General features: G+C 40.9%; 1 long non-coding RNA gene, 1 other non-coding gene and 2 pseudogenes across 4 annotated transcripts; 2 read left to right on the forward strand and 2 right to left on the reverse strand.

Moving 5' to 3' along the window:
• The first annotated feature begins 36,052 nt into the window (after positions 1-36,052).
• On the forward strand, positions 36,053-242,211 carry LOC138760099 (uncharacterized). Of its 3 annotated transcripts, XR_011355401.1 has the most exons (6): positions 36,053-37,057; positions 42,478-43,030; positions 96,568-96,644; positions 136,176-136,365; positions 231,290-231,364; positions 242,156-242,211. It is a non-coding gene; the product is annotated as an uncharacterized lncRNA (long non-coding RNA). The 3 variants fall into 3 exon arrangements; XR_011355402.1 differs by lacking the exons at positions 231,290-231,364; positions 242,156-242,211 and adding an exon at positions 142,561-142,632; XR_011355403.1 differs by lacking the exons at positions 96,568-96,644; positions 136,176-136,365; positions 231,290-231,364; positions 242,156-242,211 and adding exons at positions 49,878-49,934; positions 55,422-55,598; positions 61,329-61,543.
• LOC138762556 (U6 spliceosomal RNA) lies at positions 69,708-69,810 on the forward strand. The gene has a single exon (XR_011356961.1). It is a non-coding gene; the product is annotated as a U6 spliceosomal RNA (small nuclear RNA).
• On the reverse strand, positions 170,518-170,656 carry LOC138762513 (U2 spliceosomal RNA; annotated as a pseudogene).
• Positions 170,756-170,863, reverse strand: LOC138762511 (U2 spliceosomal RNA; annotated as a pseudogene).
• Positions 242,212-276,395: the final 34,184 nt, after the last annotated feature.

Genomic DNA, 276,395 nt, shown 5'->3' on the forward strand with positions numbered 1-276,395 from the left:
GTCGATATATGGAGAAAGAAACATCCTAAGGATAGAGATTATTCTTTTTATTCTAAAAGATTGATATACTAGAATTGATTTATTTTTACTTTCAGTTCAAAATCGATCAAGTTTTGAACATTGATTAAAAAGCAAGAATGTCTAATTATTGATGGAATTTACTGAAAAACAGCAATCAGAATATAGATGAAGATTAAATTCTTTGTTATTAAAATGGGAAGATTTTTGTGCTTTTATAAGACAGTATATTAAATTATTTTGTGACACTAATTTCCTTTCAATGGGGGATAAATTTATTATTTGGGATGCATTAAAAGCATATGTGAGAGGACAGATTGTTTTACTTCCAAAATAAAAAAAAATGTGAGATGTAGATAAATTAGAAAAAGAAAGTATTGGAAAAAGATATTCAAACATCAACAGCAAAGGATAAATGTGGGCATTTAATTAATAAAAAGTTACAATATACAATGCTGTCTTGTAGAACAGAGTAAATGATACTTGGATCTAAATAGAAATATTATGAATTGGGTAAGATCTTATGGCCAATACAATTAATCTAAGATATAGATCACCTCATTATAATTTTTACATCAGCTATATTGCACCTCAGAAATTGAATAGATGGAAATTGGAGATATTGGATCAATATTTTAGATGTGGTGAGGATATTGGAACTTTATTCTACATGGTCTTGTTCAAAAGTTGAACCTTTTTGGACCTCTATTGGTAATTTTTTTGCAACAGGTTACAGGTGTTTATCTGTTGAATGCAGAGTTATTTTTGATGGGGAATTTTGAAAATATAGCTCCTAAATTATGATTATCAGATTTTCAGTTGAAATTTGTGAAATTAGCTCTGGTAAGAGCAAAGAAATGTATTGCTATTACTTAGAAATTAGATGTTTCTTTAATATTAGGAAGATGGCAGAGATTCAAAGTTGTATTCCATTAGAAAAATATACATAATTTGAGGCAAATATTCTATATTTTTTTAACAGATTTTGGGCCCTTATTTTTGAATGTTAGGTTTGAATTTATGAATAATTCCTTTGAATCCTCCAGATCAGAGAAGTGTTCCCTTAACAAATAAATGTTTTCTCGTGAAATGTTTTTGGGATCTTTGAGAATTTCCTAAGGCAATCCAACTCCATATATAATCATATTCATTATGTATTTTAGTATGTTATTTTTTAGTAGTTTGCTTTAGTTTTAATCATTTGTTTTTTTAGTAATTTGCTTTTTAGTAATTTGCTTGTTTTTAGTGGGGGTAGTAGAGTGGGAGGTTTAATTAGGGTTTTTCTTTTTTCATATAAATCAACATTTATTTAACCAATAACTTTGTAACAATGTGATGCATGTTTTTTTGTTTTATGTTGAATATTCAATTTTTTTTAAAAGCTGAATGATGCTTTTTTTATATTGTACAAAACTTCACAAAGAATCATTTGAAAACTGAGCTAGCCTGCCACTTAATCCTGCAGTTTCAGAAGAGAAAATAAATTTACGTACATAATTTATTTTAAGAGAATCCGAATAATCCAACAGACATCAAAAATGTGCTGAAGTAAATAGTAAAGTTCACTGGGTATTATCAAGATGAAAATGAAACTTCACACCATTCAAACTATCCCACTAGTTTGAAGAGACAAGGACAGAATATGAAGTCACAACTTGATTATTAAGCATTTCTTTTACTCAATGCTGGTGAAGAGCTACTGGATGTTAACAAAATAGTATTACCTGCACTCTTTGACTACAGAGGAATAAATTGACATTTGGCTTCATCGGCAAAATGTGGTTTGTGAGGCATTGAGTGTCAGAGACAATTGAGAGTCAATGGACATGTCTGAGACTATATGCCACAAAATGTAAATTTTCTGATCGAGTAAAAACTGAAAATTCAAACTATTGAAGAATATCCACCAGAGCAAGTTGCATGTAAAGTCCTCAAAATGTCAATCTGTTTGCACTACTTGAGTTAGCATTGTCACATCCAGAGTGGAGTTTAGTTGATCAGGAAGGACCAAATGAAATGGCCATGTTGAGAATTAGATGATCAAATAAATAGTAGAACAGAATTTATATTTGGTACATTTGTAATCGTAAAGGTAGGGTGATAAAGAACTATCAAGATATCCCCATATATGGAGAAGCAACACTGTATGTATTTAATGTTTGGCAAGGGAGCTAATCCAATGGTACTTACACAAACTGACAATTAGTTATATTGCCCATTGAGCTGAAACAGTGGGTGGTTTGGATCCAAATTTTGTGGCCCCTCACTTTAATGTATTAAAATGGTAAACTCTTGTTACATTTCTTTTTAATTTTAGCTTAGATCTACAACGTGATTACAGGTCCTTCTAGCCCACAAGTCCGCACCACCCAAATACACCAATTAACCTACAAATCCTTTTTGTGGATGGAAGGAAAGTGGAGAACTAGGGGAAAACCTGTGGTCAACTGAAAAAGGTAAAAACTCCTCACTTACAGTGCCAGATTTGAACCCAGGTCGCTGGTACCATAATCATGTTGCCTGAGAGATGGTGTGCACAGGCATGTTCTCATACAATAGTCAGGTGTCACACAAATTTAATGAAACCATGAACTAAGGAATTTCCTTCATTACCAGAGAGAGAACATGGGATTTCATTTTATAATTTTGTTTAGCTCCCATCCTTGCCCTCATTTAAATTTCTTCATCTTTGTAAACAAAAACATCAAACTGAGCTTTAACGAAACGAGTAAATCAATGACATAACCTCTCACCATGATCTGTAATTGTCAATCCACATTGCCATTCTGTAGCTTTCATTATAAATGTTGTTGGTCACATAATGAGTAAGGTTTGAATTAGTCTCCAGTGTGGCAGGTTCCACAGGCCCTGTCACATAATGTATATATTCACCAGTCACTTTGTGACTTCGCAAAACAATTCGATCGATGTGATAAAAATTCACAGCTATAACCTCAGAAATTGTGTTTCCTGAGTAGTTTTGAAATGAAATATAGAAACAAGGTTAAAATGATTAGAATTTTTGGTGTTTATTGAATTGTGATGCTTCAGTAATTTCTCCAACCTCTGTGATATTTTACTTTTTATTAACCAATTTCAAGTCCTAGTATAACAACTGTTCAGGTTACATGGCAATAGGGAAACGTTGAAGGCATTTAAAATTATCTGAATTTTTTTACGGGTGTTCTAATATTCTTTTACTGTCTTCTTTATGACTTGGTAGATATATTTTAAGTGCATCACAATCATTCAGGAAATTTTAAAAATAAAGAATTAATTATTTTTAATTCATTTAACTATCAATGTTCTTTGGGGAAACTGTTCTTTATATTTCAAAACATCCACAAATGCCAGAGATACTGGCTTTGTGGTTAAGAACACAATGCTGGAGAAAATTAACAGGTCAAACAGTGTACATTATATAGAAAAGATAAACCAATGTTTTGGGCTTGAGCCCCTTCATTAACATAGATATGAATTTCTGTATCTTTATCTTTGCCAATATAAAATACACTGTTTGAGTTTCTCCAGCATTGTGTTTTTACTTCAGTCACTGTATCTGCAGATTTTAGTGTTTTACTCCTGGCTTTGTGATATTGCTCAAAATACCTACATTAGCAACTTGTGTTACCTTTACAAGAACAAGCAGAAAATTCTTAACATTTTAGTTTCAGATATATTTTGAATATTCATGAGTCTGAATTTGGATTTTAAGATTTCCTCATGAACCCTGACTTAGTTGAAAGAAATTTAATACTTTCCTTCCTATTTTTTCAAACTAATCAGTATTTGATTTTTTTTCCCCCCCAGAGAAAATAAATATTTCCAATAAATGTTTTAATTCTCTTTCCATATCTTGTTGTTTTATAATTTGGTTTATTTTTAGGAACCTACATTCATGCACAGTTGCACTTTTCTATTAAATACATGCTGAGTTTGTATGGTTTTTGATATCAGGAATCATTGCCTGAGTTTTTCTGTACAGGTTGAATTTATTTTGCCTTTTGAGAGCTGTTTAATTCCTCTATTCAATGCAATAGAAGAAAGAAAAACTTATCAAATCAGCTAATGGCTCTATCTTAGTATAAAAGTGGTGATTAATGGTCAGCAGACTTGTAACTAAACCTTATTGCTGAATTTAATCACCCTTTAAAGGACCTGAATGTTAAAAGATTATTGCTCCAATAACAAATACTGCTCCCTCAAATCAACCTGGTGAAGCCAAAAATGTCTTTTCAGAAAGATAGGTTACATTTCGCAAGAAATTCTTGCTTTTAGATTATAATTGTCCATCAGTGTTCTGGTAAATTGCCTTGTCGGCTTACACCTCTCAGGAACTTCTGTCCTTGTGTAACTTGAAATCATTTCTCTTGTCACCATCACTTTCTTTCTATTACATTTTCTGCCCCAGCTTGTATTATATGTTGGCCACCACAAATTTCAGCCTGTGAGTTTGGGTTAAAGAAAACTGCTACAGGAACATGGGCCAAGTAGCATCAGTGGGCAGAAAGGAATTGTAAATGTTTCTGGTCTAAGAGTGGAGGGGAGGAGTGAAACCCATCTTGATATTAAAAAAAATGGGGAGAGGTAAAACAGGTGAGAGGTGGACTGAGAAGGGATTAAGGGTGATGAGCAGATGGAACTAAATATTGAAGACATGGAGATGAGAGACTGTGGCAAGTAAGTGATACATGGAAATAAAGTGGGGGGGGGGAGATGCCAGGTGGGGTCAGGGTGGGGGTGAAGTGGAGACACCTGGTGAGTTTGGATTCTTCCCTGTCTGTTCTTAAAATGTTCTTTTGTTCTGGTACCTTGAAGACAGGGAATACCTGCTGTTCCTTGTGATCTATGTGTTCTGCAGTGCCTGATGAAGCTAATGCGAGATCTTTAGATGAGTGATTCCCCTTGCTTCTCTGTATACAACAGATGATTAATTGAATTACTTCTGATTAATGAATGAAATGGTCAGGGAAGAAGTTGGGATCTCAGTTCAGTTTTACAATGTAAAAATGCTAATCTTCTGCTGACTGACCAATTCATCCTTAACTGCATTTTATGTTTGTGATCCATTTATTGACACCTTCTGGAGACTGACCTGGTCACTCTTTGCTGATCCTCACTGCAGCTGAGGAGCCTTACTTTTAAGATCTTGTCTTTATCAGCTATTAGTCAATGATCCTCATTGATCTGACAACATGCTTTGGACCCAACCATTTACGACTGTGATATTAAGAGTACATCTTGCTCACAATCCATCCCTTCTTCCCCCACCCCAAACTTCATGCATGGTCTCTGTATTTGTATTTTGGAACAATTTCAATGGATCTCCAATTGAATACATTTCAGATAGTAAATGTAATTTCAATATTTAGAATGGGATGACACATAGTGGGAAGGCAATTTCAATGAAAATACAAGTATTTATTTGGGGTTACAATTCAAGACTTTTCACCGTTTGTGTCCCTTTGTTGAAATGAGGTAATTGTATTATTGAACATGAAACTTCGTATGTAAACAAACATCCTTGGACACAGTGGGGCTTTAAGTATAGTAGCTCTGGTTGGATGAGTGAAATGTTTTCCATATGGTTTTTAACTGAAAACCTTTTGATTATTTGGTATTTGAAAGGCATATATTTTTGAAGATCCTACTTATTTTTTTTACAATCTTGTGAATTGTTAAAAACTGAATAGGGTCAGGAAAAGGGAAGGACTGGCTGTGTCTGTTACAGGAAAAGGAACTAGGGACTTTACGACTTCAGTATTGGGAATGGAGGTGCATAGAGATAAGACATCTATAGTAAAAATGAAGCAGTTTAGTCTGGGAACTGGAAGTTAGTGAAGTGATGGAGGGCATGTGAAGTGTCACAGATGTAGGATCTAGGGAGTCTAAATGAAGTCTTGGTAATATGATACAAGTTTGTGAGTTTACCAGGACAATTGGGCTTGTGGATCTTGAGTAGTAGATAGAATCAGACAGTGCAGGGTTGGGAAGCATTGACATTAGAGACTGGAAGGTAGATGACTGGAAGTGATGGGGTCAGTGATGGTGCATGAAATTGGTGGCTTGATGTTCTTGGTGGGGTCCTGTTCAAAGTGTGTACCAAGGGGAGGTTCAAGAATCTGATAGTTGTTAAGGGGGGGAAAAAAATCTTGAACCGAGAGGTGCTGGGTTTGCAGACTTCAGAACCTCCTGTCCAAAGATAGCAGTTAGAAGAGGTTGTGAACAGCATGAGGGAGTCTTCATTATGTTGGTTGCCTTCTTGGGGCAGAGTCTCACATGGATGTCTTCAATGTATTCCTAACAATGTATTCCTAAGCATTTGAAATTCCAAACCAGGCTGTGATGTAACCTGTACAGTATACTTTCAAAAGTGCACCGTGATAGAGTATCCATGGACATGCTGAATATTGCCAGACTTCTTGGAAAGTTGAAGGGTTGGTTCCTTCAGTTGCCTCCAAGTGCTCCCTATAGAAAATGTCTTCTGAAATATGGATTCCCACCTCCTTCAATAATCAGCTCCTTGTACTTGATGACATTAAGAAAAAAAATTGTTATTCTGGGACCACCAAACCAGGTTCTTGACCTGTATCTTAACCCATTTCCATTTATTCAGCTATCAACAGTGGTTATCAGAGAATTTGGAGATTGAGTTGAAGCTGAAGTTGACTATGCAATCATGGGTGTGCAAAGAATAAGAGTAGGGGACAAAGCACTGATGTGAGCCGAAATTGAGGGGATGAAACCCACAAAAGTCTAACCCTTATTCCCATGTGGGGCAGAGATAGAGAAGATGATATTTTTTATTTGCTCATTATCCTTTCCTGAACAGAAATGTAGTTTTAACTGTTGCATAATAGACTTGCACTTCCTTTGTTGGTGTTGTCTCATGTTGGCACAGAGCTTAGCACAATGCAATTACAGCCTGGGTTCCAATCCTCTGCTGTCTGTAAGGAGTTTGTCATATCTCCCAATGACCAAGTAGATTTTCTCCAGGTGGTCTTATTTCTTCCCTTGTTCCAAAGATATAAGGGATTCATGGGTTAATTGGTCAGAAGGGCCTTTTTGGGTGGCATGGACTCATGGGCATGTTGATACTGTTACCATGCTGCATCTCTAAATTAAAAAAAATCAAGGGTGCTACAGTTAGTGTAGTGGTTAGCACCACACGATTACAATGCTCGTAACCCAGGTTAGAATCTGGCATTGACTGTAAGGAGTTTGTTTTCCCTGTATCTCCATGAGTTTCTTCTGGATGATCTGGTTTCATCCCACCCTCAAATGTATGGGATTGGCAGGCTCATTGGGCACAGGGGTCTATTTAGACAGCAGGGACTTGTGGGCTAGAAGAGTCTGTTGGATCTCTAAATTATAAAAAAAACACATTAAAATAATTCTGCCTTGAATTAAGCTAAATTAAGAGATGGTGCAATTTCCAGATCTACATTGAAGAGAAAACTAGAGTATGGATATATTGTAATTGTTGGAGAAAGGAATGGAAAACATGCTATTAGTGGGAGATGGGTGGCATGATTACAGCAATTAAGAGTACAACAATTATGCCATCAGGTGCCCATTGTTGCAGTTAAATTCTTTGGATGCCAGGTTGTTATTGTACTTTTACTAACGCGGATCGTGGAGAGGTGGTACTTACTGGGAATCAACAGTCCTCTCTGTAACTGGATTCTGGACTTAATGGAAAGACTACAGTCTGTCCTGATCAGGAGCAGAACATTGAGCACCATCACTGGCGCACCTCAGGACTGTGTGCTCAGCCTGCTCGTATTCCACTGTTTAAAAAGGACTCGAGGTGTAGGCCAAGCAATTAGCAGCCAGTAAGTTTGACATCGGTAGTGGGAAAACTAATGGAAAGTATTCTTGGGGATCACATGTATAAGTATCTGGAGAGGCAGGGATTGATCAGGGACACCCAACATGGGTTTGTGAGGGGAAAGTAGTGTTTGACAAATCTTGTTGAATTTTTTTTGAAGTGACTAGAAAAGTTGATGGAAGTAGAGCAGTTGAAGTGGTCTATTTGGATTTCAGTAAGGCTTTCGATAAGGCTCCACATAAAAGATTAATGAGGAAGGTTCAGTCACTAGTGATTAACATAGAGATAGTCAGGTGGGTTCAATGGTGGCTAGAAGATGTCAGGATGGAGGCCAGTGACAAGTGATGTGCTTCAGGGATCGGTCCTTTGTTGTTCGTCATTTACATTAATGATTTGGATGACGGGGTGGTAAATTGGGTGAGTAAATATGCAGATGATACAAAAATAGGGGGAGTTGTGGATAGTGAGGAGGGTTTTTGTGAACAGCAGAAGGATTTGGACTGCTTGGAAGAATGGGCTAAAAGGTGGCAGATGAAGCTTAATGTAGATAAGTGTGAGGAGCTTCATTTTGGGAAGTATATCCAAAATAGGACACATGCAGTGAAGGGGAGGGCATTGAGGAATGTAGAGGAACAGAGGGATCTTGGAATAATGGTTCATCATTCCTTGAAGGTGGGTTCTCATGTAGATAAGGTGGTGAAGAAGGCTTTTGGTATGCTGGGCTTTATAAATTATAGCATAGAATATAGAGGCTGGGAGGTGATGTTGAGACTGTTTAAGGCATTTGTGATGCCAAGTTTGGAATATTGTGTGCAGTCTGGTCTCCAAATTATAGGAAGGATATAAATAAGGTAGAGAGGGTGCAGAGAAGGTTTACTAAAATGTTGTCTGGATTGCAGTATCTAGAATATGGAGAAAGATTGAGTAGTCTGGGACTTTATTCATTGGAGCATACAAGGTTGAGAAGGGATTTGATAGAGGTATTTAAAATTATGAAGGGAATAGATAGAGTAGATGTGAACAGGCTCTTTCCCCTGAGGGTAAGGGAGATTGGAACAAGGGGTCATAAGTTGAGGGTTAAGGGGCAAAACTTTAGAAGTAATATAAGAGGATGCTTCTTCGCTCAGAGTGGTGGCTGAGGGGAATGACCGAAGAGGTAGCTGCGGCAGGGTCAATTCTGGCATTTAAGAAAAGGTTAGATGAGTACATGGGTTGGAGGGTTATGGCAGGGAACAGGTAGGTGGAACTAGTTGGAGTTCTACGTAAATCGGTGCGGACTAGAAGGCCGATGTGGCCTTTTTCTGTACTGGAAATGTTATATGGTTATATTCACACCACTGACCCACGACTGCATCACCAGATCCAGCTCCAACAGTGTTATCAAGTTTGCAGATGACACAACAGTAGGTGTTCTCATCAGCAACAATGATTAGTTGCAGTACAGAGGTGAGGTGGAAAATTTCATGAAAAAATGAGTTACAACCTGAGTCTCAACATGAACAGACAAAAGATGATTGTAGACTTTTGGAGGATCAGGGAGGACCATCACTACACATTGATAACTCGGTAGTGGAGAGTAGAGAGCACCAAATTCCTCAGAGTCCACTTATAAAGTGACCTGTCCTGGACATGCAACATATCTTCACTTGTCAGGAAGGTGCAGCAGTGACTGCATTTCTGTAAAAGACTGAGTTGGGTAACACTACCGGCCAACTTCCTGTCATCAACAACTTTAAGTAGATGTGGGTTATGTGAAGCTGTAGCCAAGGGTCCCTTGAAATCAATACTAAGCCATTCCATCAGATTTGTTGCTTTGATAAGAGTCCCTCCTGGTGGGTGATAGAACTGAGGCTTTAGTTCAGCACAGACCCTGCATGACATACAAGTCTTTTTGACACCTTCAGTAGAAAAGGGGAGATTCTTTGCTCTAACAAAATGGATGACAAAGTCCATTGTGTGTGTGGAGGTAGTAAAGACTGAACTAAATGCACCAGGGACCCCATTTTTTTCCCCCCAAGACTGAACTTTGATTAACTAAATGCCAGTTCCAGCCTCCGTTCTTGAATCTTTGCGTTCTTTATCTTTGTATGCCTTTTACTGTCAAACGTAAAGGCCACTGACCTCTGATCCGTCACCAAGCTAAAGTGGTGCTGTGCCAGGTAATTCTCCATTTGTGCACTGCCTCAATGATGGCAGTCATTTCTTCCTCTACAATGTGTTAGTGCAATTCATGTCCTTGTAGCATCTTTGACATGAATGCAACAGGCCGTCCTCCTTGGTTAAGGACAGCAGAAATAGCCACATCAGATGTGTCATCTTCTATTTCAAAGGATGTTTTCATCCACTGAGTGCAGGGTGGCTTCCTCCTTAGCAAGTTAAAGGTGGTCAGGGCCTTTTCCCTATTGGAAACTTCTCTGTATTTACCATCGGTTGAATCTTGTTAAAAAAATTCTGGTGGAGGATGCTCTTGTACTGGGCGAACACTCTTGGGATCTGGCTTAATGATACCATTCCCCAATTAGTATCCAAGGACACTAATGGAATTCTCAGACTGCACTCTCTTTGAATTATTGTGTTAGGTGCCTCTGACTGATGGATGTTTAGGATTTCTTTACATTTTGATCATGTCCCTCTTGTGTAAGTCCAGTAATAGTGATATTATCAAGGTAAGGGAAGGCCCCTTGCAATTTTTCTTCTCTAACTTGTCTATAGCTTGGTGGAAGACGGCCACCATTTGTGACTTCAAATGGAATCCTATAAAATTGGTATACATATCCACTGGCTTCAAAAGCAGTATACTTATCTGACACTTGGTGGTAGGCACTTTTCAGATCAAAGGTAGAAAACACTGTTTTGACAAGTTTGTTCACTATTTCATCAATTCTTGGCAAGGGTTAAGCATCCAATTCTGTGTATTGATTGTCTGTGAATAATCCACTCGCATTCATTTCTTGTGTCGGTGGGTAGGATCCTTCACCACTTCCACTTGGGCTTGCCATGGTGATATGCACGTCTCCAATATGCCTTCTGAAAGTAATTGGCGAATTTCCTCTGCAATGAAGTCCTGATCATTTTTGCTAAAGCATCTTGATTTGGCAGCAATTGGTTTACAGGTTGATGATAAGTTTGGAAAAAGGGATGGCTCTTCTATTTTTGCTGCTGTCCGTGCATTCACAGTCGGCTCAGACAAGGGTCCTCTGTATTCAAATTTCACACTCAGATGCTGGCGCTGGAAATCCTGGCCAAGTATTAAGTCGGAACATGGGTCCTTCAATACACCATGTCGTGTGGCAGTGTATGACTGGCTACAACAACATATCCTTGGGAACTGTTTTCTGAGCCATAATAATGTCTTTATTGGATGGGTGAATCTTTAGTTTTCGTTCCTGCATGACTTTCTCGCTAATGAAACTCCATGCTATTTGAATCCAACAGAGCACTTCACTGTTTACCATTCACAGTCACAAAGTTTGCAGCTTGAGTGAGTCCTTGTGGCATATTAGTAAGTGTAGCCAGTACCTCTGAATTGACCATTTGCCACTGAGTTTGGTGAGAGCTTGGATTTGCACACCCAGGCATAATGTCCCTTCATTTATTACAAGTATCCTCGCATGCTAGACAATTGACCTGTGAATGGGTAAAGAATCCTTCTTGCATATCTGAGGTACATGTGATGGTTCAGGATTCACTAGTGCAAGTGTATAGGCCGTCAGGGGGCTCATTCATCATTATTGCATTGAGCTACATCTAACAGAGTAACTTGGTTATAAGCAGTTTAAGTCCAGTGTTGTTTTCTGAGAGACACTGGTGTATTGCAGCTGAGGCAATGCCAGTGAAGAACATGTCATGCATGACCTCATTTCTACACTGCTCCGCTCTTTGATCTCAAAAATTAGTTTCTCTGTAACTTTTCCAACTCTGAAGAAATCATCTATAGATTCTTCTGGCTTCTTCCGCCTGATAGCCAGTAAATGTCTGGCAAAACTCCTGATTGGGAGTCTTCACATATAAACTGTCCAACTTGGAGATAACTGAGTCAAAATTGTAGTTATAGTTAGAATGAAAAGGTGTGTTCTAAATTCCAAAGAGGAGCGGCTACAGCCAGGATAAACTAAATATGAAATGCAAGTTCATTAACAATCAATAATAACTTTGTAATATTAAATTGTGTTAGATGTAAACTTTTGAGAAGTACAGTAAAATCCTCATTATTGCAGAATTCAAGAAATTAACAGCCTCGCAACTGACAAAAAAAAATTGCGGAAAATAAATAGGTAAAATATACAAAAGTTTAAAATTGGCACACCTAGTGGTTAGTTTGACAATCACGCAAGACTTGATCTCAAGTAACCAGAAAATTCACTTTATCTGCCAGCTACCAATCCCTAAAGGTGCTGGATACAGGGGAAGAGGTGGGGGGGTTTACAGAGTTTTTAAATTCCTTGATCAAAATGATGGTGGTGGTATAGAGTATCATAACAATTCATTGACCTAAATTTATCACAAAACTAACAGAGTTTGTGGTGTACTTAATCTACACAATAGAACATCTTGTCTGAAAGAAGAGTGACTGTATGATTGACTCATTGTGATTACTTTTTAGACTGGCAAAAACCGAAATATACCACTAGTGTAGGCAGCCACTGGCATCAGCTGCTCTGCACCCGCTGCAATAGCTTTGCAGCCACTATACTCACAACAACACACTGCATGCGTGAGCTCCATGAGGGCACGTTACTTGAATTAAGTACTAGCAGGGAGCAGACACCAAGCTATGGGCTCTCTCTCCCTTTGATTATATATAGTAAAGTTCTTTGGTTCACCTCATCTGCCAACTCGTCTAGTTATTCAGCATGCAATCAGCCTCACTAAATTACTACATTTAAGCTGTAATACTTGCATTCACTTGAGAAAGTTAGCTGCCATTTCAGGGCTAGGATCCCATTAATGGAGTCAATTATGCATCCAGTCGCCTTCAATCATGAAACCGATTATCGTTATCAGTTAATGATAACATTCCTACACATGCCAAACAAAGCAAGTAACTGGGATAAGAATTAAACAATAAAAATGATAAAAACAAATGATTCCTTCATACAGGAGAAAATTGGATTGGGGAATACAGAGATAGAACTAGAAAGAATGAGAGTACAGAATGAGAATGCTTTATTGGATGTGAATGGAGCTGATGGAGAATGCACTGATGATTATCTGACTGGCAAAACAGGAAATATCTCCGTACAGCATGGAGGTACATGGTCAAATTTGATTTTCTGCTCATTGCTGCAAAATATCTGTCACCTTGCTTAATTTTGGTTCCTGGCTTTCATGAGGGAAAAAAACAAACTGAATCCCAGCTAAGAGGCTGGCCTTTTACAATGCTTTTGTCTCGTATTTCTTGGGCAATAAAATAAATGACAATTTCCTCTCTGGAATTTGGTGATATTTTAATGAACTTTATTTAATTAAGCTTCGCTTTCAGCATTTTTGATGCCCATTGAAACAGATAAATTTCATTGATTGAAGAGACAGGGCCGTTATTCACCTCTAACTCTAATGTCTCTCGGATCATTTTTATCAATTGTCCTTTGTTTCTTAGAACATGCATATATTAGTAGACTATTATAAGCATTGAGAAGAAAGGAATGTGCAAGCAAATGATGGGAAGATGGGTGGTGGTGTAGATGGTGAAAATGGGGAGGCTGTAGAAGGACTTGGATTAGAAGTGGCAAATTAAATAGATTCTTCCTGACTTACGACCTGCTCGACTTGTGTTCATCTGCATATATGACCAAATTTTTTAAAAAATTTAAGAAAAAATAACATTTATAAGCTTAATGTTGTATTTGATAAACTAACAGTGATGCAGGGCATGCAAGACCCAAAATGTGCGTACTTGCCTTGCTATTCGACGTCCCAGGGTTTATAGGCTGGGTGCAGCCATCTTGATTCCTGTGCACTTGCGTTAGTCTTCAGTTGGTGCTTGCGCGGTGGCTTCACATATTTGAACTGGTGCATGCATGAGAGTTAAGGGCACAAATTCAATATCAGGGTGCTTAACGCTCCTGCAAGCGCCAACCAAACTCCAATACGCGAACCCACCAAGCACGCGCCAACCAAACTCCAATACGCGAACCCACCACGCGCGCCAACCAAACTCCAATACGCGAACCCACCATGCGCACCAACCAAACTCCAATATGTAAACCCACCATGCGTGCACCAACCAAACTCCAATACGCAAACCCACCACGTGCGTGGCAACCAAACTCCAATACGCGAACCCACCACGCGCGTGGCAACCAAACTCCAATACGCGAACCCACCACGCGCGCGCCAACCAAACTCCAATACGCGAACCCACCACGCGTGCACCAACCAAACTCCAATACGCGAACCCACCACGCGTGCGCCAACCAAATCAGTTCAATCTTAAAGTAGGTATTTGACAATAATAGGCACTCAAAGCCATGGAAAGAAGTGAGTATATAAAAAGGATATTTTAAACATAAAAATCACTAAATATGTCATCTACTTCCATAGTATGATCTTGTTTCCAGCTACACCTACTAATCTGTTTGCAAAGTAAAATGAGCATCCAAGCATGCATGAATTGAGGTGACACACACATTCAGGAAAAAGGACAAGGATGTGTGGAAAAGGCTTACTGAGACTGCTTCACTCTTGATGTTTGTTATTGCAAGCCCTTCAGCTATTTTACTCTATCTCAGTGTGGCTGAGGTCTCAATCTGCTGGTCATTTTATGGTGCAATCACATTTTCAGCCAGTTATGGCAGAGGGCTGATTGCTTGACAGTTTGCCTCCTGTCTCTTGACACAATGTTTTAGCTGCTATGCAGCTGAGGGATTCTGTAATACTGCTTCATCAAGTTAGAATTTCAATTTAAAATTTACATTGCTGCTGTTTCTTGTATACGTGCTACTGGTCAGTTGTGAATTTATTTGACCTTTTATGATTTGAAGCCATTAGATTTTTACATGGGATATTTAATCATTGCAGAGGGGACGATTAGATTTACTACCCAAACTGTTCACCATTGTATGCCCACCTCTGATAGACCTAATTTATCAGTGCACATACCCAGGGTTCACTGATTCTAGGAATGTCTTGTCAGGCTTTTAAGTGACTAAACAGTGTGGAAATTCTCTCAGCTTAAGTAATTCAATATTAACCATTAAGATCTTCCAAATTAGATTGGTTTGAGAATGTTTAGATCTTGTCAAAATACAATTCCTGTATAGCTCCTGATTGGTTTCACTTGTATTAACTGTATCTTACTTTCCACAGCATTTAAAATAAATGAATGATTGTCTTGCCAGTCTATTTTTATATCAGTTCCTCGAATCTGAGGTTGGAGTCCCTTGAACAGGAGGGTAGTTTCCTTCATTGAAGAGAGGTGCTGCATTTGTAGTAAAAACACGGAAATGCTGGAGGAACTCAGCAGGTCTTGCAGAGTCCATAGGAGGTAAAGAGATATTTTGGGCCTGATCCCTTCTTCAAGATGTAGCTTGAGGAGCTGAGACCCAAAGTGTCAGTTATATGTCTTTAACTCTTGTGCACCCTGCAAGATTTGCTGAGTTCCTCCAGCAATTTGTTTTCCCTCAGTTCCCTCATTGAAGAGCACGATGAATAAATGAGCTTTTGCAACAATACAAGAGCAATCATGGTGACTGGGTCAGTCCAGAAGCTGTTCAGTTTTGTCCGAGTACCTATTCTGTGATCATGTGGCAATGCTGAATACATAACTACACCTTTGGTGTTCACAGAGTATCAGAAATAGATAAAAATAAATTGCACACAATTTTAGAACTGAATCGGCAAGATTTGGAGTGCTTGATTTAATTTGAGAGTGCACATACATTTTTTTTCCTCAAATGAACATTTGACTTCCATAATGCATTTAACCCAGCCTTATTGATTTCCAGATTTTTATTGAACAAAACAATTATAGAAATTGGAGAAAAGATGTACAAACAAACAGTTAAGCAGGAAACTTGAAAAAGCTTCCCCTTGGTGATGTGTTGCTTTCATTGCAGCAGAAATCAGATAATTAATGATTATTTGTCCTATTGATCAAGTACATAGCCTGGAAAAATCCCTGGAAATTGTAAACCTTTAAAAGCAATTAATTGAAATTTTAGCAGCACATCATGCTAAAATTACCCTTTAACAACCTTTCTGGCAGGAGAGCTTTAATTTTTAGAGGCCATTTCTATCAGACGATTACTTCTATAATCAGAAAATTAAAATACCCAAGATATTTTATACTTGTAAAGCATGAGTATGAATTTTAAGAATGCACCTTAATCTCGTATGTTCCGATCTTCAGAATGCTCTTATAATTAATTTATAGCTAATCATGAAAGCTTTTACCCCACAGTTTGATGCTGTTTGTAATGGATGCTTCATTACATCATAATCCCATCGGTTTGGTGGTAAATCGAAGTTAACCAGTCAGATCATGTTCAACCAAGTTTGCAGTCTGCACTCGCTACCTTTGCTTTCTCCATGGCCACCATTCCCTCTTGCTGCTCTGGGCCCCCAGTCAAGCGCTAGGGGTGGCTGCAAAGATCAGGCTATGGACAGTGATAACTATGTCTCAGATGGCCAATCGTGAGTTGGCCATCTGAAAGTTCTGATAGGGTTTTGTCAGCTTGCTGCTACCAAATGTTTTGTTAACTTGCTGGTTGGAAATGTTTTGAAAAACCTCTGGTAAACTAGAGACCATCCCACTTCACCACCACCACCCTTTTGCGCCTGGCTAAACGTGTTCTTACTCTTAATATCTTTTCCTTTGGCTCATCCTACCTTCTCCAAGTCAAAGATGTAGCCATGAGTACCCACATGGGTCTCAACTTTCCTGCCTTTTTGTTGGCTATGTGGAGAAATCTACTCTACAAACCTGCACAGGCAAGGCCACTCAACTCTTCCTCTGCTACATCAATGACTAGGTCATCAACTTTATCGACTTTGCTCCTAACTTACAGCCCAACCTCAAATTCACTTTGTCCATCTCAAACAACATTTTCCACTTTCTTGATCTTTCTCCTCCATCTTGGGAGTCAAACTCTCTACAGACATATTCTACAAATCTCCCTCAGTTACCTCAACCACACCTCTTCACACCCTGTATCCTGTAAGGTAGACTGGGTAAATCAGATTGTGAATGGACCTCAAGAAAAGGAGTTTGTGAAGTGCCTCTGAGATGGATTCTTAGAGCAACTTGTACTAGAGCCTACGAGGGAGAAGGCTATTCTGGATTTAGTGTTGTGTAATGAACTGAATTTGATATGGGAGCTCAAGGTAAAGGAGCCATTTGGAGATAGTGACAATAACGAGTTTTAATCTAAAACTTGAAAGGGAGAAAGGAAAATCGGAAATGTCAATATTACAGTTGAATGAAGGGGACTATGGAGCCATGAGGGAAGAGCTGGCCAAAGTTGATTGGAACGATACCCTAGGAGGGATGACAGTGGAACAACAATGGCAGATATTTCTGGGAATAATACAGAGATTGCAGGATCAGTTCATTCCAAAGAGGAAGAAAGATTCTAAGGGAGTAATGGGAAACTGTGGCTGATGAGGGAACCCAAGGACAGTGTAAAAATAAGAGAAGAATTATAACAAAGATGAGTGGGAAGCCAGAGGATTGGGAAATGTTTAAAGAGCAACAGAAGATAACTAAAAAGGCAATAAGGGGAGAAAAGTAAGGTTGGAGGGTAAGCTAGCTGAGAATATAAAAGTTAGTAAAAGCTTTAGTTATGTGAAGAGGAAAAAATTAGTTAAGATAAAAGTTGGGCCCTTAAAGCCAGAAACAGGTAAAATTATTATTCTTTGGCTTGGCTTCGCAGACGAAGATTAATGGAGGGGTAATGTCCACATCAGCTGCAGGCTCGTTTGTGGCTGACAAGTCCGATGTGGGACAGGCAGACACGGTTGCAGCAGTTGCAAGGGAAAATTGGTTGGTTGGGGTTGGGTGTTGGGTTTTTCCTCCTTTGTCTTTTGTCTTATTATAGGGAACAAGGAAATGGCAGATGAGTTGAACAGGTACTTTGGATCTGTTTTCACTAGGGAAGACACAAACCATCTCCCAGATGTAATAATGAGAAGAGGACCTAGGGTAATGAAGGAGCTGAAGGAAATTCACATTAGGTAGAAAATGATTTTCGGTAGTCTGATGTGACTGAAGGCTGATAAATCCCCAGGGCCTGATGGTCTGTATCCCAGGGTATGCAAGGAGGTGGCTCTAGAAATTGTGGAAGTATTGGTAATCATTTTCCAATGTTCTGTAGATTCGGGATCAGTTTCTGCACGCGTCATAGCCTAAGCCAAGTCACACTACGAAACCCCCGACGGCGCCATCTTCCTGCGGCTGCCCCGCCAGTGCGGTGTTACAAACGGGGCTGTTTCACCAGAAGCGATGTGCATCACCACACACCCCCCCCCCCACCCCAGAACAGGCTTCCACGTCTTGCTGCTTGGGCAGCTGACCCCGTCGTTTGGGTTGGGCCATCATGACTGGTTGGCTAAGGTCCAAGTGAGCTGCTTTGAGCCTATCTGTCATAAACTGCTCCTCCCTGCCCCCAGTGTCCAAAGTAAATGTCTTGCCTGAGCGTTTTAGGACTTTATAGGGGCCCTCGTAAGGGCACTGCAGGGGGGCAAGGTGTGGGCCTCGCCAGATGAATACAAAGTCTATCGTAGCCAGCTTTTTGGGGATGCATGTCGGGCAGTTGCCATGATGGGAAGGTGGAGGGGGCGCCAGTGAGGTGAACTTGTCCCGCAAGTCTGCCAGGAGGGCTTGGTCCCCGGTGCCAGAGTCCGTGCTTGGGCCGAAGAACTCACCGGGTAGTGACAGCGGTGTGCCATAGACCAGCTCTGTGGACAATACCTGCAAGTCTTCCTGAGGGGCCATTCTGATGCCGACAGAACCCAGGGCAATTTGTCTGCCTATTTGTCCGACCTAGAGATCGGGTGCGAGTCTCTAATGCTGTGGGGGGGGGTGGAGAAGGACACTGAGCTTAGCCCTGTGTCCACCAGGAATTGTCCATCACATAAAGGAGGCTGTTTGTGTGGCCAGCTGTCACAGCCATTATCAGCGGCTGGTTGTTTCCCTGGAACCCACAGGATTGGCGGCACCTATGGGCTTGCGCTCCCCAGCGCTGGTGGTAGAAACACCAGGTCAACTGGCCCTCCTCTGGCTTGGTTTTGGGAGCGGCTTTCAGTCGGCTGGCTCCTGGTCGTGCCACCTGGTTGAGGGCTGCCTCATTTTCCCTCTTTGTGCACCAGAGGGCATTCACACGGGCTGCTCTCAGTCTTCATCTGTGAGGAGTAGTTGGATGTCCTCCAGCATCTGTTCCAGGAATATCTGGCGGAAGAGAAAACAAGGCTTGTGGCCTTCCGCCAGGGCCAGCATTTTGTCTATCAGCGCCGATGGACTACAAACCCCAAGCCCATCTAGGTGAAGGAGCCTGGAAGCCCGTTGCTGGGGAGTTGGCCCAACACAAACGGGGCCAGTTCGCCATGAGCATGTGTGCCGCCACAATACAATATTTTGCTCTGTAATTTACTTTAAGAAATACAACTTAACCTAAATATTGCTATTAACATAGATCCATAAGAGGTCCTTCTGCAGTTGTACAGGACAATGGTGAGACCACGCCTGGAGTATTGTGTGCAGTTTTGGCCTCCAAGTTGAGGAAGGCATTCTTGTTATTGTGGGAGTGCAATGAAGGTTCACAAGGTTAATTCCTGGAATGGTGAGTGTCATATGTTGAAAGATTGGAGTGAATGGGCTTGTATACATTGGAATTTAGAAGTATGAGAGGGGATATTAAGAGATTGGACATGCTAGAGGCAGGAGACTCTCCTGATGTTGGAGAGTCCAAAATCGAAGATTACAGTTTAAGATTAAGGCGAGGCCATTTAGAACAATTAAGGAAAATCTTTTCCACCCCGAGTGTTGTGAATCTGTAGAATGCTCTGCCTCAGAAGGCAGTGGAGGACAATCCTCTGGATGCTTTCAAGAAAGAGTTAGATAGAGCTCTTAAAGATGGTGGAGTCAAGGGATATGGGGAGAATGCAGGAACAGGGTATTGATTGTGTATGATCAACGATGAACACACTCAAAAAGGATTGCTGGCTCAAAGGGCCGAATAGCCTACACCTGCACCTATTGTCTATTGATTCTATTCCTTTCTCTCATTTCCTCCATCTCTGTTGCATCTGCTCCCAGGATGATAGCTTCCATTGCAGAACATCTGAGATTTCCTCCTTCAAAAATCATGGCCTCCTCTTTACTGCCATCAACTCAGCCCTGACCTGCATCTCCTCAATATCCCGCACATCTGCACTGGCCTCCTCTATCCCTAAATGTCAAAGACAGGATTACCCTTGTCCTCACCTATCACCCCACCAGCCTCCATGTCAGACATATTATTCTTCAGTTTCTGCCACTGACAACATAATTCCACCACCAGATGCATCTTCCCTTTCCACTTTCCAGGACTTCCTCTCCCACTTATTCCTTCCTATGAGGCTCCCCCTCAGTACCGATCACTGTGATGTTAAAAAATACTCCACTTGTATCCACACTTCCTTCCTCACCACATTTGGGGCCCCACACAGTGAAGCCACACTCATGGATGTACAGAGGTCATCTACTGGATCCAGTGCTCCCATTGTGGCCCTTTCTACATCAAAGAGACTGGTCATAGATTGGAAGAACACTTCGTTGAGCATCTTCGCTCTGTCAGCTGCAAATGCAGGGACCTCCACTGGCCAGTCATTTAAAATCTACACACCATTCTCACATCAACCTGTCTATTCATGGTCTCATGCACTGCCAAACTGAGGGCACCCACATATTGGAGGAAAAACACCAAATTTTCCGTCCAGACATACTCCAACCTGATGGCATCAACGTCAACTTCCTCAGTTTTTATTAAACCGTTCTGTCAGTCTCTCTCTTCCCTATCCATCTCCTTTGCTCCACCTTCTTAGCTCCTTCCCTCTCCATTCATAGATGTTGTTTCCCCTCCCCCATCACTTCTGTGTTTTACTCCTACTCTCTCACATATAGAGTATCTATCTATGACCTCTTACCTGTTGGCCCATACTCTTCTTCCTCTCCCTTCCTCCTCCTCACTTTTTATTCAGTTTCCTGCCTTAACAAAGGGCTCAGGCCCAGCACATTGTTTACCCTTTACTTCCTATAGATGCTACATGACCTAATGAGTTTCTCCAGCACTTTTCTAATGCACATTAAAAGCCATTCGATTTGAAGAAATTTAACAAAATGCTAGTCAAAATCCTCTCGTTAATATCTTAAAATCCTAAATAAATTTATTAAATGTAAAAGTAAATGAAGAAACTGAACGAAAACATGGCTAGCTAAAGTTGAAAGATTGGATAAGGCATCTATCTAGCCCTTCAGCTCACTCACCCTGGAGTTTGATATCTGCCCAGCAATGCTTGGCCACAGACCTTAGAGATGAGCTGACCCATGAGGTGGAATTAGCTGGCTGTTCTCTTTTGGAACCATTAACCCAGCAGCAGAAGAGGAAATCCACACTGCACACTTTGTTAGATCCCACTGGGTTGTCACTGGCAAGTGTTGCATATTTACGAATTTTCCAAATGCTGCAATCAATTAATTATGTTTTATATGCTTAAAGAGGAACATGGCACCAATCTGTAAGGAGTAATGGTCCCAAGGGTACACTAGTTATTGATAGAGCTGTCCCAACAGCATAATCTGGTTAAGATTGAGTGAGGGAATGTTATATTGCAAGTTTGTGAGAAAGATCCCAGGGAATGTTTCCAGCGTGACGATTTTAATCATTCAGGGAGGATGATGGAGCTTTTGTTTAACAAAGATACCATGTACAGCTAAACAGACATTGATATAAATTTCAAGCCTACTTTAAATTCCTGATGGCCTGATCACATGAAAATATATTTTAAATTATCATGTTTGTCTTTGCATTCTTTTGTGCCTGGGCTCTGAAATGATTCTGGAACTATAACTGTCTAACATGAAGGAAGAGCATCAGATTTTAAGTCAAATGGCGGCCTCTTATATTCTTGGTTCTTAAATATTGTCCATTCCACCAAATTCCAATCATCTAGAAAGGTGATGGTTACTTTCCTGATATTTTTATGGGTTGATGATCTTGTTGTCATATGTCATAGAACTGTTATTACTTTTGCTTGTTTGTAGTTATTTGCAATTATTGCTGGACAGAATTTTAATATACAGATTATTTTACCATGGTTAATAACATTTGAAATTGATTTAAATGTGACAGCTAAGTGTAATGCAAAAATGGACATTAAAAAGGAAGATACTTCACCATCTATGAAGTAAAATTTTGTGTTTTACAGCAAGGTGTGCTGTTCCAAAATTTTCACAAAAAACATATTTTCCAAGCATTCAGTTTGAAAAGTGGTAGCATTAATATCTAAGAAATGGCTCATTTAAAATAGAGAAGAGAAAGAGAGGGTGAACCATCCTTTGTTTTCCAAAGAAGATGCAAACAGCAACAATATAACATGATCTTTCTTCTTTGGCTTGGCTTTGTGGACGAAGATTTATGGAGGGGTAAATGTCCATGTCAGCTGCAGGCTCGTTTGTGGCTGACAAGTCCGATGTGGGACAGGCAGACACGGTTGCAGCGGTTGTAGGGGAAAATTGGTTGGTTGGGGTTGGGTGTTGGGTTTTTCCTCCTTTGTCTTTTGTCAGTGAGGTGGGCTCTGCGGTCTTCTTCAGAGGAGGTTGCTGCCCGCTGTAAGGTAAAACATCATGAGATGGGAATGTGTAGGGAGTTACCCTGTACAGGGCAGTAACAAGAAGGGAAGGTGTCCTTGTACTCCTGTTAGGTAAAACATCATGAGATGGGAATGTACAGGGCTGTAACAAGATGTGAATGCATCCTTGTACTTACAAGATAAGAGAGACATTGATGGATTGAGAGGCAGGAAGCTAGCAGGGAAAGGATAGCAACAGTTTTAGTCATTGGACAAGTAATGATATGATGATGTTCTAAGCACATATCCAAGGGTATAAAATATCACCATTTTGCTGATAACGGCAGAATGCATTCTCCGACTAACATGGTTGGTCGCAAGTGTTACAATCCGGTAATAAAGAACAAAGAACCCTGATTTCGACTCAGCCTGGTGTTTTTCTCACTCATTCATGAACAAAGCAGACCTAACACCGCCGAACTGTGAGGCGCCAAGATGCACGGTTTGAGGCGATATCAGCCCACTGGCGGTGGTCAATGTGGCAGGCACCAAGAGATTTCTTTAGGCAGTCCTTGTACCTCTTCTTTGGTGCACCTCTGTCACAGTGGCCAGTGGACAGCTCGCCATATAACACGATCTTGGGAAGGCGATGGTCCTCCATTCTGGAGACGTGACCTACCCAGCGCAGTTGGATCTTCAGCAGCGTGGATTCAATGCTGTCGGCCTCTGCCATCTCGAGTACTTCGATGTTAGGGATGAAGTCGCTCCAATGGATGTTGAGGATGGAGCGGAGACAACGCTGGTGGAAGCGTTCTAGTGTTCTAGGAGCCGTAGGTAATGTTTGGCCTGGAAGTCAGCCTGAAGAAAACTGAGGTCCTTCATCAGCCAGCTCCCCACCATGACTACCAGCCCCCCCACATCTCCATCGGGCACACAAAACTCAAAACGGTCAACCAGTTTACCTATCTCGGCTGCACCATTTCATCAGATGCAAGGATTGACAGAGATAGACAACAGACTCGCCAAAGCAAATAGCGCCTTTGGAAGACTACACAAAAGAGTCTGGAAAAACAACCAACTGAAAAACCTCACAAAGATTAGCATATACAGAGCCGTTGTCATACCCACACTCCTGTTCGGCTCCGAATCATGGGTTCTCTACCGGCATATAACATGATACAATTTACCAAAATGCATTGCTCTTTAAAGAAGCTTCAATGAAGAACACATCCATTTAAATTGTTTTTTTTATTATTATTTGGAATTTCCAATGGGATTCTGGTTTGATTCAAACCACTGATATGCCTTAAGAAGGGAAAGTTTCTGACCCAGTCATTTGCCACTGATGACCACATTTATGCAGCCTTTAATTATATCTGACAGTAAATATATGACCTCACCAAATCATTTATCTCCCCAAAGCTTGTGGAATGATCTGATGGGAGTCAGAATGATTCATGCCTGAACAGTGCAGCTGCTCCAACATAGCTCAATGAATAAAGTGCTATGAATGTAAGAGAGCAGGTTTCCATTAGCAATTTAAACAGGCGAATGAGATCAAACTGGGGCCAAGTTATGCCACTGTTAACAATTAGTCTTTTGGAAGTGCTCATACATTTATTAAATACTTAACACAAGAGTTGCAGGGGGAAGAATAAAAATATTACCTTAACTCTAATATAACCAGTGCTAAAAATTAAAGTCAGCATTACGAAAACCCATGGTAAAATATTAAACTCATATTGTTAGCTAATAATTTGGAACTAAAATGTTTCTCACATCAAATCCATGCAAGTTTTTGAGTATTTTTAATAGATGAAAGTAGATTGTTTAGATTGATTAAGTTTATGGAGATGATGTAAAGATGCTTAATTTGAAAGAAGAATTACCTCCTTTGTCTCCATTGCATCTGCTCTCAGGATGAGGACTTCTATGCCAGATCATTAGGGATGCCCTCCTTCAAACAATGTAGCTTTCCCTCAACCACCATCAACTCTGCCCTCACCTGCATATCCTCCATTCCCAACAAATTATTCTCTGCCATTTCTACCACCAACTACATGATCGCATCACCAGACGTGTATTGCCTTCTGCCTTCTCCACCTTCTGCAGGGATCACTCCCTCCATGACTCTCTCATGCACTCCTCCTTCCCCACCAATCAACCCCTTAGCACCTTACCCCTGTGACTGCAGGAGTTTCTCATGTTGTTTTAAAGTATTACATGTATAAATATCACACGAATGCAAAGTATACAATTCATTATCATGTTTGAAATTGCAATCAGTATGACCTTTCTATAGGTATGTAGGTGATACTCATGATGAATCTTGAGATTCATGTGGAGAATGGGAGAGAAGAATATGTAATGTTCCGAGCCTTTACCTATTTCCAGCTGTGGCCCATTGGAGAGTAAGAAGTACCAGAAAAGTGTTTAATGCAATCTCAACGCAATCTTCTAGTGTCAATAGTTATTTGTTAATTAACATGACATCAAAGTTTTCTGGTCATTCTTTGGCTTGGCTTCGCGGACGAAGATTTATGGAGGGGGTAAAAAGTCCATGTCAGCTGCAGGCTCGTTTGTGGCTGACAAGTCCGATGCGGGACAGGCAGACACGGTTGCAGCGGTTGCAGGGGAAAATTGGTTGGTTGGGGTTGGGTGTTGGGTTTTTCCTCCTTTGCCTTTTGTCAGTGAGGTGGGCTCTGTGGTCTTCTTCAAAGGAGGTTGCTGCCCGCCAAACTGTGAGGCGCCAAGATGCACGGTTGGAGGCGTTATCAGCCCACTGGCGGTGGTCAATGTGGCAGGCACCAAGAGATTTCTTTAGGCAGTCCTTGTACCTTTTCTTTGGTGCACCTCTGTCACGGTGGCCAGTGGAGAGCTCGCCATATAACACGATCTTGGGAAGGCGATGGTCCTCCATTCTGGAGACGTGACCCATCCAGCGCAGCTGGATCTTCAGCAGCGTGGACTCGATGCTGTCGACCTCTGCCATCTCGAGTACTTCGACGTTAGGGATGAAAGCGCTCCAATGGATGTTGAGGATGGAGCGGAGACAACGCTGGTGGAAACGTTCTAGGAGCCGTAGGTGGTGCCGGTAGAGGACCCATGATTCGGAGCCGAACAGGATTATTGACATACTAAAGCACAGATTCCACCCTTCATCAGAATCAGGAAGATGATTCAGGAGTGTGAAAACACACACTTCTTACCTCTACTTTCAGAAGATCTCCTGTTGGGAAGAATATTCAAGAGCATGAAAGAGTATTTGTATGTTCTCCCCATTGCTTGTTTGGGTTTTTTGAGTGCTCCAGTTTCCTCCCACCCTCTCTCCAGAAAATGTAGATTAATTGGGCGTAATATTTTGTCAATGAATAAAGCTGAGGGGAAGGAGAGGAGGGAGGAAAGGGCAAGGTTAGAAGCACAAGCTAACATGCAAGATGTTATCTGGCATCAGGTAGGAGGGCTTTTGCTTATATTTGATGCCAGGCCCAAAATATTGGTTACCTATTACTTCCAATGGATGCTGCATAATCTGCTGTGTTTCTCCAGCACCTTTGTGGATTGCATGTAACCATGGCATCTGCAGGCTTTCTTGTTTAACTGTCTGACGTAGGAGTTGTTGTGGTCCTGTTGATCTAATGCAGAGTGAGGGGCCTGTGAGATGGCACCTGCTGTTAACCGACTATGGCACTTAGGCAATTGGAAAAGGATCTTTCTGATGGATTCAATCTATTCCATCACCAACCTTTTTCATTATGGTAGACTAAAGTGCCAGCAGCTAGTGGTCATTTTATGCTGGTCAACTTGCCTTCTTGGGCACTAGTATAATGGATGTACTTTTGAAGCAAGAGGAGACCTCAGACTATGGTGATGAGGCTGAAGATGTCTGCAAAAACTCCTATCTATTGGTCCATACAGGTTTTGAGGACATAGCCAGGTACGTGTTTTTTGAAGGTTCACCCTCCTGAAAATTCTTCTCGTGCCTGCCTCAGTAACAGATCGCTGAGGCCTGTGGGGGGTTCTTGAGGGGGCATCATTATTTTCCCTTTTGAAACAAGCAAGGAAACAGTTGAGCTCATCCAAAAAGATGCTTTGCAATTACTAATGCTACTTAGTTTGACCTCACAGATGTGATATGGTGACCCTGCCATAGTTGCTGAGTCTCGAAGATCCCAGCTTACTCTGGAATTGTCTTTTTACATTGATCGTGACCTTCTGGATGTTGTAGCTGGTATGTATGAATATGTCCCTGTCTCGTCTCATCTGAACAACACATCTGGTCTGGCAACTTGTTCCATATGTGCACCAACTTCTGTGAAAAGCATTTTGACTCGGGTTCCTTTTAAATCTTTTCCCCACTCATATTGAATCAATGCCTTCTAGTTTTAGATGACCTACACTGGGGAAAAAAGATCGATTATTTACCTTATCTATTCGCCTTATCACAATGTATACCATCAACCTTCTACATTCCAAGGGGAAAAAAGTTCCAGCCTATTCAGCTTCTCCGTATTGATCTTATTGTAAAGTCCTCCTCTGTAATGACCTTGTATCCTTGTACAATCTTGACCACAGGGACAAATGCAAATTACTAATGATGGAATACTGAACAGCATCCATGGAGAGAAATAGACAGTTAAGGACCATTTTTCAAGACTGATCTGAGGCATGTTTTACATCAAGTCTCTGTCTTCTGGCTTGGCTATGGTCAGTCTGATGTGGGCTTCACTCTCATTTTGTCTTCAGTTCAGAGGAATCTCATGGTCATGCTTGTTAGCATTTTGTTTTTGCACCTCTAGTTCTAGGAACTTGCCTCTTGATGAGACTAGAGTTCTAAAGCACCTTCATTGGTTATCCACTATTTCTAGCCTGCCTTTGAATAGCCAGATTATTTTGCCTGTTTGCCACTTTTATGACATTATCTTTTCCCATATTCAAGTTGTACTTTTGGATTGCATGAATAATCTGATCTCCAATGAGTGAGTCCTTCAAATTTGTGAAACTTGAATTAGCAGCTAACAACCTTAGCTCAATACAAAAGGATGATCGTATTCTCTCTTTTTCTGGCTGCATGTAAAAGCAGTGAAATATAGTGTGCTCCTAATGCAATAAAAAAAAACATTCTCAAGGGGACCATTTGAGGGCTTATGATGCAGTATAATTGTCTCCCCTTGTAATTATTGAGATAAAGAAATGCCTATACTTTTATCTGTTCTGATCTATCTTTCAAAGGTAGCTCAGTTTTCTTTCCCGTCACCATTTTTAGAGAGGCTACTTGTTTATGAGCCTTTTCTTCCAATGTACTATCTGATTGAATCACGTAGCTCACTCATTCACTCTGTATGTTCACATGCTATCTTCATTGGGAGGAATCACACCCAATGTTCAGTATTCTGATATGTGAATAGCATCTAAATTTCATTAACCCACATTTATGATGCCATCTCTCTCTCTCTCTCATCTCGATTGACATAATGGAAAATTGTCAGTAATTCAAATTTAAAAAAGGAAACATGATTAAATATTAGGAAAAAAAATTACTGCAGCATTTCTTAAATGGATTTATAAAGTTGGTCAGATTTAGCATTCCCACGCTGAATATTGTTGTAAGAGAAAGCAGTTTTTAAATTAATGCAATCCAAAAAGTGATGCAACCTTAAAACAGCAATGATTATTAAAATTGAATGTGGTACATATATTAGAGAGGCAATCGATGATTGGGCATACAATGCCAGATGTAAGTTTCAAAATTGCAAAAGCTGTTTCAGATACATGATGAAATTAATCCAGTGAAGTTATTTATATTAAGTGCAGATTGTTCAGTGTTTCTTTTCCAAGCCTGTCCTGTTAGTTTGTGTATGTTAAAGCATTGAAAGATAATATAATTTTGATTGTTAATAGAGTTCTCTTGAGACAAATAAAGCAAAATTTCTGTAGTCAACACTTATAAGGAAAATCTCACCATTATCAGTAAGGTCACCTGAAGCTCCAATAAGAGTGAATTGAAGTTGTTGCGAGATGAAATTATGCATTCCTAAAATGTAGTGATAAGTGTGTATTTCTATCAAGCTGAGACAAAAGACCATTAGTGGTTATGCTTTAATGGATAGCTGAGGATTCTAAAGGGGACTTCCTTATTTCATGAAATAGTTAAAGTTCTATTGGGCATTTTTTTTTGCCCCTGAGCCAGTTTAAGGGGTTTAAAACCCATGTCACCACAGAAATTGATGTCATTTATCAGTAGCCTAGTTAAATGGTGCTGCAGTGATCCATCTCTGGCCTTTGGCTAAGCAGTGGTTCTCAAACTTTTTTTGATCTAGGGCCCACCTGGCTTCCAGGCTAACATGCCATGGTACACTTATGGCAATGACCGAGCAATATTTTCCAAGTCAAAGGCAGCTCTGCGAGAAACACATCTTTATATAATTTAAAGTAATTTATTTAATAATGCTAAAGACTCACATGGAAAAGCACTTTAGTCCACCAGTGGGCCATGGTCCACTGTTTGAGAACCCCTTGATGAGGAGTTGAACTGTTTGCCCTATCAGATCGCAAAGTATCAGTTTGAAGAGTTGAATGTGGTTCTTCTGGTCCTGACAATTAATTATCTCTCAATTGCCATCATTAAAACAGATCATTAGGTCATTATCATATGACTAGTTATTGAATATTACTGTGCACAAATTGATTGCAGCATTTATTGCCAAGCTATCTTTGACATGTTCTAAGTAGCATTCAGGAGGATGGGCCTTGCACCTGCCCTTCATCCCCCTGCCCTCCAACAATTAAGGTTTAAACACTGAGATTATACTCTGTAGTGAGTGTAGATGGTTGCTTTATTAAAAAAATATTATACTTGCCACAGCAGAAGTGCAATGAAAGTTCACAACAGAAATTCTAGTTGTAAGCATGCTGATGAAGAGAGGTTATGTCAATTATATTTGTATTCAGTTTCCACAGGAGGAACCACTGGAATAGAGCAGAGGTAAGTGGAAGAACTGAAAAATGGCAATTAAAGTGAGTCAGTGAACTTGACTGAAGCAGAAAATGAAGGTGGGATCTAGTGCTGTGGCCAATTTGAGAGATGCTGCTGGTTGTCTAAATGGTGGCCTTGATGAGGAGGGAAAGTAACATTGTTTACTTTTCTCAGCAAGGCTCACCACCATTCAGGACCCCAAATAGTCCTTCTACTTGTGAATCTGCAGGAGTCATCTACTGCATCTGGTGCTCTCCTCTTCATTGGAGAGACCGAGCGCAGACTGGGAGATTGCTTTGTTGATACCTCAGCTCTATTCGCCACAATAGCTTGGTTGCCCATGGCTGCCCATTTCAATATTCTGCCCCATTCCCTTGCTGACATGTTTGTCCATGGTCTCGTGCACTGCTAAACTGAAAATTGGAGGAACCACAGCTCCTTTTCTGTCTGGGTACACTCCACCTGGATGGCATTAATATTGACTTCTTTGTCTCTCTTCCCTCTCCCTCTGTCTCCTTTCACAAAGCCCAAATCAATTCTCACCTCTCCTCATCCTATTCAATTAACATCTTTTGGTCTGGAATCCACCACCCCCCCCCCCCCCCCACCCCCCCACCCACCACCCCCAGCCACTCTTTTTTCTTATTCCTTCTTGTTCTTTGCTTATTTCTTGAGGAAGGGCTCAGGCCAGAAGCGACGGTAATATGGCTTTATCTCCTATGAATGCTGCAAGACCAGCTGAGTTCCTTTAGCTTTTCTGTGTTTCTAAAGCAACATTGAAGGTCAACTTCCTAAGCTGGTCATAGCTTTTCCTCTTAAATTTTTTAGCCACAGCAGGTGATCTCAGAACTGTGCCATGCTCCTCCTGGGCAAGCTGGGAAATCAGATCCTGATCACTGTGTGCAAGAAGTGCCTCCAGCTGCAACTCCTGGCAGATGAACTGCATGTGGATTCACTCTGGAATATCCGTGAGTGTTGAAGATAACATTTAGTGATTTGGTCACACTAGTTTAAGAGCCCAAGGAAAGTTATGGAATGGGTAACCAACATGGAGAGTAGTGGCAGGAAGGTAGTGCAGGAGTTACCTGTGGTCATCTTTCTCCAAGACAGATTGACCATTTTGGATACTGTTGGGAGAGCTGACTCATCAGGGGAAGGAGGCAGTAGTTAATGGCACTGTGAGTGGCTCTGCTGCACTTGAAGGTAGAAAAAAGTGCAGAGCTACAGTGATGGGGGGGGGGGGGGGTGGTGTGAGAAACAGAAGTACCTTCACAGAAATTGCTCGAGACAAAAATTTGAGAACAAAGAAAATTTATTATACAACAATGCAAAGTTGGGTGCTTTCCCCTTACCCTGGGAATACACACATACCCTGGGGCTCACCCAACTTTTATACAGTTTATTTCAGTATAGAAGTACCCTCCCCCTTACATTCTTCTGCCTCCTGGATGAGTTTGGCATTAGGCAATCCTGTCTGCCTACGTGCTGTTTCTGTGAACTTGGAGGACCAGGGGGTATCCTGTCGGTGTCCCATCATGTCATTGTCCTTATTCACACCTTCCCAACCCTCCGGGCTTACTTAACTCTTATATGCAGAACTTGCTAATTCTGTCTAAGGCTTACTAATTAGATATGCGGAACTTGCTGACTCTGTCTAAAGTTAGAAGACCCTTATCTTATTCAGACTAACTTGACTTCCTACATTCTATTATCTTCTTTGGCTTGGCTTCGCGGACGAAGATTTATGGAGGGGGTAAAAAAGTCCACGTCAGCTGCAGGCTCGTTTGTGGCTGACCAGTCCGATGCGGGACAGGCAGACACGATTGCAGCGGTTGCAAGGGAAAATTGGTTGGTTGGGGTTGGGTGTTGGGTTTTTCCTCCTTTGCCTTTTGTCAGTGAGGTGGGCTCTGCGGTCTTCTTCAAAGGAGGCTGCTGCCCGCCAAACTGTGAGGCGCCAAGATGCACGGTTTGAGGCGTTATCAGCCCACTGGCGGTGGTCAATGTGGCAGGCACCAAGAGATTTCTTTAGGCAGTCCTTGTACCTTTTCTTTGGTGCACCTCTGTCACGGTGGCCAGTGGAGAGCTCGCCATATAATACGATCTTGGGAAGGCGATGGTCCTCCATTCTGGAGACGTGACCCATCCAGCGCAGCTGGATCTTCAGCAGCGTGGACTCGATGCTGTCGACCTCTGCCATCTCGAGTACCTCGACGTTAGGGGTGTGAGCGCTCCAATGGATGTTGAGGATGGAGCGGAGACAACGCTGGTGGAAGCGTTCTAGGAGCCGTAGGTGGTGCCGGTAGAGGACCCATGATTCGGAGCCGAACAGGAGTGTGGGTATGACAACGGCTCTGTATACGCTTATCTTTGTGAGGTTTTTCAGTTGGTTGTTTTTCCAGACTCTTTTGTGTAGTCTTCCAAAGGCACTATTTGCCTTGGCGAGTCTGTTGTCTATCTCATTGTCGATCCTTGCATCTGATGAAATGGTGCAGCACCATTCTATTATCTACCCTTATCCTATTCATACTGGCTTGATTCATTACACATATATCCATACTAGCTTTCTTCATCTCTCATATTTTCATATTAGTTTTACTCATCTCTCACAGTGGTGTCCAGTATTTTTTTTCAGTCAGAGAAATAGTGACCACAAACAGGACTCCTACATCCCATTGGATGCAGACTGGGAGATCACTTTGAGCACCTCCACTCTGTCCACTATGATAGCGTGGAACTCCCAGTGGCCATCTATTTCAATTCTCCATCCTACTCCCTTGCTGACATGTCTGCCCATGGTCTCATATACCGCCAGACTGAGACCACCATAAGTTGGAGGAACAACACCTCTTCTGATTGGGCATCCTCTAACCGGATGGCATTAATATCGATTTCTCTGGCTTTCATTAAAATTCCCCTTCACCCCAATGCCTTGCTTCCCTGTCTCTCCTTTCCTGTCTCATTTCACGCAGACATTAATAAATTCTATCTAGTCCCTTATCAGATCCAATTTGTTGGTCTGGATTCCTCCCCCATTGTTTGAATTTGGAGACTTTCTGATATATCCTGATTCTGCCTTTTCTGATTTTTTTCTCTCTTGAAGAAAGCTCAGGCCCGACACGTCGGCTCTCTATTTTTGTCGAAAAGATCTGAGATGCTGAATAAACCAGCTGAGTTCCTCCAGCATTTTGGTGTCTTTACTCCCACATGGTATGCTGCCTCCCAGTTCAAGGGTCAGGGTTGTCTCGGAGCAGTTACAGGGCAATCTGAATGGGAAAGTTGTTGTGGTGCATGTAGATATGAACCAGATCTTGACTGCTGTCTAGATCTAGTTTGCAAAGAATTGGATCAAATGATATAAATTCTGCAAAAGTTTATTAGTATCTCTGTATAAATATGGATTCTTGTAGAGGTAGATTTTCGAGTTCTGGTCGCAGTGAAGACTGCTGCAGACTCTTCAGGTTATGTTCCTAAACTCTTGGAGTGAATCTACGAGTCTCCATCTTTGAGTTGATTTCCATGACAAATTTGACATAGTCAGTAAAAAAAAAAGTACAAGAACAAGCTGGGAGATGAATTAAAAAGTAGGACCCCAACGGTCACAATCTCAGTATTTCTATCTGCGTCACATGCTTGTCCGAGTGGGAATAGTGGAATGATTAGAATGAATTGGTGGCTTGAGCAGTGGTGCAGATGGGTGGGTTTCAGATTTCTGGGGCACGAGAAGCAGTTCTGGGGGAAGATGGGGCCAGTATAAACTGGATGGTCTAATTCCTGAGCAGGACTGGGATCAACATCCTGGGGGATTGTTTGTTAGTGCTGTGGGGTGGGGGGGGGGGGGGGGGGGGGAGGAAAGACGATGGGAAACAGTGTAGAGATCAAAACAAAAATTAGAAAAGGAAAAAAAAGTAAAAGTGGACAACAAAGATTATTAGATTCTGCAGGGACAAAGAGGGCAAAGGCTCTTTATCTGAATGCACTTTTATTGTGCTATGAACATAGCACAAATCAGTACCAAGAGGTACTATTTAGTGGCCAGTACACAAATGTGGTTGTAGTGAAAATTATTAGGAAATAAATATCCAAAGGTATCAGGTAATAGGGAAGGATAGGGAGGAGGGGTAGCTCTCTTAATTAAGGATGAGATCAGGGGGATCGAGATAATGCAAGATTTAAGCAGCAGGAATGTTGACTCCATCGGGATAGAGATCACAAATATTATGGGAAAAACAAATCACTGATGGGATTTGCCGATAGGCCACCATTTAATATTACCCTGGCAAAGGCAATAAGCCAACAATTACCAATATCTGATGCTTGTAGAATGGATCCTTCATAGCTTTCTTGAATATGTTACTGAATCTACAAAGGAACATGTTGTCTCAGATCTGTTCCTACACAATGAGACAGGCACAGTTGATGATCTTGTGAGAGATTGTCTTGGAAAGATTGATCATAGTTTGATTAAATTTCTCAAACAAATGGAAGGTGCAAGAGTTCTAACTGAAACTAAAGTCCCTTTGCCTAAACAAGGAAGGAGGAGTTGACCAGCAAAGACTGGGAATACAGACTGTATGGCAGGACATTTAAGGAACATTGGAAGACTTTCAAAGAGATCTTTCACAGTGATGAACAAAAGTATTCTGAGTTAAAAGCAAGGACAGGAAGGGTGGGGAGAGTCAACCTTGGATAACAAAGGGAATAAAGGAAAGCATCAAATATATACATAAGGTTGTCAGAAGTAATGGAAAACTGGCAGATTGGGAAAAACTGAAAAGCAAAAAAGAAGCACTAAACAATCAATGAAGAAAGAAAAGATAAATTATTAAAGTATAATTGCTCAAAAATATAATAAAAGATTTTACAATTGTAACAAGTAGTTAAGTGAACAGAGTAGGTTCGACAGTTTCAAAGGCTATCAAGGCTGGACTTGTGAACAAACAGTTGTCCTTATTTCTGCACAGGCAAATTCACAAAAAGGGCTTTCACACTACCCCACCCTGACCACCCGCAGACTGGAGGAACAACGCCTCATTTTTCATCTGGGCACTCATCAACCCCAGGGCATGAACATTTAGTTCATTGCATTGCTAATCAGCTTGCTTTTTCCCACCTTAACTAATGATTTCAATTCCTACTTCCTTTCTCTCTCCACCTAGCCTAGACTCCTCCTCTGCCCCCCCCCCTCACCAACTATCATCTCCCACCCTCACCACCTCCCCTTCCCCCTTTTGTTCGGACATCTCTCATGATGAAGGGCTCAAGCCTGAAATGTTGGTGATGGATCTTCATCTTTGCTACATAAAGGCACTGTTTGACCTGCTGAGTTTCTCCAGTATTTTTTTTCCAGTTTCTATAGGCCAGTTAGCTCGATGTCTGTAAAACCATAGATCACTACAGCACAGAAATAGGCCTTCCTAGACTATTATTCTGCTAGTCCCACTGTCCTGCACCGTCCCTAAACCTGTATCTCCATCCTATCCATGTACCTGTCTAAATTCTCCTTAAAATGTTAACATTGAGCCCACATATACTACTTCTCTGGTAGATCTTTCCACACTCCCTCTGTTCTCTGTGTAAATAAGTTTCCTTTCTTTTCCCCATGATTTCCCCTAAACTTTTCCCTTTTCACCCTTAACCCATGATCTCTGGTTTTAATCTCACTTACACGCAGTGGAAAAAGCTAAACCATATTTAATCTGTATATATCCCTCTATCAAAATAAAAACCTCCATCGAATCTTCCCTCATTCTTCTATGCTCTGGGAAATAAAGTCCTAACCTGTTTAACCTTTCCCTGTTACTCAGTTCCTGTAATCCTAGTAAATATTCTCTGCACTTTTTTTATTCCTGTTGATACCTTTCCTGTACTTAGGTGACCAAACCTGCACACAATACTCCAAATTTGGCCTCACCAATATCTAATATTACTTTACCATAACATCCCAACTCCTATACTCAATACTTTGATTTATGAAGGCCAATATGCCAATAATATATCCATATTCCCAGATCCCTCTGTTCTACAGCACTCCTCAGTCCTCTACTGTATATGTCCTTCCAAAATGCATTAAATCCCATCTGACATTTTTCAGTCCATTTTTCCATCTGGACCAAATCCCTCTGCAAGCTTTGAAAGCCTTCCTTGTAGTCCACAACACTTTGAATCTTAATGTCATCTGCAAACTTGCTGATCCAATTTACCATATCATTCCAAATCATTGTCATAGATGAAAAACTTGTAGTCACAGGCCTCCAGTCTGTAGGCCTTTTTATAGACTAAAATAAATGCATCTGTAAAGGTGGAGATTCTCCGCCCTCACGTCCTCATGGTATACATCCATTATACCTCACTTCATAAATGTGCAGCCATTGCAAGCAACTGGCTAGGAGTGACATCACAATGACGTTGTCATCTGTGACCCAGAACCTAATAAAGCTGTTTAGTGAATCTGCACTAAGCAGTTTGTGTCAGGCAGAGCCCTGGATAATTCCTGTAGATATTTGTCTAATGAGCCTCCCTCTCCCTCAAGTCATTGCTCCCATGGCCACCTGTACTAGTTCTCCCCCCTCCCACACACCCTGTGCACAGGGGAATTCATCTCCTCTTGGGGATGCACGGCTGGATGCCAGTTTTGGGCTGACTTCATGTTGCGGTCCTGGTCTCTAATAATCTTGCTCCCCTATTCTCTCCCTCCTCCACCAATCACCCCAAGAGAGAACTCTGTAGTCAGGGGTCAGAGGAGGAAATGGAAGGCAAGCCCGAGGAGGAGCACACAGTTTCACAAGCTGGAGAGGTGGCACTAAGAGCATGCGCTGGACACGGTAGAGCTGGCAAGCATCCCCAGGAACTGTATGCACTCCGCTTTCCTGGTCTGGCTTATGGTGGTTGAACTATGAACCTGCTTTCACCACCACCCCAACCCCCCAAACCAACCTAAGTAGTGTGGTCAGGATTCATTACACCCATCAGCAACATTTCACCTTTTGGCTAGAGAGCTGTAGGAGGGAGGTGAGGTGCGATAAATGGCCTTGCCTTACACTCGTGGATGAATCCGTCTTCTCTTCCCCCCCTCCTCCCCCCCCATCAGCCTAAATCTTGTTGGGGTGCCTCCCTCCCTCCCCCATTAGTCATCCTGTCCTTGAGAGAGCTCTGCAGTTGGGGGTTGGTGAGAGGGTGCACTAGTTTGCTAGTTCTCTTCCATGGTCCTGATCTCTAAGAATGATCAATGGCTGATTTTGCTACCCATAATCCCACAAGCAGCGAGAACAGCTCTGCATTTCCCAGAGTGGTTCCAGCTGCGTGGGGGATTTTGGGTAATGAAGACGGCCATTGCTCGCTGTGTATTTGTCGTTGTGTTGTCGGACAGTGCCTTGGCAGCAGCTGCCCCGCCTACAGAGAATGCACTGAGGCACCACTCCACATAAATGTGGCCCTGGAGCAGCCTTTTGGGGATGTTCTATAAAAAGGTAAGTTCAGATTTGTCTCCGCGGATGGAGCTGGCCTCGAATCGGAGGCCCTCCACAAAAAAACTTTGAGAAGCAATCATCCACTACCACTCTCTGGCTTCTCCATACAGCCAATGTTGAATTTCATTCTCTACCTCATCTTGATACCAGAAGTGTGAACCTTCCTGACTAACCATCCACCTGTGACCTTGTCAAAGTCCTTACTAAAATCCATGTAGATAACATCCACAGCCTTTTCTTAATCAACTTTCTTGGTAACAACCTTGAAAAACTCTCTAAGATTAGTTAAACACAACCTACTATGCAGAAAGTCTTATTGACTCTTCCTAATTAGTCCTTTGCTATCCAAATAATTGTATATTTGATCTCATCAAACTCCTTCCAATAATTTACCTACTACTGATGTCAGATTCACCGACCTATAATTTCCTGGGTTACATTTGGATCCTTTTTTAAACAATGGAACATCAGTTACCAGCACCACACATGGCTAGGGATATTTTAAATATTTCTCCTGGAGCCCTTGCAATTTCTACACCAGCCTCCCAAGGGAATAACTTGTCAGGCTCTGAGGATTTGTCCACCCTTATTTGCTTTACGACATCAAACACCTCCTCTATAATCTGTAGAGGGTCAATTACCTCACTGCTTGTTTCCCTTACTTCTAGAGACTACCAGTTTTTTGAGTAAATACTGATGCAAAAGAAATCCATTTAAGATCTCCCCCGTCTCCTCTTGTTCCATACAAATCCAGCTACTCTGATCTTCAAAGAGACCAATTTTGTTCCTTGTTATCCTTTTGCTCTTAATATACCTGTAGAAACCCTTAGGATCTTCCTTCACATTGTCGGCCAAAACAGCTTGATGTCTTCTTTTAGCCCTTCCGGTTTTCTTTCTTGAGTTTTTATTCTTGCATTTTTTATACTCAAGTACCTCATTTGTTCCATGCTGCTTATACTTGCTATACGCCTCTCTTCTGAACCAGATCCCCAATATTCCTCAAAAACCAAGGTTCCTTTTGCCTGTTAACTTTGCCTTTGACAGGAACGTACAAACACTGCATTCTCAAAATTACACTTTTGAATGTCTTTCACATACCTAGCATATTCTTGCCAGAAAACTACTTATCCCAATCCACACTATCTAGATCCATTCTCATTCCCTCAAAATTGGACTTTTTCCAATTTATAATCTCAACCCGAGGACCAGAACTCGTCACAATTAACTTGAAACTAATGGCTTTATGATCAGTAGACCCAAAATATTCCCCTACACAAACGTTTGGCCCTGGTCTTGTCTCTTTCCCTTGTAAAGATCTGGTAATTGCATACTCTCTAGTATGTACTTCTGTATATTGATTTTAAAAAACTTTTTCTGAATGCATTTGACAAACTCCAAGCCATCCATCCCTTGACAGTATGGGAGTCCCAGTCAATATATGGAAAGTTTAAATCTCCTATGATCACAACTTTGTTTCCTGCAGCTGACTGCTAACACTATAGGTTTGCTCTCCAATTCTTGTGTGGTCTATAATGCAACATTGAGTGTGGTCAAACCTTTCCTGCTCCACCCATATAGCCTCAGTAGACAAGCTCTCTAGTCAGTCCTGTCTGAGCACAACTGTGATATTTTCTCTTACAAGCAATGCCACTCCTCCCTGTTTCTTCCAGCTCTACTGCATCTGAAAGAATGGAAGTCTGTTGTCAGAAAAGTGGTGAGGCTATAATTAAGGAAGAAGTAATGAGACATCTGGGTAGAAATTGTTCCATCAAGCAGATGCAGCATTAATTCTGGAAGGACAGGTCTTCTTAGATACATGTAATGGAATTGTTTACAGATATAAAAAATGGAGTGGATAGTGGAACAAATGGATGTTGAATCCTCAGATTTCCAGAATGCTGTTGATAAAATTATGTATAAAGGACAACCATAAGATAAGGATGTATGGAGTTGGCGATAATGTATTAGCATGAATAGAAGATTGGTTAACCTATAGAAAGCAGAGATTTGGGATAAATGGATATTTCACTGTTGCCAATCAGGGGTGAATGGAGTGCTGCAGGGGTTGATGCTGGGCCTGCAAATGTTCATGAGAAACATTAATGATTTGGAGAAAGAGTCCATGAAAAGCATATTTGTTTACTGATGACACTAAATTGTTGAGGACTCAAAGTCAAAGATGTGACATAGAGTACAATGTCTGTTAATGTGAAGTCATCCACTTTGGAAGGAAGATTGTAGATCAAGTTATTATTTAAAATGTGATCCTCTCTGCCACTTTTATAGTCCTGTAGATTAACTTTCCATCTGATGATCTACAGCAACCGTACCGGACTGTGATGCAGCTGGTCAGGTCGCTCTCGATAGAGCTCCTATAAAAAGTTGACAAGATGATGGCCGGTAGTCTTGTCCTCCTCAACCTTCTATGGAAGTGCAGTCGCTGTTGTGCATTCCTGACAGTGAGGAGATGTTTTGTGTCCAGGGCGGGTCACTTCTTAAGTGGAACCCGAGGAATTTGAGGTCTCCATTCTTTCCACAACTGAGCTATTAATGTATAGTTGAGGATGGCAGTGCCTAGTCTTCCTGAAGTTCACAATCCTCTCCCTTTCCTTGTCCACATTGAAACATGGGTTGTTATTCTTGCACCACTTCTCTGTAATGCAACTCATTGTTGCAGGTTAGGCAACTACTGTCATGTTATCTGCAAACTTGATGACTGTTGGAGCTGGATCTGACAATGTAGTCATGTGTCAGTAGTATGAAGAGGAGCAGACTGAGCATACAGCCCTGAGGTGCGCCAGTGCTTCGAGTGCCAGAGCTCGATGTTTTTCTGACAACTCAGACAGACTGTGGTCTTTCTGTTAGGAAGTCCAGAATCCAGATACAGAGGGAGGTGATGAGTTCCAATGAGGACAGCTTCTCCACCAGTCAATGAAAAGCAGCCTGGCATAAGAGGCATTGTTCAACGTGGCTCACCAGGTCATTCTTACCCGACTCGAGCAGTCGCTGCCTCATGTACCTTGAGTGGATTCCCATGACTAGAATGTTCTTCACAAATGCAGCCCATAGCCACTTCATACCTGCACTTCCTTGCAAGTGTCCATAGATCCAGCAGGTAGTCATCGATGGTCTCTCCTGGCTGAAATTACTGATTACTGCAGCCTACCTCCCACCTTTGGAAAATGAGGATGAAGCAAAGAAGGAGCTTTTTGGTGCCATCTGTGAAGCCCAGGCATCCCATCCTGATGGTTGCATAATTGTAGCTAGGGACTTCAACCACAGCAATCTGAAAACTGTTCTACCACAGCTTCTAAAGCATGTTAATTTCACCACCAGAGACGAGAACACCTTGGATCAGTGCACACCATCATCCCTGGTGCATACAGGGGGTGGGGGTGTGTGAGAGACATGGAGGGTTAGTAGGTTAATGAATCACATGACATGCTCATGACAGTCAGTTCTGATTCTGATGAATTGGTCACATGGTATCCATGGGTGGCATGGGCCAGAAGGGCCTATTATGGTGCTGTACCTCTAAATTGAAATTAATGACTCTGCATGTCACTATATGCATATACTTAACATGCAGCCTGAAACCTATGAGAAGTAAATTCCTGTACTGTTCCTTACTGACAGGGTGCCTTATGTTTTTATTGTCAGTAATGGGTTAGTTATTAACTGGTTAAATATTTTGAAATTTGTTCCCTGTTATTTATTCTCTTCAATCCAAGATGAATATTATTTCCAATAAAAATGTGTTGGCCTGCTCTCAGTGATGTGGGCTGCATAACGTTACCCTTTTCTTATTTCTAATGTTTCTATTTAGTCACAATTAATGATGTTATTTGTTCTTACACGCTGCCAACTGAGTTATATTAAAAGAATACAAATAATGGAATAACTCTCAGCATTATTGAGCCTACATGTTATGACTTTGTTTGAATTCTCAAATACATTGTGTATGACTCCTGCAAAAACCAACAGAAACAAATTCTAGAGATTGAAGTAAAGGATCAAATTCGAGGAGCTTTATAACTATTCGTAAATTGTTCATAAGACTCTCGTAAACTTCTACAGGTATATCGTGGAGAGCATTCTGGCTAGTCTGGTATGCAGGTTAACTCAGCCTGCGACATCACATACACCAGGCTTCGCTCCATCGAGGGCACCTACATGAGGCAGTGTCTTAAAAAAGCAGCCTCTATCCTCAAATTCACCCACCTCCCAGGCCATACCCTCTTCACTCTGCTACCATCAGGAGAAAGGAACAAGAGCCTAAAGACGAGAGGACAGCATCTTCCCCACTGCCATCAGATTCCTGAATAATCAATGAACCAAAGACGCTGCCTTACTTCTCGTGCACTATTATTTATTTTTTTATATAGTAACATTGTAAGATGGCTATAATATGAATGTTTGCTCTCTGACGCTGCTGCAAAACACCAACATTTTGTGATTTGTTCATGACCATAAATTTTGATTCTAATTCTGAACTATTCTGCACTGATGAAAAGGTTTTGGGACACCCTGTTACTTTTATCATTCTCCTAAGTGCTTTAGATAAATGCATCCATTGTTACTTTAAAATATCACATTGCTGAACCTGATGCCCAAAGGCAGTATTTAAATTGCATTACCTCAAACTGCATGATAGCAGTAAATTACTGAACAACAAATTATAAAGATATGCAAACATAGAAAAGGAAATCAGCAAGATTATTGCAGGGTATTTCTATCTTTATCCTGCAAGTATGAATGTTGTCTGATCCAAACAGAGCTGTCAAGAGTAGCCTGAAGGACTGGGTAAATGATCTAGAAATGAAACTATAAATGTTTGTTTATGCACCAGATCATACATTTAGTATAGTGCTACATCCACTGGAATATATACTTTCACACTATTCAGAGCAATCCTGACAAAGAGATTGAAATTTTTAAAAGTACAGTAGTGGAGAGAAATTGGGCTTCTTAAACCTCCCATATGATACTTGCTAATGTTTTGTCATGAGCCTACAATTTCCTTTTTAGTTTCAAGTACATTTTCATTTCCCCTTTGAAAGCTAATATTAATCAACCTCCACTGTCTTTTGCAACTTGCTATAAAAACTAATGGGTGAGGTTTAGCCAGCAAATACCATGAGTTCTAAAGGAAATTGTTGACATTTATCTGTTGAAATAGTTAAAAATAAAATCCATGACCCCAACTTACAGGACAGTGAATAATGTTGCATCTGCTAAAAGGCTTCATCTTTGGTTTCCACATTTCCAGTAGCAGAGTCGATCGTTCTGAGCTACTGAGGTTGGATCTAGTGCAGTATTAGAGACCCAATGATTTAATTGGGGTTTATGGGGTTGTGCCTATATGTCAAGTTACTTTATGCAATTTTTTTAAAGGTTGAATTTAATGTTTTTAATTTCAGTAGAATCCCCATTATCCGGAATTCAATCAACTGGAAACTCAAACAACTGGCAAAAAAAACTTGAGGAAATAAATTAATTTTCACATAAATAAGATTGAACTGATTTACCCCACCGGGGAGCACTGAGACTTTGTTGGACGTTGCAGAATGAGCAATGGCCCTCAACATGCATGCATCTTTTTCCCTGTCGCCACTTGTGTGGAGGTGAGCTGGGTTGCCAATTCGAGGAAAGTGCATCGAGGGCCCGACTGGGACATTTTCGTGGAGGTGAGCCAGGTTAACAGTGTGAGGAAGGAGCACCAATGATCTGACGAGGACACTTGCATGAAGGTACGTCAGCATGAGGAAGGTGCTCATGGAAAGCAGCACACAGCCCGTTTGAGAAGATGGTAGCAAACATTCAGTCAGCAGAGCGCCACAGTTGTGTCCCACCCACAGCTGCTGTTTGAATAAAGTTGTATTGGAATGAAATGATGGCACCCAGGATGAAGAGCCAACCGATGCCGGTCACCGAGAAGGTGACTCTCCCACAAGGTCTCCCTATCCCAGCCAGGTAAGAGTCTATCTTTATTAGTATTAGATATATTAGTAAGGGTTTATATGAAAACTTGGGGAGGGGTTTAATTATGATGGTGGCATGGTTAGTGTAGCAATTAGCGCAACACTGGCATACAGGAGGGAGATTGAATACTTGGCTGAATGGTGCACCAATATCAACTTTGCACTCAATGTCACCAAAACCAAGGAGGAGATTGTTGTCCTCAGGAAGGGAAAACCAGAGATAAATGATCCAGAGATCGCTGGAGAATCAGATGGAGTGGGTGAGCAAATTTACATTCTTAGGAGTCACTATTTCGGAGGATCTTTCCTGGACCCAATACACCAATGGCATCATAAAGAAACCATGTCAATGCTGCTACTTCCTCAGGAGTTTGTAGAGGTTTGGTATGATATCAGAAACCCTGGGAAATTTCTGCATATGTGTTATGGAAAATGTGCTGATCAGTGCATCACAGTCTGGTATGGGGACACCAATGCCCCCAAGACCTGTAAAAGATAGTGGAGACAACCCAGAACATCACAGGAAAAATCCTCCCCTCCATTGAGAATGTCTATGTGGAATGCTGTCATTAGAGAGCAGCAGCAATCTTCAAGGATCAATGCCACAAGCCCATGATCTCTCTTGCTGCTACTATCAGGAAAGAGGCATAGGTGCCACAAGACTCGTACCATCAGGTTCAGGAACAGCTTTTACTCCTCCACCATCAGAATCCTCAACAACAAACTCAATCAGGGACTCATACTTTTGCACTTTTTGATTTTTTAAAAATTCTCCCTGTATTGAACAGTCAGTTTGTTTAAACATTGCAGAACTATATCTGTTTACAGTCCTTTGTTTATAAATGTACAGTTTTTTTTGCTCTATCAATAAGTGGTAATTCAGCCTCACCCACAGGTAAAGAATCCTCGGGTTATATGTGGTGTCATGTACGTACATCTGACAAAAAATCTGAAATCTGAGCACTGTTACAGCACCTGCAACTGGGGTTCGAATTTAAATTTTTTAAGTTGTGGGAATTACCAGAACTTTGCATAATTAAAAACTATAATATTGTTTTTTTTCTCAAAATACTTTTCATTTTGCATTGACTTTTGTTTGGAAAATGGTGTATTTTTGATGCATGTATTAGTTAAGCATTGGAAGAGTATCCGTCAACTGGAAAATTTGCATATCCGACATCCATGATCCTTGTAGGTGCCAGATAATGGGGATTTTACTGTATTACTATGATTAGCGTATACAGAGCCGTTGTCATACCCACACTCCTGTTCGGCTCCGAATCATGGCATCCCCCAAGGCTCCTAGAACGCTTCCATCAGCATTGTCTCCGCTCCATCCTCAACATTCAATGGAGCGACTTCATCCCTAACATCGAAGTACTCAAGATGGCAGAGGCCGACAGCATCGAATCCATGCTGCTGAAGATCCAACTGCGCTGGGTAGGTCATGTCTCCAGAATGGAGGACCATCGCCTTCCCAAGATCGTGTTATATGGCGAGCTCTCCACTGGCCACCGTGACAGAGGTGCACCAAAGAAGTACAAGGACTGCCTAAAGAAATCTCTTGATGTCTGCCACATTGACCACCGCCAGTGGGCTGATATCGCCTCCAACCGTGCATCTTGGCGCCTCACAGTTCGCCGGGCAGCAACCTCCTTTGAAGAAGACCGCAGAGCCCACCTCACTGACAAAAGACAAAGGAGGAAAAACTCAACACCCAACCCCAACCAACCAATTTTCCCCTGCAACCGCAGCAACCGTGTCTGCCTGTCCCGCATCGGACTTGTCAGCACAAACGAGCCTGCAGCTGACGTGGACATTACCCCTGCCTAAATCTTCATCCGCGAAGCCAAGCCAAAGAAGAAGAAAAATGTTTATTGTGTTATGTTCCATATGATTTTTGTCATGTTCTTTCTTGAAGGTATAAATCTTAATTCAAAATCATCATTTATTAAATATATCATCATTCCGAAGTCTCCAAATACCATATAAAGTCTTTCATGATTTTAACTGACAACATTGCAGGCAGGCTTTGCTGTGTGTCAATGTTTTTTGAGGAGATTTTGGGGGTAGGTCTTTTTTGAGTGTTGACAGACATAACAGAATAATATGAAGGATGTGGAATTTCAATAATGTTGAAGCTGAGGCTGTTCCTCTTGTGAGATGGTCAATAAATGTTCAAAATGAAAGAGTTTTAAAAAAAGAACACCCCATCATTTGGTAAGTGACTGTCAGGCCAGTGAAATTGGCCCTTTTGAAGTGTGACTAGGTGTGATATGCCTGCAGGTAATGATCCTGAGTCGTGGGCTCAAACCAGCAACTTGTGGTCTGTCGCACTGACAAGCTACTACAAGAAGATTCATCCCATCATTTTCTCTTGCTACCACTGATTCTCTTGCCAATAAATTTAATTTCCTTTGGTTACAGACTTATTGATGATATAGTTTTTTTTAACTCTATCATTTTGGACATGTCATTTGACTATCTCGCAAGAGGAACAGTCTCAGCCTCAGTCTCTTCTTCCGGTCTGTTTAGCATTAAAACAGTTAACAACCCTTGAATCGAGAGGTTTAAATATTGATAACAGCACTATTGCTTGACTATAATATCAGACTATTGTCAATGGAGTTTAGACCGATAAGGGAGGAACTGATCGAGACATTAAATTATGAAAGACATAAGTAAAGTAGAAGCAGGGATGTTTGTTTGTCTTTTAGGTGAGAATGGAACTAGGGGACAGAGCCTAAACATTCAGGAGTGGAGTTAAGACAGAGACAAGGGAGGAACTGGTTCTCCTCAACAGGAGTGAATCTGCCCAATGAAGTAACAGAGGCTGCCTCATTAAATGTAGTGAATTCACAGATGGATAGAATTGATCTTTAAAGAGTAGCTGAGGGGAAGTTTTTTTCACACAAAGAGTTGTAGGTCTGTGGAAGGAGCTAACAAAGGAAGTGCTAGAGGTGTGACAATTGCCACATTAAAAAGGCACTTGGACAGTTACATGGATAGAAATTGTTTAGAGATTTGGGCCACACAGGCTAGTGAGACTAGCTCAGGCATACAAGTTGGTTGGTGTGGATGATTGCACCAGTGTTCTTGTTTCTGTGATGCATGGACATTTTATTTTCTACTACTTTTCAATTAGTCATCAGTGGGTTTAAAAAAAATAAGATAGAATTTCATCACTGGCATTGTCCCAGATATTGAAAATAATTAGACAATCAATGATTCTGGAAAGTCTTTTGCTATGGTATTCCAAGACTAATTTATTTTACAAGATTTCTAATTTGCTCTTGTTAGTCATTTAGAATTGCAATTGGTTTCAATTTTGGAATATCTTGTGGTGTTAAAATGTTACTAATTCCAGTGACACACATCATAAATATTTTGAGTTACATTGAAACACATTAGAACCATAGGGAACCACAGCACAGCGACAGGCCCTTTGGCCCTTTAAGTTTGTGCCAAACTACAGATTATTCTGCCAAGTCCGCTGACATCATATTTATCAATATTGTGCTCTATTGCCAAATCCTTACTCACTCACTTAACCTATCTATATCGCTCTGCAGACCTTCTGTGTCCTCCACAAAATTTGCTTTTCCATACAAATGACTGTCATCAGGAAATTTAGAGGCAGTACACTCAGTCCCATCCTCCAAATTATTTATGTAACTATCCATTATCTGTGAATCCAGCACTGATCACTGCAATGCTCCACGAACCACTGACTGACAACCAGACATGCACGTATTTATCCCACCCGGCTTCCATTAGTTAACCAATCCCCTATCTATGCTAATACTGTATATTTCAGCATATATTTCAAGTCTTAAAACCCTCAAAAATCCCTTTATTAAAAAAAAAATGGAAGTCGACATACGCTAGATATATTTTTGAGACCTTAAATTTAACTCAAAAAAATTGCTAGATGTAGATTCGGCATAAAAAGCACCTCCCCACTGCTCCCCGACTCCTCCCCATTGTCGGGAGTTGTCATAAAACACCCAGACATTTTACAATTGTAGACTGAGGTCGCCACTCCTGCCCGGGAGCCTGAGGTCATTCCTGCTTGGTAGGCCATTGCCACTCCAGCCTGGGAGCTGAAACATAGCTGTGGTTCCTGCACCAAGCACACATAGACAGTGAGATGACTTCTTCGATGTGGACAGCTCCATACCCGATGTTGAGAATGGAGTTGCTGTCACCGACTCCAGTTGCAGCCAATACTGAAGACTTGGACACAGCATTGTTTGGCATCTTCCTGGCCAGAAAAGCAAAAGTTTTTTTGTACTTTTTAAAAAAAAACTTGCTTAATTTACAGCTTTGTTATTTAGCGATTGGGACATTCCACAAAGTTTGTATTGTTGCTGCGAGGCCTGAACACCAGGGCACCCGACCTATCTGCCGGTCAACTTGTACGCCGAAATGTATGGTACATTATGCACAACTCCAAACATCCTTATCAGATTTTTGTGCAGCACCTTATCAAACACCTGGAAATCTAAGTATATCACATCCACCTACTCCCCTCTATCCTCTGCCATTGCTCCGTCCCCCTGAAGATTTCTATTACAGGTTTGTGAGTAGCATAAATGAAATACAAGGAAAAAAATCTACACTTCAGCACTGAGGTAACTGATGACGCGTTGAAATTTCTCAATTTGGAGTTTCTAACTAAACAAGCTGGCATGTGGTTTTTCTTTTCAATGCATTGTGGTTATTATGTGTGCATGGAAGCCAGGCTACCACTAAGCATTTTGTTGACAAAACTGATGGATCACACTACATCCAGGTGTGTGGCCCTTGACTTCTCATTGTTTGTAAAAGGGGCCTACTACCATGAAGCTATGAAATGGATGTGGCTGGGTTGTTTTGGGAAGGATTGTGAGGTGCTTGGTGATGCAATGGCTTACGTTTTCTTTTCCTTCGGTTGGTGGTTGGCTTAAAAGAGCAGAGGGTTCCCCATTTTTTTGAAATAAAAAAATGTATGGCATAGTTTTGAAAATTCTATTTATTGATTATATTGCAGGTATATTGATTTTACTGATTTGAATCTGCTGACTCTCTTTGAACGATGGTCAGATTGGTAATCAAACAGGAGAGAAATTAATTTTCTTATTTTTAATTGTGATTTCTTGAGTGTGTGAAACACACCTGCTCTAAAATCTCCATTCTTTTTTCAAGTTCTTTGAAATCTTTTTTAAATGTCATTATGACACATTAAAAATATGAATGATTCACTGATTACTGCCCTTTAATCAAGATGTCAATAAATGACAACAAAATGAGTTTAGCATTTTCCTTGGACTTCAGTAGTTTATGCTAACTTCTGATCTGTTCACTTTTAATTTGAGTTCGTTGAATAGCATATCTCACGTAAAGTCACTTTTATTTATCATTCATACTATGCTCGCATGGTAAAGATGAATGTTTCTCCAGGACCACCGAGCATATTTACATAAATATAAGTTAGAATAGAAGTTAAGCACATTGAAATATTAAGGTGTATATAGTAAAGTCCATGGTACACTATCCACACATGCTCTGGGAATCAGGAGCCTGATGACTTGGGGTTTAAAAAAAACTGTTGCCCAATCTGGAAGTAAGGACCCAAATGCTGCAGTACCTCCTACCAGATGGCAGAAGGGAGAACCGTTTACCTGAGGGATGTGCATCATGTGTGGTAGATGTCCTTTATGGTAGGAAGAGAGCCCTCCAATGATCTTTTCCGTTGACTTCACTATCCTCTGTGCAGTCTTGAGGTCCAAACAGGTACAGCTTCCAAACCAGGTGGCAATGCAGTTCCAGAGGATGCTCTCAATATATCCTCTGGAGAGTGTATCTGACTGAAAATTGGCACTGATAAATGACATGACTTTCAAACGGGTTGATCACATAAATGAAATGATGTCAGAAAGATAAGGCACATAATTTAAGACTGAGAGCATGAGAAAATATATATTTTCACAAAATTTGGCAGAGCTGTTCATTTCCACAATAAGATTTCTGATTTTTGCAATTTTCAGATTTATTGTTAGAGAACATACATGACATCTCACACAACCCTGAGATTCTTTATCCTGTGGGTGCGGCAGAATTACCCCTAATTGGTAGTGCAAAAAAAATAAACTACGCAGCTTAAACATGTAAACAATGAACTGTAAACACATAACAAATGTTAACAAACTGTGCAAGACAGAGAACAAAAGAAAATCAATAAAGTGCACAAGTAAGAGTCCTTAAATGAGTCTCTGATTGAGTTTGTTGTTGAGGAGTCTGACGGTGGAGGGGTAGCAGCTGTTCCTGAACCTGGTGGTGCGAGTCTTGTGGTACCTGTACCTCTTTCCTGATCAGAGCGGATGAGTGAAGCAGTTAAACTCTTACTTTCCCCTTAAACAGGACCCCACTTAAAATGAATCAAGTCACATCTCATAGACCATCTATTTTTTGAAAATATTATTTAAAAAAATTCTATGTAATCATAGCCAAATGTAAAATACAATAATCAAATATTAATATCGAGCCCATTATACATGATGGTATAAAACCCTACCCCACAACCCCTGCCCCTAAACAAAATCCAAGAAGAGAAAAAAGAAAGAAATAAGAAAAAGCATAGAAAAAGAGAAATAAGGGAAAAGTAAGAAAAACAAGAATGGAAACCTGGTTGCCAGAGGATACCCCTCACCACACAGCTCTGATCATTTGTATCTTTTAATACTTCCAAGGAGGTTTATGAGGTTTCCGAAGTTTATGGAAAACACCTATAAATAAATTGCTACAATTTATAAATATGGATACAAAATTTTCAAAAATACATCATACTTATTTTTCAGATTATAAGTATTCTTCTTAGAGGAATGCATTTCTGCATTCCATCGCTCCATACTGAGGTAGGTATCTGATTTCCATGTTAATGCTATACATTTTCTTGCTACTGCCATTGCAATCTTTACAAATTATTTTTGATATAGAGATGATTGCAATTTTGGCCTCATACCTTCAATATTATGTAATAAAAATAACATTGGGTTTGTGGAAATTTAATTCCTGTAACCTGTTCTAAAAAAAGTTGCCAAATTTATCCAAAAAGGTCTCACTTTAGGTCAGGACCAAGTAGAACCTCAAATCCTGGCAACATCTAAAACACTTGTCTGATAGGTCTGATTTCAATCTATTTAACTTCTGTGGCATAAAATATAATAGGTGTTTTAAAAAAAATTATATTGAACTAATCTGTATGTAACATTTATACTGTTTGTCATACTACCTCAACAAAACTGACCAATTTTATTCATCAATGTTAATTTTTAAATTGATCTCCCGTCACTCTCTGGATCCCTGTTTGGGAGTCCCCCTCTGGAATGAAGTGTCACAGAGCTGAAATAAATTTATTTATATGTACATTGTGAATCAACATTTCCACATCACCACATTTCAGTAATAACATTGTTGGACCCAGTTTATCTCTTAAATAAGAGCTTTCAAGAGTTAAATAAATACATAAGAAACTTTCTTTGGAAGGGTAAGATGTCCAGAGTTTCTTTAGATAAACTGACATGAAAGTTTGAGTTACCAAATTTTAAAAACTATTGTAAGGCATCTCAAATTAGGTTTCTTCAGTTTTTTGACAAGGGAGGAAAGCAAGCATGGATTAAAATAGAAATTGATAAAATGGGATAGAGAATATTAGAAGCATTTATAAATGGAAATTGAAATTAATATCTGGGGAGAGGGAAACATCTTTGTTGAAACATTTAATTAATATCTGGAATAAGGTAAATAATGAAATTGGAGCAAATGGGGTTATTCTGCCTAAAATGCCTTTGATACAAATCGACTTATTCCAGTCTCAATGGATGATCAATTTTTAAACATTTGGTCTCAGAAAGGAATTAGATATGAGCAGATTGTTACAAAGGTAGAAAATTAATGTGACTTGAACAATTAAAAAAATGAATTTGGAATACAAAATAACAGACTTTTTGTTATCAATTAAGAGCTTATTTAAGAGATAAACTGGGTTCACAGATCATCTCTGACCTCATCACTTCCATTAGAGAGTGGTGGGAGTGTGGAACAAGCTCTGCCAGTTGAAGTGATGAATGTGGACTCAATTTTAACATTTAAGAAGAATTTGGATGGGAGAGGTATGGAGGGCTATGGACGGGTGCAGGTCAGTGGAGCTAGGCAAAATAATGGTTCAGCACAGGGCCAAAGAGGCCTGTTTTGTTCTATGGTTCTATCTCCCTCCCATGGCCTATAACCTCATTGTTTCCCAACCCTGCACTGCCTAGTTCCATCTTCCAAGATCCGCAAACCCACTTAACCCGGATGACCCATTGTTTCTGCATGCTCCTGCGCACACCAAACTGGTGGTATCTTACCTCAAGCCCATTTGTCACCCCCAAGTTCAGTCCCTCTCTATCTACATCCATGGTATTTCACATGCCTTCCATCACTTCATCAACTTCCAGTTCCCTGAACTCGACCACTTCATTTCACCATCCAATCTCTATACACCATCATCCTCTTTACCGAAGTTTCAAAGGTCTTTGTTTCTCTCAACAACAAACCCATCCAGTCCCTTTCCACCAGCCCCCTCCTAGGCCTACAAAAATTGTTCTCAACCTCAATAACTTCTTCATCTCATTCCTCTTTTTCCAATGTCTAATGGGTCGTCATGGGTACCCAAAGAGGTCTATCAATGCCTGCCTTTTTATTGGCCATGTAGAGCATTCCATTCTACAAGCCTACACAAGCAAAGTTCCTCAACTCTTCCTCTGCTACATTGATGATTACATTGGTACTACCTCCTGCACCCATGATGAGCTCTTTAACTTTATCCACTTTGCTGCTAACTTTCACCCTGACCTCAAATTCACTTAGTCCATCTCTAGCAACATACTTCCCTTTCTCAATCTCTGTCTTCATCTCTACATTTTCTACAAACCCATAAAGTTCCTCAGTTATTTTCATTACACCTCATCACACCCTATACCCTGTAAGGATTCCATACATTTCTCTCAGTTCCAGAATCTGCTCCCAGAATTAGGTCTTCGATTCTAGAACATTCAAAATGCCGTCCTCCTCCAAAAAAGTGTGATTTCCCTTCTACCACCAGCGACTGAGCCCATACCCACATCCCAAGGGGATTTCCCCTTGAACTTGCCTACCACCCCACCAGCCATCAGATCTAACATAACATCTTCTGCAATTTCTGACACCATCCCCTCCCCTCCCCACCTTTCAGAGGGACTGCTCCCTACATGGCTCCCTTGTCCATTTGTATCTTCCCACTGATTGCCTCATCAGACTACTGAGAAAGCTGTACTTGCAACACAACCCCTCACCACCATTCAAGGCTCCAACCCATCCTTTTAAGTGAAGAATTTGTGAATTTGCACGGGCTATCTACTTCATCTGATGCTCACATTGTGGCCTCCTCTATATTGGAGAGATGACACCAAGTGGGAGATTGCTTTGTTGATAACCTTGGCTCCATCCTTCGCAATAATAGGGATCACCCAGTGACAATCCATTTTAATTCCTTGGCTTGTCCCCATGACAACATGCCTTATGCACTGCCAGATTGAGAGTAGTAGCAAATGGATGAACAACACCTAATATTCGATCAGGGCCCATTTCAAACAGATGACATTGATAAACAAGGTTGCTCATTCCACATTGACATTTCAGATCTGGACCTGTTGGCTGATGACCCTCTCCCTCCCCTTTCTTCCCTCCTCCCTCCCTCACCATTTTATTCAATCACCTGGCTGCTTTTAGCACACACCTTCAGCTTGGCATTTAACACGATCATTCCCCAAAGGCTGATGGAGAAGCTGTCCTTGCTGTGACTCTAGGTCCCTCTCTATAACTGGATCCTGGACTTCCTAATGGAAAGATCACAGACTGTCAGGTCAGTAGCAGAATGTTGAGCACCATCACATTGAGCACTGGTACACCTCAGAGCTGTTTGATCACCCCGCTCCTGTTCACGTTCCTGACCCATGACTGCATCGCCAGATCCAGCTCCATCAGTATCATCAGGTTTGCAGGTGACACATCAGTCGTCAGCCTCATCACTAACAACAATGAGTCGCACTACAGAGAGGTGGAAAATTTAGTGATATGGCGCGAGAGTAACAACCTGAGTCTCGATGTGGACAAGATGAACATGGACTTCAGGAGGACCAGGAACAACCATCTTCCACTACATATCAACAACTCTGTAGTGGAGAGAGTGGAGTTCACTTAACTTGTGATCTATGTGGACATTGAACATCTCCTCACTTGTCAGCAAGATGCAACAATAACTATAGTTCCTGAGAAGACTGAAATGGGCAAGGCTATCTGCCACCATTATGTCAGTGTTGTTTTAGAGCTCTATTGCGAGTGACCTGGCTGGCTGCATCACAGTGTGGTGTGGTTGCTGCAGAGAAATAGATTGGAGGTCAATTCACAGGACCATGACAGTGGCAGAGAGGATCAGTGGAATCTCCTTCTCCTCCATTAATGTAATCTACCAGGATTGTTGTCTGAAGAGGGTGTGCAAAATCATTGATGACCCTTTCCACCCTGCATACGGCATCTTTCAACTGTTCCTGCTGGAGAAGAGATGCAGGAGGATCAGAGCCACCTGGCTGAGGAACAGCTTCTTCTCGCAAGCAGTGAGAATGCTGAACGACCAAAGGAACTGTTCACGCTAACCATCTGTGACTCGCGTATTCATGAAGCAATATCTATCTATTTATTTATTTGTATAGCTAAAATATTTGTCCTGCCTATATATTTGTATGTTTGTTATGTCTGATTTTACGTCTGCATGTTTTACACCGTGTTTCGGAGAATGCTGTTGTACAATCAGATGACAATAAACTTGACTTGAACCTGGACGAAAGGCTCAGGTTCTAAATGTTGGTTATATATCTTTGCATCCTATGGATGCGGTGTGTCCAGGACTTTCATGTATTAATGAGTGAGGCACATCTTTGTCAATGTTTAAATATGTGTTAAACAGGTACCTGTATGTACTGGAACTCTGAAACATAAACAGAGAATGCTGTAACACTAAGTAGGTCAGGCACCAACTGTAGAAACAAAAATTTTAAGGTGAAGACCAATCAGTCCCGATGAAGGGTCTTCAACTCGAAATACTAACTCTATTTCTCTTTCTACTAATGCTGCCTGACAAGCTGATTGCTTCTTCCCCCTGTCATCTTTTCCCCCAGCTCTGACTTTCTCTTTCTCTCTTCCTTTTCCCTCTATCTCCTTTTATAGGGCTGAAATCATCTCACCTTTCCTCTGATCATATCCATTGTTGGTCTGATTCCTCCCCCTGCCATTCTTCAGTCTTTACTCCGATGCCTTCCTGTGCAATAGCTTGCACATTAAAAAGAGTCTGGCCCAAAAATGTCGGTAATAGATTTTTACCTCCTATGGATGTTATAAGACCAGCTGAGTTCTTCCAGCATCTGTGTGTTTTTACTCCAGTATTTTCTGATTATGTTTCAGATTTCCATCCACACAGATTTTTGTTTCTTAGCTACAGGTTAAATAGGTGGTTGGAGGAAAGAGTAATATATTAATATAAATGGTATTAGAAGGGAGGACTACAGCTTGCAAAGGGGTCAAACATCTTTGGCTTATTGAGGTGTTCTCTAATTTTTATACCCAAATGGTGAGGTCTGTCACCTCCTTCCAGAATAATAATTTTGTATTTCTTTTTAACCTAAAGGACTCAAGAGATGATAAATTAAATTAGATGGATAGCAGAAAAAGTGTACAGCAAACTCTATAAATGCAACACACTTACAAAGATCTGATTAATTGCTTGATTGATTTTGGTTAAGGATTAGGTATTGACCACTTAGTAAACAAAGATCATTCCTGTGCTCTCCTTTGAAATCATGCCACAGTGTCTCATGCTGAAACAGAGAACAAACATCAGCCAGATGAGGCCTTTGTCTTAGAAGTTTAAGAACATTATTTTAACATTCAAAACAAAATTAGGCTGCACAATAGAGTTTAGCGCAACACTATTACACTGCAGTGATCTGGGTTCGAATCTGCATGGAATGGGTTTCATGGGCCAGATGGATTCTCCATCTTGTGGTATCGTTTAAAAAACAAAATGACATCTCAAACAATGTAGCATATCTGTATAGACTAAAGATTCTGGAAGCTAGAACAAAAATAGAAAGCTGGACTAACTTAGTGGGCTGAGCAGTGAGCGTGGAGGCAAACGATTTGAATCAATATTTCACGTCAAGCTTATGATTTTGGGCTGAGAGGAATCAGAATATTGAAAGAATGTCAAAAGTGGGATGTCATTGGAATATGAACTAATTTCGAATTTGGGTTTGATCTCTCTATAGCAGTGGAGAAGGGTGAGGACAGACATGTCAGCATAGGAGTGGGAAGGGGAATATGAATGACATACCCATTGTGAACAGAGAACAGGTGCTACACCATCAGGCTGCCCAGTCTATGCCCAGGTAGAGGAGGCCACAGCGTGAGCAGCAAATGAAGTGGAGCAGGTTGGAAGCATGAAGGTGAATCTTTGCCTCATCTGGAAGAGAGGTTAAGGTCTCTGGATAGTAATGAGGAGAGAGGTGAAGAGACCAGTGTTACACCTCTTTCAGGTGTAGGGGAAAGTGCTGTGATTTGTTTTACACAATGACATGAATATTGACATGTCCAATTCAGGTTAACTCAAATCCCCAATAAACTCCTACACGAACTTGCCAATCCACCAAGTTTTCTTTGCTTTTTGTTCATCCTCCCCTATCTCTTCCCCTAATCTGGTACCATACACCCATCATCCCTTCGCCATCTGGTTCCACCTATCACTGACCCACTCCCGAAACTCACCCCACAATCTGGTTCCACCTTCCCACATCATCTCCTGACTCCTCCCACCTATTACCTACTTACTTATGGGCCATTTCCACCTTCACTGTCTCCCACATGGGCAGCATAGTTAGCTTGGTGGCTAGCGCAATGCTAGTATAGCTCCAGAGATCGGGACCAGGGTTCAAAACCTACACTTTTTTTTAAGGAGTTTGTATCTTCTCCCTATATCTGGGTGGGTTTCAACTGGGTACTTCAGTTTCCTCCAACTGTTCAAAATATACTGGGGGTTGTAGGTCAAATGGGTGCAAATGGGCAGCATGGGCCAAAATGGCCTGTTGCCATACTGTATGTCTGTATTTTTAAAAATTATTTATGATTCTAATTATTTCATTTGCACATCATCCTCTCCCATTCTGGTTCCACCTATCACTCTAGAGCCTCTATTTCAGCCCCCTATGTTCTGCTTTATAGTGACAATCTTTTCTGTTCACTCTCCATCCTCGTGCAGGTTCTTGACCTGAAATGTCAACTCCCAGATGCTACTTGATTACTGATTTCTTCCAGTGTCTATTTCTGTCTTCCTAGCACTTTACTGATGTGTCAGTGAGTAAAGAGTGAGACTTGAACTCAAGTTGTGTCAGAAAATGAGCCATAGCTCATTCATGTAAGTGAGCAGAGATATTGATTTCTTCTCACTCACAGGCTGCACAAATTGCACTGCTACAGGAGCATTTACATAATGTTCCCAGATATGATAAAATATTTCTGTAACCATTCCTGCCAGCATTGCAAAGATCAGTTTGTTAATTGTGCCCACAGTAGGCTTTTTTGCTAACTTCATTTGCATCTCATTTATAATAATAAATAGAAATTCAATTGACTAAAACACATTGGTGATTTGGCTCCTGGTTCCTTACTTGCATCACAAACATTGCTAATAGTTCCAAACTAGTTCAAAGATCAAAACAATAAACAGCAGAAGCTTTATTGTGGACTTATAGCTCCACATTTCAAATGAGCAAAAGTAGGAAAGTTCAATTTCAAAAAGTAATTTAAAATTATTTTTAGGCCGAATTTATTTTATTTCTGCCCCCCCCCCTCCCCCACCATCATTTTGGATAAAGTCACTTTATGTAAGAATTGTGGTAATGGAATCATTGTGTAGATAATTGACTATTGCCAATGTCATAAGAAAAGATATGTGCCCTTAAATCAAGTGTTTTAACCAAAGCTTTATCGTACCGATCCATGATTGTACGTAAAAGTGGCTGCACAATATATTTGAATATTGGCATCAAGAAATGTGGTTTGTGGTGCAAATAATTGTTTTTTTCTGTAGTTTTTAATAAACTAATGTTGTTTGCATTAAATTATGCCTGTCATTTCATCTCTACTTAATAAAGCAAACTACATTAACTATGGAAATACGAGAGCATTTTGCTAATGTTTTCTTTATTCATCAACTTAACTGATTTGGACAGAACCTATAAAGACCAACAGTTACTGTTCTTGTTGTCTGTTCTCTGGTGAAATTTGCCCTGTAATATGTTGGCCAGGGAATTGGAAGATTTGAACTTGGCAACGATGAAGGATTGGTGGTATACCCAAGTAAGGATGGTGTGTGACTTTGAAGGAAACCTGTAGGCTTTGGCATTCCCCTACATTTGTTTTGTCGTTGGTGTTAGAGGTCTTGCATTGGGGAGGTGCTATCAGTGCATTTCAAAGTTGCAACACACTCCTGCCTCTGAGCATCAGTGGTGAAAAGAAAGCATGTTGAGAATGGGAAGTTGGAGGGTGAGCCATTTAACTCAGGGTACCCAGCCTCATACTTTTCTGTTTGATTTAGCTGTGTTTGTGGTCAAAAGTGAACACCTAGGATGTTGAAGTTGGGGACTCAGCAATGGTAATTCTTTTGAATGTCAGGGTTGGGTGATTACACTCTTCCTGTTCTTGATGTAAATGGTCCTTGTCTGGCACGTACTGTATGTTACTTCTACCTCTCAGCCTATATCTGAATGCTGTCTCAATCTTGCTAAAAACCTGTGCTTGGAATTGAAGTTTATTCCATCTTCAGTGAAAATAATTTCTTACTTAATGACAGAACATGGGTCATTGACAAAGCAGTTAAACGAGAAAATCTGCAGATGCTGCGGTTTAATACAATACACAGAAGTGCTGGAGAAACTCAGCAGCTCACGTAGCATCTATAGGAAGCTGTATTTTGTGCCTGAGCCCTTCATCAATGAGTGAGCAAAGAACAGACAAGCGCCTGAATAAAAAGGTGGGGTGAGGGAGTGGGGAAAAGAGGAAAGTGGGGAGGAAAGGGAAAGGGCAAAGGGAGGAGCACAGGTTAACAAGTAAAAGGTCAGAGGTGGATACAGGTGGGGGTAGAAGAGATGGGGAGGATAGCTAATGGAATGGAGTGGGAAGCAGCCAAAGGAGACAGAGGGATAGGAAAAAAGAGAGACTCAGGATAGGTTTAATGGAAATTGGATGTCAATGTCAATACCATCTGTTTGGAGAGCCCCCAGGTAGAATATAAGCTCTTGTTGCTCTAATTTACAGTTTGGCAGTGCATGAAGCTGTGGACAGACATGTTGATGAGGGAATGGGATGTGGAATTGAAATGATTGATCACTGGGAGGTCCTTGCTTATGGAGTGAATAGAGCAAACCTGCTCAATAAAATGATCTCCCAGTCTGCATCCAGACTCACCAATGTTCACAAGGGAAGCACTAGGTGCAGTAAATGACCCCAGAAGATTCACAAGTAAGGTGTTTCATCACTTGGAAGTAGAGTTGAAGGCTCTGAATGGTGGTGAGGGAGGGCTGGGCACTAGTGTAGCATATCTTGTGGTCACAGGGGGAGGTACTGAGACTGTAATTAGTGGGAAAGGATAAGTAGAAGAGGGAACAGTCCAGTAGAAAGCAGAGGGGGGAGGAGAGATGTGTTTGTAGGTGGTGGATATTATGGAGGATAAAATGTTGGATGCAGAGGCTGGTGAGGTGATATGTAAATAAAAAGGGAATCCTGTCCTTGTTACGTCTGGGGCAGAGGGGACCAAGGCAGATTTGTGGGAAATAGATGAGATGTGGGTAAGTACTGCATTGATAGCAGTAGAGGGGAAGCCACTTTTTTTTTTGAAGAAGCAGCACATCCCGGATGCTCTGGAATGATAGACCTCATCCTGGGAGCATCCTGAGATTTATCCAAAACAGGAGGTAATCTATCTTTTCAACTTGGTTAAGGTGCAAACATAAAATAAATTTTTTATCATACATCTAAACTCTGATCAAATTTTGAAATATTCCCAGATCTTCCTCAATTTGTGCAAGGTGGATTTTGAAAATCAAATATCATTTGGTTCTGGTGTAAGGTTCTTGAAGATTAGATTCTGGATTATATCAGTAATATCGTTCCTCTCTGCAAGGAGGATATAAATTGTGCATTAGGCTGACTGCCAAAGGTTCTGCACAATTGGGGATAAAGGAGAATTGATGGGTCACTTGCTAGTGGCAGCTTGTCAATGCATTTTAATGAAGTGCCTCGCAGCTGAGCTTCCCAAATAACATCTGTGTTTGAAAAACTGATGGCACAGATCTGCCATTGAATGCATAAAGTATACTTTCTATCTTCAGCAAGTTAAATATCAAAGCAATGAGGATCCTTTTTATTTAAATGGGAGGATCTTTTGCTTTTACAATAGAAAGTGATTTTCTCAGAGCCATATAATGCTGATAATTGGCTTCTATACAACAGAAGGGATCTTTGTCAGTACCTGAGGAGAGGTTGTTATATGTGGGACTGATGCACTGTATGTTCAGTATTCACCAGTTCCTTGCAGACAGACAGTATATTTTCCCTATGCTAATTTTAAAGAATTATCAATTTGTTGATAAAGAACATGCTGCTATGCAGATTTTGTTTTACTTTTAATAACAAAGCAGGCTAACCTAGACAGCACAGTGAATGAGCACAAACATTGTGACATGGGATTAATTTGTCCTAGCTTCTGCTAGCAACATGACAACCTCATGTCACCTGCTGTTACATGATTGGAATGAACAGTCAAGACTAACTGTGCTATGGAATTACTTCGGTTCGACAGGCAGGCACTTACGACCTGTGTTGCTTCAGGTAGTGAAAGTCATGGTGGAAAAAGACCTATTATTCCATGACATGGAGAGAGCAGACTGTAAGGTGTTTCAACGTGGGTTGAGTGGTTTGTGGAGGAAATAAATGGATGAGAGAAATCACTTAAATTCAGAGGGGAATCAAGATGCTCTCCATACAAAAGGCGGTTGAGGAAATGACTATGGCAAGCTAGGGCTGACGTGCTGAAGATTTGGCTGCAGTGACACAAGGAGGCCAATGCTCTCAAAAATGTGACCATTATGAGGGCTTGGATTAAGGATATAGAAGGAAACATCACAATAGCGGAAGTGTCCAAAACTAGAGGGCATGGTCAGTTTAAGGCATGCAGGAAAAGGTTCAGAGGGGAACGAGGGAAATTTTTTTTTCCACCCAGAGAGTGGTGGAATATGAAAGACAGCACTCAGGTGGTGGAGGTGGATATTCTTACAGTATTTATTTAGATGAGTACTTGAATGGCCAAGGCACAGGAGGCTACGGATCGAGTACTGGTAAATGATGTTGATGTAGATTTGTGCAGTAACTGTGGCTACCTTGGACTTGGTGAGCTGAAGGCCTGTTACCATGGCTCTATGACATTATGAATAGATATCTTCTGGTATAGCTTATCAACTGCACACACTGCTCCATTGGCCCATAGACCATTACGCACCTCACAATCTTAATTATTCAGGACTCTAACACTCTACTCTAACTCATACAATTTGCATTGTTAAATTCTGTAGATTTGCATTTGTCAGTCACTGTCTGCCATTCACCTGTGGAAGGCATAGCACACAGATTGCAGGACACACATAATTCTCTTTCACCAGATAGCTGAACACACCAGTTAACCAGCAAGGACCAGACATTACTCTGTTCACTTATCCACCTCTCCCTATCAAGATGAACCTGATCAAACCTGGTGCGAAAAAACCCAATCTATTGGAGGAACTCAGCAGGTCAAGCAGTATCAATGTGACAAAATGAATGCTCGATGTTTCAGGTCAAGTCTCGATGAAGGATTCCGACCTGAAATGTCGTCCACTTCTATGTTCTGGCAGCGAAATGTTCTTTTGCTCTCGATACCAGTATCTGCAATCTCTCTTGCTATTGCTAAAACCTGGAGTGACAGTGCAGAGATAGTGGAAATTGATGGTAACCATTTGCCTAATTTTCCTTCACATTATCTCTCAACCGAGAGTTGCTTTGAACCAGCCATTAATTTAAGAATATGCAACTTGCTTTCCTGCCTTCTGATTACTTTTTGCCCTCCCATTTTTCCTTTCCCTTTTCAGATATGGAAGGAATGGACCATGTCCCGTCAGTGTCAGAGGAGCAAGGGTCTATGAAAGCAATGCAGTTCCACTAGATTTAACATTGTGAAACAGTCTTGAGCAACACAGGGGCTGAGCCATTGGGATGATTGGCCTCCTGGCAAGAGTTGGAGGACAAAGTAAACACAACTTTGAGGCATATTTTCAAATAAACCAAATCACATCGACCTGTGAAAGGCCTGTTCTATTGTTTACAAAGTCTCTGAAAATTAGAGGTAATTAAAAACAAATAAAATTGATTTGAATATTTAAAAAAATTGACATTGAGTTGAAAATGCTTGAAGCTACTGTTTATCAATTAAAGACAGGATGGAATTGCAAAATAAGGAACTGTGGTTGTATCAGTAATAATGGTTCTTGAACACTTCAATGCAGGTTGATTCAAGAATCTCAAGTTCAAGACCCATCACAGAATTTGGGCAGATAATATCAGTATAATAATGAAAAGGTCAGTCAGTAGTTCCTCTGTTTGCGCGAAAGCACTGTGATTCTGGGAGAACATTCTCGGCGACACTAGGTATTATTCTGTTTAGGAGAATCCTAGCGACATGGTCTTTGCCCTCAGACAGCTCCAAGAAAAGTGCAGAGAACAAAACAAAGGACTCTACATCACCTTTGTTGACCTCACCAAAGCCTTCGACACCGTGAACAGGAAAGGGCTTTGGCAAATACTAGAGCACTTCGGATGCCCCCCAAAGTTCCTCAACATGGTTATCCAACTGCACGAAAACCAACAAGGTCAGGTCAGATACAGCAATGAGCTCTCTGAACCCTTCTCCATTAACAATGGCGTGAAGCAAGGCTGCGTTCTCGCACCAACCCTCTTTTCAATCTTCTTCAGCATGATGCTGAAAGAAGCCATGAAAGACCTCAACAATGAAGATGCTGTTTACATCTGGTAGCGCACGGATGACAGTCTCTTCAATCTGAGGCGCCTGCAAGCTCACACCAAGACACAAGAGCAACTTATTCGTGAACTACTCTTTGCAGACGATGCCGCTTTAGTTGCCCATTCAGAGCCAGCTCTTCAGCGCTTGACGTCCTGTTTTGCGGAAACTGCCAAAATGTTTGACCTGGAAGTCAGCCTGAAGAAAACTGAGGTCCTCTACCAGCCAGCTCCCCACCATGACTACCAGCCCCCCCACATCTCCATTGGGCACACAAAACTCAAAACGGTCAACCAGTTTACCTATCTCGGCTGCACCATTTCATCGGATGCAAGGATCGACAACGAGATAGACAACAGACTCGCCAAGGCAAATAACACCTTTGGAAGACTACACAAGAGTCTGGAAAAACAACCAACTGAAAAACCTCACAAAAATTAGCGTATACAGAGCTGTTGTCATACCCACACTCCTGTTCGGCTCCAAATCATGGATCCACCTACGGCTCCTAGAACGCTTCCACCAGCGTTGTCTTCGCTCCATCCTCAACATTCATTGGAGCGACTTCATCCTTAACATCGAAGTACTTGAGATGGCAGAGGCCGACAGCATCGAATCCACGCTGCTGAAGATCCAACTGCGCTGGGTGGGTCACGTCTCCAGAATGGAGGACCATCGCCTTCCCAAGATCGTGTTATATGGTGAGCTCTCCACTGGCCACCGTGACAGAGGTGCACCAAAGAAAAGGTACAAGGACTGCCTAAAGAAATCTCTTGGTGCCTGCCACATTGACCACTGCCAGTGGGCTGTTATCGCTTCAAAGCGTGCATCTTGGCACCTCACAGTTTGGCAGGCAGCAACCTCCTTTGAAGAAGACCGCAGAGCCCACCTCACTGACAAAAGACAACGGAGGAAAAACCCAACACCCAACCCCAACCAACCAATTTTCCCTTGCAACCACTGCAATCGTGTCTGCCTGTCCCGCATCAGACTGGTCAGCCACAAACGAGCCTGCAGCTGACGTGGACATTACCCCTCCATAAATCTTCATTTGCGAAGCCAAGCCAAAGAGAAGAGAATAATGAAAAGGTGCTATATTTTCTTTGAGGCTGTCTTTTACATGAGCCATTGATTGAGCTCCTCCTACTTGTTTAGATAAGTGTAAATTATTCTATTGAAAGTTCAGAATAGGCTTTTTTAAGCCCTTTTCAATATTTTCCAATGTTGAATCGAGTAGCTCACAAATGGAACGTTCAATGCCCAAAGTAATTTTAATGGCTCCTCCAAATTGCATCCAATAAACTATGATCATAAAAATTAATTGTAGCACAATATTTTCGTGGCAATAAAGAATGAATGGGATTGAACATGTTAATGCGGTCAAGAGGGTGGAGTTGCGAGTAATGTGGAAGAGCCACCTTGAATGTTGCTTTGGTTCTGAAATGCCAGCCAGTGATTGAGCAGAAAAGACGACGACGGAGGATCAAGGCCAGGGAGTGGGGGGAACAAAATTCCTGAATTAGAAGTGGGGGCATGCACACAGGAGTTTAGCATTTCAGGGAAGGGGTAGTATTAGATTACACTCTCACTTGCTAGACTTTGGGCTTTACTTCTCCCATTACATTTTAATTTAAACAGTGCATCTTGCCTTTCCTGGGGCATCCATAAGAAGATCAGAAATAGATGGCAGAAAAGATATTTAACTCCATCATAGCTATTCCACTTTTCAATAAAATCTAGAATGACTTGGGTTGCATTTCTGATCATATTCAAAGTTAACAGGGAACTTCAAACCATCTCTTTAGATTTGTGTCATGAGATCGTTTACATACATGTGAATAGCCAAATACACATTCAATTTAACCTCATTGAAAGAGAGTGTCAATGACAGTGCAAGACCCTCTCATTATATGACTACTTCCATTCCAGATCTTTAACTCAGCCTTTTAACTCTCAAGTGCTCCAGAAGTATGAGTCAGCAGAGCATGTTCAAAGGAGGAAAACCCCAACACCCAACCCCAACCCACCAATTTTCCCCTGCAGCCGCTGCAACAGTGTCTGCCTGTCCCGCATCGGACTTGTCAGCCACAAACGAGCCTGCAGCTGACGTGGACTTTTACCCCCTCCATAAATCTTCGTCCGCGAAGCCAAGCCAAGAAATAACTTTGCTCCTAACTGAGCTGGCCATATTGTAATGAGTGCTTGGTTGGGTATTCCTTTGTACTGACCAAATGTGTAGCTTTCATTTTTGTTGTTCCTTTTCATGCTGTGACTGGGTCTTACACAACACATGAGTACCTGTCACAGGGATGAAGAGCAAGACAGTGAAAGGAGAATAGAAAAGCATTGGCAAAAATATGTACTGCATCAAACATCCTGTAAATAATGTTATGTTCAATGCTCCAAAGGGGGAAGAAAATGCATGTTGACATTTCTTCTGTTTATCGAACTCACAGCTTGAACTATCAATTTCAGAAAAATCTCGAAGAGATCATGAAAAGGTTACCAAGCATTATAGGATGGAGCACTGTGAAATATGTATCTGAGGAGACCAAGGATTGAGGGATACAGATGCAAGAGTGGAGGATGCAATCACAGGTCCTCAAGTTCCTAATTCCTGTCCATGTGATGACTGTGATGGTTCAATGAGGGGAAAGATGGGGGAGGGTTGGGAAAATACAGTGAGATCTGGAGTCAAATGGGCTGTTGCATCTCATGAGCAGTCACATAAGAGACATATGCAGAACCTAGAACACTACACCACAGAATATCTGTGCTGATCTATTATTCTGGTTAGTCCCACTGATCTGCACCCAGACAATAGCCCTCCATATTCACTTTAATCTATGTACTTGTCTAAATTTTTCTCAAATGTTAAAATTGAGCCAGCATTCACCTCTTCAGCTGGCAAATCATTCCATTCTCTCATCACTCCCTGTATGAAGAAATTTCACCTATTGTTGCTCCCAAACTCTTTCTCTCCCCCACCCCCACCCCCCCAGCCTTAATCCATGTTCTCTGGTTTGTATCTCACCCAACCACAGTGAAGAAAAAAAGACTACTTGTGTTTGTTCTATCTATACTCATCATAATTTTAAATACCACCATCAAATCTCCCCTCATTTTTCTACACTCCAGAGAATAAACTTTCCCTGTACTGTACTCAGTTCCTCATGTTTTGGAAACATCCTAGTAAATCATCTCTGTCCTCTTTCAATTGGTCCTGATATTAGGTCTTCACATGAGTTAAATGGTAACTCAAGTGGGTTTATTGATGTGAACTCCACTGAAAGCAAAGATTGGGTTAGTCATTTCCAAGGAGTACATGACCTTCTTCTGTTCTTTATCTTTCTAATGTTACATTTGAGCTGACTGGGTATTCTACTCTTTGATAGCATACCTTGCCACATGACATAGGGCAGACTCCAACCACAACATGGGAATCTTCCATTTGATATCGTTTCCTTCCCATTTCATACTGCTCACAGAATTAAACCTTAAAAGGATGCAGGAAATCTTCATCGCAAGCCAACAACATTGAACGGAGAGCTCACTTTTCTAAAATACATCAGACATAATCATATGCCTCTGCGGCAACCCTTAATCTTTGAAAATTTGCATAGATTAGCATACCAAGAGAAAACTGGACAGTGCCTTTTATAATATCAACATGTCCCAAACATTTTACAACCAACCATTGGTGGAGTTTTCAAATATTGTCATTCTTTTTTGCCCATATGTAGCTGCCAATTTGCATACAAGCAGGTTGCACAAACAACATGCCAGGTGATCACTGTTACAGATAAATTTTAACAGATAAATGTTATCCAACAAATAAATTTAACTTAGTCATTGAATTGTACAGCTCAGAAATGTGCTCTTCAGATAATGATGTACATTCTCAAGATTCAGGATTTAATTTATTGTCATAGTCATCAAACAGTGTCACATTACATGAATTTTTTTTGTTGCTTTCTGTAAGGCAGTCAGATTTGCCACCGGCAGCTTTACAGTCAGAGAGAGAGAAGCAAAAGAGAGTCTCTCTCCCCCCAGAGTCACCAAGAGTCCTTAGATTCTGCAGTCACACAGAGTCTAGTCCAAATTATTGGCAACTGGAGCTCCAGATCCGAACCTCCAACATGTTCAGGGACCCTCCAGAGTCCTCAACACCTCCTTTCATCCCAGTTCCGATACCTGGAACCCCTCCAGCCAGTTTGAGCCAGTCTCCAGCAGTCCGCAGCCTGGTGTGAGTCTCCAGATAGCAATCTTCAACAGCCCACAGCTTCCTCAAGTCACCAGCAGCCCGTTGCATGCATTCGTCCCTCAGCAGCAGAACCCCCTCACTGGTCCAACCCCGTGGTCACCATCCCCACGGGTCATCTCCTTCGCTTCTCCCTCTCAGACAGTGCGTGATTTTCTTGCTCTCTGGTTCCCTGCCCCCAAAGTCTGCAGCCCCTGGTGGAGGCTGCCACTTAATAGGGACCATCATCTTGGGTGCAGACCCACGGTTTAAAGGATTTCAATAAACCACCATTGGTCCCCTCAACGGGCCACTCAAAGCCCACCCTAGCTGATGGCAGTTGACCGGGCAGTTGGACCCTGTGGGAGCACTGCATCTTTGCTCCCTGCAGATCCACACCAGCAGCAGTGCTGCCATTACAGTGGTTCCGACAGCACCACCATCTTCATTCTGACTGTATTGCTCACCAAATTGGTGTAGATGAGCAAAACAGAGGGCCTGCATTTTCCCTCTGTACCTTTCCTTTTCAAATCCCTATCTAAATGTTTCTTAAATATAGTGATTGTATCTTAATCTACCACCTCTACTGGCTGCAAGTTCATGTGAAGTTTATTGCATCTGATTGTACAAGTACAACCTGACAAAATAGTGTTCTCCATTCCTTGGTGCAAAACACACAGACACACAACCAGACAAAACTCACATAACAGACAAACAATACCTATGCAAGTATTCAAATATATAAATCAATATTGTTTTGGAAATACGAGAGTTTTGGATAGTTAGTGTGAGCAGTTCCTTTGGTTGTTCAGCATTCTCACTGCTCGTGGGAAGAAGTTATTCCTCAGCCTGATGGTACTGGCTCTGATACTCCTGTATTTCTTTCCTGACAGGAGCAGCTGAAAGATGGGTGGAAGGAGTCCTCAATAATTTTGTGCACCCTCTTCAGAATCTCCTTTAAAATTCCCCCTCACACCTTAGATCTTCCTCTTGCTTTTGCTAGCTCTGCTGTTGGGAAAAAAAATCTGATTATTCACCCTATCTGTGCTTCTTATATTTTTATTAGCTCTATCACCCCTGAATCTCCACTCCAGGAAAATTAAAGTTAAACTATTCCATCTCTCCCTGGAACTAAAATCTCCAATCCATGCACTTCTGGTAAAGGTTAACTTGTAGGTTGAGTCAATGGTAAGGAAGGCAAGTGCAATTACAGCATTCATTTCAAGAGATCTAGAATTTAAAAAAAAGCAAGGATGCAGTGTTGAGTGTTTGTAAAGTGTGGTTCAGACCACATTTTGGAGCATTATGAGCAATTTTGGGCCCCATATCTAAGGAAGAATGTGCTGGTATTGGAGAGCAGGTTGACAAGAATGACCCCGGGTGTGAGTGGGTTAACACATGAGGAGCGTTTGATGGCTCTGAACCTGTACTTACTGGAGTTTAGAAGGATGAGAGGGGATCTCATCGAAGCATTCTGAATGTTGAAATGTCTCGACAGTGGATGTGGAGAAGATATTTCCAATGATATGAAAATCTGAAACAAGAGGCCACAGCTCAGAATCAAATCACTTCCCATTAGAACAGGAATGTGGAGAAATTTCTTCAGCTCGAAGATGATGAATCTGTGGAATGCATTGCCACACATGGCTGAGGAAGTCGGTTCACTGGGTCTGTTTAAAGTAGAGATTGATAGGTTCTTGAGTAGTAAGGGTGTCAAATGTTCCAGAGAGAAGGCAGGAGAATGGGGTTGAGAGGACAAATATATTATCAATGATATGAATGTGAAGCAGACTCGATGGGCTGAGTGGCCTAATTCTGCTCATGTATCTTATGGAATTTCCTTTTAATTCTCTTCAGTGTAACATCCTTTCTTATGGTGGTGACCAAAACTGAATGCAACTCTCCAAATACAAAACCAAACCAATATTTTGGATTATTGCAATATAGTGTCACAACTCCCATATCCTATTCCCAGACCAAGCAAGCCATATCTTCTTTTCACCACCCATTGAGGCTATACTGCCACTTTCGAGGAACTGCATTGCTATTTCAACAAGTTTTTAACTGATAGGACAAAATGAAGACAGGAGAAAATATTAGATGCTGGAATCTGGACCAAAAGACAGGTTGCTGGAGGAACTCAAGGGATTGAGCAACATCAGTGGAGAAAAGGACCCATTCCAAAATATTAACGGTTCTTTTCTCCCCTGCTGCTGCTTGGCCCACTGAGTTCCTCCAGCAACCTGTTCTTGTTTAAATTGAAAATAATGTTTTATTTTTATCCACCCTATATAATGTAATAATTTGCGCAAAGCTATTTTTTTCATATAGTTGATCATTGTTTATCTTATTTCTTCACCAGCTAGAGACACACTTGCCTATTAAACTCCTGGGAGCTCATTTTCAGATGTACCTTCAACATTAAAAATGGTGTCTTAAAATCTTAGATGAATTCCTCATATTTGAAGAGATCAAATTTTAAATCTTTCATCAAACAAACATCAGAGCCAAAAAGATAATGAAGAACTATTAGCTAAATTTGGAAGGCTGCCAGTCAGAAGCATCTATGAACAAACCACGTGGTCAATTGTGCTTGACTTGAAAAGCAGAATTGTCCCTCTTGCCAGTTGCTTAACCAAATACTAATTAATACCATATTGACTTGAATTGGAAAGTTGATTTGTAGGACTGAGGTTGATGTTTAACTATTCGTCGAGAGGAGATGGATGAAGAAGTTTGAAGACAATCTTAATTAAAAATATATTTAAACATCCAGTTTAAACAATTCCAGTCCTCAAAAAGAGGATTTAGGTGACAAACACTAGAAATCAGATGATGAAAGGTTCCAGACTTGAAACGTTAACTTTTTTCTTGTCTGCCTGACCTGCAGTGTTTACAGCAATTTTTATATTTAATTCCCACAACCATTTTTAAATTATAGCAGATTATGTAGCAAATGCTCTTAAACCTTTAGGTAGATACTCTATCTCCTCCTCTTATGTGTTAAACACTCTGAGACCCAGGAGTGTGACAAGGAGCTCAACATAGACATCTGTTTAGGATGAAATCATGTAGCTCCTCAAAGTGCTTCTATAATGGACCCATTTCCTGGCAAGTGGGCTGAGGGTGAGAGTAAAATCCAGACAGCTTGGATTTCTGATTCAGGTTTTTAAACTTTCCACCTCAACCAAAGCCGTCATATTGAAAGTTAATGTGCTACCTCTGGCAGCACGTATACTAAAATTGGAACAATACAGAGATTAGCGTGACCCCTGCGCAAGGATGACATGAAATTCGTGAAGCATTCCATAAAATAAATAAATAGACAAGTAGAAGGAGAGTTTATAAATAAATAGACAGATAGAAGGATATGGAAAAAATAAATAAACTTGTCATCCACCTCCCCATTCTTTCTCCATTTAAAGCAGGAGTGGCTAAACTGTGGCCCAAGAGCCACATGTGGATCTTTGACATACAATGCTCACCTCACGGAAACATGTTGGCTGAGAGAGGAATCATTGAGCCAGTGCTCACAATTTTACCTTTAGTGAGCATAGCTTACTATTGAAAATATTTGGTTGATACCATGTAAAAGTTGACTACCCCCCCATTTTTGGCGACTGCCGCCTGCCTATACGAGCTCCTGATGCCCTAATCACCAACACTCGCCAAGGCCCTGGCTGCCCACCCTCTAGATCTCCTGACCGTCGTCTCTCAAGCAGTCCCTGGCTGCCTTCCCTCCAGAGTTCCTGGAGCCCCGACCACCGTCTCTCACCCAGGTCACGGCCGACCACCCATCCAAGCTCCCAACGCCTCCACCAGGGACTCTCTCCTTGGCCCCGGCTGCCTACCTGAAGCACCGAACACAGACTTACCACCTGGTCCCGGACACCTACTCACCCACCCATCCACGCTCCCAATGCCCATCCATCCAAGCTCCCGATACCCCGAATGATGCAGTGCTTAATGTGGTCAAAAGTAGTATAGGTGTAATAATTGACCCCCTAAATTTTACACTAAAAATTGTTCTACAAGGTTCGATTATTACACACATATATATATATATATATATATATATATACGGTATGTGTACCTTTTAATTATTGAAACATATAAATTCGAGGCTTAAAAACGACATGCATTAATAAATATTATTACATATATTTCTTAATAGTTATATAAAACTTTTATTAAAAAATGTACATGTAAGAGTAAAAGCATTTATTTTCATGTCTTGTGGCTCTCAAACATCTGAATTTTATAGTATGTGGCTCTTTTATTAAGAAAGTTTGGTCACTTCTGATTTAAAGGGACATAGTTCCTACTCTGTCGAAACCTCAACAGATAGCAGGAACAATCAAAAATGAGACCTTGTAACCTGAGCAATATAGTTTAAATGTCACGCTGTTAATTTTGTGACAGTACAGTAATCTTGGTTTGAAGAAAAATACTCCCATAAGAAAACCTTCATAATGAGGTAAAATCTCTTCAGGTTCCCCAAAGGCTTGGCAAGTGTATCAAATAAAGGTCACTGACCTGAAAAATTGGTTTTCTTACTTTCTTCACAGTTGCTGTCTGACCTGCTTGGTGTTTCTAGCATTTTTTGTTCTTAAATCCATCCACTGTGTTGCTATCTTAAGCAGGCAAGGGACATCTGGACTTAATTCTCAAGTGTTAACTATTCTCAAAATAGATAGATGAATGCCATCATTAACATAGCAAATATATGTCCCTAATAAACACTATTATTACACTATGTGGTCCATTATAATTATTCATGAGCATAGATGTTGGTAATTTAAATGTATCTGGAAACATGTATTTATGTAAATTTTAAAAATTCTGCAACATAATGATTATTTTTTCTGTTTCGAAAGAACAGCAATTAGTTGATTCTTTTTCAAATACAGCTTCATTCCCATTAGACCCTGTTCAGGGTAGGTGGTGTTTAGCCATGAGGTAATAAGCCTCAGTGGAGTTCACCATATGTTTTCTGGGATACAAACCAGATTGCAGAATAAATAAACCAAACCATCTTAATAAAGTGGTATTAGATGAAATTAACATGTTTAATTTGTGCTAATTTCCCCACAACTAATCTGCACCTATATTGGAACTTATTATTTCTCCTGTGCTATTGCCAATCACAAATCAGAATTATGCAAAATATATCTGAGGAATTTTTAAAAATAATTTCTGTGAGCAACCTGTATTTTCAAAGCGTATCAGTGTAAACACATTTTGATATCAGATTGTCATAAAGTCAGAGTTCTAGACCATGGAAACAGGCCATGTGGCCCAACTTCTCCATGCTAGCCAAGCTAGTCCTGTTTGCTGCAGTCAGTCATATCCTTCAAAATCTTTCCTATCCATGTCCCTATATTTATTTTAAACATTACCCTTTTTGCCCCTTTTCCCACTTCCACTAGCAATTCTTTATTTCTGAGTGACTATGGTCCTCTTGAGGTCCCTTTCACATCTTTCCCCTTCAACTTCAACCTCTCCATTTTTTTGCATTTATTGTTTCTGTATAGTTCAATTAAATATAGTAATGTCATCGTTTTTTTATTGTTTTGCAAAGTACCTGTTCAGTTTAAGTGTAAGTATGCATTGTACAATGTCTGTGACAATAAACTAATTATAATTATCTGTGCCATTTAGTTTTAGATTCCCTTGAGATTTAGTCTGAGACAATAATTCCTAGTAAAACACCCTGAAGCTTTTGAGGGGATGAAACCAGAAATCAGTCATTAAATCAAGTTAAGAAATTATCCAGTCTGGCCTGTAAGTGACCTTGGACAGATCAATGTCGTTGACTTGAAAGTGTGTTGACAATGAAAAAGTTGTTCAGTAATTGGTGTGTTGGAGCAGAGAAGAAGAGAAATGGATGGCCATCTGGTATTGGCCTAGCCAGTGGTACGTCCTCCTCCTACACGTTGTGAGAAATGTCAAGCAGCCTCCAAACAAAGCCTTCCTAAAAGAATTATGTTACTTTGGTGCCTGTACCCATACTTCGCATGAGGAAAGGTGGTTGTTGTAAGCCAATCATCCCAGCCTCAGAATATCACTGCAGAACCCAGAACAGTGCACAGAGGAAATGGCCATTCAGCCCACCATGTCAGTGCTAACTGTGATGCCAAATTAAACTAATCCCAATTGCTTGCACACAATCTGTATCCACCCATTTCCCACGTTTGTGTGCCAGCCTAAATGTTTCTGAAATATCACTAGCATATCTACTTCCACCACCCCCAGCACATTTACACTCTTTGTGTAAAAAAAAAACCTTGCTTCCCTTTAAACATATTGTAGTGCGAATGAAAGCAGTCATGATTGGAGGGAGAACAAGTGCTTTTAGTAGCTTATAACTATGGGTAGGGTTTCACAGTAGTCTTAGGAAGGGTTCTGGGTTTAGGCGGGAAACCAAGGTTATATGTGAGCAGATGGGGGCGGAGCCAGCCATCAGCACAACACACCACCAGTGAATCCCAGTTCACTGCACATAGTCCTTTAAACATTTCCCCTCTCACCTTAACATAAAGCAATGACATCAAGTATTTAAGATTTCAATCCTTGGAAAACAACTCTGATTATCTGCACTTTCTATGCCTCTCGTAATTTTACAAACTACTATGAGGTCTCTTCTCAGTCTCCAATACTTTAGAGAAAGCATGGACAAGCAAATGTACTTTGTCTTGCTTAGATTTGGTTGAACATGGCCCATTTCTTTTTGGACCAGCTGAAACTATAAGCCACACAAGAGGAGCTGCAGACATAAAAGGTTTTTATTCATCAAAAACACAAATATGCAGGAGTCCTGGTGGAAGACTCTTTTCTGGATAAATCTTGAAAGAAACCTTTTAAACTCAGAGTATATTGAGGATTTATAGTCTTTAAACATAAAAATAACAGCAGTTGATTAAATACAATTTAAACCTCAACATTCTGAATGTGGGCAAAGGAGTCAGTAGAATTACATATTTACGAAGGGAACACATCTCAATGGACAATAAATTCTTTGCATATTCAAACACATATGTTGGGAATCCAGAAATTCAAAGGGGACTTTTTAACACTTTTCTAGAGATTGCTCGCTCTGTATTCATGCAACTATCCTGGATTGAAGACTGGCCCTCATTTTCATTAAATGGCTGCTTCCCCCATCACAGAATTACTAAAGGATGTCCCTTACTTGATAACCCCTAACATGCCTGAGAATCAGTCTGTTCAGAGATTCTAGATGTCACTTCAGGTGCTTGTTTGAAACTTGCTGGAGCAGAAGGCATAATGAAATGATTCCTGGGAGGACATGGAGAGGCTGCAGAAGAATATAGTTAAGTTAGGTGAGTGGGTAAAGGTCTGCAGATGGAGTTCTTCTTTGGCTTGGCTTCGCGGACGAAGATTTATGGAAGGGGTATGTCCACGTCTGCTGCAGGCTCGTTGGTGACTGACAAGTCCAATGCGGGACAGGCAGGCACGGTTGTAGCAGTTGCAAGGGAAAATTGGTTGGTTGGGGTTGGGTGTTGGGTTTTTCCTCCATTGTCTTTTGTCAGTGAGGCGGGCTCTGCGGTCTTCTTCAAAGGAGGTTGCTGCCCACCGAACTGTGAGGCGCCATGATGCACGGTTGGAGGCGATATCAGCCCACTGGCGGTTGTCAATGTGGCAGGCACCAAGAGATTTCTTTAGGCAGTCCTTGTACCTCTTCTTTGGTGCACCTCTGTCTCGGTGGCCAGTGGAGAGCTCGCCATATAACATGATCTTGGGAAGGCGATGGTCCTCCATTCTGGAGATGTGACCCACCCAGCGCAGTTGGATCTTCAGCAGCATGGATTCGATGCTTGCGGACTCTGCCAGCTCGAGTACTTCGATGTTGGTGATGAAGTCATCAATGCATGTTGAGGATGGAGCGGAGACAGCGCTGATGGAAGCATTCTAGGAGCTGTAGGTGATGCCGGTAGAGGACCCATGATTCGGAGCCGAACAGGAGCGTGGGTATGACAACGGCTCTGTACACGCTGATCTTTGTGTGTTTCTTCAGGTGGTTGTTTTTCCAGTCTCTTTTGTGTTGTCTTCCAAAGGCGCTATTTGCCTTGGCGAGTCTGTTGTCTATCTCTTTGTCGATCCTTGCATCAGATTAAATGGTGCAGCCGAGGTAGGTAAACTGGTTGACCGTTTTGAGTTCAGTGTGCCCGATGGAGGTGTGGGAGGGCTGGTGGTCATGGCGGGGAGCTGGCTGATGGAGGACCTCAGTTTTCTTCAGGCTGACTTCCAGGCCAAACATTTTGGCAGTTTCCGCAAAACAGGACGTCATGCGCTGGAGAGCTGGCTCTGAATGGGCATCTAAAGCGGCATCATCTGCAAAGAGTAGTTCACGGACAAGTTGCTCTTGTGTCTTGGTGTGAGCTTGCAGGCGCCTCAGATTGAAGAGACTGCCATCCGCGCGGTACCGGATGTAAACACCGTCTTCATTGTTGAGGTCTTTATTGGCTTGTTTCAGCATCATGCTGAAGAAGATAGTAAAGAGGGTTGGTGCGAGGACGCAGCCTTGCTTCACGCTGTTGTCAATGGAGAAGGGTTCGGAGAGCTCATTGCAGTATCTGACCCGACCTTGTTGGTTTTTGTGCAGTTGGATAACCATGTTGAGGAACTTGGGGGGGCATCCGAGGCGCTCTAGTATTTGCCAAAGCCCTTTCCTGCTCACAGTGTCAAAGGTCAACAAAGGTGTTGTACAATGTTAGTAAATGCGAGGTCATCCACTTTGGTAAGAAAAATAGCAGATTATTATTTCAATGGTGAAAAACTGCAGCATGCTGTTGTACATAAGGACTTGGGAGTGCTTGTGCATGAATCGCAAAAAGTTGGGTTGCAGCTACAACAGGTTATTAAGAAAGCAAATGGAATGTTGGCCATCGCTTTGAATTCAAGAGTTGGGAGGTAATGCTGCAATTCTACAAGATACTGGTGAGGCCACAGCTGGAGTTCTGTGTGCAGTTCTGGTCTCCATACTTGAGGAAGGATATACTGGCTTTGGAGGCAGTCCAGAGGAGATTCACCAGGTTGATCCCCGAGATGAGGGGGTTGATCTAAGAGGAGAGACCAAATCATCTGGGATTATGTTCACTTGAATTCAGAAGAATGAGAGGAGATCTTATAGAAACATATCAAATTATGAAAGGGATAGATAAGACAGAAGCAGGAAAATTGTTTTCACTCGTAGGTGAGACCAGAACTAGGGGACACAGCCTCAAGATTCAGAGGAATAGATTTAAGACAGAGATGAGGAAAAACTGTTTTTCCCAGAGAGTAGTGAATCTGTGGAATTCTTCACCCAGGGAAGCAGTTGAGGCTACTTCATTAAACATATTTAAGGTTCAGTTAGATACATTTTTACATAAAAAAGGAATTAAGGGATATAGGGAAAAGGCAGGTAGGTGGAGTTGAGTTAATGATCAGATCAGCCATGATCTTATTGGATGACAGAGCAGGCTCAGTAGGCCAGATGGCCGACTCCTGCTCCATGTTTTATGTTCAGATTTCATTATCAGTCTCTGGATACCACCTGTATGGTGAATGGCAGGGATCTGACGACTGTTGAAATGCAGATACATCTGGAAGGACAGGTGCATCATACCTTGAAAGTGGCACCACAAGTAGATGGGGTGGTAAAAAAAAATCTTTTGGTACGTTGGCCTTCATCAGTCGGTGTATTGAGTACAGAAGTAGGGAGATCATATTGCAGTTGTACAAGATGTTGGTGATGCCAACTTTGGAGTATTGTGTTCAGATTAGGTAACTGAGCTATAGGAAAGATGTCAGAAAGCTGGAGAGGTTGCAAAGAACAATTGTGAGGATGTTGCCAGGACTTGGGGGCTTGAGCTGTAGGGCTATATAAAGTAAGCTAGGACTTTATTCCTTGGAGTGCAGAAGGATGAGGGGTGATCTCATAGAGGGGAACAAAATCATGATAGGAATAGATTGGGTGAAGAGTAACAGTCTTCTGACCAGAAGTTAGAATCCAGAGGACATAGATTTAAGTTGAGGGGGAGAAATTTAACAGGTACCTGAGGAGTATATTTTTACACACAAGATGGGAGTGTATGGAATAGGCTGCTGGAGAAGGTGATTGACATAGGTACCATAGCAATGTTTAACAAAATAATTGACAGGTGCTTATATCATATGTGTTTAGAGGCATATGGGCCAAATGCAGACAGATAGGTCTAGAGTAGATGGGATGCTGGCCAGCATTGGTAGGTTGGACCGAAGAGCCTGTTTCATTGCTGGATGATGACTCTCTAACTCCATGTTTCTATGACTGTGATCCCTGACTCTCTCTAGATCTTTCAATATTTGAGGCTTATCCCTGTCAGAATGGTGATTGACTTCGTAGACAGCCAAAAGAAGGGTGGCGAGTGCCAGAATGAGCCGACACTCAGCTTGGTGGTTTTCACCAGCATTCCATATTGACTCACAAAGGTAACAATGTGGGGAACCCCAAGGGTATCTGACAGTTGACACGGGTTTTGTGGAGAAAACTTGGGCAGCAGAAACACGAAAGTCTGCAGACACTGTATTTGCAGGAAAAATGAGGAACTGCCAAAGGAACTCAACTGGTCCCGTAGGAGGTAAAAGAAATATTCATGTTTCAGGCCTGAGCATTTCTTCAAGGTCAAATCAAGCCTATTGTCATCTGATTGTATAAGTACCACCCGACAAAACAGTGTATCTCCAGACCTCAGTGCAAAACATACAGACTCACAACCAGATATATACACATACAAACAAATAATACATGTGCAGGACAAGTATTTTATCTATATGAATGAATAAATAAATAAATAAATAGATTTTATTTGGTAAATATGAGATTCTCGGATGGATCCTTTAGTTATTCATCATTCTCACTACCCATGAGAAGAAGCTGTTCCTCAGCCTGGCGGTGCTGGCTCTGATACTCCTGTATCTCTTCCCTGATAGGAGCAACTGAAGTATGCTGTGTACAGGGTGAAAGGGGTTCTAAATGATTTTGTGTGCCCTCTTCAGATAACGATCCTGTAGATCATGTCGATGGAGTGGAAGGAGACTTCAGTGATCCTCTCTGCCACTCTTATGGTCCTGTGAATTGACCTCCAATCAATTTCTCTCCAGCAACCATGCCACACTGTGATGCAACCAGCCAGATCGCTCTCAATAGACATAATGGTGGCTGGTTGCCTCCCACCTCCGTCTTCTCAGGAAGTGCAGTTGCTGTTGCACCTTGCTGACAAATGAGATGTTTTTTGTCCACTCTTTATCTACTACAGTGTATTTGATGTGTAATGGAGGGTGGTTATTCTTGATCCTCCTGAAGTCTACGATCATTTCCTTCACCTTGTCCATGTTGAGACTCAGGTTGTTACTCTCGCACCATTTCACGAGATTTTCCACCTCTGAGTATAAATAAAACTCAAGCAGGTGCCTGAATTAAAAGACTGGAGAGAAGGGAAGATTTGGCAGGGGGAGGAGTACAGACCTACAGATAAAAGGAGGATATGGATAGGAGGACAGGAGAGGGGAAAGGTGAGAATAGATTGAGGAGGGGGTGAGGTTGGCTCTGTGAAAGCAGAACTGGGGGAGAAGGCACAGAAGGAAAAGGGAAGAAAGAGAGAGACAGAGTGAGAGGAAAGGAGACATAGTGAAAGATGGGGGGAGTTGTGTTGGGAAGAGTATCAGGTTTGGTGGGCTCACAGAGAGATGAGTTTGGATATGTGCTACAGTCGCACATAACTTTAATTAACACATGGGAGACAAACAGGAAAATGTTAAATAGTACTTGATTACTATTTCAATTGAGCAATGATATAGACATTCACCTCATTGCACAATAGTGAACCTGTACTCAACATGGTCACGCACTTAAGTACCCACACTACAAACAGGGACTCTTACAAACACCTCATTCCCTGTACAAATGGGGGCTGTGGGTCTCTGTAAGTATTGATCTATTACAATACATGGCTCAGCTTCAGTGTAGCGCATACCTTACCTGTGACACTTCCAGCAATATCTACAGTAGCGACCTGTCATGGAGTGATGTCCAGGGCTTGGACCACAAGGCAGAGAGAAAGAATGTGCTGTACTTTGGTGTTATATACAGTGCTAATCTGTGCTTCCAGTCAATAATGACACTAGGTGATTTAAATTAGCCAACGGCAAGGTGTGCACCAATGGATGGCTGGAGTCCAACCTTGATTGACAAGTGATGTGACCTCCAAATAAGTTTCAGACAGGGAGGACACGTGACCACCCACAATACACACATTTCAGACAGACAGGGAGGCCACGTTTTCTCCACACACAAAACAGTGTATCTCCAGACCTCAGTGCAAAACAGGGGTGAGCTAACGCAAATTGGAGAAGTCAATGTTAATGCCATCTGTTGTAGGATGTCCATACAGAAAATTAGGTGTACTCTTCAATTTATCTGGCAGTGGAGATCCCCAACTTCCACCCCAACCTCAAATTCACTTGGTCTATCTCAAGTGACACTCTCTCCTTTCTTGATCTTTCCATCTCCATCTCGGGAGACAAACTCGCAGACATCCTCTACAACCTACAACTCCTACAGCTCTTTCAACTACACCTGTTCACTCCCTGCCCTCTGTAAGAATTCTATTCCTTTCTCACAATTCCTCCATCTCTGCACATCAGCTCCCAGAATGAGGTCTATGCCAGATCATCCAAGATGTCCTCCTTCAAAAAGCATGGCTTTTCCTCACTTGCTTACCTGCACATCTGCCCTGGCTCCATCCACCTCCATGCACATCTGCCCTGGCCCCATCCACCTCCATGCACAACAAGGATAGGATTCCCCTTGTCCTCATCAATCACCCCACCAGCCTCTGCATTCACCATATTACCCTCTGCCATTTATGCCATCTACTACGTGATCCAACCACCAGACACATCATCCTTTCTCCTCCCCTCTCTGCCTTCCACAGGAACCATTCCCTGCCTGACTCGCTCATCAATTCCTCCCTTCCCACCAATTATCCCTTTGAATATACCTGTGACTGTAGGAGGTGCTGCACTTGCATCCAAGCCTCTTTCCTCATCACCATTCAGCACTCCAAACAGTGCTTTGAAGTGAAGCAAAAGTTCACTTGTCAATCTGCAGGGGTCATCTACTACATCCAGTGTTCCAATTGTAGTCTCCTTTACGGAAACTAAAGACAGACTGAGAGATTGCTTCATTGAGGACCTTTGTTCTGTCTGTTACAATAGTGTGAATCTTCCATTAGCCACCCATATCAATTCCCCTGCTCCATTTCCTTGCTGACATGTCTGTCCATGGTCTCATGCCCCGCCAGACTGAGACAACCTGTAGATTGGAGAAACAACACCTTATATTCCATCTAGATACCCTCCAATTGGATGGCATTAATATCAACATTTCTAGTTAAAAACCACCATCTCCCCAACTTCTTCCCCTGTCTGATTTTTCTCGAGTTCTATCTCTTCCTCTTTTCCCTTTCCCCTGTCGCCTTTCTTCCAGCTCTGCTTTCACAGAGCCAACACCTCCTCCCCACACCTTCCCCAAACAGTTCTCACCTTTCCTCTCTCTCGGTTTATCCATATCCAATTAACACTTGTCAGTTGGTCTGTACTCCTACCCCTGCCTTTTCTTCCCTTCTCTCCAGCCTTTTATTTCGGGCACCTGTCTGCTTTTTGTTCACACCTTGAAGAAAGACTCAGGCCCAAATCATCAGTTGTATATCTTTTACCTCCTATGGATGCTGCAACACCTGTTGAGTTCCTGCAACATTTCTGTGTTTTTACTTTTGCACCAAAATGAATTCTGACAACACAGCAAGGTACATTATCAGAAATGGGATTGAACAGATGTGCTAAAGATTGGCTCTCGGTGCCTTGAGCCATCTGAGCTCAGGGACATCATCAAAGACTTTCAGCCTACTTTCAACCCTCTTCCTTTAGTGATTACCAGATGCTTTCAGGAAACTTGAGACATTTCCTGCATAAGGCATGGGATAGAGATGTTTTAAATGTTTGCCTTAATTAGACAATAGCCGATGGTTGTCCATTGAATTCTATCTTGCAAGGTTATTGAACTATTTTGGAAAATCATGTCCTTCATATGGCATAATTTTATATGTCACCATAACTGTCACTTAAAAAATTCCATGGTATGTCCATTTCCTAATTCTCCAAAGGCAATCAGTTGATGTAAACAGATGGAATTTTTTATTCTGAAGTTCCTGTCTTGAACAAGACTTTCTTGACCCTCTGGTTGTTGACCACTTTGAAGAGCAGGTTTAATTAACTGTCAACTTTCCAGAGTGTGGCTAATGTGTGTGTGTATATATATATATATATATGACTCCAAGCCCTAAAGTTACAAATTAATCAACTGTAGCTGATATCATTCCTGTCATACATTTCAAGATCTTGCCTATCATAAGACAAGCTGGGCAAAGATTGTGAGAACAGGGAGTTCATGCTTGAAGTGTACAAAATGACTGATTGGACCACAGTTTGTCAGGGTCAGTAGCAGAACAGCAAGCATGGTCATGCTGAACACTGGGGCACATCAGGGCTATGTGCTCAGCTCGCTCCTGTTCACGTGACTGACCCACAACTGCATTGCTAGATCCAGCTCCAACAGTGTCAACAAGTTTGCAGATGGCACAATAATAATTGGCCTCCTCAGAAACAATGATGAGTCATAATACAGAGAAGAGGTGGAAAATCTCATGAAATGTTGAGAGAATAACAACCTGAATCTCAATGTGGACAAAATGAAGGAGATGATCGTGGACTTCAGGAGGACCAGGAATGACCACCCTCCACTACACATCAACAACTTTGTGTTGGAGAGAGTAGAAACGACCAGTTCCTTGGGTTCGCTTCACTTGTCAGTAAGGTGCAACAATGACTGCACGTCCTGAGATGATTAAAGTGGGCAAGGCTACCAGCCACTTTATGTCAGCCTTCTACAGGAGCTTATCAAGAGCATCTTGTCCAGCTGCATTGCAAAATAGTATGGTTGCTGCAGAAAAATGGATTAGAGGTCAATCCACAGGTCGATAAGAATAGCAGAGAGAATCACTGGGGTCTACCTTCCCCCATCCATGTGATCTTCCAGGATATTTGAAGAGGGCCCGAGATATAGGAGTATCAGTGCCAGCACCTCCAGGCTGATGAAGAGCTTCTTCTCAAGGGCAGTGAGAATGCTGAATGACCAAATGAACTGCTTACATTAACCATTTGTGACTCTCATATTCATGAAACAATATTTATTTGTATAAATGAAATACTTGTACTGCATATGTTTTGTTTATATGTGTGTTATGTCTGGTTGTGTGTCTGCATGCTTTGCACTGAGGCCTGGAGAACACTGTTGTACTTGAGCAATCAGATGACAATAAACTTGATTTGACTTGAGCTGGAATGCTATGTACAGGTCTAGTCACCAGGACACACTGGGTGATGCAGAAATACATAAGAATATATGGTGATAGGGATTGAGTTTCAGTTAAGATAGAACATCATTGTCCTTATTCAACCTAATCCCATCAGAGAAGATTCACAGGTATGATTCCTGGAATGAGGGGATTGCCATATGAGGAATGTTTGATGACACTTGGACTGTACTCCTTGGAGTTCAGAATGAGGGGTTCCTCATAGAAGCATTTCAAATCGACAGAGTAGATGGGACAAAGTTATTTCCCATGATGGGGGAGTCTAGGACACAAGAGTACAACTTCAGGATTCAGAAAATAAATAAATAACAAATAGGCTCAAGAGTAGGTCATCTGACCCATCGAGCCTGCTTCACAAGTTAAAATCACTGATTTGGCCATGGATTCAGCACCAACTATCTGCCTTTTCCCCATGGCCCTTAATTTCCATACTTTCCAGAAATCTATCTAACTGCGTCTTAAATACAGGACTTTTAATGAGACGGACTCCACTACTCCTTTGGGAAGAGTATTCCACAGATAGACCATAAGCTTAGGAGCAGAGAAATAGGCATTTCATTCAGATGTAGGCTATTTTAAAAAAGAGATATGGTGGAATAGTTTTAGCCAGAGAGTGGTAAATCTCTGGAATTTGCTACCACGGCCGGCTGAGGCGCCCAGCTCGGTGGGTGTATTTAAGGCAGAGATTGATAGCTATCTAAATAGTCAGGGTATCAAAGGTTATTGGGGAGTGCAAACAGGCTTTTTTCACTGAGGTTTGGTGAGATAAGAACTAGAGGACATGGGTTAAGGGCGAAAGGTGAAATGTTTAAGGGGAATATTAAGGGGAAATTCTTCAATCAGAGGGTGGCAGTGTGGAATGAACTGCCAGCAGAAGAGGCAGATGTGGGTTTCATTTCAACAATTAAGAGAAGATTGGATAGGTACATAGATAGGAGAGTTATGGAGGGCCATGCTCCAGGTGCATGTTGAAGGGACTAAGTGAAAAAATATTGTCGCAGAGTAGATGGGTCGAAAAGCCTGTTTCATTGTTGTGAAGGTTCTATGGTTCTATCTGATGCACTATTTAATGTGACCTAAAGTATAGGTTACTTCGTTGAAATTAACTTCAAAGTTCAGATTTATTGTCAGAGTACATAGAATATATCACATACTTTCCAGAAATCTGTCTAACTGCGTCTTAAATACAGGACTTTTAATGAGACGGACTCCACTACTCCTTTGGGAAGAGTGCTTACTTAGTGCAAAAATCTTAGTGCAAAAATACTCAAGGAATGTTACATATTATGCAAAAGAGAGATATGTAAACAAAGAAAGAAATGTAAACAAACTGACTGTGCAATGGGGGAAAAAATCACAGAAAATAATATGCAAAGTAAGAGTCTTTAAACGTATCTCTTATTGAGTTTGTTGTTTCGATGGTGGAGTGGAAGCAACTGTTCCTGAACCTGCTGGTATGAGTCTTGCGACACCTATACCTCTTTCCTGATGTTGAATGCTGTCATTCATATCTAGAGGAATAGGATCTAAAAGCAGGGATGTGATGTTGATATCCAGACACCTGCCAATGGTTTTCCATATGTTGATAAAAGGCTCAAGCCCCAACTGTTGGTTATGTATACTTATCTTTGCTATATAAAGTACACTGTTTGATTTGCTGAGTTTCTCCAGCATTGTATTTTCATTCAGATCCCCCAATGATCACTTGATCATACACCTCTGGTTTTCCCATCCTGAAGCCCACATTCAGATCCTTTGTTTTGGTGACATTGAGTGCAAGATTATTGTTAGTACACCATCCAACCAAGTTTTCAATCTCCTTCCTGTATGCTGATTCATCATCCCTTTTTATACAATCCACTACCGTGGTATTGTCAGCAAATTTGTAGATGGTGTTGTCATACTGAGCCAAACAGTCATAGAATAAGGAGTGTACAACAGGTGGCTGAATATGTAGCCCTGTTGTGCTCTAGTACTGAAGGAGATTGTGGAGGAGATGTTCTTTCCAATCCTCACTGTTTGGAATCTGGAGGTGAGGAAATCCAGGATCCAATAACACAATGGGATATTGAGCCCCAGGTCTCGGTGTTTGATGATCAGTTTTGAGGGGATAATGGTGTTGAATGCCAAACTATAGACAATAAAGAACTTCGTGATGTAAGCATCTTTGCTATCCATCCAGGTGTTCCAGAGTTTTGTGTAGAACCGTGAGATGGCTTACACTGAAGATCTGTTGCTATGGTTGGCGAATTGGAACAAATCCATGTCATTGCTCAGACAGAAGCTGATAGGCTTCAACTCCAGACTCTCAAAGCACTTCATCACTGTGGATCTGAGTACCACTGGTGGGTTGTCATTTAGGCAGATTACCACACTCCTCTTGGGCACCAGTATGACTGAGGCCTATTTGAAAAAAGTGGGTACCATACCCTACCGGAGTGAGATGTTGAAGATATCCATGAAAACATTGGCACATTGGTCAGCACAGGTTTTCGGTACTTGGCCAAGTACCCAATCCAGACTGGATGCTTTTCTTGATTTCATTCTTTTGAAGGCAGCCTAGACATAATCTTCAGTGACAGTGGACTGGGGTGCATCTTGCATTGAAGTGAACAGAACATGCTCACTCATGAACCCTCAAAATTACCTGAATAAATTCATATCCAAAGGGCAATTGTTAAATTAATTTAGCCTCTTTTTTTATTGTTGTTGTTGTGTTTTCAATGTCATGTTGATTTTGACTGAAAATATTTGGAATTTTAAGTATCTAAGTTTTCATGACAAGAGTTGTGCTGTGGGTGGGAAGTGAAACTAAAATGGTGCTGAACTTTGAATGTGTGCCAGCTTTCTGTGTGGCCGTGATTTTCTTCCAGTTATCATGTACCTGGAGACCTATGTGCGAGCAACATAAATGCAAAAGTCTTAGTACAGTTACTGTATATAATTCTAAGTCAAGCAGGAAGTTAAAGGTATAATTGTCTGATAGCAAGAGCACTTAATACAGTGGATCTGGTGATCTGAGTTGGAACTCAAAACAGAACCCTTCAGTACAATACTGGCCCTTCAGCCCATTATGTTTTGCTGATCTATGTAAATGTACTCCACAATAATCTAATGCTTTCTTCCCTCACACCCATAACTCTCAATTTTTCTTACCTCTAAGAGACTTTTGAATGTCCCTATTGTACATGCCTTTACTCCAGGTAAGGCATTGCAGGCACCCACTACCCTTAAAAAAAGTTTATCTCTGTAATATATCCTAAACTTTCCTCCACTCACCTTAAACCAACATCTTCTTGTATTTGCTGTTGTTGCCCTGGGGAAAGAGGTGCTGGCTGTCCATCTCACAATATATATACCTCTATTAAGTCACCTCTCCTCCTTCATCACTCAAAGAGAAAAGCCCAACTCTGTAAACCTTGCTTCGTAAGATATGTTCTCCAATGCAGGCAACATCATGGTAATGCCTGAACTAGGAGTGGCAGGACACCATGGAGTTAGCACCACAACGCTGGTGCATTTGCGTTGAAGAAGTGTCAGATAAATCAGGTTTCTATCCCTCCAGATGAAAATGCCTTAGCTTGACAGTAGAGCCTCATTTTCGAGAGTGGGTTGTTCAGTTGACTCTAGTGACAGACTTCCCGACAACGTCTCTGATCATGACTGGTTTTCCACTTTGCTTCACACACATTTCAATCCTATGGAGTTCTGCAAAACATCATCTGCATTATATATGAAGGGAAAAGTAGAGATGATGAAGCATTGCCTATCTTTGTGAAGCTAGTCTCAGGAAGCCACATTCCTCAGTGAAGTCAAGCTTTTGTTTCTGCCTGGCATGCCCCCTCAGCTGTCTGCCCTTCTATAATCTGCAATTAACCCTTTGGACTCTGGCCATTTTTAACCTTTCATAATATATACTCCCAACTTGGTCCACGAATAAACCTTTACAGTACAAACACCAGTATGAACTGTTTCATCTTGTATTCATATGTGTGAGTTCTTAGACAACACATGGATGAAGGAAAAGGTTCTTTACTTTAAAGTTGTTGTAAACAGCACCATAAGGCTGCAAACCTCCATTACAGATCTTACATGATCTGCGTCAACTCCTGCTGGCAATTAATTATAATCAAACAGGAGCCATAATTCTTACGGCATTGCTAGTGGCCATGCAAACATGATCACTATCATTACATGAACCAGCTGGTGGGTGGGTATAAAACCAGTCACGGAAAACTGGGATACAGAGTTAGTAGAGATAACATTTCCCATCAAAATTTATATCAATGATTTCCTCTCTTTCCATCTTTTTCCACACCCCAGAGATTATGTCTTTGTCTTCCCATAACACTTCAGAAATCTCTAAATCTCTATGAGGGGCACCTCCTCTCAGCATCCAGCCTATCAATTCCTCTTAGAATATTAAGTGTTTCAGAAAGTTGAGCTTTCCTTCTTCTCATGCCCAATCTACTCAATCTCCCTGCTTATGTCAAGCCCTTCATTCAAGGAATCAACCAAATGTACTTTCCCTGCACTGACTCCAAAGCACATTTATCCTTCCTGAAATAAGGAAACCAAAGTTATATGCAGCCCTCCAGGTGTACTCTCACATGTAACACTGAGGTGAAACCTCCATGCTGTTATACTCTCTGCCTCCAGCAATAAAGGCCGACATTCATAATCACCTGCAGTGCCTGTGTGGATATCTCATTTCGTGCAGCAGGACATCCAGATACTTTGAATAGTGAAGAGAGTATTAAATTAAGAATAGTGGGATCATAAATTACAATTAAAATTACCCTAGGTCTTAGCCAAACAAAGAACCATTTTACAGACTCACTCCATTTAAGTACTGGATTGCTTGAGGTGTTCCAGCTTGATCTCCTGTCTGTGCAAGTGGATGGAAAGGACTCCATCACTATTATTTGAAGTAGTGAAAGCAGAAATACTCAGAAGGAGAAACAGCAACAATGTCATGCTTTATCATGATTTATTCTTTTACTTTATTTCTTATTTATTACATCTGCAATATTTTAGATTTTTTTTAAAAATTGGATGTTCCATTAGTGCATTGGCCAGCACTTACCATCTAATTAACATTGCCAAAACCTATTCACCATGGGGCTTGGCTTCGCAAATGAAGATTTAGGAAGGGGTCTGTCCACGATTGCTGCAGGCTCGCTGTCAGCTATTGAGGCCAATGTGGGACAGATGTGCCCGGCCACAGTGGCTGCAAGAGAAATACAGTTCTGGGTTCAGTTCTGCCATGTCACTGTTCTTCCTCCATCCCCTTTTGTCCTCGAGGCCAGCCCTACGTGCATTCTTGAAGGAGGAGACAAGCTGGTGAATGGCATGTCACCAGGTCATGCAATTGGAGGCTAGAGCAGACCACTGGTGATGGTCAATGTGACGGGCACCAAGGGATTTCTTCAGAAAGTCCTTATACCTCTTTTTTAGGAGCCCCTCTGTCGTGGTGGCCAGTGAGGAGTTTGCCATACAGCACAATCTTGGGCAGGCGATAATCCTCCTTACTGGAGATGTGCCTTGCCCAGCATAGCTGCATCTTCAGCAGCATGGTACTGAAGTTGGTTACCTCCTCCTGTTCAAGCACTTCAATGTTGGTGACAAAGACTCTCCAGTGGATGTTGGGATGGTGCGGAGGCAGTGCTGGTGGAAGTGGTCAAGGAGTTGGAGGTGGTGATGGTTGGTGACCCATGACTTGGAGTGGTACAGGAGGGTGTTCAGAACAACAGCTCTGTATACACTGAGCTTTGTGTCTTTCTTCAGATTCTTGTTGTTAATAAATCAATTAACCAAGCATTCATCATATTGTTGAATCTAATTGTGCTCAGATTGTATTCTATATTTGCTTACTGAATAACACCAAGCACACTTCAAGTTAATTTGTTAGATGCAAAGCATATAGAGAAACACTAAGAATGGAGGAACCTACTACACATTCATGGATTCACTATTTGAACCAATTCTTGGTAAGAAATGTGAGGAAAATATAATTGGATCAGTTAAGAATTAAATTTGGGCTATCATTCTTCTGCTTCCTACAATTGAGATCTTTTTTAAGAGACAAATTAGGGCAAACAATGACTCTGCCAGACTGTAGAACCATGGAGATTCTAATTCAACAGGGGAATGTATTTATAGATGGGTACAACGATTAATGAAAATTAGTTGGGAAGATGTGTTGAAATACCATGACAGGTATTGTCAATACTAGATACATGCTAGTGCAATATGATTTCCTGCATCAGTATACTGCATACTGCAAAAATGACATACATCAAAATCAGAAATTTTGGATTGGTGTTTCAAATGTGGTGTAGAGGTTGGGTCCTTATCCACTCTACCTTGCTATGCACGATGATGAGGTCCTTCTGGGTAGACCTGGAGTTTCCGCCAACCCAGAATTGTTCCTTCTGGGAGATATTAGTGGAGCACAGTTAGATTTTCCAAACACCAAATTCAATTTGGGAAGATCGCTTTGTGAGTAACCAGGAAGTGTATAGTGGTTGTGTGGAAGTCCAACTCTCAACTGAGTATTACACTATGGAGTACGGAAATGCAGAGTTGCATCCCCTTGGAGAAGATTACTTATAACTTGAGGAAGAGTATGAAACGTTCATTGAAGTTTGGCAGCCGTACCTGGGGCACATCTGTGCACAGATATGGACTATACCCCCCCTTAAGAAATGAGTTAAGATACCAACTGTCCTAACAGATAAGTAGAGATTGAATTAAGGTTGTGGTACAGATGACATCTATTTGAATTTTTTTTCCTTTGCCTTTTTATGGTTTATTTAATATTCAGGGAAGTGGGAAAAATACTAGACTCTGAATATTATATTTTGTGATAAGAAAATGTTTTATATTGTTTATATATTTGCTTGAGTCTTTTAAGATAAGATATTTAAAAAAAGAAATGCGATGAAAATTTGCATGTGTTTTAAATGCCTTTCATCAACAGGAAATGTTGCCAAGATAATTTCATGAATAACAAACAGGTTAGCCCCTTCAATTCAGTGTTGATGTGTGCTGAACAAAAATAGTGCCTTTACAATAACAGAAGCAGAACCCTTTTCTTTTGTTAATAGTAGAAAGCATCCAGTGACTTTTGGGAACTGTTTGCAATTGCTTTAATTAAAACTCTATTAGCCTTGTCTTGGGCTACTTTAATAGTTTATCACTTATTTTAAAGCAGACATGCATACGAAACCTTACACTAGCAATTTAACTATTGATTTTTTTTCTCTCCATTCCTGAATAATTAAAAAGTAGCTTTAACAAAATTTGGATATATCTATCCAATGTAAATGATAAATGGTTTGAAGGGACATCCCTTGAGGAAATGGAGTCTGGTCTTTCTATGGCAAATTAGATTCATTTAAATACAACAAATTGTGCAGGGAAGTAATTTTATTACCAGATGCTATAATTTGTCTCTTGCCTTTTTATCCGGATTAGCATTATCTGTGAAATGGGCATATAATCTTATGAAAGGAGATAAGATCCTAATTATCCCAACTGATGTTAAAGCAATGACCTGTTCAGAAGTTGTTTAATTAATATACACACTGGGATTGGGAGTTTACATAGTGTTTTGAGAAATATAACTTTCAGGTCTTAAACTGACACTGCATTTTCAGTGACTGCAAATTTGCCTCAAGAAAATTAGTTGAATGTATTTAGAGCCTTTTATGCAACTAAACATCAAAACGTCACTGGAGAATTGTCGAACAAAATTGAACAGATTTCCAAATTCTTAGTTAGTAATTTTAAAAAGCAATGTTGGGGGTTGAAAAATGTTAAACAGATTAGGAGATTCCATGATGGAGTTTATATACACAAGGATAAAACTATTCAGTCAGAGGTATTGTTAGACCAGGGACCAATTGTCTTGTTCTAAAGCCAAGATACATTTCACACATTAAAAACGGATGTGTATCAGTCAGGGTTGCCACCAAGGGTTGTAGGCATTGCACCCCCCCCAAGAGAAGTGCTGTACCTCCCATATGTTCACAGCCATTGCTCGCCAGACCCACCCGCACCCCCTCCGGTGTCACGAGTAAGCACAGGCATCGATAGTGTCTAGCTTGACGCACGCTAGCGACTCTCCACCTGCCTCAGGCCATGTCACTAACGTGTTTTTAGTAGCTAATGGCACTTGACACCATAAAGGCAGTGCTTTCTGCACCTACATCAGAGGGGTGGATGATGATAACAGCACCCTGTCCTCTCCCCCCCCTCAGCTGAATGATTTTATGAGCTTTGCACTGTGCCGCCCTCTAACATTTGATCTGGTATCAGTGCAAGTTTAATGATAATGAGTTTAATGTCATATACATTGTACAATATACATATGCCTGAAAATCATACTTACTGCTACCAAACAGGTACTTGGTAAAATTTTTAAAAATGACATTAATATACATTAAATTACCACATGGAAAGAAGCAATAAAGATAGATAATAATTATTCACAATTACAGCAGTACAAGAAAACAAAGTTGTGTTTCACTAGCGTAGTAGACAGGTCTTAGGTGGTGTCAGAATATTTATGGCTTGCTGCAAGTGGGAAAAAAAGCTGAATTTGAACCTAGAGGTTCAGGATTTAAGGCTTCTTATCAAAGTAGCAGTGAGAAGTATGTGTGACCAGCGTGAAGAGGGTCCTTTATGCTGTTAGCTGCCTTGTTGAGGCAACACCTCACATAGATATCTTCAGTGGATGGGAGGTCAGAGCCTGTGATGGATCTCTCTATGTTTGCTACTTTCTGCAATCTTCTGTGTCCTTCGGCACAAATTATGAAACCAATCTGCGATGTACCCAGTCATTATACTTTCCATAGTACACCTGTAGAAGTTTGATAGAGAATTTGATGACATGCCAAATCTCCTCAGACTACTTAGAAAATTGATTCATTGGTGTGCCTTCTTCCTGGTTGCCTCAATATGCTAGCTCCAGGAGAAGTCCTTCGATTGCTCAATATGCTAGCTCCAGGAGAAGTCCTCCGATATGTAGACTACCAGGAACTTGAAGGAACTAACCCTGACTGCATCAATGAAGGCAGGTCTGTGGTCCTTGGCCTCCCCTTCCTAAAAGCAACAATAAGCTCCTTGGTCTTGTTGACATTGAGAACAAGATTGTTATTCTGGCACCGTCCAAGTAAACTACATTAGACAATCCCTTGGTCTAAACAAAGGGTAAATTCTGTCTAATTTAATGGTATTATCTATGACAACCATAATCAAATCCATATTAACAAGTTATTCTAAAATAAAAGAAAAAAACTTAAAACCAAATCTAATCTATCCTTTCCCTCTAATCAAGGTTAATTTGTAAAAAAGGATGTAAAGATATGGATTAAATAGTGATTTTCAGAATCTAGACAGAATCACTGGAACATGAAAACTTCTTAAATCTTCCAATCATAATAATATTCTATGAATGGTCCCCACATCTCTTCAAATTGAAACTTTTTATCATTAATATTGTATCTAATTTTCTGCAAGCATAAATAGGACATAGATTAGGTATCAAAAGTTATAAAGATCTTTTTGTTCAAGATAACTTTGCCTCTTTTGAACAATTAGCAACTAAATTCAATCTTTTTATTAGACATTTTTTAAAATATTTACAAGTTAGGCATTTTGTTCAGTCTAAACTTTCTGATTTTCCTTGAATCTCAAATTCTAATATTCTTGATTTATTCTTTAATTTACAATTCATTCACGTTGGATTAATATAATCTATAATGATTTAATGGATTTAAGATCAGCCTCAATGGTTGGCATTAAAAATGATTGGGAATATGACGTGAATATAACATTTCCCATGTCCCAGTCGTATCCCAGGCCTGCTCCCCCGACCTGGAACATCTGGTGATCAAGTGTCACCCATTCTTCCTGCTGAGGGAATTCACCGCCATCATCCTGGTTGCAGTGTACAGTCCAACCGAAGCTAATGTCAGGCTGGCTGTCACTGGAGGGTCTGAGCACTGTGATAAACAACCATGAGAAGGCACATCCGGATGCCTTCTCGATCATTGTGGGAGATTTCAATCAGGCCAACCTTATGAAGTCTCTGACAAATTACCACCAACATGTCAGATGCAAGACAAGGGGAGCCACAAACTAGACCACTGCTACACCACTGTGAAAAATGCATATCGAGCTATACCACGACTGCACTTTGGAAAGTTTGATCACCTGGCTGCACTTCTACTTCCAGCATACAAGCAAAGACTGAAGACCACAGCACCAGTGATGAAGACAGCAAAGGTGAGGTTGAGCAAGTTAGAGGAGCATCTGCAGGACTGCTGTGAATCAGTGAACTGGAAAATATTCATGAACTCATCTATAGACTTGAATGAATATGCAATAGGTGTCACTGACTTCATCAAGACCTGCGTGGATGAGTGGGTTTCCATGTTCCCAAACACTGGATGAATCAGAGAATCCACAACCAGCTGAGGTGAGAACAAGGGTGTTTAAGGCTGGGGATCAAGAACTTTACAAGAAGTCCAGGTACAACCTGCAGAAGGCCATCTCTGAAGCAGAGTGGCAATTCCGTAGGAAACTAGAGATAGAGACAGATACACGCCAGCTATGGCAGGGAGTGCAGGCCATTACAGTCTACAAAGCAAAGGCGAACACTACAGATGGCTGCAATGCTTCAATACCCAATGATCTGATCACCTTCTACACCTGCTTTGAGAGAAGAAATAAACAATACTTACTAGATTCCATGAGAAGGCTGAGGACCCTGTGATATTTACCTCTGAGGGTGATGTTAGAACATCATTCAAAAGAGTGAACACTCGCAAGCCGTCAGGCCCTGACAGCGTACCTGAAAATCTGCACCAACCAATTAGCTGGAGTGTTCACAGACATTTTCAACCTCTCATTGTGGCAATTAGAGGTTTCCACCAGCTTCAAAAATGCATCAATCATCCTGGTACCCAAGAAGAGTATTGTGAGCTGCCTCAACGACTATCGCTCAGTCGCACTAACTTCTACTATGATGAAATGTTTTGAGAGGCTGATCATGGCCAGAGTTAACACGTACCTAAGTAAAGATCTGGACCCACTGCAATTCACCTATCGTCACAATTGCTCCACCACAGATATCACTGGGTCTCCACTCAGCTCTGGATTACCTCGAAAACAACAATTCATACATACGATTGCTCCCTTCATCGACTACAGCTCAGCCTTCAATACCTTTTGTGCTGGAGGTTTATATTTTTAATTTATAATTAATTTATAATTAATTTATAATTAATTTTTAATTTTTAATTTATAATTTTTACTCACCTTGAGTACAGCAGCTCTAATACCATGCTGTGATGCAAGTATGCTTTTGATGGTGCAATTGTACAAAATTTTTTGGAATATTTTATTTAAGATCAACACATATATACAAACAACAAAGACCATATATCGCATTCACTTTTTTCACTTTGGCTTGGCTTCGCGGACGAAGATTTATGGAGGGGGTAAAAAGTCCACGTCAGCTGCAGGCTTGTTTGTGGCTGACCAGTCCGATCCGGGACAGGCAGACACGATTGCAGCGGTTGCAAGGGAAAATTGGTTGGTTGGGGTTGGGTGTTGGGTTTTTCCTCCTTTGCCTTTTGTCAGTGAGGTGGGCTCTGCGGTCTTCTTCAAAGGAGGCTGCTGCCCGCCAAACTGTGAGGTGCCAAGATGCACGGTTTGAGGCGTTATCAGCCCACTGGCGGTGGTCAATGTGGCAGGCACCAAGAGATTTCTTTAGGCAGTCCTTGTACCTTTTCTTTGGTGCACCTCTGTCACGGTGGCCAGTGGAGAGCTCGCCATATAATACGATCTTGGGAAGGCGATGGTCCTCCATTCTGGAGACGTGACCCATCCAGCGCAGCTGGATCTTCAGCAGCGTGGACTCGATGCTGTCGACCTCTGCCATCTCGAGTACCTCGACGTTAGGGGTGTGAGCGCTCCAATGGATGTTGAGGATGGAGCGGAGACAACGCTGGTGGAAGCGTTCTAGGAGCCGTAGGTGGTGCCGGTAGAGGACCCATGATTCGGAGCCGAACAGGAGTGTGGGTATGACAACGGCTCTGTATACGCTTATCTTTGTGAGGTTTTTCAGTTGGTTGTTTTTCCAGACTCTTTTGTGTAGTCTTCCAAAGGCGCTATTTGCCTTGGCGAGTCTGTTGTCTATCTCATTGTCGATCCTTGCATCTGATGAAATGGTGCAGCCGAGAAAGGTAAACTGGTTGACCGTTTTGAGTTTTGTGTGCCCGATGGAGATGTGGGGGGGCTGGTAGTCATGGTGGGGAGCTGGCTGATGCATAATTATAAATTAAAGACATGTTGATTTATATAAAGAAAAGGAGAAAAAAAAACTACAAAACACCCAATCTAAACCCTGACTAACCCTCCCTCCAATCCCCAAACCCTGCTACCCCACTAAAAATAATCTAAATTTCTAAAATACATAATGGATATGATTTTTTATTGAATTGGATTGCTTTAGAAAACACTCAAAGATCCCAAAAACATTTCACAAGAAAACTATTTATTTTTAAGGGAAGACTTCTCCAGTCCGGAGGATTCAAAGAAATTATTTATAATTTCAAACCCAATGTTCAAGCATACGGGCTCCAAATCGGTTAAAAATACAGAATATTTACCTCTAAAGTTATATGTATTTTTTTCTAATGGGATACAACTTTGAATCTCTGTTTGCCATCTTCCTAATATTAATGAAACATTGGATTTCCAAGTAACATCAGATGTCCTTGCTCTGACCAATCTAATTTAACAAATTTCAACTGAAAATCTGATAAATGTAGTTGAGGAGTCATATTTTCAAAATTTCTCATCAATAATAACTCAGGGTTCAACGGAAAAACAACACCTGTAACCTGTTGTAAAAACTTACTAATAGAAATCCAAAAATGTTTAACTTTAGAACAAGACCATGTAGAATGAATAAAAGTTCCAGTATCTTCTCCAAATCTAAAACATTGATCCGATGTATTCAATTTCCATCTGTTCAATGTATAACTGGTGTAAAAAATTATAATAAAGTAATCTATTTGTATTACACATAACCTATTTACATAAATTTTACCAAATTTGTTCATCTATTTATATATTTAAATTTTGTTCCCACCTTTCCCTTGACTTAAATAAACTAAATTCAGGTGCTTTTTCTTCTAACCTCATATATGCTATTGAAATAAACTTTTTAACAATTCCCTCAACAATCAACTGTTCTAAATCTGTAGGATCTTTTAATACCATATCCGGTCCTAATTTTTCACTTAAACAAGCTCTCAATTGAAAATAACAAAAAAGTATATTATGTGAGATATCATACTTAATTTTTAACTGATCAAATGACATCAATCTACCATTTTCATAAAAATCCCCTATTTTAGAAGTTCCTTTAGTATGCCAAATATATAAAAAAGGATTATCTTTTGAAAATAATTATAGGTTAATTAATTGTGTTTTTAATGTCAAAAGACTTCCATCATTTTCTAACTCAACCCTGTTCCAAATATTAATCAAATGTTTCAATAATGGAGCTTTTCTGTCAGCAAACCACTAACCTTGGTTCCCATTTAGAAATAAATTCCTCAGGTATAGCTTCTCCAATTTCCATCCATGATGGTTCAATGTTCCCAAATAAAGAAACAAGAAACCTTAATTATGCTGCTTTATAATAATTAAAATTAGGAAGTTGTAGTCCACCTTATTCATATTTCCATGTTAATTTTTCTAACTATATTCTTGCCATCTTACCTTTCCAAAGAATTTTTCCTAACTTGTTTGTTTAAATCATGGAAAAAAAAGAGGTATCAAGATTGGTAAAGTCTGAAACAAATATTGAATTCTTGGAAAAATAATCTATTTAATACAATTAACCCTTAGAATTAAAGTTATAGGTAAATTTATCAATTTTTTTCAAATCTTCATTTATTTTGTTAAATCATGGAATATAATTTTATTTATATAATTTTTTAAGTTATTATCTGTACGTATTCCTAAGTATTTAATCTGAGTATCAGTCCACTTAAATTAAATATCTTTTTGACATTGGGAATAATCACCCTGCAGTAATTCCATTACCTCACTATTATCTCAATTTATTTTATAACCTGAAACTTTTCCATAATCTATCAATTGTTTATAAAGTCTAGGTAATGATAATTCTGGTTGAGTTAAATATACCAACACATCATCTGCGAATAGACTAATAATGAAATTGTGTTTATTGCTCTATACATTGTATGGTGTACAAATCACCTAAATTCTGACATGCTGCAGCTAAAAAGATACTTCATTAAATAAAAATTTAAAAACAACTAAATAAAAATTCATACTAAATACATGGTTGAATTAAAAATACAATGAATACACCAAATAATAGACAGATAATCTAAATGGAAAAAGAGTGACAGGAATAGTGCAAGTCGGAGCAGTCCATGATTAGTGTAACAAAGTGAGATTCAAAAATTTGAAGCTGTTGGAAAGAAACTGTTCTTGAATCAAAAGGTGCTGGTCTTCAATCTAATGTACCTTCTACCCAACAGCTCCAACACAGGATGGTGACTGTCCAGGACAATGACTGCCCCGGATGGGACTGCAGGGATGGTGACCGACCACTCAGGTTAGGGACTGACCATTTGGGATAGGGAGATGTAAATTTACCCTTTCATATTGCTAAATTAATTGATTTACTATAAGTTTTATTTGTGAAATACATATGCTTGTTTATAGTGTTAGATTAGTTGTTTTAAATTTGCAGTACACCTAATACCAAGAAAGAGGTGTGTGTTTGTTTTGTATGTGGGGGGGGAGGGGGGGTTAGTGCTAGGGATGTGGCCTGGGAGCCACGGGGTGGCGGCTAAAAAAAAGTTTGAGAATTACTGTTCTAGAACCTTCTGTTTTCCTGGGAAGTTGAATTCCCATATCATTCTTAAGCAAACCTCAGCAAGGTCAGTGTTGGTGAGGAGAGGGGAACATTGAAGGAGTAAAGTGAGGTATTGTCTTACTGAAAATATTGTGGTCTAATATAATTATTCAAGGAGTTCAAATGAAACATCAGACTATTGATTCAATTACTCAAGAAAGTGAGTAACAGATCAGGACAGTCCTTTTATACTGTTTTGAAAGATCTTAGCTGGGTCATAGTGTCTCTACTAAGCATAGCTTCAATATTCAGATTTTCCCAAAGATTGTTTCAATTTAGTTGTCATCTCTAGTAGAATGGGATTTTAGTGAGGAATGTGTTCAATTCTACCATAATCGCTCAATGTCCAAACATTCAACGAGTGAAATGGTGAATGAATCTTAGAATCTAGGAAGGGATCATTGCCATTAGGAGAGGGGGAGCTATGACATTTGCATGAAATTTAAACAATATCAATATATTCTTGAATGAAAACAATTGAAGTAGCAATACTGCAATTTTTAGATCATTGAACAATTCAAGATGAATAAAGTTTCTATATCTGTACTCATGAGATAAGGAAAATTAAGAATAGTAGAGAGAAGGAATCACATTTAAAATAATCTTTAGTTGAGACAGTCAATCAAAGGAAGAATAAAAAGGGATATACTTGGAAATTTAGGAAGCCACAGAATAAATGACAAAAGCTTTTGACGTAATTAAACTGTTACGCAAATAATAAATACGCAAGTTTAAGTATCACTGTTGATCTCTTTTATGGGCCCTTGTGATGTTTCTAAATTGTGAACAGGTTAAGTGTGAACAGATTCACTCAACCAGTTGATGCATGAAACCCTATTTATCTTTGTTTTGGGAAATGACTGAAAGTTTATGAAGCCGATCCTTCAAGTTGAAGGCTATTTTCTCCCTTCTAAATTTATATGACTGACTCTTGTTAGAGCAATTGTGGATAGTGGAATGTCATTGCCCTTGATCTGCCTATTTGGGGTGGCAAACACAATTGTTAAGAGTGAATTTTTGTTATCTATGTTTGGCAAGAAAATTTGTCAGGGAAAATCCCATTTTACAAATGCAACACAAGGATCAAAACTGACATTTCTAAAACTGAAGATAACTTCACTAGTTATCTCTCATCTTGCTCAAATAGTTGAGCAACCCACAGGCTACACATTAACCAATCAAAGGGAAATACGAGAACAAAGAGAATGTTGAAATATTGAGATGAAGATGTCTGCATGTTTCTCATCTACCTCTGGGGAAATGGAATTTATTGGAAGGAGGTTTGAATGGACATTTGCGCAAGTATTATATAGGCAAGTGACCTGTTTACAAGTTGTTTGCAGAAAGTGTACACCTAGCAGTGGGAATTAGTTAAACATAACACTTCATAAATCCTCTGTGCATCAGCTTGCAAGATTATTAATGCTCGGTGAAGCATCATGAAGAATAATTGTGTCAGCGATTTTTTTTCCAAGTAGCTCTTCATGTTTTTCAGATGAAGACAACATTATGACTGAATAATTGCAACATGTATCCACTTTTTCATACTCATCTAAAAAATGTCGGTACTAATTTTAACAGGCTGAAATTGTTGCTAACAGTGCCAGCAGTCCCGCAATGTGCTACCCGGCTCACTGCAGTATTAGCTCTAGCTCTGAACATCAGCCAGCTGTCCCTTCCTTTGGAGTCCATAACTCAAAGCATTTGCTTGTTCCAGAGTCCAGGCCTATTTTGATATGATGTACAAGATTGGATTTTCTTACATATGTACATTTTATCATTTTTCACAATTGGGCGCTGCTGAAATGGTCAGTGTTGATTGCCCATTTCTAATTGGTCTTGTGAAGATATTAGTGGCTACCTGCTGGAACTCCTGCAGTGAAGGTATTCCCACAGTGCATTTGCATCAGGAGTTCCAGGTTTGAAACCCAGTAACAATGAAGGACTGGTGATGTATTTGCAAGGTAACTGTGAAATTTAGATGGGTACCTGCACATGATTATCTACTATCCTTAGCTTTCTTGAAGATAAGAGTGAGAGGTTTGGGAGGCACTTCTGAAGCACCAGAGAGAATAACTGCTGTGCATTATGTTAATGAAATGCGTACGGCCACTGTGTAGCTATGATGAAGGGAATTCATTGATGGATAAGATATCATGCCATTGGACTGCTTTGCCCTGGAGAGAATTAATCATTTTGAGTACATTCATTCATCCAACCAAGTGGAAAATATTCTATCACCCTCTTGACGAGTGCTTTGCAGATTATAGAAAGTCTGTAGGTAAGTTACTCACTGCAGAAGACTCAACCTTGAACCTGCCACAGTATTCATGTGACTGGTCTGTCTACTTTTCTGATCATTGGGTATCCTGAATTGTTATTCATTGGAGACTTGGTGATGTGATGCCATTGAATATAATGGAGAAATGATTTCACTCTCCCTCGTTGGATTCATCAATAATTTACACCTTTGTGATACAAGGGTTGCTTGTCACTCATTAGCTCAGACCTGAATGCTGGAAAGGTTGTGATTTGTGCAGATATTTTGCCAAAGAGTGGTATTGGAATTGAAGATTATGCCACGATCAACTAATATCTCACTTGTGATATTGGAGAAGTGATTTTACTTTGGCTGCAGCTAGTATAATGTGCAATGTTCTGCTCACCACACTACAGGAAGAACATGTGTGAACAGGAAAGGGTGAAGACACAATGTGCCTGGGAACCATTATGAGGAATAACTCGATAGACTGGGTTAGTTGACCTTGGAAGGTTGAGGGAAGCCATGATGGAAACATACAATGTTGTGTGGGAAATAGGCAGTATGAAAGTGAGAAACCTTTCCTTTTTGCACAGGTACCAATAACCACACAGTGGAGATTTAAGGTAAGAGGCAAGAGAATTAGAGTGGACTTGAGAAGAACTACACTCAAAGTAAGGTTGAAATGTGAAGTGCATTGCTTGAAGGGTGAAGGAGAGAAGAATTAAATTTTAAATGTAAATTTAATTTTTTTAAAATTTAAATTTAGACGTACATCATAATAACAGGCCATTTCAGCACGCACATCTGTGCCACCAATTAACCTACACTCCCAGTATGTTTCAAATGGTGGGAGGAAACTGGAGCCCCTGGGGAAAACCCTTGCAGACACAGGGAGAATGTACAAACTCTACAGGATTTTAACCCTATTCCTGATCGTTGGCACTGTAAAGGCATTGCGCTAACTGCTACACTAACCGTGCCATCCTGTCACAACATTTTTGGGATGACCACTTGGAAAACGATAGCAAGGAGGACTACAGAGTGAAAACTAGATAATGGGATAAGTACAGATAGTTTCTTGATGTCTTTGCCATGGTGAGATTAAGGATCTCTATCCATGCTGTGTGAGTGAATCTCAAGCACTCCAAAGGCTACTCTGTTTAATCTATCTATCACAGTGTTAGCCCCTTCCTGCTGATGTCTCAGGGCATATGCATGGATAATGAAAGGTATGCAAACCAAGACATTATATCTCTAAGGTGTGATTCTTTATGACTATGAAAAGTTGTACTAAGCTAATCATTGCACAAAAGTGCTGGGGAACCTCAGCAGGTCACGTAGCATTCATAGGAAGTAAAAGGCCCTTCGCCAGCTATCAGGCAAATGCCTGAATTTAAACAAAACCTTTGAAGAATGGTTAGTGGAGCAACACTTTTACAGCGCCAGCAGCACGGTTTCAAATCAGCTCTGTCTGTTACATGCATTTTCCCCATGTAACTGTGGGTTTCCTCAGGTGCTCCAGTTTCCTCCCACGTTTGAAGGTCATACAGGGTTTGGCAGGCTAATTGGTCACATGGGTGTATTGGGGCAGAAGGTCTCATGGGCCAGAAGGGCCTGTCACCGTGCTGCATGTCAGAATTAAAATAAAAATATAAATTAAAGTAATTGCTTTAATAGTCCATGGGACAGTTCTGCTATTTTAGATACCAGGGCCCAGAGATTGTAATGAAGATTTTGAAAATGACAATCAAGATTTCTAATGTGGATATCCTGCTCAAAGAAAATAAAAACTCCAAATTCCAAAACTCCTCGACTGACTCAGTGGATCAATGTCCTATCAGTTCAGAGTGAACTGCAAAAAGACAAGAAAATCTTACCTCAAACCTGTGCATCTTTTTGCTGGTTATTTTGGCCATTGTAATCCTACTGATGCCCTGCATTTCAAGGTTAGAAGGAAGGATTTAATCTGGATTTTCAGTCCTTTGAACAAAATCATTGATATGTGCAATTGACATTTGATATCATTTTCCAGCAAATCTCTGACAATCCTTCACATGCAACTTTGTTGTCAAAGTGATTTGCGCAGTGAAGAAATATGCTGAGAATTGTCTCACTGTCACCTAGGCTTGATCGGTCTCTTGTCACGGGATGGTTTAATGTTCATTGTCATAAAGGAATACCCTGGCAAAAACTACAAAACTGTTCATTTAAATAGTTTTACAGTCAATACATTTTGACACACTCAGGCAAAATGAAAAATTACTTTGTGAGCATTCAAAAACTGTCGTGAAGCAAGCTGTATCTTTAGAATTTAAGAACGTAAGAGGAGCAGGAGTAGCCCATCTGGCTCATCGAGTCTACTCTACCATTCAATAAGACAGTGGGTGATCTGGCCGTAGACTCAGATCCACTTCTCCATAATTCCCTCTAATCCTTAATTTTAAAATTACACTGCAAATATTGTCATGCAAACAGTAAGGATGTTCACATAATCTACATTTCAAATGAGTTATTAACATATTATCCATAATCAGAATGATTTCATATTTTATTGCATGTAAATGAACGACAAAGTCAGATTTAAATTTTGAATTTTAGATGGAGCAACAGAGAAGGGCAAAAGCATTCTGGTTCATAATTTTGATTTATTCTTTCCTGTTAATGTCTATCAACCAACTAGAAATGTTGCATCACTAAATTTTTCCTCATAACAAAATTACATTAGATGTTTACATTCTTTATTCTTTTTACACAGAGCGCGGTTGGTGTATGGAACAGGCTGCCAGAGAATTGGTTGAGGCAGCTACTGCTGCAATGTTTAAAAACCATTTGGATGTATACATGGATAGGATAGGTTTGGAGGTATTTTGGCCAAATTATGTTCTCCCTATGTCTTGTGTGGGTTTGGTCCAGGGCTTCCAGTTTCCTCCCACCCTTCAAAATGTACCAGGGGTGCAGGTTAATTGAGTGTAAATGGGGTAGTATGGACTCATGGGCTGAAATGGCCTGTTGCCATGCTTCATGTCTAAATTTTTGAAAAATAAAAATACAGGTAGGTGGGAATAATGTGGGTAGGACATTCAGGTCAGTGTGGCAAATTGGGCCAAAGGACCTGTTTCCCCACTTAATGACTCTATGACTCTATGTCTATGCCTCTCTGAATCTATGACTCTCCGTCTCTATAACTCAGCAACTCTATGACTCTACGACCCTACAACCCTACAGCCCCACGGCCCTACAAATCTATGATTCTACGGCCCTATGACTTCAGGTACCAGAATTCACTGAAGGTTCTAAAAATCTCCCACCCGAACTTCAAGAGTTTTCCGAAGTAAATGACTCAAATCCAGCTACACTGGAACTCCACAGTTTCTTCCAGCTCCTGTCAATCTTGTCATGGTCTTAGGAGGATTTTTTGTTTGAGAAAATTGTTTTACATAGAAATCTATAACACAGTACAGGCCTTTCAGCCCACAGTGATGTGTTGACATAATAACCTAATTTAACAGTTGCCTAGAATTTTCCTTCACCATAACCCTCCATTTTTTTCCATAGAGCTTTTTAATAAGCTCTTAAAAGATGCCACTGTACTTGCTTCCACCTCCATTGCTGGCAGCACTTATCATGCATCCACCATTCTCCATATGATAAATTCACCTCATTATCCCCCTATACGTACTTCAAACCACCTTAGAACTTTGCCACCTCATGTTTGCCATTTCAGTCCTTGGAAAAGCCTTTGGACTTCCACATGATCAATGGCTCTCATCATCTTATACACCTCTATCATGTCACCTCTCATCCTCTCGCTTGAAGGAGAAAAGACCAAGTTCACTCAACCTATCTTCATAAGGCATGCTCTCCAGACCACGCAGCATCCTTGTACCCTCTCTATAACAACCACATCCTGCCTGTAATGAAGTGACCAGAACTGAACACAATATTCCAATATCTGAAGCATTACCTCATGGCTCATGAAGTCGATCCCATGGTTAATGAAGGCCAACACATCAGATACTAAGACTATCAACCTGAACAGCAACTTTGAGTGTCCTATGAATGTGGATCCCAAGATCTCTCAGTTCCTTTGCTCAGAATCTTCCCATTAACATTGTATACTGCCTTCAAATATGACAAATCATCTCACACTTTTATGGGTTAAACTCCATCTGCCACTTCGCACCCCAGCTTTGTATTGTATTAATATTGACCTTCAATTCATACAAGAAGTTGATGTGAAACAATGAGGCAAAGTTACCTTTCACTTAAAACACGGATTTTCGATATTACAAGCTCACATTTCTTTTAGTGTGTAATTTTAAAGAATAGTCCAAGCTGCAACCATTCACAGCTTGTGACGAGATGGAGTGGCTATAAAGAAAGTGATGCTCTGGAAGAAGAACTAAGATGTTTATTCAGGAAATATAGAGAGTAAGAGAGATTCATGTGGTTATGAGCATTGTGAGTGGGACACTGAAAGAAACAAGATTCAGTATTGATCAGCCAGCCATCTGGTAAACATAAAGGTGGAGTGACTCTGTGTGAAATGGACAATTCTGCTGATTCTCCTTGTCAGGGGAATTATTGAACCACCGTGACCCATATGCAGAATTCCTGCATTAGATTGTGACCATTGTGATGGTCATTTCTACTGACCCATGCCCGTGTTTGGAAACATCTTGAAAGTCACATATTTTGTTTCCCCTCTGCAAGGAAAAGGGGAGTTGTGACAACCATTCATATGAAAGAACATTCCTCTGGAAGCAACTTGACAAGGATGCATGAGTTTTTGGCAGGCTGATTACTCAGTCTCTCACCTCCTTTGTAATTACTTCTGAGCATCAGTTTAAAACTCTGAGTTTCCACACAGAATTTATATGAACTTTGGAATGACTTTCCAGAATTGTGCCTAAACTGTAATGGTTTAGGTATTCCCCCCACCCCCCACCCCCGCCCCCAGCACACACACACACACACACACACACAAATGTTATATTATTAGTAATTATTAATAAATATTTTTTTTTAAAAATAACACTGTCATAGTGAATTTCTTTTGCTGCTGATCTGTGACATAACATGGATGATGAAGAATACTAACCATATTGCACCAGAGCGGAACATCACTGCTAATTTTATACCCCTTTTACACAGAGGATTCAAGCCGGATATTATCTGCCTTTTGAACGCTTTGCCTACCTATGTGAATGCGTCAAAGGTGGATTGGGGGGATGGAATTTGAAATTTCCCGGCATTTAGGTAGGTAGTGTCAGAGACAAAATGGGGTTTTACTACATGTCCTGCTTCTTTTGCTTCGAGAAGCTGGCTTGCTGTGTAAAAGGACTCACCAACCCAGCTTTTCTTCTGTTCTGTGTGAACAAGCAAGCCAGCTTCCGGAGATGGGTTGTGTATACAACAGTAACTCAGCTTTTCAGGGTAAAAAGGGTATTAGACTTGGGGTCTTGTTAAAGTGATAGTCAATTTGAACTGACACATTTCACATGAAATATGTGCTAACTGCCAGTAACATAGATATCATGGATCACATAGTCAGTTCCTAACTATTTTGTATTTACAGCATTTTCTGATCATTGACACCTAAAGTTGTTATTTTTATTCGAGAAAACATGCTCCCAGATAGATGATTTTTAACATTTGTCATACTCTGCTACCACTTTCTTCGTTTCAATAAAATACTTATAAATATATGAAATACCTGGGGGTGAAATTTAAGCAATAGGTTGTGTAAAGGTTAAAACGTGTTTTTGATTGGTAATTAATTTTGTGCTTATCTCTTTTTTTTTTTTTTTTTTAATTTTTTTTATTTTTCACACCATAAATCACATTAGCCATGATATACACAATTTCTTTTTCACACATATACAGTGACTTTTTCTCCCTCCCCCTTTCCTCCCAAACCACCCCCCCACCCCCCCTCTCATCCATTTTAGGTATACAATCTAGGTTGCATTAATCCAGTCAGACAATGTTGTCATTCAACAAAATTACACCAGAAATTCTACTGAGTCCATTCTTTTCTTTCCTTCTCCTTCCATCAACTTAGGTAATGTTTGTCCCCGGTAGGTTTTCGCTATTGTATTTAATGTAAGGCTCCTATACTTGTTCGAATATTTCAATATTATTTCTTAACCAATATGTTATTTTTTCTAATGGAATACATTTATTCATTTAAATTTGGTAGTTTATTCCTTTTAATTTGGTTATGTATTCCATTAATATTTAAAGACATATAGTTCAGCGTAGCCCTTTTATATTTTGTTTATCTTCTCTTTCCGTTTTTCCATCATTACCTTTCCTCCTTTTCCATTTCTGTTTTCTTATTTTCAACTCTTTATAAGACAACATTCCTACAACATCCAACATTTTCCTTATTCTCCTATTTCTATCTTATTTATTCCCAATCTCCCATTCACCTCCTGAGTTGTCCTTTATCCCTTGTCGGACAACCACATCTCCCCTCTCCATTTGGATTTGCGAATCCACTCGCAAGCGTCAACTGATTTTGCAGTGACCGCTATTTCCCCCCACCCCGCCTCCCCCAGAAAAGATTTCACTTTTCATATGTCACAAAGGTCACTCTTTTAATTCCCTCCTTATTCTCTCTATTCCATTACCTTCCCTTATTAATTCTTGTCTATACTATCTATATTTTCCTCTAAGTACAGATACATTCACGTATGCTCCTTGTCTCTATTCACTCTTATACCTCTTTACCCGCATACATATCAATCGTGATCATTTTTACTCTCATTACCCGTCTTCATCCCTCAGTCTATTTTTGTCTTTACCCACATACATATCAATTGTGATCATCTTAACTCTCATTACCCGTCTTCCTCCCTCAGTCTATTTTTGTAATTGTTCTGCAAATTTTCGTGCTTCTTCTGGATCCGAGAATAGTCTGTTTTGTTGTCCTGGAATAAATATTTTCAATACCGCTGGATGCTTTAGTATAAATTTATACCCTTTCTTCCATAAAATCGCCTTTGCTGTATTGAACTCTTTTCTCTTCTTTAGGAGTTCAAAACTTATATCTGGATAAATGAAGATTTTTTGCCCTTTATACTCCAGTGGTTTGTTGCCCTCTCTTACTTTTTCCATTGTCTTCTCCAGTACCTTTTCTCTTGTAGTATATCTTAGGAATTTTACTACAATAGATCTTGGTTTTTGTTGTGGTTGTGGTTTAGAGGCCAATACTCTATGTGCCCTTTCTATTTCCAATTCTTGCTGTAGTTCTGGACATCCAAGGGTCTTAGGGATCCACTCTTTTATAAACTCCCTCATATTCTTGCCTTCTTCATCTTCCTTAAGGCCCACTATCTTTATGTTATTTCTTCTGTTATGGTTTTCCATTGTATCTATTTTTTGAGCTAGTAGTTCTTGTGTCTCTTTAGTTTTTTTATTAGATTTCTCCAATTTCTTTTTTAAGTCTTCTACCTCCATTTCTGCTGCTACTGCCCGCTCTTCCATCTTGTCCATTTTCTTTCCCATTTCTGTTAAGGTCATCTCCATTTTATTTATTTTCTCTTCTGTGTTGTTTATTCTTTTTCTTAAATCCTTAAATTCCTGTGTTTGCCATTCTTTAAATGATTCCATGTATCCTCTAATAAGAGCAAGTATATCCTTTACCTTGCCTCTCTTTTCTTCTTCTATTTCACCATACTCTTCCTCTTCTTCTTCCTCTGGGTTGGCCATCTGTTGTTTCTTTGTTGCCCTTTCTTCCTCTTCTTTCTTGTTTCTGTTGTCTTCTGTGGTCTCTTCTTGCTGCAGGTGTTCTGCAGCTGTCGTTGCCGGCTGTGGAGATCGACTCCCCAGCTGGTCCCCCCTCCCGTCGGTGTGTTTTTTTTCATTCGCATCGCGCATGCGCGAAACTTCGCGCATGCGCGGTTGCGCACTTTTACTCGGCTCTGCGAGCCATTTTTGTAGTCCATTATTTACCGACCTGAGGGAGCGGGTTTCTCTCTCCGCAGCGGGCCTCTTCGGACAGGTAAGGCCTTCACCTTTTTCCTCCTTTGTCTTCTCTTCCTCTCTTCTTACCGTTGCTTTCGACTTTTCTTTTTTTGTCGCCATCTTCTTTCCACCTTTATACTCACTTTTCTGTAACTTTTATTTCTGTGCCTTTGTGTTTTCTCTTGTTTTTCCCGACTTTTCTGGAGAGGGCTGGAGTTCACCGTCCGGCCACTACTCCATCGCGTGACTCCTCCTTTTGTGCTTATCTCTTGAAGGAAGTATTGTTTGTAGTGTTACCATAGTGACTATGATGTCACATGTCCAAACATATCCAAACGGATCAAGAAGGTCCTTACAGAGATCTTTAACATTTCAATGCAGCAGTCTATTGTTCCTGTTGATTTCAAGACAGCCACTGTCTGGTAGCAAAAAGGGTGACACTAACAGGCCTCAACGGCTACTTCTTAGTGGAACTAATCTCCACCATTATGAGATGCTTGGAGTGTCTGGTGATAGAGTGCATCAAAGCACACCTCCCAGAGACACTGAGCCGATTTCAATTTACCAACTGATGGAACAATTCCACTGATGATACTCTAGCCTTGCCCCTCCATGCTATGTTGACCCACCTGGAGAATGATGCCACATATGCCAGACTGCTGTTCATTGATTTCAACTCGGCATTTAATTCGATCATTCTCCAGAGGCTGGTGGAGCAGCTGTCCTCGATGGAGCTGAACACTCCTCTCTGGACTTCCTAATGGAAAAACCACAGTCTGTCTGGATTGGCTACTGAGCATTGAGCATTGTCATACTGAGCACTGGTTCACCTCAGGGTTGTGTGGTCAGATCACTCCTGTTCACACTACTGACCTACAAATGCAACAACAGATCTAGCTCCAACAGAGTAATCAAGTTTGCAGATGACACAACAGTCGTTGGCCTCATCAGCAACAATGAGTCACACTGCAGAAAAGAGGTGGAAAATCTCATAATATGATGTGAGAGTAACAACCTGAGTATCAACATGGACGAAGAAGTGATTGTGGACTTCAGGAGGTCCAGGGAAGACAACCCTCTACTAAACATTAATAGCTCGGTAGTGAAGACAGTGGAGAGCACCAATTTCCTTGGAGTCCGCTTAACAAATGGCCTATCCTGGACACAACATCTCCTCACTTTTCAGGAAGATGCAACAACAACTGGACATCCTGTTTGGCAGCAGCAAGAAACAATAACCTCATCACCATTATCATTAATTAAAAGAGTGGAGTCTCCTGAAGAAAATAATCTTCAAGTTCAAGTTTATTTATCATCCATTTATACAAGTACAATCTGATGAAACAGTGTTCTCTGGTCCTCGGTGCAAACCATGCAAACACACATACAGACATAACACATGCCAATAGAAATGATAGGTATGCAGTGCATACTGTATATACGTACATAAAAATAAATAAATATTGTAGAATAAATAGCGTCTTGGATGGTTTGTATGAGCAGTTCATTCATTCATTCAGAATTCTTATTGGCCATAGGAAGGAGCTGTTTGTTCTGGCTCTGATACCCCTATATCTCTCTTGCTCAACGGGAGTAGCTGAACGATACTGTGTGTGGGGTGGTAGAGGTCTTCAATGATTTTCCGAGCCCTCTTCAAACAACAATTCTATTAGATCACGTCAATGGGGTGGGGGGGGGGGGGGGGGGAGGGATAACCCAGTGATTCTCTTTGCTGCTCTTGTGGTTCGAGCTCCAATCCAATAGCAGCTGTATCACACTTTGATGCAGCCAGTGAGGATGCTCTTCTACGGACGTTCTATCAAGAGCATCCTGACTGGCTACAAGTGGTTGGAAGAATCTCTTGTCTCAGTGTGATCAAGGAGAGCAGCCTCCCAGGCAGGAGTAGGAACAGGACCTTGGTGGGAGGTGTCAGTGATCGTCAGTGGCAGTTGGGAGGTGGAGTGTGTGCAGGTGAAGACTGGGTCTTTGTCGGGGTTCACATTGAGAATCAGGATACAAAGTCAGAACGAGCCCACAGGGACACAGGAGCCCGCTGACTCACCAGTGAGTGTTACACTGGGCCAGAAAGTCTCCTAGGGGATCAGCAGCAGAGGTGGGGACATGTTGGAGATTGGCGGCAGAGGTTGGGAGGTCTTGGTGATTAGCTGGAACATTGTGGATGTGTCAGGGATTGGCGGCATCCTTCATTTTTTTGGTGAGAATTAAACATTATTTTAATGCTTAAAAAACAACCCCTTGTTGTTTGTTGCTGTTTAATCAGTGAGACACATGATTTGATGTTGCTATTAGGCTGCTTTTTAAAAAATGACCAATTATCCAAAATATTTAGTCATCTGAAATAGGATAATCAGTGTTGTACTGTATTCTGTCCCTGCAAATAAATTTGTACACAAATCACAAAACAGTTTTCTCCCCTGCTATGGAAAGCTGATACCCTCACCTTTCATACTAAAACACGTACACCATTTGATCCAATCCTCAAATGTTGCCTCACCCTTCATTACAGTTATTCATTCTGCACACTGCAAAAACCTTCCATACTGATCAAGAAGGTGGAAATGAAGGTGGATATTCAAAATGTGCTTTATTAATGGTGCCTCCTTTACAGCAGAAATAAATTTAGTATTCCATTTGTATATAAAGTCTTCTGCCACTCTCTCAACTTTATGCAGTTAAGTTTTTACTCATGAAGGCTTGTCTCTTCCATCAAATTTGAAATTTGGGAGTTGTAAATCTCCATTATGATATTTCCAAATTATTTTTCAGTAGAGATTCTAGCTAACTTACCTTTCCAAAAAAATTTCCTAATCGATTGATTCAAGTTTTGAAAGAAATTCTGCATTAATGGTACTCGGCTAACATCAATGCCTTTTTTCTTGGAGTCATTACAATTGGTAACAGCAATGGGCTTTGCCATCTAACAGCCTTCAATTAGAAGCACCACCTGCATCATTTCCATTTTCCTCAGCTAACATGTTTTTGAATATTTTATTTTAGTTTCATGATCAAACATCAATAATTAACCATCACAAATATATAAAATAAATGAAAAGGAATCATTGATACAGATTGTTCAAATTTCAAGAAAAAGAAAAGACCCATCCCTCCTCCCCCCTTGAAAAAACCCCTTGAAAAGAAAAGGAAAAACAGAAAAATAAATAATAAAGAAATAGAATGAAGAAAAAGATAGAGTAAAGAAAGAAAGAAAAAAAGAACTGCTTGGGATCCAGAATCCAGTTCAGAAAGTCCAGTTCTTTTTTTCTACCTAGATCTCAAATATGGAAGAAGAAAGGATTAAAAAATTTAAAAAATAGTACGAGTGCCTGAAGTATTCAACCCTGTAGTTGTAAATGTGGCTGCTATACCTGCAAAAACATAATGTACTTTTTCCTTAAATTGTAATTAATTTTCTCCAGGGAAACACAACTGTGCATTTCTGCATTCCATCAGGTTATGTCCAGCAGGGAATCAGTCTTCTCGGTATACATTTCCCAGCCACTGATAATGCAATCTTAAGAAATTCTAATTGGTACCTGGACAGCCTAATTTTAAGTCTTATGTCAATAATACCTCCTAGAAGAAATAATTCCGGACTTAATGGCAATTGCTTCCCAATAATCTGGTTTAATAAAATTTTTACATTTTCCCAAAAAGGTTTCAGTTTAGAGCATGAGCAGGTAGAATGTAAAAAGGTACCTGCTTCTTCCCTACATCTAAAACATATATCAGATATATTAGAATTTAATTTATGAAATTTCTGCGGGGTAAGATATAGCTGATGCAAAAAATTATATTGCGCCAGTCTATATCTTACATTAATTGTATTAGTCATGCAATCATGATATCAATTGGACCAGGTCTTGCCATTAATACTGATATTCAAGTCTGATTCCCATCTTTGTTTTGATTTATATAACTCCTGCTTAGGAGTGCCAATTGAAGTAGAAAGTACATTACTGATGTAAATTTCGTTGTGATCCCCTTTCAAATTAGAATCTTCATTTCACTACACTCTGGTAAAATCATGGTTGATCCTAATACATCTCTTAAAAAAATGCTCTTAATTGAAAGTAGCAGAAGATTGTATAATTATGGATATTATATTTACTTTTTAACAGTTCGAATGACATTAGTTGCCCTTGAACATAGCAATCTTCTACATATTTGATCCCTTTACGGGACCAGGCATGCAGAATTAAATTGTCTATAGTTAAAGAAATTACTTTATTTTGAATCAAAGGCGTTTTTGGAGTTACCTTTTTCCTTGAACCAATTAAATTATTCAATTTGTGCCAGATATTCAAAATGTGCTTTATTAATGGTGCCTCCTTTACAGCAGAAATAAATTTAGTATTCCATTTGTATATAAAGTCTTCTGCTACTCTCTCAACTTTATGGAGTTAAGTTTTTACTCATGAAGGCTTGTCTCTTCCATCAAATTTGAAATTTGGGAGTTGTAAATCTCCATTATGGTATTTCCAAATTATTTTTCAGTAGAGATTCTAGCTAACTTACCTTTCCAAAGAAATTTCCTAATCGATTGATTCAAGTTTTGAAAGAAATTCTGCATTAATGGTACTTGGCTAACATCAATGCCCTTTTTCTTGGAGTCATTACAATTGGTAACAGCAATGGGCTTTGCCATCTAATTAACCTTCAATTAACTTAATTGTTTCATGCCCAACATAAAAATGCCAATGCTTGGCAGGTTAGACCATGAGAGTTGTGACTTTTAGGAAGCAGCAGACCAACACAGGACATCAGAGCAGGAGAACACCACCCACCAGTACGGAGAAGAGGTCATGGGAACCAGGTATCAGGACCAGGAATTGTGAGGATGCGAATGACAAGCCAAGATCCCGAAGGCTTTCAGGTATTAACAGCTTTCCAACCGCATTGGGAGTTTGGATCCAGGGCAGAGAAAGTTGACTTGGATGCCTGGAGCTCGGGAGTTACAGGAGTGCAGGAGACAGTGGCCTCGGAGGAGATGGCAGAATCCATGGACACTTGAAGGACCTCTCTTTTGTTTCTCCTTCTCTTCTCAGTGGAGGTGTCAGACGAGTGGTACTTCTTTGTGTGCCTTACAGGACAAACAGAAGTAAACGCATTTTGTCTATCTATATAGATGACAACAAAGGAACCTTGAACCTTGAATTTTCTTCTCAGAAAAGGCCAAATTTCAAAACTTAATTGTAGCATGTCAAGCTGCTTTTAATGCCCAATGTAGGAAGGATACTTCTTGCTTGCTCTCATTAACATGGTGTACCTTGAATCCCTGTTCACCGAGGTGGGAAGATTATTCTGTGGAAATTTTGTTAGTACAGTGTGTTTCCAATTCAGAATGTTTGGGACTGGACCTATTTTGGTTAAATGAATTTTTCAGATATTTGGGTATTTTCTTTAAGCAGAACACTTGTATCCACAGTTAAACAACAGTAAATAAAGTTTTTCAAGTATAAAATAATGATAAAAATTGTAATTCTTACCAAAAAACAACCTGATCTCTGCTTACAAAATGCAGCAACAAACACTAGGATTTCTGCACGCCAGCTTTTTCCAGTGTTTCCTCCAGTTTATCTGCCTTGTTAACAGTTGTTTTTGTCTTAGCGGTCTGCTTTTCATTCTATACACTGACATAATCTCTTGTTCCGTTATGAATTCATGCTGCTCTAGTCCATCAATAAGTCCATCACATATTTTCACCAGGTCATCTATAGACACTTTTTTCTGCAGTGTCAACTACAGAACAAGTTCAGCAATTTCACCATCCATCAGTGAATGAACAACTGGAGCATTATTATCAATGTTTAAAACTTCTTCAATATCCTTTTCTTCCAGCTTACTAATGAACTGTGGGGTTTTACTAAGGGTTTTTTTGCATATGCAAGGAGATCAGACAACACTTTTTTTCTTCCCTGACACATGGAATCCCTCAAATGCACCATTGTCCTCTCCATCATCAAGGAACATAGTTGTAGGCCAGAGATTGTGCCAGGCATGTACAATTGTGTCTTTAGTCACGTTTCTCCAAATGTTGGCAGCAGCATAAATGGCATCCTTTATGGTCAATTTGTTTTGGAAACCCATCACACCCTATCCTCTGTTCACTGCTGACAGTAGGTTGTTCAATAAAGTATTTCTTCAGTGATCTAAGGATACCTTGGTAACATGGCTGAATTAAGGAAGTCACATTTGAAGGAAGATCCATGACATGAATATTATCTTTGTTGAGATTTTCAGCTGGAGGATTGCAGGACATTTGTCATGGAATAAAAAAATAATGCAGTTGTCATCCAGTCCAGGATCCCTGCAGTGAGCATGACCCACTGGAACAAAATGCTTATTAAACCAATTGGAAAAGACATCCCTGGTGACCCATGCCTTTCAGTTGGCACAATAATGGACTGGTAAGAAACTCACTCCTTTAAAACAATGAGGTTGCATGCTTTTGCCTATCATAGCCATCTTACATATATGTGTGCCTGCTGCATTAACACATCCCAGCACAGTTATTCTGTCCTTGGCATCCTTAATTCCTGTAGGGGCTGTCACATTAGCTATTGCCAGTGTTCTTCTGGGGCAAAACCACCAAAATAGTGATCTTTCATCAGCATTATAGACTTGCTCTGGTTTCAGGTTTCCATTATTGATGATCTTGGCAAACTGGATACTAGCCAAACCGCGATCAGTAGATGCTTTTCGCCTCTCATCTTTAACATTTTAATGTCGTGTCTTTTCTTAAATCTGCTCAACCAAGCTGCTGAATATTCACAGTTATCTTCAATTTTTAGTTCCTCATGAAAGAGCTTTGCTTGTCTCACCATCAGCAAACTATGAAGTGACATGTGTTCACTGCAACACTGTCTGATCCAGTTAATCATTTTTACCTTTATGCAGTGTTTTTCTATCTTTCACTCCCGCTTTTCTTCAGTTTTAGAATAGAACTTCAATATTTTTTCCTTCTGATTCCTCAGGTCATAGATTGTGGTCGTTCCAACACTATACTCCCCTGTTAGATGTTTCACACTTACACCACTGTCCAGTTTCGACAGCAGCTTCACTTTCTGTCCTAAACGCTTCCTCCTTTTCTTCTCACTGGCATCAACAGTATTTTCTGCAGACCTTTTTTCCATTGCAGCTACTGTATATCTTCCAACAGTAAGGTGCACGAGAGCTCCATTGATTGAAAGTATCACTAACAATGCAACAGACCCACACAAGAGCTGCATCTTCCAACAATACATGAGAGCACCATTGCTTCCAATGGTGTCAGAGATCCACTTGAGCAATTAAGTGAAACCTTGCCCTTGCAGCTGTATCTTGGAACAGAACATGAGAGTCTGTGGGTTCAAAATGGTGCAACGGCATGTCAGACCCACTTGAGTATGGTGGGTAAAAGAAAACCCCACTTTAAAAAAAATTGTGACATCATGTCACACCTGAAACAACTTTTGGATATTCTGAATTCCATTTGTTCAGTTTTCGGTTAAATCAGAAGGAAATTGTATAAGTAACTTTGATTGCAAAGTATTATCGGGGAAATTTCGGCCAACAGTGTTTCCTCTTGCATGTTAAAGGTATTTAGAAAATGCCCATGGAATACAGCATTCCACATCTTACCGAGAAATCCTCACTACAGATGAGGAACAGATGTGGTAATGAAACCTGCTGGTAATCAGACCCTGTCAGAAAGTAGTGGTTCAGCTCAGCACAGCCAAAAAGCAAAAAGAGCAATTGTGAAATATTGTATTATCAGAACAGAAGCCACAAGTCAAACCCTTCAATGCTTAGAAACTCCTCAGCATATTCATCTACATCAGATAATCTTGTCAGCAACTGAATGAAATAAATCTCACTTACAGTGAATGCAACCCGATTACAGTGGTACTAAGTTTTTCGAACATATTGAAATGAGGAAATACAGGACAGGTGGTGATTCATGGGAATGTCAAAATAACAAGAATTGGTAGAACACAATTGTTATATGAGTGTGATAGTACAGACCTATCGCCATTGTATATAGTTACAGTATCTAGAGTGTAATGACTGTGCTTACAGCGATTGGCTGAGAGCTTAGCCACGCCTACTGTCTGGGCCTTAAAGGGTTGTGTCCCTAGCCAGGTCGAATCATTCCGGACTGGTCGGCCACCTGTGAAGAGCTCCTGTCTTTTGCTAATAAAAGCCTTGGTTTGGATCAACAAGTCTTTGGTTATTTCGACGAGCTCTACAATGAGTTAGGCAGAAAGTGCAGTAGAGGCTAAAGTCAAGTTTGGCTGATCTTAGGAGCAAATTCAAGGGGCAGCATGCTTTATCCCTGCTCCATTTTTTTAAATGTTATCGTCAAATTGCATTTTCCCATTTTATATGCTGTTGTAGAAAGCCTCAGTATTCACCAGATTAAAGGACCTTGGTAACTGTAGGATGGTTTAAAGTGGATTGAAAAGCTTGAGCTTGTTGATGGTAGGAAAGATGATGTGTTGGAGCTTTTGAAAAGCACGAAGTTAGTCACCAGAACCAGGTGAGATTTACTCAAAGCTACTGTGGGACTACACAATGGTTTTTACATCAGGAGGGATAGGAGAATTACCGGAGGATTTGGGGGACTCAAATCTTGTTCCCCTGTGCAAGAAAGGGAGAAGAGATAACCCAGAGAATTATAGCGTTGGGCAAGCTGTTAGGGAAGATTCTGAGACAGGATTTACAGGCTTTCAGAGTTGCATTATCTGATTAGAGATAGTCAGCATGGCTTCGTCAGGGGATTTAATTCTTTGATGATGTAACAAAGAACAATGATGAAAGTAGAGTGATGGATGTCATCTATATGGATTTCAGAAAAGAATTTGATAAGGTTCCCCATGCAAAGCTCATTCAGAAAATAAGGAGGCCTGGATGAGGGGACATACTGTTAAGGTGCTTGGGAGTAACTAGAGGATGTAAGAAGTTTGTTTTTCACACTGAGAGTACAACACCTTTCTGATTATACAAAATGCTTGGGGCCAGACCTATCTTGGTTAAGCGAATTTTTTGAATATTTGGGAATTTTCTCTAAAGCAGCCCAGTAGCACCAAGAGCAATGTATTGGCTGTTGCTGATCCCTGACACCTCCCCATGCAGTCGCCAATGCCCGACACCTCCCCACCGCCGGCTCCTGCTCCTGCTGGGAGCCCAAGGTCCCAGCTCACCTGTAAGTATAAGAGATTGCACAGGAATTTCAGCAAGCCCGCTGAAAGGGTGTTTGACTGAGGGAGCAGCTCAGGTGAGTGGAGAAAGAGTGCAGCTCGAGCGGGCGAATGGGGAAAGAGTGCGGCTCGGAAGGGTGAGCAGGTAGAGAGTGGCAGTGCAGATCAGGCTGAAAAGGCACTGAGCTGATTCCTGGAATGAAGTGATTAGCATAAAAGGAATGTTTGATGGCTCTTGGATGATACTTCTTAGAGTTCAGAAGATTGAGGAAGGTCCTCACAGAATCATTTTCAAATGTTAAAATGCCTGGACAGAATAGAGATGGCAAAGTTGTTTCCCTTGATAGGAGAATCTCAGACTAGAGGGAAAAACAAGGATTGAAGAGATGTGAAGGAATTTCTTTAGTCAGAGTTGTGAACCTCTTAAACTTGCTACCAATGGTGGCTGTGGAGACTGTCTTGGGGTGCATTTAAGACAGACATTGATAGGCATCTGAATAATCAGGGTATCAAAGGTAATGGGAAGAAGGAAGAGGAGTGGGGCTGAGTGGGAAAATGGATGGAATGGCAAAGCTGACTCGATGGGCCAAATGGCCTGCTTCTGCTCCTATATCTTATGGTCTTATGGATGGGTCTGGTCTCACATAGGCTATACTGAGTAGGGCAGATTTCCTTCTCTGACTTCCACTGAACCAGATAGGTTTTCATGGTTATCTAGTACAGTAATTGCATGGCTACCATTACTGAGATAGATTCTCCCACAACATTCAAATATCATAGTGGTGGTTATGCCAGACATGAGGAAAGATGTTAAAACTAGCCCCACACTCAAGCAGGCCCCAAGTCAAACAGGATGTAGGAGTTTGTCCACTTCACTATCAAAATAATCATTCAAAGCTGGAACAATAATCTTAAAGTTAAATGAAATATTTTTGAGTAGTCAACACTTGCTTCCACTTTATCTTTTTCATACCTGAAGATTGGAGTGAAGTTGGAGGCAGTCCTATCGATTGTACTGATGACATCACTTGTGGTCGAATTTAAAATCCTTGCTGACCTGGTGGGATTAAAGCTCCTGTTTGTATATCAATGGTTCACATCTCTGGCTGTTTGGCTAGTATCCAGTTCATAATGTCTTTCAAGAAGAAAATCTGCCGTCTTGACCAGGCCTTCATTTGACTGCAGTTCATTCTGAAGAGCTCACGAAAAAGTGGCAAAATGAAAATTAGGAGGCAAATTAGGATTAGGGAGCAAACATTGTAATATGTATATGACATGAATACATCTTTAAAAAGTCTTGCCAATTGGATTTAAACTGAAATTGTGGACAGTTTGACCAAATATAAAGCATCATGCTTTGAGAAAAATAAAAGTGGGACTCTGCAAACAAATGAGGCAAAATTGCTAAGACTGTTATTGTTCATTATCTAAACTGCTTTTGATGAAAATGAAACTGAGAAAAGCACCACCTGCTCACGGTCAACCAGGGCAATTTCTTGGAATAACTGTTGTTGTAAATGGAACTATGGAACTGTACACACTTGGTGTTGTATAATTAGTGGCTGGTTAAAGGATAATCTGGAAAATAATACTTTGTCATTGTTCAAATTTTACCAGATAATTTTTGAATATTTTATTTTAATTTTGTGATTAAACAAGTATCAAGAATTAATCATTACAAATATGTGAAGTGAAAGAAAAAGAATAACTGATACAGGTTGATTCCAAGTAAACCCCATCCCTCCTCCCTCCCCCTCAAATAAAACCCCATGTCAGAAGGAAAATAGTAAATAGAAGAGGAAGAAAGAGAAAGTGAATGAAGAAAAATAATTTTTTTTAAAAAGGAGCTGTCAGGGTCTGGAATCCACTCCAGAAAGCCTCATTCTTTTTCTTGCCTAGACCTCGAATATGGGAAAGAACAAGGACGTAAAAAAACTCAAAAACAGAATAAGTATCCTAGATATTCAATCCTGTGTTGTGCAAATATGGCTGCCATACCTGCAAAAAAAAATATACACTTCTTTCTTAAATTGTAAGTAATTTTCTCCAGGGGAACACAACTATGCATTTCTGCCTTTTATCAGGTACATTTCCTGGCCACTGCTAATTCAACTTTAAGAAATTGCCATCAAGTCCAGAATTGTTTCTCCTAGGAAATATAGTGGACATAAGACCAAAAATGAGGCTGCTAAGTATCAATAATTTTACATTTTTAATACAAATTTTACTTAGCCAGCAGCCGATGCTGGGACACTAACTTTGAATTGGGCCGCACAATTTTGTCAGTTTAGGTGGATGGTCAGTTATGCTACTAAAGTTCATTGACCACCACTAATCATCGATCAGACCAGTCATCTTTAATTCATATGCATAATAACTTTTACGTATAGTAGATACAACTGAGAAGAAAGTTTCCTGAAACTTTGTGTGAGAATCAGATTAAAACTATGCTGCAGTTGTGTGTGATGAATTGCATTTGAGAATTGTGGAAAAGAATGCGTTGAAGCTGACAGTGTTCTTATTTTAATTATTAATTCAATTCACTATATGAGAACTTTGGCATCAGAATTACACATTCGCCAACCCGAATGCTAACCATAAACTACTTCAGGATCATCAAAAGAACTGCCTTGACTATTGTAAAATCACTTCTGTTTACTTGCAATAATGAATATTCATTTATCCATCCTTTTCTGTCTTCCTGCTTCCTGAATCATGACATGCATGCATCTGTTCTGAGACTCGGCTGTCTTCTTCTTCTTTGGCTTGGCTTCGCGGACGAAGATTTATGGAGGGGGTAAATGTCCACGTCAGCTGCAGGCTCGTTTGTGGCTGACAAGTCCAATGCGGGACAGGCAGACACGGTTGCAGTGGTTGCAAGGGAAAATTGGTTGGTTGGGGTTGCGTGTTGGGTTTTCCTCCTTTGCCTTTTGTCAGTGAGGTGGGCTCTGCGGTCTTCTTCAAAGGAGGTTGCTGCCCGCCGAACTGTGAGGCGCCAAGATGCACGGTTTGAGGCTGTAACACGGCATGAAATCTTGGACCCTAACTACCGCGTTCTAACGAGGTTTCACTGTAGCTTGAATATGCATGAGACTGACTGATCACAGAAGATAAGCAGGCACAGGCCTGCTCAGTACTAGGAGGGGAGACTGCCTAGGAACACCAGATGCTGTAGATTTCTGTGAGAGGCGCTGGACAAAGTGGTGATTCTCTGCCTTATACAAGAGTCAAAAGTCTAAGAATTTAATGTATATTACATTCTAAATGTAGTGTTATGTGGCAATAATGGAACTTTTACCTTTTGTAATTGGTAATATATTATATAACCTGTTTGGCTGCAGTAAATAAGTAGTTTGATGCATCTCTATATGGGGCATATGTAATGACACCGAGCTCTCATCTTCTCACCAACCACTAAATCTAACTGATAGACTTGTCTACCAGTATATTTTAGGGATGAGGGAGGAAACTGGAGACCTTGATGAAATCCAACATTCATGCAGAAAATATGCAAACTCCCCATAGCGGTCTTTTTTTTAAAGAAAATCATCCTTCTTTATATGATACTTATTTAATTATCTCTTATTTAATAATCCCTTTACACAGCGCTTGGGGTCTATAAAAGGATTCTAAGCATTAGGCTGATCTTTTAATTTGTTTCCAATATGTGGAGTATATCTTGCATCAACAGATGCTGACAGCCATATCTGGAGCAAGAATTTTATTGTAATGCTTGATATACTTGTAGGAATTGTGCTAAATGTTCCAGCAGCCAACCTTATGTCAGGCAGTGTTACACAAACAAAGGAAATGTTTCATGAGTGAGAGTCTGAGATACAACCATGATCAACAGCTTCTGCCTCCCTGAAAGTATTTCATATATTTTCTTATGACAGAGTAAAGAGGCTATTCGACCGATGGATACCACGCTGGCTCAGGGCAATCACATCATCCCATTCCCTAACTTCCTTGTCACCTACCCATCTTACATTTCCATGAACTTCCTCTACCCAGTACTCCCCCAAATTTTAAATGACCTTCCAACATCAATTAATATACAGTGACTGATTAACCTACAAACAAACCTTTAATTTAGATGTGGGAGAAAACTGGAGCATGCCCTCATAGTGAACTGGGAATTCACTACTGGTGCGAAGCTTTAAGGACTGTTTCCTCCTCTGACTCCAACCCATGCATATCCCGATATAAACCCTGGATCCCGCCAAAACCCCAGTTCAGTCCACAGACCATGTGTGCCATTCTGATTGAATAAAAGCGTGTTGTACTCTCTATGGTTTTGAGTGCTCTCAGTCGCACTACAGCCCGATAAACCCAGGGGAAGAAGTCTACTCAGTAAATACATGAGGTCAGGATGGCACAATTAGCATATTGCTATTACAGTGCCAGTGACCCAGGTTTGAGTCCACCGCTGTCTGTAGGGAGTTTGTACATTCTCCCTGTGTCTTAGTGGGTTTCCTCTGGGAGCTCACCCAAAATGCATGGGGTTAGTAGGATAATTGGTCACACCAGTGTGTTTGGGTGACATCAGTTTCTGAGTCAGAAAGGCCTGTTACTGTGCTGTATCTCTGAATTAAAGCTCGGTGACCAGGACTTTTCATTCCACTGTGCAATCAGAGGAAAGATAAAGGCTTGCTTAAAAATTTGTGGCATATTGCTCACTACTTTTATAACTCATTGATCTTCAAGTTCACAAACAATGTATTTTGGCAAAGGAAATAACATCATTATCCAGTTGACTATGCTGTTTGGAATGTACAGAGTCTCGAAGCAAGAGGTGAATAGTCTCTATTAAATGAAATAAAAGTAGTCCACAGGTGGTTGAACTTTCGTGTTTCTTGCTCATTTGACAACATTCCTGGAATGATGCAAAGAAAGAAAATTATGGTGAAGTAAATGCTAAAACAACACTTTACTAGATGTGCTTATCTTTAAGATTTAATGAGGTTAATATCTCTGGATATCACCACTAGATAAAGGTAGTAATACACACAATCATAAGAAAATGGAACCAAGAGTAGAATATCAGGTCCTTCAAGCCTGCTCCACCATTCCACATGATCTTGGCCAATCTATGCTGGCCTCAAGTTTTCTGCTTCTCCATATGTCTTGATCGATCAAATATTTATCCACCTCGAGTTTAAATACTTCTGAATATCTAACTTCCATCATGTACCAGGCAGGGAATTCCATAAATTAATTAACACTCTGCAGGAAGAAAATTCTACTCACCTCATTTTGTTCCTTGTTCAAGACTCCTCTACGATTGAACATCTACCTTGCCATTTTGTATATCTTGCTTTTCAGCCTCTTTCAATATGTTTATTTCTCCTGGAATCCCTTTAATAAGCGAGATAAAATCTTACTGACGATTACAGACCAGCTGTGTGAATATATGCTATGGACCTGTCTCTGAGGTTGTCCATCTCAGACTACTCACCCTTATAACATGATCAATGCCTTTATTTAAATTGAATACAGTGGTTTTGACCTAAGAATTTCAACCTCAAACTGCATTTGGAATTATATCATGTTCTCTTAGCTTCCAGGGGATTTTTAACCACAAAATTCCTTCTAAATTCTTCCTCTTTACAAGAGACCAATCTAAAATAGCCCATTCCTGGGAAGGTTCCACATGTGTGTCTCTATAAGGTAATCCCTGATGTATTCCATATATTCTAGTCTGGTTCATCCAATTAATACATAGGTCAAAATCTCCCATCATAGCTGCAATGGGAAACAATGGGCACTTTTACATAGAAACTTTGGAATTATTCCCAAAAAAATTAACATACTTACCTCCGGTGTGTCCTGATGTGGTAGTTTACACAGGGGTATTTTTAGGGCACTTTTACACAAAATTCCTGTGTTGCGGAGTTTGTGGAAGGGGGAATGTTGTATTCATTAAGCCTGTTTCTTACGGAGTGGCTGCGTCAATTTACATTGCAGCCATTCTGTAAAAATGTATAGGTGTTCTTTGGCTTGGCTTCGCGGACGAAGATTTATGGAGGGGGTAAATGTCCACATCAGCTGCAGGCTCATTTGTGGTTGACAAGTCCGATGCGGGACAGGCAGACACGGTTGCAGCGGTTGCAGGGGAAAATTGGTTGGTTGGGGTTGGGTGTTGGGTTTTTCCTCCTTTGTCTTTTGTCAGTGAGGTGGGCTCTGCGGTCTTCTTCAAAGGAGGTTGCTGCCCGCCGAACTGTGAGGCGCCAAGATGTACGGTTTGAGGCGATATCAGCCCATTGGCGGTGGTCAATGTGGCAGGCACCAAGAGATTTCTTTAGGCAGTCCTTGTACCTCTTCTTTGGTGCACCTCTGTCATGGTGGCCAGTGGAGAGCTCGCCATATAACACGATCTTGGGAAGGCGATGGTCCTCCATTCTGGAGACGTGACCCACCCAGCGCAGCTGGATCTTCAGCAGCGTGGACTCGATGCTGTCGGCCTCTGCCATCTCGAGTACTTCGATGTTAGGGATGAAGGCGCTCCAATGAATGTTGAGGATGGAGCAGAGACAACGCTGGTGGAAGCATTCTAGGAGCCGTAGGTGATGCCGGTAGAGGACCCATAATTCGGAGCCGAACAGGAGTGTGGGTATGACAACGGCTTTGTATATGCTAATCTTTGTGAGGTTTTTCAGTTGGTTGTTTTTTCAGACTCGTTTGTGTATTGTCATGATAATGAATATGCATAATATGTATTAACCTGACCGAAAGTCAGATGGTATGCACTGGAGGTGGAAGGTGCAGGATGATGAAATAAGGGAAGCAGGAAAAATAAAGACACTGAGATGTTCAACTGGTAAAACATGTGATGATGGCATTATTAATTTCACATTTCGGGCCACAAATGTGACATTGGCGACGAGGATAAACATTTTGGATTTTAAATGTGATAAACATTTTGGATTTTGAATCGGTGGCTTTGAGCTGGAAGGTTTTCTTCATGGCAGTCACAGGAGCTGAATTTCTAACACTTCGAGGTGTTCCTCATTTTGACCCGAGGGGTGATGCAAGCACTGTGAGTGTGAAGTGGAAGGCATGGCTGGAAGAATTTGGCCGACAGTCGTGGCCTATTTCTCGATAGCAGTATGGCGGAACAGAAAGCGCAGCGGAGGGCGTTACTTCTTTTCACTGCAGGACCCGCAGTTCAGGAAACTTTTAAGACGCTTTCGAATACTGGAAGGAAGGAGGAATACCAGAAAGCCGTAGATGCATTGAATGCACACTATGTGGTGACACCGAATGCTACATTTCAACGCCATTTGTTTCGCAAGACAAACAAGAAGGTGGAGAAATGGTTGCCCAGTACATGACGAGATTGCGACAATTGGCTGTGGGATGCAATTACGTGGTAGCTGATGTGGACAACCAGTTATTGGATCAAGTCGTGCAGCACTGCAGATCAGACAAACTCAGAAGGCGATTGCTGGAAAAAGGGGGTGAGTTGAAACTTACCAATGCTTTAGCAAATTCAGCTGCATTAGAGGCTGTTGAGGGGCAATTTCATATCATGAAACTGAAAGACAACTCAAGCCAGCCCAGTAAAGACAAAGTTGGTCAACAAGTAATAGGCTCTCGCATAGCCATAGCCAGCCAAGAAATATGCCGACACATGACTTGAAGCGTTACAGATGTGGAAACAGAGGTCATTTTGGAAAAGACCCATGCTGCCCAGCAAAAGGCAAAGTTTGTAGAAAGTGTGGAGGTAAAGACCACTTTGCAAAGAAGTGCAAAAGCAAGTCAAATGCAAACCAGAATGGGAAGAGTACAGCTTCTAAGGGCAAAGCTTGGGGGAAAGGAAAGTATCCTGGAAAGCAAGGCACTATTCGCCATATAGAAGGTGTCCCAGAAAGTGACGATGTTGATGACAACCAGGATGGGCAGAAATACTATCAGTTTACATTGAATGATGACCATCATGAGAAAGTCCAAGTGATAATTGGTGGTGTGACAGTTCCGGTCATTGTAAACTCAGGCGGTGACAGTAATGTAATTGACCGACACTTATGGGAGAAATTGAAAAGAAAAAAGATAATTTGTACATCAAAGAAGTGTTCAAAGAAACTGTATCCATACACAGCAACCAAGCCATTGCAGACCATTGGATGTTTCACTGCGACTGTTGAAGCTGGTGACAAGTACACTGAAGGAGAGTTTGTTGTCATAGACGAGAGGGGAGAACCATTGCTGAGTAGACACACGGCGCAAGACCTGGCAATACTTCATATTGGAGCTCGTGTCAATTCAGTTCAGTCATACGAGGATATGAAGCAAGAATTCCCCGCAGTTTTCCAGGGAGCAGGAAAGCTGAAAGGTCGAAAACTAAAGCTAACAGTGGACAAAACGGTCAAACCCAAGGCGCAACCAGTGCGCAGAACTCCATTTGGACTTTGTGGGAAAGTCGAGGCCAAAATCAAAGAGTTGATCGAGCAAGACATTATTGAACCTGTAGAACATTCAACACAATGGGTCAGCCCAGTAGTGATTGTGCCCAAACCAAATGGTGACATAAGACTGTGTGTTGATATGAGGATGGCCAATGAAGCTATAATTCGAGAACGACACCCCATACCAACAGTGGAGGAAGTACTTCAGGAGTTAACTACCAGTCAGGTGTTCTCAAAAATTGATTTAAAATGGGGCTATCATCAATTAGAGCTAGACCCAGAATCCAGGGACATGACAACATTTGTGACTCACTGTGGATTGTACCGGTACAAGAGACTATCGTTTAGCATCAATGCAGCTCCTGAGGTGTACCAGTACAAAATCCATCGAGTGATTCAAGGCATTCCTGGAGTCACCAACATTTCTGATGACATCATAGTCCATGTGGCTACACAGGAAGAGTATGACAGATGGTTGAGGATTGTGCTATCCAGACTACAGGGGGCAGGCCTTACCATGAATGGAGACAAGTGCCAGTTCGGTGTGTCAGAGATGGATTTCATGGGACACAGGCTTACACGGGAAGGACTGAACCCAGCTGATGCCAAGGTGAAAGCAGTTGCCGATGCACGTGAACCCCAGAATGGAACGGAGGTGAGGAGTTTCTTGGGATTAGTTAATTATTGCGCAAAGTTCATCCCTAATTTTGCTACACTGGCAGAACCATTGAGGAAACTAACCAGGAAAGGTGTACCATTCCATTTTTGCTCTGAGCAGAAGGAAGCATTCACAGCTCTGAAACAAAGTCTGATGAATGCCGATACTCTTGGGTATTATGATCCAGCTGCACCAACCAAAGTCATAGCGGATGCTAGTCCTGTAGGTTTAGGAGCCATGTTGGTCCAGATGTCCAGATGCATGATGTGGGACCAAGAATCATTGCCTATGCCAGCAGATCTTTGACAGATGTGGAAAGGAGATATTCTCAGACAAAGAAAGAAGCACTCGGACTTGTATGAGCCTGCGAGAGATTCCATGCATATTTGTATGGCATTTGAATTTGAACTCATCACGGACCATAAACCATTGAAGGTGATCTATGCCACCAGGTCCAAACCGTGTGCCAGGATAGAACAATGGGTGCTCAGTCTCCAACCGTACAAGTACAGAGTAGTCCACATTGCTGGGAAAGCAAACATTGCTGATCCGCTGTCCAGATTGTTGAAAGATGGATGCCCACAATCCAAGTCAGAATTGGGGACAGAAGCAGAGAGTTTTGTACGCCTCGTAGTGATCCAGTCGACACTGGAAGCTGTGACAACGAGGGAAGTCAAGAGAGAGTCCGAACATGACCCAGAACTCATGGAAGTTAGAGAATGTATCCAAAGTGGACAATGGGACGAGTGCACTCACAAGGCATATGTTTCCATTAGAGACAAACTTTGTTGCATCGGGCAGTGTGTGTTGAGGGGTTGTAGATTGGTGATACCACAGAGGTTGAGACCGAAGATCGTATCATTAGCTCATGAAGGACACCTAGATATTGTTGGTACCAAGCAAAACCTCAGGAGTAAAGTATGGTGGCCAGGTTGTGATAAAGATGCAGAGAAATTCGTCAAAACCTGCCATGGGTGTCAACTCACAAGTAGGAGTAATCCTCCAGAGCCGATCTGGAGTACGCAACTCCCGACAGGACCGTGAATCGATGTAGCTGTTGATTTTTATCGGACCTTTACTAACTGGTGAGTCAATCATGGTAGTGGTAGATTACTACAGCAAATACTATGAGTACTCTGTGATGAGGTCAACGACCACTGAAAAAACAATACAAGCATTGGCAGAGATCTTCGTGAGATATGGATTTCCTTTTACTCTATACTCTGACAATGGTCCACAGTTCATTTCAGAGACATTTGCTGAATACATGAGGACCACAGGTATCCACCATCATAAAATAACTCCTAAATGACCACAAGCCAATGGGGAAGTAGAGAGACAAAATCAGTCCATCGAAAAACGATTACGGATTGCTCATGCAGAAGGACAGAACTGGAGAGATGCATTGTTATCCTATGTAGCTGTCTATCGGGCAACGCCTCATGCAACCACAGGAAAAAGTCCAGCAGAAGTACTTTTAGGGAGGAAAATCCGCACAAAAATGCCCGAAATAAAGGAAATCAGGGACAACCAGGAGATGAGGGACCACGATGTTGAAAAGAAGGGAGCAGCAAAGCTGTGTGCAGACTCAAGGCGTAGGGCCAAGTACTCAGACATCATGCCTGGAGATAATGTTCTTGTGAGGCAAGAGAGTGGTGGTAAGCTAGACACACCTTATTACCATCAACCTTATACTATTGTATCCAGAAGTGGCAGTATGGTGACAGTCAAGTCTCCAGCTGGAGTCCTGTACAAAAGAAACGTGTCTGGTGTCAAAAAGTACCAATCCAGAGCGATACCGAGTGAAGTGGTTTGAAGTCCAATATGAGATGCTCAACTTGAGGTTCCAGGTGATGTTCCAGAAGTAGTTACCAGCATTTCCAATGAAGTGTCCAGAGTACCAGAAACACCAGAGGCCGCAGCGAGCAGTGTTTCCGGTGCTGAGGGTGAACAACCAAGTTGCGACAGTAGCATTGCAGGAAGGCCGAGACGGGACACGAAACCACCTAAGCGATATGAAGATTTTGTGCCATATTTCTAATCGGGTCCGCATTATCTCGAAAGTGAAAGTTTGTGATAGTTGGAATGAGTTTCAATGAAGCGCAGTAATGTTACTCACCAAGGAAGAGAAATGATAATGGGAACATTTGGACAGTGATTTGATCAATACATCATAAAGTACATGTATGAGTGCTGTATGAATTGCATTTTGTTTAGTCGACTATTTGGTATTAAATGAAAAAAAACCCAAAATTATTGGAATTTAAACATGTGAGGTGCATAAATTTAAATGTTTACATTTTGCATATGAGGTGAGTATTGTATTAGTATAATTACAGAAGAACAGTTGAGCTATTATATTACATTTGGTTATAATATGTTTATGTTACATTTTGTGAAGAGGGAATTTGAAGTTGTTTTTGTTTTGAATTTAAAGTTATTTTGTTGGTTCAGAATGCAGAAAAATGCTATTAATAGTGTTAAAGTGTTTACATTTAAACATAAAGATATAAAGTTTATTTCTGGTGAAAGGAGGGATGTTATGATAATGAATATGCATGATATATTCATTAACCTGACCAGAAGTCAGATGGTATGCACTGGAGGTGGAAGGTGCAGGATGATGAAATAAGGGAAGCAGGAAAAATAAAGACACTGAGATGTTCAACTGGTAAAGCATGTGGTGATGGTGTTATTAATTTCACATTTCGGGCCATAAATGTGACAGTGTATGAGTTGAAAAATTATGGGATGGAATTTATATTAATATTTCTGTTCTGCCATTTTTACACGGACACAAGAGCAGAAATTTTCCTGAAATTTTCTGCTCTTCAGTGGCTGTGTAAAAGTGCCTATTGATTTCAATTTTAAGTCACTCATGAAAACTGCTATATTACATAAAACAGGATCATTATGAAAAAAAATCAGATGTTGCAATAAATTATTCCTTTGTTCAACTCAAAATCATTGAAGAAGGTATCCTTTAATCAGCTTGATAGACCAGAATTTTGTGGCCCTCACAGGGCTTATCTGATATGAGCCAGAGCCTCAGTTTCTGTTGCACAGCGGGTCTCTCCACCTTCCAGAAAGTAATTTTTTAAATTAAAATGTGGAGATACAGCACAGTAACAGACCCTTCTGGCTCACAAACCTGTGCAGACTAAATACACCAATTAACCGACAAACTCCGTACGATTTTGGAAGTTGGGAGCAAACCAGGGCACCTGGAGGAAATCACGTGGCTGGAAAATGTACAAACCCCCTGCAGACAATGCCAGATCTAAATCCTGGCGCTGTAATAGCATTGCACTAACCTCTAAACTAACCTTGCCACCCCTACGGGACTAAAAAAAATGAGAAAGATATTTCAGCCAAGGTTCCTATTCCAATTAGTATTTAGAAACCATTGCTGGGAACATTATAACATTGAGTACTATTCTGGATTGTGATTCTGTTTAAACTTTTTTGAAATGGTGAAGCTATTGGAACTGCTGTAATGGCAGCACTACCACTGGGATGGACCCATGGAGAATGGGGATCAGAGACACAGAGCTCCTACAGGGGCCAACTGTCCAGTTCAACTGCTGTCAGCTCCATACAGCCTTTGAACGTCCTGTTAATGAAGCTGACAGTAGTTTTATTTAAAATCCCGCGACAGCATAGTCTGGACCCAAGATGGCGGTGCCTATGATTGGCAGCAGCCATGAGGGGTTGCAGACTGTAGGGAAGTGGAGGACTGGTGCAAGGCACCAGAAAACACCCCCTCCCATCTGAGAAGGAGAAACAGAGATGACCCAAGGGATGGTGAACATGACGGCGGACCATTGAGTGGTTCTGCAGCTGAAGGATCAACACAGGCAGTGGTCTGCTGGTAACTCAAGGCAAGGAACACACGGAGGTCGCAGGCTGCTGGATATTGTGGTCAAAGGACTCGTACAAGGATGCAGACTGCTGGAGATTGGCTCGAAACCGATTGAAGGGGTACCAGGTATCGGAACAGGGATGTGAGACAGTGCAAGGACATTGAAGGATTCCTTATGGTTATTGGAGGTTTGAATCTGGAGCTCCGGTTGCCGATGGTTTGGATAGGACGCTGCGGGGGCTGCGGGAGCACTGGAGACAAATACACGGACACTCGGTGACTCTGGGGGGAATCTCTCTTTTGCTTCTCTTATAGCAGATGAAAGCAATTTTGTGTAATATGACAATGTTTTCATTACATGACAATGTTGAATCTTGAATAACCAATCTGTGTAATTAAAATCCACAATCACTTGAAAAAAAATGGAGAAGGTCTGAGAACTACCCAGTGCCATATCTTTTGTAAAACACTGGATAGAAGGTAAAAGGAAGATGAGATTGAGGATTTACCTCAGAGCGTATTGTTAATTTTAGGGTCCACACACGACTTCATTGATGATGCAGAGGTGGAGAGGGTTGGTACTTTCAATTTCTTGTGTGTCAAATTGGTCACCTCTTTCTTTATCATTGATTGGTCACATCAACTCTATTAAAATGAATCTATTACCTAAATTTTTCAGGCTTTGCCTGTTTTTATTCCTGTCTTTATTTTTATTCCCTTGGTTCAATATTATCTTATATATGGAAGAATAAACATCCTCGCCTAAATAAAGTCCATTTACAAAAACTTAACAAGAATTGAGGTTTAGCCTTGCCAAACATTGGATTTTATTATTGCGCAGTCAACATACAAAACCTTACATTCTAGTTACACTATGTTAACCATGAAGACGGTCCAGTATGGGTCTCTTTGGAATCTAATTCTGTTTCAATATTTTCTCTCATCTCTCCTCTTGGATCCTCATTTCTTATATCTAAAAATAAATTAACTAATAATCCAGTTGCTAAGCATACTTAGAGGATCCGAATAAAATTTAGAAAACATTTTGGTTTTATTAGATTTTTTCTTTCTAGTCCTATTTTTTCTAATTATTTATTTAAACCTTCCATGATTGATGGAACTTTTAAAGAATGGTATAGATTGGCCATTAAATGTTTTAAAGATTTATTTGTTGAGGGGAGGCTCACTTCCTTTGAACAACTTTCAGTTAAATATGTTCTACCAAGTAATGATTTTTTTCATTATCTACAGATTAGAGATTTTTTATGATCTCATTTACATACATTTCCTAAGAAGACTGATAAGAATTTAATTGATGTAATATTTAATTTACAACCTCTCTATAATGGTTCAAAATCTAACATTTATGATATGTTGTTGGGAATAAGAGAGGCTCCCTCAGATAAAATTAAAGAAGCCTGGGAACAGGACCTATAGCTTTTAATTTCTGAAGAAATTTGGAATGTAATTTTCAAATTGGTTAATACCTAATCATTATGTGCCCGCCTCTCTCTCCTACAATTTAAAGTAATCCATAGGGCTCACATGTCCAAAGTCAAACTATGTCCTGGTTGTGATAAATGCAACAATGGAGATGTTTCATTAATTCCTATTCTGGACATGTCAGAGTCTGCTTTATTTGATATTGTTGGAGAGAATGACCTAATTTTAACAGCATCTGATCTACATTTATTAGCTTTTATTTTTCTTATGGCTAGACAAGCAGTGTTGTTCAGATGGAGGGATGTTACCCCACCTAATTATGCTCAACAGCTACATGACATCTCATCATGTTTAAACTTAGAGAAGATTAGATATTCAATTTCTGATTTGAATTCAAATTTTCAAACACTGTGGGGATCCTTTTTGAATTACTTCCATAATCTTTGATTTGTTATGAAGGTAGAAGTGTTCACGAATAAGGTAATTTATCACTCTGATAAGTAGTCGGTCTTCCTTTTTTGGTAGTGTGTTTAGATTTTCATTTTTTAATAATAAAATAATAAAATATTAATACAATGTTTGATTTGTTTGATTGGAAATGTAGGGTACCATGGATGAAATTATATGATTTAAGTGTAATGCATCTTTTTGATGTTTAACATACATCCGTATGTATTCTATATTTTTTTGATGTGAAATATCAATGTTTATAAAAATATTGAAAAATAAATTCCTGCAGGTCCATATATCTCTTCCGGAACCAGCACATCAAGTCAACCATGAAGAAGGCACATCAATACCTCTAGTTTCCAAAAACTCTGAAGTTTGACCTGTCATTGAATATTCTGATCAAACCTCTACAGGTGTACTTTCAAAATTAATTTACTGCAAAGGCTGCAGAGAGTCACAAACATAGCAATGTCCATCACAGGATCTGACCTCCCATCCATTGAAGATATCTATGTGAGGCACTGCCTCGAAAAGGCACCCAATAAAGTACCAGGTATCAGGTGAAGACTAGCACCTCTAAGGTTCACAAAGTTTTTTTTAAACAATGGCAATCAAACTCTTGAATCTCCCCTTACTACCCTGATTATAAATTACTCCAGCACCCCAAAACGACTTGTCTGCACTATAATAGTGCACTATTGCACTATTTGGTTTACTGAACTTTTTATTTTCTTTCACTAAATCTAACTGGGAATAGGTATTATCTATTTCTTTCCACACCTATTAAAATTTGTATTTCTATGCTAATCCAGAAATGGCAGTTCTGAGAAAAGTATCACTGCTTTTGTTTTTATTATATACAAAATTTCCCAGCTTTATGACCTGTTGTTAGAAAAAGCTTCATATGATTGTGTACTGAGCAGCCCTGCTTCTTCGAGACAGGCTGAATCACCAATTAAACTAATTATCCCAGGCCATCATCCAAAGCCATTTCCTAAAACTGAAGCTCACAGAAGACAAATCCCTTGTACAAATCCAAGGTTTCAATTATGCTACAGCAATGTGCCACACACTTCCCCCCCACCCTCAGACTAAACTGACTTCTGGTTGACAACTCAAAAGCCCACTAAAATGTACATAGTTCGGAACATCTTACAAAAGTGTTAATGGCCCAGAGATCCTTCCGAAATTGGCTTAACAGCTACAGTAGACATACAGAATCCAGAATACCTTTTTACAGGAGCCCCTTTTAAATTGCAGCACCTGGATAGCCCTCCTCTGAACTAGGTGGTGCTGTTACTGGGGCAAAGCTGCTGGAAGCACCTTTTAAATTGCAGGGGAATTGACCCATTAAATCAACAACCCAGCAATTTAAGGGGGATCCTGCCTCTGCAATGATGCGTCACACACTCACCGGAAGTACTGCTGGATGTTTGGATGCTGGCTGCCCGGTGACGCACACATGCAAGTGCTGCTGTCACCAGAATAAATGGGTTGCCCATAATTCTGTTCAAAACGCCTAGGTAAGTTTAACTGGGTTTCCTGACTACCTCTGAGATAGGTCAGGGACCTGGTTCTATCTGATGGGGGTTGACTGGTTTGGACCCTTTCTAACTACCGTGTAACTGGGGCGTTAACTGGGCAAATTGCCATGCCACTTTGAAAAGGCCTACATAAGCACTAACTGGCTTTGCCGGTTGAGTCAACGAGCAACCCGTTCGGAAATGGCTTCCCGCGCAGCTGCAGGTGATTGAACCATACAACCTGTCAGTTGCTATTTAAGTTATCGATGTCCGAAGGGCACACACAGCAACATTGAAGGCGCCAGTTAAGTTTCAATGTAATATTGTCCCAGCCTAGAAGTTTTTCCATTGTTAACTCTGATGGTTTAAGATTATTGTGAGTCTAAGCATTTACATGAAATTCTTTCTTTCTTTCTTTGGCTTGGCTTCGCGGATGAAGATTTATGGAGGGGGTAAATGTCCACGTCAGCTGCAGGCTCGTTTGTGGCTGACAAGTCCGATGCGGGACAGGCAGACACGGTTGCAGCGGTTGCAGGGGAAAATTGGTTGGTTGGGGTTGGGTGTTGGGTTTTTCCTCCTTTGCCTTTTGTCAGTGAGGTGGGCTCTGCGGTCTTCTTCAAAAGAGGTTGCTGTCTGCCAAACTGTGAGGCGCCAAGATGCACGGTTTGAGGCGATATCAGCCCACTGGCGGTAGTCAATGTGGCAGGCACCAAGAGATTTCTTTAGGCAGTCCTTGTACCTCTTCTTTGGTGCACCTCTGTCACGGTGGCCAGTGGAGAGCTCGCCATATAACACGATCTTGGGAAGGCGATGGTCCTCCATTCTGGAGACGTGACCCACCCAGCGCAGCTGGATCTTCAGCAGCGTGGACTCGATGCTGTCGACCTCTGCCATCTCGAGTACTTCGACGTTAGGGATGAAAGCGCTCCAATGAATGTTGAGGATGGAGCGGAGACAACGCTGGTGGAAGTGTTCTAGGAGCCGTAGGTGATGCCGGTAGAGGACCCATGATTCGGAGCCGAACAGGAGTGTGGGTATGACAACGGCTCTGTATACGCTTATCTTTGTGAGATTTTTCAGTTGGTTGTTTTTCCAGACTCTTTTGTGTAGTCTTCCAAAGGCGCTATTTGCCTTGGCGAGTCTGTTGTCTATCTCGTTGTCGATCCTTGCATCTGATGAAATGATGCAGCCGAGATAGGTAAACAGGTTGACCGTTTTGAGTTTTGTGTGCCCGATGGAGATGTGGTGGGGCTGGTAGTCATGGTGGGGAGCTGGCTGATGGAGGACCTCAGTTTTCTTCAGGCTGACTTCCAGGCCAAACATTTTGGCAGTTTCCGCAAAACAGGACATCAAGCGCTGAAGAGCTGGCTCTGAATGGGCAACTAAAGCGGCATCGTCTACATGAAATAATTAAAGACTAAAACTCATGCATATAAAAAGCAGATATTACTGTGTATTAGAAGCAATCTTTCCAGACCTGCCAATTTCCTATGCAAGAAATTATATCTTTTAATTATGACTTGTACATGTAAGTAACTGATTGACGTCAGCCATTTTCTTGTCTTTAGAAAGATGATAAGCAAAACGTAAACATATGCTTGTAACAATAAGTTCAAAGAGATGTCTATCAGATAGGCCACAGCTCAAAATCCACACAAAATTAGGGTAATCAATTTCTCGGGCCTGAGCCCTTCGTCTTGACACAAAGGTTCATTTGAACCTTTGAATGGGAATCTGGTATTACCTAAGATGACCTTAATACCACTTATTCCCACTAGTGTAATTGTAATAAAGGTTTTTGTATTGCTCTATGGTTCTTTCCACCCCATAGTGGGGTGGAACTATCACATACTAAGGTAAATAATGTGTACTATTGGATATTTTTAGCGAAGTTTCTGTTTGGCTGCAGCAAGTGAGAATTTTGGAGCCTATATACAATGTACTTGGGTATCTGTCATTAAACTCATTATTAACTAACCTTCTCAGCACAAAACCTGCCATAATCATTGACCTTCCTGGAGAGAGCATTAGTCGGCCCAAATTTGATTTCAGGCTTCATTAGCATGCCCTCCTGCAGTGCCTGTCCTGCTTCCCGGGGGCAACTTAGGCCTTTGATAGAGATTTCAAGCCCTAAAATATGCAATACAACCATTCATTGGGTGGGATAATAGAGCTTGAGTTGATGATAGACCTGGAGGGTTATACACTGGGGTAACATATCTTCTCTACATTCCACAAGGGGGGAATGCAGGCCTTTGTGTGGCAGCTACTATTTTGTCCTCTGTCAGCCCTGTTTAGTGCAGTTATTTTATGTGAGGGAAATTAAACAGCCTTTTGGCAAGTGCTTACTTCATATCACATTGGGAAATTCAGAAGAATAATGTACTCAATTTTGGATTGGAGTTTATTAACATAATCTTGAGGTGTCGGACATTGAACCCCAATAAGAGATGCCAATGGCTAGAAATAATGGAATGTGGACAGACTGGTGAATAATTAGTTTTATCAGCCAATTTTAGGTATGTTTTATGACAAGATTAGCCTATTTGGTGTAACCTGTTTCTCTCCTGAGATGTGATATAAGTGTAATATCCCAACATTCATAAGCTGCACAAGTTCAGAATGCTTCACATGGGGAGGAGGCAGTCCTGGTACAGTATTAGCATATGTTCACTGAGCTTGCCAGGATTTTGAGCTGTGGAAAATCATTGGAAACAGCAATTCTCCTGACACGATGCATAAAATGTTGTTTAAATCTCTCAAAGTAGCATCATAAAACAACTGTTTCCACATCACAAGGATTTATTCTCAAGACAGAATTAATTTCCTTTCCGAAACATACTGACATGGGTACAATGAATCCAGCTTTGAGAAAATTGTAAGCATCTTGTGAAAGATTATGGCAATGAGCCATGATGGAAACACTAAGCAATTGCCTTATGCTTCATTTTCTCATTACCATTAATCTAATGCATCATATGCTTAGCAGTTTATATTGTTCAGCGATAGAGTATACAGGCAGTTTTAACCCTTAGAGAGTGAGTGGGATGACATTTATGGGAGTGCTATTTTCAGAAGTCTGCCTTTCAGATTGAGCTCACAAGCTGTGGCTAATTTTGGTATTATTTTTTCCCCCCGTAACAATGTATTGGCAGTCTCATTCATACATCACAGTTTGCACATTGGGATCTTACATTATTATCTTACATCATATATATCTAAAAATGAACAATAACCTTACTTTATAGTTGGGGAAGGTTAATGTTTATCTTTATTGAGTTAAACTCTCTTTTTTAACCATGTTCTGCATGTTAATTGTCATGCTTGCTCATAACATGTATTTTTTCGAATCGTAATATCCCTAAATGCTGCTCATTGTACATTTCAGGTTGCCTGGGTTCCAAATGGTTCCATTCTTATAGGTGCTCATAAGTCTATTTTGTCCCTCAGTTGGAAGACACACAAAGTTACAGTCACATATCGCCACAGTGCTGTCATCAATAGCCTCTAAAACACACAAGATTGATAAGAAAGAAAACAATGGAGCTGGTGCTGGATGAACTCAAGATCGTTCGGGAGGCAGAGGCAGTGATCGAGAGAAGCTTCAGGGAGGCAGTCACCTCTAAACGTCAGGAGACAGGTAACTGGGTGACTGATAGGGGAGGGAAGAGGAAGAGACAGACAGTGCAGAGCACCCCTGTTGACATTTCCCTCAACAACAACAAGTATACTGTTTTGGATACTGTTGGGGGTGACAATCTACCATGGACCAGTTGTGGCGGTCATGTCTTTGGCATAGGGGCTGGCCCCTTGGCTCAGAAGGGAAGAGGGGAGAAGAGGAGAGCTATGGTAATTGGGTTTCTCATTGGTTAGGAGAGCAGATAGGTTTGGTTAATGAGATCATGGCTCCCACATGGTATGTGGCCTCCCAGGTGCCAGGGACAGGGATGTCTCTGATTGAGTTCATTGCATTCTGGAGTGGAGGGTGGGCAGCCAGATATTGTGGTCCATGTGGGGACCAAGGACATAGACAGGAGTAGGGATGAGGTCCAGAGGAGGCAATATAGGGAGTTAGGAAAGAAATTAAAAAGCAGGACCTCAAGGGTGGTAATCTCAGGATTGCTGCCTGTGCCATGCACCAGAAAGGGTAGAAACAGAAAGTGGTAGCAGATGAATGTGTGGCTGAAGAGTTTGTGCAGGGGGCAGGGGTTCAGATTTCTTGATCATTGAGTTCTCTTCTGGGCAAGGTCTGACCCGTACAAAAAGGATGGGCTGCACTTGAACTGGAAAGGGACAATATTTTGGCAGGTATGTTTGCTAGAGCTGTTGGGGAGAGTTTAAACTAGTTTGGCGGGGGTTGGGGGGGGTGAGAATCAGAATGTGAGTGCAGAGATTAGGGTAGAAGGACAAAACCATGTGTTCTGAGTTGGTGAGGAAGGACAAACATAAAGGCAGCCAGTGAGAGGGTTTGAAATGTGTCTATTTCAATGTTAGGTGTATTAGGAATAAAGGGGGTGAGCTTAGAGCATGGATTAGCTCTTGGAACTACGTTACAGAAAAGGCTGGAGAAAGGGCAGGATTGGCTGATGCAGGTACCGGGGTTTAGGAGCTTTAAAAGGGATAGGATGGAAGGTAGAAAAGGGGGAGAGTAGCATTACTAGCGAGGAATAGTATCACAGCTATAGAAAGGGACGATACTACAGAGGAAGTGTCTACTGAGTCGACGTGGGTGGAAGTCAGAAATAGGGAGCTATCACTCAGCTGGGAGTAGTCTTTTGACCCACAAATAGTCCTTGGGATACCGAGGAGCAGATAAGCAGGCAGATTTTGGAATGGTGTGGGAAATACAGGGGTGTAGTTATGGGTGATTTCAACTTTCCTAATATTGACTGGCACCTCATGACTGCAAGAGGGATAGATGAGGCTGAGTTTGTCAGGTGTGTTCAGGAGGATTCCTGACACAGTTTGTGGACCGGTTGACGAGAGGAGATGGCATACTGGATCTAGTTTTCGATAATGAACCTGGTCAGGTGGAGGACCTCTCGGTGGGGGAGTATTTTGGTGAGAGTGACCAGAACCCCCTTAGTGGAGTAGTGATCACTTCAACATAGCTATTAAATAGGATAAAAGGAGACAAAATAGGAAAGTTCTTAATGGGCAGGAATGAGGCCAGAACTGGCAAGAGTAAATTGGAAATGGATGTTCCAGGGTGAAAGCACAGAAGTAATGTTGAGTAAGTTGAGGGAACACTGCTGTGTTCAGGATCAGTTTATTCTACTGTGATAAGGAAAAGATGGTAGGAAAAGGAAACTGTGGCTGATGAAACAGATGAGGCAACTAGTCTAGAGGAAGAAGGAAGCAGATGTTAGAAATAGGAAGCAGGAAACAGGAAGGGCTCATGAGAACATGGTAACCAGGAAGGAGTTTAAAAGAGGACTTAGGAGAGCACAAAGTGGACATAAGAAGGTCTTGGCATGTAGGATTAAGGAGAACCCCAATATTTTCTATGCATATGTGAAGAACAAAAGGAGGATGAGAATAAAGGCGAGTCACTAAAGGATAAAGGAGGCAACATGTGCCTGGAGGTGGAGGAGGTTGGGTATATTTTGTTTATATCTCTTGTGAATATCTTGATCAGGGTGAGATTGAAACAGAACACACCTGTGTGCTGGACATTACAAGGCCACAAGTGCCAGAACCTATCTGTGGAAAAGGAGGCTCAGGCCATTGTAGAAGCCTTGAGGCACTAGAGACATGACCTGGCTGGTAGGAAATTTATGCTCCTCACTGACCAACGCTAGGTGGAGGATTGAGTTCTCCACCTACAATTATGACATTGCCTATCGGCCAGGAGCCCTTAATGAACCTTATCCGGAGGAAGCTGTGCCTCTGCACACACCAGGCAACTGCGGTCTCTGCATAATGAGCTCTGCCATCCAGGGGTCACCCGCATGGCTCATTTTGTCAAGGCGCGCAATCTGCCCTACTCCATGGAAGACATTAGGGAAATGACCAGGTCTTGCCAGGTCTGCGCGGAGTGCGAGCCGCAATTCTACTGCACCGCAAAGGTGCACCTGATCAAGTCATTCAGGCCCTTCGAACAGCTCAGTGTGGATTTTAAGGGTCCTCTCCCCTCCACGAACGGTAACACCTTCTTCCTCTCTATCATTGATGAGTACTCCCACTTCCTATTCGCCATTCCACGTCCAGACACATCCACTTCGTCAGTCATAAAGGCCCTAGATTCCATTTTTGCCCTGTTCGGGTATCCCAGCTATATTCATAGCGACCGGGTCTCATCCTTTATGAGTGACGAGCTACGTCAGTACCTGCTGGTGAGGGGCATTGCATCCAGCAGGACTATTAGCTACAACCTCCATGGAACGGGCATATTGAAAAGGAAAATGCCATGGTCTGGAAGGCTGTCAAACTGATCCTGAAGTTAAATGGCCTTCCAGATTCATGCTGGCAGGAAGTCCTCCCTAGGGTGCTTCATTCTATCCCAGCCCGCCTCTCCTCTCTCACAAGGGAACCAGGATAGCCAAGGAGTCCAAGGCCCCTAAGGTGCTCCACAGAATCTCCAGATCCCTGGACGGCTTAAACCTGTAAATTTGTAAATAACTGCTGGTGAATCGTTACCACCAATGGCTGTTCAAGCACCTGGCCAAGTGGTTGCTCCAGCTGTGGCATGAGAAGACCTCCAACTTGAGCATCTCTTATCAGGAGGCAAGCACCCTGGGGAGCCTCTCTGACCAACAAAGCATCAAAATTGATCTTCGGGCACCACAGAGATCCGGGAAGGCATTACCCTGTGAGATTGGGTAGAGACTGTGGTGACAGTCCGGTGCCCCACCCTCCTGGAGTGAGATCAACACGGGGTACAATCAATAAGGATTCTTGGGTTATGAGAGAATGGGCACTGGTCAACTGCATCTACCAGAGAACCTGTGACCATAACTGTTTAGAAAATACCCAGGTGACCGGTGCCCTACCTGGTCACCACCGCACACCCCGATTTAAACTCAGTGGTCCTGCTCCTCATGGGACCAGCTAATGGGAAGACCATTCAGGATGCCATCACCCTTCAGGAAGTTATAGAATCCCTGCAACAGGGGGCACCCACACAAGTTTGTAGGGCAGAGGTAAGGGCTGGAAACACATTACCTCCCTGCTTTTCGTGCAGGCAGCAGTACTTGCACAGGGGTGGACCGTACCACTATAGATGAGATCCCGACCTCTGCCATTTATGCCCTGTGGAAATAGCTGTGCAAGGGGAAATCTGGTCAGGGGAAAACCTATTACCACCCTGGGATAGAACACAGGGCTGCCCATACCAACACTGATACTGCCTCTGCTCCTGTCCCATTCGAAACAGTCCCTTCGACCATCAAGGTTGAGCTCAGAGACCTGCTGAGACAGGAATTATCCCATCTGTGCAGCAGGAACCCCTCTCCCTCCCATAGGATGAAGTCTAGGGCCCTTGAAAGTCAGTGACCAAACAAATTCCTTCAAATTCCATTTTCTATCCTTCCTTCTGACACTGGGGAGCAACTCCCACAACACCCTGCCTCATCAGTAACACAGTGACCCTGTTTGGGTCAGGGGTGCATAGCTGGTAAAACATTGTGATTGAATTGGACTATGTACCTTGTCCAACATTCAGAAGGCACTGGTGTATATATTCACCCACTTGATTATTATCTTTTTTAAAAACGTCTTTATTTTTAGATACACCATAAACATAGAGTTATTGATTGTCTCATAATTGGCGAGTAATATTACCTCTGAGGGGCAGATTGTATTAGGAAGGGTGGTGGCTGTCACGTGTCAGCACTGCTCCCTATCTTGTTGGAGGACACACCAGCTGCCAATCAAAGTTTTGTCCCACCCCCACCTATTAGTACATATCTTGCCATTGGATCCATATAAATTACCTGGACTGGGCTCTTCAGTCTGCATGTCTTTGGCCTTGGGCCATTGGCTGTTGTAATTGGATTAACCCTCCTGGCACTGAGCCATTGGCTCCTGCTAATGACCCATTAAAAAGGTGTTCTAAGCCCACGAATGTAGAAGGAAACTGAAGAAACTGTTGGTAAGATGTGTACTGTTAAAAGGGTTGGGAGCATTTAATTAGTGTCCCTTATAACATAGAGCCATGCCTGCACTGAGTCAAGGGATGGTGGAGCATGTATTTTTTTTTCCTTGATTATTGCACCCAGTTCATTGTATGTTTATGTATACTTTGTTCCCATGCTATTTTTCTAATGTTCATTATTAATTGTATGCATTTTAGTGCTGCTATTACTTTCCCACAGCTGCATGTGTGTGTGGGGGTTACTATTTCCCAAACTTTCCTTCTGTAAACAAAATCCTTCACTGCTAAAACTGTGTCCAGAGTCCTTGCTTTTGAGACCTACCAAACCTGTTTCCTCTCTCACAACAACTGATGTATTGTGAGAGTACAAGCCAGAAGACTGAGTACTAGGTTAATGGTCAGTTACTTAATAGTGTGGATGAACAGAAGGACCATAGGATTCCAATCCATCCATCCCTCAAGGTTGCTGCACAGGTTGATAGTTAATAAGGCCTATAGGATTCTGGGCTTCATTATTGGGTGATTGAGTTCAGTAGAGAGGTCATTTAACAACTTTACAGATCTCTGGTAAGGCCACACAATGTATTGTGTTCAGTTCTGGTCACCTCATTATATGGAAGCTATGAAGAGGGTGCAGAGTAGATTTACCAGGATTTTGCCTGGAATGGAAAACAAGCCTTTCTCTTTGGAGGTAGAAGGATGAGAAAATTCTTGATAGAGGGCTACAAGACTATGAAAGGCATAAATAATCATAGATAAGTATAAGGTGGACAGCCAGCACCTGTTTCCCAGGGCAGGAATAGCAAACACCAGAGGATGTGCCTTCAAAGTGAAGGGAGGGAAGTTTATGGGAGACATTGGGGTTGTTTTTTTTAATGCAAGTGTTGTGGGTGCCTGGAATGCCTTGCCAGGGATGGTGGTGGAGGCTGAAATACTAGGGGCATTTAAGAGACTCTTAGACAGGCACATGGATGGAAGAAAAATAGAGGGTTCCAGGTAGGGTGGGTTTAGTACTTTTTTTAAAGGAATATATGGGTTGGCACAACATTTCATGCTGAAGAGGCCGTGTTGTAGTCTATGTAACATTCTGAAAGTGGAGAGAGCTAGGAAATGCAGGAACTAAATTTAAACATGCAGTACACCAACAAGCCATTTTGGCCCACGAACCCATGCTGCCCAATTGGCCTACAACTCCTAATAAGTTTTGAAAGGTGGGAGGAAATTGAAGTCCCTGAGGAAAACCCACACAGACAAGGCGAGAACATACCAATTCCTTACAGATAGCGGTAGATTTGAACCCCAATCACTGGTGCTGTAATCACTTTGTGCCAACTACTACACTAACAGTGCCACCTAGAATGTATTTTCAAATAATGGACTTCTGAAATTAATAATATTTTGCAAACTCAATCATGTGTATTGTGTCCAGAAGGGCAGCACAGTTAGTATAACAGAGCAACACTATTACAATGCTAGCATCCCAGGTTTGAATCAGATGCTGTCTGTAGAAGTTTGTACATTCTTCCTGCTTCCTCTCGCATTCCAAAGTATGGGTTTAGAAGATTATTTGATCACATAATTGAATTTGGACAGCATGGGATTATGGGCCGGAAGGGCCTGTGGCTGTGCTACAGTGAGGTTCAGCTTGAGATGACTGTTAGAAAGTAGGTTATAATGGATGGCATATCACAGCCAGTGTATAATTGGTCTGAAGCTGAGAAAAACATTTTGTCTTTCCAGCTCTTCTGAGTTTACTCAATCTGTCAAAATGCTAAATGGCATTGTGAGTTGTGGATTTGATTGGCTACGAGAAATGAAAATGCTGCTGTAAGTACCAGAATGCAAAGCAAATTCTCCTGTGGAATGCTTTGATTCAGTGACTTGGAGTACCAGTTAGAGCAAATAAATTTCTTTCTTTCTATTGTTGAATATAACTGATAAAATGTTAAGTTTATTGTCATCTGATTGTATAAATACAACCTGGCAAAACCGTGTTCTCCAGTCCTCCATGCAAAACATGCAGACACACAATCAGATGTAACATGTATATAAACAAACAATACACATGCAGGACAAGTATTCAGATATATAGAAATAAATACTGCTTTTGGAATGAGTCTCAGATAGTATGAGCAGTTCCTTTGGTCATTCAGCATTCTCACAGTCCCATAGGAAGAAATTGTTCCTCAGGCTTTTGTCTCATCCCTGATGAGAGCAGTGTAAAAGTGCTGTGTGCAGGGTGAAGGGGTCCTCAACGATTTTAAGCACCCACTCCATACAACCATCCTGGTAGATTACCTCAATGGGAGCGAAGGAGATTCCTGTGATCCTCTCTGCCACTCTTGTGTTCCTGTGGATTGACCTCCGATCCTTTTCTCTGCAGCAACTGTACCACACTGATGCAGCTGTCCTGGCTGGTTAGTTTACTTAGCGTGTGGATGTTCCAAGGTAATGGTGTTAGGACTATTATTTGGAGTTTGCAAATAAAGTTCCAGAGTAAAAGTTGTGGTGGTGATGACAGAGAATGTTATAGAGGGAATCAGAGGTGATGCAGTTTAGAGCTATTTTCTAATAATCAACTGACATAAGAGACTCCAGATGCTCGATTCTGGATGAAAAATAAAACCATGCGGAGTCTGGATTTGAAACTCCAACAATTCATTTCCCTCCTTTGTCTTCAGGATCTCTTGGTGATGAGCATGACTGGGCTAAATTGAAGTCTTGCTTGGGTAGAGGTGGCATAACTTGTATTTGGTGATGATGCATATTGTTCAGAATCAAACACCTGGCATAACTGAAAAAGTTCAGTGACTGGGCTCAACCAGGAGGCAGCAACAGGAAGATTACTTGCCTCGTGCTGCAGTGAGGTTCAGCTCGAGATGACTTTTAGAAAGTAGGTTATAATGAATGGCATATCACAGCCAGTGTAAAATTGGAGTCTTCCCATGTCTACACATTTTTAAAAAGGCAGGCAATTGAATTGCATCGCTTTGCCTTGACTCACGGCAAAAAGCATTTCATCAGTCCAGCACTCAACAGCCACAACCTTCATGCAATTTGGATTAATCGTATCATTTTTGGCCCTTGAGCTGTAATGGGCTCCTCTTCCAACCAATGTGAAGACTGAATCTTCTAACATTTCAAAAATATTTATCAAGGCAAACATTAAGTTTTGACATAAAAAATATTTATAAAATCCAATTTTTAATATGACACCCTTGGGCTGCAAGGTATAAATTTAAGAGATTGTAAAATGATTTGTAGAGTCACTAACTTTTACTAGGCTTCCACCCTCTTTATAACTATTAAAAATTAGTTTTATCATAATCTTCCATGAAAATGCATGACAAAATAATTCTGCAGTTATTAAGTGATGACTATTTGTCTGACAGTTTAAAAATTGAAATGTCATCTTTATTTTTAATCTCCATTACTGTAAACTCACAGTGAGTCAATCCAGAGATCTCTCTCTGTACATTCTCCTATTGGAGCTGGTGTAAACATTTCCACTTTGATGGAGGAAAAAAAACAAGGATTAACATGGGATTAGTGAACACAAAATATATTCTGGAAGTGTGCAGTAATTTAATCATGGGTTCCAGGTGACATTACTCTTGACAAATAATATGCCCAAGTTAATATAACTTTCTGTTCAGCACACAAGAACGTAAGACACAGTAGACCATGGCAGTTTTGATCTTGGACACATTCTCCACTGATCCAACAAAATGTCTTTCTCCACCCCTAAATCATTCAATGGCTTAATAGCCCACCTCTGAGTTAGTAAATTCACATGCGAGACCCACAGAGTAGAAATTCTTCCTCGTCATTATCTAACTGTATTTCCTCAAAGTGAAAATTTCATCTCAACATCACTCATTTAGTTCCTAACTCCACTGTCAACCCCCTCAGGATTTTAAAATAAATTAACTCTCATTCTTTTAAATTTTAATGTCGAGGCCTACTCAAATCTTTGTATCTATTCATCCCGGGAATTGCCTGACTTTAGAGCAGGAAAGATATTTTCCAGGAGAAACGTTAACTGAGATAACCTATACTGTGTGCCATACTACAGTTGCCATCTTACTAAAGCCTTGTACAATCATAGCAAAACTTTCCAATTTTGAAATGTCAACATACCCTTTGCCCTTCTAAGTATTTATAGCATCTGAGCAAGGACACAGGGATCCTTCAGTAGAGCAGCACTCTATAACACCTATCCACTTAAACAAAATTCTACTTTGCTGTTCTCTATGTTACCCCATAGAACATGGCAGCACAGGCCATTTGGCCCTTCAGTCTGTGCTGAATCATCATTCCTCTAGTCCCACTGATCTGCATTCATTCCTTAACTCTCCAGACCTCTTTTCTCCATGTATTTTCCCATGTTATTCTTAAAACTTAAGTGAGTCTGTATTTACCATGTCAGATGGTAGCTCATTCCACACTCCCACCACTCTGAGTGGAAAAAGTTCCCGGTAATGTTTCCCCTTCACCCTAAAGCCACTTCCTCTTGCATTTATCTCTCCTTATCTAAGTGGAAAGAGTCTAGTTATATTTACTGTCTATACCTCTCATAATTTTGTAAACCTCCATCAAATCTCCCCTCATTCTTCTATGCTCCAAGGAATAAAGTCCTAACCTGTTCAATCTTTCCATGTAACTCAACTCCTGAAGACCCAGCAACACCCCAGTAAACCTTCTCTGCAGTCTTTCAATCATACTGATATCCTTCCTGAAGTTTGGCAACCAGAAATGCACACAATACTCCAAATTGGGCCTCACCAATGTCTTGTGCAATCTCACCATAATATCCCAACTCCTGTACTTAATACTTTGATTTATGAAGGCCAAGGTACCAAAAGCTTTCTTCACAACCCTGACTCCTGTGATGCCACTTTCAGGGAATTGTAGATCTGTATTCCCAGGTCCCTTTGTTTGTCTGCACTCCTCAGTGCTCTACCATTTACTGTGTATGTCCAACCTTGGTTTGTTTTTCCAAAATGCAATACTTCATTTGTGTGCATTAAATTCCATCTGCCACTTTCTGGTTCATTTTTCTAATTGGCCCAGATCCTTCTGCAAGCTTTGAAAGCCTTCCTTGCTCTCCACAATGCCTCCAATCTTGGTGTTAGCAGCAAACTTGCTGATCCAATTTCCTAAACTAACCTCCCTTCTGGGACCTTGTCAAAGGCTTTACTAAAATTCACATAGACAACATCCACAGCCTTTCCTAAGTTCTTGGTAACCTTCTCAAACAAAGATTCATTAAAAACAACCTATTATGCACAATGCCATGCTGACTATCCTCAATCAGCCCTTGTATACCTAATCTCTCAGAACACCCTCCATTAATTTACCTACTACTGATGTCAGGCTCACCAGCCTGTAATTTTCTGGTTTACTTTTGGAGCCTTTTTTTTAAACAATGGAGGAACATGAGCTACCCTCCAATCCATTGGCACCTCACCTGTGACTCAGGACATATTAAATATTTCTGCAAGGGCCCCTGCAATTTCTACAGGCCCAGGGGATTTATCTACCTTTATTAATTGTAAGGCAGCAAGCATCTCCTCTTTAATCTCTATCTGTTCCATGCCACTACTGCTTGTTTCCCTTCCTTCCTTATGCACTCTGCCAGTTTCCTGAGTAAATGCCTGGTGCAAAAAATTTTTTAAGATCTCCCTCATCTCATGAGGTTCCACACATAGTCAACCACTCTGATCTTCTTGGGGACCAATTTTGTCCCTGACTATCCTTTTACACTTAACATGTAGATTTTGTGTTTAGCTTCACATTATCTGCCGAAACAACCTTGTCTTTTTGCCTTCCTGATTTCCTTAAGTATGTCCTTCCATTTTCTATACTCTTCTATTACCTCATTTTTACCTTATTGCCTATACCTGCTATACACCTCTCTCTCTCCTACTTAATCAGACCCCTATGCCTGTTAACCTTTCCTTTAATCCTGATAGGATCATGCAAGCTCTGCACTTTCAAAATTTGCTTTTGAAGGCCTTCCAATTACTGAACTCAACCTTGCCAGAAAATAACGTTCTAATCCACTCTTCCAAGATCCTTTCTCATTTCCACAAAAATGTCCTTTCTCCAATTTAGAAACTCAACTTGAGAACCAGACCTATCTGTATCCATAATTAACTTGAAACTAATGACATTATGAAGATGTTCACCTACATGTATTTCTGTTACCTAATCTATCTGTTTCCCTAATAGGAGATCAAGTATTACATCCTCTCTCATTGGTACCTCTATTTTGATTTAGAAAACTTTTCTGAACACACGTGACAAACTGCAAGCCATTCAGCCCTTTTACAGTATGGGAGTCCCAGTAAATATGCGGAAAGTTAAAACTCCCATTATTGCAACTTTCTATTTCTTACATCAGTCTACTATCTCTTCAGATTTACTCCTCCAATTCTCTGACTATTGGGTGGTTTATAATACAACCCTATCAGTGTGGTCACATTTTCCCTGTTTCTCAGCTCCACCCATATGTACTCTGTAGATGAGACCTCTGGGTTGTCCTGTCTTAGCACAGCTGTGATATTTTCCCTGACTAGCATTGCCACACCTCCCCCTTTCATCCCTCCTCTCAAACACCTTTGAAACAAAGGAACCCCAGAACACTGAGCTGCCAGTCCTGTCCCTCCTGTAACCAATTCTAATAGTAATAATGTCAATCCCCACCCTAAGATCATCTGCAGTTCTGGCAATTCTCCTTGCATTGAAATAAATACTCCTGAAAACATTTCTATCATGTACAAAACATTGATTTCTGTCTGTACATGCAGTCCTCGCATGACCTTTATCCTCCACCTCACTATCTGCTCTAACACCCAGGCTTTTTTCCCTTGTAAATCTTGTCTAAACCCGCCAGAGCAGCACTAGCAAACCTGCCCATGAGGATTTGTCCCCCTCCATTTCAGATGCAAACTGTCCTGTTGGAACAGGTCCAATCTTCTCTGGAAGAGAGCCCAATGATCTAGAAACCTAAAGCTGTCTCACCTATACCATGCCCTTAGCCATGTGTTAAGCTTCATTATCCTGCTATTGCTAACATGACCAGCATATGGCATGGGTAGAAATCCTGAGCTTACTATACCATCCTGGTGGTCCTTTCCTTCAACCAAGCACATAACTCCCTGAACTCTCCTTTCAGGACCTCCTCACCCTTCCTACCTGTGTCATTGGTCCGTCAATGATCATGACATCCAGCTGCTCACCCTCCCTCCTGAAAATGCTATGAACTTGATCTGAGATATCTCTAACCCTGGCACCAGGGAGGCAACATACCATCCGGGATACTCCATCTCCTCCACTGAACCTTTTATGTAGCTGTTCCCCCCCCACCCCCCCCCCCCAGCCCCACCAACTATGGAATCCCCTACCATTACAACTCCTCCTCCCTTCCCTTCTTAGCTACAGGACCACACTCCATGCCAGACACCTGATTGCCATGGCTTGTGCCTGGTAGGTTGTTGGCCCTCAACAGTATCCAAAATGGTCTACATGTTATTCAGGGGAACATGGGTGCCCTGAACTGCCTGCCATGTTCCCTTTCCCTTTTCTCATTGTTACCTATTTATCTTCATCCTGCCTCACAGGTGTGATGAAATCCCTATAACTCCTATCAATCACCCTTCTGCCTCCTGAATGCTCGGGAGTTCATCCAACTCCAGTTCCAATTCCTTAACTGTTTTTCAGGACCTGCAGCTGGATGTACTTCTCACAGATGAAGTTGTCAGGGATACTGCTGACTTCCCTAGCAACCCATATCCCACAACAGGAGCATTCCCCTGCTTGGCTGCTGTATCCATACACTCTAGCTCAACCTAACAAATTTTTGCCCTTCGTCACCTGTCTATATTGCTTTGCAAACTGTCCTACTCACACTTGCCTTTTTAGGTTTTTATTCACCACAGAAAAACCAAGTTTGACAAAACTTAAATCCCTTGAGATAATACTATTGAAATTGCATTTTTTTTTAAGCTCACTATGGTCTGAGAGCTCCTGCACACCCAAACCAGCCAGTCTTCGTAATTCTTAATTGTGTCAACTTAGAATCAGTCTAGGTCTCAAAATATCTGTTTTCTGCTCATTGTATTCAGGTGGTTCCCCAAAACTCTGTAGATGTAGTTAGGACATTTTATCTACTTCACATCTGCCCACAGGAGCAGGTCAAATGGACATGGGCATTTGCATGTATTGGTTTTGCCCACTTTGAACGTTTGTCCAAAGTGTAAGCATTCTTGGACTGTTCTGGTATTGCATATTTCAGATGTCCCCTGGTTACCTTCTCCCTGTGGTGTCTAGCAATAATGTGGGAAGAATCCAAGCCCTCCTGCAGGCACTGTTTTTCACTAACCTGCCCTGGTTCCTTTGAACTAAGAGCAATCATCCATCACTTAGATTTTAAGTAACAACATACTGCTGTCACCGCTTGTATTGCAGTATATCCCTATTACGATTGATTGCTGAGATCAGAGCTGCATATTTGAGTGCTGCAAGAGCTTTTAATAGAGAATCACATTGAAACTGAGATAAAGAACTATATGGGGCAACATAAGAACATATGAATTAGGAGCCATTCATTTCCTTAGTAAGTCATGGCTGATCAAATATAAACTCAACTTGCATATTCTACCTGCAGTAACTCCTCATCACTTATTAGATATGTCTTCCTCTACCTCAACAATATTCCAAAATGGTTTCCACCATTTTTTGGGGAAGAGACCTCCAAAAACTGATATCTTCTGGAGGAAAACATTTTTATTCATCTGTCTTGTCTGTGTTTTAAAAAAAAAAAATTGAACTTTTTTTAAATCAAGGTTTTCATGTGCAAGGTCCTCTGCCACAGGAAGCATCCTCTCTGCACCCCTTCTTCCCCCCCCTCCCCATTGGAAAACTATATACCTCACTTCAACCTGTCTCCTTATTATGCAACTTATGATTATAAATTTTGGGATTGAATGTAACTTTCCAAAGAGCTTTGGCATGATCCACAATATTTTCTTGATGACAGTAAGGTCTCATTAAAAACATTTCTGGATGAGGAGCCTGAATACAGAAAGTTATTGAAAGTTAGAAAATAGATGGATAAAAGAGTCAGAAGGTTTGGCTTTTTTATGAAGTTGACATTCTTTCATCAAGATGTGGATGAAGATAGCAAGACATTTTGTTCAGTTCTGATAAGACTATGGTCTTCCCTTTCACTGATCTTTGTTGACATTTCCCAACATGGAATAGTAAATGTATGAATTTGGCCAAAGAACGATAAAAGTCCAAATTCTGACATTTTGTATTGTATGAATGGTTGGAGGTTGGGGCTCAGGGATAAGGTAGGGAGGAAAAATATAGATTAGTGTTCCTACAACATTGCTGTAGTCTTGCTTTTTCACATTCAGGACATATTGAGGCTTGAAAATCCACAAAATTCATACCAGAATTGGTGCACTCTGTGTCCCTTTGAGTGCTTCAGAGTAAAAAATTAGATGAATGAAATTTCAGAAGCAGAGCATAACATTGTCAATATTAAGCAGCAGGTTTAGAAATGCCTGCAGACAAATAAGATTGTCCACCTCAGAGGCTGGTCAAGAGGTTGTCCTCACTGGGACTCTACACCCCTCTTTATATCTAGATTCTGGACTTCCTAATGGAAAGACCAGAGTCTGAGTGGGTTGACAGCAGAACATCGAGCACTTTCATGCTGAGAACTGACGCACCTCAGGGCAATGTGCTCATCTCACTCCTGCTCAGTCTATTGATCCACATCTTCAATGCCAGATTCAACTCCCACAAAGTCATCAAGCTTGCAGGTGACATGACAGTAGATGGCCTCATCAGCAATAATGATGTTGAATACAGAGAAGAGGGGGAGAATCTCATGAAAATCTGTGATTATAATAACCTGAGTTTCAACATGGACATGAGAAATTAAATGTGGATGTCAGGAGGCCCAGGGCTGACCACTCTCCACTACACATTGATCACTTAGTCATGGAAAGAGTGGAGAACACCCAAACTTCCTGGAGTCCACTTAAGAAATGATCTATCGTGGACACACAACATCTCCTCACTTGTCAGGGGGCATAACCGCAACTGCACTATCTTAGGCTGAGGTGGGCATGGCTACCAGCCACCTGCATGTCAACTTTCTACAGGAGCTCTATCAAGACTCATCATTGAGTGGTATGGTTGTTGTAGAGCATCAGAGTGGAGGTCAATCCACAGAACCACAAAATGATAGAGAGAATCCCCACTATTGATGGGATTATCCGGGACTGTTGTTTAAATAGGTCCAACAAAATCAGGGAGGATCTATGCAATCCTGCATGCAGCATCTTCCAGCTATCCCGTTGGGGAAAAATATATAAATGTTTAGAGCCAGAATCACTAGGCTGAGAAACAGCTTCTTCCCACAGAGTGAGACTGGTGAATGACTGCTAAAACAACTCTGTGACTCTACTATTTAGTAAGAATATTTATTTTAATAAATATACATGTGTACTGTGTATATTTATTGTTTGTACACGTGTTTTTCACTTCTGCACTGTGGACTAGGGAATGCAATTTTATCAAGTTGTATTGGTTCAATCGCATGACAAATCAGCTTGAACTTGAATAGCATTGTTTCACCTCAATAATAACGGCCACAAGAAAGAATAATTGGAGGGAAAGAATGAGGTATGGAGTCAATTTTTCTCTGGCAAAATAAAATTTGATTATACTTTAAATTATGAAGAATTTTGAAAGGGCAAGTGCGGAAAATAGTGAGTATTGGCATTATACTGATGTTAACTTTCCATGGGTCTTCATGAAAATATAAACAAAAAATGGGTGCCTGACCAAAAACAAAGTTACTTGATGCAACAGAAATGTAACCAATTTTGTTTTGAAGGAAATTCAAATTTAGAAGAGTGAAATGTAGAAGTATAAATATTTTTGAAAGATTAGGGATTTGAGCACAATGAAAAAAAGAGGAGCTGAGGCCAAATCAGCTGGCCATATTGAAATATGGGATAGCCTTGAGAGGGTATTCTTCTGTGGGGATTTAAGGAAGAAATGGCATTCCTCTGTGTTTAATTGACTGAAGGTCTAAGTTCCAAACGTAGGATATTAAAAAAAAGATTCTGTGGGGATTTAAGGGAGAAATGGCATTCCTCTGTGTTTAATTGACTGAAGGTCTAAGTTCCAAACGTAGGATATTTAAAAAAAAAAGATGCTAAAATAAGTGAAATGGACGTTGAGGAGTTGGTTGTTGTGATTGAGAGGACCAAGCCCATCATGGTTTTTAAATAAGCTCAAAAATTTGATGATTCATGGAGGAGGATTGCATAAACAGGAACATTGAGCTGTACTAGATATGCAGCCAACAGCCTGAGTTGAAGCATGAACCATGGGGCAGTTGAGTGTTAAAATGATGAAGGAATTGGATGAGATTTTAAGAAGCAGCAGAAATAAAGACAGTCAACGTTACTGAGGCAGAGACGTGATGGGGTGGGAGTTTAAGGTGAAGAAGACATGGGTATGGAACCTGAACCGTAGCTGAATCTGCTGGCAAAGCTGAAGGGACAATCTACCTCAATTTGAAACATGGTTGAGGGGCAACAGATGGGTGCTGAGGATGGTGATTTCAGCCTTGACAACAGGTTTCTGTTTGGGATTGGAGAGTTGATGAAAAGCAATCTCTCATAGAAATTGTGCCTTGAAGAAGGAATGTTTTCAATTATTATTACTGGACAAAATAGCAATAAGCTCGTTGCAGATTTTGCACCTGGGGAGAGTTACTTTTCCACTGACTTGCAATAAATGCAAATTTTTTTTATTTTCATTGTAATCCATGCAATAAAAATTAAAATGATTCCCATGCAAGAGAAAAGTAAAATGCTTTGAAAAAGAGAATAGCTCATGCTATGAATAATGTTGTTGGAGCAGAGGGCACCAGAATTCTTTAAATGAGAATACATAATCATTGCTCGCAGAGCACACAGAAGACAATGCAGAGCAGTGATAATCTATTGAGAAATAATCAACTTGGCTCCATCCCCAATGTAAAATTCTGTGATCCCATATAGCACATTTCCCTCTCAGCTGTGGATAACTCTGAACATGTTGATTTGAAAATCCTCTGAAACCTTTGTTTTATTGCTATTTAAAGCAAAAAAAATCACTATTCTTGGGTTGTTTGTTATGTTGTGGTTTTGCACTCACATTGAGCACATCTTCACAACAATGTATTATGATTATCACCATTAAGAGCTTAGCAAGAATTTTAGCCTGATTCTTTTCAGTCCTCTGCCACAGTCTGGGGAAATAACTTGTCTGAGATCAAATTGCCTTGATACTTTTTAATGGGGCAGCCTTAGACCTTCCATTTGTACTATCAGCTACCACAATGGTGATATTATTATGTTTACTGCCATATACATTGCATGATGCACATATACACTGAAATTCTTGCTACCTAAAACCATGAGATAGGACCTAGAATCACTGAATAAAGGTGGATACATAGCCAGGGTCTGACAAAGTATCCCCTCAGACCTTGAGAGAGGCTAGTGCAGAAATTGCAGGGGCTCTGGCAGTTGCATTTAAAACATTCTTCGCCACAGTTGAAGTACTGGAGGATTAGTGACCAGTTCATATTCTGATAGTTAAAAAAGGCTCCAAAAATAATCCAAGAAATGATAGACCAGTAAGTTATTGAAAGGCATTATAAGAGCTCGGAAGTACAAGTATTTGGATAGTCAGGGACTGATTAGAGAGAGTCAACATGGCTTTGTGAGAGTTAGGTCATGCTTGACAAACCTTATAGAGTTTTGCAAGGAGGTTACCAGGAAACTTGATGAAGGAAAGGTTGTGTATGTTGTTATGTGAACTTTTAAGTTGTTTGACAAGTTCAGTTTCTCACTATTCATGGTGAGATAGCAAACTGGATTCAATATTGGCTTTGTGGGAGAAGCCAGAGTGCTAGTGGATAATTGTCTCTGACTGAAGGCTTGTGTCTAGTGTTGTGCCTCAAGGATCGGTGCTGGGACCATTATTGTTTGTAATCTATTTCAATGATCTAGATGATGTGGAAAATTGGATCAGTAAGTTTGCAGATGAAACAAAGATTGGAGGTGTAATTGACAGTGAAGAAAGCTGCTTAAAGTCTGCAGAGGAATCTGGACCAGCTGGAAAAATAGGCTACAAAATGGCAGAATTTAATGCTGACAAGTGTGAGGGGTTGCATTTTGGAAGGCCAAACTGAGATGGGTCAGGCGTGGTAAATGGCATGGCACTGAAGATGCAAAAGGACAGCAGGATCTAGGAATCTGGATGCATATTTCTCTGAAAGTCCCATCACTGGCAGATAATCATTAGGTGAGCTTTTGGCACATTGTCCTTCATAAATCAAAGTATTGAGAGTAGGAGTAGAAAGTTGTATAAGAATTGGTGAGGCCAAATTTGGAGTAATGTGTGCAGTTTTAGTCATCAAACTAGACGAAAGATGGCAATGAAGTTGAAAGAGTGTAGAGAAGATTTACTTGGATGTTGCCTGGACTTCAGGACCTGAGTTACAGGGAAAGGTGAACAGGTTAGAACTTCATTCCCTGGAACAAAGAAGAATAAGGGAAGACTTGATAGAGGGTCACAAAATTTTGATGCAAATAGGCTTTTTCCACTGAGGTACAAACTAGAGGAGAGGTTGAGCATGAAAGGGGAGAAATTTAGGGGGGACATTATTGTGAAATTCTTCACACAGAGTGGTGGGGTCATGGAACGAGCAGCCATAAAAGCATAAGAGTGGAGGGGCTTCTTTTCTGTACTGTAATGTTCTATGGTTTTATGGCTGTGGAGGCCGTTGGAGATATTTAAGACCGAGGGAGAAGTATTCTTGATCAGGAGAGTATTCAAGGATCTCAGGAATCGGGAAGGAGAATAGAATTGAAAATGATTGTAAATCAGTCATGATAGAATGGCAGAGAAGACTCAATGGGCAGAATGGCCATATTCTGTTCCTATTTCTTCTGGTCTTATCAGCCTTGTGATTATCAACCTCCAAAGATTCATCACCCTCTGGTTGAAGAAATGTCTCTTTGTTCTAAAGAGGCATCCTTTTATTCCAAAACTGTGCCCTCTAATACTGGACTCTCCCATTTCTTTAAAAGACACCCATCTTCTCCATTCTGCAGTTAAACAGGCATGTTGCAAACACAAATTAAAAACAACTATGAAAAGAGGCATAACTGAATTAAAAAAAAAAAAGAGGTAATAAATACATATTGACAGTTCTCCTCGTACAAAAACGAGGGCACGGATAATTTGGCCAACTAAAAATAAGTATTAAATATTTTGGCTACATTGATTAGTAATTTTTGATAAATAGTGGAATGTAGGCAGTACAGCTTTAATCAGCTTTACGAATGAATGGTCCATACATTTGACAGTCACCAAGTTTCTATAGGTGCATTTTCTGCAATGGTCGTTGTGGAAGGAAAGTAATAAAATTAAATCTAGATCCACAGGGCCATTCTCTGCCAAGAACAATCGATCTGATAGAGTGAAGCTCTTGCAGATGAAGCATGTGAGAGGTACTCATGAGAAGGATTACCTGAAGACTCGTTAGTTTCATTAATGGAGACCTGACTATTTGCTCGTGACTGCTGTTCTCTACCTCTGAAATTTATCCCTTGACATCATGATAAATCATACAGCACATTTATCATCTCCGATTGGGAATGAAAAGGCAAATGTAGTTAAATTAACATGATACCACTTTCCATTTTCCTGGGATGAGATGGTGCAATGTGAACCATTTCATCTCCTGGAATGGTATTAAGGGAATTTACTTATTTAGTAGTGATGATCAATGTTGCTTTTATACATTTTTGTTTGAATATGTACCAGTAAAATTACAATCCTGTTATTGCCAAATCACAGTTAAGTATTCAACAGAGTACAACACATTTAGTTTGTTGAACATTTGGCACACAGGCCTTCACAGTTATGCAAGGCAGGCTTTAGAAAATTTAAAGGGATCCGACTAACTCCTGGGGGTTGAGCTAGTATCCATCTACAGGGGAAAAATCTCTTTTAAATGATTTACTTTTGCTTTGCTCCCATTCCCTGATACCATCACCTTGTCTTTTTTGGGATCCTCAATCATGTTTAACTCCATTCTAATCTGATTTTTTTTTTCCTCCCTCCTAACCTGGATCTGATTACAAATTTGATTCCATTATTCACCTAAAGCACAGCCCCTCCACTTCCAATTAATCAGAATCAAAATTTATTGTCATGAACAAGTCATGAAATTCTGTGTTTTGCAGCAGAATCATGGTGCAAACATTCATATTATGGATCATACAACAATAATATATACCCCCAAAAAATGCACAAAAAGTAAGGCAGTGTCTTTGGTTCATTGATCACTCAATAATCTGATGGCAGCAGGGAAGAAGCAGTCCTTGTGCCGCTGAAAGCTCATTTTTAGGCTCCTGTACCTCTTCCCAGTGGGAAGAGGGCATGGCCTGGGTGGTGGGGATCTTTGAGGATAGAGGCTGCTTTTTTTTTAAAGACTCCGCCTCGCGTAGATGTCTTCAATGAAGTCTGATGCCTGTGATGTTGCAGGCAGAGTTAACAGCCCTCTGGAATTTTTTTTCTTCTCCTGTGATTTGGCACCTCCATACCTGATAGTGATTGGGTAATGTTCCCTTAACTTCCTTTTGAAGGCCACAATCATCTCTTTGGTTTTGCTAACATTGAGCATAACACACTATTTTGTCCATATTTAACACTGTACTGCACATCTCCATCGGGCACACAAAACTCAAAACGGTCAACCAGTTTACCTATCTCGGCTGCACCATTTCATCAGATGCAAGGATCGACAATGAGATAGACAACAGACTCGCCAAGGCAAATAGCGCCTTTGGAAGACTACACAAAAGAGTCTGGAAAAACAACCAACTGAAAAACCTCACAAAGATAAGCGTATACAGAGCCGTTGTCATACCCACACTCCTGTTCGGCTCCGAATCATGGGTCCTCTACCGGCACCACCTACGGCTCCTAGAACGCTTCCACCAGTGTTGTCTCCGCTCCATCCTCAACATCCATTGGAGCGCTTACACCCCTAACGTCGAAGTACTCGAGATGGCAGAGGTCGACAGCATCGAGTCCACGCTGCTGAAGATCCAGCTGCGCTGGATGGGTCACGTCTCCAGAATGGAGGACCATCGCCTTCCCAAGATCATGTTATATGGCGAGCTCTCCACTGGCCACCGTGACAGAGGTGCACCAAAGAAAAGGTACAAGGACTGCCTAAAGAAATCTCTTGGTGCCTGCCACATTGACCACCGCCAGTGGGCTGATAACGCCTCAAACCGTGCATCTTGGCGCCTCACAGTTTGGCGGGCAGCAACCTCCTTTGAAGAAGACCGCAGAGCCCACCTCACTGACAAAAGGCAAAGGAGGAAAAACCCAACACCCAACCCCAACCAACAAATTTTCCCTTGCAACCGCTGCAATCGTGTCTGCCTGTCCCGCATCGGACTTGTCAGCCACAAACGAGCCTGCAGCTGACATGGACTTTTTACCCCCTCCATAAATCTTCGTCCGCGAAGCCAAGCCAAAGACTGCAAATGCACTGTTCTACCTCCTAAATGATCTACTGCCCAAAATCTACCACTTTCATCTATTTCAATTGCTCATCTGGCTCATGTATTGTAAACAATCTCTAATTAATGTTGCCAAGGAAAGGACATGAAACACTGCAAAAGAACACAAGTTCAAAGAATATAAATCATTCTTTAAAATGTTGCAGCTAATGAAATTAATCACAAAATAATCACTGTTGGGAGTTTCTGCAAATTTCTGGCAGTTCATCAGTTTATTTACCTGATAAGTACTGCAGGAATTTATAAAATATATGAAGACTTTGCAAGGCTCAGGGCAAAAAGAACTTGGCAAATACAATGTGTATTCATATTCTACATTTGAGGTTCTTGTCCTGGTTGCCATGATCATAGGTATTCCTATAAATGCCACATTTCATGAATATGTTGGCTGTTTCTGCACCAGATTGTATGTAACTATCCACTTAAAAATCCAACCAGTTCCTTCATGTTTACTTTAGCAACAGAAACCAGCAAGTTTTTAATCGTTTACCTTCCAAGGGGGCATCAGACATCATATTAAACTGATATGTGTCCACAGTGAACTAATTCCCTCTCCTCTGTCATAGTTCTAAATTTGGATATGTTTTCATGAAGCAGTCAGTAATAAATGTTATCTATTTATTTAATTCTACCAAGGGATTTTAAAGTTTATCAGTTATCCTTTGTGAAAGGGTTCCTCAAGCTTTAATTACATTGAAAAAGCAACCTTTTTCAATTGTGATAAGAATCTAATGGTGGAGTCTGGAGGAGATATAATGGAGATGAGAAAAGCTGCCTTTGATATGAGATTTGTGGCAGAATCATTCAATTCACCGGTCCTTTTGCTTTATTCTGTGGTAATGCAAATGAATCCTATCACTACTTCTAGTCACCACATGCTGAAACTAACTATTCAATACAAACTAACAGCTTTTCAGGCCCTAAGATAGCTTCACATTACCAGAGCAACAGCAGCATTGTAAAGTTGGCTTTACTGGTGCCTGAGGATAAGGCTCAGCTTCATTTGAAGATTAAAGGGTCATCCCCACAGATTTCTGAGAGTTGCAACACAGCAGCGATTAGGAAAGCAAATGGTGTGTTTGCATTTATTGTAAGATCATTTGAGTACAGGAATGTGATGCCCCTAATTACATTGGTTCTGGAAAGACCACGTCCAAAATGGAGTGTATGGACTTGGTTTCTCTTGCCTTCATCTCAGGCATTCCCTTGGGTTAAAGAATGATTTATTTCACTTCAGATTTGTTGGTTTTGAGGTGGTTGATGTGGCTATTATGGGAGCTGTGGACTCCCAAAGGCAGAGCAGGAAGAGCTGATACTGGAGCTGTATTTGAGGTAGTGTTCTCTCATGACATGCCCAGGGCTGGTGTTCTATTTCCATGTATAGACCTAAGGTGCTCATTGTTATCCCAAACACTTCTCCACTTTGAGTAGTTATGGACCAGAAGTTCAATGACTTAATAAAACAGGTTGATTGCAAGTTCATCTTGAATGCATTTAATTGTTGCATTTCTTCAAGGAGGTTTCCAGCATATCATTGAATCCCTTTTATCCATTCACCTGATAAAGTTCTCCCTTAAGAGCTTAGGATAGTGTATCTTCTGGGAATCTGGCACTGGGTATATCACCAAATGTTTTAATGGTGTAATGCCACCTTAAGGGGGCTCAGTGAAAAGAAAAAAATGTTGAACTTAACTTTTTATGGGGGAGGCTTTACAAGGCAGATCCAGCGACGCTTTCAACTCAGCAGCGCCTGGAGCCATCTTCCAGAGCTGAGGGAGCCAGGACAAGTGTGCAGTAACTCTGCCCATCACCATGACGGCATCCAAAGCAGCCTACACCTGAAATGGTGACCAAAGAGCAGGTAAACATGCTAGTGAAGATCTATTCAAGAAGTCTTAGGGCTCAGGAAGTCCCCTGCACAACTTAATTAGTTTTATTACAGCATACAGTATTTTAAGAATCTTGGTCGTGGGCTGACTACGTCATCGCGACATCAGCCCGCCCCTTCGCAGCTGCTTTTAGCGGCATTGCCTTTAGGGAGGAGGTGGAGAGAGTGCACCTCTGACTCTTGCCCCCCCCCCACCCCCCCCCCCCCCCCCCCCACCACCACAGGTGGATTGGAGTCTGCCTCGTGAATCCATCCTTGGAGCTTTCAAAAAGGTAAGTTAAGTGACATGAAGGCGGAGAATATTTACCTTTACGTTTGCCTTTTTATCCCACTATAAAAAGGCCTATTGACATTGCTGTCCCACTGTAGCCAATGAGAATAACTAAGATCACATTGCTGTTACTCACCAGCTAGGGCAGGGCTTGCAGGCTATTATATCCTATGAGGCAAAGCTTAACATCATAAATGGCAGTGATGCTTCATTCCTTTTGTACTTGATTTGAAAAAGGGAATTCAACAGTACCAAAGGGAATCCTTGCAGAAGCTGGCGACCATGTGATATTCATCTCTGAGGCCTATCTCAGAACATCTTTCAAGAGGGTGAACCCTCAATGCTTCAGGCCCTGATGAGGAGCCTGGGAGAGTACTAAAAATCTGTGCTAACCAAATAGCTGGAGTGTTCACAGAAATTTTCAATCTCATTGCTGCAGTCTGAAGTTCTCACCTGCCTCAAGGGCATCAAGAAGAGCAGAGTGAGCTGCCTCAATAGCCCCTTTCAAATTGCAGCACCTGTGTCACCCTGCTGGGACCTGCGTGCGATTATTGAGGCAAAGGTGCTGGAAGCACCTTTTAAGTTGCAGGGGGATCAACCCACTAAATCACCAAGCCAGCAATTTAAGGGGGATCCCACCCCTGCAATGATGCGGTAAGTGATGTGTCACGCGCTCATGGGAACTATTGGTAGTCAGTTCTCTCCGGCCCCCCAGTCAGTCACCCCACTGTCCGTCGATACCCACCCTATTAATCACACCCCCCCCACCCCAGCAACATCCTGCTGCCGCGATTGTTGAACCATCATTGGAAACCAGATTGGCATTCATGGCCCCCCACTCTCCACCCCCTCGCAGCAGTGACCCTCTCTCCCCCTGATTGCAGCAGCCACTTCTGCCAGGGTTTTCCCTGTGATGCCAGTGGGCAAGTGTTGACATCACCAGAGTAACCAGGTCGGTTATTTCCCTTTCCAAACTGCTAGAGCAAGACGCCTGGGTACATTTTACTGGGTTCCCTGACCACCTCTGAGGTGGTCCATTTGGGTTCTGACCAGGTTAACTTGATTGGACCTTTTTCAAATTGCCAAGTAACTGGGTCATTAACCATGCAAATTGCCCAGTTAACCCTATTTTACATGGCAGTATTAACATACCCAAGTAAAAACATAGACCCACTGCAATTCATATACCACAATTGTTCCACAGCAGATGCAATCTAACTGGCTATCCCCCCTGCCCTGGATCACCTAGGCAACAGCAACACATAAATCAGATTGATTTTCTTCGATTACAACTCAATTTTTAACACTATTATCCCTTCAGTACCGGTCAACAAGCTTCAAACTTGGGCATCTGCACCCCTCTCTGCAACTGGATCTTTGACTTCCTTATCGGAAGACCAGTCAGTGCAAATCGGTAACCACATCTTCCTCCTCACTGATAATCAACACAGGTGCACCTCAAGGATGTGTGCTTTGCCTGCTGCTCCACTCTCTCCATTTCCATGACTGTGGATACGCATAATTCAAAGACTATCAGGGTATCAAATCCAGCCTGCCTTAAACATTCACTGCTCATGGACCACAAAAAGACCTGTCTGTTTCAGTGCAAGAAAAAAGTGAAGTTTCAATATCTCCAAGTCTTAATATTTATTATCTATCTTTTATCTTGATTGTCTTTCTATGCTTGGTAATTAAATGGTTTAATATATACTATTGGAGTAGATTTTACACAAAAGTACCTGTTTGGTTGCAGCAGTAAGAATTGTAGTACATGGGTACATGTGTATTTGACAATAAAGTCATTATCAACCTATTGATCTGCCTTTAATATACCTGCGAACACACTGATGTTTTGGGTGTAGGCTTCCAGAGATTGATGACCCACTGAGAGGGGAAGAAATCCTCTCTCCTAAATGTCTGACTCTTTGTATAAGAAGATGCACTGTTTTAGGCACCCATGCAGGGGAAATTTGATCACGGTATCTATTCTATCCAACCCCTTTTATGCATTTCAGTACTCTACTGAGTGCAGGGGTATGGTGTGCTGTGGTGCAGCAAGCAGTCACAAAACACAAAAGACTGCACTACAGGTTTTAATCCACTTAAACTCTGTTGTACACCAGTACACCATCACCTTCGTGATGCCACCATCATCACTCTGTACAAAAACAAAGGCGAGAAATCAGACTGCTCAAACTACAGGGGAATCACGCTGCTCTCCATTGCAGGCAAAATCTTCGCTAGGATTCTACTAAATAGAATAATACCTAGTGTCGCCGAGAATATTCTCCCAGAATCACAGTGCGGCTTTCGCGCAAACAGAGGAACTACTGACATGGTCTTTGCCCTCAGACAGCTCCAAGAAAAGTGCAGAGAACAAAACAAAGGACTCTACATCACCTTTGTTGACCTCACCAAAGCCTTTGACACCGTGAGCAGGAAAGGGCTTTGGCAAATACTAGAGCGCATCGGATGTCCCCCAAAGTTCCTCAACATGATTGTCCAACTGCACGAAAACCAACAAGGTCGGGTCAGATACAGCAATGAGCTCTCTGAACCCTTCTCCATTAACAATGGCATGAAGCAAGGCTGTGTTCTCGCACCAACCCTCTTTTCAATCTTCTTCAGCATGATGCTGAACCAAGCCATGAAAGACCTCAACAATGAAGATGCTGTTTACATCCGGTACCGCACGGATGGCAGCCTCTTCAATCTGAGGCGCCTGCAAGCTCACACCAAGACACAAGAGAAACTTATCCGTGAACTACTCTTTGCAGACGATGCTGCTTTAGTTGCTCATTCAGAGCCAGCTCTTCAGCGCTTGACGTCCTGCTTTGCTGAAACTGCCAAAATGTTTGGCCTGGAAGTCGGCCTGAAGAAAACTGAGGTCCTCCATCAGCCAGCTCCCCACCATGAGTACCAGCCCCCCCACATCTCCATTGGGCACACAAAACTCAAAACGGTCAACCAGTTGACCTATCTCGGCTGCACCATTTCATCAGATGCAAGGATCGACAATGAGATAGACAACAGACTCGCCAAGGCAAATAACGCCTTTGGAAGACTACACAAAAGTGTCTGGAAAAACAACCAACTGAAAAACCTCACAAAGATAAGCATATACAGAGCCGTTGTCATACCCACACTCCTGTTCGGCTCCGAATCATGGGTCCTCTACCGGCATCACCTACGGCTCCTAGAACGCTTCCACCAGCGTTGTCTCCGCTCCATCCTCAACATCCATTGGAGCGCTTTCATCCCTAACGTCGAAGTACTCGAGATGGCAGAAGTCAACAGCATCGAGTCCACGCTGCTGAAGATCCAGCTGCGCTGGGTGGGTCACGTCTCCAGAATGGAGGACCATCGCCTTCCCAAGATCGTGTTATATGGCGAGCTCTCCACTGGCCACCGTGACAGAGGTGCACCAAAGAAAAGGTACAAGGACTGCCTAAAGAAATCTCTTGGTGCCTGCCACATTGACCACCGCCAGTGGGCTGATATCGCCTCAAACCGTGCATCTTGGCGCCTCACAGTTTGGCGGGCAGCAACCTCCTTTGAAGAAGACCGCAGAGCCCACCTCAACTGACAAAAGGCAAAGGAGGAAAAACCCAACACCCAACCCCAACCAACCAATTTTCCCCTGCAGCCGCTGCAACCGTGTTTGCCTGTCCTGCATCGGACTTGTCAGCCACAAACGAGCCTGCAGCTGACGTGGACTTTTTACCCCCTCCATAAATCTTCGTCCGCGAAGCCAAGCCAAAGAAGAAGACACCAGTACTACTTACAATGGGTCCATGTGTGACTAGCCCAGGAGGGGCCAACTCCAGTCAATATGCAGGTTGGTGATTTACAGCCAGCCAGGTAGAGTCAGCCTCTCAGGTGGCCTTCCTGCAGGTACAGAGGTTCTCCTGCCCCCACCCCTGGCATTAGGCAGGTGGGCATGTGGCCCAGTGCTGTGGTTGTATCACTACAAGGGCCAGTCTGTTTAATCATTCTTCATACAAAGGCACCAGAATCTACCATTCCAGAAACCGATATGGTGAATCTTCATTCACTCCTCCTCTATCACGAGTACATCCATCCCCAATGTGTAGGAAGACCATATTGCCAAAACATGGCTCCTGAAATGAGATGGTTCATGCTTTCCTGGGTTCCATGAACCTTTGTTGTTGGGGTGTAGTGTGGTGTAATGGGGTAAGATTGATAGAGAATCTTGGTTTTGGGAATGGTGAATACAAGGCCTGTCCTTTCATATCAAAAACAAAATCTGCTGGAGAAACTTAATGGGGCAAGGAAAAAAAAGTTGCTGCTACCAGAGCAGGCGTGATGGCAGCACTGCTGTTGGTGTGAACCTGGGAGAGCAGAGTTCCACGACGCAGCACTGCTCTGAAGGGTTCAACTGCCCAGTCGAGACTGGGATGACTCCGTACAGTCTTCTAACGGCCTGTTCAAGGAGCCAACAGTGTTTGTAAGTAAAATCTTGCATCTGCAAAGTTTGTGCCAAAGATGGCATGGCCTGCGGTGTTGCAGATTCTGGGGGAGCATTATCCAGTGCAATGTACAAGAAATTGTGATTACTCCCCCACATAAAGAAGCCGAGGAGATGACCTTATAGAATGGTGATCGTGGCAGGGCCCCAGTGAGGGGCTCAGTGGCTGAAGGATCCATACAAGCAGCAGGCGACTTGCCTGTACAGGTTGTGGCTGCTGGAAACTGGCTCATGGGAACCAGTTATCAGAGCTGGGATTTGAGAGGGTACTGAAGGCAAGAAGGGCTCCTGAAGGGCCTTGGACACTGAAGGCATCCTGATCATGTCAGAGGTTTGGATATGGAGCTCAGTTTGTCGATGGATTGAACGGGGGTCTGCTCAGTTGCAGAGGCTGTGGGAATGGTGAAGTCTAATCCATGGACATTCAGTGACTCTAGAAATCTTTTTTGTTTCTCTCACATACATGAAGGGGCACCATCAGAGTCAATGGTAACTCTTCCTTATAGCAGACAAAAATTATATTATCTATGTTGCATTTTTTCATGTATTATTACATGACAATGAAAGGAAACTTGAAAAACTGTTTTTGTCTTCAGGATTCTGTACCTTCTTCTCAAAGGTAGCAATGAGAAAATGTTGCCAGAGTGATGAAGGTCCTTTATGATGTTGGCTGCCTTCTTGAGGCTGCACCTCACACAGATGTCTGCAATGGATGGGAGGTCAGAGCCTGTGATGGACCTGGCTATGCTTGCTACCTTCTGTCACCTCCTGTATTCCTGCTGTGATGCAACCTGTCATTATGCCTGAAGAGTTTTGATAGAGTAGCCAATGACATGCCATAGCTCCTCAGAAAGTAGAGGTGTTGCTTCAATGTGCTGATTCCAGGATGGGTCCTTCAAATATGGGCTTGCTGGAACATGAAAGTACTAGCCCTCTCCACCACATCAATAAGTGTGTGGTCCCTCAGCCTGCCCCTCCAAAAACCCTCAATATAGCTTCTTACAGTAGAGAGCAAGAGGTTGTTCTGGCACCACCCAACCAGATTCTTGATCTCCATCCTGTTATTAAATCTGTTTGGTTTAATTATTAAAGAAATCAGGGTATATAAAATGAGCGCAATAAAGTGACATTGATCCTATTGGATGGGAAATCAGGTACAAAGGCATGAATGGTCTGCTCTTGCCTCTATCATTTTGCTGCTGCACTAAATGTGCAATGTGGTGATGCATCTTAATTGATACCTGCTTCTCCAAATTGCTTCCAATTATCCTCAGTGGAACTTCAATTTCCAAGGTTGATTCCTAAGAAGACGCAAGCATTGAGAACGTGAAACTATGGAAGAATTTTCTAACATGATTATCAATTGAGAATTAGTTTTTGAAAAGGGAATTTGTTGGAAGAAGATTGGGTTCAAGATAACGTCTATGGTGAACAGCCTCCTAACATTCACTCTAGGTTCATCTGGAACAGAAGAACATTTGGAATGGGTGACAAAGCATATTGGTAGGAAGGCAGGGAGAAAATAAGTCATTTAAATCTAAATCTTATCTTGTGGATCAGCATGAGTGAAAATAAAGTTATGTTCATTTTATGGAAGTGAACAGCCTTTCTTCTGCTGAGCAGGCTGGTCGTTCGAATAAGTGAAAAGTAAATGTATGCTAATAAGTAAAGTGCAGTCTGTTACAAGGCTGTAATTCAATCAATGAGCTTGATAATATAAGCCACGGGTCGGCAGGATCTGAGTGAATTAGAAACTCGTATGCTGGCAGCTGTTCATTATTGTAAGCAAAATTCTGAAGAAGCTTCTTTTGATAAGGATTAACCCAATAATATATTGGATCATCTAATAATATTAATTTACTCCTTTTGGTTAAAAACACAATGCTGGAGAAACTCAGCTGTTCAAATCAAGGTACAAAGGACTCAAGCTGGAAATGTTGGTTATGCATCTTTTTCCTTGCTACATAAAGTACACTTTGACCAGCTGAGTTTCACCAGCATTGTTTTTTTACCTCAACTATGGTGCCTGTAGACTTTTGTGTTTTACTTCACTCCTCTTTGTTGCTTACTAGCACAGAAATACGGAGGGAAATACAGGAGTGAAAAATGACAAGCAACAGACAGTGCCACATAAATTCAGACTAAAATCCTTGTTGATATTAAGAACATACCTTTTTAATAAAAGGCCGATCTCCACAGTGTTGTATTGTCTGTGGTGGGAAAACTATTGGAGAGGATCCTAACAAACAGGATTTATGAAGGTTTAGGCTTGAAGTTGTCATCCTTCTGGTGTACACTAACTTCTTCCTGCCAACTGTGTTGCAGAAGGATTGAACACCCTGCAGGATCTGACATGTTTGGTGCTGAGTTTACCATTATATTCCCAAGGCCAGTTCTGGAGTAGCCTATTAAATGCTCACTCTAGTTTCAATAAAATGAAATGAGCAGAGGGAAGATCATGCACTCACACCATTAAAAAAAATATACATGCCATCAGAGGATGGGTGTAGATTGTGCAATTGATTATTTCATTAAGACCTTAGTCACTGACGAGAGAAAGATATACCCTTGGAATGCAAAAGGAAATCTGAGTACCCCTAGGAAATCTGTGCAATCATAGGAAGAACGTGAAAACTCCATATAGACATTTCCAGAGGTCAGGATTGAATCTGGATCACTGCAGCTTCAAGGCTTCAGCAACTGTGGTACCCTATAAATCTGTCTCCCTTGATGGCAAAATAGAGAGAATAAAAATTCAGACATTTACACCAGGAGGTGATTTGGCCACTTCTGTTTTATTCCATCCCATCAGATTAAATTCTATCACAGAATGCACTTGTGACTTCTTTCCCAAAATAATTATTCTGTTCATCCCCTATCTCTGCTCTTTATCTATAGCCTTGTCAGTTTTCTTTTATACATTTATGCCATTCCATTTGAACACTGATCAAAATTATGATAGCTACCTTTTCAGACAAAGCTCTCCTGTAAAATTCAGGACAATAGTGTTTTTTAAAAAAAATACATTTTCATAACTCCTGAGTTGCCTTGCAACTTACCAGCATTCTACTGTTGGTGGAAACACCTTTTGTCAATTACTTGAATAACTGTTAAAGTAGAGCAATTTTGACTACTCATTTTTCTCCCAAAAGAAAAGCACAAGCCGGAGTAATTGATAGATGAGCAAAGCTTCTTCTTTCTTTGGCTTGGCTTCGCGGACGAAGATTTATGGAGGAGTAATGTCCAGGTCAGCTGTAGGCTCGTTTGTGGCTGACCAGTCCAATGCGGGACAGGCAGACAAGGTTGCAGCGATTGCAAGGGAAAATTGGTTGGTTGGAGTTGGGTGTTGGGTTTTTCCTCCTTTGCCTTTTGTCAGTTGAGGTGGGCTCTGCGGTCTTCTTCAAAGGAGGTTGCTGCCCGCCAAACTGTGAGGCGCCAAGATGCACGGTTTGAGGCGATATCAGCCCATTGGCAGTGGTCAATGTGGCAGGCACCAAGAGATTTCTTTAGGCAGTCCTTGTACCTCTTCTTTGGTGCACCTCTGTCACGGTGGCCAGTGGAGAGCTCACCATATAACACGATCTTGGGAAGGCAATGGTCCTCCATTCTGGAGACGTGACCTACCCAGCGCAGTTGGATCTTCAGCAGCGTGGATTCGATGCTGTCGGCCTCTGCCATCTCGAGTACTTCGATGTTAGGGTTGAAGTCGCTCCAATGAATGTTGAGGATGGAGCGGAGACAGAGCTGGTGGAAGCGTTCTAGGAGCCGTAGGTGATGCCGGTAGAGGACCCATGATTCGGTGCCGAACAGGAGTGTGGGTATGACAACGGCTCTGTATACGCTAATCTTTGTGAGGTTTTTCAGTTGGTTGTTTTCCAGACTCTTTTGTGTAGTCTTCCAAAGGCGCTATTTGCCTTGGCGAGTCTGTTGTCTATCTCGTTGTCGATCCTTGCATCCGATGAAATGGTGCAGCCGAGATAGGTAAACTGGTTGACCGTTTTGAATTTTGTGTGCCCGATGGAGATGTGGGGGCGGCTGATAGTCATGGTGGGAAGCTGGCTGATGGAGGACCTCAGTTTTCTTCAGGCTGACATCCAGGCCAAACATTTTGGCAGTTTCTGCAAAGCTAGGGGCAACCTTAAAGATGCCCAGAAGCAACCTAAATGTGCATGTGTAAAGTAAGTGAATGCATGAAAGGTTTCTGGCAGCTTATCATGTGAGTGAACAAATATTGATGAGTCATCAGACTTGCCTTCTCCTTTTGTTTGTGTTTTAAGTTAATTGGTAATCAGATATTCATCACTCCAATGGAATAGCTGGGCAGCATTGATTTTCTTGTGGATTGAATAGCTCCAATAAATAATTTATTTGTTTAATGTATAGGTTTGCTCTATACCAAAAGCACAACAGGGTGTTAAAGGGAAGGTTGGCTGGAGAGGATATCTTGTCAAGGAAGAGTGAAAAATGGCAAGCAACAGACCGTTTCACATAAATTCAGACTATAACCCCTGTTGATATGAAGAACGTAGCTTTTTATTAAAAGGCCAATCTCCACAGTGTTGTCAGTGGTGGGCAAACTATTGGAGAGGATCCGAACAAACAGGATTTATCAACATTTGAAGAATCATTCTTATTAGGGATAGTCAGATTGGGTCCATAAGGGACATGTGTAAGAGCCTAATTGAGATTTTCAAAGGGGTGTCAAAAGAAATTGATGAAAGTTTGGCAGTGGGCTTGTTTTATATAAATTTTGATAAGGTTCCCCTGGTAGGCTCATCCAGGAAGTCATGAGGCATGGAAACATGGCTTTGTGGATTTGGAATTGTCTTGCCCTGAGAATGCAGAAGGTTGTCATCGATGGACCATATTTGGAAAGGAGGCCAGTGACGAGTGGTGTTCCACAGGGATCTGTTCTGGGATCCCTGCTCTGATTTTTAAAAAAATAACTTGAATGAAGAAGTTGAGGGAATGGGTCAATAAGTTTACAGATGACACAAAGGTTGGAGGCAATGTGGATAGTGTAGAAGGTTGTTGTAGGTTACAAGATATTGACAGGATCCAGAGTTGAGCAGAGATATGCCAGATAGATTTCAATCCAGATAAGTATGAAACAATGCACTTTGGAAAGTCAAACTTGAAGGTGCAGTACACGGTTAATGACAAGATTCTTAGCAGTGTGGAAACAGAGGGATCTTGGCTTCCAAGTCCATAGAACCTTCAAGGTTGCTGCACATGTTGATGGGGTGGTTAAGAAGGCATATGGTATGCTGGACTTCGTTAATTAGGAAATGAAGTTCAAAAGCCATGAGGTAATGTTGCAGCTCTATAAGAATCTGGTTAGGCTGCACTTCGGGTATTGTGTTCAGTTCTGGTCACCTTATAGGAAGGACATTGAAGAGAGGATGCAGAGGAGATTTACCAAGATGTTTCCTGGATTGGAGAACAGATCTCATGATTCACTGAGCTAATGGTTTTCTCTTTAGAGTGACAAAGGATGAGAGGTGTATAGGATTATGTGAGGCACAGATGGTAAACAGCCTGAACCATTTTTCCAAGGAGACAATGGCCAATATCCGAGTACGTCTGTTTAATGTGAGTGGAGGAAAATTCAGGGGAGGTGTCAGAGGTAGGTTTTGTACAGAGAATAGTGGATATCTGGAAGAGATTGCCAAGGGTAGTGGTGGAGGCTGGTACAATAGGGACATTCAAAAGTCTGAGATAGGCACATGGATATTAAATATAGACCGTTATAGGTGTGAAGTGGGGAGGGGTTAACGTAAGTGGAGTAGGCTTACATTGGATAGCACAACATGGTGAGCTTAATGGCCTGTTCTGTGCTGAACTGCTCTATGTCCTATCTAGGTGGACCATTGACACCACACATTTGTCCAAGATTGGGTTCTGCATGTTTGGATTCTGGGTTTTATCAGATCTGCCCTTAGGGCACCCACCATTCGCATCTAAACAACTGAAATTTTTTCTCACCCAACATACTTCAATGTGGTCATTATCAGAGGTTACCAGCAGGATCAAACATGGTATTTCATGGTTGTGATGTAATGCAACTGAAAATATTTGATGTATAATCTTGATGTGATGCTGAATAGATGATGTTTAGTTTCTTTCTGGCCTCATCTGATAGTAAAATCAACTATTCAGCTTCTACTATAATATATAAATATGTGATCATTGTGTAACCATGAAGTGTACAGAAGATTGTAAAAGTTAATTTAAAAAAAGGAAGGTCTTTTTAATGTGATCCTTTTTGCAACTATGTTGCCAGCCAATGGATGTGGGTAACTAATCTTTCATTTATGAACATTACAGATCACCAGTTATGCTCTTGTAACAAACGTCTTGGTTTTCTTTTTGCACCGTTCCCAGAGGCACTGCAATACTGGGTCGATGCGTGGAGTGGACGGAGCAAGCCCCTATTCCATTTCCCTGTTCCAAAAATCAATTTAATATATTTCTTTGGCTTGGCTTCGCGGACGAAGATTTATGGAGGGGGGGGTAAAAGTCCACGTCAGCTGCAGGCTCGTTTGTGGCTGACAAGTCCGATGCGGGACAGGCAGACACGGTTGCAGCGGCTGCAGGAGAAAATTGGTTGGTTGGGGTTGGTCCCTAGATAAGGGACATATCAGATATTAAACTGATAAGAACAGATACTACACTTGATCTTAGCCAAATGTCTTGGCTTTTGATGCAGTCATTATAACCCTGTATTTTGATCTGTTGGTTGCAGTGCATGAGAAAAATCCAAAGGGTTGTTAACATTGGCCACCCACTAACAATCAGCCTGCAGTAGTGACAACTACATATTAACTAAGAAGCAGCTTTCCTCAAGGGTCAGGAGTGTGAAAGGTTAATTAACTTGCGAATCTCTGCAAAACAAATGCTAGACTTGTATCATTCTTCAATCAGTTGGAGGTAAATTACCTGGTAAAGATGTACAGTGCATCATCTACATTCTCAGACCATTAAGTGATACAAGAACTGTGCACATTAGTTACATCCCACACAAAATGATTGCACTTTCACAAAGACCTGATTTGGTGCATGCTGCAAGATTTAAACTCGCGCCACCAATAATTGCAATAAAGTAACAGACAAGTATATCCATGTTGTTATAGCAAGGGTAATAATTTTTGCATTCGTGTTTGATAAAGCATGATGCATCAAACTGATAAATATTTTTGAGGTCAGTTAAGTCATGTATTTCATTATGATATTAAATATACATCGTATCAATTTATTTTTGCAATTTGTTGCTAGAAAACTAATCGACTTTTACCACATGGAAACAGGCTCTTCAGCCTAACATCCATCCTAACCAAACTAATCCCATTTGCTGTTAGACACTCTGCAGACGCTGGGGCTAAGTGCAGTACATAGACGTGTCAGAGAAACTAAGCTGATCACGCACATCTGATGAAATGTCCAGGCCAGAAATGTTGGTTATCCTTTATTTCCCATGACCTGTAGAGTTTTTCCAGTACATCTATGCATTGCACTAGACCCATTGCCTGCATTCAGCCTGTATCCCTTGTTAATTTTTCTCTCCCATTACCTGTTCAAATATTTCTGAACATTATAATTGTCATTACTTCTGCGGCATCCTTTGGCAGTTTGTTCCATACACCCACCACCTTCTGTGTGGAGAAGATGCCTCTCAGGTTCACTGTTAAATCTTTCCCCCCTAGTATTGGATTCCTAAAAAAAAAAGCTGACTCTTTATCTTCTTGATTTTATAAATGCCATAAAGCCCCTTCTGGACTTCCTGTGGCCCAGGGAGAAGGTCCCAGCCTATCCATCTGATTCTTCTTCTTTGGCTTGGCTTCGCGGACGAAGATTTATGGAGGGGGTAAAAGTCCAATCTGATTCTTTTAAGACCAGCTTATTAGTCCTGGTTACATTGTTGTGAATCTTTTTGCATTCTTTCAAGCTGGGTTACCAAAACTGCTCATAATACCAACATCGATTCATAGAGATTAAACTCCCACATAATTTTTGCATGCCCTTGATGCATGCACCTCCAACTTCCTGCATTAAATGGGCTGCCTTACCATTAATAATTGGAGGACCTATACACGGATCCCACCAATCTTCTCTGCTGCGATTTCTTAACTGGATACAAATTGATATTAAAAGCAAAATAAAAACTGCTGATTGCTGGTTTCAGTTCAAGGGTCATAAACCTGAAATGTTGACTCTCATCTCTTCAGATGCTGCCTGACCTTCTAAGGATCTCCACCATTTTTTTGTTTTGAATCTATTCACTTTCAGACCAATCTACCCATGCCAATAATGCATGTATAGACATAATGTAACCTATCCATATCCATGTTCATTCACTGGTCATGCGACACTACATGCCATATTCACACTGTGATCATCCACAACAATGTCTATACTGAATCTTCAATCAGACAAAGTATGCTTATATTGAAATTATACCCTTCAGCATTCTTTGCCCCAATCGTGCCCATATTGTGTACCCAATTAACTGCCTTCTGTGTAAGAACATATATAGACTATATCACACACTACCATCTTGCAACTATAACCTTGCCCATACTGAACCTGTACTGCATCCATTATTATACCTGTGGGAAACCAGACAATGCCTTTAAACATTTCATTCTGTTTCCACCTGTCTCATCACATCAAATAATGCTCAAATCGTACTAAAAACCCATCTGTACCTCACCAAAGAAATGTAAAATTAACAACTACTTTGGTGCTGTTTCATGCACCCATTATGAGCTCATCAATTTTATCCACTTTGCTCCGAACTTTCACCCTGACTTCAGATTCATTTGGTCCATCTCTGGTAGCACCCTCTCTTTTCTAAATCTTGGACTCCATCTCAGGAAACAAATTTTCTACAAACCCACTGTCACATTTGTGGCCCGAAATGTGAAGTTAATAAAACATTAAACACAAGTTTTATCAGGTAAACTTCTCTGTGGCTTTTATTCTCCTGTTTCCTTTGTTCTCCTGCCTGTGTTCTTGTCTCTCTCTCATACCACGTGACTTCCGGTACATCTCATACATATTCATTATCATGACATCCCTCCTTTAATCAGAAATAAACTTTACCTTCACTTACCAATATCTCTCAGAAACATACAAACATCGTAACTAATGGTAATACTATAACTCAACTACATAAAATTTACTTCCTACAGCACTCATACATGCACTTTATGATATAAGATTAAATACTGTCCCAAAGTTCTTATTAAAACTATGGCACAAAGTCTTCGTATCGTTTGGGCACTTTCCGGTTTCGTTTCGGCCTGCCTGTGATATTGTCGTCGCTCCTCGGTTGTTCACTCTCGGCGTCGGACATACTGCTCGCCACGGCTTCGGGTGTTTCTGGCGCTCTAGTCACTTCATCAGGAGTGCTGGTAACTGCCTCTGGAACATCATCAGGTCTCTCTGTTTCAGCATCTCTTATTGGCCTTTCAACCTCTTCGCTCGATGCATCTCTGGACTGGTGCCTTTTTACACTTGAGACATTTCTCTTATACAGGACTCCAGTCGGAGACTTGACTGTCACCATACTGCCACTTCTGGATACGACAGTATAGGGTTGATGGTAATAAGGTGTGTCTAGCTTACCACCAGTTTCATGCCTCACTAGAACATTATCTCCTGGCATGATGTCTGAGTACTTGGCTCCACATTTTGAATCTGTGTACAGCTTTGCTGCACCTTTCTTTTCAGCATCATGGTCCCTCATCTCCTGGTCGTCTCGGATTTCCTTTATTTCTGGCATTTTTGTGCGGATTTTTCTCCCAAAAAATGCTTCTGCAGGACTTTTTCCAGTGGTTGCATGAGGCTTTGCTCGATAGACAGCCACATAAGATAGCAATGCTTCTCGCCAATTTTGTCCTTCTGTGTGTGCAATCCTCAATCGTTTTTCAATGGACTGATTTTGTCTCTCTACTTCTCCGTTGGCTTGCGGCCATTTCGGAGTTACTTTATGATGGTGGATACCTGTGGTCCTCATGTATTCCGTAAATGTCTCTGAAATGAATTGTGGACCGTTGTCAAAGTATAATGTAACAGGTAATCCATATCTTGCGAATATCTCTGCTAACGCTTGTATTGTTTTTTCAGTGGTTGTGGACTTCAACACCACGTACTCATAGTATCTGCTGTAGTAATCTATCACTACCATAATTGATTCACCCGTTGCTAAAGGTCCAAGAAAATCAACAGCTACATCGATCCATGGTCCTGTCGGAAGTTGCGTACTCCGGATCGGTTCTGGCGGATTACTCCTACTTGTGATTTGACATCCGTGACAAGTTTTAACAAATTTCTCTGCGTCTTTATCACAACTTGGCCACCATACCTTGGTCCTGAGGTTTTGCTTGGTACCAACAATGACTAGGTCTCCTTCATGCGCTAAGGATACGATCTTCGGTCTCAATCTTTGCGGTATCACCAATCTGCAACCTCTCAATACACACTGTCCGATGCAACAAAGTTCGTCTCTAATGGGAATGTAAGCCTTGTGAGTACACTTGTCCCATTGTCCACTCTGTATGCATTCTCTTACTTCCATGAGTTCTGGATCATGTTCGGATTCTCTCTCGACCTCCTTCGTAGTCACAGCTTTCGGTGTCGCCTGAATAGCTACGAAGCGTACAAAGCTCTCTGTTTCTGTTCCCAATTCTGACTTGGATTGTGGACATCCATCCTTCACCAATCTGGACAGCGGATCAGCAATGTTTGCTTTCCCTGCAATGTGGATTACTTTATATTTGTAGGGTTGTAGTCTGAGTACCCATCTCTCTATTCTGGCACATGGTTTGGATCTCGGTGCATAGATCACCTCTAATGGCTTATGATCTGTGATGAGTTCAAATTCAATGCCGTATAAATATGCATGGAACCTCTCACAGGCCCATACAAGTCCGAGTGCTTCTTTCTCTGTCTGAGAGTATCTTCTTTCCACATCTGATAACGATCTGCTGGCATAGGCAATGATTCGTGGTCCTCCATCATGCATCTGGACCAACACGGCTCCTAAACCAACTGGGCTGGCATCCGCTATGACTTTGGTTGATGCCGCCGGATCGTAATATCCAAGAGTTTTTGCATCTGTCAGGCTTTGCTTCAGCGCTGTGAACGCTTTCTTCTGCTCAGATCCAAAATGAAATGGTACACCTTTCCTGGTTAGTTTCCTTAGTGGTTCTGCCACTGTAGCGAAATTAGGAATGAACTTTGCGCAAAAATTGACTAAACCCAGGAAACTCCTCACCTCTGTTGCGTTCTGAGGTGCACGTGCCTCTGCAATAGCTTTCACCTTGGCCTCTGCAGGGTTTAGTCCTTCCCCTGTAAGTCTGTGTCCCATGAAGTCCACTTCTGACACATCGAACTGGCACTTGTTTCCATTCACGGTAAGGCCTGCCTCCTGTAGTCTAGATAGTACACGCCTCAACCGTTTGTCATGCTCTTCCTTTGTTGGTGCATGGACTATGATGTCATCAGAAATGTTGGCAACTCCAGGAATGCCTTGAATCACTCGATGGATTTCATACTGGTAGATCTCCGAAGCTGCATTAATTCCAAATGATAGTCTCTTGTAACAATACAATCCACAGTGAGTCACAAATGTAGTTACATCTCGGGAACCTGGATCCAGCTCTAATTGATGATAGCCCCATTTCAGATCAATTTTTGAGAATACCTTGCTGGCAGTTAGTTCTTGAAGTATTTCCTCCACTGTTGGTATAGGGTGTCGTTCTCTAATTATAGCTTCATTGGCCATTCTCATGTCAACACATAGTCTTATGTCACCCTTTGGTTTGGGCACAATCATTACGGGACTGACCCATTGTGTCGAATGTTCCACCGGTTCAATAATGTCTTGTTCGATCAATTCTTTAATTTTGGCTTCGACTTTCCCACGAAGTCCAAACGGAGTTCGGCGCATTGGTTGTGCCTTGGGTTTGACCGTTTCATCTACCGCTAGCTTCAATTGTCGACCTTTCAGCTTTCCTACTCCTTGGAAGACTGCGGGGAATTCTTGCTTCATATCCTCGTATGACTGAATTGAATTGACACAAGCTCCAATATGAAATATTGCCAGGTCTTGCGCTGTGCTTCTACTCAGCAATGGTTCTCCCCTCTCTTCTATGACCATAAACTCTGCTTCGGTGTACTTATCTCCAGCTTCAACAGTTGCAGTAAAACATCCAATGGTCTGCAATGGCTTGGTTGCTGTGTATGGATACAGTTTCTTGGAACACTTCTTTGAGGTACAGATGATCTTTTTCCTTTTCAACTTCTCCCATAAATGTCGATCAATCACATTACTGTCACTGCCTGAGTCTACAATGACCTGAACTGTCACTCCACCAATGATCACTGGGACCTTCTCTTGATGTACTTTATTCAACGTAAATTGGTAACAACTCTGTTCCTCCTGGGTATCATCATCGTCACCGTCTATCTGGCGAATGGTATCTTTCTTTCCAGGATACTTTCCTTTCCCCCAGGCTTTGCCTTTGGAAGTTGTACTCTTCCTCTTCTGGTCTGCATTGGACTTGCTTTTGCACTTCTTTGCAAAATGGTCCTTACCTCTACACTTTCTGCAAACTTTGCCTTTGGCCGGGCAATATGGGTCTTTTCCAAAGTGACCTCGGTTTCCACATCGATAACACTCCTCGTCCTGTGTCAGCATATATCTTGGCTGATTATGGCGATGTGAGAGCCTCTTAATTTGCTGGCTTGAGTTGTCTTTCAGGGTCATGGTATGAAATTGCCCTTCAACAGCCTCTAATGCAGCAGCAATGGTTAAAGCATCGGTGAGTTCCAACTCACTCCCTCTTTCCAGTAGACGTCTTCTGAGTTTATCTGATCTGCAGTGCTGTACAACTTGATCCAGTAATTGGTTGTCCAAATCAGCTGGCATGTAATTGCATCCAACAGCTAGCTGGCGTAGTCTCGTCACGTACTGAGCAATTGTCTGGCCATCTTGTCTCGTTCGCTGAAACAAATGGCGTTGAAATGAAATGGGAGAATAAAAGCCACAGAGAAGTTTACCTGATAAAACTTGTGTTTAATGTTTTATTAACTTCACATTTCGAGCCACAAATGTGGCATTGGCGACGAGGATGAAAGAAGCTTGAAGAAAATTAAAGACTAAACAAGATTACAGAGGATTACAGACAATTTCAAGGTGATAAGAATTTTCTCTGTGGCTTTTATTCTCCCCGTTTCCTTTGTTCTCCTGCCTGTGTTCTTATCTCTCTCATACCACGTGACTTCCGGTACATCTCATACATATTCATTATCATGACACCCACCAACTCCCACAATCTCACAATGAATGGCACAGTTACTAATGTTTTTAATGAAATGTAACCAATCAAAAAGATTATCTTTCCACCATTGTTTGAATGTCTTCTGTTTTTTTTAAAGGGATGTTGATTATTTTCTGCAATATTGGTTACCAGGTGAACACAAAACATGAACTGAGCAAACTGTGAGAGATTGATGGACTCAATGAGTCATTGAGAGAAATCTTCAGACTGGGGTCTTGAAACATAGAGTTCCGACCTGCAATGTTGACCGACCATTTTTCACTATGGATGTTTCCTGACTATTGGGTTTCTTCAGCTTCTCAATGTTTGCTCAAGATTCTGGCTTCTGTCGTTCTCATGTTTCTCTACAGAACCTATCCTGCAACTTTCAGTGATTAACTGAAGCAGATTGATTGCAAGTTCATTTTAATTGTGCTTTAAATTCACAAACTCTTCAAACTCTCAAATTTCTGATCAGCAGAATGTACAATCATATTATAGTAAGAAGCCTCATGTAATTTAATATAAGAAATTAAGTTCTAAATATGCAGTGGGATAATTCTACTCTGGTATAATGCCAAAACCACCCTAATAGCCTCTGTCATCATTAATTCTCGGCAGCCATTGTTGATGATGCAGTCAAACAAAGCTTCATTAATTGGCCTCATGATGTTGCAACTTTAATTAAATTTGATCACCAGAACACTAAAACAGCTGGTTATGAATAACTCCTGATATAATTACTGAAACATATTGGGTTCTAGAATTAAACAATTTATTTTGTATTTTAACTATATTTTAATATTTGGTATGTAATTTTTTTCTAAATATGACCTTTAATCCTGTGGGAGTGATTCTCATTTCTAAGTGGGTCTGTTATTCAGGGTGGAGTTTAAATCTCATAATTTGTTTTGGTGCAAACTCTGAGCTTTTTCAATGTTGGAGTGAAACATGAAAAATGCTGTGATTGTTGTCAAAACAGAAATGCTGGAGGAACTCAGCCACTCTTGCAGTATCCATAGGAGCGAAAGATGTATAATTGATGTTTTGGTTATATAATCTTTACCTACTGAGGATGCTGTGAGGCATGCAGAGTTCCTCCAGCATTTGGATTTTTTTCTTGTTGGGAACAGTTTATTCAATCTCATGTCTTTGGACATGAACCAAGATATTACTTTGACTTCCATACTCACGATATTTTGCCAAAGCCCTGTCAAGAGGTAATAAAAATGATCAGAACTGAGTAAGCAGTTTTTTTCCTTGTTCCATTAGAACCTGATCTATCTGTCTGGGTCTCACTGTCATCAATGCATTGGGAACCTGCATTTGTTCTTTGGTTTCATTGGAATAAAGGGAAACCAGCTATAATTTTAAGTGCAAACTACCATTAAAAATGTACTGGCTAATTACACAATCAATAGTTGGATTCTTTACGATAAAATGCTGTGCCTTTCAAATTTCTTTGAGTTTACCCATCTTGCTTGCAATACATGCCTTAAATTCTAATAATTAAAATCTTTAAAAAGTATAATGGTATTAAAAATGGAGACAATCATCCCATTTTCACAATAGCTCTCTGCCAGTCAGTGAAAGGAAAGTTTATATCTGGCAGCAATCAAGTTTATTAATGATTTAAGCCTATTGTGTTAGGAAGAGTCAATCAATAAAGTAACTGTTCCAACTGCCAAATTTTCACTTTCTTTCTTCAGTCTCTGTTGCCAGCCATAATTATTTTTGTCATACCTCTCAGAAATTAAGGGAATGTTGGATAAGATTTGTATATTCCCTTATTCCACCTCTAATGTCTCAAAATATCCAATACTTCGACAATTGTAAGCAACAAGATTTTTCTGAACACCAGCATCATACAATTGATTCAATTAGTGCCTATTCAACCTGATTTTGCTGGCATCATTCAAATGAAGAATCTTGTCTTGCTCATTGGCAGAGACCCTGTTCATTATTGAGTGGTTGTTAAGAATACTGTAGAGGAATATTGAGGAAACATGCTGGAGGTTTGGACCTGAGCTCAGGTTGCCAATGGTTTGAACTGAAGTCTTGCACTGATGTAGAGACTATAGGAGCGCTGGAAGCAAACTCGTGGACCTTTGATGACTCTGTGGTGTTGGGGGGAGGGATCTTCCCTTTCTCTGACTGGGCACTGGACAATGTTAATGCTCAGACTAAAGGAAATTTTGAGTAATATTACATGACAAATAGTATCTGTGTACATCATTTTAAAGAACATGTGTTTATAATATTCCCATCCTGGAGCTTTTGATTGCAAGCTCTACTCATTGACATAAATTGTTACCAATCTTGTTCTGAGCATTGAGGTCAGAGGACTCAAATTTCTGCCACTGAAGTTGCCCTATTTTTCATTCATTCATCCAGTTATCCATTTTAGTGTAAGTTCTCTAATTGCTCCTATTCAGTCTTTCACTTGGATCATTTTGCAGCACCTTATCAGAGGCCTTTGCAAATTTAAATAAATTAAATTTATTACACTTCACGTTCACTGTCTGTTATCTGTTGCCATCAAGATGATCTACATGGAATGCTGCTGTCAGAGCAGCAGCAATCATCAAGGATCTATATGATTCAGGGCATGCACTGATCTTGCTGCTGCCCTCAGAAAAGAGGTATAGGTGCCACAAGACTCGTACCACAGATTTGGGAGCAGTTGCTACCCCTCCACCAGCAGATTCCAAAACAACAAATTTAATCAAAGGCTCATTTAAGGACTAACTTTGCATATTATCTATTACTGAATATTTTTTTGTACTGTATGGTTAGTTTGTTTACATTTATTTCTTCATTCACCATTCTCTCTTTTCTATGCATTTTTTTCTTGTAGTTTTTTGGACTACCTTTAAGTAGAAATTCTGCCTGGCCTGCAGGTAATCTCAGGGTTGTATGTGATGTCATGTATTTGTCAATTTTGAATGTTGAACTTTGTTTCTTCTTCAGATAATTTAATGATGTCAGTTAAACCAAGTCACAGAAGGAAAGTTTTTTTTAAATTGTGTGTTCCAGTTGTTTTCTAGTTAATTTCTACTATAATAGGATTCTTTACTAGAGAATGGCAACAATTTTGTGTTGAGCAGCCGGCTTGTATCCTGCAAGTGTCAGGGAGTTTAGGACTCCTGTGCACTTCTTGCTGCCAGAGGAGGCGGGGGAATTAGATGCAAGTATGTAGAAAGGCGAGGCAAAAATTTATACAGTCCTCAAATGAGATTGGTGTAGGTAGGCTAAAAAGTTCACAAGCTTCACGTCCTGATTTTATGTTGTTCATCTCTATGACTCTATATGAATGGTGAGATGAGGGAGTGGTCAGAGTCAAGGTCAAATTCTATGTTAATAGGAGTTTTGAATCTTCATAGGAAGGTCACAGTGGACCAGGGCAGGAGAAGAGGGGACATGAGTGTTGGACATTAGGCCTGGTAGTTGACTTGAGCTTATGAAGTATGGTTGCTTCCAGGTTAGTTGTCTGATGTAACGAGTCGCACATGTGACCTGCAAGTGCAACTCATGCTGGGAAGTATCCTATCAATTTTCTGAATGATCATAAAATGTCTAGAAATAGTTGTTATTGTGCATCCCCCATGGTATGTTAAAAGTGTTGAGTACAATCTAATTTCCAGTCATCTACACCCTGCAGTGTTTAATCCACCATTTAGATTTTCTCTAGCTTTATCTCAGTAATCCCTAATATGTGACTCCTTGCAGTGTAGTATTGGCTCCAGTTCTTCTGTATTATTATGCACAGTGTGTATAGATAGTTCAGTTCATTTTTAACCACTTTTGCTCTTGCTAGCCTTTCAGTTTTGATTTATGTCCCTATTTAATCATATTGTTTGTCTCCACCCTTAGTGTAGATTTTTCATGCATTCCTTTTTTTATATTTTAAAAAAAAACTCAATTTCTTAGAGCTTACTCACCAACCTTTACCAGCAAGGCACTAATCCCATCCTGTTTGGGTGGAGTCTTTCATATTACCACAGCTTTCTCCTAATGGTGACATAATAGGAAATGAAGTAGGGACACCCACTGATGATTGTAATACAACTCCTCAGATAATGAAGCAGCCTATGTCTGCATAGCTAAAAATAGATTTGAACTATATTTCGGAATAGGCTGCTGATTGAGTACATTTACTGTATGTTGCATAAATACAATAATCAGCTCCAAGAAATAAAAGTCCAAACAATTAGACTTGATCTTTAATGGCAATAGTTTCACTGACTGCCAGAGGAGATGGTTGAGGCAAATACTATTGCAATGTTCAGGGAAAAATTGGATGGATACATGGATGGGATAGGTTGAGATGAATATACCAAACACAGGCAGGTGGGTCATGTGTGTGTGGGACATTTTGTCAGTATGGGCAAGTTGAGCCAAAGGGGCTGTTTTCATGCTGTATATCTTAGTCTATGGCCATCTCATCTGCATCAACTATCCATCAGAAATGAGATGGAACACTCTTCATCCATGTAGATGTCTAGAGTTCCACCAACATTCACGCAGCTCCATAATCCAGAATAAATCAGGATACAAGGTTAATATTGATAAAAGTGAAGTGATGCCCAATGAACAAAATCAATTATACAAAATGTAAAAAGGAATTCCTTTTTAAATGGCAATTGCAGGCCATACGTTACCTTGGTATCAGGCTGGATAATAATTTAAATCATTTGTATAAATTAAATTACCAACTTTAAAAAAAAAAATTACAGGAAGATTTACTATTAACTTTAATAGGGAGAGTAAACTGCATTAAGATGAATGTATTTTCACGGCTACAATATTTGTTCCAAATGCTAGCGATTCCCTTGACGGGAATTTATGAAGCCAAATAAATTAGTTTTTATGGAAGGGTAAAAGAAAAATCAAGAGTGGCTTTGGAAAAATTAACATGGGTATGTAAACAAGGAGGATTACAGCTACCAAATTTCAAAAACAATTACAGGGCAGCACAGTTAAGATATCTATCAGATTTTTATCAGATGGGAGAAAAACCCGAGTGGCTCAAAATAGAATTATATAAATTAGGAGAAAAGGCCCTGGAGCATTTACTCTATAAATAGGATGAGAAACTGGTGCATCACAACAATTTACCACTACTACATCATATAATTAAAAATATGGAGGAGAATACATCTGGAGCAAAGGATAAATTATCAAATACCAAAAATGTTACTAATGCAAAACCCATCAATTTATTTTTTAAGGAATGGGCAAGAAAAGGAATTAAAAGAATAAAAGATTGATTTTTGGGAAATAATTTATTAACATTTGAACAGTTAAAAAAATAAATACAGAATATTACATGGTACAATATTTTCATACTATCAGTTGAAAACTTATTTAAAAGAAAAGTTGGGAACTACTCTAAGATTACTTGAGAGTAGCTGCTATGAATACTTAATTACTCTGCGATAGTTTAAAAAAAAATTACAAACCTGTATAGCAAATTGCAATACAAGGAAGATGATGAAGCAATATCCAAACCTAAACAGGGTTGGGAAACTGAAATACAAATAAAGAAAGAAACCTAGAAGAAATATGCACAGGGACCATGACAATAAATTCTCTGTTTCATACGATACAATACAATTGGCTCCATAGATTATATGTTGCACCTCAAAAGTTAAAAAAATGGAATCCAACAATATCGGACAGATGCTTCTGTTGAAAACAAGAAATTGGAACAACATAACATGCAATATGAACGTGTACAAAAGTGAAAAAATTTTGGGAGGATTTAAACTTAATATTAAAATTACAAAACATAGGATGCCAAAAGATCAAAAATTCTTCCTGTTAAACAACATAAAAGACAAAGAATTGGGCCTAAAATTACATGGCTCAAAAAAGATTTATTACGATTGGCTTGCAGCAGCAAACAAGTGCATAATGATAACTTGAAAAACTGAAGCAACCTTAAAAATACAACAATGGTACATAGAAATGAACAAGTGTATTCCATTAGAAAAAATTACCTACAATCTAAAAGATAAATGTACTTTATTTGAATAAACATACGTAGAGTATATTAGAAACCACTAATTTCAGACCTCCATCTCTTAGTGATAAGATACAAGTATGAAAATATTTAAATATTAAATTTTGGGTGACACTTTTCTTTTGTGTTCTTTTATTATTTATTTTTCTTTCTATTTCTCACTAAGTTGTAGAGGGTGGGAGGAAGGGGGGGGAATGAAAATGTCACTATTTTAATTATGAATATTTGTATATTATTATTAACATAGTTCATGGGGAAGTATTACCTTAAAAAATATTTAAAAACTAGAGACAACCATTTAGGCAGTCAGTAACATAGAGCAAGCTGGGAGCTTAATTTGAAGGAGCTAATAAAAGCTGTCCCTGCAAGTTTCTAGATCCTGTAAATGGATTCCTAAAATAGTATTGAAAATACCTAATGCAAAATACAAATTCATGTAAAGTACTTTTGCATCACAGAATTCTGAAAAAAAACTGTGGTTCATTGTTCATTTTTTTGCTGCCATCTTTTCATGTGTTGAATAGATTATCTTTTCCCTATTTAATGGAAGGAATAATGTTCATGAAAGCAAAGTTATTTTCTCTGAAAGGAAGCAGAATTGTAATTGTAGATGAGGCTAGTATGTACACAAACAAAAAGTATAGTAGATGGTTAGGAAATAACATGCCACTGAAATTTGGATTTTATTAGGACTGTTCTGGACTTACAAACCATGTAGCCTAAGCCTTGCTTTGTTTGGAAGTGATTTGATGGGAGCAAATTCTGGTTCTAACACAGTGTTGAAACTATTCAATTGAAGGACAATATAGAAAATGAGTTCTGAACTTCTTTGCTGGAGAGCTCATTTAGAGGCTTGTAGAAATTGAGACTTTTTAAATAAAAAAAAAATAGCAAGTATTTCCTTTCTACAAACCTGATCAAGTGGTTTAATATTACAATAAATCTACTTGGAAATGTATCCTGAATTACACAGCATGTTTGTAACCATGTACATACTACAATCAGCACTGGTCAAATGCAGAATAGTCTCAAAAATTCAGACTAGTTTGTTATGTAGTCAGGATAATGTGAACTATTTTGTAACTGCGTAAGAATACACCCTTCTCACTGTAATAACTGTAGTACACCACTGTTCAATGTGTATGTGTGTACATTCTCCTGAGATGGTGGAAGATATCAGTAAATAAAGTCTCTTCTGTTATTTGAATTTTGCATCTTTAATTATTTAAGAAGCCTCCCAAGTAACTCCAGAAACATGGTGACAGCGGTATAAGAAAACCGGAATAAAGCCATACAATTGATTTTTAAGTCACTGAAATTCAAACGTGAAGAAGAGAAAAAAAAACTTTAAAAAAAAAAATGGCTAGAGCAACAGCAGTTCACCCAGTGATGGATTGGGAGGCTGAAGACATTGTTGAATCATTTAAACAATTTCAGCAGAAATACAATTTAGCTTTCAAAAGCTATTTTAAAAATGAAACAGCAGAGGAGAAGGTCAGTTATATACTTCTCCCCCTGAGACAGGGGGACGAGGCCTTAACTTGTTTAATAGCTGGGAACTTTGAGGTGGAAAATATGATCCAGAGCAGATATTTGCAGTTTGTCCCTCACCTTGAACCCAGGTCTAATTATAGTCTTAAACACTATGAATTTCAAGGCTTAATGGAAGAGACTGATGAAACTGTTGATAACTTCCTCACTAGACTAAAAGTTGTTGCTGCAAAATGCAGGTTTTAAGGATATAAAGGAAAGATTTGTTGATCAACTAATATGGGGGAGTGCCCATCCCAAAGTGCAAATGTCTCTTGTAGGGAATGATAGCTTGAAGTTGGCCAAAGCTATAGACACAGCCAGTGTCTTCAAAGCCACAAGGACGCAAATGAAATCCCTATCTTTGCAGACCACCCACAGCAAAGAGAAGGAAGGATTGATTTGATAACACAATCAGAAAAATGCAAACCCCCAAGACCTGCAGGAAGTGTGGCAGACAACACCACTTTGATAACCGAAACAAATGCCCCACATATCGTTCTGAATGTAGAGCCTGTGGTAAACCCAACCACTGGGCAAAGGTGTGCAAGTCTGGTGTGAAGAAAACAGTAATACCAGTGAAGGAAAAAGACAAGATGATATACTACATAAAAGGAAAAAAACAATGAGGATTCTGATACCCAGATACTGGACATAGAATTCATACACCTTCTCGAAATGTCGGGTGAGATGAAAGAAGAAAGTGAGTTGCACACAAGGATCCAAATACAGAGGACAATCTAGAACAAGCCTATGATATTTAACCTAAAGGTGAAGCTGGTTCATAAAGCAACATCCTTCTACTCAGACTCTACCACCAGATGTTCCCAGAGAACATAATAAAAGGATATCCCAAAGATGGTGTATTGGGAACAGAAAATGTCACATTAACACATTAATCATGTCACCCATGATCAAGCAGCTAGGGAGAGCCAAGATCAATGACTGCCATAAGGGAAAGATGAACATCCTCTGTACATTCTAAGTGGATACTCCAATGGATCATCAATTCTAGATCTGGATAACAGCCGGGAGTGCAATAGATCTGGCAATTATGAGATCCAGACAAAGATATCCAAAAGGATCAAGACACACATAACAAAAAGGGGAAATAATTTCCACAGAAGTACCTGCTAGGCCATGGCACTCAGTGGGAGCAGACTTGTTCACTGAGAGTCAAGAGTGGTATTTAATAGTAGCCTGATACTATGGTTTCCATTCCTCAAAAGGGTGAAAGTCCTGAGTGTCAAGTATCACCTCAGGAATGAGAGTGCTCCTTGCTGAACAAGGAATACCTGAGCAAGTAATATATGACAATGGAACACGGTTCACATGGCAAGAATTCAGAAAGCTAGCTGCAGAGTATGGGTTTATCTCCACATCATCCCCATACTATCCCAAAGGATATGGATTCATTTAAAGACGAGTGCAAACTGTGAAACGCACACTAGTTAGACCCAGACCTAGCTCTTCTATCATTACGAGCAACACCTTTAAGGGCTGACATGAAGTCTCCAGCAGAACTTCAAAATAGCAGGAGATATAAAACAACTTTCCCAAGCAAAGTACACCCTCCAGAAGACCAGGAGGAAACCAGAAGGACACCAGCAAACATTACCAGAACTCTTCAGAGGGCAGTATGTGCATATTCAAGAGCCGATGTTGAAAATATTGACCCTATCAAAGGGATACTAGCAAACATGTACAAACATTGCCAGAAATCTTCAGAGGGCAGCATGTGCATATTCAAGAGCCGATGTTGAAAATATTGACCCCCAACAAAGGGACACCAGCAAACATGTACAAACATTGCCAGAACTCTTCAGAGGGCAGCATGTGCATATTCAAGAACCGATGTTGAAAATATTGACCCCAACAAAGGGACACCAGCAAACATGTACAAACATTGCCAGAACTCTTCAGAGGGCAGCATGTGCATATTCAAGAGCCAATATTGAAAACATGGACCCCAACAAAGGTCATCAGAGAAGCTGAGACACTAAGATCATACGTTGTCGAGACAGACTCTGGCAATCAGCGGAGGAGGAACAGAATTCACATCTGGCTGACACAAGATGTGATGAAGCGGAAAGCTTTAATACCAACAAAGCCTGCAACACCAATATCAAGTGAGGTATCAAGTGAAGAGACCACAACCACTAATACAGAAACATTAACACAGCAGTTGTCAGGTGAAGCACAACAAGCTACATCACCTACACATGTACCAGTAACACAGAGCCCAACAGTTGCAGCCAAATCCACAAGATGGCGAAGCAACACACTGCTACCAGTGTGATATTGATAAGAACTATATAAAAATAGTTGTGTGAATAAACTTGTGTACAAGTTCAGTTACTTAGGTTGCACTGGAAAGAAAGAGATAAAGAAAACTAAATTTTTCTTGAAGGAGAGATGTTATATAGTCAGGATAATGTAAACTGTTTCGTAACTGTAAGAACACACCCTTCTCATTGTAGTAACTAATGCACCATTGGGGGAAGGGCGGTGTATACATGTATGCGCGTGTACAGTTTCCTGAGATGGTGGAAGACATCAGTAACTAAAGTCTCTTCTGTTATTTGAATCATGCATAATTTAAGTTATCTAAGAAGTCTCCCAAGTAACTCTACTGTTGGCATCTGACGTTTTCATCATTTCTATTAGTCCCCTCCTTTTCTGCCACTAGAATTGTTATTTATTTTTCTACATCTAAATTTACTTGTAAGAAAGTGAGAATTATTGTTGATTGCTCTGACACTGCAAAGGCCAGGAAGCAATGGTCTTTGGCTCAGATCTTGCATTTGAAATAAGTGAAGCAATAATCAGTCACCATGTCATGAAGTAAATCATATAAAGTACTGCATCCCCAAATGCTCAGCTCTGTGGGAAAGGTCCATCATCAATTTGTCTTGCTTTTCTGAGATTTGTCCATGTAAAGTGCTGTGATCATGATGTATAGGACAGATGCAAAATTGAACAAATCTAGGTACACCAATTGCAACAAAATTATTTTTATCACAATGTATTACTTATTGGCTCAGATAGTCCCTGCCATTGGAACATTCTCAAAGCCAAATCATTGAATATATTTAGTAAGGAGTTAGCTAAAACAAAAATAACAATAAGATCAATAGATAGGGAGTATACTGGAGCAAGGTACTATATTTAAATGGTCAGCCATGATCAAGTTGAACGGAAGAACAGTGTTGAATGGTCTTGTTAACTTCTAGGTTTCTATGTTGGCACTCTAATCCAATGAGAGAAGTAAAAGAGAAAACCAAGAGGATATCAACTTGATGCAACTAAACACAAACTGATGTGCATGTTACACAACAGAGGCATATTAATATCTTAGCAGAGAGGTAAACCTAGAACAACTGGATCAGGTGGACCTATAATGTTGTTGTTCACAGTGACGGGAAAAGGAATCCTAATATCCAATCCTCCCTGATGCCAGCACATGTCTGATTAATGCAGAAAACAGTAGTGAAATGTTCAACCATTTTGGAGCAGAACTACAGAGTCAGTAATCAATTTCCGCCTGCCCCCTTCATCACCACAGGAGCCAGTCTTAAGACAATTTTATTCACCACAAGAAGCAACCAAGCCCATTTGTTCTTGCTAAGCTTTGGGAGCACCCTGAGTATTAAAAAGTCTACCTTGTGCTTCATGTCATCCCAAGCCCATTTCAGCTAATTAAAATAGCCACTGTTGTAATGAGCAAATACGGAAGCCAATTTAAACACTATATGCTCTCACAAATAGTTTTGCAAACAGATAACCTACTTTTGTAAAATTAATTTAGATATAAATGTTAGTCAGAATAGTCAACCTACCTATTTTTCCCCAAAAATTCATCCATAGGATCATTTACTGGTAATAACATGCTCTGGTCAAACAGGAGTGGCCAATCAATTAGAATTAACTGCAAACAGTTTAAAAAAATTTAAAAAAAAACAACACAAAGGTCTGCTAAAAGAGAAGTCTTCCAGCAAATAAACATTCTGATTTCTTCCAGTTTGATTTATAACTACCAAAGGTGGAATGGGTGAGGGAAAGGCCTTGTGTAAGGCCTATCCCATAGGACTTGTGGGAAATGTGATTGTTTGGCTGTAGATCCTTGAACCTGGTCCTTACTGGTGAGTAGCAACAAGATGCCACAGTGGTGGTAATGGTGAAAATGGAAATTAAAGAAACAATGTCAAGTGATGGAAATGTAAGGATATGAAACTAAGGGTGGGAAGAGATTTTGACCTGTTAACCTTTTGTAAATAACTTATTGTGAATAAAGTCTATTTTTATTCAAAAAATATAATATCCATTTAAAATATTATTCCAGGTTTAGTGTGAATAAAATCTCTCGTGACTGGATGGAGAACATATGCTTTTATTAGCTTATAACCTAGGGTAAGGTCTTAGTGGTCTTCAGAGGGGCTCAGGATTTAGGTGGGAAACCAGGGTTATATATGGGTAGATGGGATTGAAGCTGGGAGGTGGGGCCATCCATCAATATAACACACCAGCAGTGATTCTCAGTTTGCAGCATTCACCCCTTCCTGCAGAATTTAGGGTTTGTGGATGAAGACAGAGAACATGGATTGAGAAAAAAAAATTCAAAACTATACGATTATTTACAAATTTAAGTGGTCTGGAGATCCTTTGGGAGCTCCTAAGCATGGGTGGGCCTTGGGCTCCTTGAATTTCTGGCTCTACAATGGTGGGGGATGCACTTTCCTCCTGATCTGGATTCCCTGAGACCCTGACTGGGGGGTGGTGGGAGTGAGCTCCATAGCTTGCAGGGCATTTGAGGCAATGGACCCTGTGTTTTGGTGGGTGCCAGATCCCTGATGGAGATTGTGTCCTCCCTGCCATCAGTGTACGTAGGATTGGTGTGGAGCAGTTTCACCCTTTCTACCAGTGGGGGTGAGTCTTGCTTCTCTTCACGTGCTTCCTGAGAAGGACCAGACCAGGAGTTGTAAGACAGGTTGGTAGTGTGATTCCCGATGCCAACCTTCTTTCGAAATTGAATAGGAGCTTGTGAGGAGTAGTGGTGGTTGCAGTATATAGTAGGGACCGGATGGAATGGAGTGCCATAGAAGGACTTCCTGTAATGTTAGAGATCATAGTTGCAATGCAACTAGCAATGTCTTACTATTTGATTAGACTTGGCTGTCAGCAGGGGTCTGACACACAGTATGTAAGATCTATAATCGAGACTTGCAGCTTCATGGCCTGCCTCATGTGCTGTTTACATCAACTTTAAAGTAAAGAACCTTTTCCTTCATCCATGTGTTGTCTCAGAACTCACACAAATGAAGATGAAACATGGTGTCAGAAGTGGGATGAAGGATAAACTTTAAAAGGAAAATCTAAAGCCAGCAACTGATCAGTGAGGAGAAGCTAACAAAGAGAAAAATGGAAGGATTACACCCACCAGTGAAACTTCAGCTGACAGCTAATGTGGCTGAAATTTGGAACAGATTTAAACAGCATTTTGGATTGTATTTAGTTGCAGTTGGAGCTGCCGAGAAAAGTGATAAAGTGGAAGTGTCAGTTTTCTTGCATGTTGTGGGTGATGAAGCCATGGAAGTGTATAATAACTTTGAATTTGCTGCTGAAGGAGACAAAATGAAATTGGAAAAAATAATGGAACAGTTTGAGGCATACTGCATATCTAAACATGATGGTTGAGAGGCACAGATTTTTCACGTACAGAAAACAGAAGAAAGTATTGATCAGTATGTGACTGAATTGAGAAAGTGAAGCAAAACATGTGAATTTGGTGATAAAAGACAAACTTGTGTATGGTATTCCAGATAATAGTCTAAGGGAAAGACTGCTAAAAGAGCAAAATCTAGACCTAGAAAAAGCCATAGCACTCTGTAGGACTACAGAAACTGTAACATTGCAGGCAAACGAGCTGTTCAGTGAAACTAGCTGCAACATTGATGCAGTGAACAAGAACAGACATAAACTGTTTAACAAAAAAGTGCCAAAATGGAAAGGAACGTGGCCAGTGAACAAAAATGAAAGGGACAATCGAAAGTCGTGTTGTCTAACACCTATCAAAAAAGTGTCCAACATATGGTAAAACATGCTATATGTGCAACAAAAGCAGCCATTATGCCTGTTGCTGTAGGAACCAAGTGCAACAAAGCAAGGTTCATGCAGTAGATGAAAGAGAGATAGAGGAATTCTATGTAGATATTGTGTCTGAAAACAAGAAAGAAAACATAAACTGGATGTTGAGATTAAAAGTGAATGACATACATTTCTGTTAAATTGGATACTGGAGCACAAATTAATGTAATATCAGAGACTAATTTTAAGAAGATTAGACTAAGACCAAAGATGTATGGAACAAAAGTGAAGGTGACAGAATATTCAGGTGCCTTTATACCAGTGCAAGGAGAATGCGGGGTCGAAGTGAAACACAAGGACAGAGCACATGCTAGCATTCATCATGGTACCAAAGGATGTACAGGCCATACTAGGTTTAACAGCCTGTAAGAAACTGAATCTGGTAAAAAGCGTCCTCGTTGTGGAAAGCAAAGTAGAGACAGTCTATGATTAATTCGTGAAAGAGTATAGTGACCTATTTCAGGGTCGAGGCTGCCTTCTGGGAGAACACATGATCAGGGTGGATAAACGTGTGCCACCAATAATCTATCCATGCAGAAAAATTCCATTTGCATTTCAAAAGCAACTAAAAGCAGAGTTGGACAGGATGGAAAGCCTGAACATGATTCAGAAGATAGATGAGCCAACCGAGTTGATGAGTTCACTCGTTGTTATGGACAAAAAGATTAGAAAGCTTAGAATTTGCCTGGATCCAAGAGATCTAAACCAAGCAATAAAGAGAGAACATTTTAAGCTTCCAACGCATGAAAAAATCCTGTCACACTTTGCAAATGCAAAGTTTTTGAGCAAGTTAGATACATCAGGATTTTGGCAGTTAAAATTGGATGAAGCAAGTTAAGACTGTGCATGTTCAATAGTTAATTTGGCAGATACAGATTCCTAAGGTGACCATTTGGAATTGCCTCAGTTCCTGAAATGGTCTATGAGCACTTGAATGGAGTTGATGCCTCTATGGATGACATCATACGATAGGGAAACCACAAGAATGGAACATGAGAGACTAAGGAAAGTGCTGGAAAGCAAACCTGAAGCTGAATAGAGAGAAATGCCAGCTTGGGGTGACAGAACTAACATTTGTTGGAGATATTAGTGCAAGTGAGGGCACCAGACAAGATCCAAGAAAGGTGTCTGCCATTGGGAACATGCCAAGGCCACAATGCAAAAAGGATGTACAGAGGTTTAATGGAATGGTCAACTATATGGGTAAATTCATATCCAACCTCTCAGAAAAGATGTCTCCATTGAGACGACTAACAGAAAAGAACATTGAATGGGAGTGGAGTCATGACCATGAAAAGTCATGGAGGGAACTAAAGAAACTGCTCACAGAGGAACCAGTTCTGAGGTTTTACGACCCAGCGAGACCCATCAGACACATCAAGTAGTGAGCTCGGTACAGTTCTTCTGCAAAAACCTGATCACTGGCAACCCATTGTGTATGCATCACGCTCAATGACAGATGTGGAAATGCGATACTCAAATTGAAAAGGAGCTGCTGTCGGACTCTGGCTTTACCTTACTCTTAATTTAGTCTATGTGTAGTCTGAGTCCAGCGCGTTCTTTGAATGAAGTGATAGGAGAAGGTATTCGGTTCAACAGTCAATTTATTACACAGCACAAGAATAAAACTTAACAGAGCTCTGGGTCACTCATTAGTTCATAGGTCACTTGCACAGTGAGCTACTCCCCAAGACTGACCCCTATTGTCCAGTTGGTTCAGTTTATATCTCTTCTTCTTCTCTTTGGCTTGGCTTCGCGGACGAAGATTTATGGAGGGGGTAAAAAGTCCACGTCAGCTGCAGGCTCGTTTGTGGCTGACCAGTCCGATGCGGGACAGGCAGACACGATTGCAGCGGTTGCAAGGGAAAATTGGTTGGTTGGGTCAACCTTATCATACAGAACAAAAGTTGTCTTCCTTTGCTAGATCTTTTTGCATAAGGGTTATCACAAGTCATCTCCTGTTTTGCAGATATCTGGGGTGTAGCACTCCCATCTTAATCCTCCAGGCCAGACTATCCCGTTGTGTTGATCAGAAATTAATTCATCCCCAGATATCTCTAATCACCATTCTGTTCTTGTCCGGCCAATTTCTGCTGTTCTCTTTAACACCTCCTCCTGCCTTAATCTTCCTCCTAGACTTGTTTTCCATTCCCTTTGTTTCTTACAGGCCATTCTTTGTTCTGATCTGGCCTGTGTCTCCTGTGTTACTCACCACCTCATTTAGTTTGAGCATTCCTCCTAAATTGTTTTATGCATTTCCTCTCCCTGTATTTTGGAGAGACAATTTTGTTCAGCCAACTTTGCTCCCTGCTGTGATTGCCACTTAATCACATTCCTTTTTCCCTGAACCATGCAGTAAATATACACTTATTAATTAATCATTTATTTCATACTGTTTTAACCCCTAGATTCCAACACTGCTCAGCATCACATGCGCCTGTGAAAGATTTCATCAGTTTATGTCAGGACAAGCAATCAGTGTAGAAACTGACCATAAGCCCTGATTGCATTGTTCCAAAAGCCATTAAATGAATGTCCACTTAGAGTACAAAGAATGATGATTAAGCTGCAATGCTATACGTTAAATCTGGCATACACTCCGGGTAAGCTAATGTACACAGCAGATACGTTGTCCAGAGTTGTTGACATGAGAAAGCCCACAAACACCAAAATGGATGAAGATGTGAATGCTTTCATGGACATGATCGCAAGTGCACTGCCCATATCAGATGCAAAAATGGAGCTCAAAGTCAAAGACAAACAAAGATGAAATGCTGAGAAAAAACATCTTGGATGGATGGCCCATATGTAGTGCAGTCCATGATGACTGCATACCCTTTCATTCCTTCCCTAAAAACTAGTGTGGACCCCCTGAGTTCATCGGTGTGGAAAATGTCTCTGGTCGAGTTCAAGTAGGGCTGGAAGCAGTCTAGCCAGTACGGGAACTCCTCAGCTACTTTGGGGGAAACAGAGGGTCTATCAGCAACATACCTGGCTTGAGTAGTCCTTCCATCATTTAGAGACTAAGTTAATAAAACTGTAGTATGAATAAAAGCTCTCATGAACGTAGGGAGAATGTATGCTTTTATTAGCTTATAACTGAGGGTAGGATCTTACAGTAGTCTTAAGAAGGGTCTGGGTTTAGGTGGGAAACCAGATAACCGATGTTTCTGGCCTGAGCTTGAACTCTTAAAATGGCCTGATCCCATTTCACTGGGGTCTTTTATTCAAAAGTCCTTACTTTAATTACCTTGCAGTTATTGTTTCAAAAGCTACTTGTAATAACATTGTCCATATTCTAATTTCTTTGCACCTTGAAAGAAATCTTCTAAATTCCCTTTTGCTTTTCTCGTGATAATCTTGGGTTATTACTGCTTTGTCAATGCATGGTAACACTAAGATTCCCTCTGAAAACCTTTCATCAGTTTGAAAGCCACTATTAATTCCAAAGAAAATAATGGAAAATGTTCAAGCCTTTTATCACTTTAGGCAATATACAGTCAATAGCACTGAAACCTCAAAGACAAATGCTTGTGGATTAAAGTCTAAAAGACATAAACACAGATTTTGACTGACAGTCCAGCATATGATTCAAAGAGAACTGCATTATCAGAGATGGTCTCATTCACGTGACACATTGGTACGTGTAAGAGTTTCATGACACAACTTTTAGGAATGGGGATGGGACTGCTCAATATTTACTCCTCATTCAACATCAAAGCATTGACTGATATTGTCTATAATGAGCTTGGTGTACATCATTGACAATTCCTAAAAAGCTGCTTACAAAGTTTCTCTAAAGCTTCCTGGTATCATTTTAGAAAGCTGGAATCAATAGTTGGGGGGTGGGGGGTGGTGGTGGGATGCTTATTTTGGTAAGCAAGAAGTCTGAAGATGCTTAAAACTAGGAAAAAAAAAATGATGGAGGAACTTTGGGTCAGGGAGCATCTACAGAAAGAAATAGCCAGTCAGAAGTTTGGCCTTGAATGTTGACTATACATTTGTTTCTCTTGATGTTGCTTTACCTGCATCACTTTGTGTGCTGTGACTTGTTCAGGTAAGGAACAGCTTTTCAAAATTTGAGCAAATTCCACCAATTTCAGGTACCCCTTTAAATTGTTGTCTCATTATGCACAGGTCATTTCTCTATAGTAATCTCCTTATCACAAAGGTAGACAACATTGGCAATTGTTGGGAATGTTGTCAACTGCAATTTCTTCTCCAGATCCTTCTCCAAGTCTACACAATTTGTTAATGCTTAAACATCTTGAATTTTTCCAGTCAACTTCTTCAGAAACCCATATTGACAACTGTAATTCAAGGTGAAACTTCACCATGACCCTGTTTAAGGCAAATAAAGTCAAGTCCAAGAACAAAAAAACTACCAGGTTACCCAGTGGATTCAATAGAGCTGAGATATGCTATGAGAAGAGGATTTATTCAATCTTCCCAACCTGGACAATATCCATTCCAGAGTAATGCTCTGGAATTAGAGGAGAAACCACCATTGAAGGGATATTGGATGTCTTGCAGGGATGTCCCGTCATGATGTCCATCTTGTTTTACTTGTGTACAGGTACGCCCTGACTTGCGACCTATGTGACTTGTGTCCATCTGCACATACGACTGGAAAAAAATTTAAAAATAAAGAAAAAATATAAAATTTATATGGATTATGTTGTATTTGACAAACTATAACAGGGATACAAGGCATATAAGAGCCAAAATGTGCATAATTGTTAGTCAACATCCCACAGTCCGTAGGCTGGGTGCGGCCATCTTGATTCCTGTGCATATGCAGAATCAAAATGGCTACGCCCAGCCTATGGACCCCAGGATGCTAACTAACAAGGTAAGCATGGACCAGAATGTAGAAATATTTGTCAAAGTTGATCAACAAATTCAGGAAGCTTTAAGTTGTTATCATCAAATCTACAATGAAAAGAAGATTTGATTAAAAAGTTTGCTTTAAAACTTTGGTACTCCATGCACAAAATTCTGACGCAACCATTTCAAGATATGACTGATCTTTCAGTCCCAATTACAGTCATAAATTGGGGAGTATCTGTACATATAATATTCTTTCCTGTTTCTCAGAATCTTTTCCCCTTCTCTTTCATTTTCATCAAGATTTCATTTGCATCTTTCACCATACGTATCAACCCTGTTTTTTTTTTAGATTTTATTTTATTAGCACATGTAACAAAATTGTATAAAAACCTAGAAAATTCTAGATCAAAATCAATACATAGTTTTTAAAAAATCATTTTATTCCCCCCTCCCACCCACTCCCTCCCATGGAGAAAAACCCCAAAGAAGAAACTAAAAAGGACAAAGAACAATGACAAACTACATATAAAGAAGTAAAAATAATGTATAAGTAAGAACTAAAGGAGGGAAGAAAAGGGAAGTAAGGGAGAAGGGGGGAAAAAGGAGGGGTTTAAAATAATTAATAAATAAAAAATAAAAAGAAGAAAAGAGGGGGAGCATCTACAGACTTCTTGCTTACCAAAATAAGCATCCCACCTCCCCCTCCCCCCCCCCCCCCCCCCCATCATCTATTGATTCCAGCTTTCTAAAATGATACCAGGAAGCTTTAGAGAAACTTTATAAGCAGCTTTTTAGGAATTGTCAATGATGTACACCAAGCTCATTATAGACAATAATCAGTCAATGCTTTGATGTTGAATGAGGAGTAAATATTGAGCAGTCCCATCCCCATTCCTAAAGGTTGTGTCATGAAACTCTTACACGTACCAATGTGTCATGTGAATGAGACCATCTCTGATAATGTAGTTCTCTTTGAATCGTATGCTGGACTGTCAGTCAAAATCTGTGTTTATGTCTTTTAGACTTTAATCCACAAGCATTTGTCTTTGAGGTTACAGTGCTATTGACTGTTGTAATGTGAAGATAAGTCTTTTCTGGAGGGGGTTGGGTGGGAGAGAACAACAGTCACTGCGAAATCAGTTGACACTTGCGAACGGGTTCGCAGTCCGAATGGAGAGGGGAGTTGTGGTTGCCCAGCAAGGGACAAGGGGCGACTCAGTGGGGGGGGGGGGGGGGGAAACACTTGGGGTTAAGGGAATTTTAGATGTGGGAATGGTTGAAATATTTTATGCTTTAGAAGTGTTGTCATACAGTGCATTCAAAAAAGGAAAACTGAGAAATGATAATGGGGAAAGGTGGTGGTGAGGAAGCAGAAATGAGATGTAAACAAAGTATGAAATGGCCATGTTGAACTATATGACTATAAATATTAACGGAATACATAACCAAATCAAAAGGGCTATTAAATTTACTGAAAAAAGAAAAAATAGATATAGAGTTCGTGCAGAAAACACATCTAACTGAAGTGGAACACAAGAAATTAAGGAGATTCTGGGTAGGGCACGTAACGGCAACATCATATAACTCAAAAGACAGAGGTGTAGCTATATTAATCAATAAAAATGTACCAATCAAAATAGAGGAGGAAATAATAGATCCAGCAAGGAGATACGTAATGTTAAAATGTCAGATATATTCAGAACTCTGGAATTTGGTCAATATATATGCACCTAATGGAAAAAAAAGAATAGATTTTTTTTTAGGAATATTGGTTATTACCTAATTAATAAATTGTGACCTATTCTAATGCCTACAACTACAATTATATATTTTTAATAAAAAAATGTATAGTAAAATAAAACACTATTGTGTAATATATAAAACAAATCAAAAATGCACAAACAACATCTAATAAAGTAAAAGTGAAATGAATTGAGATGAAGCCGGGGAGTAACAGTTTGTACCAAATTCTACCAAGTAATTAAGATATAAAGTTGTAACACCAATTTTTTTTGCATATATGGAAACCAAATTTTCAAAAAATTATCATATTTCTTCCTTATATGTAATCTTTTCCAAAGGTATACAACTTCTCATTTCACCATGCCATCTATCTAATACAAATCAATGTTATTCATTCTATTTATACCAAGGATCTCCTTTGTTTGAAATAGCCAGAAATTAAACCTGGACTCTAATCAGTTCATATGTAAATTTCTACTATAGCTAATTGGCTGTTTCATCTGTTATTGTTCTACCAATTAATGTGACCTAACTCGGGTTTCTCTCCACTGAAATTAATTCAATACATGCACCAGGAATTTCATTTTCTTTTACTTAAGTTTGAACGAGTTTATGGACTCACAGGAGGAACTCAGCAGGCGAGACAGCATCCATGGGTAGAAATAGTCTTGTCAGCATTTCAGGTCAGGACCCTTCATCAAGATAAAGTTTGATCTTTGTCTTGTTAGAGGGTTTCAACCCAAAAGATGGACTGACAATTTCTACCCATGGATGCTCTCTAACTTGTTGAGTTTCTCCATTGATTATTTGTTCAAGATTCCAACATCTGCAAATTTTATTACTTCTAAGTGTTCAGGCCACTTAAAATTAATTCCAGCAGCAAATGACTTTCTTGGGCATATCACACACTAATTAGAAAATGAAATAATTTTCACATTTTTCTTCATAAAGCAGTCTGCAGAGTTCTGGATCCATTTCAGCTATTGACCTAATCCCGTTTGCCCTGTGATACTGCCACAAAACAATGGATTTCATGATAATAAATCTGATTTTTGAATTCTTTCGTCTGTTTTTTTTAAGTCTTTCATGATTATAACACTACAGCGATAATGGGCTTCTCCAAATTACCTGTCCTTCACTGCAATACTAACACTGCCACACAAAATATTTTCCATTTAGTGTAGGATTGCTGTAGATATTTGATTAAAATCAGGAAGGCCACCATTCCATTGTAATGAAAGGGTTATTTAATGATCTTGCCATTAAGGGACCTTTTGTGTGAAATGATCATATTGTAGTAGAAGTTATGTGAATGTTGAGAGTAATTTCATTTGATTTGAAACTAGTGTTTAAACCTAAAGAAAACAAATGATGAAGCTTAACAAGAAAGTCTACAGACACTGAGTTTCTCCAGCAATTTCATGTGAACTACAATAAGATGAGCAGCATTCTTTATGTGGCAAAGAGAAAGATACATAACCAACGCTTTGGGCCTGAGCCCTTTGTCAATTTATGAACAAAATGCAGGCCCAGAGGCAAGACAGCATGGGTGGATATGGGAGAGAGAGCACAAGAGAAGAAAAACTGGGAAGTGTTTGGGTGGGGGTGGGGGGGGGGGGACGAGGGGAAGGGAGATGGCTCCCTGAAAGGAGATGGAGGCAGGTGGAAAGCTGGAGATAACGAGAGAGTGATGGGAAGAGAGGGGGAAAGGCCAACTGGAAACCAGAGAAGTCGCTGTTAATCCCATCCAGATGGCCTCACTCTGGCAGTGGATGAGGCCATGGATCAGGGTGAGAATGGGGCGCCGAATTGAAGTGGTAAGCCACTGGGTAAGCCTCTGCAGGCAGAGCGAAGGAGCTCAATGAATCGATCTCCCAGTCTGCGACCAGCCTCTTCAATGTAGAGAAGGCCACAATTAAAATTTGTGGCATGTACTATCTATGGAACCAATATCAAAAGATGACACAATAAAATATAAAGATTTTACTCTACCTATAACATGTTCAGCCATGACTGACAAGAGAAGCAAAGATAATATTAATAGTGTAAAGAGTGGTAAGCCCAATAAGAGAGAATATTTTGGAATTCAGCAAATTGAGAATTGTAACATTGATAAAGTAATGGAAGGTGTAATATGAATAATTAACAAGAAACTTTGAAATAGAATGTTAAAACTTCTACAGATCTGTAAAAGGAAAAGATAAACTTTATTTTTTTATTTTGAGTCCCTAACAGACAAAGTCAGGGCAATTGCACTGAGGATTACGGAGGTGGCATTTTAAATGAATATCTTGTCGCTCCCTTGATTGAAGGAAGCTCCCAGAAGTAATGGAGAACAATGAGTTCACAGTAATGAGTGTAGAAAAAATTGGCATTACCAAAATTGCCATATTGGAGATATTAATGAAACTGAAGGTTAATAAATCTACAGGACCTAATGATGACTTGAAGCCCGAGGTTTTGAAAGCTGGAGATGGAGAGGGTGTAAATATTGGCTGTTATTCTGTAAAATCCCATAGATTTGCAAACAGCTCCCATAGATTGCAAGGTCAAAAACATCTCACTTTTTTAAGATATGTGGGAAAGAGAAAATGAGGAACAACAACCCAGTTAGCATAACGTTAAGAGTAGGAAAACTGCTGGAAACTGTTATTAAGAAGGTGGTCATTGGGTATATAAAAGATACCAACATGGTTGAGCAAAGTCGATGGAAATTTATATTTGACAAATCTATTGGAGCCCTCTGAGGTAATAATTAGCAGAATAGATAAGGAGCATTGGAAGTAGAGATTGTGAACGATTAGGTGATCCTTGGTAGGTTGCCATGCATGATGCACCATGGTGTGGAGCTGCTCCCTCAGTGCTCCAGTGACCTCGGCAGCTGTCTGTGGTATCTCTTTCCTTTCACTTGTTCATCATACTTTTTCTCAAATTGGCTATTTTTTTATTGATGATCAATTGATCCCACTGACTTATTTTTGTAATTATCAGAGTATTGTAATATCAGATCACGCCCCTGTGGTATTATCCATGACCTTTCCTGGCTTCCCTCAAATAAAAAGACATTGATGTTTCAATTTGACTTTACTATCAGCTAATGTCTATGTGAAATTTATGAAAGACCAGAAAACCTTTTTTTCTTTAATACAGTTAGAAACTTGCAGTTTGATTGTTTGGGATGCTATGAAAGCTTATCTCAGGGGACAGATTATTTCCTATACACTGAATATAAGAAGGAAGGTCAACAAAGAGAGATTAGAATTAGTTAATCAAATTAAACAAATAGATCAGCAATATGCTCATTAAAAATCCTGATTTATATAAAAATAAAAGTTGAACTTCAAACTAAATTTGATCTCCTTTCAATGAATCTGAGTGAATGCCAACTTTTGAAAAGTAAGAGTCAGTTTTATATTCATGGTAACAAGTCTGGTAAGCTCTTAGCTAATCAGTTGAAAGGTTTTGAAGCCAAGCGGTAAATTACATAGATTCGAATGGATGGTGGTAACGCTACTACAGATCATTCTGAGATAAATGATACAGTCAAGAAATGTTATATCCGACCTTATACTTCTAAATTTCCACATGATAGCAGTTCGAGGAACAGTTTTTTGCTCGTTTAAATATTCCCTCACTTTCTTTGATTAACCAAGCGAGATTAAATGAGCCTATATCGCAAGAGGAAATAGCTACTGCTTCTTCTTCATTGCATGAAAGTGAACTTTTCCCTTTGAATGTTTCTGCGTCAGGGTACACTAGCCTCCCTTTTAAGAGTGTGAGAAATCAATTTTCCAGATATTTGCAAATCAGACATTTTCTTCGATCTCATCAGATGCTCTAATTTTCCAAGGACACCTGATGAGAACATTATTGTATTTTTTTTTAAGTTTACAAGTTTCTCATAAAGATCTAATATTTATGCTAAGATGGTTGGTTTAAGATGCACTCCCTTGGTTAAAATTAAAAATGCCTGGGAACAGGATTTAAGCCTTTCAATATTGGACTATTTGAAAAAGAAACTGCCACCAAATAAATCGAAAATAAAGTCATTGTACTTTGAGGAACTCTTTTGAGGAAGGTGTGTGTGTGTGTGTTCTAAACTTGAATTTTAAATATATTGACATAAATCATGTTTAACATCCTTTACACCAGTTGCTAAATTCTGCTGCTTTAACTCATTCCAACATATCGAATCCACCAGCACATTTTTTCTGTAATATTAATTAGGCTGTAAGGCAAAACCTGGATGTCTTTAATGCTCTGTTTTTCTTTCCCTGAGAGAATCAAATTTGAATAAATAAATTAGAACTCAACTGTGCTGTTCTCCACAACACCTGGAATTTTAATTTACATCCAGTGATTTGATGATATTTTAATAATATTTTTTCAATTCCTGAATAGCCAACAGGCAATTACCAGCTTTTTGATTACAACCCTTCCTATATTCAAATAGGAATACAAAAACTGAGTTGTAAATATTCTACTGGAAAGTCTTTGCATCTGGAACTTATTCAAATGCAATTTCTTTGATGATTTGCAAATTCTCTTATATTAAAGTAAATACAAAAATAAACTGTTATTCATGCTGTGAAGACACAAGAGAAACTTGTCCGTGAACTACTCTTTGCAGATGATGCCGCTTTAGTTGCCCATTCAGAGCCAGCTCTTCAGCGCTTGACGTCCTGCTTTGCGGAAACTGCCAAAATGTTTGGCCTGGAAGTCAGCCTGAAGAAAACTGAGGTCCTCCATCAGCCAGCTCCCCACCATGACTACCAGCCCCTCCACATCTCCATCGGGCACACAAAACTCAAAACGGTCAACCAGTTTACCTATCTCGGCTGCACCATTTCATCAGATGCAAGGATCGACAAAGAGATAGACAACAGACTCGCCAAGGCAAATAGCGCCTTTGGAAGACTACACAAAAGAGTCTGGAAAAACAACCAACTGAAAAACCTCACAAAGATAAGCGTATACAGAGCCGTTGTCATACCCACACTCCTGTTCGGCTCCGAATCATGGGTCCTCTACCGGCACCACCTACGGCTCCTAGAACGCTTCCACCAGCGTTGTCTCCGCTCCATCCTCAACATCCATTGGAGCGCTCACACCCCTAACGTCGAGGTACTCGAGATGGCAGAGGTCGACAGCATCGAGTCCACGCTGCTGAAGATCCAGCTGCGCTGGATGGGTCACGTCTCCAGAATGGAGGACCATCGCCTTCCCAAGATCGTATTATATGGCGAGCTCTCCACTGGCCACCGTGACAGAGGTGCACCAAAGAAAAGGTACAAGGACTGCCTAAAGAAATCTCTTGGTGCCTGCCACATTGACCACCGCCAGTGGGCTGATAACGCCTCAAACCGTGCATCTTGGCGCCTCACAGTTTGGCGGGCAGCAGCCTCCTTTGAAGAAGACCGCAGAGCCCACCTCACTGACAAAAGGCAAAGGAGGAAAAACCCAACACCCAACCCCAACCAACCAATTTTCCCTTGCAACCGCTGCAATCGTGTCTGCCTGTCCCGCATCGGACTGGTCAGCCACAAACGAGCCTGCAGCTGACGTGGACTTTTTACCCCCTCCATAAATCTTCGTCCGCGAAGCCAAGCCAAAGAAAGAATAATATTTTTTCAATTCCTGAATAGCCAACAGGCAATTACCAGCTTTTTGATTACAACCCTTCCTATATTCAAATAGGAATACAAAAACTGAGTTGTAAATATTCTACTGGAAAGTCTTTGCATCTGGAACTTATTCAAATGCAATTTCTTTGATGATTTGCAAATTCTCTTATATTAAAGTAAATACAAAAATAAACTGTTATTCATGCTGTGAACACTTCAATTTATTTTAAATAATCAACATTTCCACACAGATCATAATGGAGCCCAAGGGAATGACTTCTCATGAAATTGCTTGATATTTTATTGGTAGTTGAAAAGGAATAAGTAAGTAATTCAGTGATTTGCATAAATGACTGTGGTGTTATTAGCTTACTGCACTTTCTGAAAGCTGGCAATTTTCTGGACCTCAACAGAATTTTCCAAGAAAATAATTAACATTTGCATTCTTGATCTGGTGATTTGAAGCAACCTATGGTTCCCTCTCTTGATTACTCTTTGGGGAATGGCACCTGCTGAAAGTAGATGGACACTAGATGAGAAAAAAATAGAACAAATACTGCAATTTAATTCTCAGAAAAGAACAACCAGAATGTTTTCAAACAATCTAACAGTTATACTTAGTTTCCATTGAAAAATAATTAGTTGATTCAATATGGTAGAAATGAGAAGAATAGCTTAATTTAATTTAATTAGACAACTTACAATGGTTTTACATTTGGTTTTCATACAAGATATAGGATAGTTAAGCTATTCGGCCCACCGAGTCTGCTCCGTTATTCCATCATGAGCTGATCCATTCTCTCACTCAGCCTCACTCCTCTGTATTCTGCCCATAATCTTGGATACCCTATTCAGATACCTCTCAATTTTGGCCTTAAATGTACCTAATGACCTGGTCTCCACAGCCGTCCATGGCAGCAAATCAGAGATTCACATCTGGCAAAAGAAATTCCACTGAATCTCTGTTTTAAATAGACACTCTTCATTCCTAATATTGCGCCCTCTTATACTTGACTCCCCTACCATGTGAAACAACTTTGCCACATCTGTTCTATCCAGGCCTTACAACATTCAAAATGTTTCTATGAGGTTCCACCTCATTCTTCTGAACTCCAAGGAGTGCAATTCAAGAGCCATCAAGCATTCCTTATATGTTAATCCCTTTGTTACAGGAATCATTCTTGTAAATCTTTTCTGAAACCTCTCCAATGCCAGCATATCCTTTATTAACTAGGGAGCCCAAAACTGCACCTCGTATTCCAAATGAGGCCTCACTTATGCCTTTTAAATCATCAACATCATATCCCTGCTCTTATTAATTTAGGACATACAGCCATATAGCACAGTAACAGGTCCTTCCGGTCGGTTAGACCATGCCACCCAATTGATCTACAATCACCATACATTTTTGAAGGGTGTGAGCAAACCAAAGCATCCAGAGGAAATATACACAAACATGGGTAGAACGTATGAACTCTTTGCAGAGGGTGTCGGATTTGAACCTGTGTTACTAATGCTGTAACAGAGCTGTGCTAACTGTTGCTGCCCATATCCTATTCCTCGAGATAGGAATGGCAACATTGCATTCGCCGCCTTCACCACTGATTCGACCTAAAGGCTAACCTCTAGGACAGTGGTTCTCAACCTTTTTCTTTCCACTCACATACCACTTTAAGTTTTCCCTATGCCATAGGTGCTCTGTGATTAGTAAGGGATTGCTTAAGGTGGTATGTGGGTGGAAAGGAAAAAGGTTGAAAACCACTGTTTTAATCGTGCCTAATTGTCTCGTTATGTGTACGGTTTCAGAACACCAAAGGAAATGGCCCAATAACATTTTTTTCAAGCAAAATCTTTCAGTAGTAATTGGGTCTAGAGCAGTGATTCTCAACCTTCCCTTCCCACTCACCTACCACTTTAAGCAATCTCTTACTTATCACAGAGCACTGATGCCATAGCAATTACTTAAAGTGGTATGTGAGTGAAAAGAAAAAAAGATTGAAAATCCCTGTTCTAGGATATCGTGCACAAGGACTCCCAAGTCCCTTTGCACCTCTGAATTTTGTGAACTGACCCACAAAGCCAAATAATTAGCATGTAACAGAGAAAGAAGTAGCCCTAACCCTGACCTCTACGGTGCACCACAGAGTCAACCAGAATAGGAGCCCATTATTCCCACTATTTCTTGCGAATCAGCCAAAGTTCTACCTGTTCAGGAATCTTTTCTGTAATTCCATTGGCTTTCATCTTGTTAAACAGCCTCATGTGGAGCAATACATCAACCTTTGAAAGTCCAAATATACAAAATCCACTACATGCCCTTTGTGTCTCCTGCTTGTGATTTCCTCAAAAAATTGCAGTTGATTTGTCAGGCAAGATTTTCCCTTAAGAAACCAAGCTGACTTTGGCCTATCTTGTCATACACCATTACCTCATCCTTGAAAATTGATTCTTAACAACTTCCCATCCACTGATATTAGACTAGCAGGTCTATAGTTTCCTTTCTGCTGCCCTCTCCCCCTTTTTAAATAGCAGAGTGCCATTTACAATTTTCTAGTCCTCCAAAACAGTGTCAAAATCTATTGATTCTTGGAGATCATTATAAGTGTATCTCTATAACTACTTCTTTCAGCACCCAAGAGTGCATTCCATCTCATATGGGAGACTGGTGATCGTGACCGTGCTGTAGATTTCTGTGTATTATGTAAGAAACTGCAGAGGTTTGTAAGCAGGTGATGAACTGTGGACAATGCTGTGGGAGTCATTGATAAGGTGTTCACTGCACAGGGATCAGGGTATTGGAGCTGTGCCCACGTTAGACAAGAAACAACGTATTATAATCTTTGGTTGTTACAAGTCTTCACATAGTTGCCAGTTTTGGTAGTGTTAAGTTCGATGTGTCTAGGTTGTACTGTGTAAGAAGTTGCTAGAATCGACAGTGTTAAGTCTGATGTGACTGATTATACTGTTTTGTGATTGAGAGTATTAGTGTGTGCTATCCCTGTTGCAATCTTCTTACATGTGTTTTAATAAAGATCCTTCCTGTGTTCAGCCTGTGCCCAGACTTGTTGCTCTTTGAGCCCACCAAACTTTTCCCTTCCCACACAACCACACAGCACACACTGCCAAATTCAAGGAGCTTCTTTTCTGCCATTTTCAGACTCCTGAATAAACCCCAAAATGGTAAAATTATTTGCCTTCGCTCCAGACCCATTGATCTCTTTATGTGACTCAAAAATGCACACAAATGCTCGAGAAACTCAGCAGGTCAATCAGTGCCTTTATGTAGCAAAGGTAAAGATCCATCACCAAGGTTTTGGGCTTGAGGTATGGGAGAACATGAGAGATGCCTGAGCAAAAGGAGAAGGGGGGTGGTGAGGGTAGAAGATAATAGGTGGGTGGGGGGGGAGAGGACTGCAGGACATGCTACAAGCCTACACAGGCAAGATTTCCTCCCCCCCCCCCCAACTCTTCCTCGGTACATCGGCGACTACATCGGGGTGGCCTCGAGCACCTGCGATGAGCTCATCAATTTTGCACCAATTTCCACCCTGACCTCAAACTCACCTCCGATCATACTCTCCCTTTTCTGGATCTTTATGTCTCCATCTCAGGAGAAAGACTCTCCACTGGCATTTATTACAAACCCTCCAACTCCCACTTCTACCTGTACTACTCATTCTCACACCCTGTCCCCTGCAAGAACTCCATCCCCCTTCTTTCAGTTTCTCTGTCTCTGTCGCATATGTTCCCAAGATGAGGTCTTCCAGTCCAGAGCCTCTGAACTGTATGCCTTCTTCCACAAACGTGGCTTCCCCTCCACCACTATTAACTCAGCCCTCACCCGCATCTCCTCCATTCCCTGCTCATCTGCCTTAGCCCCTAGAATCCATCTCGTCCTTACCAGCCTCTTCATTCCGCCAGAATTTTTGGTAATTATTGCAGGACCCCATCACCAGTCACATTTTTCCTTCTCTTCCCTTCTCAGCCTTCCAAAGGAACTGTTCCCTCCGTGACTCCCTTGTGCACTCTTCCCTCCCCACACATCCCCCCCCCCCAGCACCTTCCACTGGTCATAGGAGGTGTAATACCTACACCTCCTCCTTCACCATGGTCTGAGGTTCCAAACAGACCATCTGTACTATTTACTGGATCTGGTGAGCCCTCTGTGGCCTTCTCTACATCGGAGAGACCAGTCGCAGATTAGGAGATCGCTTCTCCCAGCACCTCCTCTCCGTCTGCAACAAAAATGACCTCCCTGTAGCCAACCATTTCAATTCTGAGTCACACTCTCAACCTCACATGTCTGTCTATGGCCTTTCACACTACCCCACCCTGACCACTCACAGATTGGAGGAACCTCATTTTTCATCTGGGCACCCTCCAACCCCAGGGCATTCCACCAATAAGCTTGCTTTTTCCCTTCCCCCCTCCCCCCCTTTAACTTGCTATTACAGTTCCTACTTCCATTCTCTCTCCATCTAGCCTAGACTCCTCCCCTTATCTTCCTGATGTGCTTCCCCCCCCCGCCCCACCTATCATCTCCCACCCTTACAACCCCCCCCCCACCCCCTTCCCCGTTTTTTTTTCGGTCATCTCTCATGTTCCCCACACCTTGATGAAGGGCCCAAGCCAGAAACGTTGGTGATGTACCTTCACCTTTGCTACATAAAGGAACTGTTTGAACTGCTGAGTTTCTCCAGCAGTTGAGTGTTTTTTTTCACTTCACCGCAGTGTCAACAGAATCCTGTGTTTTACCTCTTAATGTAATTCTGTACTTTGTTTCGTGTCTTTCTTGTGTACTAAGTATGAGTTGTCCACTGATCTGCTCAGACCTGAAGATTAGTCTCTAGATCTATCACTGAAGTTTGCGACATGTGACGATAAACATGACCTTGAACTTGATTTGCATCAGGCTTTTGCAGCTGTTGCAATGGTGGGAGTCATAGCAGGAATAATGTTCAGTGAACTGAGTACCCAATTCATTTTGGAGGTCAACAAGAAAACTTGCAGATGCTGGGTATAGATTTGAAGTACTCAGACCCAAAATGTGGACTACTTTTCAGTTTCTATGGATGCTGCATGACCTGCCACGTTTCTCATGCACATTGGTGTACTGCTCCCGATTCCTTTTCTTTCCAGACTTCAGGTCACTGGGGCTTGTTAGGTCGCCAGGTGACACGTGCTCATTTGTGTCAGGAGGTGCAGTGATACAATGCTAGGCCAACATAATTTCCTCTCTTCAGTTTCCTCTCTTCAGTTTCCCATCTTCCTTTGTGGTCCCTTTCTTTGAGTGTTTCCGTCCTCCTTTTATGCCTTGCAAAGTCAAAGTAAGGGTAGTGGGACTTAGGGGGCAGCACCTCAGGTCTTCACAGCATTGGCCACTGCTGAAGAACTCAGGGCAAAAGTCTGCAGCAGAAAACAACATTGGAGCAAATACCCAGAAGATTTCACCTGCCACATACTCTCCAATTTGTCTGTAGCTCTGTGGTACTGTGCTGCAGATTCTTAGTCTGGTCAAAACCTGAGATGGTGTCATTACATGTTACATGCTGCCATTTCTGAAGACTTTTGCTGAAAGTTCTGACAGACATTAATGCATCTGTTTGAATGCTTGACCTCTTAGTGGGCATTGGAGAGTTTGTTGGTGATGTGAAGTGGCTGCAAGTGTGAATAATTGTATTAATATGACATTTAATGAGCAACATAGCAGAAGAGTGGCAATCAGCTTTTTCCTGTCAAAATCAATCTCTCTCTTGCTAAATACTGTATATACAAGGTAGCAGATGGGTCTCTGGAGGAGTATGAGAGGGAGTATGTCAATCATATTGCGATAGAGTATCAGCTTTGGATGTGTTCAATGGAGGAGCAAGTTTGGAGGGCTAGCCCTAATCTTACGTTTATTATCCCAATTGTTACATGTTTTGTTGGATAATTAGCATAACACGACACAATTCACTTTGATATCTCTATAATGATTCTTGTTACCGCGATCATAGGACAGGGATTGTAATTGTGGGCAGATGTCGGAGTGTCAGACTCTCCTCATGGCTGCGTGTCAGGTTTCCTGCTGCACAGGATTTCCCTCCTCTTGACTACAGCATCGATCTTCTTGGAGTCCTGCATGGCTTATCCAGGAGCTCACTCACTCTCCTTTTCAGCCTTTCTCTCTACCCTTGCAACCATTATATATTAACGATCTAGGGCTCATGGGCTATGTGCCTTGTAACACCAAAGCTTTTGTTTTGAGATCAATACTTAGCAAAGTGTGTGCCAGTCCACACAGTGCTTGATTGTGTGCCTTGCGCAGCATTACAGGTTCTGCTTTCTCACAGCAGGCTGCAGATGGTGGAATCTGGACCAATAAATGAAGTTTTGGTGAAGGTGACCGTTCTGAACGGTTGACAATTTTTCCTCTCCCACTGACGCTGATTGACCCGCAGATTGTTTTTTGAAAGTGTCCTGTTTCACTGGGTTTTATGAAACAACATTTCATTCTCCCCCCCCCCACCCAAGTAGTTTTCTGCAAATTTCACAGTATTTTGCAAGAGACTATAGGTCTTAATGCACCAGAAATACTTGACCCCTAATTTCAGGGCAACAGAATGTCTATAATCTGTCCTCCTGGAGGTCAGTGCAAATGGTCAGTCTGGTTTAGTGTTGAATGATGGATTTCTAGATGAGTTAGAATTTTGTGTAGAATGGAGCTTGGTGACGGAAGGAGAAGAGGGCATTGGGAAGAACCGTACTGTAGGAGGAGCAGGAATATTTTTAAGTGGTGACATGGAACAGGCCTTTTAGCCAAATGCATTCATTCCAAACCGCATTGGCCTGTATTTGGTCTAAATCTTTCTAATATTTGGCCCACATCCTTCTAAGAAAATAGCTAGAGTGCTTATGACACGTTCCCATCAATGAAGTGTCATGTTAGTACTTCCATTCAGACAGAGCAAGGAGTCCTGGAATTGACTTGAAACTATTTGAGCTCTATGTTAAAAGTTGAGTGGGTGGGGAGGGGGGTGGGAAGGAGGGAGGGAAGGAAGAAGGGATAAAGGGGAGAAAATGACACTGAATATCCAAGAGGGAAATGTTTATGTGTATTTTGGTCAATATGGTTCATAGTGTGAAAAATAAAAGAAAAAATTAAAAAAACTATTTGAGCTCTGCAGATATGTTTTGCTTTGGTTTACCTGGCCAATTTAGTCAAAATGTTTTGAAAAAATAAAACATTATTAAAAAAGCCTCTCAACAGAGGTTTGTTTTGATCCAAGTTAATGCTATATAGAAAGAAACAAAAATGGAAACTTTCTAAGCGCTGTAAAGAGAAAAATGAAATCAGATATATGTGTCCGAAGAAGGGCCTGAGAGGTTAATTAACTTGTGTGACAATATTCCAGCATTGGAAATTGTCCATACATTTCTTCAATGGACTCTTTTATCATTGCAGAAAGTGATTTAGTCCAATGTAGGATCACTCTCTGCTATGTATCTTCAATAAGAAAGATCTTTGACCCATGTAAAACCAATGATTTGGTTGCCTTTTCTCTTTCTAAAGTCAAGTGTGGAGATACATAAAATGATATATTTTCTTTGCCCATGTAATAACCTGCCAACAAATTGATTGATTGATGGTGGTCTGTGCTGTGAAGCAAATCGTTAATAACACAATTATTTTTCCATGGATTTGAAGGTGCATCTAATCAAAGCCAAAATACAGGTATTTGTAATCCCTCACTGTAGCTTGAACAGATTTTGATGGTGACAGATGTTGATATTTCTGTGGGTGGAACAAATTTAAGGAAATCAAGTTAAGCAAAAATATATCATTGAAATAAATATTGCTATTAAAAACTTATAATCATAATCTACTGGTGACATGATTGTTTTTTGTCCTGTCATTGAGGTGTGTCATTATCCAAAATGCTGTCTCTTATATTCAGTAATAAATACAGTCAAGTTGTGCATAAAGACACTTTTTGACACATATTTAAATTTCGACATACTGCACGGTTACAGATAATTTCGTTCCATGAGCCCATGCTGTCCAGTTTACACAATTATTAACCTACAGCCCCTGATACATTTTGAACAGTAGGAGGAAACCAGAGCCCTCGGGGTTGGGGGTGGGGGGGGGGGGTGGAAACCCACACAGGCTCAGGGAGAATGTACCAACTCCTTATAGACAGCTTGGGATTTGAACACCAGTCCCGATCGCTGGTGTTGTAACAGCATCTGCCATGCTAACTGTGCTGCCCTGTTTAATGCCACTAAGCACATGTCCTTCACCAAACTTCCCAGAGGGTTCATTTTAACAAGCCCTTTATCCTGTCTCCATGTGCACATGCAGGAGTACCTGCATGTCTTGTTCTTGGGCCAGTTAACAATGAAGTCAAGGCATGAATCATAGAGCAGAACTTGAGCTTTGAAACATAAATGGATATACATGAAAATGTACTGGTTAGGTTGAATAGATCAAGCTTTTTCCAATATTTACAGTTTAAAAAAAAACAGTATCTGGCACCTATGGAGATTGGTAGACGCCAGATAAGTGAATTTGCTGGATGCTTGAGTTTGTGTGTTGAATGATTGGTGAATGAGCCACTTGAGGGTGCCACTTTTAAACTTTAGTATCTTTTTACCTATTTGTTTTCTGGAATTTTTTTTTGCCAGTTGCTTGAATTCCGGGTAATGGGGATTTTACTGTATTTATATAATAACAAGTCACATTTTCAGTTAATCAATTTACTTCCCTCTGAAATGCCTGAGCAATCTCCCTAGGGTCCACAGTATAAGTCATCTGTGCCAACATGTACATCCATGTAATGAATTAAATAAAAACTACTCAGGCAGAAAAACTAACTACTTATACTTACCTACTCATGTCTTTTTTGCTTTTTTTCCCCTCCCTAACTTGTCACTTGTTCCTCAAGCGTCTCGGCCCACAATGCTGACCAACTGTTTCAATCAATAGATGCTGTCTCACCCACTGAGTTCTTTCAGCTATTGAGGATATGAAAGTTAATTAATGATAAACTAGATTTATTAGCAAAAAAAGGGCAAAAAATCTGCTCGATGGTGAGTGATTTTAGGGAACCACATTAGTCAGCCCATAGCAACATGAGGGCTAGACTGAAGATGGATGGTCATTGTCCTTCACTGAAGGACATTAATGATCCAGAGAATCATTATAATACAGCAAGAAAACAGGCCTTTTGTTCTATCTAGTCTGTGCCACATTAACTCCCCAGATGTGACTGTTCACCGACATCCTGGGAGCAATTTGCAATGACGAAGTCACCTCCCAACCTGCACACACACCATTACGATGTGTGAGGAAGCTGGAGTATCCAGAGGAAATCCACATGGCCACAGCAAACTTCAGGCAGACAGAACCCTGGTAGCTGGAGCTGGAGGCAGTGGTTCTACCAATTGCTCCACTCTGCCTTTTACAATGAACCAGTAGTTTATTGTATAATGAAATAATTATTTAATTATTTGAGTTTATATCCCAGCTGCCATGGTATCTGAACTCAGCATTAAAGAGAGTTGCTGATAAGCCACGAACGTAAACTAAGTGTAGTGACTGTTACAACAGTGTCATAAAATATTGTCAAATGGTGCATTCATTTCTTAAAAATACACAGATTTATATACACTATGGATTAGCATCGTCTAAATTTCTTAATATTAGCCCAGTGTTTTTTTTTGTGTCACCATTTCATGAGGTAAACCTTCTCAGGTTACTATCCCAACTACTTCCTGCTGGTGACTGCACTGCATTAGCTGGAGGGTTTAGCTCCAAATGAGCAACCCTGCTGTGTTTTTTTTAAAAACCTTTTCCACAGAAATACAGGGTGCATTAGAAAGACAGTCACTTAAACACCTTTACACAAATGATATCTGGCATGACATTCGATATAAACTTGCATTAGTGCATGAGGATTCCTTACCATTGTGGAAGGCACATTCAATACTTTCAAGCTGAGTTATTGACTAATTCCTACCGACTGTGCTACAATTCTACGTTGGTTTTGCTTCCTGAAGTCCTAAATGGAATCATATGCCAATTGCTGAAGGACTATTTATAAACCAGATATTGGCAGTCATGGGTGTATTAGAAGGCACTCTCCTTGGAATATTATCATTGAATGGAAAAAGAAGCAGAGGGTACACAAGGCAGACCAAGCTGATGGAAGGAAGAAGCCACAGAGGGAGACCATAGTCACAATGGTGGTCCAGGAACAAATGGCAGGGCTGCTTTTTCCCCTTTGGATCAAACTAAACATCAAGAAACACAACATATGAGGCAATTGCACTTGAGGGAGGTGCTCACAGATTACGAAGGTGAGGATTCGATGTGCATAGCCATGAATAGGTGGTCTGCTTGCAAAGGTTAGCTGAATAAAAGGATGGCGAGCAGAATTAAACAGGAAGTCTGCAGATGCTGTGATTGTCGTTTAGCAGACATTTTAACATCTAAAGATACGTTTCGACCTGTCTTCTGTAAAATGTATTGTGGCACTTTTAAAAAATATATACATTTTAAGTAGCTGTATGTAATTGGAGATGTGTGTGTAAGAGAGATCACTTAATTTTGTGATATTTCACGGTCCTGTAAAGATATAGTGGTGGCTAAGACCCAGGATGGCGGTGCAGCAGATGCTTGCAGTGGCCTCTTCGGGATCTGGTGCTTCTGTTCGTACGCTGTTTGTAGTTGTTATTTTTTGATGTAGGGTTCGGAGAAACGTCTCACTTTTTTTTCTGAAAGCAACAAATAAAGCCTACTACCACTATTACACAAACCTGCTGGAGAAACTCATCAGGTCACACAGCATTCTTTATGGCAAAGATACATAACCAATGTTTTGGGCCTGAACCTTCGTCAAGGAATGAGCAAAAAACAGGCAGGTCCTTGAATAAAACTGGGATGAGGGGCAGGGGGAGGAGCACAGGCCCACAGGCAAGATGTCACAGCTGGATCTACGAGGGAGGGCAGAGGAGAAAAAAGCTGGGAAGTGATGGGGGTAGGAGATAGCCCACTGATTGGAGAGGGAGGAAATGGGAGGTGGAGGAAAGGAGACAAAGGGATAAGGAAGAGACACGGTCCAATGGAAACTGGAGTTGATGTTAATGCTATCTGGTTGGAGAGTGCCCAGATGGAATATAAGGTGCTGATCCTCCAATTTGTGGGTGGAATCTGTTTGGCTTTGCTTGAAGTCATGGACAATCGTGGGCATGTGAGTAGGGCATGGAATTGAAATGGTTGGCCACTGGGATAACACTGCTACAGGAGCAGGCAACGCGAAGGTGCTGAGTGAAATGATCACCCAGTCTTTCATCCAGTCTCTCTGATGTAGAGACAACCACAAAAGGAGCACTGAATGCGTTGATGACTCCTGCAGATTCACAAGTGAAGTATTGCTTCACTTGAAAGGACTCTTTGGGGGCCCAGAATGGTGGTGAGGGAGGAGGTGTGGAATTTCCCGTGGTCATGAAATAATAAAATCTTATTAGTACTAACAAAGGAACAGCAATGGAAAATTTACTAGACTGGTAAATTCAATAGATTTTTATTAAACTATTAATATTATAACATTCTTACTTCTTTCTTTGGCTTGGCTTCGCGGACGAAGATTTATGGAGGGGGTAAATGTCCACGTCATCTGCAGGCTCGTTTGTGGCTGACAAGTCCGATGCGGGACAGGCAGACACGGTTGCAGCGGTTGCAGGGGAAAATTGGTTGGTTGGGGTTGGGTGTTGGGTTTTTCCTCTTTTGCCTTTTGTCAGTGAGGTGAGCTCTGCGGTCTTCTTCAAAGGAGGTTGCTGCCCGCTGAACAGTGAGGTGCCAAGATGCACGGTTTGAGGTGATATCAGCCCACTGGCGGTGGTCAATGTGGCAGGCACCAAGAGATTTCTTTAGGCAGTCCTTGTACCTTTTCTTTGGTGCACCTCTGTCACGGTGGCCAGTGGAGAGCTCGCCATATAACACGATCTTGGGAAGGCGATGGTCCTCCATTCTGGAGACGTGACCCACCCAGCGCAGCTGGATCTTCAGCAGCGTGGACTCGATGCTGTCGACCTCTGCCATCTCGAGTACCTCGACGTTAGGGATGAAAGCGCTCCAGTGAATGTTGAGGATGGAGCGGAGACAATGCTGGTGGAAACGTTCTAGGAGCCATAGGTGATGCCGGTAGAGGACCCATGATTCGGAGCCGAACAGGAGTGTGGGCATGACAACGGCTCTGTATACGCTTATCTTTGTGAGGTTTTTCAGTTGGTTATTTTTCCAGACTCTTTTGTGTAGTCTTCCAAAGGCGCTATTTGCCTTGGCGAGTCTGTTGTCTATCTCGTTGTCGATCCTTGCAACCGATGAAATGGTGCAGCCGAGATAGGTAAACTGGTTGACCGTTTTGAGTTTTGTGTGCCCGATGGAGATGTGGGGGGGCTGGTAGTCATGGTGGGGAGCTGGCTGATGGAGGACCTCAGTTTTCTTCAGGCTGACTTCCAGGCCAAACATTTTGGCAGTTTCCGCAAAGCAGGACGTCAAGCACTGAAGAGCTGGCTCTGTATGGGCAACTAAAGCGGCATCGTCTGCAAAGAGTAGTTCACGGACAAGTTTCTCTTGTGTCTTGGTGTGAGCTTGCAGGCGCCTCAGATTGAAGAGACTGCCATCCGTGCGGTACCGGATGTAAACAGCGTCTTCATTGTTGAGGTCTTTCATGGCTTGGTTCAGCATCATGCTGAAGAAGATTGAAAAGAGGGTTGGTGCGAGAACACAGCCTTGCTTCACGCCATTGTTAATGGAGAAGGGTTCAGAGAGCTCATTTCTGTATCTGACCCGACCTTGTTGGTTTTCGTGCAGTTGGATAACCATGTTGAGGAACTTTGGGGGACATCCGATGCGCTCTCGTATTTGCCAAAGCCCTTTCCTGCTCACGGTGTTGAAAGCTTTGGTGAGGTCAACAAAGGTGATGTAGAGTCCTTTGTTTTGTTCTCTGCACTTTTCTTGGAGCTGTCTGTGGGCAAAGACCATGTCAGTAGTTCCTCTGTTTGCGCAAAAGCCACACTGTGATTCTGGGAGAATATTCTCGGCGACACTAGGTATTATTCTATTTAGGAGAATCCTAGCGAAGATTTTGCCTGCAATGGAGAGCAGCGTGATTCCCCTGTAGTTTGAGCAGTCTGATTTCTCGCCTTTATTTTTGTACAGGGTGATGATGGTGGCATCACGAAGGTCCTGAGGCAGTTTTCCTTGGTCTCAACAAAGCTTGAAAAACTCATGCAGTTTGACATGCAGAGTTTTGCCGCCAGCCTTCCAGACCTCTGGGGGGATTCCATCCATACCTGTTGCTTTGCCACTTTTCAGTTGTTCGATTGCCTTATATGTCTCATCCTGGGTGAGGACCTCATCCAGCTCTAGCCTTAGGGGCTTTTGAGGGAGCTGGAGCAGGGCGGAATCTTGGACTGAGCGGTTGGCACTGAAAAGAGATTGGAAGTGTTCTGACCATCGGTTGAGGATGGAGATCTTGTCGCTGAGGAGGACTTTGCTGTCTGAGCTGCGCAGCGGGCTTTGGACTTGGGGTGAGGGGCCGTACACAGCCTTTAGAGCCTCGTAGAAACCCCTAAAGTCGCCAATGTCCGCGCTGAGCTGGGTTCGCTTGGCGAGGCTAGTCCACCATTCATTCTTACTTAACTCTATCTTAAACCCCATTATGAGCAAATGTGTATTTAAATCCCAAACTATTACAGTTTAAGCTTGATTCTGGAAAAAGTCCATTTTAAAATCCAGTTTCAAACATCTTGTTGAATTTGAGGATCTTTTCAAATTGTGGATCAAAGGTCATTCTGAAGCAAGACTGGAGCATTAGATTTCTTTACATTGTTGCTGAAAAGCAATAATGAAGTATTGTGAAATATCAAATCATCAGACCTCTTTAAGACTCACAAATTCCTTATATAGAGTCGTTTTCAAAACAATATTCCTTCATACGAACAAAATCCTTCAATCCTCCATATGAGTGATCCTCCTATTTTCCTTAGGAGTTATGGCATCTGTATCTTTTATGAGGATTTCATACTTCGTAATCAAAAGTGACCATTCCTCTGGACACAAATGAGGCTGCTTCTCTTCTCTTAAAAGAGCAGTTGGAGTGGCTGTTTTCTTTTAAATTACTACTGGACGTTCCTTCTTTTAAGAAGAAGAATACAGATACTTTTCAAAAGATTTTGAAACTTTGCTTCTTCTCTTGATAGAGAAAGCAATCCTACTTCACAGGAGGTAGGGTTTCTTCCAACTTTTTTTGAAATGTCTCTCTCTCTTCCAGATTAATGTTTATCTGAAATCATGTGACATGACATCACTACTGTTTCATTTCTGTCCAAAACACAACATGTCATTTCACATCTACAAAACCTCTGACTACATCACCAGTCATTCAAATGGTACTTGAATTTTGAAACAGCTGCCAGCATAATGCTGAATGTGGACAAAAATACTTTTAAGAACCACTCATAGTTCTTGAGTTTCAATTAAGAACACCAGTTCCATTATGGCTCTGGTTTTCAGACGCCGCGACTCAGAACTGAACTCTTTCTTTATTGTCATGTAATAAAACAGAAAATGTAATAATGCCCAAAATTTCCTTTTGCCTGCCATAAGACAAAAAGTCACCCCATTAGTATTGCCTGCCACACCTTGCAGAAAGAGAGAAAGAGTAGCAAATGAGAGTCCCTTCAAAGACACTGAGTGTCTGTGGATTTTCCTCCAGTTCTCCTGCAACCTCTGTATCCGCAGAGATTCCTGAATGATCCATCGGTAACCCAAGCTCCATCTCCAAACCTCTGACATGATCGTGAAGCCTTCGGCACCTGAGGCCCTTCGGATGCCCTTCTTGACTTATTGAAAGAGCACATCTACTGGTTATATCAAAACCTCTGGTGCAATGTTAGAAAATCTTGAATCTTGCTCTCTCTCCAACGTTGTCCAAACCTTCAATAGCTCTTTGTTCAGAAGGACTTGCAGAGTTCCTGCCTAAGCTGGCAAGATTTTCATGTTTTACTTAGAAGCACAAGACACCTTTGTTCCAGTAACTGCATGCTGGCCTTAAACAGTGTTGGCCAGCTTTGAAAATGCTGATCATTTGCAGATATTATTTTAAATTTGAAAGTCTCTTTTCCCCCTGGTCTAGGTCTCTTCAGGGATAATTGGAAAAGATCCCATGAAGTTTGATAGCATCAGGTCAAATATGCAGAAGGACACCCCAATTATTCAGCAAGTGAATTGATGCTCTTTCACATTCAACAAAACTGGGAGGATTGACAGTAACAGCAGCACAGAATATACTCTGAGGCCTTCAACAATCACCACCAAGAGTGACAGTTGTGGTTGCTGTAAGTCAATCATCCCATCCCCAATACATAACTGCAGGACTTGCTGGGGCCTTACAATCTTCAGTTACTTCTTCAATGACCTTCCTTTAATCAGAAGGTCGACCATAAGAGTGATGTTAGCTGGTGAATGCACAATGTTAAATTTTCGGTCACTCAGCTGCAACTACAGCAATCCACTGCTGCATTCTATACAGCAAGACCGTGGCTATATTAATACATTAAGCTGGCAAGTAACATTCACACTATAAAATGCCTGGCAGTGATTGTCTCCAGTAAGAAAGTTTCTCCCTCCCTACCCCTGATATTCAATAGGATTACTTCCCTTAACCTAGCTTTCCCTTCTTTTAAAGCCATACACTTTATCTAAACAATGGCATTAGGCTCCTTATTATTGTCCACTTTGGATTGAAGTAAATTCCTGTCTTTACATGAAGTATCTCTGCAATTTCTTTGCAAGCGATATATTGAATCTTCAAACATGTGTAACACTGAAATAAAGACTAATATGAATAGAAAGGAAACTATGAATAATTCAAGCCATGAAGGATACCTTAAATCTTAAATAGAAATTTTTAAACAATATTAACTGTACTAAGAAATGATCAGAGGCTTTTAGATCCATAGAACACTAAACTGAAACAGGTCCTTTGGCCCATCTGGTCCATGCTGAACTATCATTCTGTCTAGTCCCATTTACCTGCACCCAGATCACAACCCTCCATATACTTCCAATCCGTGTACCTATTCAAATTTTTCTTAAATGTCAAAAGCGAAGCCACATACACCACTTCAGCTAGCAACTCACTCCATGCTCTCACCCCTCTGAGTGTGAAGAAGTTCCTTCCCAATGTTCCCTTTAAACATCTCACCTTTCACCCTTAACCCATATTCTACAGCTCTTGTCTCACTTAATCTCAGTGGATAAAGTTTGCTTGCATTTACTCTATCCATATCCCTCATAATTGTGTATTAAATTCCCACTCATTCCTTGACATTCCAGGGAATAAAGTCCTAACCTGTTTAGCCATTCCCTGAAACAGTTCCTCAAGATCTAGCAACAGCTTTTTAAATCTTCTCAAGTCAAGTTTAGTTTCATGTGACTGAACAAGTACAACCAAATGAAAAAGCGTCCTTCAGTCCTAGTGCAAAAACAAAACCAAGAGACACAACCAGACATAATACACATATAGACAAACACTACATATGCAGAACAAATATTCTTACATACAAATAAATAATGTTTCAATAATATGAGAGTCTCAGATGATTAATGCGAGCAGTTCATTTGGTTGTTTAGCATTCTCACAGCCCAGGGGAAGAAGTTGTTCCTCAGCATGGTGGTGCTGGCTCCGATATTCCTGTATCTCTTTCCAGATGGGGCCAGCTGAAAGATACTGGGTGTGGGGTGAAAGGGGTCCTCAATGATATTGCATGCCATCTTCAGACAATAATTCCAGTAGGTCGTTGGTGGGGAGGGAGACTCTAGTAATCCTGTTCTGCCGCTCTTACGGCTCTGTGTTTTGACCTCCAATTCATTTCTCCCCAGCAACCATACCAGACTGTGATGCAGCTGGCCCAGGTGCTCTCGATAGAGCTCTTGTAGAATGTTGACATAATGGTGGCCAGTAGCCTTGACCACTACAGTCTTGAAACGCTACTGACAAGTGGAAAGAGATTGTGTATCCACGACAAGTCACTAGTTAAGTGAACTCCAAGGAGTTTATTGATGTGTAGTCGAGGTTGGTTGTTTCAGGTGCTCCGGAAATCCACGATTATCTCCTTCATCTTCTCCACAGTGAGACTCAGGTTGCTACTCTCACACCCTTTCATGAGATTTTTCACCTCTTCTCTGTAGTGTGACTTGTAGTTGCTTCATTGTTTTCTGCACTCCTTCAATCTTATTACTATCCTTTCTGTAGTTAGTTGACCAAAATTGCACACAAGAGGCAAAGGCTACATGGATCCTGATGTATTCTCAGACTCGGCGACTGTTTTATTAATACCTTCTTCTCCATGTATTAAACAATTTTCCTTCAGTGAAGTCCCTGACCTCTTAGCTCACCCCTAACATTTGATGTAGTCTTTGGTCGGTAAAGCATTACTTACTGCGGATCATAGTCAACCATGTAAAATTCATTTTGAGATTCTGCACTTCTCTTGTGGAACACTGTGTCATATAACACCAAGCACAGCAGGTTCATTGGAGGAAACTAATCTGTAATTTCCCAGGACAAGCTATTTTCCATCTTGAATTGCCAGCATATCACCTTAGTAGCTCAGAGTAGTGGAAGGTATAATTACAAGGCTGCTGAAGGTCTGCCAGCCGGCATGTATAAAATCAACTGCAAAACTTCCCTTAATGTAATCTTAATTTCCTGTGGAAAAAAACCCAACATATTTTAGCAATGAGATCTTCAATTTTGTTCAAATCAGTATTATTACTGAGTGAGCAAAATCTGATACCTAAGATACAAGGTCATAAACAAGTTATGGGATATGGTAGCTTAAATTTACAATTCAGCTTTTGTGCATACTTATTTTTTTTTTCTTTGGCTTGGCTTCGCGGACGAAGATTTATGGAGGGGGTAAAAGTCCACGTCAGCTGCAGGCTCGTTTGTGGCTGACAAGTCCGATGCGGGACAGGCAGACACGGTTGCAGCGGCTGCAGGGGAAAATTGGTTGGTTAGGGTTGGGTGTTGGGTTTTTCCTCCTTTGCCTTTTGTCAGTGAGGTGGGCTCTGCGGTCTTCTTCAAAGGAGGTTGCTGCCCGCCAAACTGTGAGGCGCCAAGATGCACGGTTTGAGGCGTTATCAGCCCACTGGCGGTGGTCAATGTGGCAGGCACCAAGAGATTTCTTTAGGCAGTCCTTGTACCTTTTCTTTGGTGCACCTCTGTCACGGTGGCCAGTGGAGAGCTCGCCATATAACACGATCTTGGGAAGGCGATGGTCCTCCATTCTGGAGACGTGACCCATCCAGCGCAGCTGGATCTTCAGCAGCGTGGACTTGATGCTGTCGACCTCTGCCATCTTGAGTACTTCGACATTAGGGATGAAAGCGCTCCAATGGATGTTGAGGATGGAGCGGAGACAACGCTGGTGGAAGCGTTCTAGGAGCCGTAGGTGGTGCCGGTAGAGGACCCATGATTCGGAGCCGAACAGGAGTGTGGGTATGACAACGGCTCTGTATACGCTTATCTTTGTGAGGTTTTTCAGTTGGTTGTTTTTCCAGACTCTTTTGTGTAGTCTTCCAAAGGCGCTATTTGCCTTCTTTAAAAGGCAATTCTTTTAAAGACATTTAAGAAAAATTTGAATAGGTACACGGATTGGAAGTGTATGGAGGGTTGTGATCTGGGTGCAGGTAAATGGGACTAGACAGAATGATAGTTCAGCATGGACCAGATGGGCCAAAGGACCTGTTTCAGTTTAGTGTTCTATGGATCTAAAAGCCTCTGATCATTTCTTAGTACAGTTAATATTGTTTAAAAATTTCTATTTAAGATTTAAGGTATCCTTCATGGCTTGAATTATTCATAGTTTCCTTTCTATTCATATTAGTCTTTATTTCAGTGTTACACATGTTTGAAGATTCAATATATCGCTTGCAAAGAAATTGCAGAGATACTTCATGTAAAGACAGGAATTTACTTCAGTCCAAAGTGGACAATAATAAGGAGCCTAATGCCATTGTTTAGATAAAGTGTATGGCTTTAAAAGAAGGGAAATACTTATTTTAAATCCGAGGTAAAACACAGGATTCTGTTGACACCATGGTTAAGTGAAAAAAAAAACACACAAATGCTGGAGAAACTCAGCAGGTCAAACAGTGCCTTTTTTAGCAAAGGTAAAGATACATCACCAACGCTTCGGGCTTGAGCCCTTCATCAAGGTGTGGGGGAACATGAGAGATGTCCGAACAAAAGGGGGGGGTGGGAGATAATAGGTGAGGAGTGGGGGGGAGGACCGCAGGAAGGGGGGAAGGAGTCTAGACTATTTTAATTCATGGTTTTGTCAATATTATCTGTTAAATATTTTCTATACGTAGTGGCCTATCTGATGACACTACCTTACACAAGTGGCAATAAATGATACTGGAGACAGTATAGTTAGGAATCAGTCCCTTTATTGTGCTTAACCACAGCTTTTATAGTTCCCTCTGCGTGTTTCACGCTGAGCCTTCTGGGATGTAATAGTGATGTCACTTTCCAGCCTCGAGTGTCGGATGCAATAAAAAATGCGGACTCTTATTCGGGCACTTTTCCTAATTGCTGGTGCATGGCTTGTAGCTGGAGGACTGGGACATCATTGGAGGCTACGCGCTCTAGTAATGCGCTTGCTAAAATGCTGTGGCTGCGTGCGATTCTGTTGTTCGCGTGGGGCTCCCGCTACACCCCCCCCCTCAGAATCATAGCTGTCAGATGCAGGTTCCTGCTGGTAGTTCAGCCTGGGGTGTCCTCTGGGACATTTCAGTGGTGACGAGATCGGTCTTGAAAGGTCAGTGTGTGCCAGTTTCAGTCATTCAATTGTGAGCATACACCCTTGGCCCCCTACGTCCAATGTAAATACTATACCTTCTCTCCTGATTACCCTAAAGGGTCCCTCATATGAACATTGAAATTTCTGACCTTTCATAACCATCATGAATTCTGCAGTCAATAGGTCATGTGGCACCTGATGTTTGGAGCTCCCATGAAAAACCGTGGGATAGGGATGTTTTGCCCTATTCCTATCTCTCAAAATATCCAAGTCAGCTGTCTGATTTATGTCACTACCGAAATGTATGTCACCTGGAATGGATAGTGGAGTTCCATAGATCATCTCAGCAGTCGAAACTAGCAATCCTTCCTTTGGTGCTGTACGTATTCCCAATAGCACCCACGGTAATTCGTCCATCCAGTTTGGCCCCTGCGGTCTCGCCTTAAGTACCAACTTTAAATGCCTATGGAACTGTTCCACAAGTTCATTTGACTGAGGATGATAGGAGGTTGAGTGGTATAATTTATTTCCACAGAAGTTTGAAATCTGTGTCTACAGGTGAGAAGTAAACTGCGTACCTCTATCTGAAGTGATGTGACTAGGTATACCAAATAGTACAACCCAATTAAAAATAAAGGTCCGTGCACACATCTCCATGTCTGCTGCCTGCATAGGGATTGCTTCCGGTCAACAACTAAAACAGTCAACAACAGTAAATAAATAACTTATCCCCTGACAGACCAGCAAAGGTTCAACTACATCCACGTGGACGTGCTGAAATTTTGCATCCCACCGTAGAGAATCTTTCACGTGTGTCTGTGAATTTTAGCCTTTTGGCACTGAAGGCAAGTTTTGGCCCACAGGGTGACATCTCTCTTTAGACCGTGCCACACATAACAATTTAACACTAGTTTATCGGAAGGCCTAATGGAAGGATGTGAAAGATTATGTATATCATCGAAGATCTTCCTGCGCCAGCTAACTGGTAGAATGGGTGTCCTGTGGAAATGTCGCAAAGGAGTGTGGGACTGCTTGCCTCAGTAGTGATTTCCTCAACCTGGAGACTTGTAACGGCAGTGTTGTAGGCTTGTATTTCCTCATCCCACTGCTCGTCTTCTGCCAATTGTGCTGTCGTGTTGATTCCACCTTGGACTGCAGAGACAGTTGATCTTGATAGGGCATCTGCCACCAGATTGGAAAAACCGGCAACATGCCAAATGTCAGTAGTGAACTCAGAAATGAATGACAATTGGCATTGCTGCCTCGTGGACCATGGGTCAGATATCATACTCATGGCCTGCACGAGGGGTTTATGATCAATAAAGGCCGTAAACACTTGACCCTCCAGCATGTATCTGAAATTGTGCACCACCAAATACAATGACAGTAATTCTCGGTCGAATATGCTATATCTCATCTCGAAGATGTCTGCTATAAAACACAAGTGGCACCCATTGTCCTTTTATGTGTTGTTGCAACACTGCACCAATTTCATGGTCGGATGCGTCTGTAGTTAGCGAGAGGGACGCTTCATGATCTGGGCGGGCAAGACTTGCCGCAGATGCCAAAGAATCCTTGGTTCTTTTGAAAGCCATGTCCGCTTCCTCATCCCAATGCAATATATTTGATCTTTTTCAATTTAATAGGTCAAACAGCGGATGCATCACGGCTGCTGCCCCTCTAATGAAACGATGGTAAAAGGTAACCATTCCTATGAATCGTTGCAAATCCTTCCGAGTAAGAGGCCAGGGAAAATTGCGTATGGCAATCACTTTGTCCGGCAACGGTATAGTTCCAGTACAAGAAATCCTGTGGCTGAGAAAATCAGATGCAGCTGTACCGAATTGGCATTTTGCGGGGTTGACTGAAAGGCCAAAACCCTGTAATCTAGCGAACAGGAGACGGAGGTGTTGTTTATGCGATTCCTCATCGGGGCTCGCTATGAGAATGTCATTCAAATGTACGAAGGTTCCTTTTAAGTCCCTTGTGACAACATCCATCAATCTTTGAAACATCTGGGCTGCGTTCTTCAAACTAAACGGCATTCTGATAAATTCAAAGAGACCAAAGGGAGTTATAATAGCCGTTTTTGGAACATCCTCAGGGTGAACTGGAATCTGATAGTATCCCTTTACTAAATCTACTTTGGAAAATATAGTCGTGTTAGCCAAATGTGCTGAGAAATCCTGAATATGAGGGATTGGATAGCGGTCGGGGATGGTTGTATCGTTCAACCGCCTGTAATCCCCATATGGCCGCCAACCACCGCAGCTTTTAGGTACCATGTAGAGAGGTGAAGCCCATGGAGTTTTGGACCTGGATACCACCCCTAATTCCTCCATTACTGCGAATTCTGCTCTTGTGATTGGAAGCTTGCCTTTGGAAGCCTACGAGCCCTAGCATAAACAGGTGGACCAGTTGTATCAATATAATGATATACACCATGCCGCAGCTCATTATCCTGAAAATTAGTCGTCAACAGTCCCGGGAACTCTTTAAGTATCGAGGCGTATGCATTCTGCTGAATCGCCTGAACTCTTGGAAAGAATGACGCATTCTTTTAAGGTGCAAACTTTGGAAGTTAGCTGCGTTTATCAGACGGCATTTATGTATATCAACCAGGAGACCATGCTCTCACAAAAAATCCATGCCTAACAGGGGAAAATCTACGGAGGCCACCATGCATTTCCAGTAGAATACCGCTGAACCCGTATGTATCGTCACCTTCCTCATTCTGAAAGTAGGAATCATGGTACCATTAACTGCTGAAAGCGGTGGAGTACGTGCACCTTGTGCCAACTCAAATTGTGTTGGGGGAACAATACTGAACTCAGGCCCCGTATCTTTCAAGTAATCCACCCCTGAAATCACGTCATATAAATAAAGTAGACCTTGTTCTGTGCCAACCGCCAAAGCTACTAACGGCGGTTGGCAGGTCCGTTTCCCCTGACGTGGTGGTGGACTTGGGTAAGTGCAAGGACTCTTACATCTATAGGGAGAGCGCCCCCATCGGCGATGATAAAAACAGTATCCGGAAGTTTTGTTTCTTTGATCAGGATGTGGTCGCTGTACTGCCGCACATGCTGATGGTCTTGGTGTTTTGGGGGGCTTGGACAACTCAGCCGCACAGATGGGCTGCACCTGCATTCTGTTGGTCTGTGGAAGGCCATAAAGTCGGTCGGTTTCTCTTGCCACCAAATACGGCTCTGCAAATCTCATGTGCACCACACCCGCTGCTACATGCTCTGGTAATTTCGATAAAAACAGTGCCTGGAAAAGAAAGCAATCCGTATCACCTGCAGCTAGTGATCCCAGCTCTTGCATTAACTGGGATGGACTATGGTTCCCCAGTTCTTGCGTATTCAAAATCCTTATAGCCCATTCATGACGAGAGAGCTCAAATGCTTTCAGCAGAAAGTCCCGGAATTTAGTGTACTTCTGGTCCACCGGTGGGTTATTGATGAATGAACTCACCCTTACTGCAGTCAGAGTGTCTATAGCACTCACAACGTGCCAATATCTCATGTCCTCAGATGTAATGTTCTGAAGTACAAATTGCGCTGCAGCCAGCTACATGGCTGATCCAACCAGAATGGAGGCAGGCAAACTGCTACTGCATTAATCTGCCAGTGAGGCTGCGTCGACCTCCACCTTCGAAGTTATCAGTTGCTTGTCCATGTCAGACATGTGGGACTCAGTATAGCTGAGGCCTGTTGGGATCACCAAATTATGTAGTGGCCTATCTGATGGCACTACCTTACGCAAGTGGCAATAAATGACACTGGGGACAGTATAGTCAGGAATCAGTCCCTTTATTGTGCTTAACCACAGCTTTTATAGTTCCCTCTGCACGTTTCACGCTGAGCCTTCTGGGATGCAGTAGTGACGTCACTTTCCAGCCTCTGGTGTCAGGTGCCATAAAAAGCGCGGGCTCTTATTCGCACGCTTTTCCTAATTGCTGGTGCCTGGTTTGTAGCTGGAGGACTGGGACATCGTTGGAGGGTCTGCGCTCTGGTAATGCGCTTGTTAAACTGCTGTGACTGTGTGCGACCGCTACACATATACAACACCCTTAATTATGTCTCCTCATATCTTTAATTTAATTCCTGAGGAGGCACAAGGGAGGAGAGCCAAGCTATTAGTGGCCTTCCTTAAATGTTAATAATGGTAAGGCATATTTTCTGTGTTAATAGGTTTCTTATGTCTTTGCTTTGTTCAATTTCTCCTTTGTTTCCTTGACAATTTCTCCTGGATTTTTTTCTCATTTTAATCTACTTCTGGGTCATATGTTTCAAATTCATTGGTTCTTTACTCAAATACTCCTTCAGTTTTTATGTATTGACTGACTTTGTGTATCTCTTTGAGAACTTTTTGCTCAGATTTAATTTCAGTGATCTCTCTCATTATAGCCTGGATTTTGCCGGTACCTGCTGCAAATTTCAAACAAAATTGATAGTATTTTCCTGCTTGAACCTTGAACAGCTGCACATGTGCTCTGAAAGACAGGAGACCTGGTGACAGATTCTTGACTAAACTTATCAATAAAGGGTCCCTTTAGTGAACTGGGATTCACTAGAAGGGTCCTGTACTAACAACTGGTCCCGCCTCCCAGCTCCTCCCCCCAGGGGCCCATATATGACCCTGGTTTCCCGCCTAAACCCTGAACCCCTCTGAAGCCTGTTCATGTTGTAAGCTAATAAAAGCATTAGTTCTCCTTCCAGTCGAGTATGAGCTTTTATCTACACTACAGTCCCGACTTGAAATGTTGACTTGCTATTTCTCCCCATGGATGCAGCCTGACCCACTAAGTCCTCCAGCAGATCATCGTTTGTATCAAAATACTCCACTGGTAAACTCCTTCGGATCTAGCAGCAGAGATCAAACATACTAGGTTTCCCTTGAAATTATGTCAGGGAAGTGGTGGAAGGAAAAAGTAATAATATTTTGGATCTTGTACAAGATTGAATATAGTATCCAACCTCTTTTAATGAGGAAATTAAGTTTATGTATATGAAACAAAAAGCAATTTCCCTTTAAAAATGCATTGCTTACTTTGACTTTTATGTGGTATGTGCATTTGCAAACTTAATCACTTTATAACTTTAACAGCTAACAGTTTCAAATGATTGACCTCATCCTCAACAGATCTAACATATTTCTAAATGAGAGAAACAAAACCTAATTAATGATCCTCTAATCCTGGGGTATCACTTTCCCAGCTAACAAAACTTTTGGGGGGGATTTCAGATGCAAGGCCTCTGCAATGGATATCCTGCTATTGTACAGGCAAAGATGTTGGAGTCAGGAGCCTCTTTTAAACTGCAGCACCTGGGTCGTCCTCCTGGGACCCAGGTGCTGGAAGTACCTTTTAACTTACAGGGGGATCGACCCATTAAATCACCAACCCAGCGATTTAAGAGGGAATCCCTCCCCCACAATGATGCGTCATGTACTCACCGGAAGTACTGCCAGATGTGTGGTGCTGGCTGCCCAGTAATGCACGCATGCAAGCACTGATGCCACCAGAATAACCGGGTCAGCTATTTTCATTTTCAAATCGCCTGTGGACATGACCTAGGTAAATTTAACTGGGTTCCATCGGGGTTGACCAGATCAGACCCCTTCTAACTGCCAACTATCTGGAGCACTAACTGGGCAAATTATCCAGTTGACCCCATTTTACATGGCAGTTAGAAAGGGGCTAGGGACTCTCCTGGTTCTCTGCACTCAGACCTGCAAAGTGCAGACATGGCAGGTCTGTGGGCAATGAGGCTGGGCTTGTGATCTTTGGCTTGTTGTCTCACTTTCCACCTCGCCTGTAAGGCAACTTACACCTTTGTCCACTTCCGTTTCATGTTGTCTGGCTTTTTATATTTCTATATATCAATTTTGATGCATGTCCTACTATTATTTTGATGACTTGGCAGGCATCTTTTTCATGTACCTTTCATTCCATAGTCCACCACAGAGTACATTTCTCACTCTCCCTGCATTTTGCTCGCAGTTCTGCACATAATATGAGTCAGCTCTTGTGATTTGAGCGCTTGAGATCCAGCTCCAAGCTTGAAACTATACAAAGATGAAACCATGTGCTGATTTAACAAGGTAGAAGCTTCCTATCAAAGATGCAATGACTGCAGAAGTTAAATCAAGTTCAAGAAAGCAATGGAGGTGAGGGTAAACCCTGTGCAGGCCGCTAAAGGGAACATGAGCTCAGCAAACATGGGACTTAGTGTCCCAGGAGACCACGGATGCATTACCTAGAGCAAAAAAAAATCTACTGGACGAACTCTGCAGGTTGTGCAACATCAGCGTGGGATGGGGAGAGTGGGCGGAATGAGATATTGATGGTTCTGTTAGTAATATTTCACCAAGAAGGGAATTTAGTTTGAAATGATGAGATCACTCATTTCATTGCGAGGAATTCAAATATTTATTTGAAGTCAGCTATTATCTACTCTTTAAAATTTAATACGATGCAAAGCCAGTTTCTTTCTTTGTAAACTGCTACCATTGATATGAGAATATAGTTTCTAGAACTGAATCTTGTCAGAATTTTGTTTGGTATTTTTTGTGTTGTCTTCTTATCTCTCTTGGTTCTTTTCACAGTAGCATAATTTTCTCACTATTCACCAACCCCAGGGATGCCAGGGCAACCCAGAAAGCAGCAGAAGATACATGAGCAAGAACAAACGAGGGAGATTTTTTTACTTCCCAGATAATGCAGTAAGCATTGAGCACACACTGGGTCTTCTAGTTGTAGATATTAAAAAGAAACAAATGCTCCTGCTGTGTGCAGCACATTAATACAGGAATACAAGGATATCAGGGAGCCTTGGGTCAGGATTCCTATAAATTACAAATAGAAGTCATTGGGCCATACCTCTTTTAATCATTCCTTCACCTGTTCAATCTAAAATAATAGAAAGCAATTTCCAGAACTTCTACCTTACAAAAAATGTTTCAGCTTTTGTAATATGTTGAAGATTGGCTATGGTAAAATCCTTAGTTGGCTTGGAAAAAAAACTTTACTAGATTTTATTGGAGTGAGAGATGATTTATTAAAAGGGCATCCATAAATTGTCACAAATGGGCGTGATGAGAGCAAGTTTTAAACCATTACATTTCAATAACATAACATTTTTCGAAAACAACCAAATGGGGTATTAAAACCGATTTAGTTGCAGTCCAAAAATATAGAAAGTTAAGTATTATCATATGAAATAGAGGAATTTTTTTTCAACTGGTGTTATATTAAACTGTAGAGATTACAATTTTACAAGATCTTAATCCTTTGGTTATCATGAGGATGTGTGTGTGAATCATTAATGAGAAGAATAAACATCCCAGAACACCACTTACTGATTATATTGTTGTGAGCAATAATCAATTCCCATGAACTGCCAGCTCTCCACTACCAGTGCTGGGGAATCAGCATGTTCCACTCATTTCCTCAAGAACACATATGTATCTAATGGGGTGTAAAACCACAGCAGTCTTCAACTTCCAAATCCCAAGCAGAATCTGTTGACTATAAATCAGAATTGTGATGTTCCCATTGGAAAATGCAGAATGTAGTTTGCATGTGTTGATCTGAAGTTGAAACAAAGTCAATGTCATTCTTATCACTCCTGAACTGTGAGAACTAAAATTTATTAAAAAGGTGCTAAATTTCTTTCCCATTTGTGTCGGACCATAGCAAAGTATGAAATTTGATAGTATTACTGTTAATAATTTCAGATTGCTGAATTGCAGAAACATTTTATTTTTAGATTCCTAAAGAATCTCTTAGTCCAGTGATTACATCTAAGCAACTGACACAAGAACGAATATATCACAATATGAAAGGAATATCGAACAAAATGTAATTACACTTGGTTTCAGGTTTCAAGCACGTTCAGACTGGCAGGTTACCCAGAGGTCTTTGGTGCACCAGATGATGGCCTGTATGCAATTCTCATCAAGGCGAGACATAAGGACCCTTAAGATCAACTATTTTCAAATACATTCTCGAGATTAGCATACATTTCTAATATTAGTTCTTATGTTCTGTAGGGGATGGAACACAACATTTATATAGAAGGGTGAACACTCACAAAAGGAGCCTGTCACAAGGATCGCAAAATCAAGGTCAGTTGAAGATAATGAACGTTTGTTTGTTTTTAGTGAACAACAATTATATCCAAAATGTGCACACAGCATATTAGTTTGATACTTGATTTTTGATCTCAGAAAATGGAAGAAAGGTAAGGAAGACAGAGTTTTAAAATTTTTAAAATATTTTTAATTTTTTTTAATATACAGCATAGTACAGGCCCTTCTGGCACATCAGCTCATACTGCCCAACTACACCAATTAACCTACAAACCCATATATTTTTGAAGGGTTGGAGAAATCTAGAACACCTAGAGGAATCCCACATGATCACAGGGGGAATGTACAATCTCACTACAGACAGCACTGGAAGTGAACCCGTATCTCTGACGCTGTAATAGTGTTGAGTCAACCACTACACTAACCATTGCCATCTCTCAATGTCTGTGGATTAAAGGCAACGAATGTTAACCAGTATCCCACGTAACCTCAGAACAACAAGGAGCACTCATCAAAGATGGGCACTCAACAGCACAAGGACAGCTTCTTCTCTGCTGCCATCAGATTCTTGAATAATCAATGATCTAAAGGCACTGCCTTACTGTTCGTGCACTATTATTTTAACTTTTTTTATAGCAGTGTTGTAAGATGGCTATAATATAAATGCTGCCGCATGCACAACAACAAAAAAAATGTCGGTAGATTAATGCAGACCCCTGGAATCCAACATAAGGGGCAGGTGCTGAAAGAATTAATGGTTTTTAAAAAGGCCACGAGTTATCCTGAAAGGTTTTATGGTTTAAGTACAAAGTAACCAACATACCATTGTAAAGAACAGCTGGATGAAATGATGTTATTTGAGAGGTGTGAATTATGACTTAGTAACCATACTGTTGACAGACTTTCTCTGCAGTAGCATCTTCTTCTTCAGCCAGTTTAATCGCTCATAAACAACATGCTGAAGACTGGTAGCCAGGAGACCCATACCTTCAATCTCTCCTGCAGCCTTGCAGTGAAATTGAGCGCGGTCTGAACACTTTTCCTCTAAGTACACTTTTGAAACCCTGAGTTAGACTGACATAATCACAGAAAATGATGGAAAAATTCAGCAGGTCAGGCAGAATCTGCGGAAAGAGAAACACTTAATGCTTCCTCAACACAACTGAGTTCTTTCTTTTCTAATTTGTGGATCTTAATCACTAACATGCTAACATCATTCTTGCTATTTATGTGACTTGGTTACAACCATTGTGATTATTTAAACGTAACATAAAAGAAAATATTTTGATTCGGAAGGATGGCAGCATTAAAGTCCTAGAGAGAGTCCCATTTGAAAGTATGCCTTTACTGCGAATGAGTTATTGAACTCATCTTCCCATTGATTTGACTGAAATGGTCTGCTGATGAAGATATGAACAGCCTCATTACAAGGATTTCCTTTTCTGTTTATCTGCTGTTGTTGAGGGAGAGGTGCAATGAAAACCTCATTTACCACGTGAGTGAGTTATTTTAAAATTTAAATTTAGACATTATAGCATGGTAATAGGCCTTTCTGGCCCATGAGCCCATGCCGCCTAATTACACCCAATTAACCTACAACCCCTGGTATGTTTTGAATGATGGGATGAAACCTGAGTTTGTGACACTCTTCTGGTGAAGTTAGGGGAACAGCAAATGCTTTGAGAACATTTTTGGTATTAAAATCAAATTTTCCACAAACATACAAATGCACCTCAACACTCAGCGCTAAAAATGTACAATTTTTTCTTCAAATGCTTCTTGTGATCATATTAAAATACTTTGTTTAAGCAGGTGACATTCAAAATATGTGCAGCCTGTAATTGTTGTAATTGCGGTTAGTTGTGAAAAGGTCTAAGTTAAAGGCTAAAAATTGTCTTTAATTAATTCTTCATGCAGCATAAATGCCAAGTATCTTCTTGTCTTGTGCAAAGAAGATCTGAGAAAAGTCTAGCTTCATATTTAACACTGCCAACATACTCTATGATGCCTTTGAAGTAAAATACATCACATGCTGAATCATTTCTCAGAAATCACTTCCAAATGAAAATGATATACAGGCACTGACTAGTTCAATTTTCTGATCCTCATATTTATAACTCTTCCAACTTTTTCCTCATCTATATACTGCTCTCTCTTTCAGCCCCACACACAATCTCTCTTCAATCCTCTGACGAAACAGCTCACCTTTAGCCACATGTAGAATTCTTTTCCTGATTTGCCCCTCTACTCTCTTTTCCCTTCAATAGCTCACATTTAGAACTCGAATAACCTTCATCATCAATGCATCTATTAGTTTCTGATTACAAAACATAAGGTGTCATTGTTTTTATACAATAGCCCCTTTCACATTGACACCTTTTCCCAGTAATTGATGGCCAATCTACCAGTTAAGTGTCCAATGTAATAGCTTTTTCATCGATATGCAGGTGTCATCAGACACTGGGGATATTATTACCAAGGAGGTAGTATCATCTCTGGTGTATGATGATGCCTACATACTGTGACAGATTATGTTGTGTTTGTATTGTACATAGATATATTTTTGGGAGATAAATTGGAGAAGGTTTTTTTAGAGTAGGTCACATTCTCTAAAAAAGTATTTTAAAACAGACCTTATTTAAAATATTACAGCTCTGCTCATGCGAGACATGTCACTCCCAGAGCCTTTGCAAAAGCTTTAGAAAGTGCCCAAGAGACTTCACTTATGCATTGTTATTTACAAAAAGGCAATGGATGAAAGAACTTGTCAGAACCGCATATGAGGAAAGATTGCGCAAACTGGGATTGTACTTGCTGGAGTTTAGAAGATTGAGAGGGGATCTCATAGAGACATATAAAATTCTGGCAGGACTGGACAGAATGGATGCAGATGGGATGTTTCCAATGATGGGAAAATCCAGAACCCGGGGCCATGGTTTGAGGATAATAGGCAAACCATTTAGGACCGAGATGAGGAGGAATTTCTTGACCCAGAGGGTGGTGAATCTGTGGAATTCATTGCCACAGAGGGCAGTAGAGGCAGGTTCATTAAATATATTTAAGAGGGAATTAGATCTATTTCTTCAGTATAAGGGTATTAAAGGTTACGGAGAGAAGGCGGGGACGGGGTACTGAACTTTAAGATCAGCCATGATCTCGTTGAATGGCGGAGCAGGCTCAAAGGGTCGAATGACCTACTCCTGCTCCTATCTTCTATGTTTCTATGTTTCTATGATCGTGTGGTTTTGCAAGCAGAGAGAGTCAAACAGGTTCTTTTTCTCTGTGTGAGAGAGAGCGAGACACACACACACACATAGACAGTTCTGCAGTTTTACAGTCAGCAGCAGCAGGTGGGACTGGAACAGGACAAGCTGGCAAGCTTTTGGAAAACCCCATTTGGAAAACAAGTTGCGAGCACTTAGTTCAGCCTGGCCAAAGCCCTTGTGGTTCATGAAAGAGGAGCGGACTGGCTGCCTAATGTTTCACTTGGAATAAGGGAAACAAAAAGGAACTCTGTGGTGACCTGAAAGAAAGAGGTTATCATCTGGAGAGCCCTGAGGGGGCAAGATTCTTTGGCAAGACACTGAAGTGGCTGATTAAAAAAGAAATCAGTTGTGGGTGCCCAGCAAACAACAAATCTCTCTCTGAAAATTCTTGGCACAGTATAAGAATTGCCTACAACCTGTGAACTTGGAGGAATGTGAAGGGAGATTGGTCTGTGAACCAAAAAACTTACACACACATTACATACACGTGCACTTAGAATTAGAAGGGGGTTAAGTTAGGTTAGTTAAGTCAATAGTGTTAAGTTAAAGTGTGATTCTGTTTTCATTTTTAAAGATAATTAAAAGCAACTTTTGTTTAAGTAACCATTTGTCTTGGTGAATATCTATTTCTGCTAGGTTTTGGGGTCCTCTGGGCCTGTAACAATACCAATTAGCCCAATGTGAAAGGGACATAGGGTATCCTGGGATAAAGTAGTGACACATTGATTACATTTTTGCATGAGTGCAGGAATGTGAAGGAAACAAAAGATTAAAAATAAAATATAAATTTTGCCAACCAGTATAAACCTTTGTAAATGTTTAAAGAACTGCAGGAAAGTCAGAATGGGAGAGAGAGAGGGAGAGAGAGAGAGAGAGAGAGAGAGAGAGAGATGGCAGATCTGCCATTTCAGAATTCCATGCAGCATCTAAACCCCTCCATGACTGCTCCATGCATACAGCCCTTTCCCTGCTGCATGGAATTCTGGGACAGAGGCCCACCATCGCTGTTTCCCATGGTCTTTATAAATTGTGTGCTAATGCCACTATAGGACTTTTCCATGGTGTTTATAAATTGTGTGGCTCTACTTTCCCACAGTATTAAAAAAATTATAAAGGTTTATATAGGTCAGGACAACAACAGGAACTCAAAGGCTCATACTGTGCTGCACTTAATGGTTAATTATGTTATAGTTAGGCATGATTAATTTTGTTTAAATACAGGATCATAATACATTGATCAGGATTTAGGAAAGATCCACCATCGCTTGATGCATCACTCAGACGTCACCAGTGGAGGATAGAATCCCCTATCCCTGGGAATGCCTTGTGATGAGTGTGAAAGGACACTTATAACCAGTTAACTGGTGTCCAGTGTGAAAGGCATTCCCTGCTTCCTTAACCAGGTCTCTGAAAGGCCAATTAACTGGGACAAAATTTTAAAGGTTCGAGATGGTTCTCTCCAAAGATTTCCCCATAAGACATCAACAATGAAACTTAAATAGATTGAAAATTATAATTCCCCTAGAATGTCTTAACTGAGCCTTTTATAGATTATTTAGAAAAAAGATCAGGTAGAATAACTGTGATTACCAGCAATTCTGATTTCTTTTTATTCCTTTGTTCTTAGAATTTATGAACTATGTTCATATTAGATACAGTTCTGAGACAACAACATTATTATTTGTTAGATACAATTCTGAGACAATAACATTTATATTCTGCGCTGATGAATTCAGCAAGAAACTAATTATTTTGGACAACGAACATTTTGCTTCCTGAACACTTTTGGGTATTTTATGGATTTTGGGTTGCTTATCACAAATATCACTTTAAAATTTTCCTATCACATATCATTTGTTTAGATATAACCAATTTTTGTGATTTCATAACATGCATCAAGCATATAAAACCATGAAGTGTAACGTCACTGAAAATTAATTTTCTCCATTTGCACTTGGATTTCTTCCCTGCTGATCTTGGTGCAGTCAGTGATAAACATGTTGCAAGGTTTCACCAGGACATTGCGACCATGCAAAGGCATTATCAGGGCAAGTGGAATTCAATAATGCTGGCCAACTATTGTTGTACACTGACACAAGAGGCATCAGATGCTGAGTACGAACAAAAATCAATGGTTAAACATTTATAGGTCAGTGGAATGCAATGTCGTTATATCATTAAACATACTAAATACAATAAAAGTTAATTTAGTGTTTTCCCCAACTTCCTATGCGATACAGCAAATCTGAAATAAACGTAATATTCAGCATGAAGTTGTCTATCATAATCCCCCTTTTTTTCCAGGAAGCAAACCTTTAGAAAAAAATTGTTGTCCGGTGTTATGTAACCAAAGTTGTATGGCTGTTCTCCTCTAGTAAAAGCCTTCAACTGGGTTGGTTTTGCTTTCCTGCATTTGAAATATTTTCTATGCAAGAGGAAATATAGAACTATTCACATGTCCACATATAGTGAAGGAAGTGATAACTTAATATACACCTTCTGATTTGGTGGAGAGTATTCTCATTTTGTTCCAAATTAGCAACATATGTGAAGGCCTAAATACTATAGTCGCCCTGATAATAATACATGAAGATGCATGTTTCAAAGTTTTAACATGGCTGCTTTAATTAATGCATTAAACTGTGGAGCATAAATCCTAGTGTGGTATTTAGACAGTAAGTTAAACGATCATGTGTATTTCACCAACAAAGAATTAAGTCCACAATTTTAATGTGTCATGGCAGCTAAAATTTGGAGGAAATTCTACAATAAATGAGAACTCCTTCATGAAAGTGGATGTTTAGCGGCCTTTTGAGCAAAGTGATTCAACAGCCCTGCTCATTCCCTAACAGATGCACATACACTGGAATGCCCGTGTTAGCTTGATGCTGATGACAGCATCTGTTCTTTTGCTGCTAGACTAACTAGAGCATTAGATAGCATTAGCAATCTGCATTCACAAGGGCGAAACTAGTTTTTTCATAGCTTCACATCTAGCACACAGAGAGAGAGTATTTATTTGCAGGGAAGCTTACAGTCCAGATCAGTGTACGAGAACAATGCATTTGCATTAAATTACAGGAGAATGTTATGCAAAATTTTAGAAAAATGTTTGAATATCAGTGTTGATGAAGTAGGAATCAGTTTTTCCACTGATACTCTCCAAAAGCATTGCAACTTTCATAAGGAGAAGAATGAAATCAAGGAAGGCTAAGCACTTAGCTACAGCACTTTTCACTTCTGAAATGTGGCCTGTTGCAAAGAAAGAACCAAGATCTCACACCATTAAAGAAAATCACATGATATTCATTCATAGACCAATACTCACAGAGTACACCAACAATAACTCTCTTAATCTTATTCAAAATCGCAACAACAAACATTCCATTTCCACCCCAGAGAGTAGGCATGTGTTCATCTTAGCAGGTAATCTAAAGAATGTCACCAACAGTGCGGATCCCCCTCAGAGCAACACTGAAGGGTAGCTAGATTTTCATCTTCGTATCACTAGAGTGGGGCTGGAAAGATAAGAATATTACATCTGACACTTACATAATGTTATTTTTATTTATTTATTGCAGGAACATGAATTTTAATGTCAAATAAATATGGGAAAGGTAAACCTTTGTGTCAAATAAAAGAAAAGAATTGGTCTTGTTCATTGCTATGTATTCACCTTGCAATGACAGGACATGCCAGCAATACCCCATGAAGTATTTGAGCTCAAGATGCTTGACTGCTCTTCCTGAACCACCATTTAAATTTCAAAGTCAAAGAATAAAAGTGCAACCAATCTGTAGCAAGTTCTTCATTTCTGATTCACAGTATTGATCACTGACCCAATCTGGTAAAACAACATCAACTCACTTTGTTTTAAATGATTGCCATATGTCAGTTCAATTATTGATTTAAACCTTTTGTATTTAAATCATTTCATTCAACCAAGATTTAGCCAGTTACACCTTTTGCCCAGGTCACATATATAACATTTGTATTCTGTGGCAGAAAATATAACAAAAAAATGAGCTGCCAGGAAAATAGACTGATTTCATATTCTTTCATCTGTTTGTTATATCTGAAGAGTATTGCTCAAGTTCACCTTAGAACCAGGTAATATTTTAGACTGTGACAAACTTAAAAGTGGAAAGAATGCACATGCAAAACCTATTTGGTACTTTGTGTTTATCAGCACAGTTACAATTATGTAAATTGCATTCCTCTCCAATTTAATTTGGGTAAGTATATTCCATGTTTTTCACAATTGCAACAGCCCATAATTATGCAAGTTTCCTCGGTAGGTAATTTAAAAGTCTTTTCTAAAACTCCAGCAGTTTTATCATGAATAACCCTGGACAACAATTTTTTTTTCAAAAGGTTTGCTTCTTGAAAAAAAAATGGGGTTTATGATAGACAATCTGAAGCTGAACAGAAAGATAATTTCAGATTTACCGTTTCACGTGGGAAGTAGGGGAAGCACTAAATTAACTTTTATTGAAGTTAGTAAGTTTACTCACATAATGATGTTGACACATTGCATTAGTTCAACGGATCGAAAAATGTTTTGCCACTGATTTTTGCTTGTACTCAGCATCTGATGCCTCTCGTGTCAATGTCCAACAATAGTTGGCCAGCATTGATGGATTTCATTTGTCGGATACTGCTTTTCATTGATCACAATATCCTGGTGAAACCTTTCATCATGTTTGTTACTGAATCCACCAAGATCAGTAGGGAAGAAGTCCATGTGTGAATGCAGAAAATTAATTTCTAATGATATATTACACTTCATGGTTTTATGTGCTTGAAATAGATTTAAAATATGACAGAATATCACAAAAATAGCTTACATCTAAAACATGGTACATGATAGGAATTTTTTAAAGTGATATTTGTGACCAGCAGCCCAAAACCCATAAAGTGAACCTAATTCAGGAAGCAAAATCTTTGTTGACTAGTGCAATCAGTAATTTGCAGGTGATCTCAATCTGGCAGTGCATGAGGACATGGACAGACACAATGGCAGATTCACAAGTGAAGTGTTGCTTCACTTGGAAGGAGTTTATGGGGCCCTAAATGGGGGTGAGGGAGGAAGTGTGGGTGCATGTAGAATTTTCTGCAGTCACAGGCATAGGTCCAAGGGGGCAGTTGGTGGGAATGAGATAGTATCAGAGGGAGTGGTCCCTGTCAAAAGCAGAGAGGGGCAGATATGTTCGGGGGTGGAATCACATGGTAGGTGGCATATATTATGGAGGCTTCTTCATTTTGAATCAAATGATATTGAATGTGGGCACTGGTGGGCTGGTAGGTGAGGAAAAGGGAATTCTGTCTTTGTTATGTATAGTGGTAAAAGGGAGCCTGAGCAGATGTGCAGAAAAATAGAGGAGATACAGGTCAAGGCTGAGTTGATGGTGGTAGAGGGAAAGCCATGATTTTTTTGAAGAAGGACATCTCGGATGATCTGAAAAGGAAGACTTCATCCTGGGAGCAGACATAATGGAGATGGAGAAATTGAAAAAAGAAATGGAATCCTGACAGATGAACATGGTGTGAAGAGATGTAGTCCAGGTAAATGTTGGAGTTGGTAGGTTTGTTGAAAATGTTTGTAGAGTTTGACACCTGAGATAGAGAGATTGAGAAAGGGGAGAGTGTTGTCAGAGATGGACCAAATGAATTTGAGGTTGGGGTGAAAGTTAGCAGCAAAGTGGATAAATTTGATGAGTTTACCATGGGTGCATGAGGCAGCACCAATGTAGTCGTCAATGTAGCAGAGGCAGAGTTAGAGATTTGCCTCTGTAGGCTTGTACCATAGATTACTCCACATAACCAATAAAAAGGCAGGAATACCTGGGACTAACGTGGGTACTCATCACTACCTTTTTGAGTTGGAGAAAGTGGGATGAGTCAAAGGAGAAGTTATTGATGGTGTAAACAAGTTCTGCCAGGTGGAGGAGGGTAGTGGTGGAGAAAGGAGACTAGATGAGCCTATTGGTGAAAAAGAGACAAAGGGCATTGCGACCTTTGGTATAGGGGATGAAGGAGCATAGAGATTGGATGTCCACACTGAAAATAAGGCATAGGTTGAATGGTATGAACAGGTCCTATTTGGATAGTGCTCTGTATATTGCAAGTTTTATGACCCCCATGTTACTATAATGAAAACTGTAAACATGTTTATCTTCTGAAATTGGATTTCACTTTTTTTTTTGCTTGCTGATGTTGTCATAGGTCACACTTCAGCTTTAAAGACATCAAGTAAATAAATATTTTTGAGTGTCTGATCATGGGTCAAAGGCTTAAGTCCTGGACATCTCTTTGGCTTTTTTGTTTTGTTTTGAACATATAGTAGGAGTGGCAAACTACCACAAACAAAACAGTGAAGATGGTTCAATAAAACAGAGATGAGGGAAGTTTTCGATTTTTAGAGGTAAGGGAATAAGACAAGAATTGAGATGCTCAAAAACAGGTGGAAATATTTACCTTACACTGGCATAGATAGCATAACTAGTGGTGTCTTCAGATTTTGTGTAGAAAATACTTTGGACATATTTTATATCATGACTAAGATGGAATTTTATTGGACATGAGGTTCAATATATCAGCAAATAAACAATTTTGACATCACATTACCAAGTGCAAAGCTACCTAATATTTTAATCATTTTCTCCCACTCTTTCCCCTCTTGCACCCTGCTATTCCACTCCCACCACTCTCCAACTCTCCACACTTCTCTCCTGCTTACCCATCCCTTTAAATTTTCTTGGGTGCAGAAATCAGATCTCAAAGTTAACTGCTCCAGCAATTTTCGCAAGTGTCTCACCTGCAGATAACAAATCCACTTCCAAATCAAGTAAAGGAAATTTTGGTGGTCTATGGAAATACTTCCTATTTATAAAAGGTCCAGGTTATTAAGGGAAGCCCTTAGAGGCACATAGGAGGAGTCAATGGTGGCCTTCACTCAAGGGAAGGCAACAATGTTGGTATTTTTCTGTTCTCATGATGCCACCAGTTTCCCTCTGAAATGGAAGGAAATGAAATAAAATTACTTCTTCATGAATACAGTTCATGATCAACATCTCCTATGCAATAGTGAGGACCAGATTAGAAAACATTCCAAAAATCTGCTCAAGCTGTTTAGAAGCATTTTGTGGCAAGGAAGTTAAGATTTAAAACAATCCTCCTTAGAAAGACCAGTCCAGAAACAGGAGCACAGCCAAAGGTCTTGTCACAGAATGTAATGTATCTTTGCTCTAATAAACATGGAAAGCCCGAGCTTGCAAATACATTATTCATCCAAGAGATGCAGTTAGGATGTAATGTTTCTGAAGAATTTCTGGGAGCAGTTTTTTTTGTAATCAAGCATGACCTTTCCTCCCAGACCAATGTCCCTAATTCATTCTGAGTTGCCATACCTGATTATAAAAATGCCTGCAGTCATAGTTTCTAACAGCAGGGTCATTATAGAGGCACTAATTGCACGAATAAGTCAGCACTTAAGTGTGAGTGAGCAGAGTCCGTTAGATTACGTGAACCTTTAACAATGTAATATCCTTTCCATTAACAGAAAAATCAACAATCCTGCTTAATGTCTTCCTCATTCTACTGATGTTGCTCTTTGACAGATACGTTGTTGAGCTTCAAACTGCAATTTACATGAGTCTATGTGGAAGTAAGTATAACCAGTGTCATGTATTTGGTACATCCCTGACCCCAGGAACAGGTCACATGAAGACCCAGTCCATCCAGCTGAAAATGATCTGAGCACAATCTACTTCAAGTAAAATCGAATTGAATCAGCTGCTTCTAAAAAAAAAACAGTCAGAGAGTGATCTACTTTCTGGGCTATAACATTTGTTTCCAAGTTTATTCTGTTTTACCCCCCCCCCCCCCACCCCCCAGCTAACTTTCCTGAATGTTCCTTCTTTTCTAACTTCCTGCTGACTCTCGATAAAGTCATCCATCGACTTGAATGAATATGCAACAGGTGTCACCGACTTCATCAAGACCTGCATGGATGAGTGGGTGCCCACGCTCACATACTGGGTGTTCTCCAACCAGAACCCCGAATGAATCAGAGAATTTGCAACCTGCTGAGAGTGAGATCAAGGGTGTTTAAGGCCAAGGATCGTGATCTTTACAAGAAGTCCAGGTATGGCCTGTGGAAGGCCATCTTTGAAGCAAAGTGAAAATTCCAGAGGAAGCAAGAGACAGAGAGAGATACACGCCAGCTGTGGCAGGGAATGCAGGCCATTGGATTCTACAAAGCGAGGGCGAACACTATAGATGGCTGTGATGCTTCATTACCCAATGTGCTGAACAGTTTCTATGCCCACTTTGAGAAGATCCAAAGAGTACCTACTAGAATTCCTGATACTAGAACATCATTCAAGAAGGTGAACCTTTGCAAAGCATCAGGGGCTGGCAGGGTCCTGAAAATCTGCACCAACCAACAAGCTGAAGTGTTCAATACCATTATTCCCCAAGTGCTGGTCAAGAAGCTACAAACTTTAGGACTCTGTACCCTCTTCTGCAACCAGGTGTTTGACTTACTCATTGGAAGACCACAATCAGTATGAATTGGAAACAACATCTCCTCACTGATTATTTGCAAGAATGCATGTTCAGCTCACTCCTCTACTCATTATACACCCATGAATGTGTGGCCAGGCACAATTTCAATGCCATCTACAATTTGTCGATGTCACCACAGTTGTCGGCAGAATCACAAACGGCAATGAGGAACGTACAGTAGGGAGCTAGATCAGCTCATTGAAAGGTGTAAAGTCAACAACCTTGCACTCAGAAAATCCAAGGAGATGATTGTGAACCTCAAAAAGAAGACAGGGGAACATGATCCAGTCCTCATTTAGGGCTCAGTAGTGGAAAAGGTCAAGAACATCAAATTCCTGGGTATCAACATCTCTGAGGATCTGTCCCGGAGCCTCCATGTTGATGCAATTACAAAGAAGGCTCGCCAGTGGATATACTTTGTAAGATGTCTGAGGAGATTCGTTATGTCACTGAAAACTCTCAAAAACATCTACAGGTGTACCGTGGAGAGCATTCTGGCTGGTTGCATCGGTGCCTGGTATGGAGGCACCAACTCTCAGGATAAGAAAAAACTCCACAGAGTTGTTAACTTGGCCTGCGACAGGCACCAGACGTCACTCCATTGAGGACATCCACAAGAGGCAGTGTCTTAAAAAAACAGCCTCTATTCTCAAAGACCCCGACCACCCAGGCCATGCCCTCTTCACTCTGTTACCATCGGGAAAAAGGTACAGGAGCCTAAAGATGAGCACTCAGCGGCACAAGGACAGCTTCTTCCCCGCTGCCATCAGACTCCTGAATGATCAATGAACCAAAGACACTGCCTTACTTTTCATGCTCTATTATTGTTATAATTTTTTTTTAATATAGTAATGTTGTGAGGTGGTTATAATATGAATGTTTGCTCTTTGATGCTGCCACACCAAATTTTATGACTTGCTCATGACAATAAATTCTGATTCTAAAGTACTCACAGTGAGGTTCACAAATCCAACTGGGAATTAATTACCTCTGATGAACCAATTAGAATCGAAGTTTGTTTGCTGCATTAATTGTTTTTCATTTCTAATTTCTCCAGAGAGAGAAGGTTAAGAGATTTGATGTCAATTTAAATATGACAGAAGTTTGAGGGGGGGATAGTTCGGCAGTTCAGTTGAAATAGATTATTCATGGTGTCTTAGCATGAACATTTCCAGAACTCACGGGTTTGATTGTATTTTATCATAAGTGGTACTAATGTGAAAAGGTCTATTTACAAAAATTTTTGGTTCTGAAATTTTATTTACTAAGTAAGAGATGCAATGTCTCACATGGTTTGGATAGTAATGGAAACAATGGTTGTAATCTTGTTGACCAGTGTTTAAAGCAAAAAGTTAATGGTTAAACTTTGAAGTGTAAGTCGTCACCACACAATAACTGTACTGTACTTAGATTTTTCCCAGTAGAAATGGAGTACAGGAGGTAATAAAAGTCATGGTTATGAGATCCGCACCAAATAGTTTCAGGAATTCCTTCAACATTTGTGATTTCAACAAAATGACCATGGGGTGTCAGGAAATCATTAGCGGAGTGAATATTTAGGATTGCATTGTGGAAGACAGAATTTGAGGTTATTTCTCAGAGAGAGATTGATATTTCTTCTTAACTCCAACCTTCCACCTTGAAGAGAAACATTGGAAGGGCCATTTGTCGAAGGGAAATCCTACAGGTCCTATAAGAAGTTCTTCATTCAAATCTGGAGAGTCCACCACACAAATATGTTCAGCAACAAATGACTTGCTGACTGCACTTAAGGTCAATATAGATCTGACGTAATCTCAGCCCTTTCAATATAGCCAGATCTTCAGATAGACTGGGCCAGGCCATCTGATGGACATTTACTGGAGTAACCCACACAACTTAGTTTTCGATAGGGGGAGGGGGGGAAGCAGTCACTGAGCCTGCAATCTTCCAGCTTCCCACTCACTGACAAACCTGGTTCCTATTCTGCCACTAGGAGCAGGAAACTCCCAGGGAATTCACTGGCAGAGAAATGTGAAAGCAGCTCGCGCGATTGCACACCCCCTCTTCTCTCCTTTGACTCTACAGCTCCTGATGCCTTAGAAAAGCAGCCAACATACTAACCCAAACCCCAGCCTCAATCTTTTCTCCCTCCTCCAGTTGGGAAGAAGTGTCATGAGAGTGAAATGGCACACTACCATATTCAAAGACTATTTCTTTCCTGCTACAATCATACTCCTGAATGAACCTCCCACTAGTAAAATTTTGTTGCCCCTACTCTGTCCAAACTGATCGCTTGCTGTAACCTTACTCTTTGTACTATGTTTTACTGTTGTGTACTTACCTACGTGTTGGCTTGCTGGATGGTGCACAAATCAAACACTTTCACTCTACCTCGGCACATGTGAAAGGAAAGGTAATCTTGCAACTTGAACCTGACAGATCCCTCCATTCAGTTCTGCTGAGAGTCTTAAACATGAGCGATAAGAGCCCCTGTGGCTGAGCTGTTAAGTGTCATGAGTGTGAAGGCAAAGAAAATGGAAGTGAATTAAGTGAATGCTGCCCATATAATGTTTGCCAAAAATTATGGGCAAACAATTAAATGTAGGCAAATATTTATTTTTTTTAAAAACATTTTTATCCACTGTCTCCTAGATAATAAATTGGGAAACCCCTGTAATATTTGGCAGGTGCGTTGAGAATGAGGATAATGTTACTCCCAATGAAGACATAACTAAGAATTGCCAACAAGGCTTTTTCACAGCAATTTATGAAACAAAGGAAGTGAAGGCTTCACATACATGCTAGAGAGGGGATCAGCCACCAGCATCCTCTGCACATTAAAGAATGCCAAGCAAGTTAGCATTAAGTGATGGGCTATTGTAGCATGAGACAACTGAATTTATTATATAAAATGTTTTAATAACCTGCCAATTCCATACAGACTTTTCAAAATAATAAAATATGAAGATATAAAATTGTGCAGTGCATGCATTATTGAATTAATATTAGTAATCATAAAACCATTTGCTCACTGTAAAGTCGAAGGAATTTGAGTCTGATGGATTAACCATCTGATCTTTGCCTGGATCGAACTCCTGCTATCTTTGCTTCATGAGCTCTTTCAAAAGTCAGCTGACCAATAATTATATCTTAACTCACCGAACTCCATTTGCCCATCAAGTAAGTGAATTGAAGTAATTTAATCTTGGCTGCCAATATTGTAGTTTTAAAATGGGCATCCACGTTTCCACATCCCCTTGAGATCTCAAACTTTACTATCTCCAAGGGTCCAGGAACCTTCACACTCTTCCAAATTTGGGTTATTGCACATTTATTTATGAACCATCCCAATGCTGAATGTCTTCACTTTAGAAACCAAGGCCCATGCTGTAATATACATTCTTTGAAACATTAGAGAACTATAGAATGCTACAGTACAGAAAGAGACCCTTCAGCCCATCTAGTCCATGCTGAACTATTCATCCCTGGGTATCCACATTCCTTTCCTCCTATAAAAGTGCCTGTAAAATCCCCCAGCTCTGACCTAATATCTCTTGATATGACTTATGTTACATCCTGCTAGATGTTGCTACAATAAAATAATAAAGGGATGTTTTATGCCATTAGATGTGCTGGATAAATGATGGTAGTTATTATTATTTACTTTCGCATCAGTTTGTGGAATGAGCTGCCAGAATGTGGTACAGTCCAATCCTATTACAGCACCAGTGACCCGGATTCAAATCTGCTGTTGTTTGTGAAGAGTTTGTAAGTTCCCTGTGTTTACATGGATTTCTTCTGGGTACTCCAGTTTCCTCCCATGTTCCAAAGAGATATGCAGTTGGTGTGTTGATTGGTTACATGAGTGAAGCACAAAAGTCTGCAGATGCTGTGATTGTAGTAAAAGCACTGAAATGCTGGAGGCACTCAGCTGATCTCTTCAGTGTCCAAAAAAAGCAAAGATGTATTGCCAACATTTTGGGGTTGAGCCCTTCTTCAAGGAACGAGCTAGAAGTCTTAGAAAGTCTCAGCATTCAGACAATGCTTCCAACTAGATGGCATTAATATTGACTTCTCTCGTTTTCGTTTACTCCCCCCCCCCATCTTCTTCCCCCAGCTCTGTCTCTCACTCTCACTCCCTTTTCCCCTATTTCCTTTTGCACAAACATGATAAATTCTTACCTCATCCTGCATCATATCCAATTAACACCTTTTGTTGATCTGGATTCCTTCCCCAGCTAGCATTTTCTGAATTCTGAGACTTCCTGTTTCTAGCTCATTCTTCTTATTCCTTGAAGAAGGGCTCAGGCCCAAAACATCGACAATATATCTTTGCTTTTTTGGACAGTGTTTTGGTTACATCAGTGTATTTGGGTGGTTAGGGTTTCTATGCTGTATCTCTAAATTAAAAAGATATTTTAAAGGATGTACAATTAAATAGGCCTTTTTACACAGAAAAAACACTTAATTGGCATGTAAATGACTCATCTTTAAAGGCAGCTCGGGTCGATCACACTAAACCAAGAAATACCCGGTCAGTGCGACCTTTTACACGAGCAAGCAGGCATTCCAGAGCACAAGGAGGCGGAACCTGTAGTATTACAGCATCTTCAAGCCCTAACCCTTTTCGACCGAAGCCTTGCAAAATGCTTCAGCTCTGATACTACCTACCTTGGTAGTATCAGTAATGAGATAAAAATGACCCCCCATCCCACCTTCATTGTGTTTCTACAGGTAGGTAAAGCAGTGTAAAAGGGGCTAATTTTAAAAGTCATTTGGATAGGCATATGTACTGGAAATGTTCAAAGGGATATGGGCCAAATACAGCAAATAGGACTAGCTCAGAAAGGCCCTCGTTTAGCAAGAACAGGTCATGCTGAAGGGCTTGAATCCATGCTGTATAGTTTGATGGCAATGAACCTGTAATCTTGATCTGTTCTGCACTCTTATCTTCTGGTGTGAATGCGGTTAACCAGGCACATAAAACAAAAGAACAATTCAAATGTGTGACATAAATTTACTTGTTCTGAGAGGAGAGGAGCAATTTCCAAATAAATGATACCTCTGGAAAGAAACATCCCAATACATCTGAAGAGCTGTCGAAGAAATTTTCAATAATTTCTGCAATGCCAGGAAATTTCCCATCCTTTGTTGTGACTAGAATTGGTGGTAAGCTTATGTTGTAAACTAATGGAGTCTGCTATAAATGACACTATACCCCTGGAGACTGAAGCTCGTTGATGCCACAGGTCTTTATTCATTCTCTTGGAGACACTCTCAATGGAATTTCTGAAGTACATTGAGTTTTTATACTCTTCAAAACAAAGATAAACATGGGTGATTCAATTTAATTTCAATAGCTACAATTATACCATTTCAACATTTTGAATCTGCAAATAGTTCCATTAATTTACATATTTACAATGGGAGTTCACTGTGTTCTAATACATTTGCTGAGACAAAGTATCCACAAGGATGGTCTAAAAACTTCTTGGGTCAGAGAATCAAGACACCCAAGATTGGTGCTTTTGAGGCCTGACTCCCTGGGGACACAAAAATCCCAATTATTGATAGATAAACCATATATGCCTGTGACACGTTTCAGAATCAGGATTTATTGTCACGAACAAGTCATGAAATTTGGTGTTTTGCAGCAGCGTCAGAGTGTAAACTAGAAACATCTTACCACATTACTATATAAAATAAATAAAAGGTAAAGTCAGTGTCTTTGGTTCATTAATTATTCAGAAATCTGATGGCAGCGGGGAAGAAGCTATTATTGTGCCGTTGAGTGCTCGTCTTTAGTCTCCTGTACCCTTTTCCCAGATGGTAGCAGAGTGAAGAGGGCATGGCCTGGGTGGTGAGGGTCTTTGAGGATAGAGGGTGTTTTTTTAAGACACCGCCTCATGTGGATGTCCTCGATGGAGTGAAGTCTGGTGCCGCTGATGTCACAGGCCGAGTTAACAACCTGCTGGAGTTTATTCTCGACTTGAGAGTTGGCGCCTCCATACCAAGCAGTGATGCAACCAGCCAGAATGTTCTGTACGGTACACTTGTAGAAGATTATGAAAGTCTTTGGTGACATACTGATCGTCCTCAGACACCTCATAAAGTCTATCCGCTGGCGCGCCTTCTTTGTGATTGCATCAACGTGGAAGCTCCAGGATAGATCTTCAGAAGTTCTTGATCCTCTCCACTATTGAGCCATCAATGAGGACTACTGGGTTGTGTTCCCCTGACTTCCTCCTGAAGTCCACAATCATCTCCTTGGTTTTGCTGATGTTGAGCGCAAGGTTGTTGTCATTATACCATTCAATGAGCTGATCTATTTTCCTTCTGTACGCTTCCTCATTGTCATTTGTGATTCTGCCGACAACTGTGGTGCCACTGGCAAACTTGCAGATGGCATTGGAATTCTGCCTGGCCACAGAATCATGGGTATATAACGAGTAGAGCAGTGGGCTAAACACACATCCTTGGGTGCTTGATGTGCTCAGTGGTAAAATAAGTCTGGTCACAAACATTCCAGTGTTACAATTATAATTTTGCAGAATAAATTAGCTGAAGGTGACTAATGCCTGGTTTGAAAACATAGCCCAATTTGCATACATCTCTTATGTGGCTTCTTGCTCTGAGTCTGCAGTCTGTTCTCTGTAGACAGTGTGTTTGTTTACAAAGCTGCCCGTTAGTTTCAAAAGTGATCATTGGTTGTGGTTTTCATCTCAACAAAGCATTAACACCTGCTATTCATATAATTCCATAATTGCTGAATGATATCCCATGACTAATGATCCCTGATAGAGTCCTTGTGGTGAAGGTGCTTCTGCAGTGCTTTCAGGAGTTTGGAAGGTGCTTTGCAGCATTATGCCTTAATTTACAGTGTATTTCTCCTGACAATAGTGACTGGGTGAGTAACTGACAGTCGTATGGAGTAGTTGCTTAACTAGCAAGATGAGATTTCAGACACAGAATGATGATTCTTGTAGGATCAATCAGACTAGTTGTTTTGGCTCATTGTTCAAACAATGAGTGTTTGGTTCTCCATTTTGAATCATCATTTTCTGTAACACTCTACTAGACCATGTAAGACAGCCTTTCGGAACCACAATTGTGAATCCTTTATTTCTGCTGATTTTTTCACATTTATTCCATGACCCTTCCTAGTCTTTTCAGGTGGTATCACTAATTAGGACACAGGGGATTGCAATTGAAGGTTAACCAATTCAACGAGACCATCTGTGGTTCATTCACTTGCTGCATTTTGAATCTTCCTTAAAACCTTGAGACCAGAAGCTCACAAAGTCAGAGCAAAATAAGACCATTCAGTCAATCAAGTCTGCTCTCTCCTACAAATCATGGCAAATGTAATTTCTGCTGCCTTCTCCCCATAACTGTTAACACCCTCACTAATCAAGTATCTGTCAAGCTCCATTTTAAATGTACCCGCTCTCTGGCTAAAGAAATGTCTTCTCATCTCTTTTCTAAAGGGACATCCTTTTATTCTGAAGCTATGCCCTCTGACCCTTGACTTCCCATCACTGAAAACACCTGCTCCACTCTAAACCCTTTCAATATTTGATGGGTTTCAATGAGATTCTCTTCTCATCCTTCTAAATTCCAGCAAGTAGAGGAGCAGGGCCTGAATGTTTAAACTCATGAAAATCCATCATTGCCTGATTTGAGTCATGAATTGAGCCAGTACCTACTGATTTTTGTGTGATTGTGAGTTGCACATTTTTTCTTGATTGTTCAATGTTGAGATGTTCTTTAATTTTCCTCCTAAATGGCTTGCATCTGATTTGAAGGGTGTATCTCTTTATCTACCATGTTATTATATTGTATGTTGTTATCACAGATTCATGGACAGGGTGAGTAGCATATGGAAAAATAATAAATCTCCCCTTCTGGTTGTGAGCAGATGTATCTTTGGTTAATTGTAATCGGATAGATTCTTTAATTTATAATTTTTAACAGAATTAACCTAATTAATCCAATTTTAATTGAGCTTCATCGTTAACAGTTCTTAACCATTCCAGTGCCTGCATTTAATCTTAGTGTTTTGTAATGTTGCAGAATTTTAAAACTGTGATATTTTAAAATCTATGTTGAAATTACATTGAAGTGTTGTTTTTCATGTTGAATAGTTTGACATTTATTATTAATAATCTTGAAATTGTGAGACATGGAAAGACTGAAATGTATTCCCAGGGACAAAAATTTGTTGGGTTGATTTCTTGACAGCAAGTTTCAGTTGAACACAGGCTTGTCTCTATTAGAATGACAGGCAAATCAATGAGGGGATCTGAAGGGACATGGAGAATAAACAGAGTGAAAAAGTGGAACAGTTTTGCAGCACAGCTGGGACTCAGCTACTCGGCCACATCTCGGTCAGTCCACTGCAGGGAATAAATGTTTGCTAAAGGTCACTGACCATCCAATCCTAATGAAGAAAAACCTATTGTTTATGTTTTTGGTGACAACCACCACATTAACATAAACCATGAAAACTTTTATGTAGACCTGTGTTGTTACAGCATTGCTTATTCGTTGAGTCAGGTTATTACAAATGCATGTTTGAAATGGTTAAAATATACTCAAGTTATACATGACCAACATTATAACCATTTAAAATGGTGCTACAGGTTAATAGCAGAAAGTGATTAATTGGCATTCTTCCTGGCTGGATCTTGTATTGATTGATTGGTTGGGTCATTTACTGTATTCAGTGCAATTGCCTTTTTTTGTGTCCCCTGGCAATATTTTAACAATTAGATCAGTAAATTTTCTTTCAGTCATTATCATAACATAAAGGTAACAATTCTGATAGACAAAAAGCAAACTTGACAAACCACTCAATGATTGTGGCCAATTTTTAAAGCTATGATCAATTTTGGAATAAGTAAACAGTTAATCCCCTTGTACATTATCTACTTCTTCAACCTCCCACTGAACTACTTTTCAGAACATACTACGAATTTTGAGCTTTCCTTTTTACAGAGTTTTAGACACCTAAACAACACACTGTAGCATCTACAGAGCACTACACAGCACCTACAGGGGTGACAGATTTGGATATTCGAATTTTCTGATTGTCTGAGACTCACCTTTCCAATAGTTAACGAATACACCTGCATTAAGAATACACAATTTAAAAGACAAAGGATGCTGAAAAATGTGAAGTAATTTGGGAAAAAAAATCGGTATTGTAGTCTTCACTTTAATCAGGTAATTCTCATAACTTACAAAATTTAAATTCGAACTCTGGGATGCAGGTGCTGTAAGAGCGTTGCACTGACCGTGCTGTTACCATAATTAACCCCGTCCCCCAAGTTTACAGATAATATACCCAATACTAATAAAGATATAGACTCTTATGAGGCAGGGATAGGGAGACATTCCAGTGTAACTTTATTGAAACTTTATTCAAACAGCTGCTGTGGCACGCCCTTGGTGTACTCTACCACATTCCTTGCAGTGAAAAGAATGCATTGAGGAGCATTGTTAGTTCAGCAGGGAAAACCTTTGCATATCCAAAGAAGTGGGGTCCATCCACCAGTCTTATTTATTTTAAATGGATTTATTTATGTATTCCCTTGTATTTTTTTTGTCAGTTGTTTGTGTTTCTGGTTGATTGAATTCTTGGACAATGGGAATTCTACTGTATTACAATGTCTAAAGCTGTTCACAACAGAGTTACAGTACACGTTGGAGACATTAAGACAGGTGACAAATAAGCTTTGTCAGAAGGACATTTGGAGGATCATTTTAAACTAAAATGGAAAGTAGAAGGCTGTGGGACATGCTTCCAGAATTTGGGGAATAGACAGTTGAAGACATGATCATGAGTAGTGGAGAGGAAATCAAAAATGCAAAAGAGACCAGCATTGGAACAAGGAGTTCTTTTTTTAAAACAAAAATTTATTAGTATCATCATACATTGTAAATTAACATTACAAAATAGATACTAAATAATTTTCAGCTTTTTCCCCCCCACCTCCTACCATCACTAACCCCTACAGATAGAAAAGGATAGAAAAAAAGAAAGAACACATTCATCATCATAATTTTAACAAAATTAATAATATCATAATATATTTCTTGATGAAAGAACCATATTTTCAGGGGGGGAGGGGTTTGGATTAGAAGGTCTGGATTAGACTATATTCATAAATCTCATAAGGCTCCCATATTTGACAAAGTTTATCATAATCATCTCTCATATTATAAGTAATTTTTTTTATAATGGGAGAAAATATTTTATTTCATTAAACCATTCTTCTATTTTAACATTATTTTCTAATTTCCACATTTTAGCTACACACTTTCTCACTATTGGTGTTGCTAGACTTGAAAAAAAAACCCCAACTCTTTTTATATTAATCTAATTCCAACTTGAGATCTTCATCATGTATGTAGTCCAACATAAAAATTCTTGGATCTAATTTAAACTTAACATTTAATATCTTCTCCAAAATAACCTATTTCTCTCCAAAAAAAATCTTTTACCTTTTCACATGACCATACTGAATGCATCTTGGCGCCTCACAGTTCGGTGGGCAGCAACCTCCTTTGAAGAAGACCGCAGAGCCCACCTCACTGACAAAAGACAAAGGAGGAAAAACCCAACACTCAACCCCAACCAACCAATTCTTCCTTGCAACCGCTGCAACCGTGTCTGTCAGTCCCGCATCGGACTTGTCAGCCACAACGAGCCTGCAGCTGACGTGGTCATTACCCCTCCATAAATCTTCATCCGCGAAGCCAAGCCAAAGATTAAAAGATTACTGAATGCAAAAAAAAATTACCAACCTCTTTTTTTTTTACATCTAAAATGTTGAGCAGAGAAGTTCAAATTAAATTTATTCAACTTGGATGGAGTATAATACATTTGATGTAAAAAAAAAAAAAAAAAAAAAAAAAAAAAAAAATTGTATTGAACCATTTGATATCTAGCATTGATTGTATTAGTCACACTATCTCTCAACAATTTCATCCATATTTATTCTTGAACTTGTATATTTAAATCTTGTTTCCACTTCAATTTAGTTTTATACAAATCCTTCTTTTCCTTTATTTCTTGGGAACAAGGAGTTCATGAAATGTTAAGGAATTCTAAGGAAAGATGCACATACTTTGCTTTTATGGTTCAATTGAGTTTTTCAGTTTAAGCCATTGTCAGGTTTTATTAATTGTGTAATAACAATAAAGCAGCAGATTACCTTGAACCCAAGAAGAGAGACACCTGCAGTCTGGCTGCTGCTTAATGCCAGGAACATAGATGTTTAATGATATCATGTCCAACTGAGATCATTTGTGACTGAAATTATTCTCCATGCCTGTATTGCTTCTGACTTAACTATTTCAATGCAGTACTAGCTGGCTCTCATTTCTACCCTTCACTTACTTGACTTCATTAAAAATGCACATTCTTGTGGCCAGTGTCTTATGTTTGCCAATGCAGCTTTGGTTTTCAAGATCATCTATGAATTGACCTATCCCTATCCATGTCATTCAAAATCACTGAACTCCTTAAGATCATTGTTCTTCTCCAATTCTTGTGTAATGACTTGTTTGTTTTTTTTTATTAAAAACCGTGCACCATAGCTAGTCTTTTTTTTTAGCCACCTGGGTTCTTTGCTTCAAAATTTCTTCCCTGAATTTCTCTGTTGTCCCTCCAAAAATGAGACCGACAAGACATTTTTTGCTCTTTGTCCCTGGATTCTGGGCTACCTAACAGAAATAGCGTAGTCTGTCTAGTTGGCAGCAGAAAGTCAAGGACCATCTCTCTGAGCATTGGAGCACCTCAGGGCTGTGCGTTCAGTCCACTCCTGTTCACGCTACTGATCCATGACTGCATCACCACATCCAGGTCCAACAGTGTCATCAAGTTTGCAGATGGCACAACAGTAGTTGGCCTCATCAGCAACATTGATGAGTCGCACTACAGAGAAGATGTAGAAAAAATCTCATGATATGGTGTGAGAGTAACACCCTGAGTCTCAATGTGGGCAAGATGAAGGAGAAGATCATGGACTTCAGGAGGACCAGGGACGGTCACATTCCATTACATATCAACAACCCTAGTGAAGTAGAGAGCAGCAAGTTTCTTGGGTTCACTTAACTCGTGACCTATCGTGGACACACATCTCACTGGTCAGGAAGGTGCAATGATGACTGCACTTCCTGAGAAGACTGAAGTGACCACCTTCTACAAGAGTTCCATCAGGAGTCTCCTGGCTGGCTGCATCATAGCTTGGCCCAGTTGCTGCAGAGAAATGGATCAGGAGTCAATCCACTGGATCATGAGTGGCAGAGAGGGTTCACTAGCATCGCCCAACCCTCCCACCCCCAATTGATGTGATCTACCAGGATAATTGTCTGAAGAGGGAGCACAAAAATCATTGAGGACCCCTTTCACCCTGCACACAGCATCTTTCAGCTGCTCCAAGCAAGAAAGCAATACAGGAGTATCAGAGCCAGCACCATCAGGCTGAGAAAAAGCTTCTTCCCACAGGCAGGGAGAATGCTGAATGATCTAAGGAAATGCTCACACTAACCATCCGAGACTCTCATGTTCATGAAACAATATTAATATATTTGTATATAAAAATCCTTGTTGTGCATAGGTATTGTTTGTCTATATGTGTGTTGTCTAGTTTTGTACCGAGGACCGGAGAACACTGTTTCGTTGGGTTGTACTTGTGCAATCAGATGACAATAAACTTGAAAATACTGGAGAAAGTGCTGAGTCATGCAGCATTCTTAATGTAGCAAAGACACATAACCAACATTTTGGCCCTTCGTCAAGGTATGAGCAAAAGCAGGCAGGTGCCTGAATAAATTGACAGGGAGGGGCAGGGAGCGGAGCACAGGCCCACAGGCAAGAGTTCATAGGTGGACATGGGTGGGAGGGCAGAAGAGTAATAAAGCTGATAAGTTCAGGCAAACCCTGCTTTACGTGATGAAATTCGTCCCAATTTATACTCCCCAAGATGAATTTGTGATCAATAATTAATAGAATCAATGGGAATAATTATGAATCCATGTCCTTTCAGATCATCCGTCAAGACTGATAAAAATGTTTTTAAAAACAACTTTTAGTTGCATATAATGCCAAAACCGTTAAGGTTAATAAAATAATTATGATCATTTATTTCATAATCACATCATAACTAAACTATTTCTTAGGAAAATATTTGTCCAAAGTCGACAGCACAGATTTTGATTTTTTTTTTTCACCCCATTATACAATATCCTATAGCTCGTGATCATTTTTCAAAATTGCTGCGGACTTACCGCTTCTTTTCATGTTTGGATCGACATTTAGATAAAAATCCTTGGCAGCTACAACAAGTTTGAATCCTTTTTGACAGATTTCTGGAAATTTGGCAGCAGCATTTTTAATCAGTGTGAGCAGCTTCCCCTGTAATTCTTGTGCAATCCTGTTCGATGTTTAAAGCGGTCAAACCAACCTAAACTTGCAGCAAAAGTTTCCGTATCCTCTTAAAAGTTATTTTCTTTAAGCATCGAAAAAGATGTTTAAACCTATGGTTTTATTGGGTTTTTTTTTGTACAAGATGGTGTTCACTTTTGGATACAATCTTCAATCCAAAGATAAAGTAGCCGTTCCATTTCAATCATTAGTGGACTGCTGTTTCGAGTAATTTGCGCTTAGAGAAACTGATGCAATTTGTTCTTTATATTTGTGCTTCTTTTTAAAAATTGTGTGCACTGTTGACTCATTGTAGCCCAAATCATGTTCCATTCTTACATTGCAGGCACTGTCTTCATGTCGTTTAATAGCTTCAAGTTTTTCTTCTAAAGTGCAGTACAACACCAATTATCCAAAATCCTGTTATCCAAATTTTTTTTGATCTACAAATGACATCTGTTTGGCTCAAAAATGTTTTGGATCATGGAGGATTTAAAACAAAATCAGAAATCCTCATTTGTCCGAAAAATTTTGAAACAGAAATGATGTAATTTTGCCTCCAAAAAATTCTGGATAAATGAGGATATCCGAAACAATCAGAAATCGTCAGTTATCCAAAATTTTTCTGGAGGCCAAACTGACCTCACAGGTTGGAAAAAAAAAAATGGAATTTTGGAAAGACCTCGGAGGAGAATTTCAAGTTTTTGGTGTTGGGTTATCTTGTTTTGTTCAAGTGTTCTTTGGTGAGAATTAAACATTATTTCAAGCTTAAAAAGAATTCCCTTGTTGTTTAAACCTTGATACAAGTGATTTCCTGTGGCCTACTGAGCTGTTTTTAAAAAAAAAAAAGACCAGTTCTTTGAGAATATCATTTATCCAAAATAGGCTCAGTTCTGACCATTTTGGATAATCAGAGTTGTCCTGTAATTGCTTTTCTTTTCGTTTTAATATCACTGTCAGATTATTTTTCCACATTTTCTTTTATCCATATTTAATAATTTTGAGTCTGACTGTCATTTACACATTTTATTTAAGGCCGTGCACATGATCTACTTGCAAATTTGAGGTTATCCTATATAGCCCCTCTAATTCTACCAAAATTATCTCTCAAAGTCTTGGTCACTTGGGTACTCAAGGAAGTGGCCATTCAGATAACAGATGCTTTAAGAAATATTTTCCAGAACTCGATAGACTTAGGATCAGTACCCATGGATTGGAGGGTAGCTAATGTTACCCCACTATTTAAAAAGGGGGTAGAGAAAAAGCGGGGAATTATCGGCCTGTGAGCCTTACATCAGTAGTGGGCAAAATGATGGAATCCATTATTAAGGATGTAATAGCGGAGCATATGACTAGCAGAGAAGGGATCTGTCGGAGTCAACATGGATTTACAAAAGGTAAATCGTGCTTGACAAATCTATTGGAATTCTTTGAGATGGTGACAGGTAAAATAGATGGGGGAGAGCCAGTGGATGTGGTGTACCTGGACTTCCAAAAGGCCTTTGATAAGGTCCCGCATAAACGACTGGCTTCCAAAATCAAGGCTCATGGGATTGGGGGCAAAGTATTGATGTGGATTGAGAACTGGCTGGCAGGTAGAAGACAGAGAGTTGGGATAAATGGCTCATTTTCTGAGTGGCAGGCGGTGACCAGTTGGGTACCACAGGGATCTGTACTGGGACCCCAGCTGTTCACAATTTACATTAATGATCTGGATGAGGGGATTGGATGTAATATATCCAAATTTGCAGATGACACTAAGCTAGGAGGGGTTGTGTGCACGGAAGAGGGGGTCAGGAAGCTCCAGTGTGATTTGGATAAATTGAGGGACTGGGCAGATACATGGCAAATGCACTACAATGTGGATAAATGTGAGGTTATCCACTTTGGTAATACAAACCGGAGGGCAGATTACTATTTGAATGTCAATAGATTAAGAGATGGGGAAGTGCAGAGAGACCTAGGGGTACTTGTACATCAGTCTCTGAAGACGAGCATGCAGGTACAGCAGGCAGTTAAAAAGGCAAATGGTATGTTGGCCTTCATATCAAGAGGGTTTGAGTATAGGAACAAGGATACCTTACTACAGCTGTACAGGGCCTTGGTGAGACCCCACCTGGAGTATTGTGTGCAGTTTTGGTCACCTTATCTAAGGAAGGATGTTCTTGCAATGGAGGGAGTGCAGAGGCGATTCACCAGGCTGCTACCTGGAATGGCAGGAATGACTTATGAGTAAAGATTGCGCAAATTGGGATTGTACTCACTGGAGTTTAGAAGATTGAGAGGGGATCTCATAGAGACATATAAAATTCTGGCAGGACTGGACAGAATGGATGCAGATGGGATGTTTCCAATGATGGGAAAATCCAGAACCCGGGGCCATGGTTTGAGGATAATAGGCAAACCATTTAGGACCGAGATGAGGAGGAATTTCTTTACCCAGAGGGTGGTGAATCTGTGGAATTCATTGCCACAGAGGGCAGTGGAGGCAGGTTCATTAAATATATTTAAGAGGGAATTAGATATATTTCTTCAGTATAAGGGTATTAAAGTTTACGGAGAGAAGGTGGGGACGGGGTACTTAACTTTAAAATCAGCCATGATCTCGTTGAATGGCGGAGCAGGCTCGAAGGGTCGAATGACCTACTCCTGCTCCTATCTTCTATGTTTCTATGTTTATCCACCCTTAATAAACCCCACATCAAAACCCTTGGTGTGATATTTGATTCCACCTTCAGGTTTGACAAACAGGTAGTAGCAGTAGTAAAATTGAGCTTTTTCCAGCTTTGCACTATTGCCAAAATCAAATAATTCTTTTCATTTAAAGAACTTGAGAAAGTTATCCATGCCCTTTTATTCTCCCATTTAGACTATTCTAACTCCCTATATACTGGGATTGGTCAGTCTTCATTATCCCATCTGCAAATGGTTCAGAATGCTCCTGAGAGTGCCAAGAAGAGGGATCATATCACTCCTATTCTGGTCTCCTTCCATTGGATTCTAGTACAGCTCAGAATTGATTTGTCCATAAAGCCCTTAATGGGCTAGCACCCTCTTTTATCACCATCTCCTAACTCCTCCTTCCACTTCAAGACCGCTCAGGTCAGCTAACTTGGGGCGCTTGGCAGTTCCACCCTCAAATCGTAAACTCCGAAGACATAATGCCTTTGCTGTTACAGCCCCCAAACAGTGGAACAACATTCCTCCCTCTATCAAATTGGTCCCTTCCATCTACTCTTTCAAATCCAGATTGAAGAAGTACTTTTATTCACTAGCGTTTTGAGTCCTCATCATGCACCTGATTGTTACCTTATTGTTTTAACCTCTCGTATTCGTTTTATTCTGTACTTTAAACAGTTGCCTCATTGTGATCTATTTTTGATCTGTACACGACTTTGTTTTAAATGTGCTGTATAAATAAGTAAACTAAATGAACTTGAGTTTTCCAGAAAAATCTCAAGGTAACTGAATAAATACACATGTAAAACAGGAAATGGTTGCAATTTTCCAAATCGCGGTAACTGAATTTCATGTCAATTTAAGTAGCATATAGTGGGGTTTGCCTGTAATGGTGAGGGGGGGAGGGAGGGGAAATAACACCGGAGATGAAAGTTTGTTCAGAGCTAGAGGAAAGGAGACAAAGATAGGGAAAGAGAGGGAGACAGGGGCCTAAAGGAACCAGAGAAGTCGATGTTAATGCCATCCAGTTGGAGAGTGCCAAGATGGAATATTAGATCTTGTTCCTCCAATTTGCTGGTGGCCATGGTCGAACATGTCAACGTCGGGATGGGCTGTGGATTGAAATGGTTGGCCACTGGGAAGACCCAGCTATTGTAGAGGAGAGATTGAAGCTGAGTTTATCCAGCACTTTTGTGTATTAAATTACAATCACTCCGTCTGCAGACTTGCTTGTTTATTAACTCTAGACTGATAGAAAGTTAATCAAATACAGTAGTATAACAATTCTACTGGGGTCAGTAGAATTAAGTATTGTCTGTGTCTGTCTGCACGCGCAGAGAGTGGAAGTCCGGTCTTTGAACTGTGGGCACAAATAGCCACTCAAGAATATGATGACAGAAATTTAGCACAAAATGGCAGAGGGCTGCATATTAAATATTACCAAATTCAAGTGTCTGGGAAGAATGGGAAAAGAGGAAAGATTTGGGACATTCAAAAAAACAAGAAAAATCGAGGATTGTGGATGTGAAATGGGGAAGGAATAGATTATTGTAGGGCATGTTTACATAGGTTGGAACAACATTGTGGACCAGAGTAGCTATACTGTGGTGCAATGTTTTATGTTCTATAGCATAATTTATTAAATATTACAGAGCTTTAGAGAAAAGAGGTTGCAAAAGAATCAAAGACATGACCTGGTTTGAGGCTAAGGAATTCCAAAGGGAACATGAAAATGTTGTTGTATTCCCATGGTGATATTTATATACTGTTCTGTGCTCTTCGGTGTATAATTGATTGGCCCGCCCACTGATGACTCGATCCCCTGTAACCTGGCCATAAAGGTCGACCTCCCTACCCCCTTCCATTCATTTGAGCACGTGGATTTGGGCCAGCTGAAATCTATCGTTCCTCACTCAGCCTTTGGAGTCATTGATGGTGCAGATCAATTCCATAGGACGAGAAAAAGGGAAGAGATAGGGAGGAACAAATATGCAATGAACTTGCAGAGAAGAGAGTAAGAAATGAGATGGGTCAATTGTGCAGTGTTTCAGCAGCAGAAGACAAGAGGTGGAGATCATAACATCATGAAATTTGGGTGATCTATGTTGGTGGTGCAGTAGTATAGCTCATAGTGCAATGCTGTTACATTCCCAATGACCCAGGTTCAAATCTGACACCGTCTGTAAGGAGTATGTATGTTCTCTCGATGCTCATGTTTTCTCCCATGTTCCAAAGGCATTCAGTGTGAGTAGATGGATTGGTCACATGATGTATTTGGGTGTCACAGTCTCATGGTCTGGAAGGGCCTGTTATCGCGCTGTAACTCTAAATTCATTATAAAAAGGGGAAGGAATACAAAAATGATGAATTGAAGGAAGGCCTATTTCACTGGGATAAAAGTGGACAGGACAATGCAAAATTGAAACCAGAAACTGAAGAAGAGAACAATGGGGTGCTTTATTCCACTGTGGTTGAGAGGCATACAGGGGTAACAAACAACGAATTAAACCTAGAGCTCGCCAGATGACAAAAGTAGGACAGAGAGAGATAAAACAAAAAATGGCTTCTAGTGACAAGTGCTAAGTTGGAAAAACAGTAAAATTATGTAAGAATTAGAGAGGAAGTGAAAATGGAAATAAGCCAGGCAAAGAGATGTTAGCTGCCAACATAAATGGGAATTCAGGCATGTTTTATTGCCATCTAACTCGTAAAATTATATGCTATGATAATGAGTTTACTGTCATACATATTGTACAATGTACATATGCATTGAGATTCTTGCTGCAGCTGAACAAGAATTTGTTAAAATATGTAGTTAACAGTAAATAATTTAATTAAAATAGATAAACATATTCACAGCATCCCTAGTGCAAAAATAACTGACTTAAAATTGTGCAGATAGTCATTAGAGCAATTTATGTATCAAGGGGAAGAAGTTCAAGAGTCTGATAGTTGTTGGAAAGAAACTGTTCTTGAACTTGGATGTGCTAGTTTTCAGACTTTTGTACCTTCAGCTCAAGGGTAGCAGTGAGAAGAGGCAGTGACCAGGGTGGTGGGGGCCCTTTATGATGTAAGCTGTGTGGTGCGCTGTTAGACAGAATCAGACACACACAAGGTAAAGACTGTACAACTGGCTTTAATCCACAAAGACTTCCACAGAGCCAGGCTGGCTGTAGCTGCAGTAACTCTGAGTGAGCTTTGAGAGGCCAGCGAAGGCTTGTATCCTGGAGAGTGATAGACACCCGACCAGGTGGGGCTTGATCCCTTCAGGCCGACTGATTGACAGCCCGGCCAGGTGTTGTCCTGTCCCCTTACCTTCCTGCAGGTACAGAGGTTTCCCCCTGCAGTAGGCCAATGGTGTACCACCTCAATCTGCCTTTGGGAAGCAGAGCCTCAATGAATGGAAGGTCAGACCCTATGATGGACCTGGTGATGTTTGCTTCTTTCTGCAGTCTTCTGTGTTCCCGTAAAATTAAATTCTCAAACCAGGCAGTGACGCAACCAGATAGTATACACTGAGGTGTATAGGAGACTACAGAATCTCGAATCTAAAGCCAAACCCATATTTCACACTTGCCTGATCTGCCAATCCTACATGGAACCCCTGCTTCACCCCTCCCACCCTGTCCTCTTTACACTGTACTAGCTTCCCTCAGTCCGGATGATGCATTTCAACTTAAAACATCAACTACCCTTTCTCTCCCACTGATATTGCTTGATACATTGAGTTCAAGTGTAGAGGTGTGTGGCCCTAAAAGTTTTTTTTTAAATGCTAACTTGCTAATTGATGCTGAGGGCGGTGCTAATATTAAATAAGTATAAGGCATCTGTCTTCTCTAGGGAAGAGGGTGCTTCTAAAGTATTAATAAAATTGGAGATAATTGAGACAGTAGAATCATTAAAAATTGATAGATGGAAGTATTAAAATTGATGGCTGAATTTAAAGCAGATAAGTTACCAAGATTCATGAGGATGGAGGAGGCACAGGAGGAAATTATGGGTCATAACCTGAAATCTTTCCATGTTCTTTAGTTGCAAGGATGGTGGCAAAAGGAGTGGAGTGAGAAATGAGGGCAAATTCAACAACTACACACCAGTTTAACCCCAGTCGTGGGAAAATATATAGATTTTTTTTTTGATCCATGACTACAATAATAATTATTCAGAGGAAAAAGGATTTGTTACGGCAAGCCAGCATGGATTTGTGAAATGGAAATCATGATTAATCAATATGATAGAAATTGTTTATGTAACACATAAAAAAGATAAATCTAATGCAGTGTCTTGTACATGGACTACCAGAAGGCTGTTGATAAGGTACCACTTCAGGGATTTATCGGCAAAGTTTAAGCACATTGCATAAAAGGAACATTGATAAGATGAATATGAAATTGATTAAGTAATAACCAACAATGTTTCGATGTATGTTTTTTTTGGAGTGAAGGAAAGTAAATATTGGTGGTACCCAAGAATTGATGTTAGGGACATTGTTTTTTTAAAAATATCTATATTAATCACCTTGAAGTTGCAATTTCCAAATTTGCAAAACTTGACAGCATTGTGAACTGCACGAGGATAGGGATTAAACTGCAGCAGGATATAAATAGGCTGATTGAATGGACAGACACACAGCAGATGAAGTTTACTGCAGAGACATGAGGGGATTTTGATGGGAAAATGAAAGGATGCAATATGATATAAAGGATACTTTTCTAAAATGGGTGCAAGTGTAAAGGGACCTGGAAATGATTTGAAGTGTCAAGGCAACTTACTACTAAGGCATACACAGTCCAGCTATGGTGCATGGGTCAAAGTCGGAGAAAATAGGCTAAACCTTGATGGTACGGCTTCAGCTGAACTATTGTGTGCAGTTCAAGATGCCATGTTAAAGGGAGAATGAGAGAGGGTCCAGAAATTATTTAAGAGAATGGTCCCTTGGAGAAGAGCATCAGGATAGATGAGAAGGGACTGGGACTGATTTGGAAAATAAAAGGCTGAAGATTTTCTTTTCAGAAGAATATAAAATGGATGTTAGTAGGAGGTTGTTCCTTTTGATCAAAGATTCAGATAGGAAAGATCATGGGTATAAAATAAATGGGAAGAGAATTAAAAGTGAAATGAGGACTTTTTAAAATACTTAATTCATGGATGGAATCTTGAATGACCGAACTGCAGATGTGTTGGAAGTAGATTCTATTGTTGCCTTCAAAAGAGAATTGGATAAATAAATGGTTGAGAAACCACACTGCCAGGCTAAGGAGAAAAATAAACAGGGAGTTGCAACTAGAAATTTGCTCTGTAGAGTGATGGTGAGACCTTTGATCTTGTTTCTTGACTCTATGTACTCTTTTATAATCTGCTGTCATATTTTATTTACTATTGCTGCAATGAAGTGAATTTAATTGTTTTGTCATGTGGACTAAGATATAGTAAAAATTTGTTTTGCATTCTATCCAAGCAAGTTAACGTATTGTTCAATGGACAAGTGATGCAAAATGAAACCACAGTACAGAATACCATGTTACACAGAAGGGGGGGGGGGGTAAAAAAAAAAAGTTAATGCAGAGCAATGACAATATCATTTTACTCATGAGAATGTTAACATTAAAGAAGAATTTTGGCAGGTACATGGAAGGGATATGGACTGGGTGCAGGTCAGTGGGACTGGAAAGAATAATAGTTTGGTACAGACTAGAATGGCAGAAGAACCTGTTTCTGTGCTATGGATTTATATCCATTTAATTAACAGTAGGGAAGGAACAATTCTTGAATCTTGTAACATGTGTTTTCTAACTTGTTTATCTTCTGCCTGACATGAGAGGGTAGCAGAGAATGTGATTAGGGTGATATGGGTCTTTTAATTAAAAAAAAATGCCTTTGGATATTTTGGTACCTTGAAGATTCTAAATGTGTTGTGAAAGTAAAACAGCAACAAAGAATCAGCCTTATTTCTGAATATTTCAGAATGAATTTCATTGCTGCTTTTGATGTTAAATATAAGGCTAGCTATGTAGATTAATATTAAATGGTGGCAAGACCCTCTTTAGGTAAAATTTAAAAAAAATGCTCTTTAACTTTAAATCATTTCTATAAAAATATTTCTAAAGATCTTTTCTGAATTATAAGAAAAACACTGCAATTCATTATTTAAATTTATTGTTGGTAAGGTAAATGGTGCTTTTATGTTCATAATGAACATCATTCGGTCCACAACGTTGCCTCAACCCATATAAATCCAGAACACGATCAATCTAATTCTATCCTCCCTCGCAGTCCATTTTCCTTTCATCCATCTGCCCATATAAGGGTCACTTATATATCCTTGTTGTAGCAACCTCAAACTCTGCTCCAGGCAATACATTCTAGGTGCCCACCACTCCCTATGCAAAAAGAAACTTCCCCTAAACTTGCCTCCCCTCACTTAAACTGATGTCCTCTGGTATTGGCCATTGTTTTCCTGGGAAAAATTGGTGGGTTTTCACTCTATCTATGCCCCTCATAATCTTATACAGTTCGCTCAACCTTTTCTCAGAAAGTAGGTTCTTTAATCCAGGCAGCATCCTGATAAATCTCCTCTGCACCCCTTTTAAAGCTTCCACATCCTTCCAATAGTGAGATGACCAGAAATGAATGCAATACTCTTGGGGCGGTCTAATCAGAGTTTTATAGAGCTGCCCATTCTCAACCTTTTTTAAAGCTATGACTACCCCCCCCCCCCACCCCACCCTGGGACTTTGCTCAAAGTTTATGGGCTCCCTTCCCTGTGAAGTAGTCAAGTTTTGATTTCTTCTGTACTTTTTCCTATCGATTACATTAAAAAATATATTTATGTAACAGGAGATGAAAGGAAAATAAGTGTTTTCTTAAACATGTGGTGGCCCCCTAGGGGGGGAACATAGGGCCCCAATGAGTATGGCTGTTCTATATCATCCACAATATCTCTAACCTTCATGTCATCTATGAACTTATTAAGAAATATCACAAAAAACAGGGGTGCCAGAACAGATCCCTGCAGAACACCACTAATCACCTATCTCCAGATAGAATATATTACATCTACTACCACCACTGCCACCATGCTAAAGGAAAGATGTTGTCCAGCTGGAGAGGCTGCAAAGGTAAGAACGTGGATGTCCCAGTGGCCACTGTTATATAGTCAGGATAATGCCACCATTTCAATTCTCCATCCCATTCCCTTGCTGATATGTCTGTCCATGGTCATGTACTGTCAGACTGAGACCACGCATAAATTGGAGGATCAACGCTTCATCTTCTGACTGGGCATCTTCCAACACTGTACTAACTTCTATAGTCTTCTCTGGCTTTCATTTAAATCCACTCGCACCCCCTTCTATCTCCCATCGTCTCTCCATTCCCTGTCTCCTTTTGCACAGACATGATAAATTCTACCTAGTTCATTATCATAATGCAATTAACACCTTTTGTTGGTCTGGATTCCTCTCCAATGTTTGAATTTGGAGATTTTCTGATATATCCTGATTCTGCCTTTTCTGATTTTTTTTTCACCCTTGAAGGAAGGCTCAGGCCTGTACTTGCTGGTGTTTCCAACAATGAGTGTGGATCACATTGAAAACTACTAAACAATGAAAGAATTTTGGGAGTGTTAATTGAGAGTGGGGGAAGAAACCGGAGAAGTTGATGTTAATGCCATCCTGTTGGAGGGTGCCCAGATGGATGATGAGGTGTGGTTCCTCCAAAGTTTGGGTGGTCTCAGTCTTGTAGTGGATGAGAATATGGATAGACATGCCAACAAGAGAATAGGATGGGAAATTGAAATGGGAGACCACTGGGAGATCTATGCTAATGCGGCGGACAGAGCTGAGTTGCTCAACAAAGTAATTTCTCAATCTGCATACAGTCTCTCCGAATGTAGAGGAGACCACAACAGGAACAACGGATGCAGTCATTGAGGCTGCTAATTCTGCAACACTTAGGAAACAATTAGATAAATACATGATAGGAAAGGTTTTGAGAGATGGGCTGAATGCAGCATGTGATACTAGTGTGATGGGACAGTCTGGTTGGCATGGGCAGTTTGGGCCAAAGGGCCTTGTTGTCATTCTGAATAGCTTTCTGAATACGTGACTCTATTAGCTTGCTCTACGCTGACCTCGCATTCATCAAGGTCCCTCACCTTGATGAATACTAAAGCAAGGTGTTCATTAAGGACCTCCCTACCTTTCTCTCTTTATTGCTGAACAGTCCTACCCTCACTCTACTCATCCCCAAGTTCTTCATGTATGTTTGAAATGCCTTGGGGTTTCCTTTAATCCTACTCACCAAGGCCTCTCCATGACCCCTTCTGGCTCTTCTCAGTTCCTTCCATGACCCCTTCTGGCTCTTCTCAGTTCCTTCCATGACCCCTTCTGGCTCTTCTCAGTTCCTTCCATGACCCCTTCTGGCTCTTCTCAGTTCCTTCCATGACCCCTTCTGGCTCTTCTCAGTTCCTTCCATGACCCCTTCTGGCTCTTCTCAGTTCCTTCCATGACCCCTTCTGGCTCTTCTCAGTTCCTTCCATGACCCCTTCTGGCTCTTCTCAGTTCCTTCCATGACCCCTTCTGGCTCTTCTCAGTTCCTTCCATGACCCCTTCTGGCTCTTCTCAGTTCCTTCCATGACCCCTTCTGGCTCTTCTCAGTTCCTTCCATGACCCCTTCTGGCTCTTCTCCGTTCCTTCCATGACCCCTTCTGGCTCTTCTCAGTTCCTTCCATGACCCCTTCTGGCTCTTCTCAGTTCCTTCCATGACCCCTTCTGGCTCTTCTCAGTTCCTTCCATGACCCCTTCTGGCTCTTCTCCGTTCCTTCCATGACCCCGTCTGGCTCTTCTCCGTTCCTTCCATGACCCCGTCTGGCTCTTCTCCGTTCCTTCCATGACCCCGTCTGGCTCTTCTCCGTTCCTTCCATGACCCCGTCTGGCTCTTCTCCGTTCCTTCCATGACCCCGTCTGGCTCTTCTCCGTTCCTTCCATGACCCCGTCTGGCTCTTCTCCGTTCCTTCCATGACCCCGTCTGGCTCTTCTCCGTTCCTTCCATGACCCCGTCTGGCTCTTCTCCGTTCCTTCCATGACCCCGTCTGGCTCTTCTCCGTTCCTTCCATGACCCCGTCTGGCTCTTCTCCGTTCCTTCCATGACCCCGTCTGGCTCTTCTCCGTTCCTTCCATGACCCCGTCTGGCTCTTCTCCGTTCCTTCCATGACCCCGTCTGGCTCTTCTCAGTTCCTTCCATGACCCCGTCTGGCTCTTCTCAGTTCCTTCCATGACCCCGTCTGGCTCTTCTCAGTTCCTTCCATGACCCCGTCTGGCTCTTCTCAGTTCCTTCCATGACCCCGTCTGGCTCTTCTCAGTTCCTTCCATGACCCCGTCTGGCTCTTCTCAGTTCCTTCCATGACCCCGTCTGGCTCTTCTCAGTTCCTTCCATGACCCCGTCTGGCTCTTCTCAGTTCCTTCCATGACCCCGTCTGGCTCTTCTCAGTTCCTTCCATGACCCCGTCTGGCTCTTCTCAGTTCCTTCCATGACCCCGTCTGGCTCTTCTCAGTTCCTTCCATGACCCCGTCTGGCTCTTCTCAGTTCCTTCCATGACCCCGTCTGGCTCTTCTCAGTTCCTTCCATGACCCCGTCTGGCTCTTCTCAGTTCCTTCCATGACCCCGTCTGGCTCTTCTCAGTTCCTTCCATGACCCCGTCTGGCTCTTCTCAGTTCCTTCCATGACCCCGTCTGGCTCTTCTCAGTTCCTTCCATGACCCCGTCTGGCTCTTCTCAGTTCCTTCCATGACCCCGTCTGGCTCTTCTCAGTTCCTTCCATGACCCCGTCTGGCTCTTCTCAGTTCCTTCCATGACCCCGTCTGGCTCTTCTCAGTTCCTTCCATGACCCCGTCTGGCTCTTCTCAGTTCCTTCCATGACCCCGTCTGGCTCTTCTCAGTTCCTTCCATGACCCCGTCTGGCTCTTCTCAGTTCCTTCCATGACCCCGTCTGGCTCTTCTCAGTTCCTTCCATGACCCCGTCTGGCTCTTCTCAGTTCCTTCCATGACCCCGTCTGGCTCTTCTCAGTTCCTTCCATGACCCCGTCTGGCTCTTCTCAGTTCCTTCCATGACCCCGTCTGGCTCTTCTCAGTTCCTTCCATGACCCCGTCTGGCTCTTCTCAGTTCCTTCCATGACCCCGTCTGGCTCTTCTCAGTTCCTTCCATGACCCCGTCTGGCTCTTCTCAGTTCCTTCCATGACCCCGTCTGGCTCTTCTCAGTTCCTTCCATGACCCCGTCTGGCTCTTCTCAGTTCCTTCCATGACCCCGTCTGGCTCTTCTCAGTTCCTTCCATGACCCCGTCTGGCTCTTCTCAGTTCCTTCCATGACCCCGTCTGGCTCTTCTCAGTTCCTTCCATGACCCCGTCTGGCTCTTCTCAGTTCCTTCCATGACCCCGTCTGGCTCTTCTCAGTTCCTTCCATGACCCCGTCTGGCTACATTATAATTATCAAGAGCTCTGTTAGTCTTTTGCTTCCTAAATGTTATGTATGTTTTTTCTTCTTCTTCCTCTTGACTAAATGTTCCACCTCTTCTTAACAATGCCTACTTTACCCTTGGCTCAGTGGGACAAATCTATCTAGATCCTCATGCAAATGGTCCCTAGACAACCTCTATTTCTATTGTGCATTTTCCTGAGAACATTTGTTCTCAATTAACACTCCCAAAGTTCTGCCTAATTCTAATGTAATTAACCTTTTTCCAATTAAATAGTTTCCCATATTGGCTACTTCTGTCATTGTCCATGGCTATGCTCAAGTTTAGGGAGTTGTGGTCATCATCTCCAATGTGCTCGGCCACAGAGAGATCTGTCACCTGATCAGGTTAATTGCCCAGCACTAGATCCAAAATGGCCTCTTCTCTAGATAGCCTATTCACATACTGTGTCAGGAATCTTGGACACTCTTAACAAACTCTTCACCCATCCAAACCTTTTGCATTGAAGGTGTGTCAATCAATACTAGGAAAGTTGAAGCCACCCATAACAAGACTGTTATTTTGCATCTTTCCAAAATCTGCCTACTTATCTATTCCTCAGTGGCTATTTTAGGGTTGATAGTTTTCTCCCAACAGAATAATCACACCCTGTTTCTGACTTCCATCATACAGACTCAAGTCATTGATCACTCCACATTCCCCCTTTCTGCTGCTGTGACACTATCCCTGAATTGTTTCAATGGGGAGAAACCTCCATATTTAAAATAAGATGAAGCCTTCAATAAGCCATTAGCCAGAAATATTTAAACAGAATTCAACATTTATCTATCAGAAATAAAAACACTCATTCTGGTTGTTGGTAGTTAAAAATGGAGTGATTATAGATCAGAAAGGCATGCCCATTGGGTCCAGGTGAGTGTAATTTCTGCTGGCAAATATTTATGTGTTTGTCTTGCAGAAAAAGAGAATTCTTGTTTCAAGCCTGGTTAGTATTTTCATGTCCAGAGCCAGAAGATAGATGATGTCAGAGATTTAAATGCAAAGTCTAGTGCAATTCCAGGCTATGTTTGTTCTATGATAGAGGCATAAAAAGTACACAAAGCTATTCACTGGGAGTTGCCTAATTTATCCCTTGCTCAACATTGCTTAAGCAGATTATATCATGTTTGATGTATGGATAACAGAACAATAGAGAAGTACAGACCCTTCAGCCCTTGGTGATGTGCCAACCCATATATTCCTTTAAAAAGTACCAAACTCTCCCTTCCCTATAACCCTCTATTTTTCTTTCATCCATATGTCTAAGTGTCTCTTAAATGCCCTCAATATTTTAGCTTCCATCAGTTTCTGGCAAGGCATTCCAGTCACCCACAACTTACTGTGCTAAAAAAAACTTACCCCTGTAATCTCCCCTGAACTTTCCTCCCTTAAATTTGTACATATAATCCTCTGGTGTTTGCTGATCCTGCCCTGGGAAACAGATGCTGGCTATCCATCCTATCAGTGACTCTTATATTCTTGTAGAGCTCTATTAAGTCTCTTTTCATTCTTCTACGCTCCAAAGAGAAGTCCCAGCTCTGTCAACCTTGCCTCATAAGACTTCCAATCCAGACAACATCTTGGTAAATCTCCTCTGCACCCTCTCCATAGCTTCCACATCCTTCCTATAATGAGGTGACCAGACCTGAATACAATACTCTTAAGCTATCCCAGTGGATAGCTTTGTGTACTTTTTATGCCTATATCATAGAACAAACATAGCCTGGAATTGCACTGGACTTTGCATTTAAATCTCTGACATCATCTAGAGATCTGTAGGGTTGCAACATGACCTCCCTACTCCTGAATTCAATCCTCCTATTAATGAAGCCTAACATCCCATAGGCCTTCTTAACTATCCCATTAAGTTGTGTGGTGACCTTGAGGGATATTTGGATTTGAAGTCCAAGGTCCCTCTGTTCATCCACACTTTTAAGTAACAGAGTATTAACCCTTTAATTAGCCTTTTGGTTTGTCCTACTAAAACTCATCACTTCACACTTATCAGGATGGCACTTTTCTGCCCAACTCTGCATCCAAAATCCTCTTGTAACCTTTGATAACCTTCAGCTCCATCCACAACTCCTTCAACTTTCATGTCATCCGTAAACATAGTGACCCATCCTTCCACCTCTTCATCCAGGTCATCTATAAAAATCACAAAGAACAGGATTCCCAGAACAGATCCTTGAGCCCTCCACTAGTCACTGACCTCCAGAAATAATACATTCCTTCCACTACTACTCTCTTTTTTTCCTGCAAGCTATTTTTATCCACACAGCCAAAATTCCACTGCATCATGACTTTCTGGATGAGTCTCTTGTGGGGGACATAGAAACATAGAAGATAGGAGCAGGAGTAGGTCATTCGACCCTTCAAGCCTGCTCCGCCATTCAACGAGATCATGGCTGATCTTAAAGTTCAGTACCCTGTCCCCGCCTTCTCTCCGTAACCTTTAATACCCTTATACTGAAGAAATATATCTAATTCCCTCTTAAATATATTTAATGAATCTGCCTCCACTGCCCTCTGTGGCAATGAATTCCACAGATTCACCACCCTCTGGGTAAAGAAATTCCTCCTCATCCCGGTCCTAAATGGTTTGCCTATTATCCTCAAACCATGGCCCCGGGTTCTGGATTTTCCCATCATTGGAAACATCCCATCTGCATCCATTCTGTCCAGTCCTGCCAGAATTTTATATGTCTCTATGAGATCCCCTCTCAATCTTCTAAACTCCAGCGAGTACAATTCCAATTTGCACAATCTTTCCTCACAAGTCATTCCTGCCATTCCAGGTATCAGCCTGGTGAATCGCCTCTGCACTCCCTCCATTGCAAGAACATCCTTCCTTAGATAAGGCGACCAAAACTGCACACAATACTCCAGGTGGGGTCTCACCAAGGCCCTGTACAGCTGTAGTAAGGTATCCTTGTTCCTATACTCAAACCCTCTTGATATGAAGGCCAACATACCATTTGCCTTTTTAACCACCTGCTGTACCTGCATGCTCGCCTTCAGAGACTGATGTACAAGTACCCCTAGGTCTCTCTGCACTTCCCCATCTCTTAATCTATTGCCATTCAAATAGTAATCTGCCCTCCGGTTTGTATTACCAAAGTGGATAACCTCACATTTATCCACATTGTAGTGCATTTGCCATGTATCTGCCCAGTCCCTCAATTTATCCAAATCACACTGGAGCTTCCTGACCCCCCTCTTCTGTGCACACAACCCCTCCTAGCTTAGTGTCATCTGCAAATTTGGAGATATTACATCTAATCCCCTCATCCAGATCATTAATGTAAATTGTGAACAGCTGGGGTCCCAGTACAGATCCCTGTGGTACCCCACTGGTCACCGCCTACCACTCAGAAAACGAGCCATTTATCCCAACTCTCTGTCTTCTACCTGCCAGCCAGTACTCAATCCACATCAATACTTTGCCCCCAATCCCATGAGCCTTGATTTTGGAAGCCAGTCATTTATGCGGGACCTTATCGAAGGCCTTTTGGAAGTCCAGGTACACCACATCCACTGGCTCTCCCCCATCTATTTTACCTGTCACCATCTCAAAGAATTCCAATAGATTTGTCAAGCACGATTTACCTTTTGTAAATCCATGTTGACTCCATCCGATCCCTTTTCTGCTAGTCATATGCTCCGCTATTACATCCTTAATAATGGATTCTATCATTTTGCCCACTACTGATGTAAGGCTCACAGGCCGATAATTCCCAGCTTTTTCTCTACCCCACCTTTTAAATAGTGGGGTAACATTAGCTACCCTCCAATCCATGGGTACTGATCCTGAGTCTATCGAGTTCTGGAAAATAATTCTTAAAGCATCTGCTATCTAAATGGCCACTTCCTTGAGTACCCTAGGATGTAGATTATCAGGCCCTTGGGATTTATCTGCCTTAATCCCATCAATTTCCCCAAGACCATGTCCTTAGAGATACTGATTTCTTTCAGTTCCTCCCTTGCATTAGTCTCTATGTTTCCCAACATCCTTGGGAGGTTATTTGTATCCTCTTGTAAAAACAGAACTAAAGTAAGAATTTAATTGGTCTGCCATTTCCTTATTCCCCATTATATATTCCCTTGATTCCGACTGCAAGGGACCTACTCTGGATTTCACCAATCTTTTCCTCTTGACATATTTATAAAAGCTTTTGCAGTCGGTTTTTATATTTGCCGCAAGCTTACTTTTGTAATATATTTTTGCTCTCTTGATTAATCCCTTTGTCCTCCTTTGCTGCATCTTGAACTGCTCCCAGTCTTCGGTTGCGGTACTTTTTTTGGCCAATTGATATGCTCTCTCTTTGGACCCAATGCTGTCTCTAATTTCCCTTGTTATCCACGGTTGAGTCACCTTTTTTGGTTTATTTTTATGCCAAACAGGTATAAACGATTCTTGCAATTTCTCCATTAGATCTGTGAATGCTCTCCATTGTCTATCCACAGTCAACTCCCCCATAAACACCACCCAATCAATCCTACTCAACTCCCGTCTCATACCATCATAATTCCCTTTATTTAAATTCAGGACCTTAGTCTCGGTTTTAATTTCATCACTCTCCATGTTGAGTGAGAATTCGATCATATTGTGATCGCTCCTACAGTTTCTTTTGTTACCTCCTTAAACTCAATTAGACTCATGAGGCATGACCTTCCCTTCACAAAGCCATGCTGACTATCCTTGAGTACACTGTACTTCTCCAAATGCTCATAAATCCTATCCTTAAGAATCCTCTCCAATAGTTTGCACACTGCAGCCCGTAAGACTCACTGGTCTATAATTCTCAGGATTCTCCCTATTACCTTTTTTTAAACAAGAGGACTCAAACATAATAACTACTGCCCTAGCTATCTCTTCTCACTTCCCACAACAGTCTGGGATATATCACGTCTAGGCCTGGGGATATATCACTCTTGATGTTTATAAGAAGATCCAACACTTCCTATTCCTTAACCTCCACATTGTCCAGCACACAGGCCTGTTCCATTTCATCCTTACCCTGATCAAGGTCCATTTCTCTTGTGAACACTGATGCAGAGTATTCATTTAGCACCTCCCCAATGCACTCTGCCTCCTTTATATCCTTTAGTAGCCCCACCTTCATTCTCGTCATACTTCTGATATACACATACGCATTGGATGCCTTGGGATTCACCTTAATTCTACATGCCAAGGCCTTCTCATGCCCCCTTCGAGCTCTCTAACGTCCTTTCTTAAGCTCCTTCCTGGCTAACATGTACTTCTCATGAGCCCTTGCTGTTTCCTACATCTAACATATGCTTCCTCCTTCCTTTTAACTAGTTTCCTGACCTGTTTCATCAGTCTCAGTTCCTTTTTCCTACCATCTTTCTTTTCCAGTGGGACAAACCTATCCTGAATCCTGCACAAGTGGTCCTTCAATTTCCTCCATGTTACTTCAGTGCTTTTACCCTTAAACATCAGTTTCCAATTTACTCTCGCTAGTTCCTGCCTCATCCCTTCATAATTAGCCTTTCCCCAGTTAAGCACTTTCCCAGTTTGTCTGGTTTTTAAAAATCTTATTCCATTGCTTTGTTGAAGCTAAGGGAGTTGTGGTCGCTCTCACCAAAATGCTCCCCCACCGAGAGGTTTGCCACCTCACCAGGTTCATTACCCAGAACCAGATCCAGTGTGGCCACTCCTCTTGTCAATTGGTCCACATACTGTGTCAGGAATCATTCTTGAACACACCTGACAAATTCAGCCCCATCCATCCCTCTTGCAATCAGGAAGTGTCGGTCAATATTAGGGAAGTTGAAATCACCCATATTTACAACCTGGTAGTTCCTGCACAATTCCAAAATCTGTCTGCTTATATGCTCCTCGGTATCCTGAGTGCTATTTGGGGACCAATAGACTAATCCCAGCATAGTGATAGCTCCCTTTCTATTTCTGACTTCCACCCACAGTAACTCAGTGGACACTCCCTCTGCAGTGTCCTCCCTCTCTATAGCTGTGATACAATCCCTGACCAGTAATGTTACTCCCCTGCCCCCTCCCCGCCCCAATCTTTTCTACCTCCCATCCTATTCTTTTAAAACACCTAAACCTCAGTACCTGCATCAACCAAGTTTCAGTAGCAGCCACAACATTGTTGTTCTGCATATTAGTCAATGGTCTAAGTGCATCCCCTTTATTCCTAATACTTCTAACGCTGAAATAAACATATTTCAAGCCCTCTAACTGGCTGCCTTTGTTTTGTTCCCTGCCTGTCCTACCTCACCAACTCACAGCACATAGCATTCTGTTTTTGCCCTTCTACCCGAATCTCTACACTCACATTGTGATTCGCACTGCCTGGACGAACTAGTTTAAACCCTTCCCAACAGCTCCAGCAAACTTGCCAACCAGGATATTGGTCCCTTTTCAGTTCAGGTGCAGCCTGTCTTTTTTGTACAGGTCAGACTTTCCCCAGAAGAGATCCAAATGATCTACAAATTTGAACTCCTGCCCCTGGAACCAATTCTTCAGCCATACATGCATCTGCCACACCTCCTGTTCCTACCCTCTCTAGCACATAGCACAGGCTACAATTCTGAGATTACCACCCTTGAGTTCCTTCTTTTTAATTTCTTTCTTAACTCCCTAT

Source organism: Narcine bancroftii, chromosome 4 (assembly GCF_036971445.1).
Source record: "Narcine bancroftii isolate sNarBan1 chromosome 4, sNarBan1.hap1, whole genome shotgun sequence".
In the NCBI taxonomy this organism is placed as follows: Eukaryota; Metazoa; Chordata; class Chondrichthyes; order Torpediniformes; family Narcinidae; genus Narcine; species Narcine bancroftii.